General features: G+C 48.8%; 2 protein-coding genes across 6 annotated transcripts; one reads left to right on the top strand and one right to left on the bottom strand.

Moving 5' to 3' along the window:
- Positions 1-21,220: 21,220 nt before the first annotated feature.
- Positions 21,221-112,587, bottom strand: PDIA5 (protein disulfide isomerase family A member 5). 2 transcript variants are annotated; one of them, XM_032335195.1, is made up of 17 exons: positions 112,403-112,587; positions 91,915-92,041; positions 88,899-88,986; positions 79,210-79,293; positions 78,870-78,915; positions 74,772-74,864; positions 71,369-71,429; positions 62,504-62,571; positions 55,295-55,386; positions 55,134-55,205; positions 48,626-48,762; positions 36,208-36,278; positions 35,528-35,688; positions 32,414-32,544; positions 28,271-28,341; positions 21,855-21,989; positions 21,221-21,460 (listed from the first exon to the last, which is right to left on the bottom strand). In XM_032335195.1, the coding sequence occupies exons 1-17, from the start codon at positions 112,445-112,447 to the stop codon at positions 21,380-21,382; spliced, it is 1,563 nt and encodes a 520-aa protein (XP_032191086.1). In that variant the 5' UTR covers positions 112,448-112,587; the 3' UTR covers positions 21,221-21,379. The 2 variants fall into 2 exon arrangements, with proteins under 2 accessions (XP_032191086.1, XP_032191093.1); XM_032335202.1 differs by lacking the exons at positions 21,221-21,460; positions 21,855-21,989; positions 28,271-28,341 and adding an exon at positions 28,348-29,006.
- A 37,776-nt stretch (positions 112,588-150,363) lies between these two features.
- On the top strand, positions 150,364-264,793 carry SEMA5B (semaphorin 5B). Of its 4 annotated transcripts, XM_032335161.1 has the most exons (22): positions 224,486-224,523; positions 226,722-226,922; positions 232,165-232,264; positions 235,322-235,367; positions 245,612-245,674; positions 246,079-246,177; positions 246,911-247,124; positions 247,779-248,064; positions 250,400-250,535; positions 251,875-252,082; positions 252,178-252,385; positions 258,912-259,029; positions 259,170-259,351; positions 260,326-260,469; positions 260,684-260,831; positions 260,940-261,165; positions 261,356-261,574; positions 262,011-262,181; positions 262,285-262,434; positions 262,758-262,802; positions 263,247-263,452; positions 263,677-264,793. In XM_032335161.1, the coding sequence occupies exons 2-22, from the start codon at positions 226,769-226,771 to the stop codon at positions 263,833-263,835; spliced, it is 3,282 nt and encodes a 1,093-aa protein (XP_032191052.1). In that variant the 5' UTR covers positions 224,486-224,523; positions 226,722-226,768; the 3' UTR covers positions 263,836-264,793. The 4 variants fall into 4 exon arrangements, with proteins under 4 accessions (XP_032191059.1, XP_032191055.1, XP_032191070.1 ...); XM_032335168.1 differs by lacking the exon at positions 224,486-224,523 and adding an exon at positions 150,364-150,732 and having other exon boundaries at positions 260,684-261,165; XM_032335164.1 differs by lacking the exon at positions 224,486-224,523 and adding an exon at positions 218,441-218,731 and having other exon boundaries at positions 260,684-261,165.
- Positions 264,794-286,094: the final 21,301 nt, after the last annotated feature.

The raw sequence follows: 286,094 nt of genomic DNA, 5'->3' as shown, positions 1-286,094 counted from the left end.
AATCACACATATTAACCAGGAAAAAAAAAAACCTCCAAAAAAAAGTTAAATAAAAAAGTAAGTTACAGGGTCGCCTGGGTGGCTCAGTGGGTTGGGCCTCTGCCTTCAGCTCGGGTCATGATCTCGGGATCCTGAGATTGAGTCCCGCATGGGGCTCTCTGCTCAGCGGGGAGCCTGCTTCCCCTGACCTCTCTGCCTGCTGCTCTACTTGTGATCTTTCTCTCTCTGTCAAATAAATAAATAAAAATCTTTTTTAAAAAAGTCAGTTACAAAAGGTTACTAAGAGTATGATATCATTTATATAGAGTTTCCAATCTACAAAATAACATTACTGTTTTGAATGCATATAGGATGAGTAAAAGCATAAAGTCTTACATGGGAATGACAAACAAAATTCAAGATAATGGTGATTTTAGGGGTGGAAGGATAGTTGGGAATTGGATCGGGAAAGTGCCTTCAACTCTATTTGTAAGATCTAAAGTGGAGGAATGGACACAGTGATTCTCTTTATATTCCTTTAGTGTCTTTTTATGTATCTGAAATAAATTATTTTTTAAAGAAGAAATTCAGAGGCATATGGTTTATTATTCTCTCTACTTTTCTAGAATTTGAAGGTTTTTTCCCAAATTAATAAAATATATTTCAATAATACTCTACACACACCTCCTCTTCTGTCACCTGTGTTTTACCACTTAAATGAATTAAGGGGAAGATGAAATGAGGTAGTGATATTATTTGGAAGGTGGTGAGCCAAGGCCTCCTCTACCGAGACTCGGAATTTGAAATAAATTAGGTCTTGTTCAGTCTGGAGTATTAATAGGATTTAATTATTCATAAGCTAAGTGTCAAAAGGGTCCCCAATCCTTAAAAGAACTAATCACATTTCAAAGGGCACTGAAAACCATATAAATGTAATAAAGTTGCATAATCTAATCATCAGCTTGTTACCTGAAAGACTGTGGAGGAAGTGGCTTACTTATGTACATTCTAGAAACCAGCCCAGACATTTGCATCAGACTTTGAAACAATGTCACTTAATATCCACGGAAAGGAAGCAAAGATTTTAAACACACACACACACACACACACACACACACACACCCCAACCCATATCTTATAAGGATACATACATATTTAACAACACATATCAGATACATTGGTGGATGATTATTAGGGTAAATGGGTAAAAATAAAATTATATAAAACTAGAAAGGGGCCTTATATGGACTGATAATGATAATTTGCTATGAATCAAGGAGCAAGACTAACCCAACTCTCAGCATGTAAGATTAAAAATAAATAAATAAAAACCAACAAACAAAAAAACCCACCTGCTCCCTTGACCTTGAGGTGCCTATGAATTAGAAGGGGAAAAAATTGTAATATAAATGTGATGGCTTCTAAAATGCTAAGAATTTCTGGATTCTTAGCAAGAAAGACAGTATGATAATCTCTCTAATGAATTAGTAATTTGGTTACCAAACAATTTTTTTTTTCCCCAAAAGGGGCAAAAGACTACCATCCTGTGTTCAGAGGAAGGCATTTCATAGAGTATGCCCTTTTCCAAGTACTCAACTCCTTTGAATTGTTGCACTTGGCTTCAAGTGAAGGACGGATGAGTGCAGTTTGCAAGGAGAAGCCCATCAAGAGAAAAGAGAGCTCTGGCGAAGGATGGCGCGTCCCTGGCGTGGGTAAGCACAAGCCCTCTCCCGTGTGGGACTGAAAAGAACATAAAGGCAAATATCCAAGTGATGCCACATGCAACATGGAAAGATACAGGCTTCCTGAACATCTGATCCTACTTACGCTCCTAAAAGCAGAACCAAATATATACCAAAATGACTCCCAGCTAACACGATGTGACACCAGCTCTGTGATGGGAGAATATGGGGGATTCTTCGTTAAAATGCGGTTTGTTTTAGGCAAGACAGAGAATAGGCTTAAAATAATAAAGCTTTTATTTTTCATTTATGTCACAGTCTGGTGTCAGGCTGCTTCCTTGGCATCTCCTCTCCAAAGAGGGACCCAGGAATCTTCATCTAGACCACATGGAAGTCGGGAAGAGAGAGCTGAAGGATCACACAGGACGTTTAAGAGCCAAACTGAAGGCGGCTTACTTCGCTCCCCTACATTACACGGATAAAAGCCAAAGACACCCACACCTGCAAGGGAGGCTGGAAACGAAGTCATCCCGGGGACCCAAGAAGAGCAAACAGGGCGAGGAATGCATTGTACCATCTCTACCAGTATCGGGTAGAGATGGTATTGGGAAAACTTATTGACAAAATCAAAACTCGCTAACTTGTGATGAGTGGGACAATAGGCAGCATGTGGCCACGTACAGAAGCAACTAATCCTGACTTTTCACATACAACTGCTGATCTCAACAGCAAATCTAAGTCTAAAAAGAGCAAAAGTCCAGCCTCAGTAAAATTGTAGAATTTATGCTGACAATTCGGATCTGCTAGTGGTAAATAAATCTTTCATCCCTTTAAGGTCTATTTCTTTATGTCTCTCAAAGTATTGTTTTTGAACCCCAGGTAAATTCACGTGATTGAAAAAGAAACTCAAATTCAACCATTTACTTGAATGTGAGTTCCAAAAAGAAGAAAGAAAGAAAGGGAACAAATTAATGGTGCAAAAGAGCAAAACTAAAAAAAAAAAAAATAAATAAATAAAAATCTGGCTCTGCCTGGCTTCCCTCTGGGCTCCACAAAACTCAGAGGAAAAAAAAATACTAACCCTCCTCACTCACAACAACTGGCTGACCTGCGGAGAGAGGGCCTGGCAACTGAGAGTGCTCTTAACTACTTTTTGGCGGTGCAGGTCTCTTAACACTACGCCCCTGGCCTTACGACCATCTCTGTTAGCCCACTGTGACTCCTATCACTAACCTGCATTTCCTGAATCTGCTGTAGGCCATGTACCGTGCTCTGTGCTAACACAAACTTTCTATGTTTTTGCTTAAAACAACCCAGATCTGTGCTATGGTGAGCACTGTGAATTGTGGAAGACTGATGAATCACACACCTGTACCCCTGAAACAAATAATATAGTATATGTTAATTAAAAAACAACAACAACAAAAAACCAACCAACCCAGGATCGAGAAATCATCATGATGTCTTTTGTGCAGAAGAAACAACTAAGGTACAGAGAGGTCGGGTGACTTGTCCAATGTCGCACAACAAGATCATAGCAGCCTTGAGCAAGGACTGTGACCTAGGCCCTAGCTGAAGTGTGGAGCGGTTTTTCCTCACCAGACCCCTGATAATACATAACAGGAATTCTTGACATGAATACTGGTTAACACCAAACAGAGGGAAAAAATGAAAATCATCTGTCCTTCTAGAGGTTACAAGAGGCAACCATTATTAATTTATTGCTTTGTTTCCTTTCAACTTTTTTTCTTCCCACACCCTTGGGTCAAAATAGAGGTGACATTATTTTTTTAACTGCCTTGTTGAAGTAAAATTCACATACTACATAAGTGGCTCATTTAAAGTATACGGATTCAATTCAATTCAATTCAATTAGTCCTGCAAAGAGGTGTGCCGTCACGGCTATAATAATCTAAATAATTTTAGATTATTTCATTGCTCCAAAAAGAAGCACCATATCCACTCCCCTACACTCTTACCTCCCAGCTCTGGGGAACCGCTTTCTGTCCCTGTAGATTTGCCTACCCTGGACACTTCATATAAGTGGAATCATACAATATGTGGTCTTTTGTGATGGCTGACTACTATCACTTAGCATGAAACTTTCAGAGTTCATCCATGTTGTAGCACTTATCAGAACTTTATTCCATTGAATTTTATACCATGATATGTGTACACCACATTTTCTTTATCGATTCATCTGTTGATGAACATTTGGGCTCTTTGCACTTTTTAGCTATTACATATGGCTGTTTTAAAGATGGACGTAGAAGTTTCTGTGTGGACATACATTTTCATTTTTCCTAGGAGTGGAATTGTTGGTTCACATGATAACTGTATGCTTAATTTTTTGAGGACCTTCCAAACTGTTTTCCAAAGCAGGTGCAGCATGTCACCTTCCCACCACAGTGAACGAGGGTCTCCCTTGCTCTGCAGCCTTGCCAACACTAGCTGTCTTGCCTTTTTGGCTAGAGCCGTCCTACTGGGTGTGAAGTTGTATCTCACTATGCTTTCAATTGGCATTTCCCTAATGATTAGTATCATTAGGGATGCAGGTGAGCATCTTTCATGTGCTTCTTGGCCATTGGTATATCTTTGGAGAAATGTCTACTTAAATCTTTTGTCTCTTTGAAAAATTGGCTGACTTCTCTTTTTATTGTTATGAATTCCTTGCATATTTTGGTTACAAATCCCGTATAAGATATCTGATTTGCAAATATTTTCTCCCACTCTGCAGGTTGCCTTTTTACTTTCTTCTTCTTTTTTTCTTAAAGATTTAATCAATTTATGACAGAGAGAGAGAGCGAGCATGAGCAGGGGGAGGAACGGAAGGAGGAAGACAAGAGGACACAGAGCTCAATGCGGGTGCCTGATGTGGGGCAAATCTCATGACCCTGAGATCATGACCTAAGCTGAAACCAAGAATCTGTCACTTAACCAATTGAACCACCTACGTGCCCCAATCTTTTCACTTTCTCAACAATATCCTTTGAAGAACAAGTTTTCAATTTTGATGAAATCCAATGTATCTATTTTTCCTTTGTTGCTTTTGATTTTCATATCATAAAGAGGAAGGTCAAGGCTTTTTAAGATTTATTTATTTATTCTAGAGAGAGAGAGAGAGAAAGAGAGGGGAGGGGCAGGGGGAGAGGGAGAGAGAGAATCCTAAGCAGACTCCAAGCCAAGCGTGAAACCCACTCAGCACTTGATCCCAGGATCCCAAAATCACAACCTGAGCCAAAGCCAAGAGACTGATGCTCAACTGACTGAGCTACCGAGGTGTCTTGGTCAAGGCTTATTTTTAATAAAAAATACTTTTCAAAAATAGGAATTATGTTACATAAAACATTTTTTTCTCCATACATTTTTTTCACATATTTCATCATAAGCCTTCCACCTGTAATTTACCTAAAATTTTCTGCAAAATTTTACTTTAAGTTCCTACTATCTAGTTTTATCAAGCCTTCAGAAATATACTAGAATTGAAAATGCTGGAAAAACATTGCCAAAAAAAAAAAAAAATCCCACATTAGCAAACCCTTGGTCCAAAAATTTAGTAACACATTGATTTTTTTAAATAATATAATCAAATCAGGAAAATACAGAAAGTAGAGAAAAGGGATAAAAGTGTCCTCACTCTGATCACCCTAGTAGCCCCATCATTATCATCTTTGTGTGCTTAGTTCTGGTACTTTCTTTTAGCATATCTTTGAAGAATTGCAATCATATAGCATATATAAATTTGTGTTCTGCTGTTAAATTTAGCATGCCATAAGATTCTTTCCATGTTTCTCCCTAGTTTTCATAACTAGCATTTTTACCAGCTGTAGAATATGCCAAATGAATGTACTATAGTTTACATAACTATTCTTTTATTAAATACTTGGCATCTTTCCAGGAAAATCTCCCTCTTCTTGTTTTTGTTGTTGTTGTTTTTAAAGATTGTATGTATGGACACATTTATTTATTTATTTATTTGACAGAGAGAGAGAGAGAGAGAGAGATCACAAGTAGGCAGAGAGGCAGAAGAGAGAGAGAAGGGGAAGCAGGCTCCCTGCTGAGCAGAGAGCCTGATTCGGGGCTCGATCCCAGAACTTTGGGATCATGACCAGAGCCGAAGGCAGAGGCTTAACCCACTGAGCCACCCAGGCGCCTTTCCTTTTTTTTTTTTTTTTTTCATCTATTACGAGTAATGCGTAGATCAATATTTTCTTTGCTTATAGTTTTTCCCCTGCTCAGGATTATTTCCTTGGGATACATTCCTAGAACTAGAACTGCTAAATTGAGAGTTATAATTTTGTGTATCTCTCAATATATATTGCCAGATTACTTTCCAAAAGGTTTGAGTCACTTCAAAATGCTGTTGATGGTGATTAATGATCATGTTTTGGGTACCATCATTTTAAAAAATACTTCATAATTTAGGTGAAAATAAAAGCTCCTTTTTAAATTTATATTTCATTTTTTTAGTACTTAAATTCAACATCCTCCATAGGTGTGACATTTTAGTTTTATTTCCTTTAATTATTATTGTGAGAAACATGGTCAAATCTGTCATATATTAAATATATAGCTATCTATAGCTATAGATATGTGAATTTGAATATATAGTTCCAGGGATCTATTACTTTCAAATTTTATTTCAACAGTAAATTTATGTTTATGACTTTGTCATAGAGATACAACTCCAGTAAATTTCTTCTGCACTTGCTGAACCAGGGTCCATACATAAGAAAAGTTTTGGGGGTTTTTTCCAAGGCAGAAAGGCAAGTGAGGTGAATAGATAGATTAATTTAAAAAATGCATTTAGATAAGGTATTATTATGACTTGATATTGCTCATGTTAAAATTTTATAGCCAAGTTCCCATCATTTTGTAGACATCTTTCAGTATGTAATTATTTTAAATATAGCCTATTATTTTAATTATCTCTAATTAAAAGCACTTTCACATATCAATGTGTATTCTATTAAAAAGGAACTCTGAATTCTTTCCATTTTATTATACAGTCCCCTATTTCTCTCTTTAAAGTAATTTTATATGTAGGCAGTAAGTCCCAGGGAATTCCTTTAGATAAGCTATGAATTTTAAAACTAATCCACATTTTTATTTTATTGTGCTACAAAAATAGTGTTAAAGGACTTTTCACCAAGTGTTTTTGTACCTTCACTAAGTACTTTTCTTTTATCTGATTATTCACATGCTGCTTTCAATGAATACTAACTACTTCTATTTGGGATTTTATTTCACAGTGAGAAGGTAGATTCACCATGTCCTAATTATTATTCCATCACCCAGGTAAGAGACTTAAGAGACCACAAGAATGTGTCCTGTTATTTGTAGTTATGATTCCAATCATCACCATTGGAATTAATACACAATTAGGTCCAGTCATGAATATCCCGACTCAGATGCCTCTTCTGAAAAACTGAAGTTAAGGCTTTGCCGGCAATTTCAAAATGTAATTTTTGTTCAAAGCTTTTTAAAAGACCCCATCAGAAGTTTACAAAATAATATCCATTTACTTACCACCTAGCTTTGGGTTTTTCCAAAATTTAGGAAGCTCCAAGGGTGGGCATTTATTTGAGTCAAATGAAGGAAAGTTCAACTTACTTCATTTGAAGGTCTTTGCTCCATTTCTTTTTCTCCATTATTATGTTTGTCCCTCCCTGTAGTTGGCTTCTTCTTTCTTTCCTTATTACTATTTTATTGTAATCTCATCAAGGTCTGCATTCCCAGGTTACTCCCTCCTTCTGGGTGCCCTTCTTTTTGTCATCTCCTGCCCTTTCTTTGAAAACCACCAAATATCTAGCTGTATTTCTAGTTAAGGGGACTTCATTTTTTTTTAAATAATTTCTGTATTTTTTTCTTACTATTTCTTAAGACATTTTCTTAGTATTTGTCTTAATTTTTGTAGGTCATCAAAGTAATTCATGCCTATTACAACAACTTCAAAAACACAAAAAAGTAAGAAATGAAAACTTCCTGTTATTCCAACTTCCAAGGATAACCACTATTAATTTATTGCTGTATTTTCTTCAAGTTTTCTTTTTTTTTTAGATTTTATGTATTTATTTGACGAGAGACACAGTGAGAGAGGGAACACAAGCACGGGGAAGAGGGAGAGGGAGAGGGAGAAGAAGGCTTCCTGCTGAGCAAGGAGCCTCACGCGGGACTTGATCCCAGAACCCCTGGACCATGACCTGAGCGGAAGGCAGATGCCCAATGACTGAGCCAAACAGGTGCCCAAGTCTTTTTTTTTTTTTTTTTAAACTAAAAAACAGAACAAAACACAACTGAACAAATCAGGATCAGGATCTTATTAGACACATTTTTTTAAAAAGATTTTTAAAATTTATGTGAGAGAGAGAACGAGAGAGAGCATACAAGCACATGAGCTGCGGAGAGGGGCAGAGGGAGGCTTCCCACTGAGCAGGGAGTCTAATGCGGGACTCGATCCCAGGACCCCGAGAACTCTTAATCAACTGAGCCACCCGAGTGCCCCTTTATTAAATACATTAGATTTTTTAATTTACCTTTTCTTACTTCACATTTCATCATGAGCACCTTGCCTTTAATTTATCTAAAATTTGTAATACCTCATTGAAAAGAAATTGGAATAGCTAGGAAAGCAGGATAAAAGAAATGAAAATCACCCAAAGTTTTATCATCCAGAGATAATCACTTTTAATATTTTGACCTATTTATTTCTGGTCTTCTTTCCTATGTGTATTCCTGTGCATATTATTATAAAAACTAGATTGTTGGGGTCCGTTATCAAAGGAACGAGACTGATACAAATTGAAAGTAAGGCAAGGCTTTATTTCTATGCCAAGCATCAGAAGTCAGACTGACCCGCCAGGGCCGCCTCCGAAGAGGGCGACCCCGTCCAGGTCTCACAGGCTGGTTTTATAGGGCATAACAGCAGACCCAAGTTACGTGGCTTCTATTGTTAAGGCGTCTACTCCCAGAATTGACACCCAGAACCAATACCAGGAACTACTGGGGCGTTTATCCCCGGAATGAAGTCTTTAGATGTAAACAACAATATGGCTACCCAGGTAATATGGAGTTGCTCTGGCTAAGCAGGCCCTAATAGTTAAACAGGTTTTAACATTAAATCGGCCCTAACATAGATAATACTCTAAATATAGTTTGTAGAATATTGAATTCTGTATGAAAATTTCCAAAATACTCTACAAACATGCATCAGGCACTTATCACATGCTGCGTGTTGGGGCAATATGGAAAAGTAGACAGAAAATGTCTTTGCCTTCCCAGACTTTACATTCTAGTGAGGAAGAAAGACAATAAGCAAACAAATAATAATAGACATGACATTCCAAGAGACATGTGCTAGGGAAATAAAGGAAAGCAAGGTAAGGGGTGGAGGTGACGGGGAAGGGAGCTGGTCCCTTTGCATGGGGAGGTGAGAGAGGAAGTTTCCCTGGGAGATGACAGTTGAGCAGATCCCAGAAAGAAAGAAAGAAAGAAAGAAAGAAAGAAAGAAAGAAAGAAAGAAAGAAAGAAAGAAAGAAAGAAAGAAGTATTATTTTTCTGGATTTGGTGTTATTTCTGGTATATTTCAGGTTAAGTGTTTCACTTGTGATTTCTTTTCATCCTGAATAAATATTTGCCTTTGTCCCTAATTTTGTATTCTTTTTTCCTTAAAGAGGGTCCCTGAACTGTATAGGCTTCAGTCCCCACCCATGGTGAACTCAGGGCTTGAGGCACTCTCTGTAAGGGAGGCTGAGAGATGTACCTCTTAACAATGGTTTTGGGCATCCATCCTTCATCTGTCAGTGGTGTGGTCACTGGCTTGGTGGACCAGAAGCCCAGCCCGGCAGGGGAAGAGCCTGGAAGCAGATTTACATCATAGAACCCTGGGCAGGTTTAGGATTAGGGGGCCCCAAGTACACCCAAAAGTGAGGCTGCAAACAAGAGGACAAGTGGAATACACGCAGAGCTAAAGGTGTACTCCCAGGTTCCACTCTCCCTGGTGCGGTGGAACAGCCCCCAGCCCGCCCTGGCTGATGCAACCTGGTTTACTTCGTCCATCCTCTGAGTTACTGCTATCAGCAATTTACCTTCCTCAGACATCTCTTTTCTTTCCCAGCATGTCAAAGACTTCTGAAACCCCGTCTGCTTGCATTCAGATAAGCCCCCCATGCTTTCACGTGTTAGTTTACTTCTTGATAGAAGAGTTTTGAAACCCAGACCAATTTCTTTCCATGCAGAAAGTGGAAGGTTTGAAAGCAGTCAGATGATGACAGGAATTAAAGTCTTAGTCTGCCGAGGCTTTAACATCCTGTTAGAGGAGACATTTGTTTGGCAGACTCCCAGCCTTGTTGCCAGGCTGATCACCCAGTGATGTGGCCGCATTTGAAGTGTCATGTTCTGCCTGTCCTGCTCCCTCGCTAGTCTGCACAGATACAGTGGTGCTGTTACCGTCACTTGCTCGGCTGCCTTTGAGTCGTGGAGCCAAGACATTTTAGCTGCATGGACCCTGCATTGCATTGATAACGTGGACAGATTTACATATATCACTTCATACTGAATGTTTTTTAGAAATAACTTTTAGGAAACTTAAAGGTAGCGGTAGATCACAAGCAACTTAATTACTTAATCATAATGAAAACTTTCCAACTTTGAAGAATAACATTGGAAAAACGTCCTTCCCTTCATTTTTTCCAAATTCCCCTAGCATTGCTTCCATATGTGTACGTAAGCTCAGCGGTGCACCCCGGTGAGGCCTGCAGGACTCAACCAACCAGTTCTGAGCTTCAGCTGCACGTTAGAACAACCTGGAGATCTTTCAACACGTGTCAATGCCAGGGACCCATTCCCAGAGATTCTGATTCGGTGGTTTTGGGGTGGGACCCTGGCCCTGATAGTTTTTCAAGGTCCCCAAGTGGCTAATCATGGAGCCAGGATTGGGCACCACTGCACCTGGGGGAAAAAATGGGCAAGAATGTTAATCTATCCTTTTCCCAAGGAGTGAAGAGGCAGAAAATTCTGGTGATTGCAGGAAACTCACCCCTTGGGGTTACTGATTTCCAATGACAAAATGCTGATGACATCTCTTCCTTCCTTTTCCTCATTGTGGGGGACTTGGAGCTTGAGGGCAGAAGGCATCTGGGACCCATGGGGCATAGTCCTCAGCTCAGTCTGTGGGGTGCTCTCATGGAAAGAATGCCTTTCCTCTAAGCTGAAATACTTGGAGTAGGAGATGTGGCTGGAGAGGATGAAGACATTCCTGGAAATGTTTTCTGACTTTACAATCGGAAGTGATCTCAGTGAAAAGAAAAGGAACACACGGGGAAGAATCCAGTGGGGGTTGCACTGGGAGGCTGGCTTATATCAGAAAGCAACAGGGAATAAGGAGGGCATATAAGGAGAGCCAGAGGGGGTTCCTGGGAAGCCCAGTGGACTGAGGCTTGCAACAAGGAGCTACGGACAAGACAAAAGGGCTGCTGTAATGAAGTCAAAAGTGAGGGGTTAGGGGAAGGAGACCTGGGCTCACTGCTCAGAACCAACTGCCTCATGTTGATGGACCAGGTAAAAGAGTGAACCCCACAATGATTATTTCTGTTTACTCCATCAAAAAGAACCATTACTGTACTGAAAAGTATAGGATGATCTTGGATGATAAGGAACTGAGATCCAAGACAAAAAGTTTAACTGAAAAAAATGTGCAAAAACAGCCAGGGAAATTCTGAAAATAAAAAAGTAATTAGAATGGGATTTTATTTTATTTTATTTTTTAAAGATTTTATTTATTTTTGTCAGAGAGATAGAGAGAGTACAGACAGGCAGAGTGGCAGAGGGAGAAGCAGGCTCCCTGCAGAGCAAGGAACCCAATGTGGGACTCGATCCCAGGGTGCTGGGATCATGACCTGAGCCGAAAGCAGCCACTTAACCGACCGAGTGACCCAGGCATCCCTAGAATGGGACTTAAAAAACAAACGAAATGAAAATGGACAAAGTAATGGAACAGGGCATGATGGATGGCATCCAAATAGATTTTGAAATTTACAATGAGGTGAAGTGGCATTTCAGTGGGGACAAGACAAACTCTTCAAAATGGTGTTGGGGGCAAGTGGCTAGCCATTTTGAAAAAAACTGAAATTGAAATGAATTTGAGATGTACTTTAAAATACCAGGAAGAACACAAATGAATTTATACAGTTGACCCCTGAACAACACAGGTTTGACCTGTGCAAATCCACTTCAAGGTGGACTTTTTTGACACAGTACAGTACTATAAATGTGTTTTCTCTTCCTTATGATTTTTAAATGACACTTTTTCTCTAGCTTTATTATAGGAATACAGTATATAATGTATATAACCTACCACTTATTTGTTAGTTGACTTTATATGTTTTCAGTAAAGCTTCCAGTCAACAGTAGGCTATTAGCAGTTAAGTTTTGGGGGAGGAAAAAGTTATATGTAGTGTTTTGGTTGCATGGGGAAGTTGGTGCCTCTAATCCCCACGTTACTCAAGGGTCAAATGTAATGTGATCTTGGTGGAAAAGAATTTTCTGGATCTGTGTATCTACATATGCATACATATACATACACATATACGTGTACACACATACATACACACACATAAAAAGCATACCGTATGTTTGTGAGCCTCAAAAAGAAAACAAAACAATTCTTGGCCAGATACACATCAAACTTGACAGCAATTATTTCTGGGACATGAAACTGGAGGACAGTAAAGACAGTTTCTCAGGCAATTATCATATGATTTCATTGATATGATGAATTTGAGAAATAAGACAGAGGATCATAGGGGAAGGGAAGGAAAAATGAAACAAGATGAAACCAGAGAGGGAGACAAAGCATAAGAGACTCTTAATCTTAGGAAACAAAGTAAGGATTGCTGGAGGGTAGGGCGGTGTGAGGGATGGGGTGGCTGGGTGGTGGACACTGGGGAGGGTCTGTACTATGGTTAGCGCTGTGTATTGTGTAAGACTGATGATTCACAGGCCTGTACCCCGAAACAAATAATACATTTTATGTTAAATTAAAAAGTATTTACTGATAGTGCTATTAGATTTGAATAACCTATAAATCATTAAAAAAAACATTTCTCTCCCTCTCTCTCTCCATATATACAATTACATATATGTATATAATTTGATTAACTTAGTGTACATACATATTATATATTTCTATATATAAATATACATATATGTATACATACATATCGAAAAATATATGCACACTAAGTTAATAACTAAATACATATTTTGTGTATAATATAACTATGTTATATATTTCATATATATTTAAGTATTAGGTGTTAGTTGATTTTGTTTTGCAGAGAAGATATATAAAACAAAGACAGATTTGTAAGAAATCAACTTTGGTTGAGAGTTTGAAGAAAAGCACTTGCTTGCTCTAAGTATAATTTCAAATTGTTTGGCCTGGAAGGATCTCTCCATTGGGGTCTGAAAGAATGTGAGACTGGTGACGTCTCGGTTCAGGAAGGGGAAGTGGCACTGAGCAGCATTATGCTGGTTAGTTCAGCAATCACTAGTGGGTGTTGGAAAGGAGGCAACTGAAAGTTCTGTTGGTTATGGGGGAGAGAAAGGGCCCCTGAGTTGCATGCGAGCTCTGCCACCCACTTAGACAAATTGCCTAACCTCATCTGGCCTCCCAGAGCCTCTGCCTCTCCATCACAACACCATGGAGGGGTATAAGCCGTGGACGAAACGGGGCTGCTAAAGATGCTTCCAAGCGGCAGGGGTTGTGCACAGGTGAAGGCTTATTATTCTTTCACGGGGTTATTAGATTGAGCACAGGAATGTGGTAGCCATAGTATACCCAGACCTGAACAAAATATCCGACGTCACTTTTCACTGTATTTTTCAGGAAAGGCTGGAAGATAGGAGCTGGTGGCTGGGACACCTGACTGGGTTAGGAACTTGGGGATGACTCTTGCCTACGGATGCGGAACTAATGGATTGACAGAAAGTTTCTATTGGCCTGTGACAAAGTTCCAGGCTATCCTCTGTCTTTCATATTTTAATTCTTATCAAATTTGCAAGTGACATGAAGTTAAAGATAGAAAGCTTGTCAGAGACAAAAAGAGAATCTAAAGCATCCTGGTAGGCTAAAACAAAGATGGATTTTTGAGATAAATGTAACTAGAATAATTTTGTCTTACAATTATATCAAAAATATAATTTGCAAAGATCTTGAAAAATTCTAATTCCCAGAACTAGCCAGAGTTAAAAAAACAACAACCACCACCCCAGGTAATCTCATATACTCTTGGTAAGAATATAAATAGGCACACCACGGAAGGAAAATTCACAGTATATATCAGAGGTGTTAAAAATAAGTATATTCTTTGACCCAGAAAGTCACATCTGAAAATGTGTAAAATAACAAAACCAGAGATGTCCATCCCAGCATTATGTATGACAGAGAATAACTATAAATAACATATACATCTGATGACACAGATTTGTAAGGAAAGGATGGTATTTACATAGGCTGAAATGATACATAGTGGCAGTTCTCAACTGGGGGGTGATTTTGGCCAAGTCTGGAGTCTCTTGGTTATCACGACCTGTTGGGAAGGGGAGTGCTACTGGCATTTAGGGGAAAGAGGCCAGAGATATCGCTAAGAATTCTCCAATGCACAGGAAAGCTCCCCACAACAAAGAATTATGTTCCAAAATGTCAATACTGCCAAGAAATAATGTTGAGACCCTCTACTATACAGTCTTTAAAAACTGCGGAAGAATACCTAAGGATACAGAAAAATTTCTACACACTCTGTAAAATGATTTTCAAGTCATAAAATACTAAGAGATTTCATTTGTATGTGATTAAAAAAAAATTGGAAGACGGGGTGCCTGGGTGGCTCGGTCAGTTGAGCATCCTACTCCTGATTTCCACTTGGGTTGTGATCTTGGTGTGGTGGGATCCAGCCCTGTGTGGGGCTGTGCTAGAAGCTGAGTCTGTATGTCCCTCTTCCTCTGCCCCTCCCCCAACCTGTGCGCGTGCGTTCTCTCTCAAATAAACAAACGAATAAAATCTTTATTAAAAAATTAAAAGTTAGTACACCAACCTATTGAATAACTGATGAGTAGCAAGGCTATGAGTGATTTAAGTTTTCTTTTGCATGCTTTTCTGCATTTTTCCAAGTTTTTTACAACACATGTGTTACCTTGAAGATCAGCGAAGAAAAAAATTTAATGAAAATGAACTATCAATGGGCGCCTGGGTGGCTCAGTGGGTTAAGCCGCTGCCTTCGGCTCAGGTCATGATCTCAGGGTCCTGGGATCGAGGCCCGCATCGGGCTCTCTGCTCAGCAGGGAGCCTGCTTCCTCCTCTCTCTCTGCCTGCCTCTCTGCCTGCTTGTGATTTCTCTCTGTCAAATAAATAAATAAAATCTTTAAAAAAAAAAATAATAAAATAAAATAAAAAAAAAAGAAAATGAACTATCAAGGGTTGGTCTTTCTGTAAACAGTACAAAAAGTTTTGATGGCTTTTGTTGAGAGCAAGCTGGTAAGCTTGGACTAGATCAGCCAAGGTACATCTTATAGCATTTGGAATGAGGGATTCATGGTCTTTTCCCACTATGCTGGTCAGTTCTCAGCTGGACTCTTGTGCTCAGTACTGGGCACTACATTTTATCAGAAATGTAGGAGTTGTGTATTTACACAGTGCCTATTTATGCAGAAAAAATTGGAAGTGGGTGTGTTTTCCTACTAATTGATTTAGTAGAAGTCGTGATCTCTGTCTGATCCAATAAACTGAAAATTCTCTTCAGGTAACTATAGGATGACTCCCTAGGTAAATGCCCAGTCTTTCAGAGGCGCCTTCTCCTACAAGGTGCAGACAAACTTTCACTTTACCCTTGAGACAGCCAAGTAGGGACCTAGACCCACAGCGGGTCCTGCAGATCCTTGCATGCCCTAGTAGTCAACACTGCACCTGGAGTGGTAGTTGCTGAGGGCCAACTGGCCCTGCTCTGGGGTACTCTGGGGCTCATTAGTCGTCTTTCCTTCTCTAGTCCTGGCTGGGCACCACCTCATACCTGCTGGTGGCGTGCTCCCCTAACCCCAGAGGCTGGCCTGTGATGTCACTGAGGGGACATCCTCTAGCAAACTCAGCCAGACTCTGCCAATTTCTGCAGTCTTCTGTGGGAGCACAGGGGAACTCTGGGTCCTGGCCACACAGGACGCACAGCTGCCTAGAGACAGTTAAACTCAGGCCCTCCCTGTTAAACTGGGTTGCCGAGTTTATGTATTGAGGGCAGGCTTTTTTTTTCCCATGTGTAATTTCTCTGTGTGTGGCTTTGGGGGGAAGAGGGCGGGTAAGAGAAACACTTTTTATTTTGATGTAATTTCAAACGTATAAAAAGTCATATATACCCTTTGCCTAAGATTCACCAGTTATTTATATTTTGTGTCTTTGGCTTTATCTTTCTCTGTGTTTGTATATACGTATGTATGTATGTGTACACAGACACATTTCTGTACATATACACACACACACACACATATATATACATATATACTTTTTTCCTGAATCACCGGAAAGGAAAAAATCCCAGAAAAAGTTTTGATATAGACAAGATTCTCTAAAATTTATACGGAAGGGGCGCCTGGTTGGATCAGTCAGTTAGGCGTCTGACTCTAGGTTTTGGTTCAGTTCAGGATCTCATGGATTGTGGGATGGAGCCCCATGAGGGGCTCCACGCTCAGTGGGGAGTCTGCTTGAAGATTTGCTCCCTCTGCCCCTCCCTCCATGCATGCTTACTACCTAAAATAGATACAAAAATCTTAAAAATAAAATAAATAAATTGTATGTGGAAAAAGAACTGCAACAGCTAAAACAATTTTGAAAAAGGGAGAAATCAGTCTACTTGATATTGAGACTTACTATATAAAAAGTATGTTATATAAGCATAATCTTATATATTATAAATATCATATATGATATATGCTATATATCATATATAATCAACAGAGAATTCAGCAGTAGACTTCTGTAAGTACAGCCAACTATTTTCTGACAAAGTTGCCAAAGCAACGTAGTAGAGGATAGTCTACAAAAACTGGTGCTGAAATAATTGGACACCACAGACCTAATCTAAGTCTCATACCTTGTACAGAAATTAACTCAGAATGGATCATATATTTAAATGTAAAACTTGAGAAAAAAACATAGAAGGAAAACTTTAGGAGCTAGGGCTTGGTGATGAGTTCTTAGATATGACACCAAAAACATGATCCACAAAATAAATTAATTTTGTTAAAATTAAAAACTTTTGCTCTCTGAAAGACACTGTTAAGATTAAAAACACGGGGCGCCTGTGTGGCTCAGTGGGTTAAAGTCTCTGCCTTCGGCTCAGGTTGTGATCCCAGGGTCCTGGGATTGAGCCCTGTATCGGGCTCTCAGCTCAGTGGGGAGTCTGCTTCCTCCTCTCTCTCTGCCTGCTTCTCTGCCTACTTGTGATCTCTGTCTGTCAAATAAATAAATAAAATCTTAAAAAAAAAAGATTAAAAAACACACTACAGATAAAATATTTACAAGCCACATACCTGGCAAAGGATTAGTATCTAGAATATATAAAGAACTTCCAAATTCAACAGTAAAAAAAATAACAGTCCAATTAGAAAATGGGCAAAAGACAAGAGGCATCTCACTGAAGAGTATATACAGATGGCAAATAAGCACATTAAAAAATAGTCAACATTGCTAATCATTAGGGAAATGTACAATGGGACCATGATATATTACTAATACCTATTAGAACAGCTAAAAATTTTTTAAATGACAAATGTTGGGCAGGATATGGAGAAATTGTATCGCTCATACATTGTTGGTAAGAAAGTAAATGGTACAATCACTCTGGAAATTTTGGCAATTTCTTTAAAAGCTAAACATACCCTTAACATATGACCCAGCCATCATATTCCTGGTATTTACCCCAGAGAGATGAAAATTTACCTCTAGACAAAAGGCAGCTTCATTTGTAATGGTCCCAAACTGGGAACAACAAAAATGTTCCCTATTGGGTAGATAGTTAAACTGTGGTACATCCCTCTGTACCATGGAATACTGCTCAGCAATAAAAAGAAACAAGATACTGATACATACAATCTAGATGGATCTCGAGGACCTTATGCAGAGTGAAAAAAGTCCACCTTAATAGATTGCTTATTGTTGGATTCCATTTATATCACATTCCCCAAAGGAGCAAAGGCTAGAGATGGAAAACAAGTTAGTGGTTGCCAATGTTTGTGAGGAGGAGGGGAGAACAGGAGTAAACATAAAGGAACGCAGCAAAAATCTCTACAGTGGTGGACAGTTTTGCATTTTGATTGCAGTGTTGGTTTTACAAATTATACATATGATTAATGGCACAGACATGTGGAATTTCAAGGGACCCTGAACAGCTAAAATCACCTTGAAAAAGAATGGAGTTGGAGGAATTTCCCTTCTTAATTTCAAAGCTTACTACAAATCTACAGTAACCCAAACTGGTACTGGCGTAAAGACAGACGTCTAGAAAAATGCAATAGAATAGGAAGCCCAGAAATAAAACTTCACATATATGGTCTAATGATTTTTGACGAGGGTGCCAAGATTCAATTCGGAAATGATGGTCTTTTCTACACATGGTGGTGGGGAAAATGGATAGCCATATGTGAAACAATGAAGCTGGTCCCTTACTTTACATTTAACTCAAAATGAATCAAGGTCCTAAACATGAGACCTAAAACTATAAAACTCTTAGAGGGAAACATAGGAGAAAAGTTTTGGACACTGGATTTGGTAATGATTTCTTGGATACTAAACAAAAGCACAGACAACAAAAGAAAAAATAGATAAACTGGACTTTATCAAAATTAAAAACTTGTGTGCATCAAAGGGCATTATTAAGAAAGTGAAAAGGTAACCCACAGAATGGCCGAAAATATTTGCATATCAGATCAGATAAGGGATTCATACCTAGAAAATATACAGAACTTTTGTAAGACAGCAATGATAAAAAAAAATAAACAACATATGTGGCAAATGGGCAAAATACGTTTTTCCAAAGAAGATCTATAAATGGCCAAAAAGTACTGAAAATATGCTCAACAGGGAAATGCGAATCAAAACCATAATGAGATGCTACACACACACACACACACACACACTCTCTCTCTCTCTCTCTCTCACACACACACACACACACACACGTATCACTTCTTAAACCCAGATCATCACCTCCTTAAGTTTCTGGAAGCCAAGCACTTCTAGAAAGGGAGGTAGTAGTATGGAGAAGATGAGAAGTGCTGGGGGGCCAGCTCTGAAAGCTCCAGTTAGGCAGTGATGGGGAATCACTGGTGTGGGTGAGAAGCATGGGGGATACAGAGGAAGGTGGGAAGCTAAGGCAAACCAGCGGGGAGGGGAAACAGAAGCAGTAACCCAAAGGATAGAAATTGAGGCGAAGGTTATGTCAAAGCCCAGAAAGAAGATTGGGAATCAGTTCTCCCCTAAGCCACAGACACTTCCTGCAGAGAAATCTGCCTGCAAATGCAGGGTCCGGGGGAACCAAGGCGGGTGAGATGACAGCAGGTCCTCGAGGAGTAGGGAGGGGTCTGCACTGAAGATCAGTGAACTTCACATGGAACAAGCGTGGGCATGAGGAACGGGACTAACTAGATGCCACAGTACTGACACCGTCTGCGCAGAGCTCCTGAACGGGGGAATGGAGGTGAAGGGTGGGAGAGAGGGTATAGATAAGGGTGGGGTGGGGAGTGGAGGTAGGGCGCACTGTCCATAGAGGCCACTGCATGGAGCTAGGGTGAATTTGCTCAGGTCATGCCCAAAGTCATGGTAATCACTAGACATTCTGACAATGCCTTATAAGGATCAAATCCTGCAGAAGAGGATGCCATTTCCCAGTGCTTTCAAGCTCACACCAAGAAGCCAGGCCAGGCAAGCCTGACCTTGAGGCTCAGAATAGACAAAAAGAAAGCCCCACACCTTGAAGGTGAGCACCAGTTGTCCTCAGTCAGGAAGTGGTTTTTGTCAGGTATTGTTCTAAAGATGCAGTTAAAAACTTTTTTTTTTTTTTTTTTTGAACACACAAGCAAATACATTCCTCCCACAAAGCCTCCAAGTCAGCATTAGGGAAAAAGCATGTCTGCGCACACAAATGCTCTCGGGAGCCCCTTGTAGGAATGGGTGCACACTACACAGCGTCAGGATTACGTGCCTCCTTATATGGCCGCCTACAGTACCCAGCAGGAGTGCAGGACATGTGTTTAAATGCATGCTTCTTTCTTTCATGCCCATTCACCTGAGGCAAGACCAGGGCCACTGCTGAGAAAGTGCGTGCTTAGGAGAAAAGAAGCAAGGCTGAAGCGGCAGGGGGTGGACTGCGGAGCTGGGAACCTCCAATTTCACCTGACGGAGCCGTGGCACCTGTCAGCACAGCCATAAGGAGCTCTGCGGCTCTGTGCTATTGGTCCCTTCTCAGCAGACCCATTAGCAGGAAGGCCGGAGGCCACTGGGAGAAAACCAGGCTAGGAAACAGGGTTGTTCCTGAAAGCCAAGTTGCCAACAGAAACACGCAAGTGAGAAGCTAAGCACTACAGCTTGGGCAACCCATCTTCTGAACGACCCAAATCCAAGGCTTGGATGGCAGCTTATAAGTCAAGTCAAGGCAGAGGGAGCAGGAGCCATTCTACCCCCTGAGCAGACAAGACACAGGACAGGGTTCTCCAGCTCCAAGGGCTAGTGTTAAGTCACCCAGCGATGCAGGAAGCATGACTGGTGTAAAAGCCAGTTGGGAAAGAGATGGAATGGAGGAAGGAAGCAGAGTGAGACACTGGGGTAGACCAGGCGCCTGGGTGGCATCCCTCCACAGAGAACATGGGAGTAATGCCTGGAGGTTACTGTGGCAGGGTGAGGGGGTGCTGACCCAGCATCTGCATGCCTATGGAGAATATGCCACCCACGTCTGCCCCTTCCAGTGTGCAGAGCAAGCAGCGGCACAAAGACCCCTCTCCTACTCCATTCTTAGAAGCCCGTTTGAGCCTGGGCTTGACCACTGCACTCAACTCTAGATTGGAGACTCAGTTTTTTTGTGAAGGGAGAGCAGGGAGGACTGGAGAGAGGAAAAGAGAAGACAAGAAATGGTTGAAGAAAGAGAAACATGTAAATGAAGTCCAAGGAAGACACACCCAAGCTGAAACTGAAATGATCCAGAAAAAGCTAGTACTTCGTGACCGTTAGCTTCAGCAGCCCATTTTCTGATTATCTTAACATACTTCCTCCCCAAACCAGTCATTTCTAATGGGATATGCTGTGGTCCAATCTCCCTGTCTTGGTTTCCAATGGTTGAGAGGGGCAGTGTCCCACGCCATCCTCCTTCTGCCCACTCTCTGCCCTCATGTGCCTCTCCCGGGCGGATGGGACGCTGGCGTGCGGCTAGCTCCCCACCTTCCAGGAGAGGACGCGGCATGAGGGACAGCACGAGTATCCACCTCTTCATCTCTGTTAGTACAGGCTCTGTGGAAACAACCCATACCACCAAACAATCGGTTTAATTTTATTTCAAAAATTGTACAAAATGGCCATAAGCGGCTATAAAAAATTTTGTCTTTTGAACACGTGGAAATTCAGAAAGAACAACAAAACAGGTATCATTCACAGTGTAATGGAAAAGCTTTCTCTGAGGCAGAAATTACAACTCTTCCTTCTTCTTCCCTAGTCTCTCATGGTCTCCTTCCCGGAGCGTTCGAATAAAAGTGGTAAACCCCAATTCCTGTAGGGAAGGGGAAGAGAAAGAGAAAAAAGCCTTTAACCCCTGATGCAGATGTGCACTCCCCCTCTCCCCTTTCCCTGACCCTCCAGGTGCTCACTCCTCTGGACACAGAGAAGTGGCCAGTAGAGGCAGCTGGCCATGTCAGGAGGGCTTGCCTGGCTACAGAGGAGTCCTTGCCACTCCACCTCTGGAACCCACCCAGGCTCTGGGAGCCGGACTCCAGAACAATCTCTGGGGGCACTCTCCCAGCCAGACCCAGAGCCCTTGCCTTCCCAGCAGCACGCACATGGCTAACTTCTGTGGTGTCTGGGGAGTCTCCCTTTGCTGCCCTTCTCAGTGGCTATCTCCCTGCCCAACAGAAAGAGCTCAGAGCAGATGCCTCTCCTCAGCTTACCGTCCGATCACTGTCATACTTCTCTGCAAACTTCCCATAGTGGTAGTAGTGAAATGTGGGGTAGGCCTTGATGGCTTCCTGCTGACACAGGTCCTGGTTCTTCTCTTTGACGCAGTCCACAGCAGCACAGGCAATCTGCGGGCCCGGAGAAAGGCTGGGTCAGTGCAGGCAGCCTCCTGTTTGAGACCCGAGGTCTGGACCCTCTGCATATGGACGGCACTTTAGGCCCACACCGTGTGCTTTCTCTGATTTCTCTCAATAGCGACGAAGAGCTGAACCAGAGCCTCCCCAGCTCAGAGCTCCACTGAGACCGCCACGGCTTGCTTCCAGTTCTCAAGGCAGATAGGTAAGGTTAGGGGACTCAGCTTGCAGGGGCCCCAGACCACCCTTTAAAATCAAGAGCATAATGGCCATCAAGGAAATGATGACCTGAGAGCATTTTTAAACACTGCAGGTTCTGTGATGCTTTCTGTGAACCATGGTGGGACTCATTCATTTATCAACCAACACTTTCCGAACATCTGTTTGGGAGGCAGTAGAGGACCAAGGTTAAGAACAAGTGCTTTGAAGGCGAGTTTCCGAAGTGCAAATCTAGGCTTGGCAGCATAGGAAGACTTTCGGAAAATGACCTAGTCTCTTGGAACCTCAGTTTCTTCATCTATAAAATGGGGGTAATAACAATACCTAAGTGATCAGGCTATTAGGAGGACTGAGCAAGAGAATCCAGGGGCGGTGACTTGGCACAGGACCCGGCACGTGGTTAGTAGTCAGTAAGTGTTCACTGCTCTCTTAACCACCCCTACGGCCCCCAGACACGAGCTCTGCCCCTAGTAGGGACTCAGCGTCTGGTCAGAGGGGTCAGAGAGAAACAATTCCAAGGCACGAAAGGAGGTATGAGGTGATGGAGGAGGTCCAGGGTGCCAAGAGGAGGGGCACAGAGGTGCTCTGCACGTTTGCCATCTGAGCAGTGGCCTGAAGGAGGAGAAAGAAGTTCCAGCTGGGGGAGCACATTCCAGGGACCGGAAGAGCTCGGCATGACCAAAGCAAATGGAATTTTCAGTCAGAAGGAGGTTCCCAAATTGGCCACTGGCCTCTTCCTGCCTAACAAATTCCACAGACTGGTAGTTTTCCCTTATTTTTTACTGTTTTTTTTAAATAAAAGGGTATAAAGCAGACCGGGGGAACCTTCTGTCTGTTGAGGGTCAGAGAGCAGGGAAGGAGGAAAGAAGGTCACTTTATGCAACACACCAAACGCAAGCATTGCAGAAGCAGGGCAGGCAGCTTCTGATGAGTGAGCACGTACCCAAGGGCTGCTATGTGCTAGTGGTACACGGGTGACCTTGAAGAAGTCCGGCCATTTAGTGACCGCCACTCTTACCGAAGGAAAGCAGTTAATAGATACATAACAAGTGAGATCATTTTAGAGCCTGGTGAATGCTCTGAAGAAATTAAAAGAGGGTGATTCAAGACAATAGCCAGAGGGGCTGCTTTATGGCCAAGGAGGCCTTTCCCAGGAGACAGGATTTGATCTACAGCCCGAATCAGGACTAGGCAGCAGGTCCAAGAAGGGGGACCCGCTCACACCAGGCCTGGAGGGGACTGGGCATGCAGTCTCCGGGAACCAGAGCCCATGAAGGCATTCCGACTGAACTCTCACCATGCTTGAAATTTCAAGTGATTACATAGTCACAGCTCACATGGTTCTATGGCTACGGGTTCTTCCCATGGGGACGGAGGCCCCCTTTCCAAGTAGAAGAACCCTGCAGGCCACCGACGGTCCTGGTTGGCTCACTGACCTGGTGCCCAGGTAAGCAGGAACCCCTCTCTGCAGGCAGTGGGGCGACAGAGTGCAGAGCGAGGGGCAGCCTCTCCTCCTGTCACCCGTGGGCCACCAGTGCAACCCCCCGGCCCCCCTCTCTGCTGCTTCCCTCCCACCTCAGCTACAGAACGTCTGTACGATAAGACTTCTTAGAGCCGAGTTTGCAAACTCGCCACACACGATCCGTATCTGGCTCTCAGTCCTGTTCTATTTGGCCCACATAGAATTTAACAACAACAAAAAAAATAAACCTGAATTAGCTGCCAACCTAGAAAAAGAGCCAGAAGATTTTATATAAAAGTTTGGCTCTCCAGCTTCTGTGTGAAAGCCAGATTGGACGGCATTCGCCCTGCATTCCCTCAGGCAGCCACTGGCTGGAGCGGAGGGCAGCTGTCTCTGTCGGGCAGGTTCAACGAGCCGCTGGCTGGCGTCCGTCCCCGAGCCCAATTCACTGGGCCGGCAGACGGGCCGCTGCAGGCTTCTGAGAACCCCAGCTCACCCTCTAAAGTGCTCTCTGAATTATTTAGAAACATAAGGCAGATGCTCCTCCGGCTGTCCTCAGCGTTCCAGCTCTTAGGGCCCAGCCCGGGGGAGGTGGCTCACCCCAGGCAGCCCTCTGCGTCCGCCCCCGGCGAGGGGCCAAGGCTCTCCGCTAGGCTGAGGAAGTGTTTGATGAGGGTTGCTCCGGGTGGCTGCTCTCCCTGCCTCTGCTTTAAATTATGAATTTAATTTGTATACATGCCCCGAAGCTGTGGGAAATGCAGTGTACAGTTTTATAAATCGACTAAATTAAAAATGTGTACTTATTTCGAATCCCCTAAACTAGCTGCCAGCCACATACACATGGAGTGTTACTCCTGGCCCCAAAGGCTCCTCCACACTCCCTCCCTACGGGAGGAGAGGAGTTGAGCGTGGCTCTTTCTCACGGAAGCAGCTTAGACTCTGGAAAGGAGACAGACAATAAACCTCTTCTCACCTATCCCAATTTCTCCTGTCTGGATGCCTGCCCTCCCCCCCCACACACCCACTCTAGGTTTACACGGACTGAACTGTCAATGAAGGTACACGATCATTTCTAGATTTGTTCTGCCATAGTTGGTATCTTGCCATGACCCCTTAGCCAAACTTGCTACTGGCACCCATAATTCTTGGCTGCAGGGAGCCCCAAGGAAGGCCAGTGTTGGCTGGAACTTGAGGACAGGTCCCCCTGCTTCCTTGACGTTTGGGCGATTCTGTCCCTGGTGACGCCTCCAGGGCTGAACCCAATTACACATGAACTAATCTGTTCATTAATACACCTGTTCTGGCTCCTGTCCTGACTGTCCCCTCTTCCTCCATCCCTGAGGCTGTGGCCTGAGACCACTTCCCAAATAAACCCCTTATACACGAGTCCCAGAACCTGAGTCTGCTTCTGGGAGAGACCTCCGACAAAGCCTGTTTATCTGATTTTGAGCTGCCCCTTCCCAACTGAACAACTTTGGGAGAGCTTTGAACCTCTCGAAGATTCAATCTCTTCTTGTGTAAAATGGGAGACAGAGAATACTTCGTTGTTTATGCTACAGTGACTACTACAAGGACATGACATAACCCTCTTAAGCATCAGAGGAAGAGGAGTTTTCTGAAAATATCAAATGCTACTGTGTGGTCATTCAGTCAACATTTACAGAGGTTTCAGGCTGGAGGGAATTCAAGGACCAATGAGGTCTCTATGCTCAGGGAGCTTTCCTTTCTGATGGACAGACAGCTTTGTCAACACAAGGGAGTACACACACCATGGCCAAAGTTACAGCAGCCCCCTCTGCCTTGGGTTGCCTGTCCTGGGATGACCTTCCCACTTCGCTGGCCAGCCTGATCCAGGCTGGGGACACCTGGATCTGCCATGAGAGATGAGCCCCACCTAGCTGGCCCAGTGGAACCCTGCCCCTGCCTGTATCGGCCAGCCTTCCACCTCAGGCCCGTGTCCTCTGCGGCCCCTTCTCTACGGCCTTCGGTGCCAACATGAGCAGCACGCAGCCCTCTCTCCAGCCAGTGTATCAACTGCTCAAGTTCCCTAGTAAGCTCCTGGGAGGGGGGGAGGCTCCCCACCTAAGATATGAGCTGCCTCATGCGGCTTTATTGATTCAGTAAAATAAATCTCTGCAGGAGCTAATATTGACTCTGGCTATGAAAATGGAAGTGAACAACCAACAGCATATTGATTGGGGAAGGAACAGGGACTGGCTTCTGGGTGTGTTGGGGGGTGGAATACAATTCTAGCTAAGAGGTAGCAGCACAGGGTGTCTGGAAGAAGTGGGAGTCAAGAGACTCTGTTCTGGTTGTCAGCGACTGGCGGCTGGCTGTCCCTGGGCAAGGGACACAGCTCCTCTCTGGGCCGTGACCCCCATGAGCAGGAGAGGGCTGGATGGGCCACTGGACCCCAAACAGCAGCCACTGGCCAGTACGAGAGGCAGCTCTTAAAAATTACAAATTCCGGGGGTGGCTAGGTGGCTCAGTCGGTTAAGCATCCAACTCTTGATTTTGGCTCAGGTCATGATCTCAGGGTCGTGAGACTGAGCCCCACGTTGGGCTCTGCACTGAGTGTGGAGTTTACTTAGGATTCTCCCCCTCCCTCTCTAAAAAGAAAGGAAGGAGGGAAGGAAGGAAGGAAGGAAGGAAGAGGAAGAGAGAGAGAGAGAAAGATAGATAAATATTACAAATTTCTAGAACCATCCCTAGACCTCTGATGGGACAGTTCTAGGATGGCACCCAGCACTTGTGACACAGGTAACTCTAGTCCCCCGGGCCAAGAGCAAATGCTTCCCTGGTGTTACTGAGAGCCATGGAACCAGGAACCCCAGGCCTGCCAACTGCCTGGCAGAGAGGACACAAGATTAAAACGAGTGAGGGTGATCTCTGGCTTGGGATAAAGGGAGCTGGAAGGAGAGAAGAAAGGAAATAACCGACAGGGAATGACCCCAGGAAAAGGCCAGTAACATTATTGTCCCAAGCTGAGACAATTAAGCAAAGGCATTTCAGTGTCTTGGAGAAGGAAGGCTCCCTGAGGAAACGGAGTCCCTGTGCATCAGCAGAGGGGAGAGAGGAAGAAGAGGATTGGCCGTTGGCTGCTCACTGTGGGCACAGCCAGCCTGGCCCCACCTGGACTAAGGTGATCCCTTCACAGACCCTGGAGCCATAGAGACCTTAGCAGCCAGGGACAGGGAGACCCCACACCTCAGTCACTTTCCTGTCTGTCCAGAGTTTTCCAGGTGAGGGGTGATGGGGGTCAGTGTGGACTGACTGCCAGTCCCATGCTGGCTGCAGGGAGCAAAGTCTTCCCCACACCAACTAACACCCAGACTGTGACGGAGTCGTGCTAGAACTGAACCTGGGTGGCAGAGGGGTCTGGGTGGGGAGGGAGATGGAAGACAGGAAGCCCCTTCTTGCCACGCCCCTCTTGATACAGGCCAAGGGGCAGGCAAAGGAGAAAAGATTTCTGGTCCTTATATTCCCTCCTGATGTGACGAAGGGAGCCTCAAGGCATAGCCAGACTTTGTGGGTGACAACAGGACATCCTGAGTCCAGGGAAGGGTCCAGGGATTTGAGTCCCAAGTTTGCCACCCCCCCACCACACACATGTCCCTGTGCCCTAGTCTGGCTCCCTCTGACCTTCTGTCCCTGTACAGAGCTTACATGCCGTCACTGTCACCCCACCCAGGGCCAACTCCAGTGTGTCCTGGCGTGTGTGTCCAGCCTGCTCTAGCTGCCCCTAAGGACCCCACCCAGTGCACATGCATGCAGCTTTGGGTTGGGTGTGTATCAGCATGCTTCTGTGGCCTGGTGGGGGACAGGTTCCCACAACAGAGTCCCAGGCTAGGCAGAGTCTTCATGATCATCTACAGCAGGATGCCAACCTTGGTGAGAGAACTCAAGGCCTGGAGAGTTGACAGGACTTATCCAAGCCACATGGTTCAGCAGCAGTCAAGCTGTACCGTGCCTGAGCTCCAGGTCTGCCCCTGCCACGCCACCCCTCGGCCCCAGAGTCACACATTGCCCTCACCTGGTGGCAGCCCATGCTGCCCTGGCTGCTGGAGCTGCCTGGGGAGGTGCCTGGGGGTGCCCTCTCCCCACACTTTAATCCAATCTGCAGTTCTAGCTTGTTAATTTTATGCTTCATCAGTCGGCAGCTGTAGGAGCCTTTTACTTCGGCGGGACGAGGCTCTGCAGACAGCCTTGCCCTCCTCCACCTTGACTGCCTCCAGTTCATTTTTGTTGGATATTTTTTATTTGTATTTTCAATTACGTAAGTAATGCATGACTACAAATCCTACTGTAAAAAGATTCAAATGCTAAAAATAAGCAGGTGACCCCTTTTCCAATCCCCTCTTCCCATAAGGGGCTGAAACAGTTCAGGGTACCCATTTCTGCTAGCTGATTCTTCAGCAGAAACTCAGCCTGCCCGATCCTGCCTTATGAAAAGAATGTCCTGGTTCCCAGGAATTCCCTGATGTCAGCAGAGTCTATTCAGGAAAGGGAGCTGAAGTGGAAGGGAGGGAAGTAGAGGAACCGAGGGCTGAGCAAAGTCAGGGGCAGGACAAGAAATGAGGAAGGGTATCCTTACCTTTCGGTCCTCTTTGAAGACGTTGGCAGTGGCGGTAAAGTGTGGGATGACCTTCTTACAGTGCGGGCACCCTGCGGGGGAGGGGAAGGATCAAGTGTTGCACGTGAGGGAGGCTGCAGGGCCAGGGGTCCTTCCTGGCACTGAAGAGAAGCCTTTCCAGGGGCTTCCCTCCACCCAACAGCAGGTGAGGGTTCATCTGACTCCCACCCCTTACACACCAGACTGTCAGGGTCCACGTGTCAACCCAGCCACTCAAACACTGCCCTGTGTGTCTGCTGTCAGCACAAGGACTTTGGAGAGAGGTCTGCTCTTGCCCGGGACCTACCACCCCATCCTCCCGTCACACACTGGGGCTGAAGAGCCTGGGGGTGGGGGAGACAGTTGCTGCAGTCTTGCTCTGCAAGCTCCTTCCACAGAGGGCTGCCCTCGGAGCCAGCGTAGAGGGGGAGCTCTGGGCTCGGAAAAGGAGGATGTGTGCTCAGGATTCTCTGAGCCTGTCACAGAGTCCCCTTCTTCTTCCCTAGGGACTGCGGTATATACTGTCCACTTCATGGCTGAGAGAACGGGCTGGGAAAGGTGTGGGGAGGAGGAACTACCCCACCTCAGCCCCCACTGCTCAATCCCCACCCCGGACCACATGGCCAAACCAAGCCCCTGGACCTCAGGCCAGCCTTCCACCCTCCGCTCTACAGTCCACCTGAACCTGCGATTCAGGGGCGGGAGATCCAAGGTCAGGCTGAAAGGAGGATAAGCTACAGTGAGTCCCCAACGCTTCTCAGGGCCTGGGTTCCTGACTAAGGGAAGAGGCGGATCACAATGGACAAGGACCCATAACTCCAGAGGCCCTGGGTGTGACAGTGGTGCAAGTGTCACCTGACATGACAGGCCCCCTTTCCTGGCAACCTCCCTCAGCATTAGCCGATCCAAACCCAAGCCCCCTTCCTGTAACCATTCTCCAGATGCTGCACCCAACTGCACCAGGAGAGCAGAGCTGCTCTGAGGGAGGAGTTCCCTGACACTGGTAATTAATTCTGATCAAAACACAGGTGGGAGAGGCCAAATGCCCCACAGGGAGAGCTGGCAAACAGTCCAGCCAGCCAAGGCGGGGAACAGAAATGGCTTTGCTCATCTGCTTTCTGTCTTTTTAAAATAAGATAATAATGACTGGCATTTCAAAGAGTTTTGTGAAACCAAATTAAGGCTAGGCTACAACTTTAATATGAATTTAACACGTGCGCCAATTCCTGAGAGGGGCGGGGGGGCCCCCCATACGGCCAGCTGGCGCAGCAGCCAGCTGGCCCCAGAGCGGTGGGGACAGTGATGAGGAGGGGCAGTCAAGGGATTCTGCCCACATCCACTGCAGGTGTGGGGAAGAGAGCTGGGCTGCCTATGGGTTCTAGCAGCACTGAATGCGACAGAGTGCCTAGCACAGCCTCGCTTGTGGCAGATCTAAAAGATGATTGTTTAACTGGCTCAATGGCAATTATATATGAACACTTTATTAATTTGACCCAGCAGAGGGAAAAATAGCTCATATTCATGAAAATGTTACACTCAAAAGAAACGTTGGTTTATACATTCCAAAACATTCAGAGGGCACAGTGTGCTGGCTGACAAGGTCTGTCAGAGCACCAGCCCTGTGGCCCCTTGAAGTCCCTCGGGAGTGGCACATGGATGCCCCACTAACAGCGTTAGGCTGGCCGGAAATAAGCCATCCCCTCCCCCCAAATCTGGTATTACTATTAATTTTTCCTTTTAAGCTCTTTGCTTACTGAAAGTATAAAGGCAACTGTCAGCTTAGTGCAAATTCCTATTACCATCAATTTAAAGTATCTAGGTCTCAGATTAATCACCTGGTGGATCTAATTTTATCATTATCCAAAAGAAAAGGCAAGGCAAATGGGTAACTGGAGGGGAGGTTGTTTTAGAAAGGGCATGAACACGTTTCCCAGGGGTCTCAGGTGGGCCAGAAGAGACATGATTTTTTAATTGGGGCTCTTTAAAAAGGCACCACCTTTGTGTAGCAGGAAACCAAAGATTTCCAGAGCAGGGAATCAGAAACAAAGACCGAGGACAGGATAGAAAATTCCATAGCTAGAGACTCAGCAAGCCGGCCTAAGAAGGGCAGTCACCGGGACCAGACCACTGAGAGCAAAGTGTGTGTGTGTGTGTGTGTGTTGGGGGGTGGAAATGTTGGAACAGGAGAGAAAAATGAAACAGCTGGAGGAAGATCTGTGTAGAAACTAGGGAAGCCGGAGGTAGGGGGAGGCGGGAGGCTGGGTACTTGGTGAAGCTGGGAAGTAAGGGATATGGGGGGGAGGTGGGAAGTGGGGCGGGGAGGCAGGAGGTGGGAGGGAGACTGGGGAAGGCTATGGGGGTTGGTTTTTGCTTTCATTTTATACCTACTTTTAGCAGGGGTGTGACCTTCCTATAGTATTGGTTCTTTATATGTAAATAAGCACCAAGAGGTATTACATAATACATAAATATGTATTATTTTTGTAATTGAAAAAATTTTTTTAAGACTTGTCTTTGGATAGATTCACTTTCCTGATGTACACGTCTCAGGAATCTGTAGTAGAGTTCAGGGACAGGAACATGCAGTGGAGGAAAAGGGAACCTCTAGGTGTGAGGTCCTTTGACAGAAGCTGAGTCACAGGGTGGAGCGGCCCTGAATGGGGTTGTTTCTTGCTAGAGTGGACTAGGAAGCCCTTGAGGCCAAGCAGGGACCACACCTCCTTCCCTTGTATCCTGGGCCCCAGATACCACCCAGCACCCAGTGGTTCTGTGAGGGGGGTCATCAGCAGCCCAGAGGGTAGGAGTCCTGACCCCAGAGGTCTGGGGTAAGAGGGGAGCATTTCTGGGGGGAACGTATTTAGTCTGGACATACAAAAGCCCACCCAGTATCCCATCAAGGACCTTGACTTGTGCGGCCAGGCCTTCACTGCTGCAGAGGAAGCTCCTCCTCTCAGAACGAGGTCTGGGACAGCAAGAGCCCCTCTGTCACCCGCTGCTCTGAGGCCTCGGGACCGTCACATGCCCTCTGCTGTCTGTCCTGCACACCCCATTCTGCCCAGACAGAAGACAGCTTCTTAAACCCCACTCAGACTTCCAGGCATGCCCTAAGGACAGATGAGGACAGCAAGAAGCTCAGCAAGAAAGAACCCAAAGTCCCACTCCCACTTAGAGAAGAAAAGGCAAAAACAGAGCAACGGGCTGGCTGCCCGAGGGTGGAGGTCTGAGGCTGGGAAAGGTAGGCGGAGGCAGCCCCTCCCAGAAAGTGAGAGGGAGGAGAGGCATTAGGTACTACTGACACTGGAAAAGTGGGGCAGGAGGGGAGCCAACAGGAGGGCTGGCTACAAGCAAGCGGGTTTATGACTAGATTGAGTTGCCTGGCTTCTCCGCGGCGCAGAGCTTTATTATCCCCACTCCATTAAGCAGAGCTGTAACCTGGGGGAGAGAGACAAGGGCAGCGGAAGAGTGGGAAATTCAAGAGCGTTCCCTGTTAAGTATCAATTAACTTCAAAATTTTATGCACAAAATCCAAAGGTCACAAACACACGTGTCACTTCCTCAACTTAAACTCTGATGAAAACGGGGATCAAGGGGAAGCTAGCTCAGAACAATGTAGTGTGCTTTTCCCATAGCCTCAAACCCGATGGCGTCAAAGCCATGTGGGGAGGTCAGGGAGGTCAGGGAGGGGGCTGGGCTGGGGATGCTCAGGAAGACAAGGAAAGCAGAGGCCAAAATGGGTCAGCTAAATTCCAAGGTTTGAAGGTGAAGTCAGTGCCTAGTGGGATGCCAGGAGAGCCAAGGGGTGGAAGGAAGGGGCAAGTGGGAGGCAGGCAGCCTAGAAGATTCCAGGGACCAGAGGAGACTGAGCAACTTTATGGCGTCCCTGCCACAAACAGAAGTGGATGGCTTTAGCACCGATGTGAGAAAGGCTCCCCAGAAAGAGGGAGAGACCCTGACAGAACTGACAGAAGGAGGCCCTGGATTTTGAAGGATATCAGCCTGCAATGAGACAGCATAGAGGAGCCCAGAGTCCCCCTGTGGCTGCCCTGGTCCCTGGGAGGGGTCTTCTTGGTCTGGTCTGGCCCGCCCCTCTGCCTCACACCATGGTGAGCACCCCCAGCTACTTACAAGGGGCATAGAACATGACCAAAGTGTGCTTCTTCTTCTTCAGGGTCTCCCGGAAGTTGTCCCCGGCCAGGTGCAACACGCTGGTCTGCTGCTCTTCCCAGGTGGGCTCTGGGGGTGGCGGGGCCTCAGGGCTGCAGGAATGGGGGGGAGGGTGGGGAGAGAGTCATAAGGAGAGGCTTGGGTGAGGGCAAACACTTCCACCCCCACCCAGAGGAGCACTCAAGAAGAAATCACTTCACATCCTTTCTAAAATGTAATTCACAAGCTGAGTTTAAACTGAAAAACTCTGTACCGTCCACAGAGATACTCTGATTCCCTCTGAGGAGCCTATCAGGAAGCCATTTTGTGAAGGTGTGGGAGACCTGAGCCCCTTTCAGGGCGGGACACCTCTCCAGGTACCAGCTATCCTCTTGCATGGGGATAGAAATAGAAGCTCCTTTGCTTGGGATCCTGTGTCCCCAGGCCAGCCTGCTGGTGAGCACGTCATAGTCACCCACAGCACGCCCCTTGTGCACAGTCTGGAAACACTACCAGACTCACCAGTGCCCACCCTGCTCCTGGGTGACAGGTCTCAGTCCTGCCTGAGGATGCTCAATCCTCAGCTCTGCTTAAGGATGCTTTCTGAGCTCCCAAAAGAACCGCTATTTGTGTCTAGACAAGGCCCCTATCCTCTCTCTGAACTTTAGTCCCTTCGTCAAGGAAACAGGAATAAAAACTCTGACCTGGGCATGCTTGCATGGCTCAGTCGGTTGAGCTTCTGCCTCTTGGTTTCAGCTCAGGTCATGATCTCGCGTGGGATCGAGCCCTGTGTCATGCAGGGCTCCGTGCTCAGTGGGGAGTCTGCCTGGGATTCCCCCCGCCCCCCCGCCCCCACCCCGATGCACACGTGTGCATGCTTTCTCTCTCAAATAAACAAATCTTAAAAAAACAAAAACTAAAACCCCTGACCTCACAGGATTTGAGCATGAAATGGGCAGCAGATAAAAAGGCACTTGGCAAAGGCTGGGAGGGAATTACCACTTACATAGCGATACGGTCAGTGACAGCTCCAAATAGCAGCTGACATCAGTAATAAAAACAGCTTCCTCCCTCTGAGCACTGCCACACCACACACCTTGCTAAGCACAGGAGTCTAATTTAATTCCCTAGACAAGTCTTTGGGAAAGTGTTGTCTTCATTTTCCAGATGGGAAGCTGGGGCATAGTGAGGTCAAGCAAATGGCCTGGGGTCACCATCGGAGTGCGGGCTCTCAGAATCCAAAACCCCTGCTTTCTCCCAAGTGCTTTTCAGGTGCTCAGCAGCAGGGACAACGCACAAAAGGGACACAGATCCTCGGGGCTCCCTACCTGCGTCCAGGCCACTCCAGATTCCCTGGGCTCCCTAACCACAAGTGCAAGTCCCAAGGACTTGCCTGAACCCCCACCTGGCTAATGCTCTCTGGGTACCAGCATCGGCCCCTGATGCAAGCTAGCGAGGCAGGTGTGAAGAGCAACCTGCTTCTGACACCGAGAGGCCCAAAAGGGTAAGTACCTCGTCTCTTCTGGAAGTGAACCACTGAACCTGCTCCCGGTGATGAGCAGGACAGAGCGGGAGGAGCTGAGACCAGGAGCTTGCTAGCACCCTCACCTCCTCCCAGGAGCCTCTCCTGAATCTAGTGGTAACTTTGCTCCCAATCTTATTAAGCAGGTATTTCTTAAAACAACGGCTAAGGGTTCCAATTCCCAGCTCCCAAATCAAAGCCTCAGGGACAGCAGGCCCAGAATCTGTACTTTAAAGGAGCGCCTCAAAACCAGGTGGCACATGCGTACACCCAAGTTTGAGCACAAACATCCTAATAAAGGAATTCGATTTGGACACTGCTATTTTGGACAGTTCTCATGTCACATTCTGACTCTAAAGTCTTGGTTGTCACTTGGGCATCCTGATGCTGGGTACCAGGAACCTCCGCAAAGGCTGGAATATGTCTTCTTTTACTTTATCTTCCCCTACCCCGTGCTAAAATGAGGAAATATTCTCAAATATTCAAGCTCTATGTGAGTGAGAGAGAGAGAGAGAGAGAAAGTGTATGTGTGTGTGTGTGTGTCTTGGGGGAAGAGTGTAAGACAGGAGAAAGTCTCCTTAACTACAACTTAACAATTTCTGGCTCTCTAGCAAGGCCTGGGGCTTCCTCCACACAGGACAACTGTGTGATGCTTCCTCTCCCTCACAGGAGAAGGAAATGCTCAGAACTGCAGGTTCCAAAGACCTTGGGGAAGTGGGAGGTCCTTGGGCTAGTAATTACGAGGCTACTCAGGTTCTCTGGACTTGTAGGCCGTTATAGGCTGAGCTGTGCCCTGCTCCCCATTCACATGTTAAAGTCCCAGCCCCCAAGTACCTTGGAATGTGACTGTCTTTGGAGATGGGGGTCTTTAGAGAGATGATTAAGTTAAGATGACGTCACTGGGGTGGGCCCTACCCTAATCTTACTGGTGTCCTTCAAGAAGAGATTAGGACTCAGACACAGAGGGAAGACCCTGTGAAGACACGGAGTGGAAGACAGCCAAGGAGAGAGACCAACCCTGCTAACATCTTATCTTGAACTTGTGGTCTGTGGAACTGTGAGAGAGTAAACTCCTGCCATTGAGCCGTAAGTCTGTGTTTCCTGTTGTGGTAAATCAGCAAACTCCTACACAGACCGAGGGAGCACTTGACCGTCTATGTTCTCAACCCCAAACCACCACAGGCTGACTCGTGGATACTCCCAGAGGTCCAGTCAACCACTAGCAGACCTGGGCCTGAACGAGTCCAGCTCTGAATGTCAAGAGCTGTGTATGTCCTTCAGCCATTTCAAACAGATGGAGTAAGATGCCATGATGAAGCCTGGGGCTAGGACACAGGGAAGGGGGGATCCCTCAAGAAGAAAAACATGCCACCCACTGCCCCCGGTACCAGTGAAACATGCTGGGTGAAGACAAGTGGCCTGCACACCAGAGATGGCTCTGGAACTGGGGAAGTCAAGTCCACCTTGGCTCCTGTGGCCCTGAGGAGCTCCTCAGGGTTCCTCTGTGTCCATGGGGCCAGCTCCAGGGGCCGGCAGCCAAGAGTCGGATGTGCTGCTGAGCCCGCCACACTTACTTTCGCATCCAGTCAATAAAGTTCTTCTTTGTTCTGAGCGCAGGCACTGCGGATTTCTCTCCATTCTTAAAATACTTCAGTGTGGGAAACTCGGAGATGTGGAATCTCTCTGCCAAGGCCTTGTTGACGGTGGCATCGACAGCTGCAAGGACACCAGAGCTCTGGGATGGGGGAGAGGCCAACCATGCATCACAGCCTCAGACACGGTGCCGGCAGAAGAGGAGCCCAGATGCCAGCCCCCAACCCCCCACAGGACCTGCCAGCACTTCTCTGGGGTGGCTGGCCCCCAGGGCTCATACATCCCCAGGATACGTCCACGGGTGTCCACGGTTTATTTGTGGACTGAAGGGAGACTTTTAAATCTGTCCTACCAGCTGGACTGTGTAGACCCTGGCTGTTCCCAAGAGCCAAGGTCCCAGAGAAAAGAGGATGAACTCTGGGGCTTCACCCCAGGGCCACAACCTGGCGGAGGCCACATGGACAGGGTGGGAACAGGAACTTAGAGTCACTCTGCGCCCCTCCATCCCAGGTAGGGGCCCCTCCGACGTAAGACATGTGTATTTGGGGCGATGAAGTGCTGTAGACCTCCGGGAGCTTGCAGGGGAAAGTCCCTGCAGGGATCCGTGTCACTGAGTCTTCAGAGAAAAATGGTGGGGGGAGGTTCAGGAAAGGAAGCTTACGTCTGCTTCTCCGTGGAGGACTTCCGCTGCGCTCTCAAACTCTGGCTTCATTTTCTTACAGTGTCCACACCCTGTGGGAAGCAGAGAAACCACTCCCATGGCACGGAGGCTCCAGTGAGGTCCCCTGCCTCTGTAAGACAGCGGCGCCCTATTCCCAGACACCAGGGGCACCTGAGAGAAAAGCAGCACCAGCGCAGAGGACAGAAACCTTTCCCCTAATCCACTCAGTGCGGGAGTGGGAGGGCGTGCCAGAGGCAAAACCAAAGCAACTACATAAAAAATACTGGCAACATACACACATATATATATAGGTCCTGAGGGCCAGGCACTGCTCTAAGTGCTTCAGAGCCTCACAACAGCCCTACAAAGGTATAAGCTGATATTATCTCCATTTTACAGATGAGAAAACTAAGGCACTAAGAAGGTAGGCAACTGGCCAAGGCTACAGACACAGCCACCAGCAGTGTGTGCCTCCCAGCCCCATGCTGCTACCCCTGTCATCCCCCCCACTCTCTAGGCAGAAGGGGTCTGCACCTTGAATTGGGAATAAGCATTCCCAGAAGCAAGAATACATTCCAACTGTTCCCACGTGGGAGGACGTATGACAGGACAGGCGCAGGGATCTGGATCATCGTTTCCGAATGCCTCTTTCTGGGTACAAACACTGCTCTACCCTCTCCTTACCACCACGCAAACTCAGTAGTGTCACGAATAATCAAACATGATACATTAACAAGTAAATGATCACTTTGATAGGTGACGTCAAGACATTTGCAAACAACTTTTGTTTGCATAAAGAGTACTTTCTGGCTTTTAATGCTGCAGGGGCTGTTCAGCGAGGTGGTCCAGACTGGCTCAGGCCCCCACACAGCCAGCTTCGCGATCTTTCCAGACAGGAAGCAGGCTAAGCAGCAGACGGGGCAAACCACCGCCTTCTCCTGACGGGGGCTGCTGTGTGGCAGCCGACAGCACCGCGATTCTCGTAACTGTCTCGAGAAAGAGGGAGGCAGACAAACCTCCAGGATTAGCCGAGGACACCTCTGACAGCCTCTAGAAGCCATTGAGCCACAGAATGGGCATTCCTGCTTTCATTGGAGCAGGGGACTGGGACAAAAGTGCCTCTCTCTTCCAGGTCATTCCCGCAGAGCCCAGCTGTAGGTGGCAGTGGGACACAAACCTGTCTCCTCTGCTGCTGCCCATTCCCACCTTCCTCAGTCCCTGCATACCTGTCCCTTGTAGGGACAAGGGGTCCACAGTGGCTATGCTGCACCCACCAGGCACACTGACAGTAGAAACTGTAAATGATCATCCAGCTCCCCGGCTGGAGAGCTGCCGAGCTCCTCGCCTGGACAGAGCACTCGGGAGCCAAGACATGACCCGTGGACGGAACAGTCCCCGATGGCATCCAGCCCAGGGAGCAGCTACGATTCTCAGCTGCAACAGCATTTTGACCCTTCTCAAATGGGCCAAAAAATGAGGGACACTACAGCCCACTCAGGACTTCATGAACCAGAGGGGTGACATGGTTGTCATGAAATTGAAACACAAGAATGTTGTTTTCCAGCTAGAAATATCTCATGCTATCACAACCATTTGTTACATTCTAAGCCACCAGGTTACAAAGGTTTTTTGTTTTGTTTTGTTTTAGTAAGGGGGTTGTTTGGAACTGAAAATGTGTTTTCCCCAAAGAAACAATTTAGAACAAAGATTCCTTGCAGATTTTCAGGAACAGCCACAAAACCCCATTTAACAGAATGTGCCTGAAGCACACAGAGCACGCACTGCTACTTCTACTCCACTGAACCATCGCCCAGATGGAAAACAGGCAGCCCACCGTCCGCCACCCCGGCCTCTCCCCACGCTCGCTGTATAGGCAATGGCTGCCCACAGTGGTGAATGGAGAATGTCTCTTTTGGCTCAGCTTGGGGCTCTGGGCCTTCCTGGGTCACTGACACACTTGAGAATGTAATAAGTCTTCTTTTTCCCTCCTCCAATACTGATGCCAATATAGTCCAAATTTATGTATCACTTCACAGGGATCCAATCCCCTGACTGACTCCCAGATCCCAGGTTAAAAGCCATGGCAGACAAGGCCCAGCTCTGAGGCATTTACTTTCCCGTGGTGCGGGTGGGCAGAAGAGCACAGAGTCGCCCCATGGGAGTTCAGGCTTGGGTTCCCTCTCACATCCATCCAGGTAATGAGATGTTCTCAGGAAGACTCCACTGACATAACATGGAATATGTAAAAATGACCTTTTTTTTTTTCCTGGTTCTCACTAAAATAAAAGGAATAAGTCATTTTGGGGGGGGGGGTTATGGTGGGAATGAAGGGATTCTAGACTCTTAATGGGGATCCCCCTGCCTACCTACCTCCAGGCGGACAGCTCCCTGCAACCCACTCCAAGGTACCAAGCACCCCACTGGCCTCTGCTAGGCTGGTGTTCCCTGTCTGGGGTGCTGGAGGCTCACCTAACATGAAGACAAGTCGAGAAAAGGAAGCTCACTCCTGGTGCTGATCTGTCACCCAAGAATTCAGCCTGCCCCGGAAAGGAGGAAGTGAGTGGCTTAAGTCAGACCCACTCAGCCCAGGAGGCACAAGGGAGAACATCAGGGCAGGCCTAAAAACACCTGGGCTCAAGACTCCAGCTGGCCTCCAAAGAAGGCAGGAGAGGCAGGAAGATGTACCCCTCATCACCCTCTCCCCTAAACAGGAGATCAGTGCTGCAGTCAAGGTGGGCAGTGGGATGGAGTGGGGGGGGGGGGTGGAGGGAGGACGAAGAAAAGCCGGCCATTGCCCCTGACAGAAAAACCGTGCTTTCTTCCCCAAATATCCCAGTCAATATGGCAGGACCCGTGAAGATGAGAAAATTCACCTTCAAACCTTTATGAGATTCTGGCCCTTTGATGTCACTGCCCAGATGAGGTGGCAAATAGACTCCATATCACTGGCCAGCTTCTCTCAGTGGTGGGCCAGAGGTACAATCTGAGCTCGAGAACTCGCTCACTGGGACGAAGGGTCTGTCAGACAGAGGAGGGAGAGGTAGAAGATATGCCAGGAAACGTCCAGACTCTCTAGCTTGCACTCACGCCTCTCTCCTGAACTTCCAGCTCAGTCTCCCAGGACTCTCCTTAAAATAATGAAAGTACTTGCCCTCTGTCCTGGGCTTCCACACACTTTCTTTGGCAGTACAGGGTGACAGACAAGACAAAGCTCCTTAGAGCCAGAAGTGGTGGCTCTGGGAGATGAAGTGACAAACGTGGGGCCTCCATACGGGATGAAGGTGGAATTTCCGGCTGGAGTTCCCATCACCATGTCCACATGAGCCCACCTTTTCTCCAAAGTTCTCCTGGCCCCCAGAACCCGCTCCTCATCACCACAACCACCGCCCTGATGGACCAGGCATCTCCACACAGTGCCTACCAAGCTCCGGGCCCTGCTCTGAGTCTTCAGTTCATTCCACCCCACCAAACCGCCCACTCCTCTTCCACTCACAAAGTCCTTCTTATGCATACATTTCCACGCCATTTAATTTTGGCCAGCCTTGCGACTGTTCCATTGCTGTCCTCTGATACTTAGGAGCAGCCAGGACATCTTTTCAAGACAAATCAGGTTACACTCCCTCGGCTGTAACTCTGCAATGGCTTCCCGTCAAAGGCAGATCAAAATCCAGACCCTACGATGGCCACAGGCCACGCACCGTTGGTCTCTCCTACCCACCAGCTGCAGCTCCGGTGGCCTCCCTCTTGTCCTCTGCTCCGCAGCCCGTGGCCTTCTTTCTGTTCTATCAGACCAAGCTCCTTTCCACCTCAGGGCTCGTCACGTACAGTTACCTGGAACACGATCTTTCCCCCAGGTCTGTGCATGGCTGATCACTTCACATCATTCAGGCTTCAGCTCAAATTTCACTTCCACAGAGAATCCTCTGACCAGCTAACCCCAAGGAGCCTCACACATCATGTCTCTTCCAATATCCTGTTCATCTTCTCAACGGTACTCAGAACAGTTGGAGTAACCTGCTTATCTGAACCAGTCCATCCCAACCAGAGTGGAAGCTCCCCACAGGCTTTGCCATCTGTCCGGCTCACCGTCACATCCCTGGTACTGAGGATGACAGTCTGCACGCTTTTTGGATGAATTAACCTCATGGCTGGATGGTTCAGGTTTACACCTGTGTACACAAGGTTTAACTGGGTGAAATTCTTTTGGGGCAAGAGTCCTGCCTGGACATGAACAGTTGCTGATTTGACTAAACACCTCTATCTAGCATCACTGGCAGCCAAGCCCGTCACTAGGCATGTCCCCTCCCTCCCCACCACCACGTGTACACTTCTCCTGCTTCTTACAAGGTCTAGAAAACAGCTCTGGAAATCCATCTATGGATGTTGTTCTACAGCTTCTCATTCATACCCTAAACTAGCCGTGGCTTGTGCTTCCACCATGAATTCCCTCAGCAATCTGAACAAGATAGGAAGGCCAAGCAACAAGCTTCTGTAAAGAAAGTTTATGAGAAGCAGACTGGCCAGGTCCCAAAGAGGAGAAAGGTCTGGCTGCGCAAACATGTCCTCTGCTGGCACCCACCTATTCTGTAGACCCATGGGTCTTGGGTCATGCCAGCCTTGACCCCAGCCCCCAAATCCTGGGCCTGGCCTTCAGGACATCCTGGCAGCGTGGGCTGCGGGACAGCCAGAAGGGGAGGTAAGAAAGCAGGAGCAGGACTCCAGCCCACTGCGTTTTAGTGTTCTGATTGTGATTTGATAGGCCATTAAGTTTTACTGCCGAAGTTCCTTGTTGGGTTTTTATCATCTGTGTAAGTGTGCGGACGCTGATTTTCATGGCCTGGCACAGAGGCTGCACATCAACTATTTGAGCACACTCCTTTCTGGCTATGGGAATGCTGCCTCCTGTCAACCCCAAGCTTTCCAATTCCCCTGGATTACATTAACTTTAGATACACCTACAATTTTATTACAGACCAGCTATGGAGACTTTCCTGGATCCTGGAACAGGAATTTTCTAGGGAACCAAGATTAATCTGGAAAGCTCTCTTATAGCTGAGCCTCTACAGGAGCCTGGATTTTCCGATCCACATTCCTGCTGCCTTGCCTGGAACCTGGCTGAGGGCATGTGAGGGAAGTGGGGCTCCTACAGATGCCAGCAGAAACACTCATGTTCTAACATTGTGATGAGCACCCCCAGAGACCTCAGGGCTCTTCTAAGGCTTCCAGCTGTCTACACAACAAAGCTGACTCGTAGATACTCACAGATACTCTGGGGCAGACTCACACACTGACGGATGTTTCCATCCATCATGTGGCCCTCTTCGTGTGCAAAAACAGAGTGGGGTTTTTTTTCTTCCTTTGTATTAGTGGAAAATATAGATAACAGGCTTTTAAATTTTTTCTTCTAGGCTTCTATCCTAAGGAAATAATCCGACATGTGGACAAATATTTATGCATAACTGTTCTCTGCTGTGTGATTTATAATGCAGAAATACGGTAAACAACTCGAACCTTCAACATTATGGAGCTGGTTAAGTAATTTATGGTGCCATTATACAATGGAATATTATGTGACCACAAAAAGCATGTACAGAAAAGCATTTTTAATAACATAAGAAAATATAAGATAATCTTAAGAAAAATGTAAGAGAAAAACATGCATGGGGAAAAAAGGACTTAGAGAAATAAAATTAAATCCTTTCCTCCCATCTGGCACAACAGAATGAAGAATCCAGATGAATTAAAGAATGAGACAAAAAAAATATTATAACAAAACACAGGGCACTAGTTTTATATCTGAGGGGTGGATTTCCCGAGCAAGCCATGAATCCCAGAGGTCAGGGTGGGGAAAGGCAGTCTTGCAGAAGGCACAAGGGTGCAGGTTTTAACCCTAGTTCTACCTTCTTAGCTAAGCGAACTTTGGCCAGTTTCTCAACATTCTGATGCCTTTCTTTCCTAACCTGTAAACTGGGGATAATCATAATACCTACTTCATAAGATTTGTTATGAATGTTAAATGAGTTAGTATACGGAAAGTGCTTAGAAGGAATGCCTGATCCATAGTAAGTATCCCATAAATATTCTACTTACTCTTTACCACACAAAAGGTAAAACTTTTGTGCAATGAAAGGTACTACCATGAAAGTAAAAGCTGGCCATAGACTACAAAGAGAACATCTGGAACACAGAAAAGAGATAAATATTACCACCCATAAGTACAGAGTTCTAGGTCAAGAAGAAAAAGACAACCGAGTAGAAAAATGGGCAAAGAATACAAATAGGTGGTTTGCAGAAATACAGAAGGCTGACCAGCACATGAAAGGACACCTGATTTCCTGGAGGCCGTGGAGCTGTGCACAAGTTGCCCTTTTGCCCAGTTTGGCAGGAAGATGAGAGGCTGAGTGTCCACAGCTGGCAAGGATGCAGGCTCTGTCACACACAGCTGGGGCATGGCCTCTGTGCAGCTCTGTCATACACGGCCAGGGTGCAGGCTCTGTCACAGACAGCCAGTGCACAGGCTCTGTCACACACAGCCAGGCGCAGGCTCTGTCACACATAGCCAGGCACAGGCTCTGTCACACACATGGCCAGGGTGCAGGCTCTGTCCACACACACGGCCAGGGCGCAGGCTCTGTCACATGCGGCCGGGGAGCAGGCTCTGTCACATACGGCTGGGGAGCAGGCTCTGTCACACACACGGCTGGGGTGCAGGCTCTGTCACACACGGCCAGGGCACACTCTGTCACACACACATCCGGGCACAGGCTCTGTCACACACATGGCCAGGGCGCAGGCTCTGTCACACACGGCCGGGGGTGGTGGAACCTTTCTGGAGGGAAGCTAGCAGTATGTATCGAAGCTCAAGCACACATCCTGCAGCCCAGAACTGCGGTTTCAGGAGTTAGTCATAAATATTTAGAAGTGTTCCCAAATACATATGTTTACAAATGTTCATGGCATTGTTTGAATAATCAAAGGCTGTCGGCAAATGTCTATCAACAGGAAATGATTTAAAATCTGTATCTCAATGATTAAATGCTATTCAAAGATTAAAAAGACTGAGGTAGATTTATACACCAACATCTACATGTATACAAAACAATCTTCACGGCCCACTGCTAAGTGAAAAGAAGCCACAGAACAGAAAGACAGGAAATGATCCTATTTACATAAAGAATAAAAACAAAAACACTGTTATTTAGGTAGAAGCACAGACGGAGAAGGTCGTACTGACTGGTAGCAGTGGTCTGCTCTGGTCAGGGAGAAGGGTGAGCACCAAGGGCTTTCACTGTTTGCCCTACAGTCTATGTCTCCCTTGGACTTTGGATGGTCAGCAACAAAAATGCCATTATTATCCTTACGTTATTGGTACAATTAAAAATTAAAGTGATAGCACGAAGGAGTTTATGGCATGATGGTTACACAAATCTACACATCAGAAAAATAAGTCAGTTAACTATATGCTAATTGAAAAGCCTTAAAAAATAGGGGAAAAGAAACTAGAAACCAAGTGAAAAATGGTTGCTTCTGGATAATAGGATTATAGCTAGGTTTTTGGTTTTTTTTTCCGATATCATTTATACTTCTCTGTACTTTCTAGATTTTCTACAAAAGTCATATTACTTGAGAATAAGAAGGAAACTAAGAAGCAGAAAATCTGGAGTCTGACAGCAATCTGCCACCAAATCTAAAGGGAAAGCCCAGCAGCCTCCAGCACACATTTCTAAGAAAACATCTGCGGGGGGAGGATGGCATCTGGGTGGCTCAGTTGGTTGAGCATCTGCCTTCGGCTTGGGTCATGATCTTGTGGTCCTGGGATTGAGCCCTACATCAGGCTCCCTGTTCAGCGAGAAGTCTGCCTTTTCCTCTTCCTTTGCTCTCCCCTTGCTCATGCGCTCTCTCTCTCTCTCTGATGCCCTCTCTCTCTCAAATAAATAAATAAATAAAACCCTAGAAAGAAGACAGGCTGCTCCTCAGGGACACCCTCCCCAGGAGCCCCCTACGTTCCTTCTGCTGTCCCCACATGAGTGATCCTCGCTCAGGCGGTGTTATTTCAACACTGCAACCTCCTGTGGCCCAAAGGAGGTTCTTGGAGAAGGAGGAGCAGGTGGATGTTAGTGCAGCAAAGTAAGCAGGACAAGAAGAGGAGTGAACACGCGTAGTCTGACTTTTCTCCTTCAGGATGCTGCAAAAAGAAACAAAAGGCCCGGGGAGCGGCAGAAGTCTGTGTCCTGCTGCCACACCCTTTGTGGACACTGTGTCCTCTGGGGGATTGCAGAGCTGGGCCTAGTGCTGCAGTCTCCTGCACCCATGCCAGGCTCCACACTGAGGGCCAGATAAAAGAAAGGGGGAAGTGCAGAGTGACGGCAGGCTGCCCCCAGGGCTCTACGTGAGGCCCTGGCTCCGTCCTTGCCCTGTGCAGTGCACACCCTCCTCTCAGAGCCTGCTACTCACAGACTGTCTTCCCCACGAGGCTCAGCCTGATTCTGGAAGGCAAGGTCCATGGGGCAAACCCGCTTGTAAATCTCAACTCCCATCACTCCCACGGTGTGACCTAGGTCAGGACTGGAGCTCATGTGCGTGGAGGGGCCCACCCTGTGCTGGGCCTGTGCTTATTTGCTCAGTGACCACTCAGACATCAGGATGTAGAGGAAGCAGAAGGATCTGTGTGATTTCTAACCTACTCCAGCCAGAATCAGAGGGGAAAGGAGAGAAGGTGATGAGGCTGAGGGGGCAAGTGGCAGGAAAGCTGGAAAAGGGAAAGAAGCAGACCACTGGACTGCTGATGATATCCAACAATGAGGGGCCCGTGTGCCTTTCCTCAAGAACCCAGGAGAGTAGTTCCATAGGTCCCCCATGAAGGTTCTAGGCACAGAACAAAGTAATTTGCATCTGGAACCTACACATGCCAGGGAGCAGCCACCCGAGGCAGGCAACCGTCAGGTGGAAAGCTTAAGACCCTTTCTCTTCCTGGCCTTTCAAGAGCAGAACCCAGGAAGAAAGAGACACTGAGCATATACTCTGTGCATAGAAATAACAGTGTAAAGAGGGACTGCGGCTCTCTCTGGGAGTTAGTATCACGAGTGTGAATTTTCTTCTCTATATTTTCCCGTATTATCCTGTTATAATATGTACATGCATTCCTCTTTAATTACCAGAAAGTCCTAAGAATAAATTCAGCTTTTCGGTTTGGGCCCTACTATTTCAGTCTGTTGGCATCTTCAAAAATCTTACATGCAATTGTTCAATATTTTAGCTAGTTATCCTTTTTCCAGCTCTAACCTTTGGAGATTTAGAAGTATGCCTTTTTTTTTTTTTACATATATAGTTTTAACGAAACTGCTGAATAAAAAACAAGTACCACCCTCCAGCTAGAACGAAGCTAGAGTCACAGTCATTCAGCACCAAGAAGGTGGGCCACTCCACCCCTTTTCCCCCATGATAGTCAGGAAAGCACAGACTCGCTTTTGATGAAACAAGGACATGCTAGGAGCCTGGTGGTAGGTATTATGGAGGGCACATATTGCATGGAGCACTGGGTGTGGTGCACAATGAATTTTGGTTGGATCACTGAAAAAAAATGAAATTAAAAAACAAAACAGAACAAAGACATGCTAATTCATCAACCCAGTAGGCCTGTCACAAGAAACAAACCAGCGATCCTTTATATAAACTATGGTCTTTTCTGTTGACAGACCCCAGCTTGTTTTTCTAACTCTCCAGCATGGTCTGTTTCTAAACCATTCCTTGTTTGGTCTGAGATGGAAATGTGTCATACTGCTGTGATTTCCAGAATTCACCTTTTATGCACTTGGGAAACTTAGGACAGCATGGCCAGTCTCTGGCCTCCTGATGTCTGTCCTTTTCTCCTGGTTACCCAAACCCCACAAAAGTGGTTCACAACTGCTCTGGATTCCCTGGAGCTCCAGCATGAGCTGCACTGGTAGGCAGCCAAGAGTTCTCTGCTCCCAGCTATCTCCTCCTGGGTTCCGAATCCTCTCGAAAACCACACACAGTCCATCCTTTGCCAGATGACATCCTTTGCGTGCTCTTGGATACGGAGGGACTGTGCAGAGCTAGGACTTAATGGAAGCTTTAACAGGAAGCTTCACTGCATGCTTGTGTCCTGATCCCTGTCCCTGTCAGTCCAGCAGAAATAAACCCACATAGGTGTGTGCACGCATGCGCACACACACACGGGGCTAGCCTCATCAGAGGGCTCCTCCCGAGCAAACACCCACCAACAGAAGCCTCAGACGTCTCTGTTTGCTAAGTTTGAAATCAGAGTCCCCTCAACAGGGCTCTGTAAGGAGTGTGGTGGGTTTCAAAATATTTATTAATAACAATGACTGATGGGGAAAACAAAAGCTGCCATTTGGTTCCCCGTTCTCTTTCTCTAATTTAGCTCTAAACAACTTCACTGGTTTGTTTCTTGTCCATTAAGCCCTCACTGTGCCCACAAAGGCCCTTGGGTGGGGAAGGGGGGAGCGATGAACAAGATCCTTCTGGTTCAGGGAGGGAAGAGCATGAGTCATGAGGGGAAGAGAAAGGGAGGGACACTACAGACAAGCTCCAGCCCCCAGACCCTGGAGGCATTAGCTCCTACAGTGAGTTGCTCACCACCTAAGACTATAAGAAAGAACACAGACAAAAAATTCCAGTCTATGTGGTACATACTGTTTTTGGATACCACACAGGATTCATCAAAGGGGATACACACTCTTCATGCTCAGATGCATCAACCATGAACCCCTGCTCAAACCACTCGGTACTGTCGGGCTGCAAAGGACAAAGCTCCCAGGGAGGAAGTGAAAACGGCCAGTCACTACCAACCTGCTCTGTGGGGTCAGGGACGCAGGTGGGCTGATCCCAACTCCACGTACCACATGACTTCCCGCCAGCCTGGCTTCTGCCCCAGCTCTGAGATGGGCCCGAGAACACGTGTCAGCCGCGAGCATACTGTGCTGTGCTCATTAAGGCCTGGGCAGAGCTGGGGGTGAAGTGCTCTTAAGACCCCATACTTGCCCTTAATCAGGAGGCTCTCCGAAACTTAGCTTTTGGGGCAATTTGTCAGTTTTCTAAAAATTCAGAAGGGTCATAAGAAGACTTTACCTCTGGATCTGTTCAAGAATTTGGTACTTCTCAGAAAGAAGGAGCTGGGGAAATCCTGAGCAGGGAGCGATCTGCTTTCGAATAGCTCCTGACTAACCAAACCCACATGCTACCCCAAGGCAGGGGCGCGCGGAGGGGGTCAGCAGTACTGCACTTGCGGAGCCATGAACAATTTGGGCCATTTCTGTGTGACAGTCTCCTTATCTGTAAAATGGGGCTCATCCTCCTGGCCTTGAGGCACTGTGGGTAAGATGAAAGAAGGGGACCCTGCGGGGAGCTGCTTTATCGCCACAGGCTGAAACACAACTGTTAGCACACAGATCCTCACCCCCGTGCTGATGACCACTACATTCCCCGCTGAAGATGCCTCCGTGGACTGGATGGTTATGGCACTGGTCTACAAAGCAGTTATTTCTTGCTCGTTCTTCTTCTTCATAATCCTTCCCTACCATCACTGGGCCAAAGAGCCAGCAAGAAGCTCTGAGAGAAGAGCACACCGCCCCGCCCCCCGCCATATACGCACCTGTCCCAGGGTTCTGAGGACCCACCTTGCTCACCCATGGGGGTGGGGGATGGGCCCACCTTTCCCAGGAACTCTGCATCCCTGGGCCGGCATCCCTTTGCTCACCTCCACAGGAGCAATCTGCTCCCGCTTAGAAACAAATTACAATCAATTTTCCATTCTCCGTGGGAATGGGGAAGACACTGGCCTAGGAAATTCCTGGACTGCAGGCTTTCCAGTTATTACTGCAAACGCCTTCTACAGCATTCGCACATTTCCCTTCCTTGATACACTGTGGCTGCTTCAGGCTATGAAACTCTCAGGTTGAAGCGGAAGGAAGGCATTCCAGATGCTGGGGGATCTGAGGCTCTGGCCCTAGCCTCACCAGGCCCTCTTAGCTATTTGGCAAGATTCAGGGCCTGCTGGGGGCCTCAATTTCCCCACCTAGATTCGGGGGGTGATTACTATTCTAGCTGGTATCTCAGGGCCCTTCCAGTCCTAATTCCTCCAATTCTGGGCAATTTGTTTGCATTTCCCAATTTGTGCTGACTTAGAGGAAGCCGCTCAGGCCCTCCAGGTTGAGGCAAGGAGCCCTGTGGCCTGATCAGGGTGCCAGAGCTATTCCGATGGTGACGTGGGGTGGGCTGTGTGAGCTGTGGGGGTGGGGACCTCGCTTGGCACCAGGGCATCCGCACAGGGGAGGCATCCAACAGGCAAGTGCTCACTGGACACACGTCCCAGAGCAGTGCCCGCCCTATGCTCAGGGAGGAGAAGACGTGGCGGGAGGAGCAAGGTTCCACTCACATGGGGCGTGGAACATGACGAGGACAGAGGAGTGTTCCTTCACAAACTGGTCAAAGTCTTCATCGGTCAGATGATAAACGGAGCCGCCCTCATCTGCCCAGGGAGTCTCGGGGACCTGGGGCTGTGGCGGCTGCGGACTGGAAGACCAAAAACAGGCAGAGCTCAGAGCAAGCCCGGGGCCTGGGCAGCCCTTCCGAAATCCAGCCCCCTGGCCGTAGCCCCCACAGCTCGCGTTGCCTGTGGCCGGGGCTCACTGGAAACCCCTCAGTGGAGGAGCAGGGGGCTGAGCGATCTGGCCCTGCGCACCTCGCTGTCCCCCCAGAGCCACACGGGGGCTTAGCCGAATGTCTTCTTACAAACAGTGGCTTTTAGCTAGAGCTTCCCAGGCAGTTCAAGAAATTCCCCTGCCTCCCAGGAATCTGGGGGTTTGACAGCATCTCAAGCTCTTTCAAACTTCCAGCAAACCCGAAGAGAATAAATAACAACAAAGAGTGACCTTTGGCAAGGCTCACTGTTGTGTTTGGTTTGGTAGCTCCCCACAGGCAAGGGCGGAGAGTGCGGAGAGGAAAGAAAGGGTTGCGGGGGGCAGTGGTACGTGCAGTGGTAAGGAGGAAAGAGAGGCCAAGTGTCTGAAAAGGACCAAATCTGGGTCCTGGGTTCTGGGCTGGGAAAGGAGGGGGCTGTCACATGAGTGCTGCAACCTGTTCCCTGACCAGCGTGGGAGGATGGTTATGAGAAGGAAGAGTGGGGGGCCAAGGGGAAGCAAGTTGGGGGCACCCCAGCCTTGACAGCATCTACACCACATCACTAGTCCTTCCCAGAGACCAGGAACAAAGCTATCCAGCTCCCCCAGAGGCAGAGAGCTAGAGCAGGAGGAGCTGGGCTTGGAGGTCAGATGCCCACTCCCCACCTGCTGGCTGAAAACCTCGGCAGGCTGCAAGCCGCTAGCTGCATCACCAGCTGCTCCAAGGAGAGGCTTGAAGGGGCCCTCTACTGCTCCAGAGTGGGGGACAAGGCTGCCGGGGGCCACAAGCTCCAGCTACTTTGCTGCCACGGGCACCTTTGCCAGAGCCCCTTAACTGCCGTGCTGAAAAAGCCCTTTAGGATGACAAATGTGAAAAGACAACCATTGTTTTCTGTCTTTGAGAGCTTACTGTAGAAAAATGTGTACAGTGTCAGCAGCCAGGGTAGAGATCATAAGAACATGGCTGACACAACAGGATGGGCTGCCCCCACCGAGAGCCCAGGTTCAATGTCACCTTCAGAAGCCCTCCCTGCTGGAGGCCTCAGCAGGGCCTCCTAGGCCCAGGCAGAGAGACCCAGTGGGAAGGGGGCAAACCATTTCCAGCCTGTGTACATACAGCGTCACGGTGCTGGTGGCAAAATCATGCCTTGGGATGAGTCCCTAGCCAGACAACAGTCCCAGACCAGCACCCAGAGACCCAGGCTCCCGTACTTGGGCTCCAAACATCACCAATTCCACTTCAGGGAATTTATCGTTCCAGTACAAATGCACACGTGCAACACTATGTATGTTTGAAGCATTCACTGCAGACGGTGTGCCGTGCCAAAGACTAGAACAACCCAGTGCTCACTGGGAGGAAAGGGTTACGTAAGCTGCAGTCCAGCCACACAACGGGGGCTGAGCATGATAAGGAGGAACAAAAAAAGCTCTCGAAGCACTGACGTGGATAGACCACTGGGACACACAGAACAGGCCACAGTGTACTAATTTTTGCATAAAGGAGGGAGAGATAAAAAATAGTCATCCGTATTTGCTTGCATCTGCATAAAGAAACTAATCAAAAGTTGTTGCCTCAAGGGGGGAGGAGGTAGAACAGGATGAAGAAAAGCGGTGAAAGCGAGACTTTTCAATGTATAATTTTCAAGTATCTTTTAAAGAATTATTTTAATTAAGTGAATGGAATCTATTCAGAAATTAAAATAACTTTTAAACATCCTATGAGAGCACAGAATGGAGAAGCCACGGCTAAGATGCGGTACAAGCATATGAAAGCGCCTGAGAAACTTCTAGTTAAACACAGAGAACGAGAACACACTCTAAGACCACTAAAATAACAGAACAGGACTTAAAAAAACCTAAGAACCCACAGGAACAAAAGGAACAGGAAAGAAGATGATGGTGAAGAGAGGAAAAGAGGTCAGTGCAATTTTAGAAGCGAGGAAAGTGACCCAGCAAAACAGAGGGCAGAGACCTGAGGTGCAGGTGCGGACAGGGGTCCGGGGCCCGACAACCACACCAGGAACAAAGGCAAAGGCTCTGAAGGACCCCAGGGCAACACCCCTGGAAGCGGGGCCACGGCAGAGGCTGGAAGCAAGGGCATATACCAGAAACCTGAGCAGCTCGGCCCTCAGATCCTTGCCCTCAGGCTACCAGCCAGGTGAACACCCCCTCTCCCACCCAGCAGACAACCGCTGAACTTTCTAGAGAGGATTGCAAAGCTAGGCATGGTGGTAAGACGGCTCACTGCAAAGAGAAGGACTGAGTAGATGTCTGAAGCCAAACGCTATTCCTGACTTAGACCTTTCACAATCTGTCTCCTTGAAGACCGGGGCAACCTCTGACCGCCCTCACCGAACAGGCAGCACACACCCAGTGAATGCTTTCTGAATATATGATGGAATGAGAGAAAAACAGTTGAAGGAACCTGGAGAAGAGAAGACGCAGGCAACACAATAGCGATCTTCAAGTATTTCAGACTGCATCAGAAAGAGAAATTAACTTCTCTGTGGCTCTGAAGAAGAGAAGCAATGCCAACAAGTGGAAGCTCCAGAGAAGGAAACCAGTCACTGGAAGTAAGACTCTCCTCTCTAGAGCGGACTCGAGGAACGCTGGGAGTCAGACGAGCTGGGTTTGAGCCCGCTTTCCTCCATTCACCAGCTCCGGGGCTTAGGCAACAAACCTGACTTCAAACATCTACAAGACAGTGTATCTGGAGGCCTTTCTTTCCCTCTTTGCTACATCTGGACAGACAATGCTCCAGAGTAAGATACTTTAGGAATGGGTAAAGTCCTACCTGCATGTTCCTAGAGATCATTTATATGAAATGCGGAAATTGTTCCAGCAGGAGTAGATGACCCCCAACGTGAGTGAAGCCCTTGTTCTCTGAGATGTCTGAGTGGGGCTGGGGTAACAACGAGTGTTCTGAGGTCATGCAAACATGACAAGGCAAACCGCTAGGGGCAGAGTCACGGATGTTTCTATTTCCTTCCAACCCCGTGACTCCGATTTCCTGGGCTCTCCAGACTGGGGAGTTCATACAGATCAGACCCTTATCTGAGGCCAGTGCCCATGCGGTAGATAAGAAGATGCAGTAAGCATTATAAGTCCAGCAAACTTTGTGCTCAGTACGCTTCTGGCTGAAATAAAAATACAAAGGCAGAAACAACGGCTCAGTCAAAATAGACTACCGCGCATACACCCTCTAGGTGCCAAGCCCAACACAGCAGCATGAAGCCTGTGGAGAGAATGAGAAACGTAGCCAGTGGGAGCACAAGGGAGCAAACCTGCCATGATCAACCCACCCACTCCAGCGTCCTTGCACGCTCAGACCCCGAAGTCTCCACCTGGCCCCACACAGTGCCCAGTGGCCAGCCAATCATAGCAGGGGTGGGGGGGGGGGGGCGGGAGGTGAGATCTAGGTTCCTCTCTCCTGGGCTACTGAAAGTCGTGCAGAGTGTCAATAAGGCCAGATCCACGCTCATTCTTTCATACTTGGCCACACGGAAGCCCTGAGCAGCCAACAGAAAGACCAGGGGAAGAGGTGCCAGAAAGCAGGAAAGGTGGGAACACCGCCAACCACCAGGATGTGGGTCAAAACCGGTAAAGACTTAAAACACCTGCCACAGGGAAAAATCACATACACGTAGTGGGGAAAGTGAAGGATATTCACCAAAATATTACAACACATTATCTTTGGGTGGGGAAGAAGGAAGGGCTTTTCCTTTTGTTTAAATATATTTTTAGGAGCACATGGGTGGCTCAGTCAGTTAAGCCTCTGCCTTTGGCTCAGGTCATGATCCCAGGGTCCTGGGATGGAGTCCTGCATTGGGCTCCCCGCTCAGCAGAGAGTCTGCTTCTCCCTCTCCCTCTGCTGCTCCCCCTGCTTATGCTCTCCCTGTCTCTCTGTCAAATAAATAAATAAATTCTTAAATAAATAAATATATAGATAAATATTTATATGTATAAATATATATTTTATATAATATATATATAATATATCTTTCAAGTTTCTCTATAACAACATATCACACTTGAAGAGCCTTGAAAGCAAAAAATATTTCCTTAAAAATTAAGGCAGCTGGCAGCACAGACAGATCCTAGCTCTTGCTGGGGTGTGAGATGAGGGGGCTCACTGGGGGTCCTTTAGGAGGTGGTCCACTACCCTTGCTGTGTTGCGGGGGTGGGCTATAGTTATGCCTTCAGAGGAGCTGCCCCCATGAGTGCCCCTGACACAGCGATCACTGGTGGTCAGACAGCTGGACAGGGCTGCCAAGGGAGACCCAGAAGCTGTGCCCCACTTCTTTAAGTCACTCCACCAAACTTCTCAGCCTAGAGACCAGCAATGAACCAGGAACTGCTAACATTTCCTCCCCACATGGATGAGAAGAGGGAGAAAAGAAGAGGTCGGAAGTGGGGGAGGGGGCACCAGCCCTGGGCTGCTCCCGGGTCTCCGTCCAGAGCAGAGTCTGAAGGAGGAGCTGGGGTGGCTGTGGGCAGAGCGGAGGGGACAGGACAGAGTGCTAGGCTCCACTACAGAGACAATTACCTGTCTCAGAAACTCCCCTGACATGCTCCCCTTGTGTAGGGTTAGCAAGCAATTCTCGACACTTAAACAAAACAAAACAAAACAAAAAACCTAAACCTTATCCGTCCAAAAGATAGGAGTATATTTTGAAACCAGAAAAGGTCAGAGAAGGGGGAGGGAGGCAGACAGATTTTATGCTCCGGTGACAAATGAGACTGCTATTTGTTGAAACCTTTTCCCGAAGCAGAGTAAGAGGTGTCTGGCTGGAGGCGAGGACATGCTTATTATCAAATGAAAAAGGAAAACAGGGGAGTGAAGGCCCAGGTTAAAACAATGAATACATGAGAAAAGGGGCCACCTTCCCGGGCAGAGGTGGGAAACGGGCAGAGGTGGGAAACGAGGAGGGAAAGGAGGGATGGGGACAGAGACATGAAAATGCTTCCGAGGAACAAAAGATGCTGTGCACCCACGGGGTTAACGTTGGGTCTTATCTCCCAGGGACCACCCACAGGACGGAAGACTGAGAGTTTCAACCTTAGAATCTGCCAGTTTGTTTGAGGTGGGGGTGGGTACAAAATTCACCCTCCTTCCCATTCTGAAAATACACATTTTCAACCTTCGTATCTTTGCATAACTAATTCTTTTTAACCTTGTGCTGCTCAGGGAACAATGTCAGTGAATATCCACCGTGCCAGCAATTGGGGCGGGAAAGGGGGCTCCGACCAGAACCCCGGGGAGCTGCCGCCCAGAACAAGCCCCGCGCTGCTACCTGTCCACGGCAAAAGCCTGGAGAAGCTCCTTATCACTGTGCTCCACTACTCATTCATTAAATAAAGCTGAGAATAATGTCTTCCTTACCAGGCTGTTCTGAGGATTCCATGAGAATCCATATATGGTGTTTAGAATGGGCTCAGCCATGAAGTGGAGCCCAAAAAAATGTGAGCTGGTATTATTCCAAGAATTACAGACAAATAGCCACACACTGGCAGGGGCCGGTGAGTGCCAAACTGATGACAGGCAGAGCTCAAAGCAGGCAGGTCAAGTGCTTGGGATGGCCCAAGGAGGCTGCCAGGAGAGGTGGCCCCTCCCCAGCTCCCACAGTGGGGGACACAGACTCCCCATCCAACACACCAGTCAAGGACATGCCAGTCACGTGCCTAGGAGGGTGGGGGTCCAGTACGGGATACTCTGTATTATGAAGCTCTAATCATATTACAAACAAGGATCCCAAGGTTGCCACGAGGCAGCATCTGTGGGGAGTGCTCATGAATGGCAAAGCACTCCACAAATCTAAGGTATCAGAGTATTTCTTAGAAGCTTCACAGCACCTAATACAGTACAGCATTTGAAGTAAGCGTTCAATTGACAGTGCAATTTTCAGAAGGGCCTGCAGGGGAGCTTCTCTCAAAACTGACATCCTAGATGAGAAATACCCCTATCACAGGATAGACATTAAGGGGAAAAGAACTATTTGACATGCAATCACCATGGCCAGAGTCATACCAAATCCTCCCAATTCCCACAACCTAAACCCACAAAGACCCCATCTTCTTTCCTAGAGCTAACCCAGAAACCATCATTTGGGCAGCACAGTGGGACCTTTCCCTTCCGGGTTCTCCTTCCCAACCCCAGCCACAGCCCCAGCCCGGAGACTGGAGGCCAGCCCGAGGTCTAGCTGAGGCCCCTCCCTCTAGGTACAACCCTGCCCCCCACTCCCGCCAGGCAACTCTCCCACTTACTTCTTCAGCCACTCCACAATGTCCTCAGCTGTGGACCCATAGTTGTCATACTGGAACAGAAACCGTCCTTTCCTGTGAAATGTGGACAGACAAAGTGGACTCAGCCAGGGAAAACGCCATAGGGAGGCAAGTGAGCATCGGAAGGGAAGCAGGGGACTTACTCGAAATAGCAGATGGTGGGGTAGCCTCGCACATTATACTCCTCCTTGATGTTTTCAAATTCCGAGGGGTAGACGTTCATCCCAGCCAGCACCTAGGAGCAAGGGGAGAACAGGCCTATCCACACTCTGCCCTGCAGACACCCCCGCCTTGTCCACCTATCCCACCGCAAAGAGACCAAGTGGACAGAGCCTCACAGACTGACATGTAGCCCCGGGCAGTGGGGGAGTAAGGCAAACCAACCCAGCTGGGACTGACAGCCCGGAGCTCTGGAAGACAACAGGGTCTGGGCCAGGAGCTGCCCTGTGGAGAGGCGTTCTTTTTATTTGCCCTGCAGGGGGAGCCCACCCAGAGCAAAAACAAAATTCCAAGGGCTGAGGACACCTGGCCTTGCTACCAAGTTCAAACAGTTCCTACTGCCATCCAAGTATACTTTAGCTTTCTCCTTGCCGATGTGAACTCGGGCTTAACTCCTCTCCTAGGTTACAGCCACCACTCAGCCGCTCCACAACGTCCTCGTGGCCTGCCCCCCATCTGCCCACCTTGGCTTTGTGTGCAACATCCTCACACCTCACAGCTCCTGTGCGGCAATCTACCCGCCGACTCTCCTCCTTCCAGACTGTTAGAGCCCTCGCCTCTCTCCAACTGTTTGTAACCATCCCCGACAGCCTGGTGGAACCACCTCCAAAGTTTGAACTTGTTCTGGCTGCAGGGTCCCCATATCCAATAGCCCTAGGTGGGAAAGGAGAATTGTAGTAGTTGGGTTACTAAATACTAAGAACAACTCAGAGTCCCTGGAGAGAAAGAAGACGGAGTGGCCAGACACGGGAGGACTGTTCCACAAAGCAAGGCAGCATGGAGGGGAGGGGAAAGGGAGTTCAGAACCACCAAGTTCTTGATTTCCCACCAAATTCTCCCAGTGACGGAAGTCACCTGAGCCTTGGGCAGTGCCATCCCTAGAGGCACCTAAACACATCTTCCCAACTATTTTAGGTATCTAGCACAATGCCTGGCATACAGAAGGCACACAATTAATGCTTACTAAATTACTGATTTTGCCCCATCTGTGGGATGCTGCAATGAGAATAAGCCTGAAATAGAACTTACTAGAAGCCCTGGGACCCTCTCATGGCCATTCTGCTCATTTCCCCACACTGATTCAGCAGCCTGTTCCAGTAATAATCGTCTACTTTAAAGTTCTGTTTTTATTCTAATTGATCTCCCTAGTGTGGGCACACATCCACCACGAGATTAATCTTCCATGTCCTCCGTGTTTGTGATATCACTTTCCCGCACAAAACCTTTCAATCCCACGGAATACGGGCTAGCATCTAACTCCACACTCAGAGACCATAGGGTTCCTATCTCATTTTTGAGTTTTTCTTTCGTACAAAACCCTTAACTGTGCACCTGCTAGGATCCCGGGAATGGGACAGTCTGACACGGCTGCACAGGGAGGAAGCTGGACTGCTTGTAGTCTAAGGGACGCAGCAGATAGGGGTATACTAGGATGCTGGGACACAGGCATCAAGGTGTTGCATTTGGGTCCTAACTCCCCACTCAGTAGATGCATTTCCTTGAATAAGTCGGCTGCCTGTGTGCCTTAGTTTCCTCAGCAGCAGCCACGTTCTGTGATTGCTGGGAGATGGTAGAGGGAAGAGATCTTCAACACTAAAGGTATCTACAGCTCTCAAAATGTGTTAGCTGTTAATGTCCACAGTAGCTGAACTATGAAACAGCCCAGATGCCCATCGATAGATGAATGGATAAAGAAGATGTGGTACATATATACAATGGAAATCTTGTCATTTCCAATGAGTGGATGGAACTAGAGGGTATTATGCTAAGTGAAATAAGTTGATCAAAGAAAGACGATTATCATATGATCTCACTGATATGAGGAATTCAAGAAACAAAACAGGATCAGAGGGAAAGGGAGGGAAAAATAAAACAAGACGAAATCATAGGAAACCAACTAAGGGTTGCTGGAGCAGAGGGAGGGAGATGGGGTAACTGGGTGACGGGCATTAAGGAGGGCATGTGATATAATGAGGACTGGGTATTGTATAAGACTGATGAATCACTGACCTCTATCTCTATACCTAACATATCACTATGTTAGTTAATTGAATTTAAATTTTAAAAAACAAATTAATAAAAAAAAATGTTACCTATTTTCATTAATACTACTGAGAAGCTCTGTGATTCTGCCCAAATTTGTTGAACACATGCTGTGTTCCCCTGGCCCTTACTTTGTGTCTTCTAGTCCTATTGCTTAGGATGGCCACTCTGACCTCTCAATTTCTACCAAAAATTGATTCATCCTTGAAGGTAAATCAAATTCCACCTTCCTGTGCAGCCTTTCCAAACCACCTTTGCTTGTGATAAACTTTTAATTCTCTGAGGTTTTTTTTTTAGTACTCTTGTGCCTCTTGGGGATACTTATTAACTAGGTAAATGTTTTTTAATGATTTTATCTATTTATTTGACAGAGAGAGAGACAGCACACAAAGCAGAGAGAGTGGCAGGCAGAGGGAGAAGCAGACTCCCTGCTGAGCAAGGAGCCTGATTCAGGGCTCGATCCCTGGACCCCGAGATTATGAATTAAGCTGAAGTCAGATGCTTACCTGATTGTACCACCCAGGTGCCCCGAGACAAATATTTTTTTAAAAACTATGTACAAACACTTTCTGGAGTCCATAAAGCCAAATGAGGCAAAAGCTGGTCTCAGCTTAAAAATTAAGGTCACAAGTCCTGACCTAGAACCACACGAGCTTGTGCCTCTCAATCCGACAGGAACAAGATGGAAGCTTCATGGAGCTGGTGCTCAAGGAAGGGTAAGACTTCCACAGACATGGAAGTGAGACAAAACAAGACGCAGGCCAAGAAACAGGGAATATGCAGGTTTAACAGGACTGTAAGCCACAGAAGGGGGCAGAAAGAGAAGGGTGACAGGTTCACTGCTGAGCTCACTCTGGAAAAGGCTTTAATGCCTAAGAAACCAGGACTTTATTCAGGGGGTGCTGGAGGTTTTTCCAGCTGCATTTTGTTTTTTTTTCTAAGATTTAATTTATTTTGAGAGAGAGAGACAGAGAGAGCACAAGTGGGGGGAGGGGCAGAGGAGAGGGAACAGCAGACTCCCCACTGAGCAGGGCTCGAACCCAGGACCCTGGGATCACGACCTGAGCCGAAACCAAGAGCTGGATGCTCAACTGACTGCACCACCGAGGAACCCACCGCCCCCATTTTCTTTTTTAAATATAAACAAGTCAGGGTGTAAGGGGCAAGTCACGGGTCAGAGAGAGAAATCAGCAGTCCCTGGCAATCACCCTGTGTGAGCTAACCAAGCCTGACCCAGGCTGGTGGGCAGAGAGAGGACAGAGGACATGAGGGAGAGAGATGTATGATGAGGCCCCAGCAAGAAGGCATGTTGGCAGAGGAGCCTGGGGTACTTGAGAAGAGTCATGAAAGCAAGCTGGCGGTCTGCTGGGTGGGAAGACATGGAATTTTATTTTAGACATCCTGCATTTGGGACATAAAGGAGAAAAATTCAGACCAAGATGTCAAGCAGGGAGTCTGATACACAGTCGTGGAATTTAGGGATTCAGGCTCCACGGAGCTACATTTTGTTGAAACTGTGAACGTAGATAAAAATCACTGAGGGAGAGGCCATCACAACAAGGAACACAATGCCGAGCCCTTGCTCCACCATGCTAAAAAGAAAAGAGGCTGAAAAGAGGAAGCTTGGGAGCACCCTCATTTATTGAGTGGGAGGAACGGTAAGCATAGGGCAGTGGAGGGAGTCAGTCGTGTGCATCTGTGAATTATCTGTAGGTTACAGAACTGTTTCCACATGCCAGCCATTCGCTCTTCACAACAGCCCAGTGAGGTAGACGGGGTTTGCATCATTATCCCCATTTTACAGATGGGGAAACAGAGACTCCAAGGCTATTTGCCCAAGATCTCCTAGCTGGGTAGTAAGAGCAAGCACCAGAGTCTGATCTGCCCCAGTCTATCACCATGACGACGCCTGTCATGGTGTTTGTACCTAGACAGCCCTCACAGCCAAGGTTAACCAAAGATTCAGTGTGGACCTCAGTAACTAGCAAAGCTGGGAAGAGGAGGCAGATGGGGAGAGGCTCTGAAAGTTGCTCAGAGGGGGAGCATCAACGGCTGCTGACGAGGATGTCAATTAGCAGCAGTACACAGGACAGACACCGATGAGTCAGCAGATGTTAATGACAGCCAAAGAGAGGCAGATCTGAGTCTGGAAAATGGCAATGGCTGATGAGCATCGCTGACCTGGCCTGGCTTCCATCTTAAAGACATCATCAAGTTGAATATGCCCCAAGAAATCTGTAGAGGAGGAAGGTTTCTGACCCTTGCCACAGACACGGCTTGCCCGAAAGGGTTCACAGATGAAGGAGACAAAGAGGAGATCGGAGGTGCTAGTCCAGCTTGCTTGCAGCAGTGGTGAGGGGGCAAGTGTTTGATTTCAGGGGCCTACCATCCATCTCTGCCCTTACGTGAGGACACTAAGGCATCATGCTTCTGGTCGCCCTCTTTCTGGGGAGCTATGGCTGTACCATGAGCCCCTGCCTCCAGGAGCTTCCTGCAGTGGGCTGTGTGTGCGCGGCCACATCTTTCCCCAGTTATGGAGCTGGGAAAGGCCGAGAATTTTCTGAAGGTGCTCTCCTAAGAAATGTTTTGTATAAACGTACCCCAAGCAAGAAGACACAGAAGCGAGGCAATGAATGAGCTCACACAACACAGATGCCTTAGACCAACGTAACTAACACCTGGCCAAAGCTGGGATTGATCAGCCAGGCTCTCCAGGCACCCGGACAATCCCACTGAATTTTCTGTAATATTGTCTAGGGAACTGGAAGGGTCACTTTTCATGTTTCTGGACTTGGGCCCAGGCAGGAGAAGCATACACTGCTTGTTTGGGTTTTTTTGTTTGTTTGTTTCATTTTTTTTGGAAGCAAATACCCTTAAAACAAGTAATCTTCAAGGCTAATCTTGAGAAAGAGCCTCATATGAGCCCAAGGCTAATGGGAAAGCCCTCATCCCACAAACATTCATCCCACTTTGTCTCTGTCCTTAATAACTGATGCTCTGAATTCCCTTAAAAAGGAGGAACATCAGGGCACTTGGATGGCTCAGTCGGTTGAGCATCCAAATCTTGGTTTTGGATCAAATTATGACCTCAGGGTCATGGGACCAAGTGCAGGGTCTGCTTGAGAGTCTCTCTCCCTATGCCCCTCCCTCCACTCTCTCTCTCAAATAAATAAGTAAATAAAATATTAAAAAAGGGGAACATCATTTTTTTATTTTTATATTTTAAATGCAGAGCTTAAAATACAATGTCCCCAGGAGTGATAAGCCACACACTCATTCATTCATTCATCAACACATACGGGGCACCACTCTGAGCTTGGCCCTGTGCTTGTGCTGAAGAACTAGACACAAACCAAACAGAGCCCTAGTGCTCAAGAAGCTCACACTACATTGAGAAAATCATAATTAGTATCAACGGGTGAATGTGATCTGGAATAAAAGCGAAGATGAGCAGACCCGGCCATGCATGGCAGGGACAAGCTCTGTGGGAGCACAGGAGGGGTTGGGAAGAACACTGAGCTCAGCAGGGAGATGCACCATCAGCTGAGAATCTTCCAGATGTTGCATAAGACTGGCCCCAGGACCTCACCTGCTCTGACGGAGCTGGAGAGGCATCTGTGATTTGACTGGGGCTAGAGTTGTTTGACTTCCCCAACACCACAGAGCCAAGAAGTGGAGTCAAGGACTTTTCTAAGGGTATGTGTGGGCAGGCAGAACACTAGGTAATTAAGTCTTTTCTCCAGGCGAAATAATCGTGAAATATGCTATCTACTGAGGTCCCAAAATGCAAAGTGAAACTTCCCCCCAAGTGATGTATCTGTGCCCCAAGGCCAAACATCTCTACGCGAGTTGCTAAAAATTCATTAGTGAGAAACAAGCAGGACCTTGGTGTCGCCCCAAAATGAGGTCAAGAGAGAAAGCACCAGTTCTCTGCAACCCAATCCTGTAGCCAGACTGGCTGGCAGGGCTGTCACTATGCCCAGGTGCTGCCATGTCAACTTTTTAAATTGACTTTGAACTAATCACCAACTTAATATGATCTGTAAATATCATGATTCAGATTTAAGACCTCAGAACTCCCTTCATGGGACTCTGGCTGGCTCCGTCATGATGGCTCGCCTCCCTACAACCTTTCATAAGACGTGTATGAATTTTTCCATGCTCCTTGGAGAAGCCAGCAGCTCTTTCTGCTGCCACTAACAGAAACAAAAACAAAACAAAACAAAACAAAACCCCAAATCTCTGTGGCTCAGGATATATGCAAAACCGACCAGACCATATGGTAGAAAAGAGACAAGGTCAGCAGGTGGGGGCCACACAGAGATGACCAGGACCATCAGTGAGGGGTCCTCAGCTTGGTGAGCTCTGACTGTCCGGCTTCCCTGTCCTTCCTGCACCATTCTGGCTGCTCTTCCTTCTTGAGGACCGTTTCCTCAGTGAATCCTCTTCCCCGTCCTGTTCCTGAAAGGTGGGCAACCCCAAGACAACACTGCCTCCTGTCAGATTCCCATCCCTCCACATCTGCACCGTCTCCTTCAGAGAGTGCCTGTAAGCTCAGGTCTCCAGCTTCCTGTCTGGACTATTTCTTCCTGCTGTCAATTCCATGGTCATCCCACAGCATGGGAGCCAGAGCCTTGGCAAGCCTGGCAGGGAACTGCCCCTGAACCCGCTTGTACTTTGGGCCCACCACTGGTTACCACGCCCCTTTCTTTACCACTGGGCTACCCAGCACCAAGAGCCTCAGCCCACCTTGGCACCTAGCCCCCATCATTCTGGAGCCCTGATGGTCTGCTAATGGCCCCTCGTCACCCAGCAATTCCACCTGTGCTTCTTGCTGGTTTCCTGGCTATTGTGTTACTGGTCTTGGTAGGACAGGCACCAGATTCTCCCGGTCTCAGCAACTCTGCAGAGTTCTTACCATCCATCAAGGATAGGTCTGGGTCACAGGCTCAGGGAACAGGGGCAGTAGCAGGAGGGGGTGGGCTCACAATTTTCAAACCCGCCCTCCCCCTCCCCCTGCCCTGAACCCCTCCTCCCACAACTTTCCTGGTGAGCCAGGCAGGCCTGCCAGGCCCATGGGCCTCACTTACAAAGTGGCCTCGCAGCTGGGTGGCAGCCTTCTGGAAATGTGGCATCATCCTCTTGCACATGCTGCACCCTGGTCACGGGTGGGAGAGAAAGCAGATGCCGTTACACCAGGTACCAGGCCCCTGTCCCCTGCCCTCCCCCTGCTCCCCCTCACCCCAGGCTGACCTCCGGCTGCAAACATTCACCCAGCCTGCAGAAGGGCAGGGCCACCCCAGGGCCTGGGAACACAGAAAGAACGGGAGGCAGAGGCCCGGCTCTCCAAAGAGCTTACAGTCTCGATGGCATAAAATAGGATACAGCCCAGCAGTCCCTCATCAAACATAGGCCTAAGCAAACATAACATGGCTGGAGAAGGGCAAAGCAGGGAATAATTTAGGGCTGATCAGGAGTTCACCAGGAATTCTAGGAACCAGAATGGAGACAGGAAAGCTCAGCTAACAGCCTCCCTTCACCGCCCAGTCAGGGGCTACGAATGAACATGAATCACATGCCATCAGGAAGAAAGTGGTCCAGCCACTGAGACGATGAGCTTTGGATTTCCACAGCCCTTTTCCTTCCACCCACAAGAATAGCTGGGCAGTGAGTAGAGCACCAGGCCAGGATCGGGCGCCTGAGTGCCCATCTTCCCATCATGCACTGCATGGCCCTGGACAGGTCACCTGTCCTCTCTGGCCGATGCCTCCTTCTGGCAAATGAGGAGGGTTGAAGCACACAACCTCAGGGCCCCTCCAGCTCTGACATCGGACAATCCTATGAGGTCAGCTCAGTCTTCTGTGGGGTTCTGTGGTCTACCATGGTCACACTCTTCTCCCAGGACACTGAAGGTCCCCCAAGACTTGGGGGACACAGGGCCCAGAGAGTCAGGCTCCAAAGATCCACGACTACTTCCGAGTGACCTTGATTTAGAAGCTCGCCCCACCCTGCATCAGTCGGAGCAGTCCACATTTCGGCACTGAGTCCCACAGGACATGAGCGCAGGTTTCTTCAGACATAAGGAATTCTGACATGACAGGCTGTTCCTCTTTCTGACAGCCGCTCTGCTGCAAAAAGACTTTGAGATGCAACCTAAAGGCCGCAGACACCAAAGCTGCCTAGAACCCCATGTCAGGCTAGATCTCATCTCAACATGACACTGTAGGGACAGGGCCATGCGGCAGCAGGCCGACAAGCTCTAATCCATGTTAGCTAACACGCGGCAGACCTCAGGCAGAGTGATACTGATCAGAGAAGTGTTCTTCCCCACTGGACCACACACAGACACTGCAGAACTGTGAGCAGGTCCAAGCTACCCCCAGGGCCTCAGGAACCTCCCCAGCACCAATTCTACTGGACCACATGTAACGCAGGCTATTCTGACATGGAGTCCCCCAAGTGCCCACAGTCCCTCCCTGACATGCCGGCCTGGCAGACCGATGGACACACACTGGACACATGCCAGCATATGAAGCGTGGACTCAGGCTCATGCCATTAGTTCAGGCTTAGACTCCGGGAGACTCAGGAGAGCAGGAGCTGTTGCCAGGCCAGCACGCAGCACATGCCCACTGCTTCTGCCCTTAGGAGACATGAGAGGTACCGCTCTCCAGCAGCCTACACAGCACCACCCCCACAAGTGTCATGAAGAAAGGAACATGACATTTGCAGGGGACACTGTTCCCACTGTGGGACAGCACAGAGGCTGGACACAGGGACAACAAGGGCGCCTCAGCCAGGTGCCCGTGCTCCATGCTGGATGCCACACAGTAGGGACAACAGGCCACACAGTAGGGACAACAGGCCACACAGAAGAGTAAGAAGCTCGGCTCTGAGAGAGTAGGAGACCCAGGCCTGTGCCTCCCCTTGGCCATTTGCTGCCTCTGAAAGGCTGGCCATGTGGTCTGAACCTTAGCTTTGCCATCTGTGGAGTGGGGACAGTACCTGTCCCGCAGGCTTAAGGATAGTGCCTGACACTCAGCAGGGGCAGCACTGTGAACACAAGACCTAAATGTATGTTCCTGCTACATCTGTAGGGGGCAGGGAAGCAGAGTAATTTCAGAGGGTGGGGGGACACTCCTCTACAGTGGACAGAGGCTGTCACTCTCGGGAGGGAAAACAAATGGGGGTGGGGGGCACCTGCTTTCACCCACTCTTTACCTGGTGACTGGATGAGGGGGTGAGAGTCAGACACCCCCTGGGCCATGTTCATCTGTCAGGAGCCTAATTTATGAACTGTCCCCAGAGGGGTGGCGTCTCTCGTCCAGCTCTGACCCTCTGCAGCGGCAGTGACCTTACCCTCTGCCACGCCCTCCCAACTCCACGCCCTCCCAACTCCCTGTGGGTGGAGCTCGGCAGTTCTGGAAGAAGTTAGTGAGGTGAAGAGGTGATAGGAAGAGTAATAGGAAGCTCCAAGCCAGCCAGTTTCCAATTTAACCTCACCAAAAATAGAGATGGGACTGTGATCCCTATCTGAAATTATCTCTCAATGGATTCAACTGAGAGGCAGGGGAAGAAATAAGACTAACTGTCACTCTCAAATCCCCAAAGTTATAGTAGTCACTCTTTTATTTGCTCACTAATTCAGTCAACAAACATTCACTGAATAAGCAGTAGGTCCTGAGGACCTGGATTCCTTGTCACAAGTAGAGCCTCCCAATGCCTTAGGGTTCATTCACCCCAAACATGATCAAAGGATCAGAGTCCTAAAAGTCTTCCCACTTAGGGAACTGGTGTTTCCAGCAATAAGCTGAATTATGAAGCCATGAAGGCTTGAATGGCCTAGTATAATAAAAGCACAAGTTTGTTTCGATCAAAACAACCACAAAAAAGAGTCCTGGGGTTACCTGAGACCCAGGAGGCTGTCTAATCTGAACCCTCCAAGAACCGAACTTAACAGCTCCCAGTTTTCTCCCTCCTTCCCCAAATGCTGATTGCTCTGTGACCCCAACAAGGGGTCTAACTTCTCCTACCCCAGCTTTCCATTCCACAATAACTATGCTTGCTTCTCTGCCTGCTGTGGTGAGAAGGATGGGCCCACTGCCAGACAGCCTGGGGAAGGGCTAGGGAGAGATGGCTCGCATATTCTAATACAAACTGCTAGGGAGCTACACTTTTAAGTGGTCTACTAGTATCATTATCCTGAAACCCACACAACTGTACCATGTTCCTGCCTTGTGACACATACTATGTACCGATATGCACTCAGCTTTAGTCTCATTTAACCAGTGCCTTGCGCTCTGAAGTGTTCTGAGATGAACCATAAGAGGCCCTGTCCTCAAGGGCTGGGTAGGCAGGACAATTCCTGGGGCAACTGGCAGCTGGGCCATTAATAATGTCCCTCCAAGGAGAAACAAAAAGGGGGGAAGGCAACCAGTGAACATTAATGAAGAGAATGACCCAGGGTTAAAGTGCAGATCATTCTGAGCAGAGACAGCTCTAACAAGACACCAGGATCTCCCTTGTATAGGCAAGTAAGGTGTCTGAGAAGAGGCTGGGTTAGAGGGATACCTGGCAATCAACAGGGGTAGCAGAAAGGCTATTGTCATGGTGAATAAACCATAGGTCCAAGTCAGGCAGAACCACCAGATCCTCCTAGAAGGACAGCCATCCAGGGAGGCATGATCACTCAGGTGGAAATGGGAGGAGTCTCTGCTCAAAGAACTTCTCAAGAAGGGGGATTTAAGACAGGCTTTCAAGAGTAAACAGACCTGAAATGAGAAGTTACGACTCCCATCACAGAAATACAGAGGATCATAATAGACTAGTATGGATGATTGGTCACCAACAAACTGGACAATCTAGAAGAAATACATAAATTCTTAGAAACATACAATCTTCAGGGCACCTGGATGGCTCAGTGGGTTAAGCCTGTGCCTTCGGCTCAGGTCATGATCCCAGGGTCCTGGGATCAAGCCCCGCATCGGGCTCTCTGCTCAGCAGGGAGCCTGCTTTCCCCCTCTCTCTCTGCCAGCTACTCTGCCTTCTTATGATCTCTCTCCGTCAAATAAATAAATAAAATATTTTAAAAAAAGAAACATAAAATCTTGTAAGATTAAATCAGTAAGAAACAGAAAACCAACCTGAATAGACCAATTACTAGCAATGAGACTGAATCAGTAATCAAAAACCTGTCAACAAACAAAAGTCCAGGACCAGATGGCTTCACTAATGAATCTTCCAAACATTTAAAGATTTAATAACTATTCTTCTCAAACTCTTCCAAAAAAATTGAAGAGGAGGGGAATACCAAACACATTTTATGAAGCTAAAATTACTCTGATACCAAAACCAGAGAAGGACACCACAAAAAAGGGAAAATTATAGGCTGATATCGTTGATGAACACAGATGTAAAAATCCTCAACAAAATTTTAGCAAACCAAATTCAACATTAAAAAGATCACACAACACAATCAAGTGAGATTTACTCCAGGGATGCAAGGATAGTTCAATACCTGCAAATCAATCAACATGATACACCATGTCAACAAAATGAAGGATAAAAATCACAAGATCATCCCAACAGATAAAGAAAAAGCACTCAGTAAAATTCAACTTCTGTTTATGATAAAAACCTTCAACAAAGTGGGTATAAAGAAAACATACCTCAACATAATAAAGGCTATATACAACAAACCCACAGCTAACATCATACTCAACAGGAAAAAGCTAAAAGCTATTCCTCAAAGATCAAGAACAAGACAAGTATGCCCACTCTTGCCACTTTTATTCAACATATTATTGGAAATCTTAGCCACAGCAATTCGGCAAGAAAAAGAAATGAAAGGCATCCAAATCAGAAAAGAAGAAGTAAAACTGTCACTATTTGCAGATGATATGATACTATATATAGAAAACCCTAAAAACTCCACCCAAAATTGTTAGAAGTAATAAGTAAATTCAGTAAAGTCACAGGATACAAAATCAATCTACAGAAATCTGTGGCATTTCCATACACTAATAACAGACTATCAGAAAGAGAAATAAAGAAAACAATCACATTTAAAATTGCATCAAAAAGAATAATATATCTAAGAATAAACTTAACCAAGGAGGTAAAAGACCTGTACATATACTGAAGACTATAAGATATTGACAAAAGAAAGTGAAGATGACACAAATAAATGAAAAGATATTCCACATTCATAGATTCGAAGAATTAATATTGTTAAAATGTCTATACTACCCAAAGCAAACTATAGATTCAATGCCAACCCTATCAGAATTCCAATGGCATATTTCACAGAACTAGAACAAATAATTCTCAAATATTTATGAGCTACAAAAGATCCCAAATAGTCAAAACATACGAAAGAACAACAAAGCTGGCAGGATCATGCTCCCTGATTTCAAACTATACTGCAAAGCCATAATAATCAAAACAATATGGTACTGGGATAAAAACAGATACACAGATCAAAGGAAAAGAATTGAGAGTTCAGAGATAAACCCACACATACATAGATAATTAATTGATAATGAAGGAGTCAAGATCATATAAAAGAGAAACAACAGGCCCTTTAATAAATGGTGTTGAGAAAACTGGACAGCCACATGCAAAAGAATGAAACTACTAGACCGCTATCTTACCCCATACACAAAAATTAACACCGTGGTGGATTAGAGACTTGAACACAAGACCTGAAACTATAAAATTCTCAGAAGAAAATGTAGGCAGTAAACTCCCTGACATGAATCTTAGCTACGTGTTTGTGGCACAGACTCCAAAGGTTAGGAAAATAAAAGCAAAAATAGACAAATGGGACTACTTCAAACTAAAAAGCTTCTGTACACTGAAGGAAACCATCATCAAAATGAAAAGGCAGGGGCGCCTGGGTGGCTCAGTGGGTTAATGCCTCTGCCTTCAGCTCAGGTCATGATCCCAGGGTCCTGGGATCGAGCCCCACATCAGGCTCTCTGCTCAGCAGGGAGCCTGTTTCCCCCTCTTTCTTTCTGCCTGCCTCTCAGCCTACTTGAGATCTGTCCATCCAATAAATAAGTAAAATCTTTAAAAAAAAAAAAAAAAAGATAAGAAATAACAAGTCTTGGCAAAGATGTGGAGAAAAAGGAAGACTTGTACAATGTTGGTGGGAATGTAAATTGGTGCAGCCACTATAAAAAACAGTATGGAGATCCCTCCAAAAATTAAGACTAGAACTACCATATGACCCAGCTGTTTCACTACTGGGTATTTACCTGAAGAATAAAGAAACATTAATTTGAAAAGGTATATGGACCTCCACATTTAGTTCAGCATTATTTACAATAGCCAAGATATGGAAACAAGTTATATAACCATCAATGGATGAATGGATAAAGAAATCTGGGATATATGTACAACAGAATACTACTCAGCTATAAAGAAGAATGAACTCTTTCCCCCTGCAACAACATGGATAGACTTTGAGGGCATTATGCTAAATGAAATAAATCAGAGGGAGAAAGAAGAAAAAACTTCACTTTACTTCCATGTGGAATCTAAAAAGAAACAAAAGTAGGGGCACCTGGATGGCTCAGTCGGTTAAGCGGCTGCCTTCAGCTCACGTCATGATCTCAGGGTCCTGGGATCCAGCCCTGCATCGGGCTCCCTGCTCAGCAGAGAGCCTGCTTCTCCCCATCCCTCTGCCTGCCACTCTGCCTACTTGTGTTCTCTCTCTGCAAATAAATAAAAATCTTAAAAAAAAAAAAAAAAGGCAAAAAAAGCAAACTCCTAGGTACCGGGAACAGTTCAGTGGTTACCAGAGGGGAAAGGGGCTTGGGCGTGGGTGAAGGGGGTCCACTGTGGGGTGATGGATGGTAGCTAGCCTTTTGGGGGTGATCACTTTGCTGTATATGCAGAAGTCAAATTATAACTGGTATGCCTGAAACTTACATAATTAAAAAAAAAAGGGGGGGGAGAAAGAAAATGAAAATGTGCCGTATGCCATATGTCTTCTAGGCAGAAATCCAGTCTAGGCAGGGTGATATATAATTTATTTGAGCACCTACACTGTGTCTTATGCATACTATTGAAATAAACATAGTAGTTCCAAAGTGGAAAAAACAAACAAACCAACCAAAAAACTAAACAGAACTCTAATGCCATAGCCTCTGAGCCTCATCCAAGCCACAGACAGGCTATGGCACACTGCCCTCCCACCACACATGGCCCCAGCCTTCGGGCTGTTGGTTTCCTGAAGGGCATATGTTGAACACAGAGTCACTAGGGGACTCCCATAGGCTATAATCTGAGGATTTTCAGTTAGTGGGTTGGGACCTATCAGATCACAGGGGTGGCCCAGGCGCAGTATTTGAGGCTTTGCAGAACATACTGTCAAGGACTCAACTCTGCTTGGCCTGAAAGCAGCCATAGACAAGGCATAAACAAATGAACGTGTCTATGTTCCAACAAAAGTTAACTTACCAAAAAGGTGGACAGTCCATGGGCCACAGTTTGTGGACACTTTATTAGAGGGTTATGAAATAGTAGGAAAAACCAATAACTTCTAAATGAAACAAAACAGAAAAAGAAAATAGTGTGTACTGCATCTGGCAGAGTGGATGGCAAGTAGTGAGAGTTTAAGTATGGTTTTGTAAAACTTGTTTCAGCTTATGTACTATAAGTATACACAAATTCTGTAATTTATGTATATGTATCATTTGTGCATAAATATTATATATGTGTATAGATATATAATTTGTGTATACTTACAGTGCTAGGCTACAATGAAAAATATTTCTTTTTTTATGGTTTTTTAAAAATTTTATTCATTTATTTGTCAGAAAGAGAGCATAAGCAGGGGGAGCAGCAGTCAGAGCTGGTAGCAAGGCTCCCCCCTGAGCAGGGAGCCCGATGTGGGACTCGATCCCAGGACCCGGGATCATGACCAGAACTGAAGGCAGACACTTCACTGACTGAGCCGAACAGGTGTCCCGAAAAATATTTTTACATGAATACTATGAAATACAGTCACAAATTCTGAAAGCCATTGCTCTGATCCAACCCTCTTTCTTTTTTTAAAGATTTTATTTACTTATTTGACAGAGAGAGATCACAAGTAGGCAGAGCGGCAGGCAGAGAGAGAGAGAGAGAGGAGAAAGCAGGCTCCCTGCCAAGCAGAGAGCCCGATGAGGGACTCGATCCCAGGACCCTGAGATCATGACATGAGCCGAAGGCAGCAGCTTAACCCACTGAGCCACCCAGGCGCCCCCAACCCTCTTTCTTATAGAAATAGCAACTGGGGGGGCAGAGAAGTGAAGGATTTGACCAAGGTCGCCCGGCTCGCTGGTGGCATAGCTGGGATTAGAACCTAGGTCTTCTGGTTGTCATCTCAACAATCTTCCTGCTATTCCTCCTGTCTCCTGGCCTCCTGTCTCATCTAGAGACTGAACCGGAATTTGGGGCCCTTTCTTCCGTGGTCCTCATCCCCCCACACCTCGTAGGCAGCCCCAGCAGCTCTGCTGGGCAAACAGCTGCCCCAACAGCTGCCCCAGGAGGCCAGCCAGCCTCAGCAGGGTGAGCAGCAGCAGCAGCACCTTGGAGAGGACACAGGAGGCAGGGCTCCAGGAGCACATGGCTCCACCAGGCAGACAGCTGGGGGGGAAAAGGCTTCAGGCCCCCTGGGTGCAGGGGGGCGGGAAGGGGAGCCATTGGGAGGATCTGGAGAGGAGACCTGTGCTGTTGCTGGGTGGAGCTCAGGGCAAGGAGGGCAGAAGAATGGATTCTAGTGAGAGACAAACTGATGCGGACAGCAGGAAGGGAGGAGCCAGGTGAAAAGGCAAAGAAGCAGAGAGACAGAGCAGGGTGAGGGACACACTTTGCACTTTCAGGAAGCTGAGGCGAGTTCCCAGTCCCCTGCCTCCCACCCCCAAGCTGTCCCTCCACAAGTCTGAAGGGGAGGAGAAAGATCACTCACAGGGAGCATAAAACATCATGAGGAGTGGCTTGTCTTCCTTTTTCAGAAGCCGTCTGAAGTCCTGAGGCACAAACAGAGAACACGGCAGGTCAGGCACGTCAGACACGAAAGAACACAATGGGGAATCAGCATCCGCTGGGTGGGGGGGCACCTCGGCCGGAGAGGGAGGATGGGCACTTCAGAAGCCCCACGGGCTGACCTGAGCTGAGGGACATGTAGTCAGAGCTACAACCGGTCAGGAGCTGGAGGACTGCGACAATCTGTACCATGTTACCACATGTGACAGATGGGGAAACAGAGGCCCCATGGGGGCACACAGCTTTCCCAAGGCCACTTAGTGGGAGGAAGTAGTCAGCATCAGGCCAACAGCTTCACTTTTAGCTCTGCCTGAACCATTCAAAGACTGCAAGGAGCTAATCTTGAACCACGTGGCTGAATGAGGCTGCCCCTTCACGGGATTTATGGAGTGGTTTGGTCTTGGGGGTGGTTGTGGTTGCTTACTCATAGCCCAGCTTGGCCAGATGGGGATCTAGCTGCTTGTTAGGGTAACGCAGGGTTAACCCACACCCGCTAATCTCTTTCCCCAGCCCTGCTGCTGTCCAAGCGCCCAGGAGTCCACTTTGGGCACAGAAGCATACAGAGAAAGCGAGCCCCAAAGCCCCAGGAGGTTACAAGCTAAACAGATCATCTGTATTTGTAAAACCCTAAGAATAGCACCTGGCATGTTATTAGGCAATATATACCTGTTTCTTAAATAAATACAATAAATGTACAAAGACAAACGGTCACAACAGTGCTAATGGAGAGACTTGGTGTAAAGCAGGGTTGGAGACCTTTCTTCCAACGAGAGTCAACGATGTTCCAGAAAAAGCAAATCTTTTTGAGGGACTGCAGAGAAGCGCAATGACAGAGCATATTTTGATTAAAATGATTTGCTTCTCTAACCAGTTTCCATAGAAGAAAATTAGAGGTTTTTCTCTTTTGAATAATAAAGAAAATAAAAGGAGATTACAAAATGCGGCTTTCTGGCAACAACAAGGCATTAGGTAAATAGATGAGGATTCATCCCGCACAATGGAATACTAGTGCATCATTAAAAACGATGAAGAGGAATATTTAACGTCACAATAAGATATGCATGTTACATTAAGTGGGGGGGGGAGCAAGTTACGAAGCAGCATATAAAATGCAACGACACTTTTGTGAGTAAAAATGTTTATGCATGCGTTATGTTGAAAGCCTGGAAGGCCAGAGAAAATACCAGCAGTGGGTATCTCTCAATGGGAAGGGAAAGGGTAACTTTTTTTCTTTTAAGCTTCAGCTGTATTTTCCAAATTTTCAACAATGCATATGTATTACTCATAATTTTTCAGTTAGATAAAAAACATTACAAAGATTTTGTAGGAATTCAAAACATTTTAAAATAAATTCTGAAAATGTTCACTCTTGTTTAAGTAACTAGAAATATGTAATTCTACTCACTGTAAGGAAGAATTACTAAGATCTTTGACCCTGACAATGGGTAGAAAATGCAAACGCTTTGAAAATGATCTTCTGAAATCCCTGGAGATAAAAGCTCGTAAAGATCTGAGACAAAAAGGTTTTTCTGGGCCTGTAACAATGTGGTTTCATACCCTGGGCAGAAACAAATATTACATTACATTCAAAGATCCTTAACTGCCTTCAATGTGGAATAATAAGCTCACACATACGGATCGGCAATTCAAACCTGAATTTGGAACTTTTTGTTATTTTACGTGGGGACTCAATCAGGAGAAAGGCAGCTGTACCTTAGACTTCTAAAAGAGAGCAAACAGCACAAAGTATAACAAGAGTATTGCCCATAGGTATGAAAAAAATTTTTCTGCTTAATATTTCTAGTTACAGAAGAACGATCTTTGGAGTTTCAGGACATAAACATTTTAGGAGAAATATGAATATTAGGAGACTACAGACTGGTGCAGCCACTATGGAAAGAGTAGGGAGGTTCATCCAAAAATTAAAATAGAAATTCCATATGATCTAGTAATTCCACTACTGGGTATTTACCCAACGAATATGAAAACACTAATTTGGTAAGATACATGCACCCCTATGTTTACTTCATTATTTACAGTAGCCAAGATATGAAAGCAACCCAAGTGTCCGTCGACAGATGAATGGATAAAGAAGATGTGGTGTGTGTACACAATGGAATATTACTCCGCCATAAAGTCATAAAGAGATCTTACCATTTGCAACAACATGGATGGATCTAGAGAGTATAATGCTAAGTGTAATAAGCCAGTCAGAGAAAGACAAATACCATATGACTTCACTTATATATCTTAAAAACAAACAAACAAACAAACAAGCAAAACCAACCAACCAACCAGAAACAGACTGATAAATTCAGACAACAAACTGGTGGTCGCCAGAGGGGAAGGGAGTGGGGGGATGGGTGAACCAGGTGAAGGGGGTTAAGAGGTATAACTTCCAGTTATAGAAAAATAAGTGACAGGGAAGAAAAGTACAGCATAGGGAATAGAGTCAATAACACGAATAACTTTGTATTGTGACAGATGGCAACCACACTTTTCATGGTGAGCACTATGTAATATACAGAACTGTCAAATCTTTGTTAATATATTTGAAACTAATACACCACTGTGTGTCAACGGTATTTCATATTTAAAAAAAAAAAAAGGACATTCTCCTTCCATCTACAACACAGCACTGCCTGCCTCACTGTTAGAGTCCCTGTTAATGCAACAAAGAAGCTCTTGCCCATCCTATATGAAGGTACCCATGGGTAAAGATGCACATTCAGGACAGGTGGGACAGGTTTAGAAAGAAGGAGGGTCACAGTTGTCTGAAGATTATCATTCAACCACCATTCCACCCCAACCCCCCATTCTAGCCAAACCCAGAATTGAAAGCTTAAAAGGATAAATAATTTGTTCAAATTTATATTACTTAGAATTGTAGAGACCTGACCCAAGTCTCTGGAAATCCAACCCAAACCTCTGAGATTATTCTTAAAGAAAAGAAAAGGAAAAACAAAACAAAAAAAACACCACGCTTTTAAAAACACACATGCACAAAGCCAAACCCAGCAACAACTGAGTTACATTAGGAAAGGACGTTTAAATGGATATTCCTATGAGGAAATCTAAACCCATTAAAGTACATTAAATAAGGCGGTGAAGAAGGGAAGAAGCTCTCAGGCAGCAAGCCTGTGATCTCCTGTGGGTTCCATCATGGAGCTGGGAAGGAGAACAAATATTAGGGGCCTGGCAGTCCAGTTATCTCGGAGGAAAGCACAACTTGTCCTCGAAGACTCCCCTTTCTCATTTCCTTGGGCATCGCTCCTAGGGAGTGCCTGGTTGGGGGAGGCTTCAAGAATTGATGGGGAATAAATTACCTTTTCACTGTCAATGTGGACAACATCTTTGGCTCCAGGATCTTCCTCCCACAGTGGGGGCCCTTTTGGATCCTTCAGAAAGGCCACTATAGACTGAAGAAAGGAACAGAAAAGGAAAAACTCATTTTAGCCAGGTAAAGAGGGAGGTGGGGAAATCAGGAACCTGCCCCATTTCCCTACCCGGAGACCCATGCACCTATGGAAACAGTCTACGTGTGGCATGTGGCCAACCACATGGGGGGCAGGGGTGCAATTCCATTGCCCACGGACATCCCTGCTGAGGGCCCTAAAAAACGCACCCCCACCACCTCCACCAAAATTTTTCAGCCACGTGACACCTGACTCTGGTCAGCTGATCCACACCTCTGTGCTTCTTCATACACAGAAATGAGATTTGAGACAATTCACTGGTTTACTAAAATCAGAGACACACTCATGCTTTGGCTAGGTTTCATCTCCAGGAAGCTCTCTGATCAATTTAACTAAAGGCCTCCAGTCCTGTCCAAGTGCTCCACATTCAGGCGCCAAAACTGTCAGTTGTATCAGCACGTAAGCACACCTACTTGTCACCTGCCCAACACTGTGTGATCTAAACTGGCTAGGGAGCAGGTTAAATCCTGCATCCTCTGTGGGGCTCAGGCAGGGTGCTCAACCCCAGGCCTGCCTGGTTGGTGCACTTCTCTCCCTGAAGACTGCTGCCCCCTTCTAGATGCCCGGGATGAAGATCTGACAAAGACCTGCAGGTTGAAGGGCTTATTTAGCCTTTGTCATGTGGACAACTGCCTCAAATCTCACCCCCCTCTGCGGAAGACACACATGGGACAGGAAATAGGGGCCACATCCCTCCACTGCCCTCCAGCCTTGCCATACTTCACTGGTCCGGGACAGGAGTGGCATTCCCTTCCCTCAGACAGCCACTCTGGGAACCGGTGCTCAAAGTCTGTGAGAGCCAGGAATGAGTACCAGAAACCAGCCAACCTCCATCTCTCCATCCCCAGAGGGGAGCTGCTGGTCTCCGTGTCAACACACAGAGCCTGCAGTGTCCCCAGTTTGATGCAAGATTTTGAGACTTTTTTCCACTTTGATCAAGTTCCAACAAGCAGATGACAAGTTGGGCGTGTCCACAAGTGTGGTGGGAAGGAGGTGGGCCTGGGCGAGAAAAGGAAACACCCTCTTAGCAAGGCGGTTCATTTGGCCCAGGCACTGGTCACAGACACAGGACCTCAGGGAGGCCGACTAGCTCTGGAAACTCCTATTTGGAAAGAGCTACCAAGGAACACTGCGAGACAGCTAAGATTTCGCAGAATTTCATTCAGGGAATGCTCCTTATTTGTCCAAATGGAGCTGTGAAACAACTCCTGGCAAGAGAAGAGGGGCCATTGCACCATGGCAAAGGCAGGTCTGTCCTTGCAAAAGCTTCGCTGCGACAAAATAAGCCCAAATGGAAAGGGGCCTCCTGAAACCCATGCTCACCCACAGCTGCAGAGGCACCTGCCGCCCAGGCCATGTGAGAGAGATGCTTCTAGGCACCCACCTGTTTCAGAAACACCTAGGGCAGGGGTTCCCAACGCAGGGCATGTGGCAGCCTTCGGGAGCCTGTGAGACCTCAGACTCCCAAGAAAGCCCTACTTTATACACTACTTTACTTAGCATTTCCATTTACTCGCATGCCCACATTTTACATTTACTTTATGCAAACATACTGTTTCTAGGGAGAAGATCTATGCCTTCCAGTAGATTCTCAGTGGGATGAGGAACCCAAAATAGGTTAGGAACTCCTGCTCCCAGGGGGCTCCTGTCCACACGGCGAGATGAGCTGAGTTGGAGAGTGAGCCCTGGCTCCCATCCCCCCTATGCCAGCCCCAGCCCCGCCTCAGCGTCAGGGAGAGAAGACATGGGGACACCAAAGGGAAGGGGTCACCTCTGCTGATGTAGTAACTGAAATCCTCATACTTGCTTTTCAGGTGGAGATTACTCTGGTTTAACTGATGACTAACCCCATTCAAAGGTTCTCTCTAAGTCCATCTGCTGACAACATCGGAAGTGGAGGTCTGCACCTGGAATGCCTCCCTCTCCCAGCCCTCTTGTTCTCTGTGCCCTGAATCCCGGGGAAATGGCCCCAGGACTCACACCTGGTTCTCAGAACATCTTGGTGTCTGAGAAAACACACAGCTACACAGCCTTGGGAGGTCATCAGAGGCTCATCTGAGTTTTGGCTTCCAGGTACCTCCGGGCCTCACTGCTTACACACAGTAAGGATTCTGCTGGACAGACTGCTGATCAGCAGAAGGCCACTTACATAAGAAGGTCCCCTCTTTCCCCTCCCTTGTCTGGCCTCTGGCTTCTGCAGGGGCCACTGCACAGTGCCGGCAGCCAGGTCCCCGCCGAACCATCCAGCAGGACAGCGACAGCAGCCAGAGCAGGGGCCTGCACAGGCACCCAGCCAGGCTTGGACTCCTCTAGCTCTCTGCACATTGAGGCCAAGGAAACTCCCTGAGAGGAACACCAACCTGTGACCAAGGAGGGCTTTGGTCTTGACCACTCCTGCTGGACGAAGAGCAGAAGCCCTCAGGCAGTCATGGGAAACACTATGCCACTTCCTCTTAGCTCTGGAGAGCTCCAGGGGCTCTACCCCAGGCCCTGATAGCCCTGGGATCTTTAGAGACCCTGGGACTAAGGATGCTTTCTCTCCACTGAAGACCCTGATCCTGTCCAACACTTAGACCTCTTCTCCAAGTGGAAGTCACAGAAAGGATGGAGAGTGAGCAGATGCCGCACACCTTGTCTTAGTAAAGGGGTGGACAAAGACCAGGCCTCAGCCTCCCCTACCTAGGCCAGCTCCAAGTGCTCAGGCTCCCTGCTCCTTCCCCGCCCCCACAGCTCTGAGCAGCTGCTATCTCCTGCTCCACGACCCCAGGACAGCCAGCTCGGAGGGAGCCACGAAACATAAATTGGACACAGCCTCAGATATGAATACGAAGAGCCCCCAGGACCCCCTTCCATCCCTGCACGGCACTTCCCCACCTTGTTCCCGGGGAGCACATGTTCTCTCCCAGGGCTTTAGCTGATGTCTTAACAACACAGAATAAGAGGCTTAAGCAACCCTAGTTGGGAGAACTTTCTCTAAGTGTCTAAGTGGGTGTTAAGATGAGTAATCAGGGCGAGTCTGTAGAAGGTAAAATCTGTAGACTTAAAAAAGAAGGAAAGTTGGTAGGCAAACAGGAAGTGACCGGGGAGCTGAGGATGAATGGCAGAGGAGAGGGGTCCTGGCGGCTGCACAGACAGACGGACGGACAATAAAGAATGGAAGGAGATGGAGAGAGACAGAGAGAGAGGAGCATGGGGTTCAAGCCAGTGAGATAAGCAGGAGAGTCTGAAAAAGTAAGTTCTGCCTGTGTTGGGAAGAGAGGAAATACATGGCCGCAGGTATTTCTGGGGCAGGGGGATTCCGCCTGGACCAGACACAGAAGGAGACAGGCTTGATGGAGAGGATGGGTATGCTGGAGGAGGAGAATCCAAGGGCAACAGAAGGTCTTGGGGTCTTGGGGTGACAGCACCTGCGGGTCCCAGCCCCTCCACACTTATTTTCATTGATGGTTTTCTCCACTGACTTCCCAACTGGCTCTGTAGCAGGAAGCAACTCGGTGACATGGGGATGTCATCTGAACCGAGCTGCAGCCGCTGACGGGGCCTACCTGCCTATGTCCCACCCCCTGTGCTCACCTGGGCACAGGGAGTCCCCCCCCACCCCAAGCCTCTGGAGAGCCAGCATGGACATTGCCGCGGAGACGAGGCAAGGTTCACACCACAGCAAAGGGAGACCCAGGCCTCTGGAGGAGAGAGGCAGATGGTGGCCTGCCTCCTGGGATGACTGCTGATAGATTTGCACACTTATCTACGAGGCCAGTCCCCCTTGTGTTAACAGTTACAAACTTCTCCAGATATTGTGCTGACATGTGCTCCAGAGATAAGAATCCCTCAGGTCATTTGGAAGAGCTATCTGTGCAATCTGCCCTTCCTTCTCTCAGAGGGAACCTGCCAGACCTTTGGCATCTGTTCAGATGCTATCTCTGCTGAGAATGAGGGAAGTAAATTTACCTTAAATGTCACAGCTCGGTTATATTCAGTATGAAATGCACCATCCCTGTCAAATGAGGAGAAAAAGGTGTTAACTTTAAGAATGGTTGTGAAGATACATACCTTTGGTTTCCTGCAGCATCTCAGTAACATTCAGCTATTGAACACGGTTCAAGATTTAAAGAAAGAAAGAAAGAAAGAAGGAAAGAAAGAAAGAAAGAAGAAAGAACGAACTGTAAACACAGGGAAAAAATATCATTCTGAAATAAAATTAACCTAACTAAAAACCACCATTCCCTGAGAATACCAATGAAAGCTTTCAGCACTTACTTGGAAATTGGAAACGCCCACAGGTACTTACTGGTAATGGAATAATTCAACCTTTTTGTCCTTTGGGCTCAGGTCAACTTTCATCTTCTTGCACAATTTTCTACTCTCGGCATCACTGAAAGACACAAATGTCGGAAGCCATTTGTTACTGGAGGTCCTCACAAAGGTGTTGACAGAGTAAAATTTGCTGTTGGTCTAAGAAAAGCCTGGTACCTTAGAATTCTCAACAGCAGGTAAGGCCCTGATGGCAGATGCATATTCCAAGGACTGGAAAAGGAGGGTAGCCAACGGGAGATAGGCTCAATCAGGAAAGAGACAAGCAGATGTGGAGAGTCTCCCTACATGTGAGGGGCAGCGTGGACAGCTCTGGACAAAGCCAGGGCCCAGCAGCACAGAGGGTGGGCAGCCCATTCTAAGAAGAAAACAAACTACGGTATACATATGTGGTCCCCATCTCGGTTGCTCATCAGAATCATCTGGGGAAGTTTAAAAAAAAGACGGATTAGCCCAGCCCTCCCCAGATCATTACTTCAGACTCTCTGCCTCAGGGCCACGCCAGTTTTTGTTTTTAAAGCACAAATGTGTGCCATATGCCACCTGCTAGACACCATCTGACCAGGGTAAGAGGAAGACGTTCTACAATGCTGACGAAGATATGAAATTGGACCAGGTTTGACCAAAGCCACCGGGAGAGAGGAGCGAGCTTCTGCCAAGTGCAGCATCTGCAGTATCTACACTCTAGCAATTCTCCTACGAAACATCGATGGCATCGGTCCCATGCCATTGGTCCCCTGCCATTGATGGCTTACAGAGTGCTCATGCCTGATCTCACCTGACCTGGCTTTCTTCCTGGAAGATCAATGGATTTCAAAATGGGGTCCCTGGACCAGCAGCATCAGCACCGCCCAGGAATCTGTTAGAAATGCAAATTCTTAGCCCCATCCCAAACCTACTGAATCAAAACTCTGTGGGGACTTGAGCGAGTGTGTTTTAAAGAGCCTGCAAGGTGATTCTGATGTAGGCCCCTGTCCTGTTTGGGCTCTTCCTCCTCTCCCCAACCTCTCCAAGGTCTGGTGTCCCCTGTGGCCTCCACCAGCTGCTCAGCGGCCTCATCTGACTCAGGGCTTTCCCCATAACCTCACCATACTCAGCCAAGTCTGCCCAGCCAGAGGCAGCCAGCTGCCCCACCCCCGCAGGGCCATCTCCCCAGATCAGCATCAGCTCCGCGAGGGTATGTCAGCCACAGGTCCCCACTGGTTCCCCTTGGCTACACTGCATGAACCACTCTGTTCTGCCAGGAGTGACAGCCACTTGAGGGAAGTCCCCTCATATCCCACCTGTGTATACATCCCACCATCTTCTACAGCCACTGGCTCCACAGAGCTGTGTGCTGGCCTCAGGACAGGCAGATTAAACCATTCAGCTCAGCTCTAAAAGCAACTCCCATCAATGGACAAGTGACACTGTGGCATCTCATTTTCAGTGTGAATAAGCACTATGCAATTCAAGAAGCCTGTCTGACTGGAGAGATGTGTGGGGATGAGAGAGGGGACCACTCTCCTGGCCCCAGCCTAACTCAGGCCCAGGCTTTTCCCTCCCTATCTAGTCTTAACCTGGGGCAGGCACCCCTGCAGCCGCTGTGGTTTCCAGCCCCAGGCCTGGCAAACAGCAGGGACTCAAATGAAATGCATGATGAACTCCAGAATGAAAGGCTAATTCACATGACAGTGGTTGCTCCCCCAAGGAGGCAAGGACACTCAGAGACACGGAATCCCCAGAGAAGGAATCAGCAGGGGCAGAGAAGAGATGCAGATAGGCCATCAGGATGCAGCAGAAGGCATGGGGAAGGGCAGCCCCCGGAATCCAGGAGCTAGAAAGCCATACCCAGAAGCCCTGTGAGGATGCCATACACACCTCCACTGACAGGAGCCATTACAGCCTGGGCCTGCGCTGGCCACAGAGGCTCTGTAGTGAAGTCAGGCTGAAGGGGTGGGGAGGTCTGTTTCCAGAGGACTGCATGTAAGGTGCCCTTTCCCTGCCTGAGCTCACTCCCCACAAGAGAGGACTCCACTCAGGGTGTTTACAACCATTCACTTGGCCCTTGCCTGGTCCAGCTTTGTTCTGCTGCACTCAACTGTTCTCCTGGGCGACCACCTGCCGTTTACCCAACCACAACAAGAAACAGCGGCCAGGTCAGGAAGGGATCTTGAGCGCTCAGGCCTCCCTCAGCCCCATCCCGGCACCCAGCAGGGGCACCCAACCAGCTTGCTTCCACTGCCACAGCTGAGGGGGTCGCTCAGACTGCACAAGGCAGCCAATGGAGGGGCGATGTGCCACCCCACGCTGGCTCTCCTCCAGGAGCCCGGCTGGCACCCTCTTCGATGTGACTTTCACAAAGCAGAGTTTAGGTGGGACAGGGCTCAGAGTCATTCGAACCCCAATCCCCGCCTTGATCTGCCAGAACCTGCTCCAAAGGAAAGTCTGGCTGCCACAGCTCTAGGTCCTTGGTGAGCTCAGGACAGGCTCAGGGGCTGATGCTCCAATGCAACCTGCTGGGCTAAGCGGAGCCAGGAGGGTACAGAGGGTCCCCCACCGGTTCCTCAGCATGGACCCCCAAGCTGCAGCCCCCGCCCCGGTAAAGCAAGTCACAGCTGCCTCTGCCACAGGATTCCTTGTTGCAGACTCGGTGCAATGTGCTTCCCTCTGGGTTGTGATACTCCCCAAGGATCTCCTCCTCTTCCCTGCTCCCTACACTCACAAACGCACATACACAACTGTGAATGCATACGTGCTCAGAGTGGACTGTGCGGAGGTGGCCTCCTGGCCTGTCCGAGCACCTCTGGCCCAGACCCCAGAGCCTCAGCTGAGCACCTTCCTCAGGCCCGCATGCCCTTCCCTATGGTCTTCTGTCCACGGCAGTGTGGCTCCACATCTGACCGTGTCCACTGTCACCCCTGTCTGCTCCGGGAAGGCGAGGGCTTTGCTTGGCTCAGAGACAACTCTGCAGCTGGCCCATAGCGGGCACTCTCCGAAGCCTGAGTGAGCGAGTGGGCGAACGAGGGGGTCTTGTCGCTCCTGGGGTAAGGCTCTACACTTCTGGCTCTCTGGGCTCGTCTCCTTAGCGCCAGGAATCCTGCCAGGTGACAATTCCTCATAGTACTTCCTCCGACTGGCGCCCCGTCCTCCTGTTTCTCAGAGTACGTGTGTATGCGTGTGCGCACACATGCACATGCTAATCATTCAGTACACACAATAAACGTCTTCAAGAGTTCAAGAAAGGCAGAGAAATTACCCAAGCTCAGGACCTTAAAAGGATCTGAGCTGATAGATGAAGCACAACTAATTGATTTATTGGCTAGCTCCCTTTCTGCTTCCCTCCCCCAGCCAGTGAGTGAGGCTCTGGGGGGAAAAACACAGGGAGACAAAGGCAGCAATCAGGGAAATGAGAGGCTTTGTTGGGATAAGGAGGGAGGGGAAACCCAGCATGGATCAGAGAGCGGACTGCTATGCAAAGGCCCTCACCTGCCATTCCCCACAGTCCTGCAAGAACAGACTGTCAGCAGGTCTGTCTGCCAGGGAGGCTGGAGCCCTGCCTCCCTCTGCTGTTTACTCACCCAGACCCGCTGTGTCCTGTCCCACCCCACCCACCCCTTGGCCCTCCTCTCCACAGAATGTGAGGGAAAGATTCCAGAGGCTGCCAGGCCAGAGGGACAAAGACACACACACATGTATTTGTAGGTGTTGTGGGCTGGCGGGCTAGGAGCCCGGTGTGGCCCCCATGGGGCATGCTGCCGTGTTTACTAGATCTTCCTGTGGGGCACGGTTGTCCAAGAGGCTGGCCACTCTTGCTCCAGGGAATCAGACCCAGGAATGAAAGGTTGGGGGAGGCAGCAGGAAGGAAGAGAAGAAACAAGGTGCTGGAAGCTCAGAGAAGGGAGGCATGCCCTTCCCAAATCACAGCCTATGGAACCACGCCCTCCCTGGAGGAAGGTCTAGCTACCGGTGGGAGGGACTGACAGCTTCTAGATCCCGCCCAGCCATCAGCCAGCCTGTGACCTCTGGTGGGGCCTGTAGTGTCCCGAGCTGCAAAATGTTGGAGCTGCCCACACAAGGCAAATAGAGCTCTTAATTCCTCTGTAGGATTCAATACTACTAACACATAAAGCGGGCTGCCTGTATCCTGACAGGTGCATCAGGAGCCAGACCCCAGGACAGAAGGTGGAGACTCAGGGAAAGCTGAACCTCAGGCTTCTCCCTCCAGCCCCTCAACCGTGTCCTGGCTCAACAAGTCGGCATCCTCAGAGCCACATGGGCAGGATGTGGAACATGCTGTCCCAGCCATGGCGTGCCCGCTGGCTAACCCAGACTTTCCAGGTTCTATCGCCCCCTCAAAGCAGAATAAACCTCTTTCTCCCATCTGCCGGGTCCAACATGGTGGGATTCTGAGCAGATGGACCTGGGACTTCCTATAGGAAATGTAAGAAGGGTCTCACGCCCAAGACATGAAGAAAATGGGAGAGGACTAGGAGCGAGTGAGCAAGAAAACGCTGTCAGAGTGACCGCTAGGTGCCACGTACCCAGGACAACCTGAAAGAACGCTGCTGGAGGGCTTGAGGAAGGAGACAGAACAGCCTGGAAGGGCTGGATCTTAAACCTGGACCAGCCTTGGTGGTCACATAGCACCTTCTGATGAGGGACTTGAAAAACAGGGATCATCCCAGGTTGGCCGTTCTGTATGGTACCTACCTCCAGACGGCACAGGGTGTAAGAAGATCTCCACAGTCCTCTCCTCCCCCTCACCACCCCCCACCAGCCCAGAGATTCTCAAGCTGTGCTCCTCAGCAGGGAGCATGGCCCCCCTCTCCACTAGCATGGGGCGATGTGCCGGAAGGCATCTGAAGCCACAACATAAACACAGCACTTCTCCTGGGAGTCCCCTTTATCCCCTGGTAAGTAGTGTTAAACATGCTTACATATGAAGAAGCAAATGCTAAATGCAAAGAATTTTTAGAAGAAAACAGAAGACTTCAAAATATGTGATCCCTGCCCTGGAAGGCCCCACGGCTTGGATCTGGGAAGCCAGCACCACTCCGGGGGAAGCAGAGCAGATCGGAGAAAGAGAGCAGGGAAGACGGAAACTGCGGCTAGGTAATGGCCTTACACCCTCAGGAAGAGCCGAGAAGTGAGCTCCAGGTAGATGCGCAGTCTCGGCCCAGTGAGAATCAGCCTGAGGAATTAGCATACCAGGCTCAGCTCCCTCCTCCTGGCTCCAGCTCAGCTGCCCCGACAGCAGCTCTCCGCGCCAAGGCCGAGCGCGATGCCAGGCTGCGGGGCACGAGGGGAATACCAACGCCCGCACACACAACCCACTTCACAGCCGGACAACCGTCGCCAGCCAACCCGAGCGTGGCTGCTGAGCTCTGAGCCAGGAGGTGGACTGAGGGGAAGGGAGAGCTGACAAATCCCTGGACAGAAGCCAGACACCCCACAGACACCTCACAGCGACAAGCTTACAGGGTCTGGAACCTGGGAGGAAACCGACAGAGGGGCACGTGTGACTGCAGCCACACGTGCAAGGGTAGGGAGGGAAGAGCCTGAATATCAAGAAAAAGGGAGAAAGAAACACCCAGAGAGAAAACAGAGGAGAAGAAAGACCAAAAACCTAGGGGAGGCAGGGACCCAGAGATGGGGAAGAGGCGGTAGAAACTAGCAAGGAAAAGGGAACAAAGCAAGAGAGAGGCCAGCAGCTCCGAGGGAAGGACAGGAGAAACATAGGAGAAGACACCCAGAATGGGGGGAGACACAGAGGAAGACACCCCCCCTCCCCAAGACTGCCACATACTCACATGCATACACACACACCAAACCTGGCAGCTTCCAGGATTTTCTGAGCCATGCTATTCAGGGATGAGAGCAAACCGGAAAGCCGAACTCCACAGTTCACACAAGATTACGCTGAAGCCCAGGGAGGGGCAGCGACTTGCCAAAGGTCCCACAGCTATTAGCTGTCCATCTAGACTCAAGGCCAGGTCCCATAACCTACAGTCCTACACGTCCCACTGTACCTTAAACTTTTTAAAGGTCAGAGCAAAACAGCTCTGGGGCTGTCTCTCATGCTCAGAACTTTCTTCAGGGGCATCCTCTCAACACCCAAGGGACCCTCCTCCAAGAAAGCCGTTGAAGAAGGCACGCATGGTTTCTCCCCTCGGCTTCTTCCGGGAATGCTCAAAACAATCCTGCCCAGATGAAAAGTAACAGGAAAAATGGGATCTCACACTTAAATTACATTCTAGAAAGAGCCTGCATTTACGGGCTCCTCACCACAAACCTGGAAAGGCAGCAGAATATATACTATTGTTGCACTTACAGATGAGGAAACAGATTTGTCCAAGGTCATAGGGCTCATAAGTAGCAGAGCTGACCCTTCTACCCAGGCTTCTGCCATTATTCTGCACACATTCAAAGACACTTCACGCCATAGCACTGCCTTCTTTTGCCCTAGGAGGCCTTCTATCCCCATCACCTGCCCTCAGAGGGAGAAAAGCAGAGTGGGCTCTTCACTCAAGACCTTCCTGTCACCCCCTTCCAAGCCCTGGCATCCTCAGTCTAGCCTCCAACCCTCTGCTGGCAAGCCAGAAGGCACAGCTGGAAAGGAGGTGAGAAGGGGAACCTCAGGAGGGCCCATGCGAGGGGAGGCACGCTCGGGCTGACCACCTGCCATTTAGTAGCTGCTAGGATAAAAAGTGAGCAGACGTTGGCTCCATTCCCCCTGCACACTCCACTGCAGATAGTAAGAGGAAGTCCTGCTGCGAGCACTTCTGCCCATCTCTGATCCTCTCATTCAGACTCAAAAACACACACTGAATACATTTAGGACACAATGAGAGCTGTCATCACCAGGCCCTCGGGTCAACGTGGCGGGTTCCCATAATGGTTTATAGGGCATGTTGAGAAGTCTATGACCTGGAGCAGCCGAGCAGGAGGGCAGAACCAGCTCACGCCCCTGGGGAACTCCCTGTGTCATGGCTGTCCCTGAGAACTGCCACCCCCAATGGCCTGCATGGACTAGAGCCCCGGGTTCTGTCTCTTGGGCTGCTCTGGGAAGATCTCACTGCACCCAGCCTCTGACTTCAGATTTGGACCCAGATCCTCCTCCTCCTGCTTCCAACACAACCCATTAGAGCTCCATAACCCATCTACTTATCTCAGCTATTTTAAGAGCCATCTAACATTTCAGTTCATACTTCTTCTTGGAGGGATGAACTGAGTGGCAACTATGTGGCACAGTGTGTCCTTCTGTCTTAAGGTCACCCCTTTAAGCTCTAAGGTGTCCCCCTAGATTTTCATCTTAGCACATAAGAAGTCACAGGGTTATTTCTCCCACTGGTACTCTTATTGACTCCAGATGTCGTGTCTCCAAGCAAGCACTGGATTCTGATGTTCTAACCTGGTCCTCTTTAGTCCTGCCCCTGCAGCGAGCAGGCAGACTGCTGCCTCCTCGCCCAGCTGCAGAGGGCCCCAGGCCATGCTCGGGGCCCATACCACAGGGAGCTGCCTGCAGGGAAAGCCAGGGCACTTTTAAAGACCGGGTACTCAAAGGTCTTTGCCCCAAACTGTAACTCTGCTTTCACCGTGAAGCTTTTCTCAACCTTTCCAGGCAGAATAAAGGGATACCCCTCACACCCAGAGCCTCTGCTGATTGCACTTCTCACAAGAATTGTAATCACCGAGTTCAGTGTCTGCTTCCGCCTCACACGCTGAGGACACTATTATCCATCTGTGTACCTTAAGGCATAAAGGAAGTGCTTAGGAATGTTCCAGGAGAAGGCAGCAACTACATCAAAGCTCTCCTTCCCATTTCTGCCACCTGCAAGACTATGAACTCTCTGGGATAGGCTCTCCTGGTTGGCAGGCCAGTGTCATCGCCAGATACGGAGACTCCACAGTGCCCTGTTCCCTCAAAGAGGCTCTGTCACTCTGCCAGTCACACAGTGCACTCCTGGGAGAATGCAGGAGACTCAGACACACCTAGGACACAAGAACACTCTTGCACCAACTATGAACTAGAATTAACCAGTGGCCAAGATCTCCCCAAATGTCTGGTGAGCAGTCTCTTCCACTAAAACAACGTTTGAGTAAATCAGGAGGGGTGAGGCTGGAGACAGGAGCGCGCACGCACACAGATACCCCTACGGCAAACAGCACTCAGCTAAGACTTCTCCTCCTGGTCTCATCCAGTGCTTTGTCAGAATAAAATCCCCCTTCAATTTTCACCAATCATGCGGAAGACAAACTTGAGGCCATCAGCTTATAAATCAGTGTGTCCCAGAAGTTCATGCCCAAAACAGCCGTTTCGAGTTCCAAATGGAGTGGGAGAAGACTGGACTGGAGCGAAGTCTGCAAAGCCCAGTTAACCCATGGTTCGTAGCTGGGCTGTGGCCCGGGCAAGAACAGCTACAAGAAAGGTTAGGAAAGGTTAGGATGGCCTTTGCAGGCCATCCAGGAAAAGAACTGCCTCTTTTCCCAGCAGAGCCCCGCCTCTTCCTCATACTAACAACAGTGCAATATCCTCCTTTCCCCTCCTCTTCCCAAGCCCATACCCCTGAGGGACCCGAAGTCCAGGTGACATGTGGCTAGACACAGGGGCTCTGGAAACACCTCCCATCCTCAGTCAGAAGCAGATGTCCGCTGGCATCCACCAAGGGCAACACAGAGCCTTGCATACAGTAGGTGCTCCAAACATACAAAGGACAAACCTGCTCCCGGTTAGTTTTTCCTACGTTCATTCACTCTCTATGTGCCTTTTCTATACTTAGGCCAATCTATACCAAATTGGGAGCTAATTATATAACGAGGGGGTGTGTGTATGTGCACACACACACACACACACACACACACACAAAGCACAGACAGATGTGGAAATTATTCCTGATGATTGAAAGGAAAGGGAAGCTGAGCACACCCTAGACTCAAACTCCCACACTCGGAAGAATCCGAGGAATTCCATCAAGAAAATTCCATCAAGAAACCCCAGACTCCTGCCTCTGGGCTGGTGTCTGATCCTGCCACCTTAACACTGACAAGAAAGTCTCTGGGTAGAAGGAGGTCAGGAAAGAGGAAAAGGAGGAGGAGGAGCGGGCAGTTCTGGCACGGGGACAGATAGGGGTGGGCAGGGAGACATGGGTCAGAAGAGAGCACTGGAAGGACAAAGCCACCTGTCCGGGCCTGATCTAATGGAGCTACCGCAGAAGGCAAGGCAGCCGTCCCTCAGACCAGCTGATTCCACCACTTTCATGCTGTGGGCATCGGAGAGCTCTATGAATGACCTGGGCTGGGGGTAAAGCCCCTGGTTCTTGCCACAGACCCCTTCTAGGTAAGCCTGCCGGGTGACCCTGAAAATAACCTTGCTCTCAGGAAATCAAGGCCCCCTCTCCCACCCACTGGGAAGAAAAAAAATCATGTCATACGTGGTACTATGCAAAAAGGGAAGAAGAGTGGTGGGGCTGGAAAGAAAAGGTGGGAAGCCAGAACTGCCCCTTCTCCAGAAAACAGGTGACCCTGCGGTAAGGTGAGAAAGGCTTTCCTACCCCAGTCTCTCCATCACATCCTCTCTCCCAGAGCCTTCATCAGGAACCATTCCCTACCGCACCCAAAGGTGGGGTAAAATCCCCAAGGAGGCCCTGCCCTTCAGCCCCCGTGCCCCATGTCCCCCGGACATACCCACAGTCTACCCAGCAGATGGTGCCTTGTCCTTTCACTGCCTGGGCCACAGTGGATAATAACCTGAGATGACTTTCAGCTGCAGCCTCTGTAAAAAAACAACAAAAAAAAATTAAACATGTGTGCCCGAGCACACCAGCCATCTTCCCTCAGGAGCAAGGAAGGATGGAGACCTGTCCCAGGGAGGAGGTCTAGAGCACCGGTTACAACACTGACCCTGGGATTAATAGTTCGGTGAGAATTCTTCTCTGAAACCCCTGCTTCCGCCAGCCTCCGGAGCCCTCCTCAAGACACAGAGCCCCCAACTCACCCCTCCTTTCCACCACACCTCACACCCCATTCTTCTAAGAATCTCTCAGCCAGATGCTCAACTCTCAGTAAAATCTCTGACTCATTACTCTTCTGGTACAAACTGTGAAAATCCTGTAACCAAACGATTACAACTCTATAACTAACACTGGGAACAAGTCTGCCCATTCCACACTCCTCTGTCCTGAAGCCCATGCTGGGAGCTCACAAGAGCAAGGACCAGACTCTTCCTTTACTTGTGCGTGACATCCTCGCCTCAACAGGGGCTCAGGACAGCCTGGTGGTTAAAGGAGGTTTATATGTGACACTAGTCTCTGATGGACCAATGTCAAGTGGATCCAGGTCACAATTCACAGTCCATTTCCCCAGCAGTGACAGAAGGGCCATCCCTGGCAGTACCTGGAGGGTCACCTGCAAAAACAGGCACTATGCCTTGGGGGCAGGGTGGAGTGAGCATGAGAAAGTAAGTTTGTCACTGGGCCTCTGGGCCAAGTGTCGCAGGCATCTGGGCAAAGCCCTGGAACCTATGGTGGGAGGGCAGGTGCTTGGGGACAGAGCCTCACAGCCAGGATTCCAACAGGGCCAGCTTGTGAGGGTCTGTGGCCGGCGCCTCGCCTTTCCCCATCACACCTGGGAGCTCACTTGAAGGGCTACCGTGCAGACATCAGGAGCGAGAACAGGTCCGCTGTCCCCCCCTACCACCCCAAACCATAAGATACATTCCAAAGCCAAGCAGAAAAGATGTCTGAATTATTTGCTTCCACAGATTCCCTTTTCTAACAGGCATAATGGTAGCTGTTTGTGAATACAAAGCACGCTGAGCCTTTCACAGAAGTGAACAAAAAGGATCTTTCTAGAGAACTGCATGAAGCCACCCGAAGGAGGCACTCCTGGGAACCCGCACAAACCCAACCAGAGGAGGGGGTGCAGCAGAGGGGGGAAAGCCATCGCCCCACCACGCACCGGGACTTAGATGGGGCTCCCTGGGGCAGCAGGGGAGCGCAACTTGAGCTATATGAAGCACCCCTCTCTGAACCCCATCTTTCAGCCGGGGAAAGGAAGATGCTGCTTGAGAGGAGAGAAGTGGAGAAAATCCAGTTACTGCACTGCTCCACAGCCCACTGTGCTCGTCACAGCTCAGGCAGCCTGGGTAAGGGGGCAGGAAGGTAAAATTTTCACATGGGTCCTACTGCCCGGCAGTCCAAGGTGGAGAGGCGCCCAGGAAGCACTGGAACCCCACTGCCAATGAGTGAGCCAGAGGCTGGGTAAGGGGCAGAAGAGAAAGTAAGAGTGGTCAAGGCCCTGCTACCTAATCATCTCCTGATCTCAGAGCCCCCCCGCCATTGCAGGATTCACACATTTCTTCCTAGGCTCCAGCAGAGGAAATGAGGTGGGGGAAGCACAGAGGGCCAGCTGTATCATCCACCAGCCAGTGGAGCTCAGACGAGTCAGCTAGTCTCCCCCTGCCTCAGTTTCCCCACCAGAAAACCAGACGCTCTCTGACAACCTGCAGTGCCTCCCTCATGGCAAAGGAGCAGATGGGAATGTGACCCACAAGTTCCCTGTGGAGCCCGTGTAAGATGATGAGCTCCTGTGACGGGACCGACCCAGAGAAGGGATGGAGCATGTTTTTGCCCTGGCAGCCGCATAAGCATCCCAGGAGGTAAGCCAGGCTTATTCAGAGCCCTGCACCCCAGGCTTCAGGAGCAGCTCTGCTTCTCCTTTGCCTCAATTTCCCCCTACTCCTGACAATGGAGAAATGCTAGACACGGGCCAGGCTCCCAACAAACAGCTCAGGAAGGGTGTGCCAAGCCCTCCAAAGGGCAAGAAGTAGCAAGTGCCAGGGTGCTTAGCGGATGCAGGCTTCAGGAGAGACACACGTCCAAAACATCCATCAGCCCCCAGTGCCAATGAGTGTCGAGGATGAACTGCCAGGGAGAACTGGGCCCGGAACTGGCCCAGCCTCTGGCTGCTGCTTCTCCAGGGCACAGAAAACTTGGCATCCTGAGGAGCAGTGAAAACACTTAACTCTGCTGGAACAACATCAACAGTCAGATGTTCGGATATTCGTGGCCAAGAGCTAAGCAAACCTCTCTCCAGCCACTATGCCCTGGCCAGCCTCAAGGTCAGAGGAGGCAAGCCACAGCTCCTACCCCGCCTAAAACTACTCTGTCCTGCTCCTGGAGCCCACTGCCAACTCCATTCTGTGTTCTGACCCCAGAGTGGGACAGATGGGGACCGGGCAGGACCAGGGCTGCCAGCCCGGGTGTGTGCTCCCAAGCCTGGGACCAAGTCAGCTGACGACAGCCCAGCCCCATCACTGAATCAACACCTCTGGTGAAACATAGCCCGTCGTGGCCAGCCTGCACCTGTCCAGGAAGCCAGAACATCCGTGCCCAGCGACTACCATCCTCCATTCCCCTTCACACACACCCTCTCCCTCCTGATGTAGTGAGGGCTCCAGAGGCTCTACCTAAGAACAACTGATTACAGGGATTGGAAACAGCATCTCAGGAATCCAAAAAGACAGGAACAAACACCCCTCTGTGCCTTTGCTTCATTTTCTGGGGAAAGCTGACAAGCCTGATGACCCTCGGGCCCTCCCTGAATGCTTTCTGGTCCTGAGGTCTCTGCCTCCCACCTGTGCCCCGAACTCAAACCGTCCCATTCCTGATGGATGACCCCCAAAACTAGGTTGGGCACTCACCAGATTTGGAGTAAAGCACCAGCACATTATTCCGGGTCCTGAGAAGTTTTTTCAAGTCCTTGGGGTCAGAAATTCTCTCGATGAGCGAGGAGACCTTTGTGGAGGACAGCCACGTTGGCAGGACCACCTGGGGATCGAGAGACCAAGGACCGTGAGCCCCAGCTTCCTGCCAGGCCCAAGGAAGGATGGGTGCCTGCAGACACACTGCCTAGAACCTACTTTACTTCATAGGGATAAGAACACACCAACCCCTCTCGGGACACTGCATCAACCTTTCCACCTTATTGCTTCGCCAAACCACCAACAGCTCTCCCCCAGGACACTGCCCAGCTCACTCCCAGTCTCCACCTCAGCATTCCTCTTCAGGCCCTTATACAAAGCTGTAAGAGCTGCATTCTACACAAGCAGGCTGCCGGATGTACCAGCCACCTACTCAATCCAGACCTCTCTGGAAAGTCTGTATCTGTACCCCACACCGCATTCCAACACCACACACCAGAGCAATGTGCAAACTCCATCCCACCTAGAAGCACTGAAGCACAAATCCACAGAGAAGTAAGATCACTTCTCATATTTAGGATGGGAATGGAAGGTTTTCTGCTTTTCCCACTCAGCCAGTGATCTCAGGAAGCCAGCCAACAAGAAACGAGCAATTCTTCCCAGAGAACCCGGAGAACAACCTTGGGTACTGGAGGCCCCAAGCACCTCTGCAGGCACGAGGAGTGGGCTGGAAGCAGGCTGGGGAGGAAATGTGTTAAAAGTCTGAATAAGGAACAGTCACACAGCAGATCCCCTTACCCAGCCCACAGAGCTGGCCAGCAGCCCCTTGCCTAGTTGAGGGAAAACACGGGGTTACTATATGGAGAGACTGAATAAGAAAAGCTCTGCTGGGAGACACCAGGCAAACAGAAGAAGTATGGTCCTGAGAGAAAACAAGGGGATTAAGGGAAAGTCTGCAAACTGAATCTGGAGATCACCCATCCCCGTGAGCCCCCACTCCCCTGACATCTCCCTTCCCTCTTCCAGAATGCTGCCAGTCTTATTCCCCCAGGCAGGAGATTAGAGAATTTTTCTCTGTGGAAACTGAGGAGCACAAGAAAAACAGCCTAAAGATGGTGTTTTGGAGAGCCTCCAGTCAAACACCTGAGTTCCCACTGAAATGCCCACTGTGAGGCCCTCTCAGTAAACAAGTGCCCTCTACCTCCTCCTCACACTCACAGTCTCCAGTGCATGTGCCAGTGACTTGCTATTCAAGACAGATAACCCAAGTTCTCCAGATATTTGAGGAAAGCCCTCAATACAAAAGACAGGGATGAAAACAAAGTAGAAGAAAGAGGATACTTAGAAGAAAAGAAAAAGAACAGAAAACAGAAAAACTATGATTATTATTCTCAGAGAAATGAAATGCCGCATCCATAAAACAAGAATAGAATGCAGGGCGCCTGGATGGCTCAGTCGGTTAAGTGTCTGCCTTCAGGTCAGGTCATGATGCCAGGGGTCCTGGGATCAAGTCCCACATTAGGCTTCTGCTCAGCTGGGAGCCTGCTTCTCCCTCTCCCTCTGCTGCTCTCCCCTCTTGTGCTCTTCCTCGTACTCTCTGTCAAATAAATTTTAAAAATTAAAAAAAAAAAAAGAATAGAATGCCACGAGTAAGGAATAGTCAAAGAGGATCAGGAAAAACTCTTGGAAAGTAAAACTCTCAAAGAACTAAAAAAATTCCAAGAGTTGAAAGTAAAATTAAAAAAAAAAAAACTCCTAGAAAATAAAATATAAAATTAAGAAATACAAAATAGAAGAAAAAGTTAAGGAAAATAAGAAAATGGATCCATTAAGTGCAAGAGCCAAATTAAAGTAACTCAAGGAAAAGAAACTTAAAAAAGAAAAGAAAAAAAAACAACTTCAAGAAAATACCCCAGACTTCAAGAATATAAGCCTCCAGTTGAGAAGGTCCCACACAATGAATAAAAAAAGACTCTCACCAAAGAACATCACTGAAAACTTTCAGAACATTGCTGACAAAGAAGAGATTCTGAAAGTTTCAAAGAAAAAAAAACCTACCACACACAAAAAGATCAGGAGTCAAAACTGGCCTAAGACTGCTCATCAGCACACAAGATGACAATGAAGCATTGCCTCCATGATTCTCATGCAACACTATCTCCAACTGGAATTCTATATCCAGCCAAATTATCTGTCAATTATAAGTACAGATTTACTTAGGCTTAAGAGCTCAGATGTGAAAAACTTACCACCAATATACCCTTTCAAAGGAAAATACTGGAAGTCATGCTCTATTAAAACAAATTAGTAAAAAATGAGAAAGACAGGGAATCTAGGAAACAAAGGATCCCACAAAGGGAGGCAAGAATTACTATGCTGATGGTGAACAGGAGTCCAGGATATATATCCTGTAGACTACACAGCAACCAGCCCGTAATGGAGCAAGGACAAAGAGTTATGGATGAATGTGGCCAATAAAAGGAGGCAACTGTAGATTATCTGATAAGCTTAACTGTATTGATCAGTTAAATAATCTGACCAAAGTTACACAGCTAATAAGTAACAGGGCCAGAACCTGAGCCCTAGTCTCTCTACTGGACCCAATGCCCTCTTAGTCCATTGCCTCTTTGCAGCCAGAAGGCTTGGGCTGCATCTGAGCTGTACCAGCCAGTAGCTAAGATACCTAGTCCACATCACCTGACCTTTTACAGCCTAGTGCCTTGCATCTGACATGGAAATAATGATACCTTCCTAGTGGGATGGCTGTGAGGATGAAATGGGTAACTTCTCAAACATGCTTTATAAATCATAAAGCACCCCAATGGTATCAGTTACCATAGTATATAATACAATGTCCCATTTCTGCAGAGTAGAAGACCAAAATGTGGCCATATTCTAGCATTTCTAAATCTGATCTGCCATTGGAATTCAAACGTTCCTTCTGCCCAGGGTCAAACCATCAAAGAGGAAGAGTTGAGGAACTGTGTCCCTCATTCTGCCCTGCCAGAGCCGGGCAACCCACCTTGAGAGCCCACCAAAAAGTTCATTCCTTATGTTATTACCTGTTATTCTACTGCTCTCAGGTTGCTAATGGACTTTAGACTAAAAACTCCATAGCTCAATACACATGACTGAAGGAAAAAAAGAAAAGAATCTGTTGGAAAAACACACTGATGTTGCTGTGGTTTTAATCCTCAGATAATACGGTAACTTGAGAAAAACAAACTGCCCATGCCCAGTGCCTCAGTACTTTGCCCTGTAGACCAGCCCTCCTGAGACTGGCAGGCACCTACCCTTGTGGAACAGGGAAGAAGGGGAGGGAAAGGAGCCAGGCCAGGCCCAGTGCCCACCTGTCCAGGCAGTGCAGTGGCACGCCGCTGGGCCACTGATAGCAAAGGGTCTACAGCAGAAACCTCAAGAGTCAAGTCCAATGGCATACCCACAGCTTCCTTTCTCTAAAACCCAATCAGTCCCTCCAATCATCTAACCAATAGCCACCCTCATAGTAAACAAACCACTCTCCAGCCAGCCACCAAAACCTCTGACCCAACATTTACCCTCACACAGCAGAGAACTTAAGTTCACCCTAAGAAATGCACTGAGCTAATGGAATACTTGAACACTATCACCCAGTATGATGCTAGGGTTTAAACTGGACACTGCCCATGGCCAGCCTGGTTTAGAACTCCCTATGGAAGTGTCTCCTTCCCCCTCTCCCTCCATCCCTACCACACCCCTAGACTAAGAACTCTGGAGGGTGGAGCCCAGCATGGTGCCTGGCCCCTTGAAAGCCCTCAGGAAGTGTCTGCTCAGCATCATAACCATGAAGAATCAACTGGTCACCACACTCCTGACTTCTACAGAGGAGGTCATAAAGTGAGTCCGTGGCAGCTCCTGCGAGACCCAGGATGGACCACCGAAAGCAGACAGACCACAGGGCAGTCATCATCTGGACTGGAGAATCGTGGGAGAGCATGGGTGGGACCAACTGGGGGGTCTGGAAAGCCTGGCTCAAGAGCCTCATCCGGCCATGACCTTAGACTGGGCAGCTACCAGGGAGGCTGGAGGTGGGAGGACCAGCTGGGCAGCTACCCAAGGGGATAGAAATGGGTCTACCCAAGAGCCTCAGGGGGAAACAAGAGAACTCAGCAATTATTCCTATGTAAGCAAGGAAGGAAGGGAGAAGAGGCTAAAATGATTCAAAGGCTAGGCATGCACAATGATTCTGGGCTAGGCGTGCACAACGACAGCCAAAATGGAAGAACTGAGCAGTGGTGGCAGGAAAGGCTGTGGTCTTCCGTTGAGAAAGTTGGTAGATAATACACTCAGGTGTGGACATGTGGCCAGTACAGACATCCTCCAGGCTGGAGAGCGGGCCCTGAGGCCAGTGAAGGCTCCAGGGCCAGGTTCAGAGGGAGACAACAAGGGAACACCTCAGCTGAGGGGAGGAAGAGGACTGAGAGGAAAGTCGGGAAGGAGAAGGTGGGAAGTGCTGCATCAACACAGACCAGGGAGGAGACCCACAGAAAAGGGGGTGATGACCCTGCGGGCGAGGCCATGGCGAAGTCCCCTGGGACATCATGAGTGAACCCCAGCAGTAAGCGGGGAGGGCGGCCAGAAGCCAGCTTGCACACCCAGCCTGCAGTGATTGACAACAGGAAGCCGCACAGGTGGCCCAGCCAGTCAGGAGAAGGGTGGGCGGTCTCCCCTGTGGAGGGATGCACGCATGTGGGCACAGGGGAGCAGGACTGCCTAGAGAGGCAGGAGGGGAGGAGATTCAGGAGCAAGAGAGAAAACACAGTCAGGAGAGCCAGATCCAGGGGAAACAGATGGCGCGGTGTGCTAGGAGCAAAGGTGGCAGGCTTAACATCACTGAGAGGGGGAAGGATGAAAGGCCCCCTGGTGCCTGGCCCCAGAGGGACCACCCCCTTAGCTCACAACCAGGGGGCGGCCAGGAGGCCGTCCCTTTCCTCCCTCCCCTAAGCCTCTCCTCCAGCCACTTAACATTCTCCCTTCTCCTCCACTTCTATTCTTTAACCTTTGCAGAGTGCACGCTCCTTCCCTTCCTTGAGACCCCGCTCCAGGGAGCCTCGGATCGCCTTGCCAAGCACCTTCCCACAGACTTCCTAAGTCACAATCCACAAATAACAGCAATAACAACCATGTTAATGGTGCACACATGCTCAGGTTGTCAAGCCTTTGGGGGAGAGGGCGGTATCTGAGAAGCCAGCCACCTGCCCAGCCAGCCACGGAACTGTCCCCGGGTGCGGCAGGCTCTTTACACTCTAAGTCACTAGCTTTGGTGTTAGAGGAGAGAGAAAAAAAAAAAATCCCCTTTGTCCACCATGCAAACCCCTTCTGACCTTTCCCCATGATTGCTTTCTTTCTGCTCACCATCCCTCAGCTTCAGCAGTGTTTACAGCAAGGCTGGGCTGCCCACCATGGGCTGGGCTGAGGCTCGTAAAACTGCCCCCCACCCACCCACCCAACGCAGGGCAGGCCATGGCTGGGAAGGACAGCTGCCCTCTTTCTGCTGCCTGGGAATCCAGGCCCCCAATGCCACCCCCGACCCCGTCGCAGTGCACACCCCCTCAGAACACCAGGCACCTCCATCAGAGTAGCAGCCACCTCCGTCCTCGGGCCTCCATCCACCACCCCAGGCCCTCTTCAGGGGCAGGAGCCCTTGCCCCACCTCCACCAGAGCTGGAGGCAATGGGTCCTCTCATCTTCCAGACGCCCTGAGCGTGCTCCTGCCCGTATCACGGCCAGCCTAGAACCCCACCCTCATCAGAGTCCCACCCCTCAGACACCAGGGAGAGAGCACTGCTTTTGGAGCCATACAGACCTGGGGTCAGATCCAGGGGCCATCATTTACAGCAACATGACCTCAGATGTTAGTAGCCCTCTCAGGGGGGCATCTCCCCACCCATAAAGAGGGGAGGACAGTACTGATACTCCCTTGTGGGGCTGGCTGAGGTTAAATGAGGGGGAGAAAAGTACATAGAGAACCTAACATAATGCTTGGCACACAGAAGTACATAATAATCATAATTATCTTTATTAGGACTATTAGTGAGACAAATCAGAGATAGAGCAAGAACAACAGTGAAATGGGCACCACCTCTTCCTCTCCAGGGCCTTGGCTGCAATCAGGCAAAACAGCAAGTCCAGGCAGGAAGGAGCATGCACGTACACACACTCAGGATGTAAAACCTGAAATCATCACCCATCCGCATGGCAACCCAAACCAGGAGCCCACGCAGCACAGGCAGAGCACTCCTTCCAGATTTCATGCCCGTTTGCCCCTCACCAAACCCAATAACTGGGGACTAGCTTCATCCCACGAAAAGGAAACTGAGGCTCAGCAAGGTTCTATCACTTACCAAGGTCACACAGTAGGTAAGCAGCAGAGCTGGGACTACACCTCGGGTCTCCCAGCTCCTGGCCAGAGGAATTTTATTTCTCTCAACCCTTTGAGCTCCCTGGACCCATGCAGAAAAGGAGCACCTCTTTCCCAAGCAGGGCCTTTTGGAGAAAAGCCCCCAACTTCCAGAATCCCACAGCAAGATGGGATTTCTAAACTTCTGCTTCCTGCAAGCCCACAGTGCCCAGCTGTCTGTCCTGGTTCTCAGTTTGCTGGGGCAACTGGTCCAGATCCGCTGCTCATCAGAGGTCATGTACAGGAGTCTGTGCCCCTTTCCAGCTCCCTCTCTCCCTGACCTACAGCATGCATAAACTCATCTCTCTTCACTTAACCTCACCCATGATCCCCACCAGACTAACGAGATAAAGAGCAATACAATTCTTGAAAATAACAGGGAGAACACTCCTTGCCACATCACACCCTCAGCTTTAAAAAGCTCCAGCTCTCTGGGGTACATGCCGGTACCCTCATGTTCCCTCCAGCCGGGGAGGCTGGTGTTACAGATTCACTCCTCAATGCTGACCACGAAGCTGGAGGTATTCCGTTATGTAAAAGCAGTTTGCTGAAGAAGGAGGATTTGAAGACAGAAGTTTAGCATTTAGGAAAAAGGGTGGAGGTGGGACTTGACCTTTTTCACTCTGTCACCTGAAAAAAGATACCCTTCTTATGTTGGGAGCTGTGAAGAAACCAGTTTAATTTAGTGTAACCCACATTTGGCTCAAAATAGTTTTCAAATGTCAGAATCTGAAAGTCTAGACTCTTAAGAAGCTGGTGGTAAAGGAATCCAGGAAAAAAATGTTAAAAACAGATGACCTGAACCCAAGATCAGAGAACTTGAGGTTGGCTGAGAATTTAGAGCGGAAGGTTCGGTGGAAACAGCTAGAAACCCAAGTTTTGCACTAGCTTTATTTACTGATTGTGTGACCTTGGACAAGTCCTCTCTCTTCTCTAAGTTCCTGTAAAATGAAGGGGCCAAAAGTGATTTTTCCAAAGCTCTTTGCAACTGTGACATCGTGGTAAATCCATCCTCATGACCACTACCAGAGAGTACCTCAAAGTAATTATACCTTGTGAAAAAAACCTGCCAAATTTCTCTGAATATATGTCCACCCACATTAAAAGCCACTCCTCTCAGTCTCCCTTGCAGCAAGTGTAGCTATGTAACTAAATTCCAGCCCTTGGAATATAAGCAGAGGAGTCATGTGCAAATTTTAGGAGCTGTTCCTAATAGACATCTATGTCTTAGTCCCCTCCTCCCCCTGCCAGATGGAATCTGGACAAGATGGCTGGAACTCAGGCAGCCACCTTGAGACAATGAGGAGAATGGATCTATTAAAGATGTATAGTAGTACCATAGAAGTACCTGGGTCCCTGACTTCCACGGGTATATACTGGCCTTAGAACACTGCTTTCTAGGCTTTGACATGAGTGAAATATATGATCTTTGTAAGGTACTATCATTCTGGGTGTTCCGGCACACACACAAATAGATCTTGAGGATCTATTGCGGAACAAAAGCTTAAACTAGAAAGAAATATTAACACCTGCTCCAGTTGGGATATTTCAAAGTGTCTAAGGCATTAAATCATGTATTATACTTCAGATAAATTGCTATAAGGAAGGAGACAGAGAAAGTATCAAAGGCTTGATCTACTGTGATCTACTTGATCTACTGTGTGCTTCATTATGTCTGTTCTAATCATGTGTATTGGTCAGTTAGTGACAACTACCCACAAATGAAAGGAAAATTAGCTAGTAGCTCTTCAGTTTCCCAGCAACCTCAGGCTTTTACTACTAAGAAGTGGGGTCACTGCAGGAGACCAAAAGGCCTTGCACTTCCCAGACTACAGTAGGGCTGGTCAGTTTCCCCGTTACAGGACTCCTCTCCACATTCCTCACATGCCATATGCAGCCTCCAGGTAGCCCTCCAGACCAAGGACTCAAAACTGGATGCTATTCAACGTAGTGGGTCCCCAAGGCTTTGGGAACTAAATATTCATACGTCCATGCCCTCCACACTACCATCTCATCCCAGATAGCTTTGGTCATTAGAAAGCAAAAATGGCCCCCTCTTCCAGGCCACTCTATCAGCCCATCACACTCTGAAGATGGCAAACGCATTCCTTCTTAGGATTCTGTAAGTAAAATACCTCAGTTCCTCACCTATGCCTTCAAGCCCTTCACCGTTCTGAATGACGTACCTCAGACAGGACGATGCTGCTCATGGCTCTCAGAGCTATCCCACGCCAGCAGCTGAGTTTTAGAGCTTGGAAAGAACAACGTGCTATATTCCTAGAATTTATTCTGGGAAATAAATACCTCTGCTTTCATAATTCAAAATATAGGAAATTAATCTCAACACAAATCTTGACCAGTGGGTCACAGTGAGAAAGAAAAAAAAAAAAGCTGAGACACATCATTAACGAATCTCTTAAGTTATGGCGCCCAAATGTCATACAGCACTGGCAAAAGTACAGTTCTTTTGGAAAGCTACTTGGCACAATTGGTCAAGTATCTTAAAAGTATTTATGCTCCTTGACTTCGTAATTCCACTTTTGGGAATCTGTCCTGAGGAAACGAGCAAAGGTTCTGACAGATGACTCACAGGGTCCCACTTGTAAGAGTCAAAAATTGTAAACAACCTCAATATTCAAGAGCAGGGGAATGGTTATTTCGAGGAAACCACTCAATGGAATAACAAAGCCATTTAAGTGATGTTTTCAAAAACTGCACAATGAAAAAAATATTTGCTTTAATATTAAGTGTTACAAAATAAAATCCAGGGAGGCGCCTGGGTGGCTCAGTCAGTTAAAGGTCTGCCTTCAGCTCAGGTCATGATCTCAAGGCCCTGGGATCAAGTCGCATATTGGGCTCCCTGCTCAGCATGCAGCCTGCTTCTCTCTTTTCCTCTGCTCCCGCCCACACCTCGTGTGTGGGCCCTTGCTCTTTCTCTCTCTCAAATACAGAAATAAATTTTTTTAAGTAAAAATTAAATAAAAAACAATTCAAATGTGCATAGTATGATTACAACTATACACAAAATTATGCTCAGAAAAAGACTGGATGAAAAAATGCACCAAAGTAAAACTCTGTCCTTGGATAGATTTTATTCTTCTTCCCCTTTGTCTATTTTTCTGTCACCACAATATGCATGTCCAATTTAAAACTTAAAAAAAAAAGGAATTATCACCATTTGGACACCATCATGGAAATAATTAACAATCTCACACTATCACCCCATAAGCAAATATAACTTCAGAGGGGAGAAGCCTGGCAGAAACGTCCTTAACTAAGGGACCAGTGCTAGCAACACAGATAATGAGTAAAATTGACATCATATGCCTCCAGACAGAATGCACTGAATGAAAACATCATCAAAAACCCAGCTGAGGGGCGCCTGCGTGGCTTGGTCGGTTAAGTGGCTCAGGCGGTTAAATGTCTGCCTTTAGCTCCGGTCATGATCCCAGGGTCCTGGGACTGAGCCTGCATCGGGCTCTCTGCTCAGTGGGGAGCCTGCTTCTCCCTCTCCGTCTGTATATGGCTCTGCCTACTTGTGCTTTCTCTGTCAAATAAATAAATAAAATCTAAAAAAAAAAAAAAAAAGGTGAAGGACATTCTTAAAAATTATCAAGGTCACGAAAGACAAAGACTGAAAAACTAGTCCAGATTAGAGACTAAAGAGATATGACAAACAAATTCAACGTGTGATTCTGAACTGGGTTCTGAGCCAAATGCCACAATCCTGACTGCGATCATTGTACTGTGGCTATGTAAGAGAATAGCCTTGCCTTTTAGGAAATACTGAAGGGGGCAAAGGAGCATCATGTCTCTGAACTTTATAAACGCTACGGGAGAATGTGATAAAACAAATGTGATAAAATGTTAATATGTGTAGAATCTGGGTAAAGAGCAGATGGGAATCCTTTGTATTCTTCTTGCAACTCCTCTGTAAGTCTGAAATTAGTTAGAAAAAAAAAAAACTTCCCTAAAAAAAGACGGGGAAGAGAAAAAAAAAAAAAAAAAGATGCCCAGAACACAAGCAAATACTGTCCCCACCTCTTCCTGAAAGCCTGTGCCAGCCAGCACACACTGGTGGCACCTTCCGAGGTAGGAGGAGTGCTTATCTGCCCTTCTTCCCTTCCAGCTGACTCTCTGCTCCTCTGCTCACCGACACTGTATTTTTTATAGGATCTATTATATGAAATCTGCAAAGCACTCTGCATGCAGCACAAACCTAGAACGGCTTTGATGAGAGAGAGAGAAAAAGAAATACAAAAGAACATTCCTTTTTAAATATGGGTAATTTATGCCCTTTAATAAGGCAAATTTTAAGCATCTGTCACCAACCACCACGGCTAAACAGCACTCTTTGCCAGGATGAAGGCCTCACCAGAAACCAAGTTTGGGAATTTCACCACTGATCCTTCCCAATGTGCAAATGTCTACCCAGCAGCCTTTGAAATGAAAACAAGTACCATGAGTCCCTGAACGGGGTGTGTGCGTGAGTGTGTGTGTGTGTCTGTGTGTGTGTGTGTGTGTGTGTGTGTGTGTGTGTGTGTGTCAGACACACAGACAGGGCCTGGCTCTGAGTGGTGGAGCCCTGACTAGCTGCAGCTTAGGAGCTAAATGTGCTTATTAAGAAAGAGAGATAGAGGGGCACCTGGGTGGCTCAGTGGGTTAAAGCCTCTACTTTCAGCTCAGGTCATAATCCCAGGGTCCTAGGATCGAGCCCCACATCGGACTCTCTGCTCAGCAGGGAGCCTGCTTCCCCCTCTGCCTCTCTGCCTACTTGTGATCTCTGTCTGTCAAATAAATAAATAAAATCTTTTAAAAAGAAAGAAAGAAAGAGAGATAGGAAAGCACTTGGCATGGAACAGACCAAATTCTCCAGTCCCTAAATCCAGGGCCTAGGGATGAGCCCCCAATCATGACAACAGCTCCAAGTGCGGAGTGCTTCCTGCGGGACCAGGAGCAGCTAAGAAATCCACATGCCCGTCTCACTTAATCATCTTGACAAGAGAACTCTGCAGGTCCTTTTGGTATCACTATTTTACAGATAAGGAAACTGAGACGAGGAGGAGCTAAGAAACTTGCTCAACATCACACAGCGAGTAGATAGGTGCATAGTGACCCAGAGCCCCATCTCACAGGCTCGGATGCCCCAGCCGGAGCATGGAGACCACAGACCCCTGGAGCCACACACATGTTCCTGCTGGGTCGTCTAAACACCAAACTAGGTGCACTTCCTCTATGTTGCTTCCTTTAAACGCCACACCGCACATGTGGGCCACGTAATACAGGGTTCCTCCCTAGTGCTCCCCACAGCATGCGGCGGTCAACAAGGGACAATTCAGGGGCAGGACAACTGATCCGAGAGCTTAAGAAAACAGGTTTTCTTATCCTGAAATTGCAACTGCAGTGCATTTAACCAGGACTTAAGTCCCTAAAGCTTTTAATGTTTTGAAAAACCTCTCCTAGCGCCAAGAGGGCTTTGGGCCGCTGCCAGCCTGGTGTGCCAGGCCTGCTAACAAGGAAGAGGGGGTAGAGGGAGCAGTGAATCAGGCAGCAGGGAGGGAGGGAGAGCAGGTAAATTCCCACTCCGGAAATCCAACTCTGCCTCAAAGCTTCGTTAATTGATAAGAAGGTAACAATTCAGGCGCTCACGACCCATTGTGTATATCCATGCTTTTACACACATTCTCTCTCTCTGTCCCTTAAGGTTCAGGGTTTAAACCAGTGTTTTCTCCCCTTCAGGCTTCAACTCATGAGCCAAGTCACAAAATCAATTCAGTGGATTACCACCAGCATTTTAAAAATGACGCTAACTAGAAAACATCAGTATGTACCATAAACAGCAAGACTAAGTGTTCTCTAAAACCTTTATATCTGTTGTAGTTATGTACATATACACTTGGCAATGATGTAAAATGTAGAGTTGTGTTTGCAGCAGTTGCAGTAAAAATACTCAAAAAACTGTCATAAACAATCTGGGCGGGAGGTTGTGTTATCCCCACTTTAGAGATGTGAAAACTGAGGCTCACAGAAGCGAAGGGAGAGCCCTCAGGTGAAGCTAAAGACTTGCCTGACTTCTGAGAACAGTGAGTCCACAAGATCACTTCCCAGATATCCCTCAAGCCCGCGGACTCCCTAGAGCTCCACCCAAAACAAGACCAGGGAGGCCACCAGGACCGCCTTCCCCTCCGGGGCAGCCATTAAGGGACACCAAGTCAAGGAGCTGCAGCGACAACCTGACCCATCTTCCCTGCTACCTGCTCCCTGCAGTTTCCTGCACGCCTTCAGAGGAAAGCAAAGCAATGAAGGCTTGAGCCAAGGGCCATCTTGCAGCGTCCCATGGATCACAACACGGGAGAGCGTGTTCCACGCCACTCAGCCCAGAGTAACGGCCTAGGCGGGCAAAACACTATGCACAAAAACTGGTAAATCTTCCTGCTTTGTAGGCACAACAGCTCTAAGTATAGGTTTTTTAGAAATAGATTCTTGGGCCTTATCCTTGAAGAGCATCAGCCCACAGATCCGGGGAGGCCGGGAATCCAACCATACACGTATCCCCTTCTAGGGGATTTGGATCCACAGCCAGGTTGGGAAACCTCTGCCACCCACCCATGTTTGGACTCCACGCCACTCCGTTCTCCTTCACAGCCAGAATCCCACATCTCCAGTCACCCCCTGTCCATTCCTCAGCCCCCTCATACGTTCCCCTACCGCCACCACCAAGAAGACGCTGATTGAGGAGGACCCGCAATGACTTCCACACAGATAGCCCCACAGACATCTCCAGTTCTGTGCCTCAACCTGTGAGCCCCAGCGGGTCACTCCTGGCCTCCCTCTACCTCTCCAGTCACGCTTCCCATCTTCTTTGCAATCCCTTGTCCCCCCAGCCTTTCAATGGGGAAGTTCCTCGGGGCTCACTTGCCTCCACCTTCTCTCCCCTCTCTATACTCGCCATGGGGGCCTCACCCACCTCTGGAGCAGCACCCCTGAGTTAACATGTCCAGCCCAGACCTTCCTCCTCGGTGCCACGTCCTCACATCTTACCTACTCAGTGGCTCTTAAATGGGGGTCACATAGAATTCTCAAGTGTTAAAAACCTAAATCTCAAACAAAGAGATACAGAGCCTCTTCCAAAGTGTTACTGAGCTCTTAATAAGGGACATCAAAAAAAAAGATATAAGGAAAAAAAGACTTAAAAATATTTCAAAAAAGAAGTTACAAGAAACTAATATGCATATAGGTCATAGGGAGGAAAAGGCATCCTGTTAGAAGGCTGCTAAATCCGGTATCAAACTGGTTAATGTCCTGCAGGGAAACCACCTCGTCTCTCTTCTCTACCAAAGAGAAATCATTTGCATCTCATCTACCTGTAGAGTATGGGTCCTAAAGAATAATAATCAAAGTTATATTCCCTAGAGCACCAGGTGGCCCTTAGCCATCCTTCTTAGACAATGCTCTAGTATGACATTATAAAGACACTAAATCAGCTTTTCTTTCCAAGTTTTGGGATAATTCTTCCTTACAATGAGGTCTATGAACTTGGGTGGGGAAAAATTCTATCTTTATTTTCACTAACCTCTAAATGAAATTTGGCCTTACCTTTATTACAAAGGTAGGTAACAAACTACAGAAGCACTAGCAGGTGTCTGTGACGCAGAAATCATACAAATTTTTTTACTCTCGTCCCCCAGAAACCACATTTTTCTCATAACAAAAGGTGCAGAGATCTTGAAACATCGTTGATGCTCATCACTAAATAGTACAGAAAATACCAAACCTGCCATCAGTTCTTCTTAAATGATGCATTTATGAATATAAATATTTTTATTATGTACTTGTTGTAGTATTTTGGTAACTGTACTTCAGTACCATTGGTTTGCTCTGTAATCTTGTGCATTGTTTTATACATTTAAAAACGTTATTCTAAGAAAGGGTCCATAAGTCCTCAGAGAAGCCTTTCCTGCCTCCCTGCATTAAGGTTAGGGACCCATGTTATACATTCGTTTATCACCTTATATTTCCTCTTTCTAGCACTTCCTGCCCGAATTAATAAATTAGTGGCTCCCCCACCAGACAAGGGGAGGAAGGGATGATGTCCATCTTATTTACCATTATGTCCCTAATGCCTCAGCATGATATATCTAACTCGTAAGACCATCAAGAAATATCTGTTTAAAAAGAAAGAAAAAAGAAAGACCTGGAGGATGAATGAACACCGTGACACAAGTAGCATGCAGATCTCTGTCCACATGCCTTAGAGATACAGAGCATGTACTGTACTCTGTCCAGGGCCTAGCAAAGTCAGACCCCTTGACAAAAGCAGACCCACTTAGTCTTTGCAAGCCAGCTCTACTCGACCCAACAACAGAACTTTCCAGGCAACCCCACTTTTCAACTCAGATACTAGATCACCTCCATGTTTCAGCCCCAGCATAGAGCCCTCGACCTAGGTCTCCATCAATACCTTCCAAAGCAAGGATTAAAGCATCTGCTCATGAGTTAAAGACATCTGCTCAAGCCAAAGGGTTGGGAGAATGGTAAGATGGGGCGGGGGGGGGCAAGGCAGAGGGTGGCCACCTCTACCCTGACCCCAGCCAGCTGCCATGAAGTCAGCCACAGGCTTGCCATCAGGCCATCTGGCAAAATGCACATCTACCTGGGGGCTCAGGATGACCTTGGAGAATAAAAAGACATCAGAAGGATATTCTAAACCTACAGTCCATCTGAGTGTATTTAATCCCCCACCCCATGATGGCAAAGCCAGTATTTAGAAGCGGTTTCACCAGCATAAAATACATGGAGATGCTTTGCAAACTCTAACATCCTCTACAAATGTGCCAAGTGTCATATAATCCTCGACAACAGATCAACTGGGTAGCCAGAAGCTCCAGTCAGCGCTGCAAGATTCGCCAGGCAGTCCAGCGACGGACAGGCATCACTGCTCCTCCCTTCCCTGCTGGGACCTAAGATGCTAGGTATGGGGTGGGTGGGAGTCAAAGAAACCACGAAGTCCTCGGAACACAAGAGAACTTGGGCTCCTTACACCCCATGCATCACTCTCTGAACCACTGTCACTAAGCCTCCAAAACCTGCCACCACCACTAAATGACACACAAGAGCCCCAGGGAACAAAACCACACAGCTGGAGCAAACCCTCTGGGGAGATGGTGTGGTTACTCTCCTCATTCTCAAGAGAGGACCCACATTCAGAAGAAACGGGACAGAAACCCAGAGCGCCTAAATCTTTAGCCCCTCGGCAGCCTCTCCCACTCATCCAGGGCCTCTTGTGGGGGCCCACCCACTGAGAGGGACAGAGAGTCCAGAGCCCAGCTCAGAGGACCTGTGACGGGAGAATCCCAGCACCAGAGCCCCCCAACTCCCAGCCTGAAGCCTCTGCCTACACCCCCTCTGGCCCTCCACAGCCACAGCCTCCTAACTGGCTTCCTGAGTACCTCTCCTCTCCAACTTGAGATAACTGCCATGGCTCCCATTTACTGCCCCCCCCCCCATGTGCCGGCACTGTGCTGGCTGCTTCCTGTGTTATTTCTGATGCTTTCAACTCTGCAAAAGGGTATCATCACCACGACTAACAGAAAGAAGACGGAGGCAGGGCCCAAGGTCTCACAGCTCCTGAGTGTCAGGCTGGCTAAAAACCCATGTTCTGTCCACAGCATCACACTTGACTTTATCTTGTAGATAACAGATAAGAAAGTGTTGTTCTGGGAAAATTCATCTAGTCTCTTCCACTCCAACCCAAGCCTACACTGTGCACTGACTGCTCTTGTTATTAAAAGGGCAGCTTTCATCACATCTCTCCACTACCTACAGAATCAAGTCCCCAAAGCTTTGCCAGTCATGTAATCTTCTTCACAATCCACTTTCCCAATCTTATCCCCCCTCGCCAGACTCAAATCTTTCCTTCCATTCAGCCTGGACCATAACTCCTCATTGCCTGTATTTCTGTCTCAGACAGTTTCCTTTCTCTGCCTATGACAATGGTTCCCTCGACTAACTATGGACTAGGGACGACTGTATGCTGGGTCCTGGGCTAGGTGTTGGGGACACAACGGGCAGAACCAGGAGGACCCCCACTGGCACAGAGCTCAAGAGTCAGCTCTCGTTGTAAGGCGTGAGCTGGGACCCTTCTCGTGACAAGGTGCCCCATGGTCCCACCCCGGTCCAAATCCACAGCACTCAATGACGAGGTGCCCCGTGGCCCCACCCTGGCCCAGATCCACAGTGCTCAGTGTCTCCCTTCCATATGGCTCTCAGCTGTTCCTCCAACTCATGTGCCGGTTGTGTTTTAAAACTTCCTCTGTAATGTGTTTATTTCTGTGGGAAAAGTGCACTCCAGGTTCCAAACAGCATTATAAATGGCAATTAGGTCCCCAGGCCAGCCCACAAAAGCCTATTAAATATATAATGGTGTAGAACCTAAATACGTGTACATTGAAAGCTCTGCGGGAAAGACTGGGGACAGACCTCTCCTGCTTCCTGCAGCCCCACCCGCCGTCCCACCAGGTGCTGAGCGTCAAGCCACTGTCGAGGGCAGAGACCAGAGGAGGGACTGGAGAAGAGGGAAGCAGGTGGAAGGTAGGGGGCTGGGATGGCAGAGATGGAGCAGTAAGAAACCTGATTTATAATTCAGGAGCCTGGCACCAATCCCAGCTCTGCTTTTACAAACACGGTGGCCTCAAGACCCTTCCCTCTCAAAGCCTCGCTTTTCTAAAATGAAAGAGCTGAGTTACGTTGGTATTTCTCAGACTTCTGAATCTCAGAGATTGTCAGGATATATTTTTTTAAAATATATTTCATATATTTAAAAAATACATACATATGTTTTAAATATAATACATAATGTATATTAAATATTTAAAAGAATTTTATCAATACCTTCTACAAAGCACACAATATATGATTCCTACTTTAATTTTTCAAAAGGACACTGAAAGCCACCCCCCCCCAACATGACATCATGTCAAAAAAAAAGGCAGACAAGTTTTTAAACTGAAAATATCTTGATTGATTCATGGAAAAACCATTCACTGTTGTTACTTTTCCAATGTGTCTATTATCCTATGAAAACTGTCAGAGCCCAGCTTCGGTCCTTGGCCTAACTTTGTAACCAGCTGAGCTGGGTGACTTAGCGTCCTCTCCAGCTGCAACAAGTCTCCATCCTGAAGACTGGAAAAAGACTACACCACAGTCAGCGTGGATGGTCTGGGGAAAGGGTAGCCGCAGAGGGGAGCTGAGCTGGGCAGCAGGAAGGGACAGTCAGCCCCAGGGGCATGGGCAGGACAGCACAGCCTCCTCAGGCCTAGGGCAGAGACACCCAGCCAGGAGGGAGGGGCTGGAACTAACTGGTCCAAAGAATTAACTGTGACTCTCTTCATCCCCGTATTCTTGTGCAAGGCTGAAAGGCCGGACCCAAAGGAACATTTTTTTCCTTTATTAACTTTTCTGATCAAAAACTAATACATATTCATAGAGAAAACTTGGGGGAACAGAAAAAAAAGCATAAGCAAAGAAGTAAACAAACATCACCCACAACTGTGCCTTCCCAAACAATCGCTATGGGCGTTCCAGTGCAGGGCTAATTCCTCAACCACTTACGCAGCTACCATCAGCCACCCTGGGACTCATGCTGTACCCTGCTTCTCCCCTAATTATCACACTCGAGCACTTTGCCACGTCCCTAAATATTCCTCATAAGCATCATAAAATATTTTGATAATCATGGCATTCTAGTAAATACAAACATTCTTTATAAACATCACTTTCCACGGCACGGACAGGACCAAAAGTCATTTAAACCATGCTGTTATTGTTGAGCATTTAAGCCATTTCCAAATTTTTGCTGTTGTAAAAAATGTGGTAGGTATGGATCACTGTCCATGAATTTCTGTAGACCCCTTTATACTGCTTCATGTTCCTTGGGTCACAGCCTAGTGCTCTGCACATATCAGCTCTCGGTAAATATTGAGTGAACAAGGAAACCCAGTACACTCCCAGGACCTGGGAGCCCTTATCAGATGGACATAGAGTTTAAATTTACAGAGGTATCCACAAGCCGCTCGACAATGAAACTGCACCAATGACACCTGCTGAGCCGAGCTAGGGCATGGGGAAAGGATAATGTCTATTTCATTCTGCAGATTCCCTATTCTAGTGCTCCTGGCAAACCTACTCACCACCCTTCTGTACCTCAATGCAGGAGCAGACCTCAAAGGCTGGTCTTTGCACTTTGCACTCTCGCCACACTCCCTCCAGACTGTACAACCCACTGCCTCAAGAAAGCTGGGGCTGACCTTCCCACCAAATTAATGTGTGGCCCCCCTCTTCAATGGAGGCTCTCAGCCTTTCGGGTATTAGAGTTCACTGTCCTGTCTTTATTTGCTCACAGGACTCACTCCCCTGCCCAAACCAGCACAGCACTGGGGAGGGGAGGGACAGTCTGTGCTTTGCTCTCCATCCAAAATCCAATCCAACGCCAAACAATGTGGTTGACAAATAAATGTTTGCTGAATGAAACTTCTTCCCAGTCAGGCTCCCAAACCCTCTACTTTTACAGAAGGGTGGGGGGAGGGAAGCAGGACCCACTAAAACAGCCCAAGTGCAAAGAACTGCTAGGGGCTCCCACTGGAGTTGGCCCCCTCTGCCCAGTCCTGCAGCACCACCTGGCCTAGAGACCAGCCCTGGCCAGCTGGCTCCAGAAAATAGAATGCAAAACAGATCTCACACACACAGATGCAAGTGAAGGGACACTGTCCCACTCCACACTCTCTCCCAGAGTGAGAAAGGCCAGATCCAGGAGGCAGGGAGCTTCCTTTCCCACCCACTTCCAGATAACCGGAAGAGACAGGGCCACTCCTCACTGGTGAACCCCAAAAGGCAGGGTATCTGGAGATGGAAGTGTTTCAAGTAACTAAATCCACACTCCAGTTTTCCTCATGTTGCCCTGCATCCTTGCCACACCCAAAAGAAAAAAAACTGAAAAATCTGGGCTGGAGAGGGTGCTAGCAGCAGAAAGTTTTCCACTGGAACTTCAGGGAATAAAGAAAAAAAGGAACCAAGATTGCCCTAAAACAAGGGAGACCAGGAGTTATGGAGATAAGTGGAAACAGGCCAGATTATCCCATCACACCCCCACAGTAACACCAAGGCCAAACCCAGAGAGTCCAGGGCACGGTGGCCACACCCATTCTGGCCTCTTCTAGGGATGCCCCGGGACAGCTACCACCCCCAATCCCAAGTGTAGCAAACTCCTCTCAGAGAGTCCACCACTCCCAGCACACCGACCCGACCACCCCTCTTTCACTCTCCTCCGATTTTGCAATTCCCAGAACTTCCTTCATCCGACCCCCTTGACGGTCTTGTGAGCGGGGTGCCTTTACCGTCCCCATTTCATGGATGAAAAGACTAAGTCAGATATATTAAGTGATAGTCTGCGTCACAAGCTAGAAAGTGGCTGGGGTTCGAGCGGGAGGCCGTTGGGTGAATGAGCAGAACTCCTCCGCGGACCCCACCCAGCCTGCCCGGCAGTGCCTGCAGGCGGGGGCCCAGGCGGTGACAGTTTCCCGGCTGCTCAGGGTGGAAAACCCCGGCTGCTCAGCGTGAAAACCGAGAGCGAGGTGGCCCTAAAGCGAGGTTTCCGGCAGTGCAGGTATAAAGCACCCCCATGCCACCCGGCACTCACACAGGTGCAGGGCCCAGAGCCCGGGCGCGGCGCACCCCCCAATCCGCCGGGGTCCCGCCCTAGGCGGCGGCTGCCCCTTGACTTGCACCCCCGCAAAGTTGTGCCTGCGGCGCAAGCATCCAGCGCGACTCCCTCCAACCCTTGCGCCCTGGAGCGCTCCGTGAGGAGGGCGCAGGGACCGCCCCGCCGCCTCTCCCCACAGCCACTGGGTCCCTGCCTGCCCAGCACGCACGCCTCCACCCCAGGACTTGGGGGCTTCTCCCCGTTTGTCCCACGAGGGCCGGGAGCAAAGGGCGCGGACCCCAACGCCGGGCGCACGTGCCGCCCCCGCCCGGACCCCAGCTCCGCAGCCTCACCGAGATCGCCAGCAGCAGCAGCCATGCCCGCCCGACCCGCGCCATCCCTGCCGCCGCTGCCTACGGAGGGCTCCGCTCTCCACTCAGGCTCCCGCTCCCGCAGCTCCGTAGGGTCCAACAGCCACGGCCACTTCCCAGCCGCTCCCCGCCTCCGAGTTCCCGGTGCCACGTCTGCCAAAGCATGCGCACCAGGGTGGGAGAGGCGGCCTGGAAGAGGTGCTTGCTGGGAGTCGTAGTTTGCAGCAAGGCTGGGCTGGGGGCCTCTAGCGTGGACTTGGCCCTAAGCGCACAGAGGGGCCTGAGTGGAGTGCGAAATGGCAAGGTCAGCCTGTAAGGGAAGACAATTAATTTGCAGGGCTAAGTCTGTGCCTGAAGTTTCAGAAACGGAGGTAAGTTTTATTTTCCCGACTCTGAGGATGAAGAGGCAGCCCAGAGAAGTTAAGTAATTTGACTCAAATCACATAATTTGCAAAAGGTGCAAAAGCAGCAAAACGTGCTGCTTGTGGAGGGTAGAAAAATCTCACACTTACCTTCTTTTGTTCATTCAGAAAAACTTTACTGAGCTATTGGAAAACACTATGGCAGTTCCTCAAAAAAAGTTAAACATGGATTATCACATGACCTAAAAATCCACTTCTAAGCATATACGTAAAAGAAATGGATATAGGTATTCAAACAAATGTTTGAACATAGATGTGCCTGGCACCATTATTCACAATAGCCAAGAGTTTTCCGACTCAAGTGTTCATTGAGGGATTAATAGTTAACAAAATATGGTACATCCGTACAGTGGTATATCACTCAGGCATATAAAGGAAGTATTGATGCGTGCTATAATGTGGATGAACCGAGAAAATATTATCTATTGAAATATTATGCTGAGAAAGAAGTCAGACACAGAAGATTGCATATTGTATGATTAAATTTAAATGAAATATCCAGAAATAGGTAAATCCGTCAGGATAGAAAGCAACTAGTGGTTGCCTGGGGCTGGCCGGGAGGAGGGTTTGTGGAGTGAATGCTCAGTGGGTACAGGACCTCCTTTGAGGGTGGTAAAAATATTTTAGAAAGAGGTAATGATTGGACAAAATTGGAGTGTACTAAATGCCACTGAATTGTCCATTTTAAAATGGTTACTTTAATGTTATGTGAATTTTACATCAGCAAAAAATTAAAAAAAAAAAAACCCACAAAACTCTACTGGGATGCCTGGATGGCTCAGGAGGTTAAGTGTCTGCTTTGGGCTCAGGTTGTGATCCCAGGGTCCTGCGATCGAGTCCCACATTGGGCTCCTTGCTCAGTGGGGGCCTGCTCTCCCTTTGCCTGCCTCTTCCCCTATTTGTGCTCTTTCTATCAAATAAATAAATAAAATCTTTAAAAAAAAACTCTATTGAGCTCATTTCATGCTAAAACATTCCTGCATGCAGTTATTCATTCAAAAATGTTTATTGAACACCTACTAAATCCTGAGGTTCAAGATACACACTAGTAAGATGAACAAGGGAATGCACAGACTGAATGCACTACAATGCTTAGTAGGTTATAGGTGAAAGATCCTTGCCCACTGTCTAGAGGTTCAAAGCTCAAAACCTAGAAGTCATCCTTGACTCACTGTCGGTTCTCAACTGACAGTGAGTTTATCCAACCCATCACCATGTCCCATCATTTCTACCTCCACAATGTATCTCTTCTGCCACTTCCTGAGTTGAAGTCACTGACATGTCTCACCTGAGCAAGGGTAAAATCTCCTGGTGTACTTCCTGCTTCTTTCTCCTCATACCCCCCATAATGCATTTGTTAATGTCAGTTAGAGGTTGCCTGTCACTTCCTTGAAACCCTCTAGTGGCTTGCCGTTGCCCTTAGAATGAAATTCAGACCCTCCACAGGACCTGTAAGCCCTGCATACTCTGGGCCCAGCCCTCTAGACCTCATCTCCTGCCTCTCCCCTACCCTGTGCACTTGTCTCCAGTTACACAGACCATCATTTTTCTGCCCATCTCCCACCTGAGAGCTGTTACTGCTTCTGGGACAATACTCCTCCTATATCCCTTGCCTTGACATTTTCCCTTGCCCTTGGTCTGACTGGCTCCTTCAAAACCTCCATGACTCTCCCCTCAGAAAGGCCCTTGGAGCCACCCATCTCCAGGAGATTTTACCCTCCCCACTCCCAAGCCCATTATGCTCTAGCTCAGGGTCTGTTCATCTCTTGCCTAGCACTTACCACAATCTGCAATATACACTTAGTCGCATTGTCTATTGCTACAAACAAAATGTAAGTTTCACCTCTCTCTTGTTTGCCACCCACCTTCTGAGCCTAGCACAGGACCAGAGCCTCTGGTGTTTCTCAGAGTTCTTGATGAGTGACTGGATGATTAGGTAAGGGGATATGTTTGGGACTTTCAAGAACTCCTAATGCAGGTTGGGAACAGGACTTTCTCTGTATGTTCTGCTCTGAACTTCAAGTTCGTGATCTATATTGGGGAAAGTGGGCCTTTCAGCTCTGTGGGTCTCCATTTCTCATCTATACGATGAAGGGGCTGGTGAGGATGTTAGGACAACTGTGCTCTCATACTTACTAATAGGAGTAAAAACTGGCTCAACCACTTTGGGCAACAGTACAAGGTATGTACCAAAATGTTCATAGCAGTTATATTCATAGTAGCTATTGTGGGCTAAGTTGTGTCTCTCAAAGTTCATATTTTGAAATCTTAACCCCCAGTACCTTGGAATTTGACTGTTTGGAGAGAAGGCCTTTAAAGAATTAATTAAGGTTAAGTGGATTCATTGGGTGGACGCTCTTATCCAGTATGACTTGTGTCCTTACAAAAAGGGACAGTAAGGAAGACAGAAGGGAAGACTATGTGAAGACAGAGATAGACAGCCATCTACAAACCGAGAAGAGAAGTTCTCAGGAGAAACCAGTCCTGTGGAGGAGAGTGAACCCTCGTGCACTGTTGGTGGGAATGTAAATTGGTGCAGCCACTGTGGAAAACAGTATGGAGGGTCCTTAAAAAAAATTAAAATGGAACTACCACACAATCCCAGTAATTCTGTTGCTGGGTATTTACCCAAAGAAAATGAAAACACTAATTTGAGAAGATATATGTGCCCCTTTGTTTAGTTCAGCATTATTTATAATAGCCAAGATGTGGAAGCAATCTAAATGCCCATTGATAGATGAACTGATAAAGAAGATGTAGTATATATATATATACACATAATAAACAATGGAGTATTACTTAGCCATTAAAAAGAATGAGATCTTAGGATACCTGGGCAACTCAGTCATTTAAGTATCTGTCTTCGGCTCAGATCATGATCCTAGAGTCCTGGGATCAAGTCCCGCATCAGGCTTGTTGCTCAGCGAGGAGCCTGCTTTTCCCTCTCCCTCTGCCCTTCCCTCCACACCCACTTGTGCTCTCTCTCTCTCTCTGACTCTCTTGTTTTCTCTCTTTCAAATAAATAAATTAACTCTTTAAAAAATAAGAATGAGATCTTGCCATTTGTGACAACATGAATGGACCTACAGAGTATTACGTTAAGTGAAATAAGCCAGACAAAAACCAAATACCATATGATCTCACTTATATGTGGAAACTTAATAAGAAAACAAGCAAACAAACAAACAAACAAACAAACCCCCCATAAATACAGAAACAATCGAGTGGTTGCCAGAGGAAAGAGGGTGGGTGAAATAGGTGAAGGGGATTAAGAGGTACAAACTTCCAGTTAAGTCACAAGGACAAAAAGTACAACATAGAGAATACAGGCAAAACAGATGAAAGGGATTAAGGGGCACAAACTTTCAGCTATAAAATAAGTAAGACATGAGGATGAACAACACAACATAGAAATATCTAGCTAATAATATTGTGATAACTTAGTATGGTGACAGATGGTAAGTACACTTATAATGGTGAGCGTTACATAATGTGTAGAATTGTGAAACCACCTGAAACTAGCATAACATTGTATGTCAACTATACTTCAATAAAGAAATTAAAAAAGATTCTTCTCCCACCAAAAAAAAAAAAAAAAAAAAGGCAGCTATCCCTGCTGACGCCTTGATCTTGGACTTCTAGCTTCCAGAATTGTGAAAGAGTAAATTTCTCTTGTTTAAGCAACCCTGTCTGTGGCACTTTGTTAGGGTAGCTCTAACAAACTGATATAGTAGCCAAGACTGGAAACAGTCCAAATGTCCTTGAAAAATAGTTAAATAAATGATAGCATATTGCGCAATCAAAGAGAACAATGTAGAGGTATACAACATGAATAAATGTCAAAACCATAATGTTGAATGAAAGTAACCAGACAAAAAGCACATACTGTATCATTCCATTTATCAGAAGTTCGAGAACAGGCTAGCATGATCTATTGTGTTAGAAGAGAAATAGGAATTACCAATGCGGGGTGATATGGAGTGGGGCGAGATGGCAAGGAGAAATCAACTGGGAAAAAACATGAGCAAATCTTGGTGCTAGAAATATTCTGTATTTTGATTAAATAATAGTTACATAACAGCCTGCATATGTAAAAATGACTTATTAATTGAACCGAATTATAATGAGCTTACTCTAAGATCCATGCACTTTATGTAAATCATGCTCAATTTTTTAAAGTCAAAAAAAAGCAGGGTCGAGTGAATCCACTCATCTTTATCATCCCTTGTAACTCTTGTATCTCCAGAGTCCAGGGCTGTCTAAAAGCTGCCGGGTTGGGAGGAGGGCTGGACTCTGCAGAAATTTAAGTGCCAAAAGGGAAAGAGTCCGGGAGAGGAAGGAAGGAAGTCATGAGCCTGTGAGCCAGAGAACCAGAGGGCAAGGGACTGAGAGGGGAAAATAAAAATTGCCAAGAAAACAGGCCATTTCATTCTGCAATTGAAACTAACTAAAATGAGATTTATGGCCCTTCTGGGAATGTTTAACAATTCTAAGCTCCATTCTCCTTGAAATATTAGGAGACTAGCACAGGGCAAGTGCTGTCCCTCCTCCATTACAGCCCTCCGTGGGAGCCATCCGTTTCCCAGCAGTGGCCCCAGGGGTCAGGCCAGAGAAACTTCTTGTCCTGCCGTTTATTGTGAATTGTGTCGCCACCTTATATTTGTGTTATATATTGTGTAGCTCTTCTCCATCCTCTCAGCTCGGATGAGGTCTAGCACAATGACCATTTTCACAACATTCAAGCACAGGTGAGAATTGGCCAGAACAAAACAGAAGGAATGATGAGCCAAAAAGCCAGACACAGAGAGTATATTCCATATGATGCCACATATATTTAAGGTACAAAAAGGCAAAAGTTACCTATTTTGTGAGAAGTCAAGGTAGTGGTTTCCTTTGAGGGAAGGGTGTGGGGAATCGCCAGAAGGGGTCTCTTGGAGTGCTGGGGTTCTGTGACTCTGAGCACAGAGCACCTGGGGAGGCCGGCTTGGTGAAAATTCATCACCCATATTCACAGGGGAAGCTGAACATATGTTACATTTCATTAAGTTTACAATTACAATTTACAATTAAGAACAAAAAAGAAGAGGAAGGAGATGGAGGGAAAGAAAAGTCAGCTCTGAAAAGGAAAGGTGAAAAGAAGGGAACTTGTAAAGAAGAGGTAGCTGGGAAATCATTCTGTAATCCCTACACCGGGGTGAGCCTCTAGTCCCAACAAAGAGAGAGTGAACACGACGACTCCTAGTGCCCAGAGTTCCTGGTGCTGTTCACCAGCCTTTGTCTCTGCTCTTCATGTCAGCGGGTGTGCTGCTCCCCCAGCCCTCCCCTGCTCGGCTGGTTCACACCGAGGTGGGGCACCCTCCCCACTCTGCTCCAAACACCTCTTGGGACACTCATCAGCCTCCCACCAATACCCCCACCCATCTGGGTCTAAGTGTCCCTTCTCCGGGCTCCCACACAGCATGGGGCTCTTAGTTCCATCCTGTTGGAACGTGGTCCTTAAGAGCAGGGATTGTGACAGATTCCTAGACCAAAAAAGTAGAACAGTGATTTCCAGGAGCTGAGGGGAGAGGGGAATGACAAGTTTTTGTTTATTGGGTAGAGAATTTCAGTCGGATGATGAAAAGTTCCGGAGATGGAAAGTGATGATGCTTGCCCCACAACATGAAAGTGCTTACTACAACTGAACGGTATGCTTTAAAATGGTTAAAAGTGGAGGATAGTTTTTTCAACAAATGGTGCTGGGAAAACCGGATACCTGTACCCAAAAGTATGATGCTGGAGCCTTACTTATACCATATACAAAAATTAACTCAAAATGGATCAGAGACCTAAACGTAAGAATTAAAACCATAAAACTCTTAGAAGAAAACACGTGGGGAAAGCTTCATGGCATTGGATTTAGCAACAATTTGTTAAATATGAAACCAAAAGCACACGCAACACAAGTAAAAATAAATAAATTGGACAACATCAAAATTTTACAAAAACTTTACATCAAAAGACACCATTAACAGAGTGGAAAGGTAACCTGCAGAATGGAAGAAAATATTTGCAAATCATATATTCAAGGATGCACTAAAGAAAAACCAAAAACACAGGCCACAGTTTGAATATACCCCTGGACCCATCATTCATAGTCACATAACCAGAATGTAGAACTCGTCTGATGTTCCTCAAATGCTGACTTGGAGCTTCAACTTAAGCTTTCTTCAGATCTTCTAGCTTCCAAGCCAGTCAGCTACAAATAAGCAAGCTTATGCCATGAGAAGGAATATAAGATTCTAATAATCAATCACAATAGAGAAGAAGGTGTTGCCTCATTCATCCTTTAGAAACTGAGCTGTCATTGCTGAAAACAAGCTTCTAACCATTTTGGGTTTGAAGCCCTTGTTTCTGAACAGTTTGTTTCTTGCTCAATAAAATATTCATACTAAATAAAACTTTCCGAATGTTTCTTTTGAGAGGACTAAATATCCAGAATATATAAAGAATACCTACAACTCAATAACAACAACAACATTAAAAACAAGCAAAGAAGTTGAATAAATATTTCTCCAAAGAAGATATACAAATGACCAACAAGCCCATGAAAACATGCTCAACATCACTAATCATCAGGGGAAACGCAAAGCAAAACTACAACAAACTACTATCTCACACCCATTAGGATGTTACTATTTAAAAAAAAAAAAAAAACCCAGCAAAAAATAACAGGCGTTGGCAAGGATGTGGAGAATTTGGAATCCTAACACACAGTTGGTAGGAATACAAAATGTTGCAGCAGCTATATAAAATCATATGGTGATTCCTCAAAAATTAAAAATAGAATTGCCAAATGATCCAGCGATTCCACTTCTGGGTATATACCCAAAAGAATTGAAAGTAGGATCTCAGAGATATTTGTACATAGGTGTTCATAGCAGCACAATAGCCAAAAGGTGGAAGCAACCCAAGTATCCATCAACAGATGAATGGATAAATAAGATGTGGAATATACAGCTGATCCTTGAACTATATGGGTTTGAACTGCGAGGGTCCACGCACAAGCAAATTGTTTACAGGACAGTACTATAAATTTGTTTTTTATTCTCTATGATTTTCTTTTTTTTTAAAGGTTTTATTTAGTTATTTGAGAGAGAGAAAGAGAACACGAGTGGTGGGGAGAAACAGAGGGAGAGAGAGAAGCAGACTCCCTGCTGAGCAAGGAGTCCAACCTGGGGCTTGATCCCAGGACCCGGAGATCATGACCCTAGCCAAAGGCAGATGCTTAATCACATGAGTCACCCAGGCACCCCCATATGTGAATGTTTGACTGTGCAGAAGAGCCACGGAGTATGATCCACATTAAAAAGGAAGGAGGGGTGCCTGGGTGGCTCAGTGGGTTAAAGCCTCTGCCTTCGGCTTGGGTCATGATCCCAGGGTCCTAGGACCGAGCCCCATATCGGGCTCTCTGCTCAGCAGGGAACCTGCTTTCCTCTCTCTCTCTCTGCCTGCCTCTCTGCCTACTTGTGATCTCTGTCTGTCAAATAAATAAATAAATAAAACTTAAAAAAAAAAAAAAAGGGAAGGAAATCAGGGCGCCTGGGTGGCTCAGTGGGTCATGATCTTAGGATCCTGGGATCAAGCCCAGCATGGGGCTCTCTGCTCAGCAGGGGGCCTGCTTCCTCCCCTCTCTCTGCCTGCCTCTCTGCCTCTCTGCCTACCTGTGATCTCTATCTGTCAAATAAATAAATAAAATCTTAAAAAAAAAAATTGGAAGGAAATCCCAACATGTGAACAACACGGATGAATCTTAAGGCTATTGTGCTAAGTGAAATAAGTCAGTCACAAAAAAGACAAATATTATGAGCCCATTTATAGGAGGTACCTAGAGTAGTCAGACTCATGGACACAGAAAGCAGAATGGTGGTTGTCAGGGGTTGGTAGAGGAGGGAAATGGGCAGTTGTCTCATAGGCATACAGTTTTAGTTTTGGGAAGTGAAAAGAGTTCTGGAGATTGGTTGCACAATAGTGTAAGTATACTGAACACTACAGAATGTATACCTAAGAGTGGTTAAGATGGTAAATTTTATGTTATGTATATTTTACCACAATTTTTTAAAAACTTAAAGTATAGGGGTGCCTGCATGGCTCAGCTGTTAAGCATCTGCCTTCGGCTCTGGTCATGATCCCAGGGTCCTGGCTCAGCAGGAAGTCTGCTTCTCCCTCTCCCACTCCCCCTGCTTGTGTTCCCTCTCTCACTGTGTCTCGCACTGTCAAATAAATAAAATCTTAAAAAAAAAAAACGTAAAAAAATTTAAAGTATAAAAAATGAAATTTCAAAATGTCAAAATAAGTTAAAGAATAAGACTCCAGTTTTTTTGTAAGAGGCGATTAAAACAGTAAATTCTATGTTGTGTCTATTTTACCACAATTTTAAAAAAATGAAATGTGACCTTACAAAGGTCACATTTGAGTCCTGTCTCTGCCACTCACTAGCTGTGTGACCTTGGAGAGGTCATGTGATTTCAGATCCCCATTCTGTAAAATGGGACAGGAGGAGTACTTTCCTCCCAGGGCAGTATTGAGGATTACTTGGGATTATATGTGCAAAATATCTAGGTAGCGTTTCTACTGTATGAATGTTTATTTCTTATCTGACAACCCTCTTTACAAAGCATTATAATTTCCTACAGCTTCCCATTTCTCAACCACCATAACTGCCTACACCCCGGCACACACATGCGCATTAGATGCAAACCCTTGAGGACAAAGACTACCTCTGTTTTACCTTGTTTGCCTTTGTTCCCAGTGGTCAGCCAGTGCCTGGCACATAGCAGGAGCTCATTAAATGTTTGAAGTGAAGTTTAGCAAAAGGGTTTGACAACACAGAAAAGGAAACCTTCTCAACATTAATCCAGACAAACGGCAGAACAGGCTGATCAAGTAATTTGAAGACCCAAAATAATCCTCACAGATCTGGGTTAGAGCATGTCCTTCCCAAAACCAGGGTGTGAAGGTGACTCTTTCAGGGTCTCTGTCAGCCTCCGTTTCCATGGCAGGCCTGGAAAGAGTGTGCTTGTTCATTGAATAATAATTAGTAATTCATTATTGGACATCGATTGAACATCCATCCTAGGCTCGTTTGCAGGGTCTCCCTCTGACATTTCATTAAAAAAAAAATCACATTAAAAAGCCCAGTTCTCAAGTCAGTGAGAGCACTTTTCTGCTGTCCTCTCGGAGACTGACCCCCCTCTTCCAACTGCCTCACCCTCCTTCCCACCGGCCTCTCTTACCTATGGTTAGCAGGCTACTGCCTAAACCTGAGGCCCCTCGAGCTGACCCTTTGTCCTTCGGCTGGAACCGTCATCCTTTCCATGTGACTGTCCTCTGGCCTGAGCTTTTAGGTCTTTTTAGAGGTGAGACCATAGCACCCTGAAATTGTGCACCCCAACTCCTTTGTCATGGTCAGAAGATGTCCGAGAGAGTTATGTCCCTGACCTCTTTTTCACTTTCTCCTTTCGTCTTAGAACTTAGCTAGCTCTCTATCTGACTTCACCTACACGGCCTCAGGCTCTAGCTCATTAAAAAAAAAAAAATCTTTGGCTTGCTCCAACTAAATCCTGAATTGACCTTAGATGATACCATTTTCTTCCTTAACAACGGTATTCACATTATGGAAGACTTCGAGTTGACATTTAAAGCCCAGTGTCAAAAGCCAGGATGTCCTCATATCTTCTGCCTTGTGGGGTCACTCTTCTGTTAATAGTTACATGTAAATGGCTCAAAACCTCCTCCCACATAGGGTGGAAAACCCAAGACCCTCCCCCACCAAGTACCTCTAGAGGTTTTGGGAATAATCAAGGATGGGGTTCTGAGAAGTCTCAGGGCTGAGAACGCAAATCTGGTTTCCACTGAAGCTTTTGAATCTCACTGGCACTTTGATTTCTCTCCGTCCTGTGCTGGCACAAACATGATGGAGCCCACTTTCCTCCCATTCTTGGAGGCAAGCATTAATACAAGGATCCAACAGAGTTTTATTGAAAGCTTTACTGATTAGGGAGGAGAGTTGCAATATGTGACTAACATATGTGGTAACTAATACCACAAATGGCAAATGGCCTAAATGGAATAAAAAATAAATAATAAAAGCCTGTGGCATCTGCCCCAAGGAACTCCTCGCTGGCTGGGGTTTCTTCTCAGACCTCCTCCTTCCCTCATCACCATGCTACTACATCCCCTCTCTCTGGAACTACGGTATAACCAAAATATATTTTGGGGTGCCTGGGTGGCTCAGTCAGTTAAGCATCTGACTCTTTATTTTTATTTAATTATTTTTATTAACATACAATATATTATTTGCCCCAGGATACAGGTCTGTGAATCGTCAGGCTTTCACAACACTCACCATAGCACATACCCTCCCCCATGTCTATAACCCAACCACCCTCTCCCTAACCTCCCCCACCTCTCAGCAACCCTCAGTTTGTTTCTTGAGATTAAGAGTCTCTTATGTTTGTCTCCCTCTTGATCCCATCTTGTTTCTTTTTTCCTTCCTTACCCCCCAAACCCCCTGCCCTGCCTCTCAAATTCCTCATATCAGAGAGATCATATGATAATTCTTATTTCACTCAGTGAAATTAACTTATTTCACTCAGCAAAATACCCTCTAGTTCCATCCACGTCATTGCAAATGGCAAGATTTCATTTCTTTTGATGGCTGCATAGTATTCCATGGTATATATATGCCACATCTTCTTTATCCATTAACCTGTTGATGGACATCTAGGTTCTTTCCATAGTTTGGCTATTGTGGACATTGCTGCTATAAACACTGGGGTGCACGTGCACCTTTGGATCACTACATGTGTATCTTTAGGGTAAATACCCAGTAGTATGATTGCTGGGTCGTAGGGTAGCTCTATTTTCAACTTTTTGAGGAACCTCCATGCTGTTTTCCAGAGTGGCTGCACCAGCTTGTATTCCCACCAACGGTGCAAGAGGGTTTCCCTTTCTCTGCATCCTTGCCAACATCTGTTGTCTCCTGACTTGCTCATTTTAGCCATTCTGACTGGTATGAGGTGGTATCTCATGGTGGTTTTGATTTGTATCCCCCTGAGTATCTGACTCTTGATCTCAGCTGAGGTCTTGATCTCAGGGTCTGGATTCAAGCCCCACCTAAAATATTCATATTTATATTCATATTCTTATTTGGTCTCTGTCCCCAGGTCCTGGCACAGAGCTTCTGAAACCTTTGGGATTTCCCAAGGGGTGACAGGAGTGTCTTTTGTTATTCATAAAGAGCCTCTTTTGACTGTATCTGCGTTTTTGCTAAGGAGCATAAATCTAGAGAGCTTCTGGATGGACTTGTCACCAAAAAGACCCAACACCTGATTAGGGGGGTGGGAACTTACAGCCACCACCCTAACCTCCAGGGAGGCATAGGAAGCTGGAGATTGAGATATAATAAACACTCCTGAAAAAGAACATTGGGAAGGGCTTCTGGGTTGGTGAACACACTGATGTTCTGGGAAGATGGTGTCCCCGGAGAAGGCGTGGCAGCTATGTGTGCCCTCCCCACCATGTACTGTGTTGTTTGGCTATTTCTGAGGAATATCCTCTGTAACAAGCCAGTAAACATAAGTACAGTGTTTTCCTGGGTTCGTGTGTCATTTTAGTGAGTTATAAAACCTGAGAGGAATTGTGGGAAACCCCAAGTTTATAGTCAGGCAGGCAAAAGTGGGGGTCATCTGAGGACTCCATTTGTGGTACCTCTTCCAGCCTGCTTTTCAAGTCTAGTTCTCCCACTTTCCTGGAATGGTTTTCACTCAAAAATATGCCGACAAATTCTTTGATACTCTTCTCTTCGGGAGCTGGGCCTTCCTTCCCCTCCCATCAGGGATAGGCTCGATTTTGTGACTTACCTCTCATGAATGGAATATGGTAGAAGTGACAATGTGTGACTCGCAAGACTGGGTCATAAAAGGCATGGCAGCTCCCTCCTTATACTCTCCTAGATCACTCCCGCTGGAAGAGGCTGGCTACCATGTCATAAGGACACTCAGGCAGCCTTATGGAGAGACCCATATGCAAGGGAAAAGGGCCTCCTGCCAATAGCCAATGAAGTACTGGGGTTTCCTGCCAATATTCAAGTGAGCGAGCCAACTTGGAAGCAGTTTCTCCAGCTTTAGTCAAACTTCAGATGACTGAACCCCCCTGGCCCCCACATCTTGACTACAACCTATTGAGAGACTCCAAACCTGAACCACCACCACTAAGCTGCTCTGAATACCTGACTCCAGAAACCACGAAATAATAAATGTACAGTGTTTTTAGCCTCTAACTTTTGAAATAATTTTGTGATGTAGCATGAACCGTGAAGGCCCTTATGGATTCTGTAGGCCACCCAAAAACCTTCCAATAAATGCTTTTTCTGTGGAAGTTAGCTAGAGTCCATTTGTGCTGTTGGCAACCGAGAGCGCTGGCTAGTACCACCTCTTCACACCTTCCCCCTCGTCCCCCAGCCTGCTGCCTCAGGCTCTCAGCCCTCCCCCTTTCTCAGGCAGAGGGGTTCAGTCTCAGGTTTCTCTTGCTCTCCCAGGCATAGCCCGGGATCTGTCCTGAAGTCTTCACCTTTCTCCCTCAGGCAGACCGTCCCGATACTTTCCCAGTTGTGAGATCATCCCCGCCACACTCCCTGAGAAGGCAAAAGCAGCTGCAGACTGCTGTGGCATTCAATTCCTTAGGGCCCGCCTCTCCCTGACTCCCTGACATCTATCTTCCACCCTCATCATCACCTCACCCCTCCCTGGGAGTTCCCATGCTCTCCTCCCTGCGGAGTTAGAGCGCCTGGTCTCTGGCCCCTGAGGACCACTTCTGAAACTGTCACCTTCCTCCGTCTCTCCTACGCTGTCCGTGCCATAGGCCTGCCCCATCTCTCAGCTACTCTGTTTTTTTATTCTCTGGCTTCCTGAGCAAGGTGCCTCAGGAAAAGCAAGGTGTCTTTTCTTCGGAAGGTTCTCCTTCAGTTGCCTTGGCCTCTCAGCTGAGGGTGACCCCCGGGTCTCTACTCTTACTGCTGACCCCTCTCCCGAATGCCAGGACACACTTCTTTCTGTTCAGTGGATCACTTAGTTCTGTCCCTGGGAGCTCAGCTCATCAGTGTGTGAAAGCCTGCTCATTTCTTGCCTGCCTCCCTCTTTCTATTAATGGACCATCCTTCGTCCTGGAAACCAGGCTCCAATTCCCTGTCCTCTTCGACATTCCTGGTTCTTTACCCTCACATCTCATGTCCTTTCCCTTGGCATCCCCCACGTCTCTCCAGCCACGGAGGCCCAGCCCCTCTCTCACACTGGCTTCTGTAGGCACCTCTCCAAGGCTCCCCCAAGGAGTCTCTCCCACACACAGGATCTAGAGTGAGATTCCTAAGGAACAGTCCCCATCCTACTCAGCCCTTCCCTTAAAAACCTTCAATTATAGTTGAAGCATTGTGTTCCTACTGCGTGTGTATTATTTATGATTCTTTGCACGCAGCCTGCAGAAACCATCGTGCGACAGCTTAAATTGAGAACAGGAGTTGATTACTCCGATAAGGGGAGACCTCCTAGAACCCAAGGGCAGGAATGTAACCAAGCCTCGCAACTGGAAAACTCTCAGGACTCCACGGGGTTCTCTCCCATTTCCTCTGCCTTTCTCAGCCTCTGCTTCTCCATGCACCGGGCTCTCTCTGGTACTCAGCCCCTGGCACAAGGGTGCTGCCTCACTAGAGCCAAGGTTGATTTTTATCCCCACCACTCAAGCAACTACTCCCCAGTGGAAACGGAGTCTCTCAGTCCCGGGTTCCAATCTGCAGGTGTGCCCGTCAGGAATCTTCTCCTTGCAAGTGATGGACAACCAACATAACTAGCTTGGACAAAAACATGATTTATGGCTCTGATAAACAAGCTTCAGGATGGGTAGGGCGGACGTGAGGCCCCCTGGACAGAGGGTAACAGGGACTGGACGTCATTCATCTCTCCGCTTCTCATCTCTGCCTGCGAGTGTCCTTTTCTTAACGTACGCCTACTCCTTCCACATGGTAAAGGACACTAATGGCACCCGATAAATCGTGGCTCCTGAGAAGGTTGGCTCTTCTCCACAAAATCCAATTTAAGAAAATCCTTAGAGTGTGCTCGCATTGATCCAGTTCGGGGCACGTCTTGTCACTCCGGGGCCAGGTGGGAGGGGTGCCAGACCAGCGCAGAGGATCGAACACAGATGCCAGAGCCAGACTGCCCGCGTTTTAACCCTGCCGCTGGGATTAATTAGCAGTGTGACACTTGGCGCTTATGGTCGCTACGCCTCAGTTTCCTTGTCTGTAAAATAGGGATGACAAGAGGCCCCACCTCACAGATTATTACTAAGATTGCATTTAGAGTGCTTGGAGTGGTGCCTACCATGAAGGACCTTCGGCTGGCTCTGTGTTATCAGCACAGCCACGGCCCTGAGGAGGGAGCAGGAGCAGAAGCCAGAAGAGTAAACCACGGGCTTGCGAGGGGAGGAGACCTTCACCCAAAGCAGTGTGTATATGAGTTTTCCGTGACTGCCATAAAAAAGTACCACAAACTGGGTGTCTTGAGCAGAAATTCACTGTCTCAGTTCTAGAGGTTGGAAATCTGAAGCGAAGATGTCAGCAGGGTGTCCTCCTGAGGGCTGTGAAGGAGAATCGGGTCCAGGCGTCCCTCTGAGCTTTGGTGGCCGCTGGCATCCCGCCGACTGGTTCCCAGCACTCCAGCCCCCAGCACTCCAGGTGTCTTGAGGAGAGGTGAAAAGATACAGCACAGAAGGCAGCTTACACAGATGACCTTTAAAAGATAATCTCTGTAGGTGTGGTGTTTTATGGGGCTCTGACAGTGTTGGAGGTGTTTTCTGTGTGTCTGTCTGTCTGTCTCTCTCTCTCCTCTGTCGTCTCTCCCTCGCTACCTCTCTTTCTCCGTGTGTGTCTCTCTGTCTCTGTCTTCCCTCTTTCCTCTCTCTGGTTCTCTCTCTCCTCTCTCTCTCTCTCTCTCTCTCTGTCTCACTCAGTCTCTCTCTCCTGCTCTGGAGGGCTCTGCCCCAGACCTGGGGGAATTCAGGCCCAGACTCAGGTGGTGATTGATGGTTAACCGTTTCTGGCCACGTTTGACAGGGTTGGGCTGGGAGCCAGGTCTTGGCTGCTTAAAGAGCTGCCGGTAAGCTTCGTGCCATGTGTTGCATTTTCAGTTGTCCATGATTGTATTTCCTCCTCTCCCCCAAAACCCTTCCAGCCAGCTCACCCTCAGACTGCCATTCTCCTCTGTTCAACCCACAGGCTGGGAGGCAGAGACCTATCACCGTAGACCCTCCGGGAAGGGGGTCCTGCTTGCCTCTTGGGTCTCATCTCTGCCATTGAGGTCCTGGAAGGTGAGCTACCTAACTCTTCTTCACCTCCCATCTCCTCTGGGCTCCTCTGATACTACCTGAGGCCTCACCATGTATGGGGCAGGGTCAGGAGAAGCTAGGACAAATGAAAATAAGTGTTTTCTGCGTCCTCCGAAACCTGTTCCCCTGGAATTTGCTTCTGAAGTATGGGATTATGGAAAGGATGCTGGGGTCAGAAGCTGGAAGTCTGGAGCCTTGAACTCTACTTCTTAGTAGTCCCAATGCTCTTTACTTCTTTGAGCTTTGGTTTGTCTTTAAAACAGGAAAAATACTGACACAACTCATCTCATAAGAGATAGTAGTAGTGCTTTTAGAACGCTAAGGTACTGAAGGACGTACAAGTTTATTATTGCTATGGTTGTCTTTCTTTCCTGCCCCTTGTTACTGGAAAACCTTGTAATTATTTTCTTATACCTACAATTAAAAGTAACACATGCGGGGCACCTGGGTGGCTCAGTGGGTTAAAGCCTCTGCCTTCGGCTCAGGTCATGATCCCGGGATTCTGGGATGGAGCCCCGCATCGGGCTCTCTGCTCAGCAGGGAGCCTGCTTCCTCCTCTCTGCCTGCCTCTCTACCTACTTGTGATCTCTATCTGTCAAATAAATAAATAAAATCTTTAAAAAAAAAATAAATAAAAGTAACACGTGCTTGAGACACACAGTAAAGCGGGAGAGAACGGCCTGAGGTGAAGAGCTCAACTTCCCCTCATTCATCCCATGCCTCCACCCCACGCCACGATAACCACTCCTATTCATTTCCTCTTTTTTTAAAGATTTTATTTTATTTATTTGAAAGAGAGCATGCAGGCGGAGGGGCAAAGGAAAAGGGAGAGAGAGAGAAGTTGATGCAGACTTCAAATTCAGTGTGGAGCCTGACATGGGGCTTGATCCCATGACCCCAGGATCACAACCTGAGCAGAAATCAAGAGTCAGTGGCCCAAACGATGGAGCACCCAGGCGCCCCTCCTTTTCTTTTCTTATGTAGCTCTCAGACACCTTCCGTGTGTATGCAAGTGAACTTGCTATCAATAGGTTCTTTTTATCTCCAAATCAGAACATTCTGTACTTCCCTTCTGCACCTTGCTTTTTTCATTCAGTATCTTGAAGAACATTTCATTGTAGCACAAATAAATTCTGTAATGTTCGAATGACACTCCACGAAGTGAATGGAGGTACTCGGGGTTGGACATTCCCATCCTTTTAAGTCCCCTAAGGCTGACAACTCAGAGTCTCCCCAGTTGTCCCTGACATTGTACTCTTCCACATGTCTTTTTTTTTTTTTCCTAAAGATTTTATTTATTTATTTGACAGACAGAGATCACAAGTAGACGGAGAGGCAGGCAGAGAGAGAGAGAGAGAGAGAGAGAGAGAGGGAAGCAGGCTCCCTGCCGAGCAGAGAGCCCCATGCGGGACTCGATTCCAGGACCCTGAGATCATGACCTGAGCCGAAGGCAATGGCTTAACCCACTGAGCCACCCAGGCGCCCCTCTTCCACATGTCTTAATCGCTGGACTCCCTGGACCTCTAAAGTCAGGGCGTGAGAGCTGGATGCAGCAGACACATCCGGCCTCAGGATGGGAGGAGCAGTGGGAGACTTTTTGGCACCCATGGGCTGCGGCCTCGCTGGGGCACAGGAAACAGAGAAGGAAGTATGTCTGGAGACATCACTCAGGGTCTTTGCTTCTGTTGACCTCTTCTGCCTCCCTGCCTGCCTCTGAGTCCATGCAGGGGAGCTCGCTTGCCCATTAGAATCACCTGGAAAACTTCTGCAATCTCAGAGCTGGACCACACCCCAGGCCAATTAAACCAGAATCACTGGGGACCCGCCCAGGACATTAGCAGTTTGGGAAGTATTTCAGGTGATTCTATTGTATAATCACAAGAACTACAGCCTAGAAGCCGGGAGATGATAACAACGTGACAAGCCTGAGGGTCTTTACTCTCATCCTCTCTTTCAACCCTGTGAGAGAGGATTATCCCACAACAGACAAGTCAGAGTGCACTGACCTGGGGTGCATACATGGTGCATACATGAAGGGGTTCTTAATTCCGTGCTAAGTTTTTATTTGGTCACCTTTTTGACTCTTCTTCAAAATTGTTCATGTAAATTGGTAAGAAGCTTTTAGTGGTCAATTTGGCAATATGTGTCAAGAGCCGTAAAACTATTTAGAATTGTTGGCCTAGTTATTTCACTTTTGGAAACTATCCTAGAGAAATAACATAAATAAGGGGAGGGGGTGGGATGCTCTATGCGGAAGACGCTCATTGCGGCATTATTTGTATTGATGGGAAACCGGAGCGACCTGAATGTCCAATGATACAGGAATGGGCAAGTGAGCGGTGGCACATCTATTAAAATATTAAGTAATCCTGAAAATTACAGTCATGGAGACGAAGCAATAATATGGAAAGTGCTTGTGCCATAAAGTTAAATGAAAATTTGTTTCCATTTGTTCAAATGAAGATTGTGCAGATACACGCTCTTCACAACTGCATGCAGGCAAGACTAAATGTAAAGGAAAAATAATTAGAGAGGAAAAGAACAAAATGCTAACATAGATTGTGTGATGATGACAACGATGATGATTGGATCATTTTTTTTCTCTTCCCTACTCCCCAAGATTTTATCACGTGATTGCGTTACTATTTCAGTGGAAACAAATGCCTTGTGCGTATTTTCAGATGTCTGTCTGAGACTGGGAACACCTTAATGAGGAAGTCACTACACACCTTGCGGAGGCCCCTGAATAGCTCCCAGTGCTTCACCCTGCCCAAGAGTCCTGATAATTGTCAAAGGGTCTGCTTTGCAGTCCCGCCTGCATTTTACAGGATGACCATGAGCAAATCGGTCCCCATTCTGAGCCTCAGTTTTTTCATCTGTGAGACAATGGGTTCAACGAGGAGGATGCCCAAGAAATGTCCGGTTCTGAAACGTGACAATGCAGATGATGTTAACGGGCGACAGGTGCATTCGGAGTTGTTGAATGGGAGACTAAGGAGGCAGAAAAATATCTTCCTTAAAATGTCTGCAGACCGGTGCCTTCGCTCCTTATTTCTACATTCAGAATCGCTCTGGCTCCCCAGCCTGTGTTGAAATCCTTAAAAGCATAACTGAATATGTGTAAGGCAAATCACACAGCTCTGTTCAATATTTGGTAATTTCTCTCCCCATCACTCACACGCAGTCCTGATGACTTGTAGCTCTAAGTGCTTCTGGAATATGCAGGAGAGTGCGCGGAGCCAAACAGGAAACCTTGCTCCACCCCCACCCCTGACTTTTCATCTTGATAAAGTGATTTCCCTCAACAGGCAGAGGACAGGGAGTCATAAATCAGTGACAACACAGCTCCTTGGGGTCTGTGCAACCCTCCGCCTGGGAGAGATGGCTCTCTTATAGGATGTGATGCGCCAGCCTGGGGCTATAGAATAACAGGGAGAAAGGTCTGGGGTTGTTAAAAGCAGAGTCATTCTGATGGGAAGGGAAATTGAAACCCCAGGATTTAAAGAGAGCAATAAAGGTGATGATGGGAAACGGGATGCCTCACTCATCTGGCAGGAGGGGATAAGCTGTTAGGATTAGGACATTTTCCACATGACTGATGTTTAACTGTTGAAGTGCCAGGACTTGACCTTTAACCCCACTAAGATGCTCCTCCATCTTATCAGGGTCTGTATGGGGCATAATTTAGCCTTTTTCTAACAACGCGAGGGAAAAGCACCAAGAGTATATCATATATCTATTTGGGTGATTATCTGTGTGAATGCCCGTGTTCCCCAAGGAACTGGGAGTTCCATGAAGTCTGGGACCATATACCCCATCCCCAAAGACATGCCCGGCACAGAGCAGGCACAGAGACATATTTGTTGAATGCATGAGAACCCACTCTTGTATAATACACTGTATTACAGAGGACTCCGTCGCTACTCTCAGAAAATGACTGTTGCTAAGGTAGGCAAAAATGGAGATGATCAGAGCGATTTATGGGGTCTCTAATTGCAGTCTGAGCACCAGGAAATGACTGGGACCAGGCTGGAGCCTTGCCTTGGGGGGAGGGGGCGGGGAAAGGTTGGGGAAAGCAGGGGAAATCCCCTCTTCTCATCTCTACTTATCTTTGGGCTTCTCCTTCCTTTTTCTCTCTCTTTGCTGACTATGTTTTTCTGCTCTACAGTATAAGGCTACCTTCTTTTCAGTTTATTGGTTCTCAGTTTCAGAATGAGACTGGCCTTTCTTTCTGGGTTGTTTCAGTTCCTAAACTTCAGTTAGGTCCGTGTGTGTGTCTCGGGCCCATCAACCGTGGCCATGAGGCAAGGGTCTTGGTTCCAATTAGATGAACACTCTGAAAATCTTATAGGTAGAGAGAAGTATTCTAAGACAAAGGGGTATGGATCCACAAAGCAGTAAGCATCCACTGTATTCATATTATCTCCTTTAGTCTTTATAATAAGGCAGGTGAACCTGTTATCTGTACTTTATAAGACAAAAAATAAGGTTTAAAAGAAGATCAAGAATTTGCCAGAGGTCGCAGAGCTGGGGATGGGTGAAGACTGAAGGCAGGAGTGGTAGGAGGTAGGTGGAATCAAAGCCTGGGATGCCCCCCCCCCCCCGCCCCCCGCGTGCCATGCAGTCTCCCGTCAGCCTCTCAAACACTGGCCGTCACTTTGCACTGTAGTAATTGCGGCAGACAGCATGGCCATAGGGCTAAATGAGCATTGACCCCAGGAAACCCTGCACGCTGCTCTCCTGGAAAATCCCAGAGTCAGCTTGCTTTTTGGCTATTTGCTTCTCTCTCATAAAGCTAGGGGAAGGTTGTATCCTGCCTGCTCTTGGGGGCAATGTACTATAACTTGGCTTTCTGCAAAATTCATTAGCCAATCAAAGGTCAGAGCTGCCTCCTCCCCAGTGATTGGTTGGTCCTCCAGAAGAGCTTTTCCCTTTCACCGTGGCCATCCTCTCTACCTGGTAGATTGTACTGGGTCCTACTATGCCTTCACGTGTGTGGGAGGTTTGTGTTGGGATGTGAAGGAAGATTATATTTTGCCATGGCCAAGAAGTTGTGCAAGAGTGTTTGGACACCAATTTATTCAAAATATCATTGATATGATCATCCTCTTTTTCATCAGGTGACACTTTTCTCCAAATATGCCACTGATCATGATTTCCTCAAGTTGTTGTTTTTTTTTTTTAATGTTTGACTTTTGACAGACTCCCAGGCACAAGCAATATGAAAGCCATATCTTTAATATTGTCACAAGACGGAAGAAATCCTCTGTAGTGTCTACATGATAAAGCAGCTTGCTCCTGACATTTGTTTTGTAATAATATTTCATATTCAGCGTATCCCCTGGTCCATGGGCCAGATCGGGAAAGTAACACGGAGTGGGGAAGGTGATGGGGGATGGCAGGAAGCTGGTAAAAATATTATCAGACCGTAACCTTAGGGAGCATTTTATAATTATCTAATAATAGGATAGCTTTGCTTACCCAGGGAATTCTGTGGTTCTCAAGTAACCTTTCATATAAAGTTCAAACGATGTTAGTACCAGTTAGGAAAAATATCTTTGTCTGACAGCAACTGCAAACATTTTAAAAGAGAATGTAAAATCCTCAAGGAACAAGCCTTCCAAATATGGAAAACAACTCCAAATGACTGAAAAAATAAAAAGATTCACCATTAATTTGCAGAAGTCTAAAGGTAAGACAGTTTTAGAGTCGGTCAATTAATTGACTTAACATTACTGGTGATCCAAGTTCTGCCTGCCTTTCCTGTTATGCAAGTATATTAGCTGGCTTTCCTCATAGGCACAAGGTAGCTGCACTATCTCTAGGCACCACATCCTCAAACACCACCATCCAGAGGTAGAAGAGGGGAAACCTCTTTCCGATGTTTTTGTTTAAGACTCAGCAGTCTCTCTTGAAATGTTCTGCTCAGCAAATAGATACTAATATCCCAGTGGACAGAATTCAGTCACATGTCCTTTTCAAAGCTGCTTCCTAGAAAAATAAATAGAATTATTTTAAAGGACTAAGGTAACCCGTTGGACTGGTGCTGGGGTGACATAACCTCAAACTACATGACGGCTTGACATCTGATCAGCACACATATTCTATTAACAAAGAAGTGATGATGGGAGAATGGCTCTTAGCAGGGCACTGACAACGTCTGCTGCAGGGCTCAACACATTTCTTAATTTTAATCTATTTTATTCCACTTAAACCTCAGGACATTTGATTCACTGACACCTACTGGGATAGAAATCATTAAGCCTCACGTAATAACAAACCAGTTTCAGAAACACTATAAAACTGCTCAAGAGAGACAGTAGTCAGGAAACAGTTTCCTGAAAAAGCCACAAAATTGGTCTATAGCTTCGTAACGAAGTGATTACTTTTCACTAACTTGGTATAACCTTCTAATTATGTGCCTCATTTTGAAATGCCAAAGCAGCTCTTCAGAAAATACGTGATTCCGTCAGCCACACTTGCTCGTTCACAGCCATATGTCATTTCCATACTGGGCTAGAGAGATGGCTGTACAATATATGAAATAAACATTTTATCCATATCTGCATATACATCTGGCTACCTCCCTCCCTCCCTACCTGCCACCTTGCATAACTGTCCACATTCCACAAAGGCTGAGATGTGCTCTGTGACATTTTCATTAGAGGAACTTGGGAATCCCCCTCATAGGAGGATACTCGTCACGTGGCCAGCTCTGTTCTGTCACATACGGTTTCTCTCTGGTTTAACACTTAGGATCTTTCCGCTACAAGCAGTAGAAACTGGCAATGACGCATATATGTGTAAAAGAAATTTATTTAGGGACACCTGCGTGGCTCAGTCATTAAGTGTCTACCTTCGGCTCTGATCGTGATTCTGGGGTCCTGGGATCGAGCCCTGCATCGGGCTTCCTGTGCAGTGGGAAGCCTTCTCCTTCCTCTCCCACTCCCCCTTCTTCGGTTCCCTCTCTTGCTATGTCTCTCTGTCAAAAAAAACAAAAACAAAAACAAAAAAACCCCAAAATAACCAAAAACAAAAAAACTTAAAATAAAAGGTATTTATTTGAAGGACATGGGGTGGCCCATGGAGTGAGGGACGGAAAATTCCAGAGTTCCTATCCTGGGTAGAGGATCTAATCAGAGGGGCAGGAATGAAGTAATTCCAGCATACCAGTCTTGCTTTCAAGGTCCAAGACTCCGGAGACAAAGTCCAACAGACTCAGCTTGGGTATGTGCCCTTCTTAGCCAGAGTGAAGGTCTGTCTGGATTAACATGTCCCCAAACTAGCACCTGGAGGAAGGCATTTCCCCCACCCACACATACCCAGGGAAATCCGGGGGATGCTACTAGGGCAGGTGGGTGCTGGACAGGCAAATACAGCCATCCATAGCAACAGCAGACCACCGCCTGCAAACAATACACAATCAGTAAAAAGGAATCGTAGGATGCAAAAATAAAACATTTTTCCTGCTGCCCATGTCTCTTTAATCCCACTTAGCGAACAAAATTGACTTTCTGTCCCTGAATGTATAAACTTTACTCATTTTTAAAGAGCGAAACAGCCTGTGATCACTCCAAGATGCAAACGCGGTGTTAAATTCAGTAATAGAATGTTAATTCTATTAGCTCTTTAATCTTCATTCAAAGATAGGTCTTCTCCCCCATTCCCCAACTGGGATCAGCTGCGGGCAAGCTGTCTGCCTTTGGCAGTGTGAGTGGTCAGCCTATTTTCTTTCCTTTTCACTACCTAGTATTTCTCATCCCTCCGTGGTCACAGCAGGGGAAGAGGGAATGGAAAGGAGGAAAAGAAAGTATTTAACTGGTACTATCATGAAATGGCCTTGTGCTCCTTCATAGCACAGCAAATATTTAAAGCTGACTCTCTTATGGGAACTTTCATGTATCTGTTTGAGGCTACCCTGCTGTGTCTCTGTGACGGCAGCTCTCCTGCTCTCAGCCTCCCAAGGGGTCCATTGGCTTCACTTGCCCTCTAGGTTCATGGGAACAGATACCAGCCTCCTGCACTCCCCTCCTGCAACTGTAGGGATCACATATCTAGTTTTCTAAGCCCTCCTGTTGAAATCCCCTTCACCAGGCTTGGGTTGATGGGTAGGCACTGGGATTCTACCTTGACGGGGTGTGTGTGTGTGTGTGTGTGTGTGTGAGATTCTCAGCACAACACTCTCCAAGAAATCCTCTTAAAATAATTCTTTCCTCCCCAATCGCCATCCCCTGTACTTCATTTATATCTTCATAGAATGTGAAGTATTCAAGAATTATACTTTTTAAAAATAATCTTTGCCAACAGGTGAAAATGGTATTTTGTTTTCATTTGTGTTTCTTTAATTATTAATAAGTACCCATTTTTCATATGCCCTGTGGATATGTCTAATAATCAAAATAATTAGCAGAACTCTTACTATATGCCAGTTACTTTGCTTTTGCTAACTCATGTAATCTTCACAGGGATCCTATGCAGTAGGTACTTATGTTTTTTGTTTTTTTTTTTTTAAGATTTTATTTTCCTTTTTTTTAAAGAGAGAGAGAGAGAGTGTGTGTGTGTGTGTGTGTGATCAGGGAGAAAGGACAGGGGGAGAGGAAGAGGGGAAGAAGACTCCCACGAGCAGGGAGCCCTACCTGGGGCTGGATCTCCTGACCCTGAGATCGTGACCTGAGCCCAAACCAAGAGACGCTTAACCGACTGAGCCACCCAGGTGCCACCACCTCTTTTTAAAAGATTTTATTTTATTTTAGTAAGTACTATTATTACTCCCACTTGGCAAACGAGGTCCAGCACGATGAGCTAACTTGGCCACACAGGTCACACAGCTAGTGGGTCTGGCTGTGGAGTGCTCCTGCCTGACTTTTCCACTGTTTCTTGGTCTGTGAATTCTGCTCTGCTCCCTGCCCTTTTTCTTCTTCCTTCTCTCCTTATCCCTCTTCTTATATTCTTTATTTTCCCAAGGAGCATTCTGACCTTACTAGCTGTGGTCAACCTGTTCAGCTTAGTTCAAGTCACATACAGTGAGCAGTTAGCCCTGCTGAGCACTGGATCAGGGGCTGAGAGGCAAACCCAAAGTCATGGTCTGATAGGGAAAGTCTGCATTGCACGTGTGTAGCTCGCTGAGGTTTCCCAAGTGTGCCCACACATCTCCCACTGCAGTTCTTGGTCTCTGAGAGATTAGATGACTTATCCAAGGTCACACAAATAAGATGTGGTGGAAGACAAAGGAGACTGTAAAGACTTCTGGCATACAAATCAACCATCTCAGCGTGAGCTCTTCAGACCTTTCCTGCTTTTACCATTTCGTTGTCATTCCACATCCGGGGACATTTGTCATTAGAAATTGCTTTAGTCTCCACTTTGGGGCTACGCCTGAAGTTTAAAGCCTGGAATGCTGCTCTCTGGTTAACTGAAGTGTTACTATAGCAACAGAGACAATAAAAACCAAAATAGGAAGTACAAATTTCACATCCACAGATTAGGGTGTGCGAACATCAAACCTCATTTCTTTATAATTCAGGTTAATTCCTGCTCTCATTCTGCTTGATGCAAGAAATAAATTCTAGTCACTTTCAAGAAAACTCTATAAAATTCAGATTTCTTGGCCATTTTTTACTTAACATTTAGTCAGTTTAAGATGATTTCCCCTTTCCCCCTGGGGATGGAATGGAGTTCCTGGAGGAGGATGGAATTCTGCAAATGCACCCCTTACAGTGGAGTTGGGAGGTGGATGGTGGTGTCCTTCTGTAGCTTCTTTAGACCCTGATATTTGAGGCTGGCTGGGGTAACGTTTGGTCCTCCTTTGAATGGAGACTGCACGGTCCTGGTGCTGATGCTCCCTGACTTGTGGTCACGCCCTCATCAGATTCGCTGTGGGGACTGTCCACATCACATCCCCTGACGGCTGTCTCCTGATCCTGAGACACTCCACGCAGGGTTCCAGTTTTCTCAGAAGTGGAGGGCTCTCCAGTGGTCTCTCAGTTAACGCTCTTGCCCCATTCACAGGAGCTAGATGTGCCCTCTCATGCCACTCCCAAGGTCTAAAAAATCCAGGGATCTTTCTCTTCTCTTGCTTTGAGGCCAGAATGAGATGGAGAAGCAGAAAACGAGGTGAAGAAAAGAACACAGTGGTTAACATCTCAAAAGTCATTCTGTTGCATCACACGAATTGTCTTCTTCCAAGCATTACTATTTTTCATTTCCAAGTTTAAATCGATCAACATACCTTTTTTGTTGCCTTTTCCTTTTTTAGAAAAAAATATTTTATTTATTTATTTGGGAGAGAGAGAGAGAGCACAAGCAGGGGAAGTAGCAAACAGAGGGAGGAACAGGGAGCCTGATGCGGGGCTTCATCTTAGGAATCTGGGATCATGACCTGAGCCGAAAGGCAGATAACTGGGATCATGACCTGAGCCAGACAGATGCTTAACTGACTGAGCCATTCGGGGGCCCCTTTTCTCTGCCTTTTAACCAGATCTACTTTATTCTTAGATTGACCAGGAAACACTGAGCACTTTCCCCTCATCCAAGAGGTCCCACAGATGTACCTCTATAGCACAAGCACACTCACCTGTGAGTGCTGCTGACGACCATCTCTGCCCTCCCCAGCCACCGGGCCCTGCACCTTGGACATGTCATTCTGTCCCCAGCCTTACTCTCTCCATACTTTCATCACATATGCCTACCACTCTGGTTGACATATTTATTCTTCTTTTCCTTCTTTTATTATATATGTGTTTGTTTTCCAACCTTTTTACTTGCCTTCAATCCTGTCTGGAAGTAGATGAGCATCTAAAGTAAAATTGTAATAAATAAAATCCATGTAGCCTTTTTAAGGTTCAGTGAGTAGAACTACCCACATTATGTCATACGTAGTTGCACCATAATTTTCCTGTTTCCAAATTGCTTTCGTTTTGAGTCAGTTTCTTTGTGTGAAGCCTTTGATGTTTTTCCCCCTTCTGAGTCAGTGATCCTAGTTAGGCAAAAGAAAGAAAAGGGATAACAATGCTGAGTTATCTATGATATCCCAGGCTCTATGCTGGACACGTTTATCTACATTAGCTCACTGCACGCACCTCAATTTATAAGATCCTAGCTGAAGCCTAAGCCATGTTTACCCTAAGGTTCAGACAAGCCCATCTGGAATCTGAAGAAAGAATGAGGCGAACAAGTATTCAGGGGCTGGTTTGAACCTCCTGGGAAAAAAATTAATTTCCTAAGTTTAAAGAGAGAATCCACTGTAAGAGAAATTTGCACACTAATTCACTGGACAAATATTTGGTGAGTCCTTACAATGTGCTGGGCACCACGGATACAATTGTGAGAAACTGAAGGGCAATGAGCCAGTTTTGGAGAGGAGGGTGAATTCTGAGAGCCGCAGGCAGTGAACCACTCAGACTGTCCTGTGACCCAAACCCCACTCCCAAGGTATGACAGCTGAAGTACAAAGTGAACCAACACCAAGAATCATTTTGGTTCCATTTTTTAAAAAACAATACAAAAGGGCAGTGGGAGGAAAACAGGGCTTTCTGCGTCCTGTGGGACAATGTTCTGTGTGCCAGCATCAAGACAGGCCTTGTAGGTACTCTTGGCCACCAGGCTAGGACATCAGTATGGGTTGAGGACATTAACCCCATCAACCAAAGCAAAGAGGAAGAATAAAGCAAGAGCAGCCAATATGTCTTGAGCCCAGAACTTGACTGAGATCTCTGCTGGAGTGTGCAAGGACTAACTGGGAGGGAATTGGGGGAAAGCTACAATTCCACAAGCTGAAGGGGGCTGAGTCCGAGAAATACAACTTTGTGACTTCTGCCAAGTCTCTGCTTTTACCCCCAGGCTAATGCGGCCTGGGGAGGGTTATGTTATTTCACAGAGGCTCGGAGGAGGTTAAGACACTTGTTAAAGGTTATTGATTTAGTAATGATCTTTCTCCAAAGTCCTTCCCAGACCCAGACCACCGTGTGGTTTAATAGAAAAGCCTCAGGATTCTTGTCTCTGCTCTGCTGTTAACACATTGTGGGATCCTGGGCAAGTGAATTCATCTCTTTGTGCTTACGTTTTCCATCCTAAAGAGGAAAGGGATGGACTGGAAGAGCTACAACATTCTGTGGTTCTTGAACTAATTTTAGCCCCTCGGCTCCACTCTGGGCACTCTTGATAATCTAATCCAGTCTTGCATATCCAGACCAAACCCCCTCACTTCCTAACACGGCCCCTTTACTCTAGCCAAACCAGTTTTCTCACTGTCGCTGAACGTAGCACATTCATATTGATTCTTGACCCTTTGCCAAATCCTTCCATAGGGACACTAAGAAAATTGCAATATACATCCTGGTCAGACCGCAGTCTCCACAGCCATTGTTGGAAAGGACAAGCTCATTGCCTTCCCCAACCCCGACCTTCAAAGTGGGCATATGTCAGCTCCCCTGGGCATCCGTTTACATTCTGACATTAATTTGTCCAGATCCTTTGTGAATTCATTTTATCTCCCTCATGAGCTACATCTTGGAGTTTATTATCCATTTCCTTTTTTTGTCCTAACTGTTCCTCACTCATCTTCCCCTCCAGCGAGTGTTTGAGTTGAATAACTCTTGGTTCATCTTCTCCTGGTTATTGATGAGTTTACTGATTTCCATCGTGTCCTTTTCCAGGCTGGAGAATTCTAACCTTTATGGCCTGTCTGCCCTCCTCAGACCTCAATTGTTCTATCTCCTTTCCTTCTCCAGGGTCAGAATATCCCTTCGGAGGTTTGCTGACTAGAACTCACCACGAATCAATGAGGGGAGGATGTATGGTGTTTAGAGAAAGGGTGTAAACTCAGTCATTCTCAGTCTCTGCCCCCACCCCTTGTGGATGCCTGTTTTCTTGGCCTGGAACAAAGCAGCCCTCCAATTCGTGTCTTCCAAAGACACAGGCCCTTTCTTGGCTTTTGACAGAGGTGTTAGTCACAAAGTTTGGATTTGCTTATTTTTAAACATATTTGCACATGCATGTTAAATTCATCTGTCCCTTCCCCACCAATTTACACCCAGTCGGTCAATAACAATAGTAATTAACATTTAGTAAGCTCTGAAAATGCCCCAGGCACCGTGCTAAATGCTCAGAATCTTTCTTAATCCTCTCTGCAACCCTCCGAGGTAGGGATTATTATCACCCAGTTTTGAAGACGAGAATACTGACAAGCAAACTATTGAGAATATTGAGAAATGAGAGTATTAAGAAATATTGAGAAAAAGTAACTTGATCATTGCACAGCTGGTAAATGGCAGAGCTTAGACTCAACCCCCGAGAGGCTGAGATTTTTCAACCTGAATGTTCTATGCAGTTAACTGGCTGTAGATTAGAATCATCCGGGAGTTTTTGAAAAAAACACCAATTTCTCAGCCCTCACCTCACAGGACAGTGGAGTCAGACTCTCTGGGGACTGAGGTCCAGGATACAAATAGCCATAAAAACGCCCCCAGGCAATTCCATTCTCAATCCAGGATTGAGGACCATTGCTCTGGTGCCTCCTACTGTCAGAGCCTGTTAGTTTATTTCTACCTATCCAGATTACATGTAGTCATTTGCTAGGTGGAGGTCTGTCTTGTGACTTTCCCTCCCTCCAGAACGTGCATACACATGTTAAATCTGCTCAGTCTTGGCATAGATTCTTTTGTTGTGGTGGTGTTGGTGTTGGTGATAAAGTATACGTAATATAACATTTAGCATGTTGACTAATTTTTTTTTTAAATTTCCTTTTTAGGGGAGCTTGGCTGGCTCAGTAGGTGGAGTACGCGACTCTGGTTCTCGGGCTGTGAGGTCGAGCTCTGCGTATGGTGTAGAGATTGCTTAAGTCAATATAAACTTCAAAAAATGAAAAAAATACAATCTTTAAAAAATATGTATTTCCTTTTAAATATGGATTATCCTATCTATATTGGGTTCCCCCGCATTTTTAATTGTGGTGAAATACACATGACATAAAATTCACCATCTTCATGATTTTTTAAATGCACAGTGGGGAGGCATCAAGTACATTCCCACTGTTGTACAACCTTCACCACCATCCATCTCCAGAACTCTTTCATCATTCCAAACTGAAACTCTACACCATTAAGTACCAACTCCCCATTTCCCCATCACCCCAGTCCCTGGCAACTACCATTCTAGCTCTACTCTTCTAGGTACCTTGTATGATTGGAACCAGACAATCTTTGTCCTTCTGTGTCTTCAATAAGCATAATATCTTCAAGGTTCACCCATGTTGTAGGGTGCGACGGAATTTCCTTCCTTCTTAGAGCTGAATACTATTGCATTGTACGTCTTACCCCATTTTATCTCTCCACGCATTGCATCCACACTTGGAGAGGGAGTCTGAACAGGGCATCATCTGGAGAGACCAAAATTTGCTCCTAATTTTGTTCACTAATCTTAAGAAAAGAGACTTCATTCCCTCCTGTAGCCACAGGGCAACTTAAACTTTTAAAAGAGCCTTTCTTAGAGAACTTAGTCAAAAGTTTTGAAAAAGTCTCAGTAGATTATAGTTATTTCTCCTTTCTATTTATTTATATATATTTTTTATTGTCTCAAAGAACTCCATTAAGTGGGTCTCGTCCCTCCCCAGTGTCTGTCTGCTCCTCCATTTTCTGTGTGGTCCAGGCAATTCCCATCATCAAGAAGCCTTCCCAGACGCAGCTCCACGGGCTCCTTCTCCCTTGAGCCTGTCTGCTGTTGACTGCCTGCAGCAGCCAATCTGGCATTTACCTGCTATTTACTTCTTGCATGCACCTCACATTCCCAATAACACGATCATCCCCTAAGAATTGCTCATCCTCTCTTGTCTTCTCTGGCCTCACTGCAGAACTGAGCAAATAACAGAGGGGGGAAAATTCTTATTTAATTGAAATGAAGGAGTCTGCTGCTCCTCCCTGAGAATTGGTGCCTCTCAGCCAATGTCTGAGATCCGAGCTGCCCCCAGCATCACGAGGTTGCCTTAAGGGCACAGATCATGCCCCTGCATTTCCCGGACTTGGGGAAGAGTCAAGGCTAAGCCATACTGGAGGTGGGGTTGCGGTGGCAAAGTTCTCTTTCTCAGGCCTTCCCCATTATTCACTTGGCTCCTGCTCCCAGCTCTCCTGGGCACGTGTATTCCTGCTTCTATTCATTCCACCCCACTCTGTCTCCATTCTCCGTCCCGCACTCCAATCCCTTAGATTCCTACTTCATGCTGCAAAGGTAGACATAGTTTTTCATGACTTTTTGTCATCTCTGCCCTGGTCAAAGTCTCAGCGGCTTGTAAGGGCTGAACTAACAGTCTCTCAGCTGGCCTCCCTCCCCCATCCACCCACTGCCACCCAGCTGAACCCATCAAATTCCTGCTCCAAACCTCAGATGTTACTCCTTACCTGGCCGGTAGGATTAAATCCAGCCCCCTTCCATGGCATTCAAGGCCTCTCCAATCTGGCCTTGCTCACAGGCCAGACAGGCATCACTCCCTACTATATATCTCCTAGTGTTCAATGAATAACAATGTATGGAATGATTCTTCTCTTCGGGCTAGTGTTCTGGGACCATTTTGAGTAAATAATAAGAAAGCGTGCTCAGTAAATAAATTGAAAGGAATGATTGTTTATCTCCACTCCTGCAAAAGTGCTGTTTGTTTATGGGTTACTTGTCCAGATAAGGCATTATGCCAACCTATTGTTCCCCCAGTGGGAGGATTTCTGAGGTCACTGAACATCAGAGGAGAGATGTTTTGGTCAGGGCAAAGGAAACTTTCTATAACCTCTCAACCAGGTTAGTGGTTTTCCATGCCCACTCAGGGCAGCAGGTCTCCTTCCCATTCCTCCTTGTTTCCTGTCCAGAGGTCTGGCCCTGCTCAGGTCCTCTTAGGGCCAGGCCTGGGTCTCTTCTTGGTTACAACTTGGGATCCTCGTCTTAACAGGATTCAGGTCCCCCTTCTGGGAACACTGCCTTATGTTTCCTTGGCCAACATCCATCCTGTCCTGATCAATATGGGACCTCTGTGGCTTCACCCTGATCTTGGGAGAAAATCACAGACCCAGATCTTATGTTTTCAAATGTCTTTGAGAAGAGTGACCACACTTTATGTTCTTCCTTGAATCCAAATGTCCTGACAGTGACCCCTGCTTGCTGGCTTAGAGTTGAGTCCTTGACTCGTCCATTGTAGCTCATGCACTGGGAAGTCTGGTGTCATCTGTTGGGCCAACTGTGCCTCTGTCCTTTCTTCTGCTCTTCACACCCCTCCCATACCTCACTTCCTCCTGACTCATCCGCAGGCCAGACCTGACAGTATTTGCTGGGACAACAGGAAAGAGGAAGGTGGAGAGGCCCTCTTGAGTGCCTGGGGACAGACATGTGATTCTTCTTCGGTGTTGGTCCCAGAGTGAGCTACGCAGGGAGCCTTCCTCCTCTCTCACCACACCGTTGATTTAGGAGACATGAAAATGGTGTGTGTGTGTGTGTGTGTGTGTGTGTGGTGCAAGCATGCATGCACACACTCACTTATACATGTTGCCAGAGACAATGCGTGAGGATAAATATGTGATGGCCTGGAAGGGGATTTACTTTTTCAGGAGTTGAGAAGAAAAACCAGAACTGTAACACAAGAAACAAAAATGATGCCAGGATGAGGGGCGCCAGGGTGGCTCAGTGGGTTAAAGCCTCTGCCTTCAGCTCAGGTTATGATCCCAGGGTCCTGGGATTGAGCCCTGCATGGGGCTCTGTGCTCAGTGGGGAACCCGCTTCTCTTCCTCTCTCTCTGCCTGCCTCTCTGCCCACTTGTGATCTGTCTGTCAAATAAAGAAATAAAATCTTTTTAACAAAAGGATGCCAGGATGAGTATGTGCATGTGGGATTAGTGACACTAGAGGTTCTGGGTTTTCAGAGCTAACTCTACTCTGTCTTAACTGTGTAGGTCAATAGACCTGTGTGGTTAAGTGGGTGGAAAACAATTAATATATTTTCCCCTCTTATATGCATTTTCCATTAAAAAGTTTTAAGTGCAAATATAGATGTCAATTAATAACCAGTTGGAGAGCACAGTTTAATATGGGAAAACCTAAGCTCAAATCCCTACTTTGAAAATGACCAATTTTGCTATCGTGCCTCAGTTCTCCTACCTGTAAAATGGGGATAATAATAATTCACACAAATAATTGTCATTGCACAGTTCTGTTTACCAAGCACCATTCTGTGGGCTGGGATGATAGTAATGAACAGATCAGGCAATGTCTCTACTTCCGTGGAATTCATCTTCTGGTCAGGGAAGACTGACAATAAATAGGTATGAACAATGTTGGGTGATGATAGAGAGTGAAAGGGTTTGCTATTTTGAAAGGATAACAATGTATCTCTAATGAACTGATATTTGAGCGTAGACTGAAGGAAGCGAGGGAATGACCCAGATGGGTATCTGATGGAAGAGCTTCCAGGCAGAGAGAACATCAAGTGCAAAGGCCCTGAGGTGACAGTCTTAGGTATTTTGGAAATAGTGGAGAGGCTGGTGGGGCTGAAGAGAAGTGAAGGAGGGGAAAGTGGTAGGAGATGGTGTCAGCAAGTCCTTGTGTGCTTCTTAAGGATGGAACATTTCATCTGGCAAGCTGGGGAGCCATGGGAGGTGTTTGAGCAGAAGAGTGACAGCATCTGATTTAGAATGGCTTCTATGTAGAGAATAGACAGTAAGTACAAAGGTGAAAGCAGGAAGAGCAAACAACCAGGTGAGAGAAGACAGTGTTTTGAATTGAGGTGTTAGTGGAGGAGGGGGTGAGAAGCAGTTTGTTTCTAAAAGCATTTCAAAGGTCGAGACCATGGAATTTATGATAGCTTGGGGGTGGGTGTGAGATGACTTCAAGATTTTGGCCTTGAGGAATTCTAAGAACAGAGTTTTTATTTACTAGGTTAGAGAAGTTGGGAGGAAGATCTGGCTTTGGAAAAGAAAATTGGAAGTTAGGCTTGGGGAATGTTAAGTTCGAGATGTCTATGAGATGTTCACATAGAGGAGAGCAGCAGATAGTCAGGTCTGTACATCTGGGTCTTAAGAGAAAGGTCAGAGCCTCGGATAAAACCTTGGATGTGATCAGCACAGAGGTGGTGTTTACCACCATGGAGCTGAGCGAAATCATCTAGAGTGTCAGTGGAGCTATCCCCTTCACAGGAGTGTGAAGGTCAAAAGATATCAAATGGAAAATTCTTCTGTAAGCTGGAAGTGCTCTACACATGGAAAGGGCAAAGTGCATAAATACAGTAAAGAACGTAATTGTACAGAGTGTCTGCAGAAGGGTGAGAATCATAGCAAGGGGACCTTGGAAAGCAGCTGACCCACCCCTCACTTACCCTCTGTTACCCTCGAGGACCTGAGGTCAGAGAGGTTAAGAGGCCTGCCCAAGGACAGTCAGCTCATCAGTGGCTGAGCCGGTCCTACAACTGAGAAGCCCTAACTGCTGGTGCGGTGCTCTTTCCAAACACCACGCACCTGCTCACATTTACTGCTTCAGCTCTCTGAATCTGTTAACCGGGGCCAAGTAATTCTTCCAAAACAGAAATCTAATTATATCGCCTGGTGCTTTCATACATGCTATTTCCTCCGCCTGGAATACTCTGCATCCTCCTGCTTCTCTGTCTGGCGAATCCCAGCCCTGTCTCCATTCCTAGCCCTGTGCCATGAAGACTTCCTTGCCCTGCCGAGTGGAGCTGGTCCCTGGCCCTCCACGGGCCTGCGGTCCTCTGGTCCCGAGGCAGTCCTCAGATTTGCTGTGATCCTGCCTGCTTCTCCCGCCTGCTGGTGCGGCTCAGACTCTCTCCTCTTCCTATGACCTCTCCACCCAGCCTTAGTGAATGGTGCTTAAATGTTTGGAGAGGAAGGAAGGAAGGAAGGAAGGTCTTTTCTCTTGCATTAGCTCAGGACAATGGCAAAGCTGCCATTTAGTGACACTTCAGTTCCTCTGACCTAAGTGTGCTCTTGGTTCACAAATTGACAATGACTGGTGGGGTGGGGAATGTCTTTTTTCTTTTCTCTCCCCAGGCGCAATAAGCAGGTGACTGGGGACCAGGAAACTATTCAGACATTCTAAGTGATGGATGACTTCTTTTCAATTCTCTCCTATCAATATGTGTGTGGCTGTTGTATGTTTCACTTTTGCTACAAGGGCAGATTTGTGCTTGTGTCTGGGCCGTGTAACAGGTGTGTATACATACATACACACACCTCTACACGCCTTCCTGAGAGAGGCTGCACTCTAGTTTTCCAGAGGGACCGAAGATCTCCCAGAAAAATGCCCTCAGGTGGGAGGCAGGAGGCGGTGTTGTGCTCAGACTTGTCATCCTCGAGCAGAAAATTTGGACTTACTTCTTAACCTCTTGGCAACTTAGTTCAAGGTTAAGTTTGGAATTTCTAGGTCAAGTGTGAATTCTAAGAACTCCTTTCCACCCCCTATGTTGACTGCTCTTTAGCATGTTTGTTTTGGATAATTCTGTATTAATTACTGTATTTGCATTCTACTTAATTAAGTACCGTTCCGGTAGGTAGAGAATTACTTCTAATAGAAGTCATTACTGTACAGGTTATTGCCAAGTTTTAAGGAAGGGGACGGAAGGTGATGGGCATGCTGTGGTGATGGGGTCAAAGCCCCAGGTTTTGTTCCCAGTAAATGGTCAGAGATCCTGATAGGTTGGATTTGTCCAACTCAGGAGCTGCCTGAGGCATGTGATGAGCCAGGCTAGAAAAGCAACTGTCCCTTCCTGAGGTTCGGACTTCTGAAGCTCTCTTTTATTGAGAGCTCTTGAGTAATCACTGTTAATCAATACAATACTGTAGGACACAATTAGGATTAATTAGCCCAGCATCCCAAGCAGCTCTGTTCCTCTGTGTGTGTCTCCTTGGTGTCTCCCCTTCTTGGCTCCTCCTTCCCCTAGAAAGAAAGAGTCTGACCAGTGTCCCCCGTCTCCTTGCTTCCCATACTGCATCAAGTCCCCTGTCATTCATTTACTCATTCATAATGTGGAGAGGGAGAACCAGGAAGCGGCATGAAGTGATGGTGGGAAAGGCAGAAAGAAAAAGCAATCAGAACATGGTAGAGAAAGAGAGGGAGGGTGAGAGAACATGGTGAAGGATGGAGATGATTTTTATTAGCTTTCAAGAGAGAGCTGCTGCCACAGAAACACTCAGAAGGCATTTTGTCTACTCTCCCAGCAGACAAATGGGAAACTCTCCGGCTCACCCCTTACCCCTGCAATACATGGAATATTTTCCTCTTCCTGTATTCATTAAAGGGTGTCTATCTATTGTACACATTTATGTTTTTGCAATGACAACAGCTTCATGATTCTGTAGGGAATGAGAATGGGGAGGTGGGTGTGGGGGAAGCAGATCTCACAGTGGTAGAAGGGTCTCAGGGGATCAGGAGACCTGCTCCCCACCCCCAGCCTGGAACTCTGGAAGAATTGCTTTCCTTCTCTAGATCTCATTGTCCTTACCTATAATATAATAGATTTGGATTCAATGCCCTGTATTTCCCCTTCCAACTTGATTTCGACCCCTAATTAAATGGATCGCTACCAGACTGGTATGCCCTGACACACAACTTCCTTTTCTTCTCTTGTCTGTGTCTCTCTCTTCTTGCCCAGAGTGTGTCTTACTTTTGCAAGTTCCTCTCCATTCTGCACTTTATGAGTTCTGGCATTTCTGTTGCCCTAGAAAGTCTTTATTTCTGAGATTGTGCACTGTTTCCCTTTTTACAGCATCCCATAAACTCCCTTCTTGGATTCTTTCTTTCTTTCCCCTCATCCTGGCCAAATTGCTTCTCATCTTAGTTAAGGGGTGTGTGTGTGTGTGTGTGTGTGTGTGTGTGTGTGTGTAGGGAAATGCTTCTCTGGGGCTCTTATTGTCTCCATCCCTCTGCTTTATCTGGGATTTCCTTTACCCAGAATTTCGTTCTATAAAGTGATTCACTCTAATTCTTCCATTTCCGGCATATTCCAGAAAATATTTTAATGTTTTTCTTCTTCTGGCTTATCCAGTATTATTTCACAGTTCTCTTTGGTTATCTCTTAAAATCACACTTCTCCATGTTTAATTTTTCTGGTCTTTTGTCTTTATCCTTCATTCTTTCGTTCTCTTAGGTCACCTCTTTAAATTTTTAAAATACCTTTTTTTGTTCAGCAGAGGGCTCCCTTCCCATCTCTCGCGCAGCCCGGGCAGATAGAATCTGAAGCCCCCCGCCCGCCTCCCCGTCTCTCCCTCCCGCTTTCTAGCCATCAGACGCTAGATACTTAAACTTGTAAACAATCAGCCCTGATGCGTGATCTCGGTAAACCTTCGCTCTTAACCGAGAACACCCCTCTGCCTCCCGGGATCGCTAATCTCCGGGATGCCCTCCCCATGTTCCTGAGGTTATTTCACTCACTGCAGCTCCTACTGTTCCTCCAATCGTTCCGTGGGGTAGGTGTTGCTAACCCTAATTCACAGTTGAGGAAACTGAGGCTTGGAGAGGTTCACTCAAGGTCGTGTCCAGTGTAAAGTTAACCCTGATCCAGCCAGTTCTGGCTTTCCAGTCCAGCCCCACAGCCTCTCCTCACTCCCTTCGACTGCAGTTTATTCCAGATTTCCCCTGTTTCGTACGAGATTCTTTCTTTCCCACTTCCAATCCACAGGCAGGAAGATCGTCTTTAGCTAACAGGGCTGGAGAATTTGGGAGTCGGGTGGCGGGGGTGGCGGGGTGGAGGTGGGGGTGGGGTTCCTCAGGCTCCAAGGGTTGGGTGGGCAGGGTTCGGGTGAGCTGACACCCCGGAGAAGTCATGTTAGAGATGGGGGATGTCACCGAGGACAATAAGGCAGGATGTAGCAAAAGGTAGCAAGTGCTCAGGCGGACCTGGGTCTCGCCGTTCGAACGCCGGCTGCGGAGCGGGACTTGTGTCCACCCCCCGTGCGGCACACACTCGGCAGGCCAGGGGCGGTAGTCTGGCTGAGCCTGGGGACGTTGCGATGCAGGGCGCCCCCTCGCGCTGCTCCGCGCGCCTCGGGGCTGGCGGGTGAAGCGCCGGCCGCGGCAGGTCCTCGCCAACCCCCTCCTCCTTTTCGCTCCCGCTCCCTCCTTCTCTCCCTTCGCTCCCAACTCCTCCCCCACAGCCTCTCCCCCCGCTCCTTCAGCTCCCTCGGTCTCCTCCTCCCGGCTCTCACCCGCGCTCCGGGTCGGGAGCTAGTTGGAGCGCGGGGACTGCTGCCAGAGCCCAGCTCCGCGGAGCCGGGCGGGTCGGCCGCGCGTCCAGCGGCTGCGGGAGCAGCCGGAGCGCAGCGGGCGCGGGCCCGGGTCCGGACTGCACGGGGAGCACCGAACCCAGAGCCGGGGCCGTTCCGGCGCCGCCGCCCCATTCCCAGACGGGCCGCCAGCCTTCCTGGTTCGCCTCCGCCGCTTCGTGCCACCGGGAGCCGGGAGCCGCAGAGAGCCGGGCACCTGTGCTCGCAGCCCGGAGGTGAGTCCCGGGAGCCCCGGGCGTTTCCCCTGCGCGGGCTGGGGCTGCGAGTTGCAAACTTCAGCAACTCGGGTGGGCAGAGGGGTAGGGGCCCCGAGGCTCCAGCAAGTTGGAACCAGGTGGGAGAGGCCGCGGGCGGGAGGAGAAGGGTGTCCCTGTGCTCCCTCGCCCTCAGAGCTGCCGCTTTCCCGCCGCCCGCCTGCTCCGGGTCCGGGCGGCGCGGGGCCCTCGCGGGGCCGCGGCCAGGGCGTCTGGGTTGCAGCCCTGATGAGGACCCGTGGCCCGGGCCTGGAGAAGGGGACGGACGAATGAAAAGCTGAGAGAGCGCCGGGCAAAGGCGCTGAGACTGGCGCCGAGATGGAGGCTCACGGAGGGCCGACGAGTAAACCGGGTGGAAGGAGAGTGCGGGCGGCAGCGCGCGTGGGAACGCGTGGCCCGCTCGGAGTGTGAAATCTCACGCTCGCGGGCGTCCCCGCTCCGCCGCCGCCTGCGGGGCCCCCACCCGGGCTCTTCTCAGACCCCCTGCCCCGCCAGGGCCCCGCAGAGCCCAAACTCTGCCCTGCCAGGCCCCACACGCCGCGGCCCGGGAGCCCCGCGCTCCCGCCTCGGCCGGTGGAGAGAGGGGTGCGGCGGCGGGAAAGGGGGACGCGAACGGCGATTTCCTGATTTATTTTTCTCATGGTAATTTGTCTTTGTGGTTGGGGCTGCTCATTCACTTTCTGCTCACGTCGTGCGGGAGATCCAGCGCGGAGGGAGGGAGCGGGGGGCGCTCGGCCACAGGGAGGGATGGAGACAGGAGAGGGGATCCGGGACCCGCGCGGGGCGGGAGCCGAGAGGCAAGTGGCGGTAGGACGCGCGGAGGAAGAAGGCGAGGCTGAGGCGACCCGGCCGAGCCGAGCAGCGAGCCCGCGGCCCGGGCCGTGGGGGAGGTAGGGGGTGGACAGAGCCGGCTCCTTCGCCTGCCGCAAACTTTAAACAACGAGGAGGAGCCACCTGAAGCGCGGTTCCTGCCTCCTCCCCATCTCCCGGTGTCCAGTCCCCGGGTCATCCCGTCCGCCCAGCCGCCTCGAGCTGGAGGGGGCCCCGAGTTGGATGGGGACGGGTAGCCGCTGGTCTCTGCCCCCACCTCTGCGATCCCCTCCAGGCTTTCTGCGGTGGGGATGGGAGCAGCTGGAGCTGGGAAGGGCAGCTCACCCTCGGGATGCGCTCCTTCCCAGCCCTAAGCCTGAGCAAACGCAACTGGCCTTGGAGGCTTGGAAGCTCGCCTGTGTCTCGACCCCACCACGATCTTACCTTTTCTGCCTCCAACCCCTATCTTTTTCCTTCAGCCCCTAGCAATTCCAATCTCCTTGCACATTTTTCAGGCACCCCGCTTCCCATTCTCCCCATCCTCCCACTTTGGCCTCATTTTGCTCTGAAGGCAGCAGCGCCTCTCCCAAGCGCCCTCCATGCCCGCCTCTCCGTCCTCCCCACCCCCACTTTCCCTCATCTTTTAGTCTATTCTTTCCCATCACTTCTCACCCCCCCTTCTTGTTGACATTTAAAAGTGACCTCTCACCCTTTCTGAGACTGGATAGGTGACCTTGAGGGTGGGGCAGGGGGAAATCTTGAGCCTGAGAACTGGACCTCACAACTAGGAAAAGGGGAGCAGGTTAAGAAGCTGACTGGGAAAAACGGTCAGTATCCTGCCCCAAAAGTCGACCCCCAACCGAGGAGAAAATGGGAGACTATATCAAAGAGAGAGGGGGGTGTGCCACTTGGTCCACCAGAAGACAGTTTTGGGAGACCTGCTCAGCAGGAAAAGGCTGCCTCTCTCCTCCGAGCCAGGAAAAGTGTGTGTGTGGTGGGGGAGGGGTATAAACAACTACCAACACCAGTTTGGGAGGGGGGTGACAGATATTCCGTCTCTTTTCTGTTTCCAGGGAGTAAGTTCAAGAGCTGACAGCAGTCAGCATTATTATCATCACTTGGACATCAAACACTTTTTAAGTACCTACTGTGCTGGCTGCACCAGACTCGGTGACTAGAGATACAGAGAGGTCCAGGGCTGAGCTCATAACCAGAGAGGCTGCTAAATTCACCAGTTTGATTCAAAGAAGACATGTGTGTATTTGTTTCAGGAGGGGAATGTGAAAGGGGAAATCCATAGACAATACAAAACATCAAGGACTTGGTGCCAAATGGTGACCTAGGGCATAAGAGAGTACTGTTTGAAGAAAGCTCTGGGACTCAGGGGGGACCAAGAGCTGGGCTTGTTGACTCTGCCTCCCTCCCCAGCAGCTGTCTATATCTGGAGGGTGGGAGAGAAAAGGGAAGGTCAGGAAGGGGCTCCCTTTCCACTTCTAGAGCCAGACCAGGAAGACAGAGAAGCTGAGAGGTCCACCCTGGTTCTGTGGCTTGATCTCCCATTCAGGACTGGTGGATTGACAGAAGTTTTCTTTTCTTTCTTTCTTTCTTTTCTTTTTTCTTTTTTTTGCGGAAGCTTTTTTGTTTTGGTGTACCCTTCTTGGCTTGTTTGAAAGCCCCTCAGTTTGTTACTTCTTGTTGAGGCTCAAATCTGGAAGAGGGCTTGGAGATTGTCCATATCGGGGGGTCACAAACTGTGATGCCTACAGAGGGCAGGCAGGGAACAATGTGCTGATCAGGCAGTTAGAAAGGCTGGACAACTGGATGCAAAAAGTCAAATTGTCCAAATAATGGTCTAAACAAAACCAATGTGTTGCCCTTGGGCAGTCATATCACCAAATTTATAGATCAAGAAATCAAGATCCTGAGAAGCATTATCTCTTTTTGTGTATGCGTTATCGTGTCTCCCAGCACCTTGGGGATTGGTTGGAACACCCCACAGTCTCATCCCATTTCTGACCTGTTGGACTCCCAGCTCGCTCTCATCTTCAGGACCCATTAGGATTCTTCTATAATGACTTCTCTAGATGATGAGTTCCTTGAGGGCAGGGAGTCGTCTGTCTTCTGTAAATCTGAGCATTTCACATCCACTGATGCAAGATTCCAGATGCAGAGCCAGGACTGGAACACCTCTGCCAGTCCCTACTTCTCCCTCCCTCCCCAGCACCCCAGGAACCCAGTGAATGTAAGCCAGCTTTGTTCTTTCCAAAGGAAGAAAATCCAACCATGACTTTTTGCTTCCCCTAATGCAGTAAACCTTATTCAGGGTTCAGATAAGAAAAATCTAGAACCTCACCTAGGGAATGTTCAGGGATCCCAAGAAATATCCAGAAAGTCTTGAGCCTTGAGTGTGGGTCTAAAAAAGGGAAGAGGAACCCCAGCAATGGGGAGAGGGGTGGCAGACATTTACAGATTAGCTTGGCAAGGCTGAGGATTAGTAGGTAGAGTACGTGCCCTTGGGAGGAAGATGCTGTTGAGTCCAATTATATTGAACATTGATCATGACATTCTTGTTCTTAATCTTGGTAACTCTCTTACATCCCACTGGGAAATTTAACAAGGTAGCAACTCAGATCACTACCGTATAATCAACCAGTTTACTACTTTCTTTGAGGATGGAGGTGATAGAATGGGCACAGAGGGCAAAGGAAGTTACCTGATTAGAAGTGCCTGCCACCATGTAAACCTTAAATGACACTGGGCTGAGCCCCATGCCTCCAGCCTCCAGATGTTCCGTAAGATCCTCAAGTGTTAGCATTGTTATTGCCTAGGTGCAAGGTAGATGAGAACAATAGTGGCAGTAAACTCACATGTTCACCATTTACTAAGCACCTCCTATACGCCAGGCACTGTGCTAGAAGCTGTGGATATTAGTAAACAAGACATATCTTTGATCTGAATGGAGGTAAACCGATATGACTAGGAGGACATAATGACTAGCCTTGCCTCGACTTCTGTGATGGAATTTACTGTGAGGGTTTTTTTTTCCCTCTTTTCCCTGTAGGTTTGTCTGGGTGATCTGACAGCTAAGGTGGAGTTGTCCAAATGACCTGTCATCCAGGGTTTGTGGCTGGCAGCTCTAGGATGCCACCACCTCAGATCGTCCCTCGGTTCCTCAAATTTCTCATTCATCAAGGGGGCTGAATACCTACCTTGTACCTGTGGTGTACACAGAGGCATAGCCAGGCACCTGGAGATGTGGGGATGAGAACTGTTGGGAGGGAGTGTTGGTTAATCTTCAGAGTCTGAGCCCCACTGAGACCTGAGACCATCCTTCGCCTCACCCAGGCACCTAGATTATTAGTCTGTCTTCACTGACTGGTGATTCCGTGTGTGTGTGTGTGTGTGTGTGTGTGTGTGTGTGTGTGTGTGTGTGTTGGAAATAGGTACCTCTAATGAATGAGTTCTCTTCATGTTCAGATCTTTGCATATTAGTTTAGCCACCGCGGAGCTGGTCTTAAATCTACGACAAAGCTTAACTAGCTTGGTCTTAAATACAGGAAAAGAAGCCAAAGCAAGTGGCTTAACTAATGGAGTTTCATTGAATTGCCAAATGGAGCCCTTCTTTTCCAGCTTGTGTGGGCAACACCTGAATTTCACAGTGCTCTACCTTTGTGAACCTCCCTCTCTCCGACTTTCCATTTGATAACACATGCCTTAGCTAAAGAGATGGCTCAACAATGGGTAATCTGGAAGGGGATCTTTGCCTATGCCATTCTCTGTCTTAGATGGAGGACTCCCCCAAGGCTTTCTTTTCGGGGGGAAAAAAAATTCCCTTATAACTGACTTGAATGCTAGAAAGTAGCAGGGAAAAATTCCAGCTGGGAGCAGAGTTCTGACAAGGAAGCAGGGTGCTGAATGTTCTGTGGCTCTGCCGTGTCACTTTCCTTTCCTTCTGCTGTAGTGCTTTGCTTTAGTGAGCATGAGAGATGAAAACCAAACCTTTGCAGAATGCACTCTTTAATCCTGACATTAGTCAGGGACTCACCAGTGAGAAATTACTACACTTGATGGCTTCTAAATGGAAGGGGAAAAAAATGAAGAAGAAGGTGTTTTCCTGTCTAATTTGCTGCTGGGCACAGGGAGGAAAGCAGGAGGAGAGACCCCTGGGATGGAGACCAGGCTTGGGAGAGTTTGACCTTGAGCACACCTCCCAACAGTTGGGCTGTTCAGCCTCCTCCAGTCTGACTTGAAACAAGAGGACAAGGATTCTGTTGGGCTGTTCCTGAGCAAATGGAAGCTTTACAGGCAATGCTGTATGTGCTGAGTTGTGCCATGACACTGCCCTCATTGATCTGCGTTTAATAAGGATGACTTAATCAGACTTGCACCTGGAACTCGTTTGAATTTGAAGCCTTGTCAATATTATCAGAATATCTTTGCATTTGAACCAAGAATGTCTCTGGCTGGCCTCTTCTGTGATAAGGAAGGGTTGGTACGAGAGGATGGCTGGTGACCATCTGCTCTGTCAGTCTGCTGAAGATCATATCGGAGCAGATCAACAGTTTAAATTCCCAAAGGAGGAGGCCTAGAAATGAGGGAGTCTGCCCCATTTGAGCACCTCTGCTAGATCTCGATACCCCGTCTGTGAAAACGAGGAGGTCAAATGGACCCTAAGACTTTCTGGCCCTCCAGTTCAGCCATCTTGAATGGAGACTCCAGTTACTACTCGATTTTCCAGGAAAATCTTTTTTTGTGGCTCACTTGTGGAGAATATTTAGTCTAAGACCAGTTTCTAGTTCCCTCCAGCCCCACTGCTGCTGAGACACCTGACTGCTGGTGCCTTCAGAAGGTACATGGTCCTTTTAGCCTCTGCCTGAGCCAACACCATTTGCAAGGTAAATCTGCTGCATATTAGGTATATGCATGTGTGCGTGTGTGTGTAAACATATGCATACACGTCCATGTATAAACATAGATGCGATGCATTGCAAAGCGGTGTTATCATAGATGCGATGCATTGCAAAGCAATTTTGGATTACCCACAGCTCCGTTCACCTGCTAGAGTTGACGTAAGGCTGCCCCTAGAGAGACAATTTCAGGGAAAGGGCTGGTGGGGTAGCAATTTAGATCCATCCCTACTTGCTAACCCCACTTTTCCTCCTGAACCCCAACTCCCTCCATACTGCCCTTATCATTGTCCTGAAGGGCCCCCAGGAGCTCCCCTTTAAGGAGTACAAAAGAGCTTGCAGTTGGCTCTTAATTATTCAGGGATGGATGGATCCAGTGTGTAAAGCACCCGACCCAAGTCTGTTCTTTCCCTTCTTTTGGTGCCTGGGGTAACCCTATACCTGTAGTTTGAAGCTGGGGGAGATCTTATCATTTAATACAAACTTTTGTTTCTTGCAGCTTGTTCCTTCTGCTCCTCTTCCCTCAAGGCGCCCGGAGGGAACCAGGAGCCTCTGAGAGCCCTCCTCCACCTAGAACAGACTGCCTTTAAGGTCTGCACATTGCTCTGTTGACCAGGGTGTGTTTCTGCCCCAAAGCAGGACAGAAGAGGAAAATACCACTAGACTAAGTCTAGCTTGTACAGGGTCAGGTCCCTGTAGGTTTCCTGGGATCATGGTTTTCTTCCCTTCTCCTGTTCATAGAGCTAGCTGGGCCCCCTCAGGAGTCTCCGTGGAGAGTAGGATCCTTGTGGTGAAAACTCCCAAAGGGACCAGCTCCAAGGAGTACTTCTGGGAATGCCCTTCCTGGCTGAGGGGGCATTTTCCTGCATAGACCAGGTACCTTGGGGCCACCTGCTCCTTTTCTCCCTTTCCTCTAACTTACGGAGCAAGTCTCTCGGCATACGGGGCCCAGCCTGGAGAGCAAGGCTCCACTGACCTCTGTATTCAACTAACAGTAGCCTGGCCCAGTTCAGCTCTAACTCACTGGTTTCTATTAGAATCACCTGGAGAGCTTTGAAAACCTATAGACGACCAGCCCCATCCTAGACCTTTTAATTAAGTCAGAGTCCCTGAGCAATTGATATTTTTTTGAGCTTCCGATATGCAGCCATGGGTGAGAGCCACTGACCTAAATCTTCGTTCCTAGGCTCCCCCTGGACTCACGCCAATGGCATGCAGAATCTCTTTGCCCTCAGCCCTTCAGAACAGCCAGGTCCTTTCTAGTAGTTACCAGCACAGCTCCTGGCATTCGGTTCATAGCTACTGTTTGTGTTCCTGTGTTCTGAATTTAATGACTTTCTATTATAAGCTGATTGTGGGAGCACCCTTCCAGGGTAATTTCTCTGTGGTCATTTCTTCTTAAAAAGCATTTATAAAAGCAATGCATATTCCTTCAACATCATTGCTTATTTCCTTCTAGATATGTAGATAACAAAATTGTGATTGTACCCTGTGGTGCTCTGTAACCAGCCTTTTCCATTTCATAACATACTGAGAGAATTTTCCCGTGTCTTAAGTATTCTTCTCAAATGGGCTTTCTAATGGCCTCCAGTATTCCATCATATGGATATGCTATAATTTATTTAATGAACCCTCTGTGAGTTGGACATCTAGGCTGTAAACCATTTTTTACTGTTTTAAATAATGCTGCAGTGAACATCCTTATACGTAAATCTTTGTGCCCATTGATGACTATTTCCGCAGAACAGATTTCTAGAAGTGGGGATATTTATGCTTCCTTTTAACATGGACCTTCTAGACATTTTTGACTGACTTCCGATCACAATAAAAATTTTTCATATTCAGAGCTGAAAAAACAAACTGTTTTCACTGAACTCCTCTGAGCCTGCAAGCTGGCTGTTTCACCCCCACTTGACCTGAAGGTCAGAATCCGTGCCCTCGCCTGGTGCCTCAGCTCTACCTCCAGGTCTGTTCCACAAATTACTGCTACCCCTCTCCAGGTGAGCTCCAAGTCTCTCCTGCTCCTAACACCCACCCCACCCTGCCCACATATTTAGTTTCTTCTTTCACCTGCTTGGCTTTTTCTTCTTCGAATTTCCAGCCCAGGAACTATCTACATTTTCTGCCTTCAAGCTATTGTTCCGTAATAACAGCTATTATTTATTGAGCTGTTACTATGCACCAGGCAGTCTCTTACACTTTGTATACCCATTCTCTCTTTTAATACTCCTGGGTCTCTGTGTGTGTATTCTGCACGAAGTAACTGAAACCTTGAGAGAGAAAACAATTTGCCCAAGGTCACCCAGTTAAAACATAGCTGAGCTGGGATTTAAACCCAGACTGCCTGATTTCAGAGCCTAGCCTCTTAACTATGTATACTTTGTATACTTTGAATGTCTGTATATGTGTGTATACTTTGTTTCATCCTTGGCTTATGGTATCAATACGTTGTTCACAAAGGCTCCGTCAGCATCCTATGGACACAGACTGTGCCTTTCTCTAGCAGAAGAGCAGTTCTCTCCTACGACTGGCAGGAGAGTGGCTATTTGTTAGGAACCCCTTTTCCTTTTTCACTTCCTTGATTCTGTCCTCATCCCTTCCTCCAGGTACCCGGTGCCAGAAAACATTTCTTGCTTCCTCACTGACCAGCTGCCAAGATCCCAGCATGCCTTGCAGCTGAGCAGGCCCAAGTTTGACATATCCCTATTGCAGCTTCCCTACCCAGTCAGAAGAATTTGGATGCTACTTGCCCAGTATGGCTTATAAAGCTGTCAGGGAGGCATGCTACAGCAATGATGAGGGGATAGGCAGTCTGACTTCTGTTGGATGTCAAATACTGTTTAAAGTGGAGGAGTGGATACATTTTTGTATTCTTGCCTCTTTAACTTCGTCCTTGTCCAACAGATAGAGAAATAGCAACTGAAACTATCCTTCTGATTTGATTCTGACCAAGAGCTAGGTGGTGATGTCATGGTGCTTGGATGAAAGACACCACATCAGCCTAGTGTTAATAACAGCCAGAGAAAGAAATGACATGCCCACAGACCTTCCCTAGAATCTAGGAATTCTGATTTTAGGAAGTCGGATCTTGTGATTAGGGATTCCAAAAGGGAAGATGGCTTATGGCAGGTGAGATTCTGAAAAATGAGGCTTCACATTTTTATCCATGAGTTGGATGAAACTGGAGTAAGCGAGCTTATCAAATTTGTTGATGACAAGACTGTGATGGGCAGCTCCTATAAAAGACAGAATAAATATTCAAAATGATCTCAACAGACTGGAATGCTGGGTTTAAACCAACAAGATGAAATTTAACAGGGGCAGATGGAAAGTCACATTTAGATTGCACAAATTAATTGCTCAAGTTCATGAGGGGGATGGGGGCGGGAGCAGACTTGGTTTGGCTGCGGATCCTCAGGAAGAGATCTGAGGGGTTTAATTGTGCACAGCCTTTATAGGAACCAGCAGGGCGAGGGGCTTGCTCAAAACAACACCGTCTTCAGTGGTACGAAGAGAAGTGCAGGGACTAGATTGGGTTCTTCCTGGTCATTATGTCCTCATCTCTGGACACGGATTTTAGAGGGGAGCCGACCAAGTCCAGTGTGCTACACGGAGGGCAGCCAGCAACAGGAGAGGTTAGGGAAACCCAGCTACAGAAGGTCTGGTGAAGGGAACTTGTCCACTTAGAGGGGGAGAAAACCCTGGGGTCCTGGATGCTGACTGCCAAAGAGGCAGGACTTCAGGTAGGAGAGAACATAGCTCATCTACCTGGGAGAAGCGGGAGACTCCAGAGTGGGAAGTACAGGAAGCTGGATTTTTTTCAGAATGGCATCTTCCCAACCAGATGGGTTGTGGTGAAGCAGCACCAGCTGTCAGTCTTGCTGTCCAGGATGCTGCTGGGGGACTCCCGTCCTGGAGACAGATGATCGACCCGGAAGTGAACCTCTATCTCTGTGTGGCTCTGAGTCTGGAGGACACCTGCTTCCTTTCCTGATTGCTCTGGAGCAGTTGTTCTCAAAGCCACGTCCCTGACCAGCAGCATCAGCTCCGCCTGGCACCTGCTGGGAATGTGAGAGTTCTTGGGCTAAACCCCAGACCTACTGACTCAGCAATTCTCAGGCCAGCACCCGGCAACCTGCCCTCTGACAAGCTCTCTAGGCCATCTGGATGCTCGCTGAAGTTTGAGAGACACGACTTTAGACCACACTAAGCTCTTCTTTCCGTTGCTGGGTGCTTGTGGCATTTCTACAACCCATAACACTTTCCTGGGGACGTAGTGTGGAAACTTGGAAGGAACATGGGTTTCAGGATGAGACAGACTTGAGTTCAAACCCAGCGTGACTGGTTTGTGTTCGCGGGTCTTGTATGAAATCCATTCCCTCCCTGAGCCTGCTTTTTGCACTGTAAAGTGAGGGAGGACTAGTTTAAGGGAAGATTACATGAAGTAGAGGAACTCCTGTATATAGCTTACATTCACTGTTACTATCATGTCATCCTGGGAAGGGTCTTGTTTGCATAGCCATTGCTCAAAGGGAGGCCTGGGTGAAGCCTCCTCCATTTCCCCTTAGCACCTACCAGCAGAGCACTCCCTCAAGGCAGAGGCTGGTTGACTCTGGGTCTGCCAGTTTACTCCCCTCCTGGACAATGGAGAGCCAGGACCATTTTCCTTCCCACCCCTATTCCCGACCTCATCCTCGTGAGCACGAGCAGGTCCATCCTTCCGGTGGCCTGGGTCTTGCCAGACCTGATCTTCTGAGGTGTATGAGTCTAGCATGCAATTTGACTCACGAGAGCCTCGATGAAAGGACTTGGGCCCCAGTAGTCCTCAGGAGCCTCTAAATTTACATGAATAAGGAACTTGAGTTGCTGGTGTCAGCCAAGCTGGGCAATTGGAGTGGGTCCCTTGGAGCTGGAAGGTGCCAAGGTCACCTCTGCAAGTCCCTACTGAGTGGTCAGTGGGTAAAGTCTCCAGTTCTTCTTGCCCACAAGGTGCCCATTCTATTTTTGGTCAACAATTTCTACTAGAAAGTTCTTCTATTTCTCTGAAGTCTGTGTCTCTCCCTGAGGGTTCCATCCCTTCCCATGTGGCTGTTCCAGGTGAACCCAGTCACTTCCATGCCACAGCTTTTCAAGCTTTGGAGACCAACTGCCTTCCCCACTCCTGTTAGTGCTCCTCTGACTTGTCTCTTCATCCCTAGGCACAGAACTCTGCAAGTCCTCCCACTTGTCTTAAATTGCAGTCACCAGGACCAAATCTAGTCTTCCAGGTGAGGGCCTGGCCAGCATACCCACCTCAGTCCAGGCACCACAGCTTCTCTTCCTGCAGCCTCAGTTCTGCCCTGGCTATTTTTGGCAGCCGCGTGGCCCTGCTGACTTTTACTGAGCTAGCAGCCAACCATTCCCCTCAGGTTTCTTTATCATAATCTGCAACTCAGTCCCATCTTCCAGTCGTGTCTTTGTGTTGCACAAGTTTGCTAGGACTGCTATAACAAAGGACCACACACTGGTGACTCCAACAATAGAAGTGTACTATTTCACGGTCCTGGAGACTAGAAGCTCGAGATCAAGGCGTTGACAGGGTTGGTTCTTCCTGAGGGCTATAAGGGAGAGTGTTCCCCTAGCTTCTGGTGGTTTCTGGACAGTCCTTGGCATGCCTTGGTTTATAGAAGCTTCCCCCTCATCTTTGCCTTTATCGTTGCATGGCATTCTCCCTCTACACCTGTCTGCCTCCAAAGTCCCCCTTTTGTAAGGACACCAGTCATATTGGTTTAGGGACACACCTTACTCCGGTATGACCTCATCTTAACCAATTACATCTGTAACGACCCTCTTTCCAAATAAGATCACATTTGGAGGTGATGGGGATTGAAACTTGAATGCGTGAGTTTTAGAGGGACACAGTTCAACCCATAACAGCACTGTAGCCTTTTTGGTCTTGTGTTTGGGACTCTATATTTTTCCTTAATTCATTTCATCTTGTCTAAGTTCAGTCCATCTCCCTAGCTGATTAAAATATTTCAGATTCTGGGGATGTCTGGCTGGCTCAGTCGGTGGAGCGCGCGACTCCTGATCTCAGGGTCGTGAGTTTGAGCCCCATGTTGAGTGTAGAGATTGCTAAAAATATAAAATCTTAAAAAGATTTCAGATTCTGTCTCTGGCATCCAATATATCTGCCAGTAGCTTCCACCTTCAAATGCTTCCCATCTATTGATCCAAGGAACTGCTAAGATCTTGAATGCAGTGGGATAATTCAGAGCCCTACCTGCCCCTGGACAGTTCTGTCCCAGGGGACTTGATCCATGGGCAAGCACCCTTGGGCATGATGTTGTGGGCCGGCTCTGTCCTACTCGTTTTCCCACCCTATAGCTTCCTTTCTTTAGCTTACATGCAACAATTTCATGACGAGGTTGTCAGATGGTTTCAAGATCAGCTCTCTCGGCAAACCCCATTTCCCTCGTCTACCAGCCTGGTGACCCTGTCAACAGAGAAGATGAGCTTTGCCTGACAGGACTTTATTACTGAACACACACTGCCTGCCCGCGATCTCAACCGCCTTTCCCCAGTGCCCACCACCCCTCGTTTATAGTCTTTGCAGGAATTTTTCTCGGGCAGCACATTGAGTTTCCCTCTGTGTGGTTTGCAAAACCCACCCCAGACCCCTTTCTGGAAATGAGGGCCGTGTAGCCTGCCTGAGGCCTCCCAGCGCCTCTCATGCTTGCCAGGATCCTGTCAGGATTCCTGCGAGATCCCCACAGCTGCTCTCCGCCTCATCTGCCTGTACCCCGGGTGTGCCGCTGGGTCAAGTGGCTGGCTCTCGCCCTGGCTGCAGAGCAGCTGGAGTTCTTACAGTCTGCACACCAGCCTCCAGCTTGGGCCTCCTGCACCCGACGCTCGGCTCTCTCCCCTTTTCCTTTCCGCGGAATCCCAGGTCCTGATGGGGAAAACAGAAGCAAAGCTGGAGGAAGAGCTGACGGCCCACTGGAGAAGTTCTCGAACCTTTGGATGCCGGATCCGTTCCCTTCGGCCTTCTTTCCCCTTCCGGCTCTTCTCCTTCCCCAATTCCTGTCCTGTCCTATAGTCTCTCCTCTCTTTTTCTAATTGGACTCTTTGACTCCTTGAGGATAAGACAGATGTGGGCGAGCTGGGTGAGCACGGGGCTCGACTGGGACAGCGGAGGGGGGCCGGGAGCGGAAGGCCTCAGACGCTCTGCTGAGGAGTCCCATGTGGAAGGCGGCCTGATCCCCACGGTAGGGCTTGAATTCTGGCTCTGCCATTTACTGGTGGAGTGACTTTGGGCAGATGATTTCTCCTCCCTAAGGCTCAGTGTCCTCATCTGTAAGGTGGCCTTAACACCTGTTTCCGAGGGTGAGCGTGAGGACTGAATTAAATGAGCTTCTTTTTAGTAGAGCGGACGTCTGGAAAAGTACCTGGGGACTGAGGGTACCAAGCACACCTGCCCTTCTGCAGAGTGGACTGGGGAGCTGGAGGTGGATGTGGTGGGGGCGGGGGAGGCCCTTGGGGAGGCCCGTGGGGAGGCCAGGGAGGAGGTGAGGTCACAGGCTGGGATGAGGGCCGTGACTGCCTGAGGCCGTGGCAATGGGGAAGAAGAAGTTAGTGTGAGAGAAAAGGAGAGGGAAGAAGCTCTAGGATTCTGAGCAATTTGTGGACGAGGATGCGGGTGTTAAGAGGGTTTCCCAGAGTCTACTGAGAGCTTAAGTTGTGCCAGGCCATTTAAAAAGCTGTTTTCTGTATTTTAGCTCACAAAGGTCCCAAGAGTAAGTTTGACTTTATCACCTCCATTTTATAGGTGGGTTGACTGAGCTACAGAGCTGGTAGATAACTGTTAAGCCAATCCAGGCCTCCAGTTCCCAGCTCGTGCTCTCCTCCTTCCGACCGACAGGCTTCTCCCTTCCCCATTCCCTTCCAACTGTCACATCGCCCCCACCCCTGGCTGGATCCTGTCGGATCCTCGCCCCCCATCTCCTCTTCATGGTTGTGGGGTGGGTCACAAGGCCCTGCCCTTCACTAAGGACCCTTCTCAGGGCACCTTCCATGAAGCCCTGACTCACATCCACGTCTGTGCTTCCCATTCCCACCGTCAGTCTGTAGAAGGACGGATTGAAGTCAGAGCACAGGGAGCCCTTCCCAAGTACGAACTGCAGGAGATACTAAAACAGCTCGTTGAAGGCAACGCTGGCATGACTTAGCTGGAGACCTTTAGGGCTGAGGTGGAGGGGCGGAAGAGGGAGAGGATGTGGAGAGGTGGTATGACTCCCCCGTCTGGACCTCTGGGAGGATGGCTTTGGAGGCAGGAGGAGCAGCAGTGAGGTGCTCCTCTGGACAAGATGGCTGCCGCTCGTAATTAACCCGTGGCTTTAATTACACTTCACAGGCTGGTCCTGCTGAGAGAGAGGATTGCTCTGAGATTGTCACACAGGGCTAAATGTTGGAAGAAGTTTCCACTTCACAAACTCCTCTCCTGGAGTGGGCAGAGCCTGGGAGGACGGCTTTGCCTGGGTCTGGGCCTGGGGGTTAGGAAAGGGGGGCATGCCTGTGACTGTGGCTTGCCCTGTCCTGCGCTGGTCACCTCTCTGGGGAAACAAACCTCCCTGACTGTGACTTAGACTTCTGCTGGCAGTTCGGTGCTGTGGCCTCATTCAGGGGTTCTGATAGCAGGAAACAGGGAGCTGGGCAGAAAGGAGCACAGGGGGGAAGGCACAGCTAGCCCTAGGGGTGGGTGAATGCCTCCAGCCCCAGGGATCAATTATGGAGGCATTTACTTTGTATTCACAAGTAACAACCACTAACGGGGGTCAGTCTCTCATTAAGCTCCCGAGGCTCTGATGGAGGGATTTAGCTCTTGGTTTACACCGGATGGAAAGACCTCAGTGAGGTGAAGAAATTTATCTAGCATGCCACAACTATATAGAAGTAAGGTGGAAGGATTTGAACCCAGGCCCCAGTCAACCGAGAACAAGTGCTCTTTCCTCCTGACGGTAGGGCTCTTCCAGTAGCTGTTTGCCCCTCCCAGTAGCCATCTCCTGTAGGTGGGGAGTGCCAGACAGAACCAAGGAAATGCACGTTGAGCTGGAGGGGGATAGGAAACTAGGGGATTCAGGCATTTGGGGTAGGCAGTGTTTTCTGCCACAATATTGTGTGTGAGTGCTGTCACTGCTAGGAACCCCGGGGCTCTGGGTTTCTCTGGGTCTTTCTGGGTCCTGAGGAGGTAATGGGGAAGCTTTACAGGAAGCCATCCTGCTCTCCCATCCTGCTCAGCCGTGGTCTCCCTCCCCCTGACATTCTCTCTCTTTCTGTCTCTCCCCAACCCCCACCCCCAGCCCTGTCCTGGTTCTCAGGCTGTCCCTCTCCTGTGACCTCCCTGGGGCAGCTACCTCTGTGCCATCCTCAGCCCTCTAGTGACCACTTCCTGGCCTGCACCTCTGCTAAGATCCAATGTCCTGGGCACTTTCTGAGCCTTCAGGAGAGAACCGTTGGCCCTGACTTACAAGCGTGTATGTGTCCTTCTATTGAGGCAGGGAAGTCTTTTCACAGACGCCTGAGGGAGAGTCTGCTGCCCTGTGGAGGCCCCATCTCTCATCCCCAGTCAGAGTTCATATTCCCATTGCTCTGGGGCAGAACTCCTGACTCCATCTCCTGTCATCCCAGATGTCCCACAGTGCTCTGTGTTGGACCTGAGCTTGCTCATGTGTGACAAGGAAGGCTAGACCAGGGGGACCATGTCTTGGGTGCTCAATATGCCTGGCATTCTGCTCTCCAAATAATTACCAGGGAACCATCCCAAGAGTTGTTCCCTCATTTTGGTAATGGGAAAACTGAGGCTCTGGTAGCTAGGTAACTGGTCCCAGGCCATACTGACTGATACCTTGAGAGGGCTTGCAAGAGAAAGGGGCTCAGCAGCTCAGAGAGGGGCTTACTACCTCCCACCCACTTTCATTCAACAATGGCTTTTGGGCCTCCCCACCAGAGGCTGGGCTCCCAGGACCGGGCACCATGGCTTTACATTCAGACATTTAGCCCAAACCGCACCCCATATCTGTCTTAGGGATTTGGGGTGGTGAGGCTGAGATGGAGAGCCTCTCATCTCAGAAGCACTGGTAGAAATCAAGCTCCACTCACTGCGGGTCTGAGATGATCTTTCCATGGTAAGAAGACCTGTTTTGTGGGCCTGACACAAGCTGGTGCCCTTTGTGAGGGCGTGAAGGTCAGTGGGAGGGAGACGGGGCTTCAGACGCTGGGTGGTCTGTGTGCTTGGACCATCCATCCTTGCAGGCACTAAGGAAACTGAGGTTTTTCCTGTTGGGTTGGCTCTGATGGGACTGTGCCAAAATTCTTCCTGGTTCTAAACTCAAAACCTTGTGCAGTGTTTACACTGTGGATAAAAATGTTTGCAGTGAACCATGAGAGACTATGGACTCTGAAAAACAATCTGAGGGTTTTGAAGGGACGGGGCGTGGGAGGTTGGGGTACCAGGTGGTGGGTATTATAGAGGGCACGGATTGCATGGAGTACGGGGTGTGGTGCAAAAATAATGAATACTGTTATGCTGGAAATAAATTAAAAAAAAAATGTTTGCAGTGAACGGGAGAACCACAGGGCTTGGAAAGATCTGGGATAACATCTAGTGTAGGCAGCAAGAGCTGGGATATGGAGGTTGTAGTGGGTCTGGAATTTCAGCCATGGCAGTCTGTGAACTTGGCTTCCTAGCCGAGCCAGTCCTCCTCATTGAGTGACATTGATGATAGATGGGCTCTTCTGAGTGTGGGTCACAGTTGTTCTCAGGGTTTGGGTTTTCTTTTTAAGATTATTTATTTATTTATTTATTTGAGAGAGAGAGAGAGAGAGAGAGAGAGAGCAAAAGGCAGGGGAGAGGGGCAGAGAGAGAGGACCCCATTGAGCAGGGGTCCTGATGTGGAGCTTGATCTCAGGACCCCAGATCATGACCTGAGCTGAAGGCAGACACTCAACTGACCTGAGCCACTCAGGTGCCCTGTTCTCAGGGCTTTGAAGGGACAAACTTCTGGAGCTCTCATTATCTGTTGATGATACTCACATTTCAGAATGAGAGGTGGACCCAGGGATACATGGCCTCCATCAGGTGGGGAGGCTGAGATGTGAGGAAATGGCAGCATCTGTGTGTCAGGATTCCCACAGCCTCGCCACCCCACGTAGGGGCCCACATGCGGCAGAGAAGAGCCAGGGTAGGAAAGAGAAGGTGGAGGTGACAACAGTACCAGGATCGAGCTGGGCACCCCCGAGTTTCCTGCTCGGTCGTCTGGGCTGACAGCTCTCCCCGCAGCACAGTATGTATATATACATTTTTTAGAAATGAAGAGGGGCCCCTGGATGGCACAGTCGGTTAAGCATCCCACTCTTGGTTTCGGCTCAGGTCACGATCTCAGGGTCATGGGATCGAGCCCCGTCTCATGCTCCGAGCTTATCATGGATTCTGTTTGGGATTCTTTCTCTCCCTCTGCCCCTCTGGCTTGCTCTCTCTCTCTCTCTCTCTAAAATAAATATATAAATATTGAAAAGGAAGGAAGGAAGGAGGGAGGAAAGGGAGACAGGGAGAGAGGGAGGGAGGGAGGAAGGAAGGAAAGAAAGAAGGAAGGAAAGAGATTCTCCAGAAAGAATATGTCTCAGTCATACATGTAGTAAGAGGCACTTTCAGATCCTTGTTTCCAATCCCAAACTCCATGCTATGTCCGAACATACCACATAGTATCTGCTCTCAGGGTGAGTATCTGGGGGGACTCTGTTGCCAGGCTCTCATAAGCCCTGGTGTTCTGGGCTTTCTGAGGCCTCCCTGCCCCGCACCCCGCAGAGCTAGCCATCTTGGCTACCTGCTCCATTTCCTTAAGGGTAAACCCTGACTGCTCCTCTCTAGATCTGTTCAGAATTGGACTTGAAGGTGCCCACCCATAGTGCCTGTAGTTATCAGCGGTGCCTCTCCCTTCCCTGGGCATCTGGGACACTCAGCAGGGGTGCTGTTCCTTTTCATTCCTCCAGCATGCTGGAGTGCTTAAAAAAGGCAACAGTAAGACTCAGAATGAGTTTCAGAAAGAGAGGGACAGGATGCTTCTGGGCTCCATGTCAACAAAACCTCTTGGTTTTTTCTACCTTTGAGGTTCAAAGTTGGGGGGGAAAGAGCCCAAAGCATTCCCTTTCTTGCTCTGGGCTGTCCTGGAACTGGCCAGAGTGGCCATTTGAGGAGGGGAGACTGTTATGCCACTTGCCATGCCATGCTTTGGTGGGGAAGGGCGAATCGGAGCTGGGAGCATTTCCCTGGGGCCCTGACTCCTTATCCTTTTTCATGTCTGTTTTGAAAAGGAACATATGCTTTAACAGTTCTCTAACCTGGCAGCACAGTAGAATCATGGGGGTGGTAGGGAATGATGGGTGTGGGTTGGCTTAAAACTACTGAAGCTCAGGTCCCACCATCAAAGAGAGTTTCCACTGGCCCAGGGGTGGGGGAAGGGTGCTGGACAATTGTCTAATTTTCAGGGCTCCCCAGCTGAATCTCAGGGACAGTCAGGGTAAGAAACCCTGGGGCACGTCTTTCTGCCTTGCCCTCAGCCTTACCACTGTCTGTACTGTTTGAGAACCTGTGATGGTGTCCCTGACATGAGCTCCGTCACCCAGGGCAGGGAGAGAGCCCCATTTGTTTTCATGTCCCTTTGCCCAGCCCAATGCCTGGCACCGAACCCTCAGTCGATGTGTGTTGAGTTGTTAATGAAAGCTGAAGCAGAAAACATCCTGGCCACCCCCTCCCTTTCTCTTTCTTTCAAAGCATGGACCAGGCATGTTCTCGGAAATAGGGTCCTTGATTTTATATCTCCAGAGTGTAGGGTGAGGAGAAGGGTCCTGAACCCCTCCAGGAGTTCAGGGTCACTGGTGAGTGTCTGTGGCTGGAAACAGAGCGGGGGACATGGGCAGGGTCCTTTATAGGGTCGCCATGAAGCTGCACACTCTCATGTTTTCTGTCTCTGTCTCTCTCTCATACATGGTTTGAATTGTGAATGGAGGTGCTAAATCTCGAAACACGGGGGTGGGGGAGCCGACAGGCAAGGGCTGAGGGGACACCTTTTGTGTCTGTTTTACCTGATGTATGCATGGCACCCTCCCTCATCCCACAGGGGAAGCTTGTTGAAACCTGCACAGATAAGGAAGACCCAATCCCCAGTCTCTCTCGTTACAGACACCCCACTGGGTGATCTTCTCCTCAGTGAAGTGAGGACATGGAAGAGAGAGTAGCAGCCTGCTCCCCACACTGAGAACCCCTCCCAGAGGGAGAGAATGGAGCTTGGGTGTGTTGGTAGGAGTCTGGGTACAAACTCCCTTTCATCTCCTGCTGAAATGTTTTGCCTTGATTTCCTGCCAACCCCGCTACGGGCCCACATCTTCTGCGACCCCATTGAAGACTGGGTGGCATTGATGCAGGGGGCCACGCTGGGAAGCTCGGGTTTCCTCTGCCCCACAGCCTGAGCCACATCAAGGCGCACGCGCAGTGGGGGGTGGCCGCCTCCACCCACCCGCCCTCAGCCTTGGGTAGCTGCAGGCTCTCCCCCTCCCGCTGGAGGCCCCGCCTCCTGCCACGCCCCCTGAGCCCAGGACCCTGGGAGAGCCCCTTCCAATAGGTCTGCAGCCTACCTGGGCTTGGACAGTCATGTCTCTCTCCTCCCATCTCCAAATGGGCCCAGTCTGGCCCTTCTCCACAGACCTGCCCCTAGCTTGGCTGCTCCCCGGACTGCCTCTGCTTTACCTCTGGTCTGTCAGGTTTTCCCATGTGCCGTCTCTGCCTGCGACCTCCGACCTCCGACCTCCGTGCCGTCCCTTCCCCCCATTCCCACCTTAGCCTCCCACACTCCGGTGGCCACTGTCCCTTTCCCTGAGTGATCTTCTCGGAGGGCTTCCAGTGACTCAGCCCAGGGGCCACTTCTTAGGGCTCGGCCCCTGGGATCCCCCACCTTTAACGCTCTGCACAAAACCCTGTTTTTCCCGGGGCTTCTTTCTGGCCAGCCTGCACCCCTTGTCCTCCTGCTCTGCTCCCTGACAGCTCTCCTCCCCTCCCGTGCTGATCCCACCCACCCCCTTAGGGCTGGGACCAGGCCCCCAGAGCGGTGGAGGGTCTCAAAGAATCCTTTCACAAGTACCTACTGTGCGCACAGCTGCTGCTGGCCTTCCGCTGCTTGCGGGCCGAAAGCACTGATGAGAAGCCCTCCCCACGGAGTTTCTCTTCTAAGCAGGAAACACTGAGAAAAACCACAGTAAACCATGTAGTGTGTGAGAAGATCATAGACATGGGATAGGATGTGCTCTGAACTGTGAGCAGGACAACAGCTTGAATAAATTCCCAAATATATGGGTTACATGCATTCCTTACTTTGCCTCAACAGTTGACAATACTTAAGCCCATTTTGTTTCACCTATTTATTCCACGTGACCGCCCCGCCCCACCCCCGCCCCCTTCCCCTGGCCAAACTTTTATTTGTCCCAGCATATCAATCAATCAATCAATCCCAGGTTTCTTGAAATCTTATCTATGGAGAATTCAGTGTACATCACAACTGGTTAAGATGTATTTACATTGGGGGCGCCTGGGTGGTTCAGTGGGTTAAAGCCTCTGCCTTCTGCTCGGGTCATGATCCCAGGGTCCTGGGATTGAGCCCCACATCGGGCTCTCTGCTCGGGGAGGGGGAGCCTGCTTCCTCCTCTCTCTCTGCCTGCTTCTCTGACTACTTGTGATCTCTATCTGTCAAATAAATAAATAAAATCTTAAAAAAAAAAAAAGATGTATTTACATTGTACGTAAACACTGCCTTTGTCAGGCCGAACAGAGTTAAACAGTTTAACTCTGCTGTGTCTGACAGTCTTACTTTGCCAGGTGTTGGAAGCCCCTTGAAAGCAAGGACCACGGTGTCAAAAAAAGCATCCAAAGCTTGGAGACAAGGCAAAAGGCTGATTGCTTGTCTTAGCAACCTCATACTGTTGCCTAACAGGTGCACCCAAAGGTTATTTAATTCTCTAGGGGGATGTACTTTTGCTTGACTTTCAATGTATTATTGATTGGGGGCCAGACTTTATGAAGTTAAATGTTAGCATATAGGTTGATAAAACACAGATCTTTACCCAGCAGAGATGCAAATGATTTCTGTTCAGTGGAAGAGATAACTGCAAAGTTATGGGTTTTTTGCCCTGTAGGTCATTAACCAGTTTTGTCTGGGCTTTGCAAACTCGTTTCTGCGTGCCTTCCCTGACTGATTATACAAACTCCCATTTTCAAATTCTCTTTGGAGCTAGCTTCACCATCCCTCATGAATGAGTTAAATCATAAATTACATTTACATGAGAGCATTGGAAAACCATCCTTTGACAGGGGCTTATCCATTTTCTTCATCTGTCCTTGTTTAGTCTCCTGCTTGGCGTGGACTAGATTTTAAGGAATTGGATTTATACTTGACTCAGTCTCTTATTAAAAAGGGAAGAATTGAGGTTTCAGGTTGGGATGTGCTTAGCAGATGTCAGGGAGCTGGGGGGGTGAGGGTGGAGGTGGCTGAAGGGGGTCCCCTGGCTCTGGCTCCCTGTGCTCTACCCTGGAGAGAGAGAGGATGGTCGGGTTCTGTGGATGTGGGACTCTCCAGAAAGCCCTTGTCCGCCCTCTGCTCCTGGGAGCAAGGCCCTGTCCAGCTCTAACACGGTGTGGGGAGGAAGGAGGGGGTCAAGAACAAGATGCGTGTGTATACGTGTGTGGCAAGGATGTACCAAGAGGGTGTGCTGGTTTGCTCCCACATTCAGAGGGCAAGGGTCACGTAGCGGGCACATTCTTTTGTGTCCCCAGATTACCACCTTCTGATTCCTCATGCTTTTCTGAGTTGGGAGGGGGTTCTCCTTCACAGTGTATCCCAATTATGCTATTACAGTTTAGGCCTGGGGATGCAAAGGAGGCAGAAATGTTGACAATGAAGCGGAGATTGTAGTAGGAGGGATTGTGTGTGGTGAAAAGCAGCTGTACTTTTCATCTCCTAAGGGGTCATGTTTCTGTTCTGAGAGCAGGGGTGGTGGTGGTGGTAGGGTAGGTGCGGGGAGCAGAGCTGATGGCGGCGGACGGTAGGAATTGCCTGTGAGTTCCCAGGACCGGAGCTGCTCCATGTGTAGAAATAGTTCCTACCTTGACTTAAATTACCCAGTGGCTATCCTGGCTCCCTCAGCCTCTGGAGGGCCTGTTTCTCCAGAAAACCAGAGCAACATGGAGTTAGGGGAAAGCTGTGCCCTCCAGGGTCCCACCCCAAGCTCTCAAGTCCCGCAGTTCCCAATCTCAGGGTTCCCTGCGGCACCAGCCAAGGCAAGCAAGCAACCTTGGAAGGTTGTTAACAAAAAGGGTCTTTCCATTTAGCTTAAAGGTTGGATATGTTTGCTATTTATTTAAATTGGCATGGAAAAGCGTTAATAACATCTTTTTCTATTTCTATTTGGAGCTAGAGTAGCTTTTCAAAACTACCTATTTAATCAGTGGTAGGGGAGAAGCATTTGGCAGACATTGTTGGTCCTGGAGACTGGAGGGTGATAGGAAAGAGGGGGCATTTCTTCTCTCCCCAACTTTCTTCGTTTTCACTGTCCTGGCTTGACAGGCACGCCCATTCTGCTTTATTGTCCTCTCCTCATTCAGTTCATGTACCACCCACGGCCCTTCCTCAGGAGACATTTGCCAACTCCAGACACTGGAGACACAAAGATGAATGAGACACTTTCCCCAGCTGGAGATGCTCCGAGCCCAGTGGACAGTGATCCTTCGTGAGTGAACAGTGCTTTCGGGTTGACGGAGCACGTTCACATTTGTTGTGTGTTTGCAGCCTCATGAGAGTTGGGGAGATGAGCCAAGACAAGCATTATCCATCCCAGAAGAGGGAACAAAGGCTCAGAGAGGTTGCAGACCCTCTCCGAGGTCACACAGGTGGTGCTAAGTGGGGCCAGAACTGGAAGAGCCTTCAGGCCTTGGCCAACTCCGTAATCTCTGGCTGCACAGAGGTTGATAACTAAAGGCCACGGGAGTTGGGGAGGTGGAGGCAGAGTGTCCGAGACATTGAAGGCCGGCCTGCAGAACATGGTGACTTCTGTTTGGGGTCACTTCCGTCTGGCCTGAGACCCGTGTCTCCCTGGCTGGAGTGTTTGAGGTCAGGATATCACGCTCTCCCTTGTTCGAGAAAGGTAAACAGTACATGTCTCCCTTTCAGGCTAACCGCCCTTCGGCCCTCGGAGTCACTGGTGACCTTGGAGTCGTGAGTCCCAATTCCACCCCCATGCTCAGCCAGTTGTGATGAGAGGGACTGGATATAACATGAATAAGGCCTTGAAGAGTGAGATGGGATGGAGAGGGAGTTGAGGGTAGGGTGGGGTGGTCGATTACAAAGGAAGGACGTTCCTGGCTGGGAGCTATCGAGCTGTGGGGCTGGGGCCTGGCTGGGGAAGACTGGGGACCAGGTGGAGGAGGGGAGCAGCTGGGTCTAGGAGGTGGACTGGCGGTGATTCTTGAGCAAGAGACTTAACCTGATGGTGGTGTGCGTCGCGTACTGTTGAGACATTCCTGTTGGGGTTGGGGCAGAGCGGTGCCCGTCCCCAGAGGGCTAAGTGCCCAGAACACCTGTGGTTTCTGACATTTCATGCTGGCCTTCCTGTTGCAAGACTCTTGGAGTCCATGAGGCCTGGCTCTGTCCTTCGTAGGGCTTTTCCCCTTTGCAGAGCTTTCTGGATTCTCAGCAAGGTAGCATGAGGTTTGGTGTGGCTGAGGATCAGGTTTTTTTAGGGGGACTGTTAAGGAAAGAAGAGTGTGGGCCACACCTGTGAGACTCTGCTGTGATAAATCTAGGTGGGGCTGGCAGTCTGAATATTTGTTCTAGAAGAGCAACACCATAATACAAATACCTACTATTTGTTTGGCATTGGTAATCAGCCACCCCGTCTGGAGATGAGCGGCAATCAATTTCCATCAGTGCGAAGGAGTCTGGGAGGAGGCCAGCCGTGACATCTTGCGGCCTGCCGGGGATCCTCTTTACACTCTGCACACTAAAGCCCCGCTCTCCAGGGAGGCCGAGCTGGGTCATTCCAAATTTCAAAGTTTTCTAACTCGTTTAAGGTTTGTCCACTTAAACAACAACACTTAAGAAAAATTGTCAGCCACTGCATTTGCGATTCTCTGTAAAATGTATTACATGCACCCCTGCCTTTTTAAACAGTCACACAAGCATAAATGTAACCTTTTCTTGATGTCCCACGGGTGTGTTAGGGACCTTAATTAATGTATGGGGCTGTAATTCAGTGGGGTTTACAGGACTCTTGGCTTATACCAAATGGCCCCCTGAGGTTCTGCATTTTTGTGTCTGCTTTTTAATTTTTCCAGCTGTGGTTCTTGCTGAGTGATGTCCCTTCTTGCTAGACACAATGTACCTGCCTAAAGCAAATGTCTCTTCACTTCCAATTTGCATTTATTATATAGGTTTGGGAAATGGACAACTAAGGTCCTTGTAATTGGGTAGGAAATCTTGTGGTTAACTTCCCATTTTTCATTCCACACCCTCTCCCGGAGTAGCAGCAAGGACATCTGGGATCGACCTCAGCCTAAGGAGGTGGCCTGATTGATTGGTTTAAGGAGACATTCTTTTCTTTCATTAGTGGTTGGGTCATAAATGGGCACATGATGGAATTTTGACTAACGGGATATGAAGAGAGGTTCTCCACTGATTTCTGAGAAAGTTCTTCCTCACTAGCAATGGAGGGCCACGGGAATTCATTTCCCAAGTAGATAGAAATGAGACACACAGCCCTGATTGCTTTTGGCAGCCAAATTGTAACTTTCAGAACTTTCTTCAGGGAAAAACACCTCCTGGGGATGGCAGAGCGGAACATGGAAATGTGACAGAGGCTGCCATAGTGGAGAAATCGGAAAGAACCGCAAGCTGGGTGGGTTTTTGGAATGTCTACACCTCCTCTCGTGTGAATTATTATATTTGCTTTGGTTTCAGCCCCTTGGAATTGAATAGGGTTTTGGGTTACTTATAACGAAAAGCATAACAATGTTTAAATATCAAATGTACAAAATAAAAGCGAGTGGGCTCCAGGTGAAGCCCGGAGATTGTAGTATGTGTACTTGTCACTCTATTCTGGTTTTTGTGTTTTGTGTTTTGTTCTGGCTTATTTCTTCCTGCATTCATCCAGGGGTCTGGTGACTGCTTCTTGTTCACCCTTGTATCCCCAGTACTCTTCACAGGGCCTTGCCCTTACTAGGCATTCAAAAAAATGTCAGATTGACTCAAACCGCGTGTTTCTTCTCCTTCCTTCGGGCACTCACCTACCAAGTCTATTATGATGTTAAAGACAGACCACAAAGTCTTAACACTAGTAATTTTGTCATAGCGCCTTCCAGCCCGTAAAATAGTGCCTCAGCCTTATCTCAGGAAATAGGTAGGGCCTGGATCATGGTCCTTTTCCAGATAAGAAAACTAAAGGTCAGTGGATTTACACAAAGCTTAATTTTATAATTAGTTCTTAACAAATTTAATTTTGAAGTGGCATCCAAAGCACTTCCTTTGAGAACAAATAACCCTGGGCTTAAAAAGGAGCCTGTCTTACAAGACTTCTCCTAAATGGGTGCTCTTCTGGTCGCTAAGAGACATAAATCACGTAATGATCAGCCACTGCGGGTCGGGTCTTGAGGATGGCACTGTCTCTACCTCCCACTGTCACCCGAAGAATTGCAATTTGCCATCAGCTTAAAGCTCTTTAAGATTCACAGTTTGAGCTTCTCACCTAGCTAATTGGAGCTTACTCTTCAAATTGGGCGGCTCTCCCCCGTGGAAGAGAAGCAGGAGTTTGCCTCTGTCTGCTCTTGTAAGTTTCGCAGCTAAAAACAGCAATCGTGAAACTTGAGGGTTTCCTGCTCTGGACCTGCGTCATGAGATGGTGGTCCACACAATGGCCTTTGGGAGCTCTGAAGTGGGTCTGCTGCCGAGGGAATGCATTCCCCTCTGTATAGCAAAGCTGTGAAGGGCTCCTTCGGTGTACATGGCCCAAGGTTCATTGGAGAGTTAAAAGTGATCTCTACCGCATCCCCTGCACGGCCTGAACCAGCCCAGAGCCCCCAGATGATCCTATCATAGGGCATCTTCCCTTCTCACTTCCCATCGCCCCATGGACCTTACCCATTTTTGTTTCCCTGCTTGAACTGCTGCCAGGGCCTCTCTGACGATGCTTGCCACGCTGGGGGTGCACGGCCTGTTCTGATTCCTGTTCCTTTGGATATGGCGAGCTGATCTCTGCTGCATTTCCAAACAGCAATAGAAATTATTGTGTAGAACGCCTATTTTGACATTATTTCAGAAATGACATTGTGTGTATGCCTTGTTTCCCACAGGGTGAGGATTATGATTTGTATTGCTCTTCAATGACACACCGCATCTAACATTTACCTTATCCTATAGAATTTTTAGAGTTTTCAAATGCATTACCCAGTAAATACCTAAGAAATGTCATCGCCTCCTAGAGTTCGACTTTATGGATTATCGGTGCTTCCTTCCTCTGCTGAGTACCTTGCCTGGCCACTCACTGTGAGACTGAATTCAGGACTCACGAAGCCTAGGCTTTTAAGGGGATGAGTGGGCGTGGATGTAGTTTATAATGTCTGAGTGCATTCCTCAGGACCTTACAGGTACGTTCTGGGTGTCTGGTCTGCAGGAGTCTGAAGGGGAGAGCGGTGGGAAATGCAGAGATACATGCCATGCGGTTAGTGTATTGAATACTAGGAGAGAGAGGTTTGAAGGTCCCCGGCTCTGCTCTGATGTCACATCTGTTGATGAAGTGGAAGGATCCCTGATGACGGGGACACAGGGCTCTCCCAGACCATTTGGGGCTTGTACAGCTCTTCTTGAATTTTCTGCTGCCACCAGCCATGTTTTTAAAAATGGTAGCAGGGGGGTGGGGCCAGGGGCCAGGGGGGCCTGTGTGGCTTGGTCAGTTAGGTGTCCAACTCTTGATTTCGGCTCAGGTCAAGATCTCAGGGTCATGACCTCAGGGTTGTGAGATCAAGCCCCGCACTTTGTCAAGCCCCTAGGAGAGCCGGGCATTGAGCCCCACATGGGGCTCCACATGGAGCTCCCAGCTCAGCGAGAAGCCTCCTGGAGATTCTTTCCCTCTCCCTCTGTCCTGCTCCACCCCCTCAAATAAATAAATAAATCTTTAAAAAAATGGTGGTAGAGTTATAGTTCCTTCTCTAAAGTCAGTGGCTTGGGTTCTCAGACTTGTTTCTCTTTTTCTGCCTGATACTCTCGCTGCTACCCTGACCTCCGTGGGAAAGGTCACCCTCTGAGATTCGGAGGACTGCGGCCACTCTGGCCAACCATATGAGAGAATGAGATGCTGGGGTTAAGGGAAGACAATTGAGGGAATCCCAGACTCACCTGGGGTTTCCCCTTCAAGCATCTGTGTCTGGCTTTATGGCTTCTTCTTCTCTCCCTTTTCAGGCCAGCATCACCCTTGCCTACACCTCCTGCAGCAGCCCAGTTCCCTGCTCCTCCCAGGCACCCCTCCTGTGGTTTGGCCAGCTCCTTTGTCACCGCAGCACCCCCCCCCCCCCGGAGGGAGCCCAGCCTCTGGGAGTCAGGGCATCTCCCCACTGCCTCCTTCATTTCCCACTTCAGTGGGTGCCCCCATTTCACAGAGTTGAAGTAGAATTTGATGTGTTGATAGACATAGAGACTTAGGACTGCCCATGTATCACAAGGGCCAGAGAACATTCCCTCTTCCTGATGGGTCTCCAGGACCACCCCTCAGCCTAAGGTCGAAGCTGTGGTCCTAGCAGACATTTGCCTCATAAACAGCTGGGCCCCCAGCCACCAGGACTGAGAAACTTGGCCCCAGGTATGGGCACTTACCCAGGGTCCTGGACCCGAGCCCCCCAGCCCGGGATGCTGTGCTTCCTTGACTCTGGCCCCTGTCCAGCCCCTCCCTCTTGCCCTCACTCCATTCGATCATTCTGGAGGGCGGCTTCTCGGATCCTCTCGTTAGAAGTCTATTTCTATGGTATTTCTCTTTTTCTCTCTCCATAGTATTTCTTTATGTTTGTTCCTGTTTCTTTTTTAGAACCTCTTTTAGGCTGTGGTACTCAAATTGCAGGTTCTTGGGCCTCACTCCAGAGCTTCTGAGTAGGATATCCAGCCGGGGACCAAGACTCCGCATCTGGCTTGCTGCTGGTGGCATCCACAGAGCAGCCTCCAACTCCAGAGGTCCAGTGCCTGTGTCTGCTCTTGTCCAGGAAGGGGAGGACCACTGCTGCCCCCACTCCCAGGAAACATGAGGTCCATTGACATGTTAGAGCTGATCACTCCTAGGCTCAGGTACATATATCATCATTTAAAAATATCTACTTAAAATTCCACATTTATATTTTCTTCATACCTCAATCTAGAATCGCTCCTTTGAGAAAAGGATAGAGGAGACAGGTAAGGGGTGGCATTACTTTGCTTTAGAAGAGTGATGTAGTGGGAAGGAGGGTCTTTGGGCTAGAAGTCAATGGCTTGGGGGGCACCTGGGTGGCTCAGTGATTAAAGCCTCTGTCTTTGGCTCAGGTCATGATCCCAGGGTTCTGGGATCAAGTCCCAAGTCGGGCTCTCTGCTTAGCAGGGAGCCTGCTTCCTCCTCTCTCTCTCTCTCTGCCTGCCTCCCTGCCTACTTGTGAGCTCTGTCAAATAAATAAATAGAATATTAAAAAAAAAAGTCAATGGCTTGGGTTTCGAGCTCTGATTCTATCACTATCCTGTTGTGTGAACTTGGTTGAGTCATTTAACCTCTCTGGGCCTCACCTTCTTCATTTCTAGCATAAGGATGTTAAGCAGGTTGGAGTTGCCAAAGTTCCCTTCCAACTCTAAAAGTTTGTAAGTTTACAAGTCTGTTTAAATGTGCTGACAGCTTCAGAATGGCTAATTAATGAGTTTTTAGTGGGAACACAATTAGGTGATAATGAAGGCCTCAGAAGTAAATCTCTTCACTTCTTGTAATGAGTTGAGTGGATGAGACTCAGATTGTGTTTTCGCCTAATGGAGCCCTTGGGAAGAGGGAGCCTAGAGCCACCCACCAGTTCCTACCTGGGGAGGCCAGGAGTCAGGATCAAAGCCACACATAGAGAAAGCTAGGTGGCACTGTCCTAAAACAAAATGAGCCACCTCTCAGGGTAGGCTTGGAGCCATGTGGATAGAGTGGAATATTGGCAGACTTGCAGATCTGGGGAATTGTACTTCTGCCTTACATCCATTTCCAGAACACGTTCACCTGCATTGTCTTGTTTAATCCTCCTACACCTGGTGAAATAGATAAGCTTGGAACTTTTATCTCCCCCATTTAACGGATGAGAAATGGAGGCTCAAAGGGGTGGCTCTCTCAAGGTAAGGTTAAGTTGCTAATAAGTGATCATCAGGATTCAGCTCAAAGCCTCTTGATTCCAAAGCCCATGTCCCTTCTACCTTACCAGGGCTAGCTTGTCCTGCCTGGCAGGCTACCTCTACTGGCCTCCCTATGGAGGGTCTGCAAACTACCCAAGATACATTGTTGTGGGCTGGCCTTGGGCATGGGAAAGATCAGGAGGGTGTGGGTGGTGAAGTCATCCAATCTGCGATCAGAGGGCTCCTGGGGGGCTCCTAGGGAGGCTCCATGGTTCTTGACCAGCTGTGCCCTTGTGGCTGAGAGTGGGGCACAGCCACGCCTGCCACCGAGCCCAGCATGGCAGTCCCCAGCACGGCGGCGCTCAGTGTTTTCTGGCCCCCTGAGGTTGCATCTCAGGGAGGGATGCCCTAAAACGGGGGTGTGAGGACAAGAAATCGTGATCCACAGGAGTGGGGAGGATCTCTGTCCCAGGGAGACAAACAGTAAGGAGACCCAAAGAACAATAAGAACCACCTCTAGCTGTGCACTATGGGGAGGGGCAGGGTCTCCTGGCGTGGGACTGGAGGCAGGGAGCAAGCAGGAGAACTTCTCCAAGTCCTGGACTGATGACATTGACTGCAGAGACAGAAGACCTTGACCTTTCCCTTCTGAGTGAAATAGGGTGCAAACATTATGCAGAGATGCAGTCTTTGCTGCAGAGGGAGGGAGGGAGCACGCCAGCAAGCATTTGTCTGTGTCCTGCCCTAGAAATGCTTCAAGTAATAAAATCAGGTTGACTTAAGAAATCCATCACCCCTCTTGGCCTCCCACAGGCACCCACGTGCCTTGGTGGAGCTAGGGGAAGAAGCCTGGGGACCCAGCCACATAACGTGGCCTCAGTCTCTTCATCTGTGCACCAGGGGATGGGACTGAGAAGAGATACCAGAAAGAAAGGGGGGGGGAGAGGAGGGTAGGGATAGAGGTGAGGAGAAAAAAACCACGATAAAATGAGAAACACACAGAGCTCAGAGGTTTAGTCTCTGGTGAGTCAGGGCCTCTGGGCCGTGCCTTCCACACCTAAAATGCAAGACTGGGGACCCGGGGTAAAACAAGCAGGTTACAAACCATAAAGTACCACCCAAATTCACACGCTGAATTCGCAATAAAAAGCACTGAGAAGAGAGGCAGGGAAGGCTGGGGGCAGGGAGCCAGGGGAGATCCTGTTAGGAACCTTTCACGCCTGGGGACGTGGCTAGACGAGAGGCAGAGGGGTGGGGAGTGGGAAAGAAATGACCAAAGATGGACCAAGGGACACATAAAACCTTCCCTTGGTGAGGGAGTTTGTGTTCCTTCCGGGAGACAGAGAATGCGGGCGGCTGTCAGTCGTGGGCTGTGTCTGCATCTCCAGCTGAGGAGCCTGTGCCTGGGTGAGAACAGCTGAGGCGGGGCTGGGCCAGGAGGAAGGTTCCAGGAAGGGAGAAGGCAGACTCGGGCTTCGAGGTGTTGTGGAACTCCCCGATTTCTGTAACTCTCGACTGAGGAGGCTGGTGTGAGGGGGGCGTGGTAAAAGCCCGAGGCAGTGATTCGAGAGGCAAAAAGAGAAAAGTCTGGATGAAGGAGTTCTGGAACGCCAAGCCAAGCTGGGACCTTCGGTCCATGTGGCCCAGCTCCACCCACGATCCCTCCTTCTGCTGCTTGTGTCTGGATCGCCATCTTGGCATGAGGCAAGGCCGAGACGGGGGAAGCACAGGGCCGGGGTCAGGGCAGCCAGCTCCCCTGGCAGGCTAGATTTATGATTTGGCTGAATTGGGGAGAGCGGGAGTCTGCAACAATCCAGGGTATGAAAAGCGGCCCAGTGTTTCCTGGAGGAGCCGCTGTGCCAAAGCCAGGGGCATCCATCTGGCCTCTCTGTGTAGTACATTTATCACCCTGGAGCCTGGAAGAGGGCTGGCCTCCCCTCTGCCATCTGTGGCCACAGCTCCCAGCCCCAGCAGGTGCTCCGAGGCGGGTAGCCTGCTCCGTTTCTTAGGACCCCCTCACACTAGGCTCTCTAACTGGTGCCCATCTTAGCTGGTAGCTTCTTCGCTTCCCCTGGGGATAGAAAGCCTTGGTGTCAGAGAGGTGAAAGGACTCCAGAGACAGCTAGTAGTACTGTAGTTTTAGACTTTGTTCTTGGGGAGCTCTGGGGTTTCCCTGAGCCTCCTCGAGAGTTGCTGAGAGATGCGGAGCATCCAGGGCCCCGTCCCCGCCCATCTGTGTAACTCTGCTTTTATCTGATTTAGATAAAGATATTCTAGAGAAGTTTGCATTTGAAGAATGGGTTCGGCTGCTAGAAACAAAGTTTGAAAGCCACAGATCTGGTCTCATTTCAGAGAGGAAGATACAGAGGGCCAGAGAAGGTCAGTACCCTGGCCAGTTACTGGCAGAGTGGGGACTGGAGCCCAAACCCCTCGGTTCCCCTATTGCTCCAGGGTACTGGGCTGCCTCTTTTGAGGTGCTGACCTGAGCATGCATGGCCTCGAAGCACTCTTTGTTTCCCCTCCCTGTCCAACAGAGTCAGGCCCACCTCTTGAGTCTGGGTACGAGGCTTTCTTAGCCTTTCCTCTGCCAGAAAGGGCTTCAGAATGTGCGCCAGTTGCAGCCTAGGCAAACCCATTGCAGCTGTGAAGTGAGACCTTCATGGGCAGCCCCTGCTTACCACCTCTTTAGCCCTGGAGCTGTCTCCAGGCCCAGATCCTTTGGTTGGGGGCCCCACATCATCCCTGTTGGCACTGATGATTATCGAGGGTTTTCTGGAAGAATCTGGTAAAGTTGGCTCTCTTCTATTTAGGCTTCAGTTTGTCCATTTTGGCTTTATCTTCTTCTTCTTTTTTAAGATTCATTTATTTATTTAAGTAATCTCTACACCCAACGTGGGGCTCAAACTCACAACCCTAAGATCAAGAGTCACATGCTCCACTGACTAAGCCAGCCAGACGCCCCTGTCCATTCTGGCTTCTGATTATTGGTGCTGATCCAGCCACTCTCTGCCTCAGTCTCTGGATTCTTTTCCAGAAAACCCCAAACTAACATTTCGTTCTGGGTGGGCGGCTCTCTCTGCCACCAGTACCAGCAATCGTGCCCATTTCTCTCCTACGGTTCCTATGGGTCCTGTTCTCCAGCACAGTTGCTCCGTTTCTGTTCTGCCTCCTCTGCTGGGCTCCCTTTCCCAACACTCCGCCCTTCAGCCTCTCCCCTCCAGCTCTACACACTGGCTCTGCTCCTTCTCCACGGCTCTCTGTGTCTCAGAGCCGAGCCCTTCTCTGCTCAGCCCACCTGGAGACCTTCCCGTTGTAAGGACCCGCCTCAACCATCTCGGGATTCCACAGATGAAGAAAAGTAGGGACCAGGCTTTCCTGAGGGCCTGATATGGGCCAGGCATGGGGGAGGCACCTTACATATTTTATCTCTTTGACTCCTCACAGCAGTCCCATAAAGTAGATGTTAACATTCCCAGTTTTCGTGCAGGGATACAGAATGTCAGAGGTTTGGCACTTTGCTCAGGATGCCACGGTTAGTGAGTTTCAAAGTCCTAGTTGGGCCTAACTCCTGAGCCCAAGCCATTACCTACAATATCAAGCTACCTGGGTGGTCAGCTAGCGTGGTCAAGCTCATGACCTTTAGGTCTTGGGCGGGACCCTGGTGGTCTTTCTCCAAAGCACTCATTCTGTTCCAGGTCCTTCACCCAGTTGGCGGCTTCCCCATTCTCCCTGACGGGAAGTTCCATGATGGCTGGCTTCTCCTTCTCTTCTAGCCCAGGACCCCTGGGGAAGATAGAGAAGAGGGATGTGGGTCTGTGATGGGAGAAGATGGGGGAGGTTTCTGGGCTCTCTTCGGGAGCATGGGCCTTGGGAGGGGTGCAGGGAGGCCAGTGACCAAAATGGGGACAGAAAAGGACACGGGATGGGAACAGGAGAGATGGTGCCGCTGACTTTTGTGAAACACTGCTTCCTCCGAAGTTGTTCCCCGAGAGTGTGAGGGAGAGGAAGCTGACTGCTGACAGCAGCAGCTGTGGAGGCGGCAGGAGCTGGAGGGGTGGCGTTATCACCCTGCGGGGCGGGAAGGGGGATGGCGTCTCCTGCCTGTTCTGGAATCTGTGTCTGTCACCACCCATCCCTCCCCCCACACACCCTCAGGCTCAAAACCCAGGAGGAGAGAGAGAGGGACAGACACCCCAGGAAGATACACACACCCTGCCTCTCACACTCCTGCTCACATGCACACCCACACACAGACACGCACACCAGCGCAGACACACACACACACACACACACACACACACACACGAACTCTCGCAGGTCTCTCTTTCTCTGTCTCCGTAAGCATTACCCTACTGCTCTCTGGTCCAGCCAAAGTTGAAGTATTTCTGGGATGAGCAGTCTACTCCGTGAGGATAAATCATCCTAAACCATCCTTAGGCGCCTTTGAAGAAACTCAGGAGGCAGAGCCAGCCCTTGGTGGGGTGGCTGGGAGGACAGCCTGGGAACTGGCGATTGGTGTGTCACCGGCTGGGGCTGGGGCAGCGAGCTGTTTCCAGTGCTTTTTTCTTGGTGCTGGGAGCAAGGCTCAGCAGAGGGAGGGACAATCGGAGCCACTCAGGCGGGCCGCTGTCTTGTGTCCTGCCTTTCTGGTGGCCAGACCGGGCTGCCAGAGCCCCCAGGTTGGACCGAGAGCTTTCCTTGCTAACCTGAGCACAGAAGCCTGGGTTGATTTTACCAGCAAATGTTTCTGAAAGCAGTGGCAGCAGCCTTGGTCCCCTGGACTGAGAGACACTAGCAGGGACTCAAGCCCTGGCCCTTCATCATCCCAAGGAAGCCCCCAGTCCATTTCAGAGACCTGGGAACTGGGCTCGCCTGTGACCCGGGCTCTGCCCCCAGGCTGCGACTAGGGTCCTCAGCGCTAGTGCTGAGGGTGAGGAGCAGGTACGCGGCAGCTTGCCTGGGCTCTGACAGACAGCTGGGCTGCCAGGCTCAAGGAGCTGGTTTCCCCGGGATCGCTTCTCCTGCCTGTGCTGTGTTTGGGTCTTGCGTGTCCACGGCTGAGCTGCTAGTGGTGAGTACTTGGACAGATGTGCCTTTTCGTGTTCACTGGCCATGCCCACATGAATCACCGTGGCTAGCTCTGCCACGTGGCTATCTCTGCCATTTATTTTCAGAGAATAGATATGAATTTGCCTCACCTCATGCCAGCTGGGTGGGGTGGAAAATCTAGGGAGCAGGGCCAACTCAGGCTAAGGAGGTGAGCTTTCACTCACCTGGGGCCGCAAGTGTTTTTTCAGAGACTGAGGGAACCTTGGAAGAAGAAGCCTGTCTCACTGAGTCCCCATCCTGGTTGGTGGGGGATGTGTCTAGGGCTGTGTGGAGGAATGGCCGCCCCTGAATGCCCGCTCCTCATGGGTGTTTCAGGCTTTGGGGCCAACTTGCCCTCTTGCTGCCCAGCCCCTGTGGGTCGAAGGGCTGAGTGAGGTTCCCCTCTTGTTTTCTGCCCTGTGGCCATCAGAGAGGGCCCTTCAGTTCTTCTCCTTGCTCGCGTGTACACTGGGCTGCTGAGGGCTAGATTGTGCCTGGCACTACCAGCACAAGGCATTGGGACGGGGGCAGGTCTCCGTCTCCAGGCCGGGGAGATGCAGCCTTGGGACCCAGGGGCTCTCTGTCATCACTCCATTCCCTACCTACCCCTCTAAAGCGTGGGCCTTGCTGGTTACAGACATGTTTTCAGCGTGGGCCACCTCTGGGAACAAGGAGGTCTGGGAGGCCACCCCATGCTGCATGAAGTCATACTTCTTATATTCCTTTTTTTTTTCCCCAAGATTTTGTTAATTTATCTGACACAGAGAGAGATCACAAGTAGACAGAGGAGCAGGCAGAAGGAGAGGGAGAAGCAGGGTCCCCACTGAGCAAGGAGCCTAATGTGGGGCTCGATCCCAGGACCCCAGGATCATGACCCGGGCCGAAGGCAGATGCTTAACGACTGAGCCACCCAGGCTCCCCGATACCTCTTATATTCCTACATGGGCCCTCCACTGTCTCTTTGGACTCCATGGTCAAAGGCCCACTTTCTAGCATTTCAGATGTGTCGATGATCGTGTTTTCTGCTCCCTTACGATGGCACAGTCTTTGCTTATATCTGCATGAATTTCATACAGGGAATGTGTTTGGACATGATGAGATCTGAAGTCCTTTTGGGGAACATCTCCAGCTTTCTGGAGATCGTGGTGGGGGCGGGACAACTCTGTACCCCCATGTCCTATTACACCCCAATCCTTTGGGGCCCATCTGAAATCTAACGCATAGGTGGAAAACTGGGATTCTGACTCATTTGAGAATTTCGGTCTTATGATTCCAAAATCACAGCAGGGGGCTGGGGCGGCAGTGTGTGGTTAGGGTGGGTTTTCTCAATGGTGGCGCCGTTGACATTTAAGGCTGGATAATTCTTGGTGGGGTGGAGGGACTGTCCTGTGCCTTGTAGGATGTTTAGCAGCATCCTTGGGTTCTACCCACCAGTAGCACCCTTTTTTGTGACAGCCAAAATCATCTCCAGACATTATCAAATGTTGTCCCAGAGACAAAATTATACTCGTTGAGAATTACTGGTTCAGGTTGGTGCTCCTCTTGCTATGTTCTCTCCTTTGGCCTCATGGGTGTGCGCCCAGTGTAGCCAAGTGAAGTGTAGTCATCTCTGGTCCTGGAATGCAGACACCCGTGTTCTGGGCCTGAGTGATCTCACATTCCCACCCAGTCTGGCCTGAGAATCACTTCTAGTCCTCCCCTGACTCTGCCAACTTCCAGATCTCCTAGTGGAAACATCGTGGTGAGGCTCAGAGGAGCTGGGTAGGAGTCCCCAGGAGAGATGGGGCCTGGGAAAGAAAATCCCACCGCAGGATACCACCATTTCTTCCTGACATTTGCCCCAAAGCCAAAAGCAGCATGGAAGCCAGGATGGGTCCAGTCCCCAGGGCCAAGTGTGAATGCACACATATGTGTACATGTATATACATACATACTTGCTTGCAGCTTTCGGACCCTGTCCTGAATGAATGATGTGGAAGCGAGCCCTGCCTTGGGAAACTTGCAGAGTGAGGTGGACATCCTATTATGTACCAATAAAGAAATAAACCAATCCAAAGGATTCTGTGCCTTGCCTAGATTAAGTTTCATTCTTCTAGGCAAATTATTTCTGAGGAAGACTAGACAAGCGGAGAAGAAAGTTCTTGAGTTTTTTGCTTATCAGAACCTCTTTGGGGTCACAGTGGTCTTGCTCTTTATCAATTCAAGAGGACTTCCTGAAGGTGGAGATATTTTAGAACCTATAATGTGGGTGGGAGGCAACATGGTCTGTGTGTGTGTGAGAGAGAGAGAGAGAAAGAGAGAGAGAAAGCATTGGACCTTTTTGCTGACAGTGACTTTGCGGGGGCAGGTAGAGAAGTTGGCTAAGGCGTGTCTATCCTTCCTCCTTGAGTAACCAAGGTGCCAGCACTTTTTCTCCATGCCTCCCACGTACTCTGCTGAAACTTGTCTTCTGAGCTGGACGGTAGACTCTTTTACCCCCAGCACAGAGGAGGGACTTACAGAAAGCCCCATGCTGCAGAGAAATTATGGCCCCGTTCTAATTTGTGGATAGAGCAGAGAGGTGCTTCAGGTGCACCAGCCGGCAAATCATCGCCTAATCGGCCTGCTGGGCTTTGAAATGCCTTGTGTGGTCCAGTTGCAGCAGATTATCTCCTAGTGAGCCTTGATTCTGGTGGGTAAGTTTACAGGCTCCCACCGAACAGCATCTCGATGGCAGGGATGTGGAGGTGGCTGGGCGGTGGCCCCTGGCATCTCTAGTCACCCCCGAAGAGCCACAGTGCAGCATCCTTCCACCCAACTCTCCATGGTCTCACCCAACTACGTGGACTCTTTGCCCCAGCAACTCTTTGGAAGATTTTGACCTTACCTTTCTACCCACCGTGTCCCTCAGCGAGCCAGTTTTCCCTGAAAAGCTTGATGGGCCACGGAGAAGGGGAGAGAAATCTCATTACATGGAGAGTTTGGGGGCAACACAGAACTCTGTGACCTGCAGCTTTTGAACCCATAATGTTGTGGTAAGGCCCTGAGGTTTGCGGTGTCGTGGTCCTAAGACAGAGCTGGGTCCTCACCTATTATTCTGTTCTGTTCTGAGCTAGTGGGTCTTAGAGGAGCCCAGGGCCTGCAGGCAGGGCCAGGCCTGGATTTATGAAACTTCCAGGACTTCCATGAAATTCATCCACCGTGGAACAGGGACAGAGAGGTCACTCAGAGGCACAGAGGCCCTTGTTTCTTCCAGAGAGAGAGCTCATCAGTGAGCCCTGGCAACATTAGGCAGCAACCCTAGCCCAGCCCCCTCTGGCCCACCGCTGCTTCTGTGTGGCCTCTGGGAAACAGCAGGGCTCTGAGCCCAGGAACTGGTAGGGTGGCCATGAGAAGCTTCTGAGAGCGTCACAGATTCCCAGCCCAGTCCCCTGAGTAGTGGTCAGACTGTCAGCGCATGTGCTCTGTGCTGGGCAGAGGCAAAATGAATTTTTTCCCATCAGGATCAAGGAGAGAAAGATGTGGAGAGGGCATGTAAAAGGGCGCTTCTGCCCATCCCATGCCAGTGAGCAGCAGGAGCGCTGCTGGCCAGCCCCGCCCTGGGACTGAGCTTGAAATCTGAAGCAGATGTGATTCCTCTTGAGGAAGTATACGAGGACAGAGCCCACCCCTCCGGGAGCTGGAGGCCACATTCATTATGGCGTCCGTTTTGTCATCCAGCTTTCACGGAGTGCTTGCTAGCCCTGTGCCCGGTGACCCCATCCCTGGCTTCCCGGAGCTCACAGCCAGGGGGAGGATGGAGGCTGGTGGAGACAAGGTGGCCCGCACACATCTGTGGGAGCCCACTTGAGGTCCGGATTAATTGGTTTTTTGGCTCTTCTCCCAGCAGAGCTTTCCAGGCTCCACCCCAAGGCTTTTGGGGAGATAACTGAGATGCGGGGTCAAGTCACAGCGGGTCGCAGTGGAGCTGTTCCCAAACTGCCAAGTCCTAAAGGGGCTTGTTAAACTCTGCTCCCCCGGGGCTGGCGGAAGGCTCCTCGGTGCCCCTCAATTCTCTGCACTCAGTTAATTGCTTTCCCCGATCTGTTCGCTCCCTCCCGGCCTTTCCTCCCCCTGCTGGGTCTGCCTGTCCAGGCTCTGGGACTGTCCCTTCCTCCCCACTGGCCCATTCAGACCCTCCAGGGGGAGCCACGTGGCTGGCGTTTCTGTAGAGCCTACCTGAACGCACGGAGTATAGAGAGGGACTGTGTTGGATTTTCACTGCGTCTGGTGTTTTTCCTCTCCTTCAGCTCACCTCCACGTTCCCCTGTTCCAAGGGGGGGGGCCTCTGGAAAAGGGGCTGTTGGTGCCTGGTTCTACATTAAAGCCCCGATGCTTTCTCTTGTCCCTCACATCTAAAGTGAAGGGGAGTTCTAGATAGAATGGGGGTCCTCATCGTGAGGTCCTCAGACCAGCAGCATCAGCAGCACCTGAGAGCCTGGTAGGAGTGAAGACACTCAGCCCTGCCCCCCACAAGACCACCGAAACAGAAAGGCGGCAGGGTTGGGGCCCAGCAACCTGTGTTGGACATGCCCTCTAGGTGATGCTGGTTCAGCCCACGTTTGGGGACCACAGCTCTGGAACCCAGTCAGGCCTCTCTCCAACTGCAATACTAAGGCTGGGCTCATCATTTTCCACCTGGCAATAACTAGTGACTTGCAAAAATACAGCAGCCACACTCAGGAGCATGGCCAGTTATCCCGAGGGTGTCATTAAATTCTCAAAATTAAAAAACAAAACAAAACCCAAAAAACCCCAACTCAAATCAAGTCGAAACAAAGCCCACTATTTATACCCTTCATTTTTTCCAGAAAGGACTTAAGGTGGTTTGCATGCCAGGGGCTTTAGGGAGGAGCCCGCGGAGCTGTGCCACAGTCTAGTGAACAATAACAGGGCATCTGCTGTGGGGGCTGTGGCCCTGAGAACTGCCGGCCGGCTGCAGGCTGCTCCCCTCTTTTCCACAGGCCCCCCACAGCAGTGCACAGAGGCCTGCCCCAGTGACTTTAATAACGCCTCCCTCCCCGGAGGAGCAGAATGCCCTAACATCTCTCTCCTGCTGCTGGCATTTAGCCCATTGCTGAGTTAATTCAAGCAATACTAATAACCGGCCTGCCGGTGAGGAGACCTCTCGCAGACCCCTAAACCCTACTCGCAGGGTGCTGATAACAGCTTAGGAAGCCTGTCTGGCCCCCTGCAGTCATTCACAAAAGCAGCGCTAGACTGGATTCTGTGATGATCCCAAAGGAAATGGAACTTTTGTCCCTGCCCTCTATGAACCAGTGGTCTAGCAGGGGGGCCGGGGGCCATGCCTCCGTCCTCAGCATTTGCTTCGGGCTCCCTCCATTCCCCTGCAGGCCTTTCCCCTGGCCCAAAGCCTCTCTCCTTCCATGGTGCAGACAGCTGGCATCAGTTTCCTGGAGGTCCTCAAACCCCTGCTGGTCGGGCTCCATCGGGTCACACCCAGCATCCCACTTTGCGCTGGTTCTGTGAGCAGCCGGCCCCAGCTGAGACCTTTCCCGGCCTTTCTCTGGTCTCCAAGGAGCCTGCAAGAAATGCAGCCTGAGAAAACGGCCTCCCTTCCCTTCCCCCACTGCTCTGTTCTCCTTGCCCACTCCTCCCCCCAACCCCCAGCTCCCCAAGGCTCCCCCAGGCCGGCAGCTCCTGCCCTCCCACACTCATGTTTTATGCAGAAACATCCCCATTCTCATGGAAAGTGCAGCAAAGTTGGGGAAGGAATTCCAAATCTCTTTTAAAGGGGGCAGAGAGAATGAAGGCTTATGGAGGTTAACCTCTGCTGAGAGTGTTTTCCTGGCTGAGTGGATGCCCGCGTGTGTGTGTGTGTGTGTGTGTGTGTGTGTGTGTGTGTGTGTGTCCCTTGTTTCCCTTGTGTCCACCGTTTGCAGGGGAGGGGCGGGGTAGGGAGTGAGGGAGAGGACAGACACACACAGACACCCACGCATGCACACTTGCGTCTGGAGCCGGCCTCACCTCCCAGTGCTCCACCCTGCCTCTCCTTCTCCTTTCTGGGGAGCACCAGAAGAGTCTTATTTGGGATGTAAGCATTCTCATAAATTTGGGAGACACAGGGAAAAGAGATGGTATGTTTTTTCAAATAATAGAAAATGAACATACATACAAAACTTTCCTTTTTTAAGTTTTTTTGTTTGTTTATTTATTTGACAGAGAAAGATACAGCGAGAGAGGGAACACAAGTAGGGGGAGTGAGAGAGGGAGAAGCAGGCTTCCTGCTGAGCAGGGAGCCCATGGGGGGCTCAATTCCTGGACCCTGGGATCACGACCTGTGCCAAAGGCAGTCACCTAATGACTGAGCCACCCAGGCACCCCCGTATAAAACTTCCTTTTGGTGATTTCACAAAATCGGATGCTCCTTTGTTTTGAAACATCAGAATGATAGTAGATGATTGATTTTTTTTTTTTTTAAATAAAATGAGTTTGTTGGGTATGTCAAATTTCTAGTCTATCCTGCTAATTCTAAGTTTCCGGTGGTAAAAGCACCTGCCCATTCAGAAGCCTGGCATCTCTTCTCTTCTGATCATTTTTTTTTTAAGAAGTAGTAAAACCTTGAACAGAAGACTCCATCTGCAGTACACTTAGAACAAGACAAAGGACAGCGTTATGTTTTCTGGACTTGCTGCTGGGAGAGACAGAAAAGCACTTATTTTCAGGAAGGAAATTGTGCAGAGAGAGAGACGTTCCCAATCTCACCGGACACAATTTGCTCCGCAGAATGTTCTCCAACCAGCCAGATTCTCTGAGCCCCCACCTTGAGTCATTCTGGATTCTTCCAGCGCTGCATTTTTAGGGCCTTCCAGAGTCTCGGAAACTGAAGATTCATCTAGATTGAGATAATCTGCTCTCCTTTTTCACCTGTTAACTTATCTCTTGATCTGCGTCACGTTTTTCCAAATACGGCTCCATGGCAGCCACGTGCAGTGAGAGTTGGGGACAGATGGGAGCATGTTGGGGACATTAGCTTTGGACACCCCCTTCCCCAGCTTTCCCTAGATCCAGGCCCCCCAGCAATGCCCACTGTCTGCAGCACTGAGCAGCTGAGGCGTGTTTTCGTGGCTTGGTCAGGCGCTGTGGCCGTTTCCCTCCCACCTGTGCACAGATCTGCCTCTGAATCCTGGACCCAGGGCTTTCACAACAATTGGAGCTGCTGAGGACAAAATTTTTTCCCATACTTGATTAAAGCAATTTGTTTTACTTTCCTCTGTACTTATAAGTGGAAATGTATTTGGATTCCCAGGAACAATTGATTTTTCTGGAGGTCGTTTCGAAAGGAATGTCAAACATGGTGCACCATTATATCCAGACGAAAAGATAGATGTAGTTCGTTTAACATAAAATCTTACTGCATAATTTTTAGAAACAGCATAAAAACACTCCATCCTCAACACTTTATTCATTCTGAAAAAGTTTCAGAATCCAGAGATATATTTGAAATAATCTGTTTCAAAGAAGTCCTTGGGACCAAACCAGGGTGGGGGGAATTTTTTTTTTTCCCCCTTATGTGTTTCTTCTAGGCCTTCACATTCTCAGTCTTATCCCTTGGGAATCTTCTGTGTTGAGCAAATTTAGGATGAAGTCTTCCTTCTTCGTTCCTCCTCTGTAGGTTCCTTTGTCATTCTTAAAGAAAACCATCTAAGGTGATTTCAGAATTCTACTGTGGCTTTTGGTTGGAGCAGAGGAGGCCGAGAGTGTCAGAGAGGGAGAGAGCAAAGAGATGAAGACACAGGCCCAAACCGAAGAACACAGATGGATATAAAGAGACATGGACATGGGGTGCCTGGGTGGCTCAGTCGGTTAGGCGTCTGCCTTGGGCTCAGGTCCTGATCTCAGGGTCCTGGGATGGAACCCTGCCTCAGGCTCCTTGCTGGGCAGCGAATCTGCTTCTCCCTCTTCTTCTGCCTCCACCCCTCCCCCCACTTGCGCTCGCATGTACTCTCTCTCTCTCAGGTAAATAAATAAAATCTTTCAAAAAAAAATAAAAGACATGGATTGTCAGATTGGCAGCGCCAACGGACAAGTGACAAAGAAAGAGGACTCTAGTGTCAAACCCAGATGCCCTCCTAGCAATGAGCCTGTCCCCTGGCCACTATGGGAGTGAGGATCTCCCAAGCACTTTGCCAGGCATCCTCCTTAGCTCTGGGTGTGGGGAGGTTGGCCGGGCAGATGGCAGAGGGGGGCTCACTCTGAGCACTTGGACCGGCTTTCACAGCTTCTGATACCGGGAGGCTGACCCTACGTGAATGAGCCTCTGGGGTGCCCTGAGGGGAGACAGCCAATGAGAAGGGCATGGGGAAGTTTAGCTGGAAAACTGTGGGCAGATCCTCCGAAGCAGAGCACTGCAGGATGGCAGGGGTGGCTTTTCTCCGCCCTGCCAGCTGTTTCTCAATTTACCCCCCTTCATGGCAGGGCCACTTAGGAGGCTGAGGGATTAATGTCTTTCTAGGGCCAAACACTGAGGGTGACCTGCCCTTGCCTCTCTGCCCTCCTTTCTCTTTTCCCTTCGTGTGCCATGACCATGGCACACCCTCCCCTTCTTCACAGCGGTGGTGATGGGGGGAGTCACAATAGCCACCTTTTACTGAGCAGTTACTAGATGCTGGGCTGAGATGAACTGCCTGGGTCTTAGGTTCTTTTTGGTCAATTTGAGTACTTCCAACCTTTAAGGGTCAGTGAGGGCTATGGGCCCCACCTCACACTTCACTATCAGGTTGCCAGGAAAGGCAGTCTCAGGCCACATTCTATCTCCCTGTATTGATTAGTAACCAGCACAAAACAGTCTTACAACCTGTTCTGGAAGTTTGGGGAAGGGCCCACTCTGTCCTCTTCAGTGGGCCAGCAGCACCTCACTTGAAAGGTTGCCTTAAGACAGATGTCACAGGATTTGGTTAACCATCTGGTGCAGGGGCTCTGAACCTTGGAGGAGATGCTAATGAAATTGGTTTTTTTTACCCCCAAAGAAGAGCTCATAGGGAGGGGGTCCTGAAGGATCACTCAAATGACTGGTTATTTTTAACACCACAATGATTTATTTTTTCCTTTTACCTTTAATTGAGATATTATAAAACAAATATAACAAACCACAACATAGGTGTTTTAGTAGTGGGCTATATTAAGGTTCGTGCCTCATACCCACCCAGGTGCGGAAAGAGAACGCTGGCAGCCATTCCAGAATCTTCTCTGCATTCCAATCTCCATCTCCATGAAAAGGTAGATTGACTACCTGTGTGTCTCTATGGGGTTTTTTGTTTGTTAGTTTCCCTGATGATATATTATACAAAAAAGCCGAGGCCTCAGCTTCCTGAACCCAGAACAACCCAGAATTCATTGGACCTACAGCAGGAAAGATTAAAGTGAGACTGCACAAAGAATTTAGAATACTAGAAATCAGTGACATGGAGCTACAAAAAGGAAGAAAATCCGTGTGGTGACTGGGATGTGGTTCTTGTCAGAGATGGGGAAATAGAGATCACCCCAGTCCTAGGGCTGCCCTCAAAGGGTTAGGCAGGCCGGGTACCCCACTACTGCCAATAATGACAACAAGCCAGTAACAAAAGCACTCATGTCTGCAGGACACTGCCAAGGCTTCATGGTGGGGGAGATGGAGACAGGTGGCAGTTCTGCCCACAGCCTGCTGGCTGGTCTCAGAGGTCGCCTGGTGTCGTGACCCCTTCTTCTGTGATCTGAGGCATGGTCTTCCTCCTGAAGCCTTCTAATCCTGCCATAGCCCATCAGAGAGAGTGACTCTTGAAAGAAAGAGTGACCAGCTGGGGGACAGGCCTGGGATCTGAGCCCACCCCATTCCTGGGTGACCAGGGCAGCCGAAAAAATACACTCTGGCTCCAGGCCCAAGGGACACCAGGCAAGGTGCCTGGAGGAAATGGGGCAGTGGAATAAGAGGAGAGTGAATGGCCTCCCTGCTTTCCCTCCATTCAGTGTGTGGTTTCCATGGGGCCCCAAGTGTGTTTACAGGCAGCAGACCTGAGCGGTGGGGGCCACCGGGGACTGGGGCTGCAAGGCTGCGGGGACAAGAAAGGGAGGACTACAGGGCGGGCAGGGATGGTGGGGGCACTTGGAAAACCAAATGACAAGTTGGCTGTCGAATGCTTTTTGCCAACCATAGTCAATTCTTAATTATCCCCGTAATGGGAGGGAGCGGTGGTAAGAATGATTCAAAGCAGCAAATAATCCCAAACCATTTAAGCTACATGATTTTTAAAAGAGAGAGGAGATTTCCCTTCCTAATGATGTCTGGCTCAGGCTGATGTTAAATGAGGGAAGTATTAACAGCGAGCTCCCCAGGGATCAAGGCTAGAAGCAGTCTTATTTAACATGTTTATAAATTATTTAGAGTTCACATTTCATGATTTTGTGAACGGGTGCTGGGAGGGGGCTGTAAGTCCTCCCAGAAGCCAGAGGAAACCCTCTTCCAGGGATTATGTACTCATGGGCGGGAATCCCCAAAGTGGGAAATGAAGATGAGATTGGAGGTATTAGGCTAACCAGGCCCATCGCACAAGAGGGCCCTGGTCAAGAGGGACACCTTCCCCACTCCCCCTCCCCCCCACCCCCACCAAGCCAATAGCTAAAAAAAGAGGAGTATGAGTCTCTTCTCTAGAACATTGAATGGCTCCCAGCTTCTCCCTGAATTAAGTGCACCTAAGGCCTTCCGTAGCAAGGTTCTAACCTCCTCTCCCATCATTCCAGCCATGCCCCTGACATTAGGAAAAACAGCCTACAGGGCCTGGCAACTTGCCACAGTCACGTGGTTAGATGCAAAGCACTTGGAATTGTACCCAGAATTCTGACTCAGAGTCTTCCCATCCATCCATAGCACGCTGGATCCTGGCTAACTCCCAAAGCCGCACCTCAGTTCCTGCCTCTTTTCTCTCTGCTGTCAGGATTCTGTTGATCCAAGGTGCCACCTCTTCTGAGGACCTGTCCCTGTTCCAAAAGTGCTCACTCTCTCCCTCTCTCTCCCTCTGCTCAGAAAACCGGTGGCAGATGTGCCTCTCTTATGGTTCATGTCAAGCTTTACCTATGTGACAGCCTTGGCGTTCTTGTCTCTTTCCACCCAGACACCCTGAAATTTCTTGCATAGTCTGTCCTCCCTGTGGAAAGCACGGAACCCTGCCTTGCCATCAACGTGTGCTGTCCAGGGGTTCCTTGAGTAGAGAAAATGGGATCCTCCCCTGGAACGGGTGTAGCGAGTTAGAGCTGAGTGTCATAGGACCGGCCTGCTCTCCAAAACATGGTGCTGTCATCTCCCAACAGAGCCTTCGCCTTCCGTTTTTCCAAAAAGCCATCCAAAGCTGACTGTCTACACATGAGCTCGGTCTGGGGTGAAGGCCACCATTTGTTGCACATGGAGCGGTTCCCGTGACTATATGTCTCCCAAAGTGTGGTGCCCGGTCCCCTGCCTCAGCATCACCTGATGTCCCTGGGCCACTAGGAAGCCCTACAGAGCCTGGAACTGGCATTGCGACCAGATTGTCATGGTCATGTCATGTCATGTCATGTGTGTCTAATGACAAGGAGGTCTGAGAACAGCTCCCAAAGGGCAGGAGGGCAGCCCTCTGGGATTTGTGAAGGTCATGTGGGAAAGAGTGTGCAAACACACGTGCATTTGTATGCTTAGACCCATAGGAGTCAAGTGTGTGCTCATGTCCATATTTATGGGTGCCACTCTGGGAACTGGGCCCCTTCTTATGTCACCATGGCTCCAAAGTGCCAGCTGCCGGCATGCCTTAAAAATATTTTGGTGAGGGGACACCAGGCTGGCTCAGTTGGCAGAGTATGTGACTCTTGATCTTGGGTTATGAGTTCAAGCCCCACCTTGGGCTTACAGCTTACGTAAGGGGAAAAAAAGGGGCACCTGGGTGGCTCAGTTGGTTAAGCATCTGCCTTTGGCTCAGGTCATGATCCAGGCATCCTGGGATTGAATCTCACATCAGGCTCCCTGCTCAGCGGGGAACCTGCTTCTCCCTTTCCCTCTGCTGCTCCCCCTGCTTGTGCTCTCATGCTGTCTGTCAAATACATAAATAAAATCATTAAGAAAAATGAAAAGAAAAAAAAATTGGTGAGACGTTCCACAGTATGGATGAATCTTGAGGACATGATGCTGAGTGAAATAAACCAGTAACAAAAGCACGAGTACTCTATGATTCCACTAATATAAAGTTCCTAGAGTAGTTACATTCATACAGATAGAAAATAGGATAATGGTGATGAGGGGTGGTGAAAGAGGAAGTGGAGCGCCACCGTTAGAGAAGATGAAGAAAGTTCTGGAGATGGATGGAGGTGATAGTAGCAATGTGAACGAACTTAATGCCACTGTAGATTTAAAAACGGTTGAAGTGGTAAACTTGTGTTATGTGTATTTCATCACGATAAAAAACTTTTTAATAATTTGAGCCATTGCCCTGCCCCTGGGAAGAGCGCTGCTAGCTAGAATGCTCCGCCTTGCCCTGGCCTTGCAACTCTCCAGAGAAGGGGGGGTCTGTGTCCAGCATGGCCCCGCCCAGCATCCCACACCCTGGAGACGGGGTCCTTCTTTGGGTCCTTGGGTCCTTCAGATCCACGCCACAGTAAGTCATGCTGGGACAGGAGGGGTTTGTGTCATGCATCAGTCAGAGACTAGCCTAATAAAATGGAAGGAAATGACACTTTTTCGAATGGGGAAGCCAAACGCAGAGTCTCCAAGAAAATGTGGATGCCATCAGGAGCTTCCAAGTGATGAAATGTTGGGTCAGCCGGTGTGCATGGCTCCAACCAGGGTCAGCTTCCCTTTACCCCAGATGTGTAAGGCTATACGTTTAGGAAAAAATAAGTAATATCATGTCCTCGATCTGGCCGATACAGCCCAGCCAGTCTAAAAAGCTGTTGGAAACATTCTCCCAAAGACTTTAGACTCATGTGCTGCTTTGGACAAAAAGACCAGCCAAACAGCCAGGCCTTATAGTGAGAGTGCTAGAAACAGCAAGGCATTTGGGTCTGACCTCAGCAAAAGTTGGACATGTAGCCTGTTGCTTCGTCTTGAAGGGATTGTCTTTCTGAGGTGAGACTAAGTCTACCAGGACTCCAGGACGGGAGGGCAGTCATGAGGCAGGGGCCATCCCCCACCGTGAATGCCCTCTCCTATATGAACTTGATCTCCAAGTCCCCCAAATCAGAATGAGGACCTGGCAAAAGGCAGCTTTAGCACAACCGTGAGCAAGTGTTATTTACATGGTGGGTAACAAGCATCTTTGGAACTTATAGCCCCCAGAGGTAGCGTAAACTAAACACAGGACTAGACTCAGGGAGAGTGCGGAAATGTTCATAGATGACAATCCATAGTGGGTGGTCAGGGAGTTCTGGGCTGGGAGGCCAGCTTCTGAGTTCTGTGTCAGGTGGAGTGACATTTCCCCCTGGGGACACTCCTGAGTGCCCTCAGAGAGCTGGATCTGCCCCACGGCTCCAATTCTGATTCTGATTTTCCTTATACTCTCTTTGCCTTGTTTTGTTGGCTGTCTCTGGTCATCCCCTCTAGGTGATAGCCTTTCAGAGACCTGAAGATTTTGACTCTCTCCCCCCACCTCCTGTTCCATTGATATCTTGTTCCTGTTCCAATTTGTAGAGTTCCAGCCCATTATCTTTTTTTCAAGGTGTTCCTTGAAAAATGTCTCATTAAATGTCTCTTCCACTTCTCCCTCTGAACCCCCATTCCTAGGCACTATGCAATGGCAGGGCAAGCTGAAGAAGTTAAAAGCATGGGGGGAGAGGCAGGGTGACTGGGGGTGAGGGATCATGGTGGCTTTGAGATCATGGGAAAGGGGCAGACAGAGCAGCCCAGAGCCATAGGACATAGAGACAGGAGCCCAAGGGGCCTGGGAGGAGGAACCATCATCAGCCTCCCCTCCTGCCCTGTTCTCTCCCTTACCATTTGCCCAGGTAAGCTGATCATGCATTTATGGAGGACCTACACACTCCGTGGAGGCTGAGGGTGAGCGAGTCTTCCAGAAAGGACCCCCTGTCCTTCCTCTGTACCCCTGCAGAGCTTCACTCTGGGCTGCATGGCCAAGACCTCCATTCGCCTAACTCCTGTTACTCTGTGAAGCTGGTCCTGGAAGACAGGCTAATCAACCACCGAGTTTCTGTCTGCCTAACTCCCTCCACTCCCAGGCTGTTTCCTATTTAGCTGTTAGGTTTTCAGGGACATAACTTTGACCCATGGTTTATGGGAGTCCATTAAAAAACAAGCTGTGTTATAATGGGCTTCTACTGTCCTGGATCGATTTTCCTCCTTTCTGCAGGAAAGGAAGAATGCTAGCTGGCTGGTGTTTGGGATGCTGTGATCCTGCAGCCAGGCACCCCGCCTCCCCCCTACCCCAGCCTGTGAGCATTCAGCTGCTCACTTCCCCAGCTGAGTGAGAGGTTCTTTTCAGGGCCAACCAACTGCACACAGATTCCTGAGCCATGATCTCATCGGCTCATGAGAGGCTGAGCACGAGAGGGGGTTTCTAGGATCCAAGTGGGGTGAGGGGAGGTTCAGGGCTTCACCCTTTAGTTTAGGGCCAGGGCTGGTGTAGGCACAAGTCTTGCCATCTATCTCCCATGGCTGCCTGCCCACACTGCTGTGCATCCCCACCTGGGCCAGGACTGGCTGGTAAGGCTCCTCTTCTGCCACGGCCGTCTCCACACCAGAGCTCCAGGACACAGTCTTGCAGGGGTGATCTGGCCCTGGCTCGGACATCTTCCTGCCCACACTGTTGACTTCGACATTCCTTTAGTTGGCAAATATTTATTGAGCTCGAACTGTAGTGCTTCCCGAAGTGGGAACATGGAGCTTTTGGATAGGAACCATCTGGAATGATGGTTAAAATGCTGGCTCCTGGGCACTATGCCAGACCTAATGCATCAGAATCTCTGGGTGGAGCCTGGGGATCTGCATTTTAATCAGTTCCCCAAAGTGATATTTTTGTGCCCTAATGTTTGAGACTTGCTGGCTGTGATGGTTAATTTTGTGTCAATGTGGCTGGGCCATGGGGCCCAGATATTTGTTCAAAAATTATTCTGGATGTTTCTGTGAGGATATTTTTGGATGAGGTTAACATTTAAATTGGTGGACTTTGAATAAAGCAGATTGCTCACTGTAATGTGGGTGGGCCTGGTCCAATCAGTTGAAGGCCTGAATAAAACAAAGACTAACCTCTTCTCAGTGAAAGGGGATTCTTCCAGCCCACCCTGCAGATTTTGGGCTTGCCAGCCTCTATAATCACAGGAGCCAATTCCTTGAAATAAACCTCCCTTTCTGTCACACACACACACACACACACACACACACACACAACCTTTTGGTTCTGTTTACCGAAAGAACCTCTACTAATACACTGGCTTGCTATGTGTAAGACCCTGGCCCTCACATCACAGTCACACCTGGGCAGATGTCAGCTTAAAGCAGTCCACTGTCTGCCTCTGCCCACCAGTCCTGGCTTTGTAAGCATGTGTTCTAAAGCACCTGAGAGAGGCTGGCTGAGCATAGCAGTACTGCTGTTGCCCAGCCCTGACTCTTCTCTGGGCGGAGGGTCCTGACCTGCTGCCCTCCCCAGGACAGAGCCTCGATTTTATTGTCAGATTCAGCAAATAAAAATACAGGATGCCCAGTAAAATTTGAATTTTAGATAAGCATTGAAACTTATTTTAGTAGAAGTGTGTCTCATGCAATGTTTGGGGCATACTTATACTAAAAGACTTCATCTGCAATTCAGATCTCACTGGGCATCCTGCATTTCAGGATGTGACAACTCTGCACACTTTTCTCTTGAGCCTGGAGTCCGTGATTGGTTCTTGTTAATTGTATTCCTTTACAAAGGGCTTTCTCTGATGTGATCTCTTTCCACCCTTGCAACGATGGGGAGGCAGAGCCGGCATCATGGCCATTATCCCCATTTCACAGTGGGAACTGTGGGTAGGAGGCTGTCAGAAGTTCCCAGCTGAGATCAGAGCAGCCCCTGCTACACAGTAGAACCACCTGGAGGGATTTTAAATCACTCCCCTGTGTTTGGGTGATGTGTATGATGTCTGCAACTTACTTTGAAATGCATCAGAAAATAAAATGGATGAATGCATGGGCAGAGGGATGATGGATAAATATGTGATAAAGCAAATATAGTGAAACATTGATGACAGAATCTAGACGGTGGGTATACAGGTGTTCACTGTTCAATCGTTTAACTGCTTTGTATATTTGAAAGTATTCCTTAAAAGTTGGGAGGAAAAAACCCTGGATGCTTAGGTCCCACCCCAGAGCAATTAAATCAGAATCTATGCAGGTGAGGCCCAGGCAGCAGTCTTGTTTCAACGCTACCCAGGTGATCTGAGCTCACCCATCCCACCTCCCTGTGTACCAGGCACCCCCTGCAGGCTACAGGTATCCTGCATCAGTGGTTGCCCGGCTCCCAGTGCATCCGAGTGTAGAGGGCTGGGTAAAACAAATGACTGGGCCTCTTCCCCAGACTTTCTCATCCAGTAGGTCTGGGTAGGGGGCTGAGAATTTGCACTTTGTAGAAGTTCCCGGGGGTTGCAGATGTTGCTGGTGCCAGGACCACACTTTGAGAAGCACCTCGCACAGAAACACAGCCAGACACAGGGTGGATGCATGCTAAGCCATAGTATCAACCACACGCCGCATCTGTCAGCCAAGGAAGCCATTAGCTGTGGGAGGGTCAGAAGAGGCTTTGTGGAAGAGCCTGCATTTGTGCGAGCTTCGGAAGATGGGAAGGTTTTCATGATGGGGAGGTTTTCAGAGGAGGAGAGTGCCTTCTGTGCAGCGGGAACAGTAGAAGCAAAGACAGGGAGGTGGGCAAATGCAGGAGGGGTAGCTGGATCTGGGGATGGACCGAGGGGGTGGTGGGGGATGGAGAGGGAACGGCCAGAGGGGAGGCAGGAAGGGTAGCTTGTTCCAGATGGCAAGAGCTCTTGGATTTGATCATGTGGGCAGTGGGAAGCCAGCGAAGGTTTATTAGCAGCAAAATGATGTGACCAAATCATCGCCGTGGACTGTTCATTCTGGCAGCTCTGTGTGGGACAGATTGGGGAGGAGAGATGAAAGATAGGCAGCGTTCTTAGGAGACTATTGTGAGCATCCGCGGTGAGTCGTGTGGAGGGTCCACGTAATCACAACAAGGATAATGATGATAAAATAGTGGCTGACATTTATGCAGTGCTTTCTGGGGGCTAGCCAGTGCCGTGCTTTTGCAAACGTTCCTTTTTAATCTTTGCAACTGCACTGCTTGGTCTTCCAGGTGAGGAAACCGACTCGGAGAAGCTAAGGAGTGCCCGGGTTGGGATTTGAACCCAGGGCTGTGCGTTTTGTGTGGGTGCTCCCACAAAGGTGAGGAGAGTGGTGGGGAGGAGGAGGAGGCTGGCAGGTCCCTGCCTGGGTCCTCACATCCCCAGGGAGTCATCATCAGTCCCTAACTCGGGGTCTCGTGCACGTCCCTCCTGAGGCTGGGCCCGAGCTGGGAGAGGTGCAGCTGGATGGGGGGAAGCCATCGCTCTTCCTCCGCCACCAGCCACGCGTGGTTTTCCTGGCAAGCAGAGGCTCAGCTGTGCCTCCCTCTACCCTGCCCCGGGCCTAGCACCCACTCTCTGTCCCTCCATGTGCAGTGCTCCCTACGGCTGCTTGTACACCACACCTGTAGTCACTTAACTAAAGCTTTTAGGAGAAAAGTGACCTTGCTTCCCACTCCCTTCTAGGTCCCTACTGTCCTTGGGCCTGAGGAAAGGACACTTCCAGGTACTTCCCCAGAATTCTCACATTTCAGGCATTCCTCTAACCCTACCATGGCCACTGTATACCCAGGCAGTTCCATTACTGAAAAGGGAATGGGTGTGGGGGCAGGACCTGTAGGGTAAGTAACAGTCCTTACAGAAACATGCCTGCAAATAGTAAGCCTGTTAGCTGTTGTTCTTTTTATAACTGGGCTCCATGAATGCAGAGCTTGGGGACTTTGGCACCAATGACCAGGTTTAAAGGGAGACATTCATTAAGCACTGGAAGGGCTTTGTCAGATCTTGACCATCTTTCTGTCTCTAAGAAGGGCTGCTTTTATACCAGGTCAGAAAGAGCTCACTGTACTTCTCTTAAAGAACTCCCTCCTCTCTTCCCATCCCCTGGCCCAGGGCTGAAGCTCTCTGTCCTGTCCTCCACCAAGCCCCAAGGCTTGCTCAGCTCCTGGACACTATCCACCTGGGGAGGTCTTTGAGCACGTGCCCTGCCCCGCCACCTCCCCCTCCCACCAACCAGAAGGACCCGCCTCATAGATGCCTGGGGCTAGGGCAGCAGTGAGGTTCTTACTGTACCTGCAGAAGCCTTGTAGGCATCTGTGTGCATGTGTGCACACGCAGTGAATCTGCACCCATGTGCGTATTCCCATATGGAGGGTGTGTGTTTGGGGCAGTGGTGGTGGTGCAGTCCCAGACCTGCTCTTCATTCAAATCTGTTTTTTACCTGTTTGTGCAGGAGGAATGGGGCTCACCTGGCAGGGGAGGATGATGGAAGCATTTTCTGGAAAGGCTTCTTGCGAGGGCTGGACAGTGGGGCTGTGTGCGCCCTGTCTCTGTCCCAGCCTCCCCTCGCCATCAGCCAACCACCTGTAAGCCTTCTTCCTCCCTGGGCTGAAGTGTGTAGCATGTGTGGGGAGCAGCTGGGGGGTGGTGTCCCTGGGCTTTTTCTCCCAGCTTCCCTCAGCCAACCACGTGCTGCCAGATGGATCTGGGTGCCGATGGGGTATGCGCAGGGAATGGCAGCCAGCTCCCAGCCCGTGGCCTTGCCCGATGAGTTGGGACACAGTTAAGTTCTGGAAGTTCGGGGATCTGAGCTGGCAAGACCCAGATCAACAGGAACTGAGCCTGGTGGAGAAAACTCTCGGCCCTCCAGGAGGAAACCCTCCCGGAGTGGCTCCCTGCCACCCTCCGCCCCCAACCTGGGCTCTACACTCGCTGCCCTCCCTGGGAATCTTCAGGCCACCGACTCTCCTTGAGCACGAACTCCGGTCTCTTAGCCTTCCGCTGTTTTATTTATTGCACAAACACCACCATAACAGCAATAACATAAACCAAAGAAAAAGTCTCCCTCCATTTCATGACCTTAACAGATGAGCTGTTCAATTTTCTTTGTTCCCTTCTAGTCCCTGTCCATATTATCTCCCTCCTTCTTTTCTCCTCCACCCTCCCCCCAACTCCTTTCCTTCCTTCCTTTCTGTAAGAGGAAAGGGGGCAGATTTCAGCACCTCCTGCAGCCTGCCAGGCCCTGCCCAGGTCACCGAGGGTAGGGGAGAAGACTCTCCTGCAGGATAGAGGTGTGGTTGCTGTCCTTGGCTGCTGGCATCTCAGAAGCTGAGCTGGACCAGCATGTGCACCCTGGGCTTGATGACTTTTGCCATGGTCTCAATACTGCTCACTCCCCAAAGCGGGTATTAAGAGTGATTTTTCTGGAGATGGTGGGATTCAGTCATTTGCAGCTTCCAGATTTCTGAATCAAGGTATGTGGGCCCTCAGAATTACCTGTCATCAATGAGGACAGGCTCTCAGTTTCAGGCTCCCAGGCCCATGTTGCTCAGAGCCTTATCCAGTGTGGGCGGCCATCAAGGCTTGACTTGGGGAGAAGATTGCATTCATGATCTGGAGAGGGTACCGCAGGGGAGGGCCGGGGTAGGTTAACTTCGCACTCCGAACATTCGGATCTGTGGCCCTTCTTAGGGCCTGCAGACTTCATAGGGGCTCTGACGGGTCCTCAAAGGGCAGGAGGTGTGTGTCCTCCCTGACCCCAGCCTTTCCATGGAGCCATTTCATCTGCATCCAAGCCAGCATCCTAACCACCCTCACTAACTCCCGGGGAAGTCTCTCCCCAGGGCTGGACCTCTTAGCCCAGGAGCAGGAGTGAAGCCAGTGGGTTAAATGAAGAGCTGAATAAAGTCAAACCGTAGCCCAAGGCACAGATAGTGCAAAACAGCGTGCAAACTGTGAGTAACTTGTATTTGATTCACGTTCTGAGGATGACAGGTCTAGACTGAGTTTTGCGCCTCTGCAACTGGGGGAGGGGAGAGATCCGGGGAGTGCTGGACGGCAGGGGAAAGAGCTGGCACCCTTCCCTCGGGGCAGCAGAACGATACCTGTTGCTGTGTGGTCTGAAGTTGTGTTCATTTGAACACATCACACGTTCAACGCACACTCCCCGCGACATCAATGCACGACTCCCAAAAAGTCTGTTACTGCCGGTTTCCTAGAAATACTGAAGAACTAGTTTTGTGGAGAGGTCTCACCAGCTGCCACTAGGGACATGATTGGGCCCCCGTGGGTCTGGTCGAGAGGCCTTCGTTGAACATTTATTTACTCGACTCGTGGTGACACCACCTCCCCGGCATTTCATCTTCCTGCAGAGTCTATGAAGTAGCTGTCATTACCACTAGTGTTGTTGTAGTCATGATCCCTCTTTTGTTTTATTTTTTTAAGATTTTATTTATTTATTTGACAGAGAGATCACAAGTGGGCAGAGAGTCAGGCCAGAGAGAGAGAGAAGGGGAAGCAGACTCGCAGCTGAGCAGAGAGACCGATGCGGGGCTCGATCCCAGGACCCTGAGACCATGACCTGAGCCGAAGGCAGAGACTTTAACACATTGGGCTACCCAGGCGCCCCATGATCCCTCTTTTAAAGAGAAAGGGGCCAGCGGGGCCCCATGATTCTGAGCACAGCGTCTGGCCCTGCCTCGCCTGGGACAGTGCCTTTTGACTAGCTCAGGGAGAGAGGCAGTGCCGGCACAGCACATACACTTGTCCCCACACCCCACCTGGCTGCCTGAAAGCCTTAGGGAAGGCTTCCTCCGCAGAAGCCTGGCACCACCCATGCAGCCGTGTGTGGAGACCCTCCTCATTGGGCATTCAGGATGGGGCCTACTATTCATTCATTCAACAGACATCGGGGCTGGGGAATCCAGAGAGGAATATGACATTATTCTTGTCACCTCTTAGCAGACCTGTTAATATATTTGCTTCTCAGCCCACACCGGATTCCAAAAACATTTCCTATCAATTACCTTGAGCAGAATTCTCACCTGCCACGTTTTCCTTCTCCAAGCTGGCTGCTTTATGAGTATCTAAACTTTCAATCACGAGTGGGCACGTTATCTAACCTCCCTTTGGCTAAGAGCAAGGATCCCCTACCTTTTGTTCCACCGTTCAGTCATCCCCTCAGTGAACAAATAACTCTGGGTCTGCATGTCAGGTACTGTGTTAGGAGCTGGGGATACAGTGCCGAGCAGAAAAGACAGGATTCCTGCCCATGGGAGTTTACAGACATTAACCGGATGATTCCCTTGTCGTGCTCCGATGCATTCCCAAGGACTGAGGTGTTTTGTTCAGGAGTGGCTCCCTCAGGCATGGCGTTCCTAGGGTCCTCGACTGCCCCAGACTCAGCCTGTCCTGTCTGCTGTGGCAGTGCCCGAGGACCAGGTGTTGGTGGATCCTTCCCTTTGGAATGAGGCAGAGGACACATGTTCACTCTTTTGGTCTCTGGCTCTTGATCCAGCCCTTCTTATGAGAACTGCCTGCAGTGGAAAAGCTTAGCAGGGGCTCTGAAAAGAGGAGGCCATTCTGCTCCACCCCCAGAAAGAGGGCAAAAGAGAGGCCTTGTTTCTCTATGGACTTTGGTGGCTTGGCAAAGGCGACGCTGCAGTTAGGCAGATGTGGATTCCAGGCCCAGAACTGTCACCTACCTAGCTATGGGGTTGAGCGAGTTGTGAACGTCTGTGCACCTCAGCTCCCTAGCATGACGTGGGGGCAGTAATCTCGCTGCAGTAATTAAATGTGATACGATACATGAAAGCTTCTGGAATGTTTGCCATTTAATAGAGGGGTGACCACCCTTCCTTCAGTGTCCAAATGACTTTCAGCTTCTTAAGGGCATGATTGCCTCTGAGTTGACACTTCCCAAGAAAAAGCTAGCAAATGCTAGAAAATAAGGAATAATTAAGCCCCCTAGCGTAGGCCTACGAGGATAGGACAGTGGTTCCCAGAATATGGCCGTGGACTCAGCAGCACCTGGGAACTTACTGGAAAGGCAAAGTCTCGAGCCCCACCTCAGAACTACTAAACCAGAAATCCTGGGGGAGGGACCCCAATCATCGATTTTCACAAGCCTCCAGGCGATTGTGATCGAGGCTAAAATGTGAGGAACCTCTGGGCTGGAGATTGCGAACCGGCTGTCAGGGGGCCAAGTTCTTGCACAGATGTGTTTTGTTTGCCTTCTGTCATCAGCTGGAGCTGAGCAGCAGCTGCCTCTGAAGAGTGGTTGTGCCCTTCTGAAGGGGTTACAGTCTTCGCTCTGCCGCTCCCTCCTGTGTCCCACCAGCTGGCCTCCCTCCCTTGGCTGCCCAGCCCCTGGCAGCGGGCATCTGAGTTTGCAGCCAGGGCTCTAGGTCAGGGTCTGACTCACACAGAGGGAGCTGCTCTGTTTCACCAGATCCTGAGTGTCGCGGGGTTGGGAGAACGTCCTGGGACGCTGAGCTCCCCGGCCCAGCAGGCAACAGGAACAAGGAGGCCCGTACTCTAATTCCCAAAGCCAGCCGTCAGGTCCTACTGGTTTCACTTCGGGATTTGGTCTGAAGTGTTGTGAATTCCCAGCACATCACACACACCCACATTCCACTGTAAGTCCAAAAATACCTTCCACAGCCAAATTGAGATGATTTTTACATTCCCCACTACCTTGGATTATCTGCCTGGCTGCTCTGTGCCACCCTCGCCACTGGCCCAGCTGATGAGCAGTGACTGGAAAAGGGATGGCTAACGTGGAGAGACAGAAGGGCCAGCAGTGGGCAGCTCAGCTGGGGGCGGGACTGTGCCTGCCCCAGAAGTCTACATCCAAGTGGGATCCAGGAAGGCTGGGAGGACCGGGGGCTGTGGTGTCTGGGGGATGGAGCCGGGGAGTGTGGAGCTGGGAGCTCTCAATGCTGAGGCTGGAACAGATAATCATGACTGAAAGTGGACCCAGATCTCAGTATGAAGAGGGATGGAATGGGATGTGAGGAGGAAACTGTGGGCAGTGGGAGAGGGACCGAGTTGGGCTCAACCTTGGACACAGGGATGTGGAGGAGACTCAGGAAGCTTCCCTGCTTTGTACGCCACCCCACCCCACCCCCGGGGCCAGACCAATGCTTCCTCCCTTCTGGAGAGAATACACCTCAATAGCAGCTCCATCTGGACATAGGAAACAGGCTAAGAGTACAGGCTTTGACATCCAAGGGATCTGAGGTCAGATCCCAGCTCAGCCACCTGCTGTGTGACTCTGGACAAGGGACCCAAACTCCCTGTTTTCTCACCTATCAAAGGTCTGGAAAGCCTATTTTAGAGGCATATGGTGAGGATGAAATGCGATAACGTTTGTGAAACCATTAGCATATTGTCATAGAATAAAGAACACAATAAGCTTAGTTATACTTATAATTATCAGACAGCAGAAGCCATGTCTTTTCACCGGAAACCCGGGTATTGAATTTGGCAAAATGGCGTCATTGGGGAGGAAAATGGATTCAGATGTAAGCATTAATCAATGAGCAGAAGATCATGTAATTCTTAAAAGAGAGGTACTGCAAAGAAAGAGACAGTGTCCTTCCCTAATACTTGGGGCTCATGGCATTTATTAGGGCCCTTGATAAGTATTGGTTTGGGTAGCAAAAGAGATGCAAGAATGTCCTGTTAGTGGTGGGTGCCAGACACGGATGAAGTCACTAAGAGATGTTCATGTGACATGACCCCTCCCCTCCTTGAATTCAGCCTCTATGGAGTGGGGAGGATCTGTTTTGCCTAGACCTGGGGGTGATGGACAGATTTACCTCAGGTGTCCGCACAAACATTATTAACCTCAGGAAGATCCAAATTTGCCTGATTTCCCCCTGCCCTTTCTCACAAAAAAATGGTATGTCCCATTGTGTTTTGGCTTGGGGTTTGGGATGCAAACAGCTCCTCTCTCTTCTAATCTAAAAGGGATAGTACTGGGGCACCAGGGTGGCTCAGTTGGTTAAGCATCTGACTCTTTTTTTTTTTTTTTTTAGATTTATTTATTTATTTATTTGACAGAGAGAGAGATTACAAGTAGGCAGAGAGGCAGGCAGAGAGAGAGAGGAGGAAGCAGGCTCCCTGCTGAGCAGAGAGCCCGATTCGGGACTCGACCCCAGGACCCTGAGATCATGACCTGAGCCGAAGGCAGCGGCTTAACCCACTGAGCCACCCAGGTGCCCCAGCATCTGACTCTTGATTTCAGCTCAGGTCATGATTTTAGAGTCCTGGGATCAGGCCCCGCGTTGGGTTCTGTGCTTAGCTGAGTCTTCTTGTCCTTAACCCACTGCTCCTTCCACCCAACCCCCTGCTCGCTCTCTCACGCTCTCTATCTCTAAGGTAAATAAATACATAAAATATGTCAAAAGAAGTAAATAAAAGGGACAGTACTGGGAGGGCTGGACCCCTCCAGCCACCCAGGCCACCACTAGATCACCCCCAGGATCACTATTCCTTCTGACTCAGGTTCTTGCTTCTGGGGAGACCAACCCTGAAAGAAAGGCCTGGAGTGGGGGATTAGCATCCATGCATTTCTGATTCTGTCCAGCTGTGTAAATGGCTTAGTGAAGACTAAAGCAGCCCGTAATTATAACAATTATAATGAGCAGGGAGAGCACGGATGCAGAAGTATAATCCAAATTAAACGGCAAAGGGGAGTTACACTATTCCCACAAGGCTCTTTCTGCCCGAGGACTGTGCGAGTCTGTGAGCCTAAACGTTCCTGGGGGCCCATCCTGATAATCGGGTGACATGGAGACCAATTGATGTTTGGATTTTTAGCTTTCCAGGAAAACATCCTGGAGCCTTGGAGAGGATTCACGAATTTCCTTGGAGGGAGGGAGGAATGGAGGAGAGAAAGACAGGTTAGAGGAAGAAGGTGCCCACACCGGCTCTGGTCAAGGTTCCAGCCCTGGAAGGGGTTGAGGGCTGGGCCTGGCCCACACTTTGTCCTACCAACAGGGTGAGGGGAAGAGCCCCAGACCAAAGTTTCATGCAGTTTGGTCTTGACCACAGTGCGCTCCTTCCCCCAGCTCCTGTTAGCCCTCCTCTTCAAAGCCTCCTAAGGACTTGTTTTTGGGCAGATTCCCGAGAAGCAGAGTCTGAGCTGGTTGGGATTCCCGTGCAAGTGGTCAAAGGGTCCTTTTGAAGCACCTGCCAGGGTGTGAGGGAAGTTGGACAGAGCAGAGGACAAGGCCAGCTGAAGACGTGCTATCCGGGGAAGCCTGCCGATCCCCGGGGGAGCTCTGGGGCATGAATTACAGACCAGAAGCTGGTGCACCCAGGCCTGGGGGCTGGGTTTTCTACTTCGGTGATTGCCCACTCGTCTCCCAGACATAACTCCCGGGAGGAGCCCGCCCTGGGCTCAGGGCCAGCCTCTCAAGAAGGTCGCTGGGGGTGGGGGATGGGTACTCTGGCTGCGGAATGGGGGTCTGGGCAGGACGCCAGCAGCACCTGCTACACAGCTATTCCAACCCCACACTCGTCCTCTCCTCTTTCTCTCCTGTGAAAAGCCACATTAATTAAACTCAAGAAGTTCCTCATGTATTTCTGAAAACCATATAGAGGTCATTTGTGGGGTGATTGGAAAGGGGGGGAGTCTAAGGTTCTTCTCTATCCTAAAGTGAGTAATTATTGGGGTAATTCTTCCAAGACCAATCATATGTAAAGGCTTATTCTAATAAATATTCTTATGATGAAATTTCACGCTGACTCGCTTCTCAAAAGGGCACTGTGAAGCAGCTTTTTTGTTATTGTTGTGGTTGTTATTCCCGCTGCACAAACTGCTGCTCAGAATGGCGAAGCGCTTTACTTGAGGTGACTCAGCTAGGCAAAATAGTTCATTTCTAACAGTAAAATTGCAGGTAACACTACAGACATCTGGGGACTCTTCTTTTTAGGAGAGCTCTTTCTTTAAAGGAACTCTTTAAATCATCAACCTCTTAGTCCTACCCCACCCCCAAAGCATCAACCTCAAACGAAAATATTTATCAATGGTCTTCAGTGTTCAAGACACTGGTAGTGTCTGGGGACTTTGAAAAGATTGTGTTATCTGCCTAATGGGCTTTCGGTCTAACCAGGGAGCCTGATACGTACCAAACAGGCAGGTTGGATCAAATGCCAAGTAAGAGGATAGGTGCACATCGTAGGAACTGGATGGGTCGGGGTGGGGGGGTGGTTTTCTGAAGGGGAGAGGTGTTCCAGGCTGGCCTTAGAGAAACATGGGTCTTGAATGAGCTAGATTCAAGCTAGCTGCTAAATATTCCCTTCCTGCCAGCTGGTTGTCACTGGGAGACCTCTGCCAAGCAGTGGCACATCCATCCGTTCCTCCATTCATTCGCAGAACACGTGCATGTCAGCTGAGTTCCCACTACATGGCAGGCTCTGTGCTTGGCTCTGGGGAGGCAGGGAGGAGAGGGCTCCGCCTGAAGCTCACCATCTAATGCAGACACGGCCCACCCTGCTGTCATCTTTCCAGTCCCTAATCTCCGGTCCTGAGCCATCCAGGCTGTGAAATGCTCTGAACAGCAGTGTGTGTTCTTGATGTCACTTACCTCTAAATAAGCAAGGGATCAGTTTGTGATCTCCCTGAATACTTTTGGTGCAGGTAACAAAAGCACCACCAAAGTAACTTTAAACGTAAGGACATAAGATTAGAGGTGACTGCAGCTGCTGGCCTTTGTCTCCTGGCTCAGCATCATCAGGGTGTGCTGTAATTCTCTCAGCCTGTCTCTCATAGTGTCAAAATGGCTGCCATAGCTCAAGACATCACATTCAAGAAGGTCACCAAGGAGGGTGGCAGGACAGAAGGGGTTGGTGCCAGCTTACTCTATTCTCTTATAAGGAAAGCAGCACTTTTCCAAAATCTGTAGCTGACTTCTGCTTATTTCTCATTGGTTGCAACGATACACAGAACCATCCCTAACTGCATGAAAGTTGGGAAAGCATCTTACCTGGGGCTGGAAGCATTGCCACTCTGCAACATGGGGATGTTACTGAGAGTGGTGGGGGAATGAATGTCATCCAGTGGGGAGGCAATCACAGGACGAGCTGTGAACTTCCTTGTACGATCCTAGGCACTGAGCTTCCACCCCTGCTCCTGCCAAAGAAATTTGAGGACTGATCTGAGTCCCACCTGCTGAATCATAAACCTGCTTCTCCCTAGCCTGTCCTCTTTCCCTTTTGCACACATGGACCTCACTTCTCCACCCTTCCCCCTGCCCCACTGCCAGCCACGACCTCCCATCCCATTCCCCACATCTGCCTTCTGCCCTCCTGCTTTCTGATTTGCTTTTTACCCACCATGAAGCCCCCTTGGGAAAGGAAAATGGGAAGGAGGGTGAAAGAGGAGGGAAAGTGTTAATTAAACACCAGATGTTTAACTCTGTTAATTAATGGCTCTGTTACCCTGAGTGGCATCAGCCTTCTCTTATCTGTCTCCTTCACCCTCACTACCCTCTGTACCTGGAAAGCCCAGATTGGTGCAGGGGGCCTGAGACCAGCAGAGGGAAGATGGGGAAAGTGGCCCAGGGTGACCCTGAGGGGGTGGTGCTCTTGTCCAGGAGGGGAGCATGGGCATGCTGGAGTAGTGACACTGGGAACAGAGAGAAGGAATAGTAGGAGAGACTGAAGCCCTGAGGTCACAAACAGACATGTTTTGATTAACGCACCTAGGGATTTCAAAAAATGCAAGTAATTGCCAGCATTTAAACAATAAGGGAATTTCGCATGAATCCAGATGGATAGACTTTCTTTAGAAATGGACAGATGAGTCTACAGCCATACCACCCTGAATGTGCCTGATCTCGTCTGATCTTGGAAGCTAAGCAGGGTCGGGCCTGGTTAGTAACTTGGTGGGAGAAATGGACAGATCAAGGACCGTGTCCTGAGAAGGCAACAGTCAGCTGGAGAAGAGGGATCTGAGTCCCAGCTGTCCTGTCCATATGGGGTCCATGCCTTTCTGTCCTCTGCTGTCCCCTCCCCATCCACCTAACTCATGCGCCCCTGCTGCCCCTGAGGACTTCTGGGTTTGGGATCTGCAGCAGAGTCCAAGGGCCAGGATTTGACAGTGGACCAGACAGGGAGGCAGGGGAGGTCTGGAAATACTGAGATGTGAGTCAGGATACCTGGGGACATCATAGTTCCATTGACAGAAATGGGGGACATGGGAGGAACAGGTGAAGGGAGAAACGTGACAAGTGAATTTGGGACAGGCTGCTGTAGACATGTCTGTGTGACTTGATGTGGAGATGGCCATGTGGTCTGGAGTTCAAAGAGAGGGGGTGAGATCTGGGGCGCTCACGGAGCTGGGGTACAAGTGAGAGCCCTGGCAGGAGCGAGTGGGGGCTGAGACCACCCTGGGAGCAGTCAGAGTGAGAGGAGAGGGAACGGGGAATAGAAACCTGGAGAAGCACACGTCTGGGAGAAAGAGCTAGAAACGAAAGTTAGGGCCCACATAAAGGTTGAGGAGGAACGTGGACAGTGTAATGACAGAGAAGTAGGAAGTGTCCAAGATTTTGATGACCCTTCTTCTATGTTCTTTGCTTTAAAGCCCAAGGGCTATTTCCAGCAAGTTCTATGGCCCCAGGGAGGGAAATGGAACTAATGCCCTTATTCCTTCGAAGACATGTGAAATCATCCATTTACATCGTGGCAGTTTTGCCCTTTTGAGGCCATCCAGAGTCTTTAATAACTTTAGAAGGAAAGGCTTTTGTCCCTCATGGAAAGTTTTAGTGTCATCCCAGAAATGACCCCGTAGGCAACCAGCAGCCCCTTGTGCCTGTGCACCCAAGAGGGATGCAAGCTTCTCTAACCAACACCGATGCACAACTCCTTGCCACCCTGAAAAAGTCTCTCATCTCTAAGGCGAGACAGAAGGCGCGGGGCTGTGGAGTCCTCAAGGCATGGAGCCCTTCCCCAGCCTGTGGCCTGCCTCCCTCTCACCTCTCTACTGTCGGTGTGTTTGTACGTGTGGAAGGGTGGCAGCTGGGCATGAGCACAAGGTGGGTGGCTTTCGTGGGGGCCCAGGCTGGAGTCTGAGCCCCACCCTGTCCGGCAGAGGTTCCCTCCCGCTCCCTCTGATACCCCCACCCCCCACCCAGCACAGAAGGCAGCAGATGTTACTGGTCTCACTTCATTTCAATAGATTTACAAGCATGCCTTTATGTGTTACTGAAAAATTGGGTGTAAATCCTATTTTAAGAACACAGTGGAACTCATTACTTGAAGAACACATTGGAAAATCCTTTTGGGAAGTGAATAATAATCACCCTTTGGTACAACTTTTGCACCAGTGTCTGAAGCGCAGTTCATGGAAGGTCTTTCCCATGATCTCCTCTTAGAATTTTGGGACCGTCTTCCTTCCCACGGGACACGCTGGTCCCCCTCCCTGTACGTGCTGTCCCCCATCTGTAGTACTCTCTCCCCACTGCCCCCCTCAGGCTCTCACGTCATGCCCCCTGACCCTTCCCTCAGCAGTAGCCTCTTCCCCCCACGCCCCCACCCCCAGACTGTGTGACCATGACCTGCTGGTGATCCTTTACTGCTCTTCCTTCTTCCACAGATGTGTCTGGGGGGAAGGGAGGGGGTATCAGAAATGCTTGCCAGGTGTGAACAATTGGGTGGAATACATAGGATGAGTGTGGTAGGCAGAAAAATGACCACCGAAGATATGCATGTCCTTATCCCTGGAACCTGTGAGTGTTACCAGAATGGCCATTGCGTCTGTGATTCGGCTAAGGACCTTGAGGTGGGGAGATGGTTCTGGATTACCCGGCAGGGCCCATTGTAATCACGAGGGTCCTTCAACGCGGAGACTTTTTCCCAGGTGTGATAGAGGGGGAGGTAAATATGGAAGAATGGCTGGAGGGAGGCGGTGCTGCTGGCTCTGAAGACGGAAGGAATGTGGGCAGCCTCTAGAAGCCAGAAAAGAAAGGCAGTGGCTTCTCCCCCAGAGCCTCTGGAAGGGAATCCAGTCCTGACGACACCTTGATTTTAGCCCATTGAAACAGATGTCTGACTTCTAACCCATAGAACTGGAAGAGAATGGACGTGTTGTCTGAGGCCGCTCGGTTACAGCAGCAACAGGAAGCGGATATGGTGACAACCCCACAGTCTGTCGGGAAATCTGGCCACACACTGAACCTCGTCTCTTTGGCCTCGCTCACGGCATGTTCATGGACTCACCCGAAATTCTCCCCTTTCACTGAGTGATTTCAGCTCGTTCCAGGCTCTGTCCCTTTGGATGCCCTGCGGCTCCCCTCCCTCTCCTGCTGCCCACACCTCATCCCTGAACTTCCCAACGTCCCATACACTCAGCCAAGGTGCGGATGAACAGGAGGGGGCTCACTTGGCACTGGTCAGGGATCAGGGTGCCCTGCAGGAGGAAGAGGGAGGGGCTGGCAGGGGCCCACGCTGAGGGAAGAGCAGAGAGAAGACCTGACCATTTGGGGGGCCTGTAGCCCACCTCCTGAGATCTCCTGGTCCTCCTCAGCCCGGCGGGTTTTAGGAGCTCTTTTTTTGTTTTTTAAATTGGGGCCACATACAAGAAGATAAAATGTACCATCTTAGCCACTTTGAAGCGTACAGCTCAGTAGTGTCAGTATACTCACATTCCTGGGCAACCGGGACCGCCAACAGTCTCCAGAACTCTTTCCTCTTGCAAACTGAAATTCTGTACCCAGGAAATAACAACCCCAGTACCCCGTCTTCCTGGCTCCTGGCAACCCCCCCTCTACTTTCTATGGCTATGAATTTGGTCATTCCAGGTACCTCATGTAAGGGAAATCATACGGTATTGGTCCTTTTGTGTCTGGCTTATTGTAATTCAGGGTCAGGCCCCCAGAGTTTATCCACGGGGCAGCAGGTGGCCGAATTTCCTTCCTTTTTAGGCTGAATCATAGTCCATTGTATTTAGTTTACCATTCGTCTGCCAGTGGACACTTAGGTTGCTTCCCCCTTTTGACTGATGTGGGTAAGGCTGCTGTGAACACGGGGGCACGAATACCTTTTGGAGTTCCTGCTTTCAGCTTTTTTGGGGGGGGCGTATCCGAAGTGGAACGGCTGGATCAGATGGTGATTCTACTTTTAATTAATTGAGGGGGCGTCATACCGTTTTTCATAGCGGCTGCTCCATTCTGCATTCCCGCCAGCCCGTTTCAGCCGGTTTTCACGGTGCAGGCCAGTGCAGGCCATCAAGTACTCACACAGCTGTGCAGCCACCTGCACCCCCCATCTTTTTAGGAGCACTGGCTTTCGGGGTGTCGAACCTCGCTCGGGAGCAGGAACAGAAATGGGCCCTCCTTTGCAAAGGTTTATGTGGAGCCAGTGAATCTGTCATTGAAACCCCAAGGAAACCTGGGCCTTTCCCGGATTTGCTGTCTATTTTTGAGTTGTAGGCATGTTTTCAAATGCAGTTTTCATTTTATACAGCAACTGAATATCTGATAGCAAAATGTTTCCACGGAGAGAGCTTGCCCATGGGGAGGAGAGAAAGGCGGCTGTTCTAATGAATAGATAAGCTTGATTTGTGTTTGGCAACATCCTTAGCATTTAATTTCAGCAATTAAAGTAGGCAAGTCTGTTTTCCTTTTCTTTGCAAAAACAATAAAATATTACAGAATGTTTGGGGGGGAAAGTCCCTATTCGTCATCATACTACCTTCGTGGGACCGCCATCGCCATTCGTAATACTGATCTGTGCCAGGCATGAACCGAACATTTGTTCCCCTTCACTTGAGCTGCTCTGCAAATATGAGGCAGCGTCCTGGGTCTAACCTGTTCAGCCCCCTCCCACACTGGTTCTCTCCTCATGCGTTTGGCCCATCTGCCATCACACATGTGCCCTCTCTTACGGAGCTCGCTTGCTTTCCCAAGTGATGTGAACATTCCCTTTGTATTTTTGTTTTCAATTCTTACCTTGGGTGGACATCCTTTGTTCCCTGGAGCAAGCCAGGGATCCATGATTATAAAGACAGAATGGCCGTGAGCTGTGCATTAGAGGGCTCTCATTTGCAAAAGATCACCGGAGCCGCCTGAGCCCTGGTGAGAAGCTCACGAGGCTATGTCAAATAATGCCATTTTCCAGCATGATGTGCACTAAGACTGTGCAAAGGGCAGGCTCTGGAGCCCGAAGGCCTGGGTTCTGATCTGGCTGACAGTTTGACCTTATGCAAGCTAGTTAATTGCTCTGTGCCTCAGTTTCCCCATCCATGAAATGGATATGATAATAGTATGTGCCTCCCGGGGGTTATTGTGTGGATTAAATGGCAAAACGAGTATAGAATACCACCTCATATATGGTAACACGGTCTCTGTTGTTGCTATTTATTTAGTCTTGGTTCCCCCACCACCTCCCTGCCCAGTCTTGAGCTAGACACTCTCCCTAAAGCCTCAGTCTTCTCATCTGTAAAATATAGGGTTGAACTAAATGATCTTCAAGAGCCCTTCCTGTTCAACTTTCTGTGCTTGCCTTTTTCCTTTGATCTTCCATCTGGGTTTGACTGCAGCTGGGGGGATATGGGTGGGAACGCAAGAAGGAGTACCCCTCGCTGATGGGGCAAATGCATTGCCTGGAGTTCGTGAGGAATAGACAGGGGAGAGGAGACCCCAACCAGGACCTGTCCTGGTCAAAGAGCCGAGAGCACCTTGCAAAGGCAGGGAATGAACTTGGTCCTGGAAAAGTGGGTGGGGGTGCTCACTCCCAGGTTCCAGAGCTGAAAAGTGCTGGGAAGTCTTTCTGAGCCTCTGTCCCTCCCCCACCTGGTCCCAACCTTCCCTCTGGGCCCCAGTTGTCCAGATGGTCTAAATGGGAAGAAAAGAGGAAAATCCGTATCCAATCTGCTCTATTCAGAGCAATGGGAAGGAATCTGCATCTCAATTTTATCTTTGTGCTGAGCTTGGCTAAGCTTTGCCCCCCAAGTGGTGAGTGATGGGTGGGTGGGAAGATGGCATTGGTGGCCCCGGTGGGGGAGTGAGGGGCGCCCCCACGCCTTCCCCTCCTTACCAAACCGCAGACAGAATGCATTCTTTCCTGCTCTTGGTATCCCCCTGTTTCCTCTTCTTTTCTTTCCTTCTCTTTCTCTCCCTCTTCCCCAGGCAGGCAGCCAAGTGGAGATTTTGAATGGTGGCAAGAAGGGAGGGGCTGGGAAAGAGGACCAACGGTGCACCGTTCCTGAAAGATCCTCAAGGGCTCCCGGGCTGAGCATGAGGTGGGCACAAAAAGAAGAGTCTCGTTCTCTCCCACCCAGCCTGGCCCCTGGCAGTCCTGCAGTGCTGGGGGCTGGGGTGTGGCTGTTAGCAACAAGGCTGAGGTCTGGACTCGGCCCTGTCTGTCAGCTCTGGAATTTCCTTTTCTGTAGCTGCTCAGGACCTGGAAAACTGGGTCCCACAGCCCCAACTCACAGGAGACTGATTTGCAGCAGGAAGTCAGTTTAATAATTTATAGCCAGAAAGTGCTCTCCCTGGTTGGGAAGCCAACTCCGGAAACCAAATCAAACTCTGAAGGCTGCCTGGAGAGAATGTGGAGTTAGGGCTCTAGAAGGTGCCAGGAGGGCTGGGATCCGATCTCCTCGAGGTAGGATGGCGTGTGTGGGGTGGTCCAGACTTGGGCTTCTGCAGCAGACCGTCTTGAGTTCAAATCCCTCCTCTCTTATCCACTGGCACTGGGACCTTGGGCATGGTCCTCAGCCTTGCCAACCTCCACTTCCTTCTATCAACTGTGAAGGGTAATCCTTGAATGATAGCAAAGGCGTCTCTCAGCGATCTTGCCAAATGGCCATGAAGTCTTGCAGGGAAAGAACTTAGCACTGTACCTGGCATTTCTCAGTACATAGCAGCCTTGTTTATGTAAGCCCTCATCCTCAGGGTCATAGGTTGTCTTTTCCTTTCTGATTCCACCCTTTTTTCCAATCAAAAGAAAAGGGTCCCCGGTCTCTCTGGAGAGGACCCCCGGCAACAGCAACATGAGTGGTCTCCATTGCTGCCTTGATTCTGCTCTGGGACACAGAGCCTTTCCCACCTCGTCCCCCAGTCCCTCCCTGCTTCTGTCCAGGACCATCACTTGCATTTGAGCTGGGGTGTCCTCTGCAGGGTGCAGGTGAGGCCTGAGATCCACCGTGCTCTGGGTGTGGGGCCGGGGTCTCTTGGAGCAAGAGGCGCCCACTTCCATTCTCTGAGCTGCCCAGCAGGCCAGCGGCCAGCTCTGACCCATTGCTCTTGCTGCCACCGCCACCCAATTTCCCAAAGCACAGATCTGACCACATCCTTCCGCTGCCCCAACCACCAACTAGTTCTCCTTCCAGCAGAAGGAACCCTCCTGATGTTGTAGGTTTTTGTGAAAGTTTGCCATGATTTGGCCTCGGTCTTTCTCTCCAGATTCAGTGCGCCCTGCCCGGTTCTCCAGCCTCTCTAGCTCATGTGAGGATGGTCCAGGGCTGAGTGCTGTTTGCCATTCCGTCCTTCTGGAATGCTCTTTGCCCCTGATGGCCCGGGAAGCTCCCCACTTCTCTCCTTCAAGGAGTGCTCCCTTCTACAGGAGGCATCTTAGACCTCCAGCCCCTGGCCTTCCTCTCTCTTCCCTTTCTCAGGACACCTTGCACCTTTCTGCAGACCCCCCTCATAACCTCCCTTCCTGCTCATTCTCCACTCAGGCCTCCCTCTCCTTTGTTGGACTGTCACCTGCAAGACACTGGGACGGACCCCCTTGTCTGTCCCCTTACTGAATGGCTTGGTAAATGAAGATGGTCTCCCGTGTGACGTTCAGCTTCTCGCCACCGCAAGAAGGCCTGGGGAGTTAGTCATGCAACAAACGGTGGGGGCCACTTTGGGTTCTTTGGGAGGGTGGGATTCGTGTGCCCTCTCTCTGTCTCTCTCTCTCACCCACACACACACTCCGCCCCTGCCTCCCTCATCCTTTGCCCCAGAGAGAAGAGCAAAGCTCCTTTTGTCACTGGGCCTCCCAGCAGCTCTGGCCCTGGTCCTCTGCCCTTCCCTTGCTTTCCTGCCCTCGCACTCAGCAATTCCACTCCTCCGCCCCCCCCCCGCCCCGGTTGCTACTAATCCTCCTCCCACTGTCTGTGCTGGGAAAATGAGCCCGGGAGAAGTCCCATGGAAGGCGAGGAGTCCTCAAGAGGGTGCCTGTGTGGGTGTTCGTTCTCTCTCACACACAAGCACATGCATCACACGCCTCCCAGCATCATTAGAGTGACCCCATATCGAGGACCGCAGGGAATTGGGGCAGCAGCAGGAGAGAAGGCTGTAGAAGCTCTGGCCCATGATTTTGGGAAAATGCTTTCCTTATCACTGGCGGTTTCCCAAAATAGCAAGAGTCAGCTGGTGCTACGGTTCTCTCTTCCCCACTCCTCGAGAACCCTGCCACAGTGCCAGTAACATGTGGCTCCGGGGCAGGACGGAGTGCAGGGTTTCTGGGTCCCCTTACCTGTCTGAGCCCGGGCCCCGGGCCACTGTGTCTGTCTAGTGATATATTGGCCCTGGGAAAATGGTCTACTCTCCTTTATTGTACCGTGAGCTCCTTGCAGACAGGGACCATGCTTTTGTCCGTCCCTTGCTTCCCCAGTCTGTCCAGACACCTGCATATAGCAGGTGTTCAAGTAATGCTCAGGCAAGTGTGGTATAAGTGAACGAATGGCTATACGTGGGAAGACACTTCAGTAACTAGTGAGGGTTTTATGTGTATGAATACACTCATACAAGGGGATTTCATAAAGGGCCTACACTGTGCCAGACTTAGTTCTCAGGCAGGGAACTATAAGCCCCATTTTACAGGTGACAAAACCGCCAATCTCCGCAGGCCTGGTGGCCTCCTGAACTCAGGACTACAGCCCTCCAGAAGATGGCGGGGAGTAGGGGGAGACCTCTGTTATGCACTGCCTGCGGAGAAATTCCCAGATTATTTTAATGTCAGATCAGACAAATGTACTAGAAATAGAAATTCCTGTTTGTCTGAGGCATATCTGGTTACAGGAATGAAAACCTGAACTGTATGAGATAGGAACTGTATGGGATAGGTGATCCCCGAGACCTGAAGAACAAGGGCTTCAATGGATGGGGAGTGAGTTATTCAACAACAACAACGACGACAACAACAATAATAATAGCCAACCCCCGTGCTCTGTACTTTAGGGCAGGTGTGGTTCTAGGGAGGGGCAGAGAGAATTTTCAGCAGGCTTCATGCCCAGCGCCAAGCGAGATGCGGGGCTCAATCCCACGACCCTGAGATCAGGACATGGGCCAAAATCAGGAGTCAGACACTTAACCCACTGAGCCACCCAGGTGACCGGAGCTGTTTTTTTTTTTTAAGATTTTATTTATTTGACAGACAGAGATCACAAGTAGACAGAGAGGCAGGAAGAGAGAGAGAGAGAAGCAGGCTCCCCGCTGAACAGAGAGCCCAATGCGGAACTCGATCCCAGGACCCTGGGATCATGACCTGAGCCGAAGGCAGCGGCTTAAACCACTGAGCCACCCAGGCGCCCACTGGAGCCGTTTTAAGCCTCATCCAATCTTCACAACCCCTCTCCGAGTCAAGTGCCACGAGTCTCCCCATGTCACAGACAAGGGAACAAGCACAGAAGTGTGATGGGCAAACATCACAGCACAAGGTTTGGATGGGGGCAGACCAAAGCTGACTGATTCTGTCACCCTCCCAGGTCCCACCTACCCTCCTGCTCAGGGAAGTCAATGTGGCACCGTCCATCCCGGCTGTAGGCCAAGTGGGGAGAAGGAAACCCTCCTCTCATGGTTCCGCAGAGGCCCCACTGATGGCTTCCTCACGCATCGCCCCGGCCATCCCTGTCTGGTTTGGTCCGCTGGCAGAGGCTTTGAGCAGGGCACCTTGCCCGCAATGCCCACCAGTGCAGAGGCTCCTTTAGGAAGGAGGAGGAAAGCGTGCACACGCAGAGTCGATAGTGTGAGGTAGCTCCAGGTTTGACATGACTCTGGCTGACTTAAGCAAACATGGAAGATTCTATTACAGGGATTGGGAAGTAGGCTTATGCCTCATGGAAGTAGGAAGTATCAGACTTCAGGAAATCTATTAGCATTCCAGAGAGTCTCTGTTGTCTGTCTCCCGCCAGGGCTGGCCATCTTTAGATGGCCATCTCCTCGGCTACCCCACTTATCTCATGTGACAGGGGGAAGGCAGACCCCCCACAGGGCCCATGTTGCTCTTCTCGGTTTCCTCCACAAAGACTGACTTGACCCTGGGGTGGGATGGGGGTCATACTCCCAAATCGCCACGGGAGAGCATCTGATTGGTCTGTTTTGACCACATGACTATCCTCCGTGCTTTGGGCTCTGGTGGGTGGGGATGGGTGTATGCAAGACTGGCCGGGGGGCTACCCCCTTGACCTGTGGATGGAGGGGAGGTAATTTCCAAAGAGGGACCCTCAGGGGTTGGAAATCCACCCCCTCAACACACACACACAAGTGTCTTACACTCTGCTCACGAAGACCAGTCTTGTAGGGCTCAGTGATGTGGGGATGGACCACCTTTCTCCTTTATTCGGGATGGCATCCTCGACTTCGGCTGACATCCACAAGGCTGCCGTGACCAGCAGCACTCCACACTCCGGCCCCATTCCTCGCTGTCTTGCTCATTCTGTCCCTCTTTTGCACCCCTCTTGGGATCTGCTGGCTTTCTTACCAAGGGCAGAGGAGGTCCTTGAAGGTGATGCCAAAAGAGGCCTGTGCATGTGTCCCCCCCGGGATCCCTGAAGTCAGCTCCTTGGCCCGAACTTGCATTCCTAAGACTCGGAACATTCATCAGAATAAAGGCTTTTCCTGTCTCCTCCCTGATTAGCGTTCAGTCTGTCTCCCTCTGGGGGCCTGTCTGGTCTGTGTGCAGTGTGCATGGCTCTCTCTTCCTCTCTTCCTCCTCCCTCATTTGAGTGGAGCTGATCTGAAATCAGGGTCCTGCCCCCCACCCACTCTTCCCCGCCCACATTTCTGTGCGCCATTCCCTTCCCGTCTCAAACAGCGCGGTGCGGGGCGCCCAAGGTGGACCAGGTTGATATTAATCTAGTAATTATTGATTCAGGAGGGACTTGGAGGACATATTTACATAAAAGCCATGATGTGACTGGAACTTCTGCTGTGGAAATTGGGTACTTTAAGGCCTGTGGCCTGGAGGAAAGATGGGGCCAAGGGACCGTGGGGAACAATGAGGGGAGGGCCGTTGCCATAGCATCTCCGGGGAGGGGCCGAGAGAGGCAAAGCCCCAGCTAAGGTCTGAAAAGATGGTATTTGCCTCTGAGTCGAGTATCACCCCTGAGATGTTGTTATCAGTCAGTATCCCCCCAGGAAACAGATGGCACACTTAGGTCAGGACATGGGAGGGCAGTTTAATAAAGGAACTATCTATGAAGGTCTGGGAAGGGGTTGGGAGCCTTATGGGACTGCTCATTGGGCTCTACCCTGCAGCTGGTTATCAGGAAATAGCCCCAGCCCCAGGCCAAGGGAGGAAGGGTGAGCCAGGTAATTGTTGAAACCAGGGGGCTTAACCCTGACATTCTGCGGGGAAGGGGTGCAGCCACTCACCCTGCTCCCTTCTCCCTCCTTCCTCCCATCTCTCCCAGTGCCTCCATTGACCAAACAGAGGGAAGGAGTCCCCTGTCGCAGTCCAGGCACAGTGGGGAGGAGGGGACGGAGTAGAGGGACAAATAGAAAGCATCTAGCACAAGTGTCAAAGGGCAAGAGGAAATTCTGTAGCAGTGCCCAGCCCTGTGCAGCAGGAAAGACTCCGTTCAGCTCTCAGGAATGATGCCATGCCCGTGGCCATGTGAAAATCACTCCAGGGGGTATGCCTGGACCAAACCTCCCACCCGGTGGGTTTCCTCAAAGAGGGATGGCCAGCTCTCCTGGGGAGGAACAGAGAGTCCCACGTTTGCCACTGAGGCTCAGGGGACCAAGGAGGTGCTCTAGGGACCTATGCCCCGTGGGATGTGCAGGATGGGCCAGGGTAAAGGAGAAGGGGGCTCTGCTGAGTGCAGAGTCCACAGAGTCACCAGTGGATTTCCTACAAAACTCGAAGCAATACAATGTCAGGTGTTAGCCCATCTCACACGTGTGTGCCGGAACAGGCAGGAAGAAAATCACCCTGCTCTCATTTTCTAGACCTAGAGTAAAGCAATGTCAATAGGAAGGGAAGAAATAGGAGGGGTTGGGAGCAAAGGGTCTTAGAGTGGGAAGGACCCCCAGGGATCTCTGGTCCCTGCAGAAGTTGGTCGGAATCCCCTTTGGGATCACTCACCTGCTGGACCCAGGACCCCACCCCCACTGCAGGTGATTCTGATTTGCTCCCACCTCCAGCCAGAAATCTCTGGCCTGGTGCAACCTTGTATTTCCCAGGTAAGGATGTGACTCCAAGGAGGGGTCACAGGTGAGGGATGTGCTGTCACCTAGGCTTGGTGATGGGGAAGGAGAAAGGTGGGAGCTGATTCAGAGATTCTGAGTCAGACTCCAGAGGAACTGCGGTGCTCCCCCATATTAGACATTTTAGGGAACTAAACTAGATTTAAACGGTCTTTAAATTTTTTATGGAATGGGTAATATTAAACATATTTAATAATCAAAAGCGAAAATAACATAAACAGGTGTATGTTGAGAAGCCTCTATCATGATTTTTCTGCTTATAGTTAACCAGTTTTACAATTAGTTTGGGTTTATTTATGTTAATGCTAATACAAGCATATATAAATATATAGTCTCATTTCTACCTTCTTTTTTTTTTTTTTTGCACGCAAAGTTGCATACTATTACACTGTTCTGGTTTGTGGGTTTTGTTTTGTTTTGTTTTCTTCACTTAATATACCTGGAGATTTTTCCCTACCAAAATCTAGAGAAAAATCACCATTCTTTTCTAGAGCTGCATAATATTCCATCACAAATATATGCTGTATCTTATTTAAGTGGTGTCCAGTGGCTAGATAGTTGGTCGTGTCCCCATCTTCTGTTATTTCGAAGAATGCCCCATGGGATCATCTTGTACATGAATCACTTCGCATATGTACAGGTGCCTCTTTAGTCTATTTCTGCCTCTCCATGATCTCTGGTGAAGGAGCAGGTTTTACATTTCAATTTACAATCTGTCGCAGATGGGTACTTATATAAAATTCAATAAAAGTGAATTACTGGAGAAGTGAATTGACAAAAAAAAATAATAAAACTAGGAAAGATACAAGCCCCCAAATTTTATTAGATCCAACGGACATAAAAATCACTGTGTCGCATTACCATAAAGTTTTTTCACCACTCCCTCTCAAGTTTCTGCGTTTATCTTACTCCAAAGTCGTTGCAGGTTGTGGGTGGTCACTGCTCCATGGACCACACTTTGAGTAGCACGGGTTAAGACTCCTAGAAATCAGGTCGAAGAGTTCACACCTCTGCCATTTGGCCAGACTTCTGTCCCTGGTAGTTGTACTGTTCTTTCTGCACCATGGTTTCTACGAGCACCCCCTTTCCCACAGCCTCGCCGAAAGTGCCGTCTCACTTGGATTTTTTCTAAAGTGATAGGTGAACAGTGCTTACCTCGCTAAGTCTTAATTTGCTTTGCTCTCATTTTTTTCTTAAAGATTTTATCCATTCATTTGAGAGAGGAAGAAGGACAAAGAGGGCACAAGCAGGGGGAGAGGCAGAGGGAGAAACAGACTCCCCGCTGAGCAGGGAGCCCAGCATGGGGCTCGATCCCAGGACCCTGGGATCATGACCTGAGCGGAAGGCAGAAGCTTAACCATCTGAGCCACCCAGACACCCCTGCATCGCACTTAGTATGAGTGAAAATAGGGTCATGCATATTTTTAAGCCCTGTTTGTATTTATATTCTTGGCCTATTTTTCTAAATGATTGTTGATCTTTTCCCTCTGGATCCCCAGGAATTATTTATGTATTAGGAATATTAGCCCTTTGTATTGCAAATAGTTTTTCCTGTTTGTCACTTGCCTTTTTGATTTTGCTTGTTGTTCACTTTTGGGGGAAGGGGGCCATGCAGAAGTTTGGGGTTTTGTGTAGTTAAATTTGTCGATCTTTTCTTTAACAGCTTTTGGATTTTGAGTCATGGTTCTCTATTCCAAAGTTATAAAGAATTCTGCCCACATTTTCTTCTAGTATTTTTATGATTTTATTCTTAACGACTAAATCTTGTATCCAGTTGGAATTTTTCCTAGTACAAGGTGTGGATTATGGATCCCAATTTATCTTTTTACGAATGGTTACCCTCTTGTCCCAGCTCCACTTATTAAAACCCCTAGATACCACCTTTATCATGAAAACTAATTTTAAGCCGTTGGGGATCATAATAGAAAAAGCTCAGTAATTTGTCAGTTTTATCCAGAATACCATTACAAGGGAAATTAGCTCTCAAGATATGATCTATTAACTTTGTGTTACAAGGGCGAGGTAAACTGTAAGTCACATAAGTAAAATATAAATTTATTTACACCGACAAACAAACAGAGCCTGGGGGGACGGCTCACAACCTTGGAGAAAGCGGGAAGAAGTGGGCGCTGCTGAGGAAGCGCGTGGTGAGATTCAGTATATTTGCCTTGCAGATCTTCCCCACCTGCTTCCGGGAGCTAGGACTGCGGAGGGGCCCACCATGGTGTTCCCGGGACCCCTGGCTATTACCCTGTTGCCGCCTAGCCTCACACTGCTGGTGTTCCACCTGTCCAGCTCCCAGGATGTCGCCCCTGAGCCCAGCAGTGAGCCGCAGCTCTGCAGCCTGAGGGAACACCCCACTGTGGCCTTTGCAGGTGAGAACCACTTCCCACTAGTTCCTGTTTCGAGATGCCTGGTTCTAGAAGGACTTAGATCTGGACTCGGCAGGGTCTCCAGCTCTCAGAAGTCCCGGATGTCCCCCCTTGAGGATAGATATAAGAAGGATGGGCAGCCATGGGCTGGAGGGCTCTGCTTTGAGTCTCCAGACTATTTATTTAAGCTTTCATCCATGTTCACCAGGAGGAGGAGGGCCCATTTTTTTGGGATCCCTGTTAGAAGCAGGGGTGTGTGTGCCCTGGTTGGAGTGGGCAAGGGTTCTTTGGCCATCTCAGTTTTAGCTCTTCTGGAAGCATGAGCTCTGTTTCTTAGTTCCCCTGGGAGGTAGAATGAAGATAACTCACTGCTTAGGAAGTGCTGGAGCTCTCTGGAAGCTTCCTGCTGCTCTAAGACAGTTGTAGGGACTCCTGTCTTCGGGGCCCTGGGAACCCGCAGGGACAGGGGGCTTGATGACTAATAACTCCCTTTGTCTGTCAAGGGAGGGCATGAGATGTCCTATTAAAGTGTTTCACAGACTGGGATTTGTGAATCGCTGGACATTTTCTGAGGAGTCTATAAATTCTCAGTAAAAGTTTCTAAAATGAATATACATGTATTCAATGATAATCTAAATCCCAAACAAAACACAAATACCAGAACATTCCGGATGTCCTCCCATAACCTGGTGGCCAGTGTGGGGCTCCCCGGTGGGGCCACGATCACATCGACCCTTCCAGAACCATCACCTGCATGGCAGCTCATGCTGGAATCTGCGGATGGAGCTTGAAGGGGTCCCCAGGTTCATAAGTCTAATAAACAAACACCCACCCTATTTCCACATCACAATGACCCTAACAGGGAGGCAGGGCAAGGATGGTCGATCTCCTTTAACAACTTGGAACACTGAAAAAAGTAAAATAAAAATAAAATAAAATTAAGATGTTAAAAAAAGAAACCGTTTCAATCTTTTCCAACTTAAAAAACAACAACAACAAATGGGAGGGCTGAGGTATAGTGCTTTGGAGAGCTTTGTCTGAGGCAGGACTTAAGGGCGGGCATCCAAGGGCTCTTCCAGCTCCCATGGGGGAATGACCGGAGCTCCTTCACGGCCCCTCGGCAGGAGGATGAGAAGCCGTCCTCTGGGATCCCACACAGCTAGTCAAGGGGGGCAAGACGGAAACTGGAGCGGACAAATAAATGCAAGAGTCTGAGGCTGGCATGGGATTTGGAGGGTGGGACGGGTGGGGAGGTGGCAAAGTGGGGGAGGCTGGGGTGGTTTAGAAGTGCGGGATTCCCAGCTGTGGGCTGGCTCCCGTCTGGGGGAGGAGAATCTGCAGCTGTCTCCTCAGTGCTGTCTTGTTTGAGCTGGGATCCAAGGCTTTGAAGGCTTAAGTGGATTAAAGTAAATTAGCAGTGTCTTTAAGCCTACAAAACACGCGTACACTCTCAGACTTCTGATGGCTCCAGTTCTGGTACCCGTCACGGAAGGGAAGGACCAAGTAGGGGACAGAGAGGGTGGGATTCCGAGGGCTGTCCTCTTGTTGGATGCCCTGTGGCAGCTCCTGATGGACCATTTCCTCTCAGGGGGCCTTGCTGGGGGACATAGTTGGCCTAATTCTGGCGGCAGGGACAATGGAAGGAGAGCATGGGAATTCCTGCCCCCCCCCAACCCCCACCAGGCTGGTCTATACCTGTACTGGAGCCAACTGGGGAGGGAGTGGTAGAAGATGTGTTCCTCAAGTGCCTGGCTTCCTTGTCACCCTTTTTTTTTTTTTTCCTTGACACCATTTTTAATCTGCAGGTGTATATCACTTGAATGAAACTAACTTTCCGCCTACCCTCTTTCTGAATGGAGAAATGAGGCTCCAGCTGACGTAGAGTAACTAAGAAATCCCCTTCCCCCCAGCAAGCAGAGATGGTCCGTCATCTAGACTGACAGCCCAGGAGAGAAGCATCGTGTCTGTTTCTTCCCGCCCACCCCCACCCCCACCCCCCACCCCGCTTCCCCCAACCTTCCTGGCCTGCCCTCCACCCACTCAGTTCTCTACTCTGACGACTTTGTTTTCCATTCACCAAATTTTTTTATTGAGCCTTACTTGACACCAGGGGCAGAGCTGGGTGCTGTGGGACATCAGGGGAGTGAGAGTCCCCTTTGGGTACTCGAATACCTCTTGTTCCTTACAGGTCACTCCCTTTGGTTCCCTAGAGCTATTGGTCCTGGACCAGGACTGGATCTTTCATCTCCTCACATCTTTTAGTACCGCTGAGCACACACAAGGGACTCAACTTGTGTTGGGTGACTGACTGTGTTCTGGGTGATGCCATGTTCCAGAGAAGTTGTCACGCGACCAAGCCCAGTGCCAACCCCCAGCTCCTAGGATCCCCTCAGATGTTACATTTTATTTCTGACTGATCAGTAGGCTTCCAGCCCTGTAGCTGTGAGTTCCCTTCTCCCCTGACACCTGGCTGATCTGTGAATAACCCCTAAATGCCCTAGAGGAACTGCCAGTTGCAGAACCTGACAGGCATTTTTCCATTTCGTAAGGTTAAATTTTCTCCTACGGGTTTCTTTTAAGGGGGGCCCACCTGTGTTTGTCTTTGGCCTACACATCCTTCCTTCTGCCAGAGCATGGAATTTCTAGGAGGCAGGGAGAAGCCAGTATGGAGTTAACACTGACAGTGGTTAATCCACAAAGTGGGTAATTGAATTGACTATAATTAAAATCACAGGCGCGTCATGGAGAATGTCATTTTTCTCTTAAAGTCACCGTCCAAAGCCTTCACTGCACACGGAGCTCAGAACGTGCTTGGTGTTTTAAAGACAGCCTTCCCTCTGGTCCTGTTTGCCTGTTTAATAAGAGGAAGCTGGCTCCCTTCCCGAGACAGCTCCCCCAGGATCATCGTGCTGCACCCGCTGCATCTCTCTCCCCTCGCCTCTTTCCCCTTGCCCTTGTCAGGGGGTCCCTCTGGGGCCGGGGGAGAGGGACAGAAACTGGAAGGGGCTGCCACACTCCACTCCTATCGCTGCCCCTTCCTCCCGTTGCCAGCCACCCCCCTCCTGCTCTGTATTGTCTTCCCCTCCCCGCCCCCCACCCCAGGAAAGGACCTGAGTGGAGACCAGGCTGAGAAGTCCCCAGACAGAGTTCTTCTGGCTTGCTGCACACCAATCACACTACCTCCTCCCCTGTTCAGCTGCTCACACCTGGAAGATCCCCATCGGAGGGGGAGAGGAGAACTGAATGAAGTGTGACCCAGTTGCTACTGTTGGGGAGCATGCAGTCTGATGGGGACAGGCAAGCCCCTCGTATTCCCTCCCTGCACACACAGAAAACAGACTTGAGCACATTTAGAGCAACAAAAACATACAGTGTGAGTAAACCAGACAAGGTAGAGAGAATATGGAACAAAATAAACTCAGGGTGGGGAGATTACAATCCAGGAAGTCTTCCTGGAAGAGGAGGACCCTTGGCTTAGTCTCTAATGTAGTATACTATCTGCCAGGATTTTTGAGAGTGGCCCTGAGGTCTACTAAAAACCCAGCCCACCGGACTCCCAATCTACTCCTTACACCGGTATTGCTCAGATGGCGTTGCAAATTCATGACGATCTTGGCTAACCTGCAGTCACCTGCTGAGGGCTGAGGCAGACCCAAGGGGTTTGCTACATTTTGCTGCAGAGTTTCTTCCTCTTTTTTTTTTTTTTAATCGTGCATATCACAGTTTTCTGAAAAACATCCAGCTCACAAAACCTCGAGTTCTCCAGGGAGCGATTAAGTGTTTGCCTATCGTGCAGAAATGAAGGGCTGCTTTTACTCTGTAGTGGAGGATAATGAGCAATGATTTATTTCCCCTGGATTACACACACACACACACACACACACACACACACACACTCCTCTGGACCTTCTGTGAGCCAGTTGCTAACGCACTGCGGGGAGACAGCACAGGGTCTCACATTTCCCCCCTCATCTTCATCCCCACTGACATAAAAGTTCTCTGCCCCATGGCTTGCTCATTGTTGGCCAGGTCCCTCCCCCCACCCCATGAGGCCAGGGCTGAGGGAAGCTGTTAAGGGACTGTGGACCTGGATAGGAGAAGGGGCTCTCCAGTGGGAGGGTAAGATGGAAGTTGAGCTAGGCACTGTGCCCCAGGCATACCCTCCTCAGACGACTGCCCATCCATCCATAGGGCTGTGAAGTCTCTGCCCAACCCCCAATCCCCTGGTGGGCTTTGGCCTTCCTTGGAGACAGGACTCAAGACTGACCACACATGTCCCTGTTATTCCCACTTCCGTGGAGTCTTGTCCGAAAACTTGATTCTTCGTATACAGAAGGGAGTGAATTACTCATGCATTCACTAGACTCCTTTCAGGCGCTGGGCAGAGCCTACAGATCTAAGAAGCAAGATCCTCCCTACCTCCCAGGGAAAACAACGGGAGTAGACCCCAACAAGATGGGGGTTTTGGTGGCAGTAAAGTAGAGACCTTACTCTGGCTTGGAGGAGCCAGGGAAGGCTTCTCGGAGGAGGTGCAATGGCGATGGGGGTGAATAGGACTGTTCCATTGAGGAAGCACAGAGGGGCAAAGAGAGATCTGCGCAGTGTTCTAGTTTAGTGTGGCTGGGGTGGTTGTTTGATGGGGATGTAAAAGATGAAGCATCATTCTCTCGGTGGGTCACTAAATAGTTAATGTACCTGGCATTCAAACCGGGAAGGAAGACAGTGAGTGCAGAACCCAAAGGCCTTCCCAGGAATTGCAACTTTTCCTTGGGGCAACTGAGAGCTAGTAAAGGGTTCTAAGGAGCTGACTGGCACGAGTGGAAGCCAGGCTAGAGAGGATGCTCTTGGCACCAGTCCAGGCAAGAGACCATAGTAGCTTGGAATGGGAGTGGGGTACGGAGGGCAAGAGGGATGGATTTCTTAGAGGTGGAACAGTCGGGATTTGCGAGTGTTTTTAAGTGCTGGGGAGGGTCTAACGGGAGTCAAGGATAATTATAGTTTTCCCTTTGGATGGCTAGGGGTTAGGGGGAGCCCTTCTCCAAACTAGGGAACACAGCAGGAACAGTGACAACACCCCCACTCCCTGTCCCCCAGCTGGCTGCTCACAGAGGGGGCAGGTGAAACCAAGGTCTCAGTGGTGCCCCTGCTTCATTGCACCCTGACCTCATGCTGACTTTAGCTCTTCCATTCTGGGGGTGGATGCTGGTAGAGCAGTAACCAGAATGGTTGCCTCTCCCTCCACCAGATCTGAAGCCGTGGGTCTTTAACTTCACCTACCCTGGAGCCCGGGATTTCTCCCAGCTTGCCCTGGATCCCTCCAGGAACCAGCTCATCGTGGGAGCCAGGTAAGGGGGTGTAGGAGGGCTGGTGCCACCAGTGGCGGTGTGCTTAGACCTGGGTAGAGGGAATATTATTTGGGATGAGCCCACTATGGGCAGACCCTCTCTTGGGCCCAGGTTCCTTTTCTGTAACTGAATGTCTGTCTCCCACAAAAGGAAGCCTTAGTTGAAGCAAGGTGTGGGGGGAGCAGAGGTGGGAGGTGACCTCTAGAACTCCAGATCTCAGCAAGCCATATTCCTTCATGGTTGGTAGTTACCAAGAGCAGAATACCTGCCGGCCACCTTCTACACCCTGTCCCTACCCTGCTGCCAGGACTGCCCTGTCCATGTCCTCCCTGGGAGCTCCCTGCAGAAAAGGTGCCCAGGAGCCCCCTGCTGGCTGGCCGGCTGCCTGCACCTGGGATGCCGGACTTGGGCCACGGGCGTCTCCTGTGGCTAGCGTCTCCTGTGGCTGGCGTCTCCTGTGAAGCCCTTCACTTCTCTCTGTGCTGCTCATCTTGCTGAACTGTTCCGGCTCCACGGAGGACTTGGGGACGCAGTATGGAGTAGAACAGAAGGACACGGTTCTCACAAAAGCATGGAGCATTGACTCTAGAAGGGCAGGGAGCTTAGAGACGTTCACTCCAGTGGGTCTCAAAGTGTGGTCCCTGGAGGGCAGGAGCAGCAGTCCCTGGGAACTCATTAGAAATGTAAATTCTTGGGCTCCACCCCAAGCCTGCTGAATCCGAAGTTTGGGGCTGGGGGCTCAGCAATGTGTTTTAGGCAGCCCTCCCGGTGAGTTTGATGACTCTCAGGTTTGAACGCCACTAGTCTAATCCAACTGCCCTTGATTTAAACATGAAGAGGCAAGGGGCAGGAGAGGGGGAGGGGAGCTTCCCAAGATCACATGATAAGATGACAAGAGGGTACCACACATGCAGGAGAGCAGCCACAGCATGTAGTAAATGACGCATGTCATAAGTCACCTCATCTTCACCTTTGCCTCAGGCAGGGTGTTCTGTGATTATCCCCATTGTATGGACTGGCACGCTGAGGCTTGGAAGGGTTGGGCCACCCACCTATGTTCATTCGGCTCTTTCTCACCCACTCTAGGGCTTTCCCACTCCGTGAGCCTGCCTGTGCCCTCAGAGACAGGGAAAGTCAGGCCTGGACTTGGTCCCTCGCAGCCCTCACAGCAAATCAAGTGGGTCCTCAGTTTCTTCTCCCCCTTTCTCTAGGTCACTTTCCTTCCTCCTTTTCTTCTGCTAGACATTTCCCCCATTCTTTCTGAGCCCCTGGGTCTCTGGCATTCAGGCTGGGATATTTTTCACTCATGGATACCCTGTCTTATTCCATAAGGGATTCAGGGGCCGGTCAGCCTGCAGAGATCTCTCTCTGTTCTCATCTCCCAGAAGAGCAGACTGCAAGCAACGCTGTGATGAATGATTTTTGATGGGATAATAATTAATAAAGTGATGCAATGCTTCCCCTAATTTTTTAAAGCTGTGAGCAGATGCTGGTGTTCCCTGAGAGCAGAGCCGGAGCCCATCTGTCCTTAGGCCAGGACGGAGGGGGCGGGGAAGCTCTGCAGAGCAGGGGCCAGGGAGGTCCAGCAGAGGTCTGGAGCCAAGGTCACGGGGAAGGCCTGCTCAGCCCCAGCACAGCGAAAAAGTTAAGTGGACGCTGGGCCTGGAGCCACAGCTGGGGAAGAGAAGCCACTAGGCTGAGGTCTCCTTCAGGCCCCCGGATTCCTACAGCAAGGCCTCCCTTCTCCTGCTGGCCCACTCCACAAACTTCTCCTCAATTCTCTTCTCAGTACAGCTGAGGTACGCCAGAAAGTTCTAAAGCAATTATTCCTAAACACTTCAGTAACCAAAAGACGAACGCCCAAAAGAAGACATTAGAAGGAAATAAAGAAAATTCTTAGGGAAAACCAAGACTTTACATCTGCTTGATATTAATAAAGCTTCTTAGCACACATCACACCATTCCCTTGTCTCACAGCACTGTGAAATGAGAAAGGCAGGTGTTTGTTTCTCCATTTCCCAGATGCAGACACTGAGGCTCCCAGAGGGCACCCAGCAGATAGCCGAGCCAGAATTCTCCCTGCCTCTGCCGAGGGGTCTGCTTAGTGAGCCTGCGGTCACTTTTGTGTGGCACGCTGACCAGTGGTCCTGCCGCCCGCCATGTCCATGATGAGTCATAGCTCCAAAGTCCATGCAAAACGATGTCCCCGGTGCCCACCGCTCACTTCTTTTTTGCTCTGTGGAATGTTCTAGTATCTGGATACACCACAGTGTATTGACCCGTTCACCCACTGAAAGGCCTCTTGGTTGCTTCCAAGTGTGGGCAATTGTGAATCAAGGTGTGAAAAACATCCATGTGCAGGCTTTTGTGTGGACACGTTTCCTTATTTAAGGTTTTCGAGCAGCAGGCCGATGGGATGAAAACAGTGTTTGGGGTCAGTGAAGCTATGGTGTGGGTTGGGTGGTGTGGGACAGGAATCGGGAGGGGACGGACGTGGTGATCTGGGCAAGAGGAGACTCGGTGGTCCAGGGAGGTGGCCGTGGGAAGGTCAGATCCAGAGTCCCTGCAGGAGGGACGGCAGGAGATGACGAGGCAGACGGGACTTGGAGGGGCCCAAGGCCCCACATTGGAAGAGAGGGCTGGCCTGTCTGAGGAGCGGAGTGCGTCGGCTGGAAGGAAGGAGATGGCTCATTAGCAGGAGGTCCATGAGGCTCCCAGTTTAACAGAAGTAGGCTCCCTGGCTGGGAAGATGGTGGTGGGGCTGCTCCCTGGGCCTGCCAGCACCACCAGGGGGCAGGAAGTCTGGGTTTTAATCCCAGCTCCTTTGCTTGATCCAACCTGTTTCCTTGTCTATAAATGAAGTTTTCTCTCTCTACTCCCGGGGTTGCTGGAAAGTCAAAAGAGCCAGTGGGGGTGAAGCTATCCCTGGAGTTGGCCTACCATAGGCCCTCCGCACTCTGCACCCAGCCCCGCATGAAACAGGAGCCAAGAAGCTGCTTCCTGGGGACCTATCAGCAGAGCCAGCTTGACTTATGATTTCTGTCTCTGTTTTCACAGGAACTACCTCTTCAGACTCAGCCTTGCCAATGTTTCTCTCCTTCAGGTACTTTTGCCTCCTTTTTCTTCCCTTTCCTTCCCTTCCCTGTGATTTCCCTGGGGTTTGGGAGCTGGGGCTGGGGTAGCAGAGGAAGCAAGATTCAAAATTCAGCCCTTGGGGGCAAAAACAGGAGCCCCATGGGCATGGACTCAAACTGGCTTCCAGGTAACTGGGGGAAGGTAGCTGCAGGTGGGGACATGGCCACATAAACACAGAGACACCCGGGGCTCCTGCATCATGGAGAGGGGCTGCTGCCGCCGGAGAGAAGGAGCACGTGGGTGGGGATGACCAGCTGGCCCTGTTTGCCTGGGAACAAGGGGTCCCAGGATGCAGGAATTATGGTGCGAAATCTGGGACATTATTGGGCAAACTGGAATGGTTGGTCCTTCGTAGTCCTACAGGAAGGTCTGAATTTTGGCCTCGAGAGAAAGGGTGTCCCTGGTTCCTTTCTTAGCTTGGCCTGAGTGATCCCATTCTAACACAGCATTTTCACTGAGCTGTGATTGATTTATTATCTGCTGCCAAGAAGGACTCCCCAAGCATAATTCCCTAAGTGCTCTGGGAGGCATTTTAATGGGACTCCTTGATCCAGAACATTTATCCCAGATTGAGAAACAGATGCCAAACCACCTCTGCAGAGGCAGAACATTCTAGAAAAAAGTCCATCTCTTCCTCAGTGAAGGAAAAGACTCAGTTCTTGTGTCTGGGAGGCTTGAGTGTTTATTTCATCAGAACTGGGGTGGGGGCGGGCAGGGGCTCTAAGACAAGCAGACTCTGACCTCTAGAGCTCACAGTGTAGCCGAGGCAAGATGGTAAGTGCCGCCTCGGACCTTATTATGGAATGGTGATAGGAGGTGGTCAAGTGCTGGGCTGTTTGGTACAGGATTTCACAGCAAAGGGCATTTGGGGAAGGGGCAACTCCTTGGTGAGCTGTTGTGACATTCTGGTCTGGTTTCTTCCAGCTGCGCCTGGGTGTCTACCCACAAGGGCCACATTGCAACTGGTTGCCAGAGGGGCGGGGAAATAGAGCAGGAAAGGTGCAACCATCAGAAGGGAAGGGCCCAGAGGACCTAGGACAAATTGAAAGGAAAATGCCATTCGTGCATTTATGGGTCCATCTATCCTTCAGTCCTTACCTTAAGCAGCCAAGCCGCCCTCCATTCATCCACCAACCCACCCAATAAACATTTATTGAGTACCTACTGAAAGCCGAGTCTGGTCTCAGGCATGGTACTAGGCTTTTGAGATCCAAAGGCTCAGTCACTGGCCTCAAGAATAAGCAGGTGAGATCACAAATGATTCCCTGTCCTGGATGGGGTATCTGTAGCATGGTCCTGGGTCTGGGCTATGGCCTTCCAGTGGCCTGCCAGCTTGGTAAACAAGTGCCCGTCCAGAACTTAGTCACCAGTTGACAGCCACAGAAAATGAAGCCAAGATGCCAAGCCCAGCAGGTCAGGGCCTGGGGAAAGTTGGTGCTGAGGTGGTTTGAAGTGGGTGGAAGGAAGTGGATCCAGGGGCCCTGCCCTGAGCTCAGGCGGTTGGCTTTTTGTTAGGTCCCCAATGTCTGCAAATGAAGGTCTTCTAGGAGCAGTACTAGAGCAGTAAAGCGGTCAAAGAGAGGAGAAACGGATGCACAGAAATAAAAACGATGCAGTAGGAAGCATGCGCGGCGGGGTGAATGCTAGGTTCAACGACGGCCCAGAGGCATGAGGAACCCATCAGGCTCCGCATGGTCTGCAAAGCTTTCTCGGAAAGCTTCCCTTGGGCTGGAGCTTGAAGGATGGGGGTTTGCCAAGCAACTGAGGGGGGTACACAGAGGTGTGAGATAGCATGGGGTGCTGAGGGGCCCAGTGCTCGGGATCATGGGGTGTGCCTGGGAGAGGGGTGGCAAGTGAGGCCTGTGGAAAGAGAGGGGCCACACTGGAGGGTCTTCACTGCTGAGCTGAGGAGTCTATATGTTAATTTGGATGCAGTTGGGCTCACCAAAGTGTTTTAAGCAGAGAAGTGGCATGAGCAGTTTTGGTGTTTAGATCACTTGGCCTGGTGCAGGGAATGGATTAGTGGAAGAGCCAGTTAGGAGGCAACTGCCAGAACCCAAGTGTGTAGTGGGGAAAATGGAACTAAGGCAGTGGAATGGGGATGGAGAGAAGAGAAAGATCTTCAGGGGACAGAAACACACAGGGTCACAACATCAAACGTACCCAGCACAGTCTTCCCCGTGAAGGTGACCCCTGGAGTTGGGGAAGTTAGCAGCCCCGGAGGGCTTAGCCAAAGGCTTAAGCCCCTGTGGTGCCATCTAGGTTTCTAGCTTCCAGAGCTGGGTAGCATAGATCAGGTTGAAATGGAGCTAGCCTGGCTCGTGGCTAGTGGCTAGTGGCTAGCCAGTGGCTAGTGGCTCACCCTTCACTGCCCACTAGAGTCATCAGGAGAGATTTAAAAAACACTGATGCCTGGGTGCCACCCTCAGAAATTCTGACTTGATTGGTCGAGGTACAGCTGGGCACTGGGATTTTTTTAAAAATCGCAGGTGATTCCAGTGTGCAGCCAAATTTAGTATCTTTTCTGTAGGGGCTACCCAGCTGTTTTGGCCTCCCCAGGTGTCCTTGACAGCAGATCCCAGGTCCCACACCTGATCAGATGTTAGGACTCTCTGGCTTGCTGATGAGGCCTGGCATTGGGTTCATCCTTTTCTGTGAGGACCTGGCCTCAGCCCTAGGAAGAGATCTTACGCTGGCCCCATAGGCACACTGGGGGCTCACACTAGGGGCAGGGCTCAGCTTCAGTGGTGGCAAATCAGCCACAGGTGCACCAGGAATTGGTTTTACCACCTTACCAGGGGGTCTCTTTGGGGCCTGATCTCAGGAGTCCAGAGTGGATTCCCCATGACAGAACTCAGGAGAAGAATAAATACTTTTCATGCCCACATCCACCCCCATAGTGAGTACCTTCTGGCCACAAAGTGGAGAGAGGGAGAGAAGTTGGAGTGAGCTGCGTAGCATTCCCTGGAGAGGCTGGGGGGGAACCCCAGCCTCCAGTCCCCTCGTCTGTCATCTGGCCTGGTGAACAAGCCCTGACTTTTGACCACAGAAGCCTGACCTCAACAAGTGCCCTTCCATTGCCCTCTCTGGGGCTTTGGGTCCCTGCTTATAAGCTTTCAGTCTGCAGCATTTGCTATCCAAAGTGGAGCAGACCACTGCCCACAGTAGAGAGGAAGGGCCCAGCAACCCCCCTCCTGCCCGGCTTCCTCTACTCCCCATATGTCCCGGGAGTCCCCATGGCTCTACCTCTCCTTGTAGCCAAATGATCACCCCACTGGCCCCAAGGTAGGATTTAACCAAACTTAAAGCTCCATGCTTTATTGATAGTTTAAATAATTAAAGAAAATCTAATCACGAACAGTTTATGCAAACCAGCGTCCATTAAAAGGACTTCTAAGTACCCGACCCCTATTAAACAATTTATGTAAATGACTATTTCTTCAGGAAAATCGAAATGCTGAGCGTGCTAAAGGGAGGGGAGATGCGTGAAGCAGCACAGAAGGCGTGTGTGCGCGTGCAGGCGTGTTTGTGTGTGTGTGCGTGTGCGCACGTGTGTGTGTGTGTGTGTGTGTGTACTCATGCTTTTGGACAGGAAGGGGAAGTCAAATCGCCTCATCTGTGGAGGTTATTTATTAGTGTAACTTAAAGTGGTTTGGGGAAAGAAAAGGTGACCAGTGGTCCACAGTGACAGGGGCTACAGTGTGATGAGCTAACTTGGATTTGTCAATTTTCTGCCCTTTGCTGGAGGGGTTCCAGGGGATGAGTTGACTGGCGGCCTAATTGCAATGGATTTATGACCTTGGGCTGCCAGATGTCTCGAAAGTGCAGAAACGCGGTCTGTTCTGCACATACGTGTCAGCACGCATATGGGGCTTTGTTCGGCCTTGGCAGTGAAGCTGATTCTGAGCTCTCTTCTAGTTATCGCTACATTCTCCAGCCTCATCTGGCAGCGATCAAGTTCTTTGAAATCTAACCTCTGCTGAATAGTGGACTTAATGCTCAGAGGATATTTTAATGTTGAGCCATTGTCACTGGTGTCCAAGGGAGGTGCTGAGTCTCTGCAAAGAGTTCTCCAGTTCCTGACCAACTTGTCCGTTCTCTCCCATAGCAAAAAACCATGTAGTTACCAGAGATTAACATACTGGAATTTCTGGGACGGTCCTAGTTTAAAGCTTTATGCATGGCACATTGCTTGATCATACATATCTATCTCCACATCTTCACTAAAACCCACTAAAAGGACAGTGAGGAATTTTTAATTGTTCGGATCCACGATGACAGAGAGATGTCAATGGAGAAGAGATTAAACATATTTCAGGGAGATGGGACATGGATGGACAGTCATAACTGAGTCAGCAGAGCAGAACAGTTTACAGAAGAAAATATGGCACAGAAGTAAGCTGAACCCCCTGCACCCGAAGGGCTCAGAAATTGGGTTGCTAGGTATTGTGGAATGTGAGGATGACGTATAACGATAAGACGGGGAACTAGTTGAAATTGTCTAAATTGAGACGTTAGAATCCAGGGTTCCTATCCCATCCCACATAGCAGTCCCATCATCCATTTTACCCCTCCCCCAACAAAGGGAGACTAAGACCCTTTCTCTAAAGAGCTAACTGGTGAGTCTCCAAAATTTAAGACTCCAAGAAGGCTAAAGGACACTAATGGGGTATGCAGCTAAAACAGTGTTTCTCTCCTTTCTCTCTTTGTGCAATTATTTATTGAAGAAACTTGGTCATTTACCCTATAGAGTTCTCCACAGTCTGGATTTTGCTGATTGCCATGCAAGTGGTACATTGTAACACGTTCCTCTATTCTCTGTATCATCTGTAAATTGATTGCTAGATCTAAAGACTTCATTCAGTTTAGATCGTTGCAAGATTGCTTACTTTGTAGATATTATTGTGTGCTTTTTTAGGACACACAGAGTATTCTGTTTTTATCAATGTTAGCAGCCATTGATGATTGTTTCCCAGATCCATTAATTCTGCAGATGTTATAGTATATGAGCTGGATTCTACAAAGAAAAACTTTTCATCTCCTATTTGGTTACTCAACCATAGAGTCCTATAGGAAGCGCAGGATAAAATTTGATATTCTTTATTTACCACTTTTCAAAGAATATGCTAGTGTCTGTCAATGATCAATCTGTCAATGATGATCAGTTAATTTTATTCTTTTCTTCTAATTATTACAAACTCAAAATGGCTTTAAACATTATTGAAGTGTTTCAGTCCATTGGAGTTATCTTTCATGACTATCCCTTCTCTGCAAGTAGGGTGCCTCTTCATTTTAGTTCCTGGGTCTTCTGACATCATGACCCTGGTTGCCTTTGGTTGCATCCTTGCTGTTTGATGTGAGGAGATGTTCCAAACTTGCCTTGTTGTACATTTCCTAACCCCAGACCTGGAATCAGCCATTACTCTAAGAGGCCAGTTCCTTTCAGTGGGAAATAGCTAGTGGATTTATTTTTAAATATTAAAAAATAGCCCCAAATCACCAGACCTATCAGGAAAGCCTCTAAAGGGAAGGAGAAAGACCAAAACAAACAAACAAATAGAATTAAGAAAGCTGTAAGAAAACAGGGACAATAATAAAAATATAAGAAAACATTTTTTAAAAGGAATTAGAAAAAATGAATTGAATCTTCTGAGATATAAAAATGTTTTGTAAAAAAAAATGTTTTGTAAAACAATAAATAAAAATATGGAAATTTAAAATGAGATTGGGGAAATAAAAGTTGAATCAAAGCAATAAAAGAGGAGGTTGAAGAAAAATCTCCCACAAATTAGAACAACAACAACAAAAATAAGTAATGAAGAACAGGAGAGAAATAACAGAAAATTAGAGGATCAACGAACAAAGGCCAACAGTTGACTGCATTAATGAACTACAAAAAAGGGAACCAAGGAAAAGGTGAGGAAGAAATTAAAGATGAAATTGCATAAGAATATCTGCCAATGTGGAGGACCAGTCTTCACATTGAAAGGGCTGAATGAGTCCCCAAAAGGGACATGCACTAAAGCACGTCAGTGTGAAATTTAGGATATTGTTATGAAAGAGAAGACCCAAAAACCTAGAGTCTAAAGAAAAAGAAAATGGTCACTACAAAAGTTGGGGAGTAAGAATTACATCAAACTTTGGGGCGCGTGGGTGGTTCAGTTGGTTAAGCATCTGATTATTGATTTTGGCTCAAGTCATGATCTCAGGGTCGTGAGATCCACACCCACTTCTGACTCTGTGCTGAGCATGGAGCCTACTCAAGATTGTCTCCCTCCCTCTCTGTCCCCATCTCCTCAAAAAAAAAAAAAAAAAAAAGAATTACATCAGACTTCTCATAGCAACACTGGAATCTAAAAGACAATGGAAGAACAAATGTCTTTAAAATTTTGAGTGAAGATTATTTCCAACCTAGAACTCTGTATCATAGCTACTGATCAAGTATGAAAATAGATGAATCAGACACGCAAGAATTTAAAAAAAGTAATCTGCCATGGGGAACCTGGCTGGCTCAGCCAGAAGAGCATGGGACTCTTGATCTTGGGGTTGTGAGTTTGAGCCCCATGTTGGGTGTGGAGATAACTTAAGTAAATGAATAGATTAAAACTTTTAAAAAATTGATCTACTATGTTCCTTTTCTTAGGAAGATACTGGAAATGTATTTCACCAAAATAAGCAAGTAAATCAAAAAAATGGGAAACATGGGATTTAGCAAAAAGGAAAGGAGAGAAGGTAAGTCCCGGGATAACAACCAAATAGGAGACCCCAGGAACAACCAGTGCACACTGGGGCAGGAGGCCGGAGGCTGGGGCAGGAGGGAGAGGACAGGAATGAATGGATGATCAGAACCATTTGTATTTACATGATACAAGTGATATTGAGAGGGATTTGTAACATCTGTTGAACACTCGGGAAGAAATTAATGGTAAGTACATCGCAAAACAAGCAAATGAAGAAAACCAAGGCAATTATTCAGTTCAGGAAAATAAAAAGTTGGTCAAGAAGGAAACCTCATCAGAATAGACATGATTGCATGGACTCTCAGATGCACATTTTCACATTTTAATGAGTCTGAAATCAGGCCATGTCTTTCTGTGGCGTCTTACCATCACCGTCAGCCAGACTGTTGTCCTGATTGAGTTGTCCTCGCCTATGCAGGCGTGAACTTGGTCATTAGTCTGATAACAGCAACCCATTAACATTTCAGGCCACAAACCATTTTAGGATCATATGAGGAGGGAATATGAGTCCTGATTTTTTGGAAAACTTTCTGTGGACACCTTCTCGTAAGACCAAGAAAGTACCAGCATCCCAACTTACAGAATGGGATCCATAGCTTGGAAGAAAATTCTGGAGACCAGAGTGGAATACCCTTTAAGAATTGCTGCATCCCTGAAGCCCCAGGCAGTTCAAAAACATGATCCTCGAAAACAAGCAAACAAAACAAATGAGCATGGACCACTGTAAAGTGACTCAGAAGAGGCAAACTCTGAATTCGAAGAAGGTTTAAGAATACTTAATTAATCTTGTTTCTGTTTTTCTTTTTTGTACACACAAGATTGATAGATGATAACAATTGTAAGTCTAAATAAGAGTACTTTCAATAAGTTTACATTAAAAATTTAAGTAATAAAGATTTGATTGGCAATATATTTCCTTTCTTGGTATTTCATATTGCAATCAATGGTGTTTTATATTCAGCGAAATCCAGGGCACTGGTTGGTAGTAGTGAACAATTTGTATATATTCATAATAATGCAAATACCAATGTTGATTTTAATTTAAAAACAAATAACTATTTTAACACTTTAAATAGTATTTTATAATTACAATGAGAGGATGGGGAAAAGGGAAATGTATGTGTGCTTTGGGGTGGGGGAGAATGGGATGGGTGATTGGGAAAAATCTTTACCTCCATAACAGGAAGTCAGAAGAGAAAGTCTGAGACTGATACATATTTCTGAGAAATTGGATTAAAAAATTAAATTAAAAGAAATTCTATTAAAACATACACATACACAGAAACAGCTAAAAGCATTGAAAGTAGTTGCCTTTAGGAAATAGGAGGAGGTGGAGGAGGAGTGGGTTGTCGGTTTTTTTTTTATTAATTTTTTCATATCATTTGACTTTTTCAACTCTGTACATCATTACTTGGACATAAATAATTTTTAAAATAAAATAAAAATTTTCAAAATGACTCAAACAAGTCTGTTCTGTGCTGTTATCATTATAAATATACATATCCTTTTCGGGCCATATGTTCTAACTTTGGGCTTGAGAAATGTATTCACTGTGAGTGAGAAGCTGCAGGATATAACAGAGAGGGCTCAGCTCTAGTGCTAACTGTCTGGGTTTGTATCTTAGGTTTGTTGCTAACTGGCTTTGTGACCTTGGGCAAACTGCTCAACCGCTCTGAGCTTCATTTTCCTCGCCTATAAAATGAGCAAAAGTCTACATGTTTCACTGGCAGTGAGGATCCAAGAGGGAGGTATTGTCAAGTCCGTGGCACAGTGCCTGTCTGGGTGTTCAGCCCAGGGTAACGTGAACTGCTTTTGATGGTGCACAACTGTCCTCCCTACCCACCCAGTGGAACTCCCACCCCCTTATGAGCAAGGCCCCTTTGCCCACCAGCTCCCAGCCCCTCCTTCCCACACAGTTTCCCACTGTCTGGAGCTTCAGGCCCAAACCTCTGCAGTGTCTGTGGACCATTGCTCTTGTCGGGTCCCTGGGGCCCCCTGAGTTGCTTATTTATGTCCCTCTTTCCTCTCACATCAGGCTCAGCCAGGGAGCTGATGGAGGTCTGAGGATGACAAGGGTTCCATTGTCCCTGTCCAGATAAACCCTATGGCTCTGAGGTCAGATGCCAGGGGTCCTTTGCCCTCCAAGGTCTGGGAGCAGAGGTCTGCCTGTGCTCCAGGCCTGGCGTGGCAGAAGGAGCCCAGTCTGCTCATAGCGCTGACGGAGGCATGACCAACTTGTCTCCCCCCACCCCCCACCTCCTGATTCCAGGCTCTGCAGGAGTCAGCCCTCCCTCTGCCCCACAAAGCAGCCGCCTGGGGAGCTGTGGGTGGACAGCAGCCTGCTGCTTCCTCTCCCAGCCCCCTTCCCCTCCCACACGCTGGCCCTGGAGCTCTGCAGGCAAGAAGGAGCTTTGTGAGAAATTAAAAGCAGGTTGGCTTTGTTGTTTTTGTTGTTTCCTGTTTGGATAGAAGGACTGCTTGCTCCAGGCTCCCTCTCCCAGGGCAGATAGGCAGTTCAAGTTTATCCATGTGACCCAGAAATCTATAAGGAGCCCCACTCCAGGGCTGGTGGCATTGCCGGGACATGGAGGGTAGCGTTCCTCCTGCCGCTGCTCTTCAGAGGCTGGGAGGGATGTGAGAGAGTAGAGACAGAATGGGTGAAGAGGAAGGGGCGGGTTCCCCTAATGCCAAGAATACTGGGGAACACAAGTCCCTGAGCGAAAGCCCCATCCCCAAGCACCCCATGGTGCACCCCACGACAGAGCAAGGGTCATGCTACAAGGGAAGCAGGCAGCACAGAGTCGGGGAAGGGGGAGCAATTAGGAAACGGGAAGCCTGAGGTTCTGAGACAGTGGGATGAAGAGAAAAAACACACAGAGCCTCTGAATCAAGAACCTGGGTTCCAATCCCTGCTCTACCACATGGCAGCAGCAAGTCACACAGAATCAGAGTTTCTTTACCTGTTAAGGAAAAACAAAACTAAACAAAACACTTTGCAAGATAATAGTGGGAAAATGAAATAGGTCTGTCTCTAAGGTTTGCAAATCTAGCCTTTCCTCCCTCCCCGCCTCCTACCCATTTGAGGGCCATCTGGCCCGTAAGGGATCTGGGTCTGGGGTGGTCCTAAAGGTCCTCCTTGGCCACTTCCAGCTCCCCGGCTGGCCTGGGGGAGGAAAAAAGGGGAGGTCCTAGGACAGAGCTGCCTGGGGATGGTTCAACATGGAGACATTGTTACTGCAGACCTCCCTGACCCAAGTGGGGGCAGTGTTGGACTGAGGGGACGTCCTCCTTAAGGTCTCTGTGTAAGGAGATCTGGCAGCCCTCTGAGTTCACATGGATGCAGTGAGGGGGACACTTACCCCACTGGCTGTCATTGACCCTTTCCCAACTCTGGTCCTCTCCCAACCCTGCCTGCTGCCTGCCACGACGGTGAGCAGCACAGCCGTGTGATGTCTGTGTGCTCCTCCCACAGGCCACAGAGTGGGCCTCCAACGAGGACACGCGCCGCTCCTGCCAAAGCAAAGGGAAAACCGAGGTAAGTGGCTTTGGTGGTCCAGGGGACTGACTTAGAGCTGGCGGGAGGCTTGACAGAGGGGCACCATGTGGGGACAGGGCCGCCTGCAGAGAGGCCCAGCCTGGAGGAGTGTGCGCGCGCGCGTGTGTGTGTGTGTGTGTGTGTGTGTGAGGAGGTGTTCTGGGGGCAGTTAAAGAGGCAGCACTGAGCATGGGAGCAGGCACTGGTGGAGCGGGCTGACCTGGGGGCGGAGGTGTGAGAGGAGGAGAGGTCCATAGAGGCAACCTCAACTTCGGAGCAGGGTGCATCAGGGGCAGAGGGGAGTGTTCTCAGATGTCTGTGGTGCAGTGGCATGAAGGAAGGACAGCCAGGCCCACACGGGGTGCACGGGTCCCTCTCTTACTTCTCTATCCTGGTTGCTTTAGGAGGAGTGTCAGAACTACGTGCGAGTCCTGATTGTCACTGGCCGAAAAGTGTTCATGTGCGGGACCAATGCCTTTTCCCCCGTGTGCTCCAGCAGACAGGTGGGGCCCCCTCGGGGTAAGGCAGATTCAAGAGGTCACGGAGAGGTGCCTGGGTGGCTCAGTCATTTGGCTCAGGATCGTGGTCCTGAGCTCATGGGCTTAAGCCCTGCTTCAGGCTCCCTGCTTAGCAGGGAGCCTGCTTCTCCCTTTTCTTCTGCCTGCCACTCCCCCTGCTTGTGCTTGCGCTCTCTCTCTCTCTCTCTGTCAAATAAATAAATAAAATATTTAAAAAATAAAAACAGTAAAGAGGGCATGGAGAGAGTCTCTCACCCAGACACCACAAAGAGTGAGGTGGCCAAATTTAGTAAGAACAAAAAACCCCAAAACAAAAAAAGAATGCCCACTTAAATTTAATTTCAGATAAACAGCAAATTATATTTTAGCTTAAGTATATCCCATGAAAACTTTGGGACATACTTATGCTAAACAGTAATCCATCAAAATTCCAGTTTAACTGGGTCTACTCTATTTTGTCAGTCAACCTCACGGTGGAGGGTCCTGACTTGGGGGTGGGGCAGGGAACAGAGGCGAAGGAGCTCCTGGCACAACCTCCTCCCTCCATGATGGCGGCTCTCTCAGAGGGACGATGGTGGTGGTGGGGAGTAAGGAAGAGGTTGGAGACAGGGAGACCAGGGACCCAGGAAGAAGCAAAGTCCGGGGCTCGGTGGGGAGGGGAGAACATGCAGCCCCTGGGTCTCAGGGAAAAGTGCCCCTATCTCCCCATCATCCCCAGGTGGGGAACCTCAGCCGGACCATAGAGAAGATCAATGGTGTGGCCCGCTGCCCCTACGATCCGCGCCACAACTCCACAGCTGTCATCTCCTCTCAGGGGGAGCTCTATGCGGCCACCGTCATTGACTTCTCAGGTCGGGACCCCGCCATCTACCGCAGCCTGGGCAGCAGGCCACCACTTCGCACGGCCCAGTATAATTCCAAGTGGCTCAATGGTAAGGGGGCGCAGGCCCAGGGGTGGGGGGATCTCCTGCCAGCCAGCCTGCCCTGACCCCTTTCGATCCTTGTCCCTGCCCGCCTCTGAAAGGGATCACACCTCCTCCCTTGAGATGCCCAGAATTGGGCCAATGTTTCACCAAGGACAGTAGTACACTGGAGATGGACTTCAAATGAAATCACAGGTGTACCCAGAACAAATGGAGGGGAGGATATGAGGGCTGAGGAGGAGGTGGGAATTCATTAGGAGAAAGGGTTACAGGAAAGAGGGCAGTAGGAGTTTCTTTTCCCTTGGAGTTGAATTCCTGCTTCTCCACTGACTGGCTGTGTGGCCTTGAGCACGTACTTGACCTCTCTCTGCCATAATGTTCTCATCCGTAATCAGAGGATAATCACAGTACTTACCTCATAGGTTGTTAAGAGGATCATATAAAGTACTTATAATAATGTCTGGTGTGCAGTGAGGGCTCAGTAGCTCATATTAACTATTATTATAACTTCATAGTGGAGGTGGGAACAGGGTTAGCTAGAGCCCCCAGGTCCGCCAACTGTCCAGGAGTGTCAGGATGCCCATCTGGGAAAACAGAAGTCAACTCTCTCCCCTTCCTCCCCACTGGCCTGACCCACCCCTTTGTTCCTCTTCTGCCCCGCAGAGCCAAACTTCGTGGCAGCCTATGATATAGGGCTGTTCGCATACTTTTTCCTTCGGGAAAACGCGGTGGAGCACGATTGTGGACGCACTGTGTACTCCCGGGTGGCCCGAGTGTGCAAGAACGACGTGGGGGGGCGCTTCCTGCTGGAGGACACGTGGACCACGTTCATGAAGGCCCGCCTCAACTGCTCCCGCCCAGGCGAGGTCCCCTTCTATTACAATGAGCTGCAGAGTGCCTTCCACCTTCCTGAGCAGGACCTCATCTATGGGGTCTTCACCACCAACGTGTGAGTCCCTGGCCCGCTGCCATCCCTTCTCCGCCTCGCAGACCAGTGGGGTTGGGCACGTCCCTCTCTCTGGACCTCTGTTTCTCCTTCTGTAGAGTGGGGAGTGCAATAGCGCTCCAGCCGGTCTTTGGGGTAAACTTGCTCCCAGATCCTACATTCCTCCCTTGCTGTGGCTTGCTGCCTTTGGAGGGGGGAGCACTTTTTCTGAATTGTTGAAGGGCAGGCTGAGGCCAGATCTGAAGAAAGTAAGTGGAGTTGGATTATGGCTCCGTGCAGGAAGAAATTGCTGGGGGAGAAAGGAAAATGGCCTGCCTTGGATGAGGGGATAGCAGCCCTGGGAGGGTCCAGGAGCAGCCCTCTATGGGCAAACTCAGAGAGAATTCTTTCTGGTCCCTTCCAACCTCAGGACTCCACCATCCTGCTAAACCTAAGCAGCAGAGTCTTCTGGCAGTCCTGCCAGCACTGGGAGACACAGGCTGGGATTCGGAGCCCCTTTGGTTTCCTGGGTGTAAGGAAGAGTAGCCCTCATGGAGATCACGAGGCCCTCCTCGCCTCATCCCCTTCTGTGTAAAGGCTGACCCTGTCAGGTGATTGTCATGTACAGAGTGTTGAACAGGCAGCAGAGACCGAGGAACTCGTTTGTCATACAGAACTCTGTGCGAGATTCTTGGTGAGGACCTCGGAAACATGTGAGCGTAGAGTGCCATGTGCTTACCCTGGGCCCCCAGTAGCAGGGACTGGAGGAGGGCCAGGCTAGCTACAGGAAGCATAGTCTGAGGGGATGGACAAGGATGAGGGTAAAACTGGGAAACAGGAGCAGAGAGACCATCCAAGGCAGAGGGACACCCAGGCATCACAGTCCATGCAGGCCATGAGCCAACAGCCAGGAATTAGTGACCAGTCCGGCAGCTGGCACCAGAAAAGGGACAGTCAGGAGGCAGGGGCAGGAGCTGCTGTAGAGGCATGGGGAGAAAGTGATGACATTGGCATGGATTGGAAATAGTTACTGTATTGTGTACCTTCTCCATGTCAGGTGCCTGTTGTGGTGGTGCCTGTCACAAGCAGGGGTACCAGTGAGCAAAAGCAAAGCTGGCTCTGCCCTTAAGGGACTTACCTTCTAGAAATGGGAGTTATTAAACATCCAGTTTTAACTGTGTTGAATGCTACAAAGGGAAAGGGCAGTGCTCAGGGAAGTCTCTGCCAGTGTGGAGGGAGGGATGGTGATCAGGGAGGGCTTCCTGGAGGAAGTGCCATTTACAGGATGAATAGGAGTTAACTAGGGGAGAGGACCATTTCAGCCCAAGGGAACAACATACTCAGAGCTTTGGAGTGGGAAGACAAATGTCAGGAACTTAGTCGAGACCAGTGTGGCAGGACCCTGGGGGGTGAGGAAGAGGAGAAGCAGGAGAGGAGGCTGAGGGGCTGGGACGGGAAGAATTATGTCCTTAGAGACTGCTTCAGGGTTTTGATCTTTATTCTAAGAGCAAGGAGAAATTATTGAAGGGCTTGAAGCCAGCCAGAGACTAGCTTGGATGTGTATTTTGAAACGTTCACCGTGGCTGCTGTGTGGAGAATGGATTCCAGGAGACTGGACAGGCTGTAGTAAGGGCAGCCATGAGATCAGCACAGCAACCACAGAGGTGATGGAGGTGCTGAGGCAAGGCAGAAAGGGCAGGGAGGGTAATGGACACCTTTGGGAGAGGGAATAAATGCAGAGAACAGAACTGGAAACATTTGTTGGCATGTTATGGGTTCTGTGACCTGTTCACATCGGACTCCCAGAAACGCCTGATCCTGGGACTGAACAGGTCTCACGAGGCTGTCCGGCCCAGGCTGGGGTGGGCAGCAGCAGGAATTAGTGGTTTGATAACCAGCTTGAAAAGTCAAATAAAATGAAAAAAGCAGAATAAAATGGAATCAAAAGAGTGGAGTACAATGCATTTGGTAAGGGTATTGTTTCATGAAAATGCTCTACAGATGTGTGTGCTCGGGTGCATGTTGTCATGGGACATATTTCTGACAGTGGGCTCCAGATTAAATGTCTGAAAAACACTAACTTTATCTGACCCTCCCACTGGAGAAGGGAAAGGGGTGAGGAGCTAGCACAGAATTCTCCCGGAGGTCTTCTCCTCAGGGGGCCTTTCCCAGGGTTTCCAGAGTGCGAGGACTGCATGCCCTCCTTCTGTGACACCGCTGGTGTGCAGAGCACTGGTCTTGTGCTAGGTCCTCAGCAGGCCTCGGAGCTGTGCCACGTCATGCCTGGACGGCCACCACTGGGGTTTAAGGCACCAATGCCCACAGGGAGGGCAGTATCCCACCACCTCTTGCCTTTCAGAAACAGCATTGCGGCTTCTGCTGTCTGCGCCTTCAACCTCAGCGCCATCTCCCAGGCTTTTAATGGCCCATTTCGCTACCAGGAGAACCCCAGGGCTGCCTGGCTCCCCATCGCTAACCCCATCCCCAACTTCCAGGTACAGCTTCTCCTCCCCTTTCCCTCTCCTCACAGAGCAGCTTTCCCTAGATAACCAGCCCCCAGCTGATTCCCAGCTGCTTGGTGCAAACACCGACCCATCCGTGCTGGTCTGCACCCATCTGTGGGGTCTGCGAAGATTCCCTAGCACAGTGGAGTGAGAGCGGGAGAGTGGGTGGCATGCAGAGCAAGGGAGCACGCTCTGAGCGATCTCTAAATGTGACTTCACACCTCCAGGGAGACTCAATGTAGGGAACTAGGGGAGCACTTACAAGCTGTCTGGTCAGAACTGGGGGATTTTTAGCTGGAATTTGCTTGCAGTCTACCCAGCCTGGGTACTATTTCTTGGAGGGTCTGAGTGCCAGGAGTGGTCAGGGTCCAGCCATGGGTGATGGGAACATCCCTAGTGCTGTGATGGAGAAGGGGAAAGAGCCATGAGGCAAAAGAAGCTACTGATGGTTAACTTTGGAATCCATCCAACTTCCTGCCCACCGGGCAGTATGGAGTATGGGAAGACCTCAAGTTTTGCAGTGGGATCATCCTGATGGATGGGTCAAGTCACCGAACCTCCCAGAATCTCTTTACCCTTATCTGGTACTAGGGATAACACTCTCAACCTCAAAGATAAGTGCAAGGGGGGGCGCCTGGGTGGCTCAGTGGGTTAAAGCCTCTGCCTTCGGCTCAGGTCATGATCCCAGGTCCTGGGATCGAGCCCTGCATCAGGCTCTCTGCTCTGCAGGGAACCTGCTTCCTCCTCTCTCTCTGCCTGCCTCTCTATCTACTTGTGATCTCTCTCTGTCAAATAAAGAAATAAAAATATATATTAAAAAAACATAAAAAGATAAGTGCAAGGGTTAAACACGCACCTGACAGGATGCTGCATAAATGGTAGCTGCCCTCCAGCTCCGCTTTAGAAGGCACAAGAACTTGGAGCTGGTAGGAACACAGGATCGGGAAGGCAGGTTGTGGCCCAGCATGGGGGAGAAGCACCTACAGAAACAGTAGAAAATCTCAGGACACTTGATATCCACACTCAAAGGATTCATTTTTCGATAACCCAGCCCCTTTTTCATCCCCCGCCCCCCCCCTTCACTGTCCCTCGCAGGTCCCTCCTCTGCATCTTCCCAGCCTCATTTTCCCTTAGTTCTCAAGGAAGAGGCATCTCTCCTCCCAGGAAGGGGTTGCAGGGAACGGAGGGAGGATATCAGGGTGGGGGTGGCGGGGCCGGGATCGAGTAATCACGACCTGCCCGCGGGTGCCTGGGTTATGATAAGGAAGGACAGGGGACGTGGCGGCCCGTCGGCTGGGCCCACGTGACCCCCACGCCCTCCCCGCTGTAGTGCGGCACCCTGCCAGAGGTGGGCCCCAACGAGAACCTGACGGAGCGCAGTCTGCAGGACGCGCAGCGCCTGTTCCTGATGAGCGAGGCTGTGCAGCCGGTGACCCCCGAGCCCTGTGTCACCCAGGACAGCGTGCGCTTCTCACACCTCGTGGTGGACCTGGTGCAGGCTAAGGACACGCTCTACCACGTGCTCTACATTGGCACCGGTGAGCCCTCGGCGCGCGGCCCTGTCCCGGGTCGGGAGGTGGTTGAGGGGGGCCGGGGCTGGGCCTTCAAGGCCCCCCTCTTCTGGCCCCTCCAGAGTCGGGCACCATCCTGAAGGCCCTGTCCACCGCGAGCCGCAGCCTCCGTGGCTGCTACCTGGAAGAGCTGCACGTCCTTCCCCCGGGGCGCCGCGAGCCCCTGCGCAGCCTGCGCATCCTGCACAGCGCACGCGCGCTCTTCGTGGGGCTGAGCGACGGCGTGCTGCGGGTCCCCCTGGAGAGGTGCGCCACCTACCGCAGCCAGGGGTAAGCCGGGGCCGGGGAGTGGGGGAGATGTTGCAGGGCGGGTGGGCGGGCTGTCCCTGGTCCTGGTCCTGGCCCTGGCCCTGGCCCTCTCCAGGCTTAGGCCCTGCCAGTCACACCTCGGAGGTGGCTCTGGAGAGGCAGAGCTCTGAAGCCGCCTGGGGTGGCTTCCTGACCCAGTCTCCAGTTGTTTGCTTTTGGACAAGTCACTTAACCTCAATTCCCGGGTCATAAAATATCCGCAGGCTTTTTGTAAAGGTTAATTGGGCTAGTCTGCATATACCACTTATCACTGCCCGGGGAAGGTGTGTGCTTTCCCAATTGAGGGTGGCTGCTCTATTCCTTGTGTCAACCCCGCAGCTCAGGCCTGTCAGCCGTCTCTAGCTCACTTGATTTATTCTCAACCCCTTTAATCCAGAGAAAGGTCTTTATCTTTGAAACCACAGGACTTACTACCCAGATGTGTGGGGAGATCAGAGAGGACTCTCTCTCTGAGTCAGCATCAGAATTTTGCTTTTCTTCCTTCGGGACTTAGAAGAGACATAGAGACCTGGCTTGGGTGGGGTGGGGATCAGGAACCATGTGGAGCTGTTGGTTGTATTTGCTTCCCAACTGCTTCTGGGACCTCAGCTTCAAGTGGATTCATGAATTTGGCAATAACGGCACTGGCATTTCAGGGGAAAAACAAAAGCCTATTCTAAAGCCAAATGGAAATATATCTCTGATTCCTACCATGTGAAGCTCCCCCCGAGCTGTGCCCCTTCATTTTTGAGATAAATCAAAAGCTGCCTTAGCTGGCATAGCTGCAGCCATGTGGGCTCCCATGGCCTTTGCAACCCAGAAGCTTCCTGGCCGCGCCCGTCTGTCCTCGAGATCTGAGAGACACATGGTACCCCTGCTGCCAAGGGTCATTCTCCAGCCCCTGTGGGATGTGCCAGGAGCTGAGCAGAGGGCCGGACGCCCGGGGAGGAGGCTGGATGGTCACGGGGTGGCAACCAGGGAAGAAGAAAGGGAGAGCAGACACTTAGGCTCCCCTCGGCCCCAACCCCTGGCTCCAGCCACAAAACACCTGACATTTACCAAGCTCTAGTGCTCAAAGCACTTTGCAGGACTGTGGATGTGGGAGGAGGGAGACAAGATGAAATGGGCCCAGGACACTCTCATTTCCCCCAGCGCTGTGGATGTCTGGTAGTGGACATGTGGGAAGGGACAGTGGGGCATCGTAAGCGGGGCTCCCATGGCAGAATTGGGTTTCTCCTTTAGCTCCGTCATCTCCTAGCTACACGATCCCGAGCAAGTTACTTCAACTTTCCAAGTTTCTTCTCAGGGGAAAATAGGAGGAAACTGTGATGGAGCAAATGATAGTTCATTCTGGCAGAGATATTGTAAGGACTGGGAATTCCATTCAGGAAGTGCTCGTGCATGGTAGCTGGTGTCCTTATTCCCTTCTTATCTCCACAAACGCATGGCGGGGCCCTGCAGCCGCCTGAGTTCTCTGGGGCTTCAGCACCTGTCACGCTGGGTTCAGGCAGCACTGCTTGGCACGAATCGCAGGCTCTCTGCTGACGGCCTTTCCCCTGTACCTTGTGTTCTGCTTCAACTCTTGTGATTTTATTAAACTTTTCATGTGTGTCTTGTTGCTTAGGAGCTGGTAAATCTTTGAAGGCAAACCCACTACTATCCCAGTAGTTTTTAGACTTCACCAGGGGACCACGTCCAGCCCAAGGCACAAAGTAGCCTTGCACACATGACTGATCCTTCAGCTCGTTGATCATATGGCCTGAGAGGAGGTTGGTGCAGGAGAGGAGTGGGGAAGGGGACTCAGGCCAGCTGGGAACGCCAAGGGAAGATTGGATCTGAACCTTCGCCTGTGGGCACTGAAGTGGTCTTTGAGCCGGGGAGGGGAGTGATAGGCAGCATGAATAGGTGTTTGACAAAGATCAATCAGACAGTGGTGAGTGGCATTGTCAAGGGGACAGACGGTTGGCCAGCGTGAGCTAGCGTGGCTCTGGGCCAGATACGAGGGTCTGCAGGGGAACCAGGGGAAGGAAAACGCCAGGACATTGCCCCACTCACGTGACGCTGCGGAGAAGGGACAGGGAGGTTGCGTCCCGTGGCCGGGTGGAACCGCAAGGTAGAACAAGGTCAGTTTGGAATCTGATACTTTCACCCTCTCTGGATTCCTGAATTTGAGATAAGAGTGCTTGACATGTACAGTGAGACGCTGCTGTAAGGCTCTAGGTGGATCTGAAAATGTGAGGTCTCATGATCGCGACGGTAATAAAATGACCAGAGTGAGGCCCTGTAGTCACCAACCTTGTGCACCCCGGAGTCTGGAAGCCAACTGTCACACTATATCTGAATTTGTGCTGTTGGGGGCAGGTTGTCACAGGGTTTTAGGTTTTACCGTGTCCTAGCATAGACATTTCATGCTTTTTTACCTCATTCCTTCCAAAGCTGGCAGGAGGATGAGGGTGGATTGGCAGAGGCCTTTTCAGGCCCCTCCACTGCCCAGAATCCAGGGGCTTGTCTCCAGCCCCCTCCTTTGGCTCAGGCAAATCACAGCCCCATGGGGCATACCCAGGACCCTGGGCTGGCCAGAGAGAGATCGAGGCCCACAAGAGGTGGGGCAGAGGGAATGAGCTGTTGACAGGCTCTGCAAAGCAAGTGTTTTATGTGTGAACCGCCTCCTCCCTCCCTTCAGCATGCCTTTCATGCTGCACTGGAGGGGGTGTGGGGGTGTCTATACCAGTTGGCTCAGGAAGGTGCCTTAGAGCAACCTCACTCCCTATAGGAAATCTGGGTTTTCCTCCTTGGCCATCTGAAATGATGGCCACTTGCTCCCAATCTCCACCTTGGACAGCTCCCGCTGTGAGACTAGTGCTACCCCGTGCTGGAATCTGCCCGCTCTTCAACTTACACCATCCGTCTCTGTCCTGCTTCCCAGCTCACGGAATGAACCTGTTCCCTTTTGTAATGACTGCTTGAGACACTGCAGTAAAGAAGACATGGTGATATCTTATTGGTCTAATGGCCGCTTTTATGAAAGGAACAATCAACTGATACCCATTTTTGCAGGCAGACACGCTTTAATTCTCTCCTTGGAGCTTTAATTTTGTTAAGAACATTCCCTGCTCTGTAAGCTTTGGAGTGGTCTTGGGCCAAAAGCAGCAAATGTGGCCAGGAAAAGAGCTTGAATATTGGCTCTGGGGGAGTCGTGTAAGCCCCATCAGGCACCCAGGAGCGGGGAACGGCAGAGCAGGCATGTCTGTGGACAATCTGGTCTCTTTCTTGTCTGGGAGAACTGAGAGCCGGCTGAGAGAGTAAGGGACCCCAAGTCAGGGTTCTGGGGCCAGTCTGGGCTTTTCTTCCCTCCCTTCTTATTCTGTCATGGATTGGAAAGACAAGGCATTTGGTCTCTTGGCTTGGGAGCCCTGACCAACATGGCCCCGGCACAACAATTCTCCACCATGCTGTTCCTGAGAATCACCTGGGGAGTGTTTAAAAGCTTCCAGTGGCTGAGCCAACTTTGGTCCCTAATGCCCAGAGATAGGGGGGTTTTTTATTTTGTTTGCTGAAGCTTTTTAAAAGATCCCTAGGAGTTTCCAATTTGATGTCAAAAGTCTAGTCTACTGGCTAGACCGTAGATGAAAGAAGTAGCATGAGGCAAAATTGCATTCCTCAAGAATCATCTGCTTTTATCTTGTACAAACTGATTCAAATTTTCTGCTCTTCTCCATTTTCTCTACTGACAGACATTAGTTTCTGATGAGTAGAATTTTATTTATTATTATTATTCATCCCTAGTCATGGCTCTCTTTTATTTAATTTGTGTTGCTTCTGAAGCACCCTGTCAGCTGGTTCTGGAGTTTGATTCTGCCTTCTGAGACCTGACGGAAATACCCTCAGGAGTGTGGGCTTTAGTGAGTTCTGATGGGCTGGATTTGCTAGCGGCAAGTTTGGTCCATGCGTCAGCCAGAGAGCAGAATCTCGAAACCACATGTTGCTGGGACTACTTTGCCTATGTACTGTATCTAGTCCCATGGTGTCTAGTTTGATGCATTCTGCTGGTGAAACACCCCCCGCATCAAACCAGTGGCCCCAAATGAAAATACAAACACACTTATATTGTACAATTTACACAAATTGTCCTTGAGTCAATAAAATGGAAACAGATTTTTGAGTAACAGATGAGCATTCTGGATTCCCGGGCAGGCGGTGGTGTGCTTGCTGGGGTCCAGCATGGGCCTCACCCACTGAAGCCCCAGGCATCACCCCCCTTAAATGAGGTCACGGGCTGCCTGAGCAAGGGGCAGCATCTTCAGCTGCTTCTGGCAACAAGGGGAAGCCCCACCCCCTGCTTGGTGAGCTCTCTCATATAACCTTATTTGTCTTTGGAACCTGACATGGTCCATTGAACTCCACTGAAAATAAAGAACTCACCTGACGGGAGACTCTCCCTGAAGCTTTGAGAGGAAAGAAAGATTCTATCCTGGAGACACCAAAAGGAGAAAACCGTTGACTCCTTCATAGATTCCTTTCACCTTTGACATCCTTGGCCCCTTTGGCCCTTCAAAAATCCCTCTGCAGAGTCACGTCATGGTGTGGACTCCCCCCACCTCCCTTTACCTGAAGCCTATTCTGCTTCCTGGCCTCCAGTTTCTGCCCCCACTCCCAGTACTCTCTCTAGACCCTGTCTTGCAGGCCCACTGCTGGGGAGCAGCCAGGTCTGGTAAAAGGGGTAGAAGTTGGGAAGGGGAGGCAGAAGGGACCCAGAATCCCCTGGGGTTGGCAGTGGGTTCATCCCAGCAGAGGGTACTTCCTTCAGGCTCCAGAATCTGATACTCCATTTACTTAGCAATGAATAGCCAATTCTGATTCCATAATTTCCATACTCTTTTTCTCCTCCTTGAAATCTTACTATTAGAGATTTGTTTTATAAAAGTTTTATGTGTTTATTTAGTTTAAGTAATCTCTACACCTGAGGTAGCGCTCAAACACATGACCATGAGATCAAGCATAACACACCCTTCTGACTGAACCAGCCAGGGACCCCCAACATTAACTTGTTGTTGTTGTTGTTAAAAACTGCAAAGGTTTCTCTCTCTCTCTCTCTCTCTGTGTCAAATAAATAAATAAATCTTTGGGGAAAAAAAAAAATTGCAAAGGATGGGACGCCTGGGTGGCTCAGTTGGTTAAATGTCTGTCTTCAGCTAAGGTCATGATCCCAGGGTCCTGGGATCAAGCCCCACCTCAGGGTCCTTGCTCAGCAGGGAGTCTGCTTCTCCCTCTGTTGGCTTCTCTCCTTGCTTGTGTGCTGCCTCTCTCTCTCTCCCTTTCTCTCTGACAAATAAATAAATAAAATCTTTAAAAGAAAAACTATAAAGGATACAATGAATACATCTGAAGGAGAAAGGGAAGAGAGGATCCCTAGAACGTGAGAAGTGGAGGCATCCGGGACATTCATTGCTGTGTGAACCATTACCTTCTCTAGGTCGTTGCAGATAGACCAGCCCTGAGAGCCCGGGAAAGGGGATGTGAGCCACGTGATTCCCTCTCTTGGCAGCCTGCCCTCATTCTCATGATGCTGACGCACTAGACTCTGGTTCCTGCCGCTGAGCAGCACAGGCATGTGGGTGCCCAGGAGGGGACCATGCCTTGGTGTTCCCTGACCCTATGCCTGTGGCTTGAGGCATGGGGCTAGGTTCCCTCAGTGGGTGAAGTCAGACACAGCCTCCAGCTGGGAGGCAAGAGCATGGTGGAAGAATCATGGTCAAGAAGTCTAGGCTCCTAGAAAGAAGAATTCTAGTCTCTAGCCTCAGCTTTGCCATGTGTAATTCATGTGATCTAGGTGACACTCCTCTTCCCTCTCTGTGACTGTCTCTTCCTTTATACAATGAAAATGTGGTGTTGTGGATCCCAGTAATTCTCGCCTTGGCTTCCATTAGGAGCTCTTAAAACCTCCTCCTTCCTCCCTGGACATTTTTGTATGGACGGGGCAGGTATTGGTGTTTTCTAAAAGCTTCTTTCGTGATTCTAGTGTGCAACCAGGGCTGAGAACCCTGAGCCGGACCATCCCTCATCCATCACTCGTGTTTTATGGAGCTATCTTCATAGTGTCTGGCAGAGAGGCACAGCACTGCTGTCTTGGATTTCTGTTCCCCTTATCTTCTCCTGTGGGCCTAGATGGGGAACACGGGACACCCAGGCTTGGGGAAGGCAAGGTTAAGTGTGTGGGCCCTGGAAGGCAAAGGTTTGAGTCCTTGTTCAGCTCTCTGGGTTTCCTCTATATAACATGGGGATAACAACAGTACCTCCTGCATTGGGTTGTTGTGTTAAATTAACTCATGCTCATAAAGTGTTTAAAATTATTCCTGACACACAGAAGGTGTTCAGTGAGCTTAGTTATTACTTTGGAGGGCAACTGGATGGATCAGGGCACCCAGAGGGGAGTGGCGAGGTGTGCTCATGGGTTACAGGTGAGGCTGGGAGGCCAGCAGGCTTGAGTCTCAGGACCTCTGTCTGGCAGGGCGTGCCTGGGGGCACGGGACCCATACTGCGGCTGGGACGGGAAGCAGCAACGGTGCAGCACACTTGAGGACAGCTCCAACATGAGCCTCTGGACCCAGAACATAACAGCGTGTCCTGTGAGAACCCTCTCATGCTCCCCACCTGGGACCTCTCCCCCCAATTCATGCTATGACTCTCCATCAGTATCCGCGTGTCCCCTGGGACCTGGTATCTTCCCTCTCCCTGCCTCCTTTGACCCACTGATGTGTATCTGCAGGTTCGAAACGTGACTCGGGATGGGGGCTTCGGCCAGTGGTCACCATGGCAACCATGTGAGCACTTGGATGGGGACAATTCAGGCTCTTGCCTTTGTCGGGCTCGAGCCTGTGACTCCCCGCGACCCCGCTGTGGGGGACGAGACTGCCTGGGGCCAGCCATCCACATTGCCAACTGTTCCAGGTATGTGAAGATACCTGGATGGTGGCTGCTTTGGACTGGAAAAGGGGCTGGGGTGGAATAGAGGAAATGGGGCATCCCCAGACAGGTGTTCCCACAAAGAGACAGAAGCCACTTGAGAACTGTGCAGGGAACTGGAGAGGTGGCTAAAATATGAGCCCTCCACTCTAGTGGGAAAGAAGTCTCTGCCTTGTGGGGGCTCTTGATACAAGCAGGAAGGCTGGACAGGCCCAGAGTCACAGATCATGGCCTCAATAAGCCTTGCTGTTCCAAACACGAGGGATAGCATAGGATGGTGGTACAGTAGGCAGAGCTGGTGCCCATCCTGGATTGCCATCCTCTCTAAGTATGACCCTGGATTCTCTTAAAATAACTCAATTCTCTACACATGTATTGACTGAACTGTCAAAACAACCTCATGGGGTAGGAATACAATCATTATCCTCACTTTAAAGATAAGAGTTTTATGAGGCACAGACATTTTCAGTAACTTGCCTAGGCTCATACAGCCAGTAAGTGATACAGCCAAAACTTGAAAATTGGAGTCAAAGTAGACAATAGTGAGTGGTGTCTGAGATTGGAGCAAAACATGGGATGTTGGAGAACAGGGGAGAGAGCGTGGCGTTGAGTGCGAGTGCAAGGGTTGGGCAACCCAGAAAGATGAAACCTAGTTTCATATTGAAAAGGCAAATGGAGACTTTTCTAGAGAATGTGTCCTTTGGCCCCACTAGTATCTCCAGGCCCTGGGTCCTATCTCTATGCCCTTAGCCCTGGAAAAAGGCCCTCAACACATGTTTGAGGAATGAATGAATACAGGAACGAATAAATAAGTCTGCCTGAGCCGACCTGGCTAGGAGCTGCCATTTCCCAGAATCACTGTCTAATAACAATATAAAACCCACCCGCCCAGATATAGATAGATCTGAGTAGCTAGAAGTCGGAGGGTCACCTGTTTCTGTCCCCTCTGACCCCACCAGGAATGGGGCGTGGACCCCGTGGTCCTCGTGGGCCCTATGCAGCACGTCCTGTGGGATCGGATTCCAGGTCCGCCAGCGAAGTTGCAGCAACCCCGCGCCCCGCCACGGCGGCCGCATCTGCGTGGGCAAGAGCCGGGAGGAGCGGTGAGCGAGCGTGTGGCCAGAGGTTTTGGAGGCAAGCTAGCCCTGCAGTCCCAGACTGGCCCGGCCCCCTAGGAAGTGGCCTGGATTCTACGAGTGAGCCAGTGGACTCTTGTCCTTCTCAGGCTTGCACTCCCAGTGACCTCTTGTGAGGGAAGGGGGTGCCTGCTCCCTAGTGCGTTGACTGCTCCCCCCCACCCAACACCCTTCCCCTCAGGTTCTGTAACGAAAACACGCCTTGCCCGGTGCCCATCTTCTGGGCGTCATGGGGCTCCTGGAACAAGTGCAGCAGCAACTGTGGGGGCGGCGTGCAATCGCGGCGGCGGTCCTGTGAGAACGGCAACTCCTGCCCTGGCTGTGGTGTGGTGAGGCCCTGCCGAGGACCTGCGCCCAGGGAAGGGTGGGGGGAGGTGGGGCCGCAGGGCAGGCCTGGGGCTGCAGGTCCACCAGACAGCACCCGCTCCCATCCCAAGGAATTCAAGACGTGCAATCCGGATGGCTGCCCAGAAGTGAGGCGCAACACGCCGTGGACACCGTGGCTGCCGGTGAACGTGACTCAGGGTGGGGCGCGGCAGGAGCAGCGTTTCCGCTTCACGTGCCGCGCGCCCCTGCCTGACCCCCACGGCCTGCAGTTTGGCAGGAGGAGGACAGAGACCAGAACCTGCCCAGCGGACGGCTCGGGAGCCTGCGACACCGACGGTACAGCGCCGCGCCCCACACCCTCCCAGGCCCAGAGCGCTGGCGCGGGACTGGGGGAGGCCAGAGTCCGACAGAGAGCAGGGAGGTGGATCACGTGGCTTGGAAGGAGCCGGGAGGCCTGTGGGGCGGGAGTGGGGCCGTGGGGTGTGCTCCTCACTGAGGCCAGTCTCCCCACCCGTGCCCCACCCAGCCCTGGTGGAGGATCTCCTGCGCAGCGGGGGCACCTCCCCGCACTCGGTGAGTGGTGGCTGGGCCGCGTGGGGCCCGTGGTCGTCCTGCTCCCGGGACTGCGAGCTGGGCTTCCGCGTCCGCAAGAGAACGTGCACGAACCCGGAGCCCCGCAACGGAGGCCTGCCGTGTGTAGGCGACGCAGCCGAGTACCAGGACTGTAACCCCCAGGCTTGTCCAGGTGACCCTGGGCTCAGGGAACCCCCGTTTGGGAGACCCCCTAGGCCATACTTCGTAACCAGATGACCTCTTCTTTTTGCCAACTCTGTAGACTGGGCCCTAGAGCAAGTCTGTGGCCTGACCACAGACACCACCTACTCCGCAGAGGGCGGGGGGGGGGGGGGTCCTTTCCTCGTCTTCCCTGTCACTTTTTTCTCTCCCCTAACGGGTTAGCCAGATTAGAGGTTTGATTTGCAGTGGGGTTGGTTTTTGATGTCTCCTCTGCATCCTGCATTTCCCCCTGGACCCCTGAGGAGGAAGGGGCAGTCCCTAAAAATGGGCTGGGGGTGGGGGTGCAGGTGATGGGGGCAGAGTGGCCTAACTTGGGATAGGGTAGAAGTCTGTCTTGGGTCACGCCTGCCCCTGCAGCCCCCTTCACACACCCCATCCCCTTGTAGTGCGTGGTGCCTGGTCCTGCTGGACCTCGTGGTCCCCATGCTCAGCTTCCTGTGGTGGAGGCCACTATCAACGCACAAGGTCTTGCACCAGCCCCGCGCCCTCCCCAGGAGAGGACATCTGTCTTGGTCTGCACACAGAGGAGGCACTGTGTGCAACACAGGCTTGCCCAGGTATTAAGAACATTGGGCCAGGGCTGGGGAGCCTCTTGGATCCCTCTGATCAACCTCAGGGGGGCCCAGGTCAGTTAAACTCAAGCCAGCCTGCAACCCACAGAAGGCTGGTCCCCGTGGTCTGAGTGGAGCGCGTGCACTGAGGATGGAGCCCAGAGCCGCAGTCGGCACTGTGAAGAGCTGGTCCCAGGGCCCAGCACCTGTGCTGGAAACAGCAGCCAGAGCCGTCCCTGCCCCTACAGCGAGATTCCTGGTAGGCCCTGAAGCCAAAGGCTTCACCCCAGCCCTTCCCACCCTGAACTTCCAGCCTCCTTCCCCTTCTAAAGAACCTTAGTAAGTCTCAGATGGAACACAAGGGTGGGCGGTACGCCTGCTTGGGGCTGTTGCCCCTTCTCTAGTGAATGGGCTGACCCCTCTTAGAGACAGAGTCTGAGTGGGGACAGAGTGGAATGAAGGCCTCCGACCATGTTCCATGGCTCAGCGCTGACCCAGGGGTCCTCCTAGAGATATCCCTCACCCCAGAGGGAGCCTTCTCTCCTACCTACACCAACCCCCTCTCCGCTTGTCTTCCCACAGTGATCCTGCCTGCCTCCAGCACGGAGGAGGCCACCGGCTGTGGAGGTAAAGGGAACCTGCCCCACCTCATGACACTGTCTTTCCACCTCTCCTCCCCAAAGAGGAGACCAGCTCTGCTCTGAAATCTGGAGTCTCTCCACTTCTTGCTCCAGAGAGACAAACCTTGTGGAGGTCCTGGCTGCTCTGGACCATGTATGGGGGGTCCGAGAGGTTCCATTTCTGCCCCCCAACTAGGAGGCAGTTACCAAACCTGTATTCAGGAAGAGTCACCCAGCTCCACCCCCTCTGGTGGCCTCCTCTTACTCAACCACAGGTGTCCTGTGAGAGAGGCCCCTGGTGGCAGACTGCCCAGCTTTCCTGTTTTCAGTGGCTCTGGCCTCAAAACCCTTCCCTTTATGTCTCAGAGCCTCTTCTTGGGAGGCTGTCAGAAGTGGAGTCTCTCCTCTTCACAGTGGGCCTATCCTTACCACTTCCTTCTTCCTCTCCCAGGGTTCAGTCTCATCCACCTGGTAGCCACAGGTGTCTCCTGCTTCCTGGGCTCTGGGCTGCTGACCTTGGCAGTGTACCTGTCCTGCCAGCACTGCCAACGTCAGTCCCAGGAATCCACACTCGTCCACCCCGCCACCCCCAACCACCTGCACTACAAGGGTGGGGGCACCCCCAAGAATGAGAAGTACACACCCATGGAGTTCAAGGTGGGAGCCTTCATACAGAGACTGTGGGGTGAAGGGTGTCTGGGTTCTGGCCCTGAGTTGGGCTGAACTGTGCTGGGCACTGGGGAGGGCGCCCTGGTGGTGTGAACTGTGTCAGCGGCCAGAATGTTTTTTCACTGCCTGGTGCCTAATCCCCTTGCCCTGGCCCGTCCCTTCTCCCATCTCTCCCTTACCCTTTCCTCTCTGGTTCCTTCCTTCTTCCACAGACCCTGAACAAGAATAACCTGATCCCCGATGACAGAGCCAATTTCTACCCATTGCAGCAGACCAATGTGTACACAACCACCTACTATCCCAGCCCGCTGAACAAACACAGCTTCCGGCCCGAGGCCTCGCCTGGACAACGGTGCTTCCCCAACAGCTGATAACACTGTTCTGGGGACCTGGGCTCCTTGCCTTCTTGAGACACAGAGCAGATGGAAATGGGACGGCGGAGCCAGTTTGGTTTTCTCCTTCTGCACTAGGCCAAGAACTTGCTGCCTTGCCTTCGGGGGTCCCATCCGACTTCAAAGAGCTCTGGCTGGCGGTGACCATGGGGGAGAGGGCTGGCACGTGGCTGCACTTCCAGCTCAGCCCAGGTCTCTCATGGCCTCCTTGCGACCCACTACCGTGCTGATCTCCCCTGCCGTGTGTGGGCTGTGGACCTACTGGGCATGAGAGGAGCTGGAGAGTAGAGATGGCAGGACAGCAGACTTTTAGGTTTGGGCTGGAAATGAGGCTCACATGGCCCCCATGGGCCGAAGCTGTCCCTCTCTGGCTGGCCCCAGGAAGGGCCAGCCTCCACCCTGATTATCTCTGAGAGGAACTAAGCAAATGGTCCCAGAAGCTGCAGATTCTCTGCCCAGGGCTGGGCCACTGTGGTGCTGCCCCAGTGTGACCTGGGGACCAAGGCTGGCCCAGGTTGTCCACTTTTGCCTAGCAGTCTGTGCTTTGCCCAGGAGACATCCCTCCTCTGGTCAGAGGCAGTGAGGGCTGGGGACTGAAGATCGATCTTTGCTAAGAAGCCCTTTAATCTGGGCTGGCGCAGGCCTCAGCTTTGCCCTCAGAATGCAGGAATTGTGGTCCAAGAGAAAGGGAGGCAGGAGTCCACCCTCCGTGCCACTATGGAGACTGTCTTCGATTGTTGCTCGGTAGAGCTGTTGGCTGAGACCTGCTTGGGAGTCTCTGCTGGCCCTTCGTCTGTTCAGGAACACACACACACACACACACACATATGCACACACTCTCTCACACACACACGTATATACACACTCAACATGCTACAGCAACAAGAAGGATGTTGGACTGTGGCATTATTAATTAAAGATGATATCCAGTCTCCAAATAGAATTCTGTCTTCGTGCCTATGTGTGTGGGCTCCTCTCAGCGCGGGCTCGTCAAGCCGAGCAGTGCACTGGGGTAATAGGTGGTCTTCTCAGCGGGGAGGGAGTGATCCACAGAGAATTTGACTTTCATAGAGGGTATCTTTCCAAAGTGACAATATGTACATACACACTTGCTGCTCTAAACCCTTTTTGGGAAAGAGATGAGGGACAAATTCATAAGTAGGAACACAAGGTCCACCAAAGGCAACACAACTGGAGATTTTTCTGCCTGTTCCCTTAGTAGCTCTTCTGGACAACAGCTCCAGGATGGAAATGCATGAGTGCAGCAACAGAGTATTGATGGGGGTTAATTTATGACATATTTATAAGGCTAAGTTTAATAAAAAACCAAAGCTGACTGAAACAATGAATAAACCAGTGAAGTTGGAGAAGCCCAATATAGTTTTTGCTGCATTAAGTAAAAATAACCTCGAAGCCTCAGCCCACCAAGTCAGAAAGAGAGATAAATGGATGGATATGTTCAATTCAGAGCACAATTTCCCAACTTAATTGGCTGGATCAATTCTCCCAGGGCTCCCAACGAATTCCACTTGTAGGTCAGACTTTAAGGCCTATGATCCTAGGAGTAAGGAAGGAGAAGGAAAAGCGCATTCCTGGGCCCCAGTCCTACAATCCCTTGTCCTTTCTGGGACAAATGAAGTAGTGGTGTCCGCAGGGCAGGGTGGAGCCCAATCAGAGAGAGCTCAGGGGACAAAGGAGTATTTCTGCTTTGGGGTTTCTCACCAGGTTCCTGTTAACATGAGCGCAGAGCTTGTGGGAACCAAGGGTGTGTTAGATCTTGAGGTCTCTGATTCTCTTGGACCTGGTAGAAGCAAGTGAAGCTTAAGAGTGTCCAAGGGCCCAGGGCCTACTTCTCAAGGGCCACTCGTATGTTCAAGTGGAGGGACTGGATAGGTCTGTAGGAAGTAGTAACGGAGAGTAACTAGCTAATGCTCACCCTCTATTGACTGGAATGGCACTGGTGGGAATGAAAAACCTATGGGTGCAGTGGAAAAACACCATACGCACACACACACACTGAATTCACTTTTTATTAATAAAAACAAAACAAAACAAAACTGTTGTGTCTTTGGACGCATGACCACCAGAATGCATTAAAGGGATCCATACTGCCTGCAAATGAGCTTGCGTGGTTGGCAAAAGCTGCTCTGTAGCCAGCCCTGACCCACAGATGAGGAAGCCAAGAATGTTCTTCCTGGAGGCTGTGTTCTTTGGCAGGTGTTTGAGGCCACCTGGATGACTGTGTAGTGTCAGGAAGCTGAGGTATGGAGAAGAGGGTGCTTCTTAGGCTCAGGTGGCTCAGCCAAAGGGGAAGGGAAATGTGGGGTTGGGCGCTCTAGGCCTTCTTGGGCCATCTTGTTTTTGGTTAACCCTGTATGTATGTTTTCTTGTCATTAAAGTAATACATGTTTATTGTAGACAATTTGAAGTTTACAAAAAACAAAAAATATAAACACAGTTATAGGTAAAAACCAAGGCAGAGACTTAGGGACTTTTAAATGGTGGTATGAGACATTTCTTTTCTCAATATCACTCCAAAAGCCAAGAGGACAAAAAGCAAAAGCTGTCACTATTTTCAATAAAACTAGGATATAGCTATAATCTCAAATCATAGTACATGAATACAGAAAGCAGATAGAGGAACAGAAATTATCTGGAGGAGTGGGCATGGGTCAAACCTAAGCACCTAAGCAATTTCAGAATCAGCAAATTGGAAGACCTGGTACCAGGAAGGTGGGGTTAAGGTGGGAGCCTAAAAATGAGGTGTTGGTTGAAAAACTGTGTTTAAGCTTCATCTAGACCCTCAAGATGACGTCATTCTCTAGTGTTAAACCTAAGTCACTACTCCTTTCTCTCCACAGAGGGCAATAAGTATATTCCCTTGAGACTGAACTAGACTGGACATGGAGATATCAGGCGCAAAGTGGGTGTGTAGTGAGAGTCTGTTTGGACAACTAGAGGGTTAAGAAACACACTATGATTATTGGTGGGATATAACAGTTTCCTTTTTGACTAACTCCAAGATTCTGGCAACCAAGCTTCTCCCTATCCCCTCCTCTAGGCAGGAGATTGGAAGATAATTCTTTGAAGAAGCATGCTAAGTCTACAGAATTTGAAGAAATAAGTCAGCTGGTCATCTGTGCAAGTACAGTGAAGTACAGTCATTAACAAGCAGTGTCCGAGTACACAGAACGTGAGTCAGTTTTTAGCACCTGACTCATAAACAGGAACACGCAGATAAGGGTCACAAACATCAGAAAAAAGTGCCAACATGAAGGGAAGACCAAGAGGAACTCAATGAAAACAGAGATGGTAAATATAGAGAACATTTCAAAGACACCATAATTCTTCAGGATAAGATACTGCAGGATACTTATTATCCTGAAATAATAAGATAAAATAAAAGGGACAAATTAAACCTCTTAGAACTTAAAAAAAAATGACAACAGTAAAAAATAAAAGGATTTAACGATAAAAGGAGTTCCCCAAAAAGTTGAGTGAAAAGATAAAGTAATGGAAAATAGGAGAGAAAAGAAAATTAGAGGACCAAGGGCACCTGACTGGCTCAGTTGGTGGAGCATGTGACTCTTGATCTCAGGGTTGTAAGTTTGAGCCTGATGTTGGGTGCAAAGATGACTTAAAAGAATCAAATCTTAGTGACCTGGGTGACTCAGTCAGTTAAGCATCTGCCTTCTGCTCAGGTCATGATTGAGTTCCACATGGGGCTCCCTGCTCAGTAGGGAGTCTGCCTCTCCCTCTATCCTTCTCCCCTGCTTGTGATCTCTTTCTCACTCTTTCTCTCAAATAAATAAATAAAATCTTTTAAAAAATTAAAGGATCAATCCAGGAGGTCTAACAGCACACTGAAAAACTCACAGGAGGAAATTATCAAAGAAAGACTATGGGAAAACTTGCCAGAACCAAAAGACAAGGTCTTCAGATCAGCACCTAGGACCAAGAAACAGACATGTGACATTTCAAAACAACAACCTTGAAGAGAAGATTCTAACAGACAAAAAAATTCAGGAATATGAATAGTATAAACCTTTTACTAACAAGATTTAAAGTTAGAATGCAGTGGAAATTATCCTCAAGATTCTAAAGTAAAAATAATATTTGGTTGTAAATTTTATACCCAGCCAAACTATGAGTCATAAGAGTAGAATAAAGACATTTTTAGACATGAAGAATCTCAAAAAAACATACATCACATGTACTCTTATTTTGGTGAAACAAGAGAAAACAAAGAAAATGTGGATCCAAGGGAAAGGGGACGTAACACAGAAAGGGGAGGAGGACAGATATCAGGCTGACAGTGATGCGACAGGCCCAGAGAGCAACAATCTAGGTTAGTGTAGGAGGAGAGCATGCATCCAGGGAGAGCCAGGAAAAATAACAGGCAGATTACCTTGCAGATTTGTATGAAAAATTATATGAAGATTTATTTTATAAAACCATTATTTTAGGGACACCTGGGTGGCTCAATCGGTTAAGTATCCAACTCTTGATTCTGACTTAGTTCATGATCTCAGGGTTGTGGGATCGAGGCCCCTGTCAGGCTCCATGCTTAGTGGAGTCTACTTGGGATTCTCTCGCCCTTTCCCTATGTCCTTCCCCACTCCACCCTATGTATGCACACTGTCTCTAAAATAAATAAGTTAATCTTCTAAAAAAACTGTTATTTTATAAAACTGTGTACGGAAAGACTTAAGCTTGAGTCCAAAGAAAACTAAGGGAAAAAAGCATTTTTTTGGTTCTTAAACGATTTATTTAAAATAAAATAGAGGTGCAGAAAAACCACACAGGACAAAAGTATAGCTTACTGTGTATAGGGTTAATATCTTTGTAATGACCATCCAGGTCAAGAGATAGAATTTTCACAAATACTCTAGATCCCCTTCTTCTGTGCCATCTTTGTCACAACCCTTCCTTCCAAATCTGAGATAATTGTTAACACGAGGAAAAACAAAAGAGCAGACAGAATAGGAAATATAATCATTGCTTGTCACTTGGTGCAACTATGATATTTATATAATTGTAGTAATTAAAACACTATAGGTCGACTTAAGCATAGCTTGTAATACAGATATAGCACACTTTTTATTTTTTTAATCATGGGGAGGCATCAAATGGACAAGCCCTAACTTTTGTTGCCAACTGAATTTTGGGTAGATATTGGGAAAGAAAGGAATAAAACTTTTCTTAAAAAGATTTTATTTATTTATTTATTTGACAGAGATCACAAGTAGGCAGAGAGGCAGGCAGAGAACAAGGGAAGCAGGCTCCCCTCTGAGCAGAGAGCCCGATTCGGGTCTCCAGCCCAGGAACCCAAGATCATGAACTGAGCCAAAGGCAGAGGCCCAACCCACTGAGCCACCCAGGCGCCCCAGGAATAAAACATTTTAAATAATTTTTTTTCCTGATTATAACTATGGTACATGTTCATTAAAGAAATTTGGGGACAAGCACCTGGGTGGCTCAGTGAGTTCAGCATTGGGCTCTTGATTTTGGCTCAGGTCAATGACGTCTCCTTCATGAGATCGAGCCCTGCCAGGCTCAGAGCTCAACGGGGAATCTGCTGGAGATTCTCTCTCTCCCTCTCCCTCTGCCCCTCCCCTATAAAATAACTAAATTTTTTTTTTTTTAAATTGGGTGTGAAAAAACCCAAAAATCTTATAAAAAGTAAATACAAATTCTCCAAATCCAACCAAGAAATAGCCATCTTTATTTCATTATGTTCTCTTCCAGGCTTTTTTTTTTTTAATAGCTGTGTGTGAGTTTGATAAAATTAAGATACACCACATACATGGTTTTTATTCTGATTTTTTAAATGTATTTTTTTTATCTAAATTCAGTTAACATATAATGTGTTATTGGTTTCAGAGGTATTGTTCTGATTTTGATATGTAACATTATGTCCCTATTTCCCCACATTATTAAAAATTCTGGGAGCCTCAGACCCCTTTCAGGAGCTGCCCTAGGAAGAGGTCAGGGAGTGGAGAGAGGACTTGTTTGCAGAGCCCCACAGGTACCAATGTATCCCCACCTTTCCCCCCTTGAAAGAGAGAGTTCAGTTTTTATATATTTCATTTGTTTATACCATGGAGGAAGATTTACTTTGAAAAGTTTGCATAATATTTGAAAAATACTGGCCTAAAACACTCTGTTATATAAATTCTATTTCTGTTGCATAGATTTATTCTATTATATACATTTTTTTACTCTATTATAGACATATACCACTCTATTACATAAATTTATCATAATTTATTGAAACCATTCATTTGTTTCAAAATTTTCTAGGGAACTTCTTATCCATATCTCTGACTATATTTCCTTAGGATAAATTCCCAGGAGTGAAGGGTCTCAACGTCTTTGGCCAGGTCTTTTGCTGATGAGAACACACTCCCTCCAGCAGTGTATTCCTATTTTCCTATTTCTAACCCTAGTAGCCAACACTGATAAGTCCTATCCCCTCTAAACACTGGATCAGGGGGCGAGCACTGACACCTGCTTCGGTTCTCACAGCAATCCTTAGACAAATGTCCTATTCGCAGGCGAACTCTCAGATGAGGAAACTGACGTTTAATAAATTTAAGTAACTTGCCCAAAGTCACATTGCTAGTCAGTGAGGGTCCCAGAATTTCAACCCAGAGAATCCATGTGCTTGTTATCAAGCTTTTTAAGTGCAATTGCTTAAATTTTCATTTAAACATATTTAGTGAGGGACCATTTCCCCTATACACATATTGGTCATTTGCATGTTTATGTTTTAAGGGAGGAGTTCTGTACTTTTTCTCTTAGGTGGTGATCTTTTCCCTACTGCTTTGCATATAAAGTATACAAAGGAATTCTTGTGTATATAAATATATTAATCCTTGGTCAGAAAGATTGAAATATTTCTCGAACTGATCATATGCCTGCTTGGACACACAAATGTTTGGATTTTTTACATAGAGCTACAGATTTTTTTTAAATGAAAATTGCTCTGATTTTGCATGAATGACCCTGAAGTAATGAGTCTTGTCACGGTTAGCAACATGAAGCTCAAAAACATAGAGCCTGGGGACATATTTCTTTCCTGTACACCTTACATGGTGTCAGTGACCCTAACCAAGTAAAGCCCTGAACAAGCTGTTACCTTAGAGAAGTAAAGAGAGTTCCAGGCTGGGGAACTATTTATTTGGGATTTGACTTAAGGGAGCTCACATCCTATGCTCTGCAAAGGAAGAGGAATGTCTAAGAGTGAGAACAACCACAGGGTGTGAGGTGAGAGGTTCATTTCTCTGGGAGAAGGAAATATAGACGGGCCCCTGCTCCCTGTCAGGGCAAATGAGGTTTTTTGTTGCTGTTGTTTTGTTTTTAAGATTTTTATTTGACACACACACACACACACACACACACACACAGAGGTCACAAGTAGGCAGAGAGGCAGGCAGAGAGAGAGGGAAGCAGGCTCCCTGCTGAGCAGAGAGCCCGATGTGGGGCTCGATCCCGGAACCCTAGGATTATGACCTAAGCTGAAGGCAGAGGCTTTATCCCACTGAGCCACCCAGGTGACCCGCAAATGAGGTTTTGATGAAAAACAAAACCCAGGGGTTCTTTCTTGGGTGGCAGAGACGGGCCACAGTGGGGGATGGCTATGCCCAGAGTACAGGGGCCCCTGGATCACAGCTGTGTCTCTGAGCAGGTCAATCATAACCCTCATGCATTCACGGTGAAGAGTCCATTGATCTTGCAAGGAGACGATCTCCCTACAGAGCCAGGGAGGTGCTGCTGACAAGAGGCGGTACCCCCGGGTGAGGGTCAGATCTTCTCCAACGAGGTGCTGGCTTCCAGGTCCTGATTCCAAAGTCATACAGCACAATTCAAGCCTCCATATTCAAAATGAAAATATAGGGATGCCTGGGTGGCTCAGTCCATTAAGCATCTGCTTTCAGCTCAGGTCATGATTCCAGGGTCCTGGGATGGAGTCCCACATGGGGTTCCTTGCTCAGCAGGGAGCCTGCTTTTCCCTCTGCCTCTGCCTGCTGCTCCCCCTGCTTGTGCACTCACTCTCTCTCCCTCTCTCTGACATATAAATAAATAAAATCTTTAAAAAGAAAGAAAGAAAATGTAGTCTCACTTGGTACGTGTCATCTGGGGACAGAAGATATCGACCCAAACTTGCTTTGGCAGCTGGCAATGGACAGACACCTGTCCCATAGTAGCCATTCTGGGTATTTGTTGTGGGGGAGATGCTGGACAGACAGACGGCCGAGAGCTCAGAGTTTCCAGCTTTATGACTCACCAGCTGTGTGGCCTCAGCAAATCTCTTCCTCATTGTGGGTCACAGTTTTCTGGCCGATAAAATGGAAGGGTTGGGCCCAGGATCCCTGCCAAATTCTATGATCCGAGAGCTTTTGAAAAAATCTTGTACATAGTATTTTTTCTGTCTTTTCTTTGCTAGCCAAGTGCTGTGGTGTCACCCTGGCGCTGGGCCTTTTCGTGTCTCAGACTCTGCTGGGCTACTCAGGGCTGGGTCATCTGCTGGAGAAATCAGCCTCCTGAACTCACTGCCCTCACACAGAACTGGGGAAAATGTCTTTCTCGGAGAGCCAACTGGACGAATGTTGTTTCCTAAGATGGCAGCATTCTAGAGCTTTAGTTAATTAATTTATTTATTTAAGAGAGCTCATGCGTGCAAGCATGGGGAGGAGCAAGGGGGGAGAGAGAGGGAGAGAATCTCAAGCAGACTCCCCTCTGAGCATGGAGCCCACTGTGGGGCTCGATCCCATCACCCTGAGATCATGACCTGAGCTGAAACCAAGAGTCAGACCCTCACCCAAAGAAGACATCCCGGCACCCCAGAATGGCAACATTCTAAAAGAGGAGCTTCTGTTAGGTAAGAGACAGCCGGCTGTTAGTACCAAGCAGTGGGTTCTTATCTTGGTCTGCGGCCCTGTGAGTTCCTAAGGCCTGATTCCGTCCCTCAGGAGAGTCTTTCAAATGGCCGTGTCTGTGGCCCTAGGACTTCTCCTAGGGCCTAGCTGCTCTAGTCCTAGCTAACCTTCTGCTTAGGTCTTCCTGTGCCTCCAGTTACACTACTAGGTCACCCCAGATGATTCACTGGAGAACGCTTGGCCAGTCTGACATGGACTCAGGCAAGGCCTTTCTCCTCATCCCAAGCTGCCAACAGGATGACCAATGCTTAAGGAGCGGGGGCTCTAATTCTGTGACTATGGTGACCATGCTGGTGACTATGGGGGGCTGGGGGTGGTTCAGGCCTCAGGCTCTGGAGTCCTATCTCTGAAGTTATTGGAAAATTCATCCCTACTCATGAGGTCCTTCCAAACATTCTAAAAGAGACAGTTTGGAGCGTCTGGGGAACTCAATCAGTTAAGCCTCTGCCTTTGGCTCAGGTCATGATCCCAGGGTCCTGGGATCGAGCCCCAGGTCAGGATCTCTGCTCAGCAGAGAGTCTGTTTCTCCCTCTCCCCCTGCCTTTGCTCATGCTTGCGCACACGTGTGTGTGCTCTCTCTCTCTGAAATAAATAAAATCTTTAAAAAACATTAATAAAAGAGACAGTTTTCCCTAGGACTGTACCCAGTGTCCAGGGGCTGATGGGACATAGCACCCCTCCCCATATACCCGGGACATTAAGTACTCACAAACACAAGGCTCTACTTCCCCCACCCCACCAAGTCTCCCTGATTTCCCAGAGGAGTGGACCCCAAATAGCTTGTGTCATGAAACTCTCCTGGATATAACCAGGGATAATCAAGATAGAGCCAAATTCCCACTTGACCATCTGCAGTCTTTCTTTACTTGAAGGTAAGCTCACAACTTCCCTTAAGTGTGTGTGTGTGTGTATTCTTTATTTCTTTAAAAAAAAATTTATTAACATATTTTTTAATTTTAAATTAATTTTAAAAATTAATTTCTTTAATGAATATAGCAGGTGTTTAAAAGGACTACATGCACGGAGTAAAACAAAACAAAACAGAAAACAGTACTAAAAGATACTCAGTGAACACTGGATCTCCTATTCTTGATTCCTGGGCCCCAAGTTCCCCTTCCCTAAGCTAGATAGAGGCTGACAACAAGACACGTGCAAATAGGTACATTTTTGTGTGTGCCCATAAAATGTGCCAGTCTGCCTTTACCCTTGACAGTCAGCCAAAACTTGGCCTTCGGCCTCAGCTTTTGGAAGTCTAAGTGCTGACTGTGTACTTTAACGTCATTTACAGTGGCCCGTCTACAGTCACGGTTCACAGGTTGCCGCTGGACCAAATCAGTATGTCGACTCCCACAGTAGGCACAGGCATGCCTCTCAGATTTACTGCTAATACATGATACTCACTGTAAATGTCTAGATAAATTTTTAAGTGAAACTCGATGTTTCATACGTTCAAATCCTGACAGTGGAATGATATATGTATGTTTAGTATTGTAAAAAGTAAAATGCCAGATAACTAATGATCGTGAAAGCTGGTAATTTTATGTTCAAACACTTAAACACTTTAAAATAGCAAATAAATATGAAAAAGACTGAGAGTTAAAAAGAATACTGCAAGAGGGGTGCCTGGGGGGCTCAGTTGGCTCAGCATCTGCCTTCGGCTCAGGTCGTGATCCTGGGGTCCTAGGATGGAGTCCCGCGTCGGACTCCCTGCTCTGTGGGGAGTCTGCTTTTCCTCCTCCCTCTGCCTCTCCCAGCACTGGTGCGTGAGCTCTCTCTCTCTCTCTCTCTCTCTTTCTCAAATAAACAAATAAAATCTTTTTTAAAAGTAAAGCAAGAAAATGTGAGCAGGAGAACTTTAGGAAGAACATTATGGGTTTTGTGAACCAACATATGTTAAACAATTTTAAAATACTACAGGGCAGAATAATAGAGATTTGTTTAAATAATAATTCTAATATTTGTCAGCTGGGTTGGCATCTTTCTATAGCATTCATTATGTTAAACAAAATAACCTTGAAGCAGTCTGTTTAATTCTGGGTATTTAACTCCATTTCAGTTATGAGTCTTTCAAGAATAAATTCTACTTGGGAATTTTTACATCTTAAGAAATTGGATTTTAAGGGGTGCCTGGGTGGATCAGTGGGTTAAAGCCTCTGCTTTCTTCTCAGGTCCTGATCCCAGGGTCCTTGAGTTGAGCCCCGCATCGGGGTCTCTGCTCAGAAGGAAGCCTGCTTCCCTTCCTCTCTCTCTGCCTTCTTCTCTGCCTACTTGTGATCTCTGTCAAATAAATAAATAAATCTTTAAAAAGAAAAGAAAAGAAAAAGAAGATGGATTTTAAAAAAAGAACATCAGCTTTTCTACTTCAACATCTCATAAGCAGAAAAAATTACCAATACGTGTACAATATCTATGATGAATCCCCCTTGATCTAAACCGAAAAGAGAACATAAAGGAAATAGAGAAGAGAAAGAAACCCAGGAAAATTTATTTTCCAAAAAATATCTGGCTTCTCTGCTGTTCCCAGTGACGTGAGCATCGAGTCTGTGTCACAAAACCGTGGGTGACCATCCTGAGCCACCTCGGCTCCTGCACCGTCATGTGAAATTTAAAATGTGACGGATAGCAACTTTAATAGCAAAACCGTTAAGAATCATTTCATTCTTTGGGATGAAATTGCAGATGAATTCTTGCATCCCCCTGGTTTTGGCCTCAACTCGAACCCCACATTGATGGTAGCGTTTGCTCTGGTCTGCGTGGTGGGTGGCATGGAAGCCTGCCTGCACGTGGCTCAGCGTCACCTTGTCCCTCTGCCACTTTCCCTGCAGAGTGCTCCACGGTTCTTTTTTCCTGACAACTACACCCCATTTATTTAACCAAACCCCAATGATGGGACTTGCTGGCTGCGTTTTGGTCTTTTGTTATCGACAGTGCTGCAAGGTCGATCCTTGGATGTGTACAGCTGGAAAAGAAGAGTGAATTCCTAAAAAAGGCATTACTCAAAGACTATTCACATTTGATACATTGTCCAACTTACTGGAACATGGCATCGCACTTTCTAGTTTTTTCTGTCTCTTTTAGAGTTAATTCTCTAGTTTTAGTGGTAGGGCTCATTCCTGGGGGGGAAAGACAATCAGGCAAGGTGATTTCTATGGCCCTTCGTCTCCAAGGAGCTCCCTTCTTGCCTACAGAGCCCTGATCACCTAGGGCACCTGGTCAAAACTCTCTTGAGGGCTCCATCACACCCTTTCTTCCTGAGCCATCAAAGACTGACTGCCAGAAGTTCCAGGTTTCCTGGGTCCCTGTTCTTTAAAATAACAATTGGATAAGCCTTGTCTGTCAAAGCTCCCTGGGATACTATGACCCCACGCCCACCACCCACACACTTTCACCCGTTTCTTTATTTCAGGAGTTAGGAAAAGGCCTGAGTTTCCTTGAATTCCTCCAGGCCTCCTTCCTGACCCTCTACTTTTAGTACTTTGATCTGAGCAAGAAGCAGTTTCCCTTCTGCTGCTTAGGGCATCTTTGTGGACTTCCAAGTTCCTGTGTTTTTTTTGATCTTTATTTTAATGTCTATATAGGACCATGTTCCTACAATAATGATATTAAGGCCATTTCTTCAACTTAATTTGTGGGAATGGCTTGGGACAAACAAGCATAGAGAACACTGGACTTCCATCCCAACCCCAGAGAATGACATTCAAATGGATGCTCCAGTCATGGTCCTTCCTCTCAAGGCCATTGGTCCCAAATCTCTGAAACAACCCCTACCCCTACCCCAGTCTTCCTCCCATTAGGCTGGTGTTTGCATTAAGGATGACTAGTGATTGACTCTATCTGCCACAGGGTGGCCTGGCATGAAGGACTCTGCCCAAAATCCCAGAGGGAAATCACCTAAACCAATCCAAAGATTGGCTCTCTATGGGATTTGGGCTAAAGAATGAAGATTAGATCGGCCAGTAACAATATAAGAATGGAGTAGACACACGGATTCCATGGAGAGACCAGGCTGGCTGGGGGATAGAGGCTTGGCTGCCCCCTCTCTAGGCTCCAGCCCACATATCCAGTCACACCATCTTGCTAAGATGGCTGAAGTAACCCACTCTTGTAACCACAGGAGTACACTAGCTCATGGATAACCATGGTGCTCCTCAGAACTCTCTCCGGGCCTGAGTCTTCCATCTCCTCCTTCTACCCAGATGCCCCACCAAGGGGATTCTCCACTCACAGGGTAAAAGATTGGTTTGGCTTCTGATCTTTATCTTTAAACTCCCTTTCAGAGAAAAGAGGAATTTGACACATTCACATTTGCCTGCCTAGGGTTTATGCAGAAACAGTCTTCGTGCTGAGGTAAATCCAGTTCCCTGAACATATCTCCCTCCTCTGAGGAGTGTGCCTTGCACTCAGCCAGTGCCACGCATACACCTCTTTTATACAAGGTACAGTGGGGTAGAGCAATGGTTCATAATTATTCCTTTTTTTTTTTAACCACACAGTTTCTGAAAGAATTTTAAAGAATTTAGTTACACACTTACAATTTTTACTTTGACATCTAGTATTTTCCATCCAAGTTTAAAGATCCACAAAGAATGTAATTGCCAGCATATTGTAAATACTGACATTTAAAAATAAAACCGTTCTTTTAACTGCAACTAATAGAATCTAAAAGGTACTGCATTTTTAAAAATACAGGAAGGGTTCCACTTTAACAACTGGAAAATTTACATTGTTCCTTTTACCCTTTAAAGGTGTGTATCATTCCACTTCCCCCAGAGAGTTTTATCCTAATGTAATGTATTTTTAAGCTTGAAAGTCTTTTATTGTTCACACTATCTTACTTTTCTGCAACTAAAATATATATGTGAATTATAATGTTAATTTTTAAAATTTCCTGTGAAGATGAGATCTAAGTTAAAAATGATTTGGGATTGAGATACCACGATTATTACTAACATCAAACATTTTAGCATTCCCTGAATTTTGACAGTTATTAAATGTCAAGTAAAATTTTAGAGAGCAGTGGTGTAGAATAGATGTTACTTATCACTAGAATGAGAAAGATTAACAGCAGAGAGAGAAGAGTGAGAGTCTGAAGGCTTACGAAACATGTTTTTACGCTTGTTGCCAAGTGCATTATTTCCAGAAGGCTCCACAAAGCACTCCTGCTAGAGTGGGCACACTGAAATCTACAGTAGGAATTAAAAATGATAGAGAGAGGGTTGCCTGGGTGGCTCAGTCGATTAAACGTCTGCCTTCAGCTCAGGTTGTAATCCCAGGGTCCTGGGATTGAGTCCTGCATTGGGCTCCCTGCTCAGCAGGAAGCTTGCTTCTTCCTGTGCTCTCTCTCTCTGATAAATACATACATACATACATGTCTGTTAAAAAAATAAAAACATAAAAATGATAGAGAGTTGGCCGTGATGATGAGGGGACTTGTATCCAAGTAAAGGATGAATATGGACTTACAGTATTTGGGACTCTTTGGATGAAATTTATGAAAAATGATAAACCTTTTAGGAGAAAATCTTTAGGAGCTAGGGTTAAGTAGGGATCTGATATGACATCCAAAGCACAATCTACAAAAGAAAATATTAATAAAGTGTACTTCATGAAAATTAAGAACCTTGTTAAAAACAATTAAAAGATAAACAGGTTAGAAGAAACTACTGACAAATCTAGAATATATAAAGAACCGAATTTCAATAACAAGAAAACAAACAACCCCATAACAAATGGGCAAAAAGTTTGAAGACACCCTTCACCAGAGATTCTGGATGACAAATAAATATATGAAAAGATGACCAACATCATTAATTGTTGGGAAAATGCAAAATAAAGCCAAGATAAATATCCCAACACACTATTAAAATGAGAAAATTAAAAAGGCTGATCACAACAAGTGTAGAGGGACACCTGGAACTCTCCTACACTGCTGGTGAGAATGTAAAATGGAACAACCACTTTGGAAAACAGTTGGGCCATTTCTTAACTAGTTAAGCATACATTTACTATATGATCCAGTCATTCCATGCCTAGCTACTTACCCAAAGGAAAAAAATATATGTGTCCACACAAAGACTTATGCACAAATGTTCATACCAGTTTTATTTGTAAGGGCCCCAGACCAGACACAACCCAACTATCCATCATCAGGTGAATGGATAAACACCTTGTGGTATATCCATACAATGGACATAAACAGCAATATAAAGGAATGAATTACTGATACTCACAGCAACATCAATGAATATCAAAATAATGACTGTGGGTAAAAGAAGCCAGGCAAAGGTAGAGTACATACTGTATTGCTCCACTGACACACAGTTCTAGAAAACGGAACCTATGGTGACAGAAGGCAGACCGATGGTTACCTAGGGCTGGGTTAGGTGGATCATTGGGGTGACGGGAAAAAGGGATCTTAAAGGGAGTGAGAGAGATGTTCCCTTACCTTGATGGTGGTGACAGTTTTGTGGGTGTGTACATGTATCAAAATACTCAATGTACATATGTGAGGCTAACTGCATGGCAATTATACCTCAACAAGTCATTTAGAAAATGTGAATAAATGTCCAAGAAAACACAGTACTAACTGGCTCTTACCATGTGTGTCTTACTTGAAGGCTTACTATTCATCTGTCTGAAGTACATGGGGAACTTCTTATCCTCTTCCCCTCTTCTCGAGTCCTGCCCTGGGGTGGAGAAGAGGCACAGGTGGGTGGCTGGGGTGGGGGTGGCCAGAGAGGACTCTCAAAGCTGTTCTTCAAGACTGAATGGGGACCAGGCAGGGAGGCTGGGCTTCAAAAGCATCATGCTTTATTCCAATCTTGAGTATTCTTTTTTACTTAAAGATTTATTTATTTATTTGAGAGAGAGAGCAGGAGGGAGGGTGAGAGAGAGAATGCAGTGCTTGCAGCGGTGGGGGAGGGGTGCGGGTAGAGGGACGGAGAGTCTCAGGCAGACTTCCCGCTGAGCACAGAGAGATGTGAGGCTATGGGGCTCCGATCCCATGACCCTGAGATCACAACCTGAGCTGAAACTGAGAGTCGGAAGTTTAACTGACTCCGCCACCCAGGCTCCCCTCAATCTTGAATATTCCAGGAAAGATACAATTAGAAAAGGGATGCAGCCTTGCCATACTTGCGTCACAGCGGAGATAAGGGCCTGCCTCCACTGTTTCTCACACTCTCTCTGCTTTGCTTTCCTGGGACTCCCTCAGGAGCTAGGCAATCTGTGACAATATTTAGGGGATGAAAAAGTGATTAAATGACCAAGGTTTTTCGTGGTTTTTTTTTTTTTAAGAGTTTGTTTGTTTATTTGAGGGAGGGCGTGCGCTTGCGCAAGTGGTGGTGGAAGCGGAGGGGGAGGGAGAGAATCTTGGGCAGAGTCCACACTGAGTGCGGAGCCCAATGGCATGGGGCTCTATCTCAACAACTGGAGATCGCTGTCTGAGCCAAAACCGAGAGTCAGTTGCTTCACCGACTGAGCCACCCAGGACCCCATGACCAAGGTTATTAAATGACAACTGTCATCCTTCTTGCTCGCCCACTCTGTAATACGTCCAAAGGTTGAGCATCTCAACATGAGTCAAAGCCTCACTTACAATGCCACGTCGTCTGTGACAGAAACTGTGTGAGAGAGGGAGAGCGCTGAGGCCCCACCGTGGGCGCAGAACAACTGGTTAGAAGAGGTATTGTGGACACGTGCATTCCCACTTTTTTGCGGGGCGGGGGGGGGGGGGCAGGGGTGGGGGCGCAGTCAGAGTGCAAGTGTGAGAGACCTACTTTTCATTTGCAAAGTGGGAGAAAGACAAACTTGAAAGGGGAGTGGGAAAGGGGAACCCAGCTCTGACCTCAAGTTAGCGGGAGGGTCTCAGATCTCAGACCGGGTGTTAGGAAAGGCAGTATTTAGTTTTCCTTAAATCCAGGGCACTGATCTGAAGGCCCCAGACACAGAGGGATGACCTTGGACTTTCGAATTCTAGACCCCGCTGTCCCTGCTGCCCAGCTGTGTGATGTGTGAAGTGGGCGTGTAGTGGCACCTCCCTTGCAGGACTTTGTGAAGAGTAAATGGAGTCTAGAACGGGCCTCCGACAAAGTCTGGCAATACCAATACACTGCTCTTGGGATAAAAACTCCTTTGCGAGCTCGCTCTAGATAGAGAATGGTGGGGAGGAGGCGTTACCCAGGGCCTACGTCCACCGAGTTGAGGGCTGGAGTTCTGCAGCCACACAATCTGGGCTCAAACCCAGCCCCACCGCTCACCAGCTATTTGACCTCGGGCAATTTGTTCTTCTAATGAAAACCGGAGCTAATAATAGAACCTGCTCTGGGTTTGCTGGGAGGGCTGAAGCACGGAGAGTGCTTAGAACAGTATCCAGCACGCACCCCCAAATTATTCCCATTGTTACTGAGCCGAGCATGGAAGGGTGAAGGGTGGATCCTGCAATCCGCGTCACTAGTATGTCAAAGTAACACGGAAAATATGGTCTCGAGTTTCACAAAAATTGCTTCACAGACAAAATTCCAAAATGTGACCTAGCTTCCTTTGGGGGAACAAATGATACCAGTCTGGTAAATCATGCATCAATCAGCTCGTGCAGGACATCGCTAGTGAAAAACTAGTCTCCCACATAAGGCCTTCCCACGTTCATTTATCTACGTGAGAATTTCCCTTCTTCCCTCCATCCCTTAATATGCTGCCTCCTTTCTGCCTCCTACTTGCTGGAATTCAGAATTGAACAGAATCTTCAAGATCATTAGGTCCAGGATTTTAATGTAAGAAAGGACTAAAGGGCTGACTCAGGGCCCACCCCAGTGCCAGGGAGTGCGGTTTATGAGAAGTGAAGGAAAGAGCAGGAAGAGGAAGGAGAGCGCAGTGTGACTTACCCTTCTGTCACCCCTCTTTGTCACCTTTCCCAGCGGAGGAGACTCCCTGAAAAATTCATTTGCTGGTGGACCCTAATGGGGATTGTGACACCATAAGAAACAAACCTTTGGTCTCTGACCCCACTTCTAAGCACACAGCTCCCAAAGCCCTCAGAATCTCTAATGTGATGTGCCTTTTGTCTGCTATTGAATGACTGGCGGCTGGAGGCTCCTGGACAGCCTCTAGATGGGGGATGGTTACCAGGGGAACCAACCACGTGATTAGAAGGTGGACACTTCAGACCTCCCCTCAACAGCCTAGGAGGGCCAAGGGACTGGAGATTGAGTTTATCACTAATGACTAATGAGTTAATCAGTCATGCCCACCTAACGAATCCTCCATTAAAAACCCTGACCGTCATGATCACAAGGTCCTGGGATCGAGTCCCACATCGGGCTCTCTGCTCAGCAGGGAGCCTGCTTCCTCCTCTCTCTCTGCCTGCCTCTCTGCCTACTTGTGATCTCTGTCTGTCAAATAAATAAATAAAATCTTTAAAAAAAACCAAAAAACAAAAAACAAAAAAACCCTGACCGAAGGGCATTTGGAGCTGGGATCCTGGGTTGATGATCACGTGGTGGTGCCAGGAGGTGGTGCCAAGCCTAGAGAAGGCCTGGAAGGTCCTTGCCTCTTCCCCCACACCCTGCCCTGTTTTCATCTCCTGCATCTGGCTGTTCCGAGTTGTAATACATTGGTCATCTAGTATACACACCGTTTTCCTGAGTTTTGTGAGCCCTTCTAGTGAATTATCAAACCTGAGGATGGGGTCAGGAGAATGGCTGATTGATAGCTTTTTATTGATCAGAAGCAGAGGTGACAGGCAATTTGGACTTGCAGTTGGGGGTCTGAAGTAGGGAACAGGGAAGCACTCCTGTGAGACTGAGCCTTTAACCTGGGAGGGTCTACCTTAACTCAGGCAGTTACTGTCACAATTGAGTTAAACTGTTAGAGTCTGGGGGTGCCTGGCTGGCTCAGTCAGTAGAAATACGACTCGTGATCTCAGGATCGTGAGATCGAACCCCACGTTGGGGGTAGAATTTACTTTAAAAAGTAAAAAAGTAAAATTAAGAATTAAAAATTTGAAAATTAAAAAAAAATACCGTTGGTATCTGATGAGATTCACAGAATTGCTTGGTGTGAAAAAAACCTACACGTTTGGTGTCAGAAGTGAGTGTAGAGAAGTAAAACTTTTTTTTTTTTTCCATTAAGCCGGATAAATAATTAAGTTATTGTGGGGATACTTGTCAGAAGTTAAAAGTCTTCATACCTGAATCAAGTAATTCCCCTTCTAGGTATCTTTTCTAAGAAAAGAATCAGAAACTAGGTCGAGGACAAATATACAACATGTATTCCCCAGAATAAAACTCCCCAGAAACAGCCTTAATGTCCAATAATAAAATTAGATACTTTAAAGTATAAATTTTTCCATGGTCATGGGAAAACATTCATGATATAATGTTAAGGAGAGAAAATAAAAATACAGCTGTAATTTGTTCTAAATTAAAATTGTTTACAGTAAAAAGTAAAGACAGCAGTACACTTTTCTCTATTTTTAAAAATGAAGACTTTAGAACCTTAGAGGGGAGAACAGGACTGTTTGGAAACTAATCCAGAAAGTGTGAAGATAAACATGCCTCCAAAAGGTTGAAGGACATTCATCATTCCGAGTCTTTCCAAGCCCAGGCTCTCCACCACTTCACCATGGATGTCCTTGCTTTGGAACTGAAAAAGAAGGTTCTTCCATGTTTTCTTGACAGAACTGGACCTACCTCAATAATTATTGCTGCTGGTTCTTTTGTTTCAAATTCCACAAAGGCAAATCCCTTTGGATCTCCAGCATACTAATAGTCTGGCATACTTAGATCAACAACATTGTCACATTTCCCAAAGACTCTTTCAATCCAGCTGTGATCAACCTTTCTGGGAATTAACACCTATGATAAGTCAGAGGTAGTATTAAATCTGTACAGATTTAATAACGATTGCCTTACTTAAATGGTCAACAAGTTTAACCTCGAATGTTCTAAAAAATTAAGTGAAAATTAAAATGAAGACTTTGGGAGGCATACAAGAGAAAAGGAAAGAAGGCGGCAAACAAAGCTTATCAGGCAACCAAGATGCCCGGGGCTTTATGACCGTTATGTTCGCTGCTCTGTTCCGTCGTCACAAAATCCATGTGAGGCAAGTATGATTATCCCACTCTTTCATGTTAATTATACTTTTTTTTTTTTTAAGATTTTATTTATTTGTCAGAGAGAAAGAGAGCACAAGCAGGAGGAGCGGCGGGCAGAGGGAGAAGCAGGCTCCCAGATGAGCAGAGAGCCCAATGCCAGACTCCATCCCAGCACTCTGGAATCATGACCCGAGCCAAAGGCAGATGCCCAACTGACTGAGCCACCCAGGCACCCCTGATTATACCTTTTTTAATGGAGGAGAGCGCAGGATCACCAAGAGTTGAAAGAATTCCCAGGGCTCAGGGCTTATTGGTGAAGGAGCCGAATTCAGCCCAGCCTGTCCCGCTCCCAAGCTCACATCTTCCTACTGTATCTCGCTGCCCAAACACTCGTGGAGCTTTGGCTTTACTTCTACTGCCATTTGGAGTTTGATTAAAAACAAAATACGGACCACTTTATCACGAGTGCTTTCAGTACACATTTATTGCAAATCCACAGCACAGTAGTAACTATAACGTCAACATAACAGTATTTCCGAACGGAACAGGAGATCGCCATTCCAATGTGCATTCTCCAAAGGCGCGGAGGCTTATATGGAAGCTCCCGCAAGGTGAGTAATGACTAGAACCCCGTTCTGAACTGGAGTTCTAAACCATTAAACATTTAATTACCACTTTGGCAAAGCAATGCACATTACCATTTTCACAATGTAACAGCACAGAGATTTTAAATGCATCTTTATTTTTCAAAATCTTCAGTCTTCACAATGTGAAGTGAAGCAGAGTTTGAAATAAAGCGCTTTGCCAAAACATAAGTTTCTTAAAAAGACCTGATGGAAAGGAGGTATTCATGCATATGAATACTATTTATCAGTGCTTACAGTTGACATTAACTATAGAATAAAAATACTCAAGACTTCAACATTTCCTTACAAAAGTATACTTGGCCATAAAATAAAAGTCTATAAAACCCCAAATATTAAAAAAGTAAAATGCAAAAAAAATTTTTTTTTATTAAAATGTAATACAATCTTTACATGGTAAGAATTGTTTAAAAACGCACAGAACACTTCCTAAATTGTGATGAGTGTCAGAGGGCATTTATCACACGCTCTCATGCTTTGACAGTTGCATAGACCCACTGGGTCACAGAGCCAGGCCGGCAGATATGCACACAACCGCCCCCTCTCCCCCAGCATCGAGTCTCCGGCTGGGCAGGGTCTAAGCTCCCTCTGCACCTGTTCATATTTACACCATGTCTTGTGCTGGGAAGAGGAAGTTTGCCCAGGCACATGGGGTGTCATAGGAGGTGGGCCCCCACTGCCAGAGAGTCTGCCTCTTTGTGTTGCCTAGATCTTAGCGTTGCCATGTGAAAAATCAGTTCCTGGAGCTGGAAGGAATCACAAGAGATCATCTGGTTTATCCTTAGTCCTCTGGCGCAGCCCTGACCCATGCTCCTCCTTAAGTGGAGCTTAAGGCTCTGCCCCAGAAGTGCGGAGTCGGCTGCAACCTGATGGAATGCTATTTCACTCTGGCAATCAGAACTTCTTGTGTTTAACTGTAGCATTTTCAGCCAAAAACCATTCTCAGGGTGGACCCAGATCCTGGCAGGAAAGGACTTTGCTTTTCTGTAGACGGAATGAAAGGAATCAGGGGAGTCACTTCACTGCAGCCTGGGACTAACCAGAGAGAATGGGGGGGCATGAATGGTAATGAGACTCAAGGCCAAGAGGGAGGCTGAGGGCAGGGTGATCTACAGGAACCTCGGGGAATGGGAGTTGGAAGCCTATTTAGTACATTAGCCCCCCGGCGCCTCTCCCCACTCGCCCACCCAGTGTGGATGGTGGTGGCCATGGGACTGTTGCAGGCTCTTGCTCCATGAGCTGCCTTTGCTGTTTCAGCAGCCGTTTGACCTGCCACCTGCTTCCTCGGCCTCTGCCTGCCTTCCTGCTCTGTCAGATAGCGCACAGCCACATAAGCCAGAGAACTATGAATGGTATAAAATTAGTCCAAATCCATGGTGGCTTCGGAGCAGAAGGAGAACAGCAAAGTGTTCGGGCTTTGGGATAGTGATTTTGGTTGGACAGGCTTTCTGGCTTGCTTCTAGGAGAGTGACCCAGAGGATGGAGATGGACGGAAAAGTCCAAATGGGAACTTTACTTGGACCTAAGTCCACTTGGACTACTCAAGATTTCTTTGCATCC

Source organism: Mustela erminea, chromosome 1, assembly GCF_009829155.1.
Source record: "Mustela erminea isolate mMusErm1 chromosome 1, mMusErm1.Pri, whole genome shotgun sequence".
NCBI lineage: Eukaryota > Metazoa > Chordata > Mammalia > Carnivora > Mustelidae > Mustela > Mustela erminea.
Note: the sequence above shows the minus strand (reverse complement) of the source record. Positions and strands in the feature narration are given on the sequence as shown.

Bases quoted from the DNA above. Each gene is read 5' to 3' on its own strand.
- PDIA5 (XM_032335195.1), bottom strand. From the start codon at position 112,447: ATGGCGCGGGTCGGGCGGGCATGGCTGCTGCTGCTGGCGATCTCG. The intron at 71,430-74,771 runs GTAATTTATTCC...TTTGTGCCTCAG, and splicing joins TCCACATTGACAGTGAAAAG to GACTTCAGACGGCTTCTGAA. The intron at 35,689-36,207 runs GTAAGCTTCCTT...CCCCCATCCCAG, and splicing joins TCCTCCACGGAGAAGCAGAC to AGCTCTGGTGTCCTTGCAGC.
- SEMA5B (XM_032335168.1), top strand. From the start codon at position 226,769: ATGGTGTTCCCGGGACCCCTGGCTATTACCCTGTTGCCGCCTAGCCTC. The intron at 262,435-262,757 runs GTAGGCCCTGAA...GTCTTCCCACAG, and splicing joins CCCCTACAGCGAGATTCCTG to TGATCCTGCCTGCCTCCAGC. The intron at 262,803-263,246 runs GTAAAGGGAACC...TTCCTCTCCCAG, and splicing joins GGAGGCCACCGGCTGTGGAG to GGTTCAGTCTCATCCACCTG.